Raw genomic sequence first — 249,933 nt, forward strand, 5'->3', positions numbered from 1 at the left:
TCATTAGTTTATTAATTCATTAGTTAATCGCCAACGGTGGTAGCCTTCTTTATTTTCTGCTTTTCCCTAGTGTTAAAGCCACGTCAGAAAAATGAGCATCTTTCTTTGTCTAATTTTCAAGATATAGTGTTAGTTGAATCATATGAAATTATCATTTTTGTAGGTCCCAAATAAATGAATATTGGAAATTTCATACGGTCCAACCAGAAAATTTTAACAACGGTAGGATTTTGTCTGAAACTGTCCTTGTAAATCATTTTGAAGCCATCTGTTTACTCAAACTGCCCTGTCCCCTCCACCAGCTTACTTTCTGTGTTTTTTTAAAGTACTTTGTTTAATGCTAAGTTCTCTAGAAGAAAGGTCCAAATAATGCCACTCCAATATACAACCCCCCTCCATAAACCATTAAAGTGAATTTAATCACATGGAAAGGTCTAGATTTCTTTCATTCACCCACCTTTCAATTCACTCAACAAATATTTACTGCGCGTGATCTCTGCTCCAGGCACTATGCTAAGTGCTGGGACACATCCCTGAGCAAGACTGAAGCGTCTTTTCCCTCAGAAAACATAGACTGTGTTTGAGACTGGAAGGAATGGCTATGTATGTGCAGTGACTACACTGACTGTTTTGTTTCAATTAACAGATCAAATGACTAGTGTGATTATTTTTTAACCAAATGGACTTTATGTTTGCTCAAATTGATTAAATCTACCGTCACTTTAATGTTAATAAGAACTAGCCCTGGCCCAAGCAGAGAAGAAATTTATTTTGAACTATCGTTGCTATTTATTGAATCAGTTAGCTGACCCATTGGTAAATAAGGCTCAGGAGAAAAAGGATTACAGGGTGTGTGTTTGGACAACTCTAAAGCAAGACAGTTCCCTAACGGTGCCTGAATCCTTAAAAATAAAACAAGACACAGTGCCCAGGGATTCTTGAAAGTAAAAGTGTATATCCAGTTAAAAATTAAATCTAATTTTTTAAAGACAAAGGCAAAAATAAAAAGAATTTTCAAATAAATTCAGCAGTGGTCATTCATCTAAACAAGAGTCGCCCAGCACCGTTTCTGGGGGATGTTTTGCCACAGCAAATGTGTAAACAGGCCAGCAAATCTAAGAACCACCAACGTAGAAAATGAAGTGGGTCATCTGGATGAGCAGAGCCAGATGACCAGAGGTCAAAATAAACCATTGGTGAAAACGCCATTGATGAAAAACTTTTCCTGGCATCACACAAAAGCTTCCCTCAAGCCCAGCTTCAAGCAGTTTAAGCAAAGGTCTGGTTTCGAGGAGTGTTCATTTAAATACCCTGGTCACTGTGCATCCCCCACACCAACCATTCGGCTGCAAATTCTGGATGGCCACCTTGACCAGTGATGACCAGGGGGGCTGTGCTCTAATTTGCTCCCCCTAACTACTTATATGGATTGTCAGTCATGTTTTCACTCTCGGGGAATATCCCTTACAGAATAAGTGTCTCAAAAAAATAGAAATGGTAGCTGTAATGCTCATCCTATGACCCAGCAAAGTTTTGATGCTTGTTCACAATTGGGCCCACCGCTGGGAGGGACCACTGCTATGCTCCTGAGCTGTTACAGCTTTGCTCAGAAACCAAAAGAAGGATGAGCTGCATTTCAACAGATGGAGGAAATGCCCAGTGCTGCTTTACAACACAATCAAGAGCAAATTAAGAATCCTAAACATGGGTTTCCATTTCCTGTCCCTGGATAATGAGAACAAGAAAACAGGCCAGGATGTAATAATTAATACAACTTTCACGTATCGACTGTTTAGTACGTATCAGGCACATAACATTTACTTCTCACTTTCATAGCTCTGCAATGAAGGTTATTCTTACTTTAAAGGTGAGAAAACTGAGGCCCAGAGAGGTTAAGTAACTTGCCTAAGGTTGCACAGCTGGGAAATTGGCAGCAATGTGACTGGCCTGACTCTTCCCACCACACCTAGGAGCACGCATTTCCTGAGACTTTGTGTCAAAGCTGCATTTCCTTACAAAGGAAGGACCAAGGTCACACTGACCACTGTGAGGCAGGGAGTTAGAGGCACTGAGGAGTCGAGGGCTCTGCAGGCAGAAGTCTGCCTATGCCATTAGACACGCCATCTTAATCTCTTCCAGCCTCGGCTGACCGTCTTGGCACACTCACCCAGGGAGACCTCCTCAGGTAGATGGACTGGGTCGTTATTTGCCGTGATCTTAATGATCTGGGCATTTGCAAGAAAATGCAAATGGAAAAGTCTTAGTAAAAAGAAGATGCTTTAAAAGGGTTCGGGGATGAGTAACTTAACTGAGCAAGAAAAGAGGGAAGACCTCAACTCGAATTCCGTCAGTCAGCAGCCTCTCTTCCAAAGGAAATCATAGAGTGTGTCTTCTCAGCCAACACGGGTGCCATTTGTGGCCCTCGGTGTTAAAGGCCTCTCTAAACCTCCCCAGCCTTCCCTCAACAGGGCTAGGACACTTTGGAAAACTTTTGTCCAGGAACCTTATCTAAAAATAGCCGAAATTTCAATCTCCACACCAGCAAAGCAAGTGGCATTGAAAGATGAATCTAAGGCTTTTCTTTCTGTACACACCTTGTAGAAATGGGGCATGGCCCCCATCTTGTCTTCTGGGTGGGGTTTTGTTTACCACTCCTGGCAGCCACCAGCACCCAAGCAGCTTTTATTTTCTCTTCTAATTCCATTGCCCCAGACTTGGCCCCAAGACCCAACACAAATAGACCCCTGAGGAAACTTCACATGGTAGAATTATCTACCAAGTGCCGTCCCCCAAACCTGAAGCCCAAGGTCTGAATCTACCGCTGTCAGCAGTTCCCTCTGAAGTCACTGAATTCACAGGCCGTTTTGACGTCTTGGGTCCTCTTATGTCCTGCACACGAGGATGGGCTGCTCTGGGCTCGCCCTGGTGTTCTTACCCATGGCACCGCGTGACTCATACCCAAGAAGGCTTTTCTGAGAAGAGAGCTGTGATCTTACAGAAAACCCCGCAATTTCTTAGTCCTCGAAACCCCTGAGGTGCTAGGCGGCAGCTGTGCCACGTTCCCTGGCAGGAACAAAAGTGCCAATGGCCTTTCCTGCCCTCCCACCCTTGTCGCCAAACTCCCTCCCACACCGAGGTGAGCTGTCAAGTGGAGGAAGGACATTGGTTTGTGACGACTCTCCTGGTTTCTTTAGATTCAAATACAGCTTGTCCCATATTTTGTAAAAAATGCCAGGACGCCAATGCCCAGAGGCAGTCCATTTTGTCTTCTTTTCACTTCTTATTATCTGAGCTAGAAAACACGGTAAGGGTAAAAGGATTCTAGAAAAGCCGGACTCTAAGGGCTGGAATGAAGTGAGGAGTAGGTTCTCCTGTTGGTTGGTTGTTCCTCATGGTGGCTACTTAACAAGTCACATCCTCTCATCTGTCCCCTACATTCTGTCAGCATCTCTGGCTTTATGGCCTCAGACAGAGAGCTGCCTGAGGCAAGAGGCGGTGGGTTAGTCACTGAGCCTGGATGGGTGTGTCATCAGGCAGCCCGTGGCTGTAGGGTATAGAGGTGGCCAAGTCAGAGCTAAGCCTAGACACAGACCCTGAAGAAGGCCACTTCCCTCCTTCATTAACCCAGTCAGTCTCTGGCCAATCAAGGTGTTTCAGGTCAGCCAGGGCCACAGCCATGACCCTCTCTAACCAACAACAGATGCAATGTTCTTTGTTGGCGAAGGAAGAAGGAAAGGGGCTGAGTGACGGAGCCAGCAAGGGGGTGAAAGAAGAATACATAAAGACTAGAAAAGTGCCTTAGCATGAAACATGGCCTGGCTGACATTTTCTGGTCCCTCCCGGCTTCTGTTAAATACTCCCTCTCTTCTTGTCCACATGGGGCCTGCCTCAGTTTCTCCTCATCCTTTCCCCACCACAGACTTTTCTCTCTCTTTTTATCACTGGAAAAATCCATACTTTGCACAGGTGTGTTTTCGAGCAGCTGGCTCTGAGCTGATGCCCAGCTTGGCCTTAATGAGGCAGATGCCTGCATCAAGCCGGACACTCCCCGCTCAGCTGCTCATTGATTTGGGGAGGGCAGGATTTAAAGGAGACACTGGCGCCTCACCAGCCCTCGCCTATCTCCCTCCACCCCCGACACACACGCACAAACGGTTCCAAAAAGTTCCTTGCCATCGATACATATGATACATCCGGCCTTACCTGTAATTGGAAAGTGTGCCTGCAGGGTGGCCACCGTAACAAGCGCCATCCACTTCATCTTGTCCTTCCCCAGGATGGTGCCTCGGGGCAGAGGCCGAGGCAGCCGTGACTGGAAGAAGAAGAGAAAAGCAGTCTCTTTGGCTGCAGCCTCCTCAGGAAGTGGAGGACGATGGGGCCTTTGAGAAGGCACCTGCCAGCAGGGCCAGGAAACTCATACTCCTCCTTTCGGTTCACAGGCAGGAAGCTCTGGAGGTTTGAGGGTTTGGGGCGGGGGGGTGTATGTGCACACATGTAGGCAAGTGTGTGTCTGTCTGAATTTTTGCTTTTTTTCTCACTTAACCGTTGTTTTATTTTCCTTTTTTCCTAATTTTTATCTAATTTTTATCTAACTCCTATCTTGATTGGTGAAGTCAATCCCTAGGCAACTACAAGTTCCCAGTGCATGTAAGAACATTCACCTCTTTCCTAGATTCGTGTATTTTATGGCGGTTGGTAAGATGACAGAGGTCTGGATTCAGAGTCAGGCGAAATGGAGAGACAGAATACTTGGGCCATAGTGCCATCTCTGCTACCTACCTGCTGTGCAGCCTTGAGTAAGTCACTCAGCATCTCTAGACCTCAGCGTCCTTACCTATAAAGCAAAGTGTTGGAGTAGATCTGAGGTTGCAGATCTGAACTTGGCCTGAATTTGGACCATAGAAAATACTATAGCTCACGTAATACTTCAAGCACTCTTGTTAGTTGTCAGTATCTAAACATTAGACTAATTTACAATAATTAAAAAAGATTAATACCAAGAAATAAACTTGATAGAAAGTGTAAGATCTATGTGAAACAAACTTTAAAGTGTTACTGAAGAATACAGAAAGGACTTGGGTAAATGGAAAGGTGTATCCTGGTCTTTGATTAAAATCTCCCTTTTAAGAAGACCACGATTCTCTCTAAATTTTTAAAAAATTTTTATTTATTTATTTGGCTGTGTCAGGTCTTAGTTGTGGCATGCGGGATATTTGTTGCAGCATGCGGGAACTTTTGTTGTGGCACATGGGCTCAGTAGTTGCGGCGTGTGGGCTTAGTTGCCCATGGCACACGGTATCTTAATTTCCTGACCAGGGATTGAACTCATGTCCCCAGAATCAGAAGGTGGATTCTTAACAACTGGACCACCAGGAAAGTTCCTCTCTCTAAATTAATCAACCCATCCCTCGACAACTGCCAACAAAAGTTTTAGAACAAGGTAATCTGGGTCCAAAGTTTATATGAAAAAAATTAATGTACAAAAATAGCCAGGACACCAAAAAAGCACAAGCAATCAAAGAAAAAATAGGTAAATTGGACTTCCTCAAAATTTAAAACTTTTGTGCATAAAGGACACTATCAACAAAGTGAAAAGACAATCCATAGAAAAAATATTTCCATATCATATATTGATAAGGGTATAGTATTCAGAATATATAAATAACTCCTACAACTAAACTAGAAAAAAAAAAAGGAAAAATCTGCCAAAGATCTGAATAAATATTTCTCCAAAGAGATATACAAATGGCCAATAAGCACATGAAAACTTGCACAATATCTTTGGTCATTAGGGAAATGCAAATCAAAACTATAGTGAACTATTACTTCACACACACTAAGACAGCTAAAATTTAAAGACACAAGGTGTTGGTAAGGATGTGAAGAAACTGGAACTCTTGTACATTGCTGGAGGGAATGTGGAATAGCGAGGCCCCTGTGGAAAATGTGTGTGGCATTTCCTCAAGAAGGAGAAGTTACAACAGACACCGCAGAAATACAAAGCATCCTAAGAGACTACTACAAGCAACTCTATGACAATAAAATGGACAACCTGGAAGAAATGGACAAATTCTTAGAAAGGTATAACCTTCCAAGACTGAACCAGGAAGAAATAGAAAATATGAACAGACTAATCACAAGTATTGAAATTGAAACTGTGATTAAAAATCGTCCAACAAACAAAAGTCCAGGACCAGATGGCTTCATAGGTGAATTCTGTCAAACATTTAGAGAAGAGTTAACACCCATCCTTCTCAAACTCTTCCAAAAAATTGCAGGGGAAGGAACGCTCACAAACTCATTCTATGAGGCCACCATCACCCTGATACCAAAACCAGACAAAGATACCACCAAAGAAGAAAATTACAAACCAATATCACTGATGAAGATGCGAAAATCCTCAACAAAATACTAGCAAACAGAATCCAACAACACATTAAAAGGGTCATACACCATGATCAAGTGGGATTTATCCCAGGGATGCAAGGATTCTCCAATATATGCAAAGCAATCAATGTGATACACCATACTAACAAATTGAAGAATAAAAACTATATGATCATCTCAATAGATGCAGAAAAAGTTTTGACAAAATCAACACCCATTTATGATAAAAAACTCTCCAGAAAGTAGCCATAGAGGGAACTGACCTCAACATACTAAAGGCCATATATGACAAACCCAAAGCAAACATCATTCTCAATGGTGAAAAACTGAAAGCATTTCTTCTAAGATCAGGAAAAAGACAAGGATGTCCACTCTCACCACTATTATTCAACATAGTTTTGGAAGTCCTAGCCATGGCAATCAGAGAAGAAAAGAAATAAAAGGAATACAAATTGGAAAAGAAGAAGTAAAACTGTCACTGTTTGCAGATGACATGATACTATACATAGAGAATCCTAAAGATGCCACCAGAAAACTACTAGAGCTAATCAATGAATTTGGTAAAGTTGCAGGATACAAAATTAATGCACAGAAATCTCTTGCATTCCTATACACTAATGATGAAAAATCTGAAAAGGAAATTAAGGAAACACTCCCATTTACCACTGCAACAAAAAGAATAAAATACCTAGGAATAAACCTACCTAGGGAGACAAAAGACCTGTATGCAGAAAACCATAAGACACTGTTGAAAGAAATTAAAGGTGATACCAACAGATGGAGAGATATACCATGTTCTTGGATTGGAAGAATCAATATTGTGAAAATGACTATACTACCCAAAGCAATCTACAGATTCAATGCAATCCCTATCAAATTACCAATGGCATTTTTTACGGAACTAGAACAAATCATCTTAAAATTTGTATGGAGCCACAAAAGACCCCGAGTAGCTAAAGCAGTCTTGAGGGAAAAAAACGGATCTGGAGGAATCAGACTCCCTGACTTCAGACTATACTACAAAGCTACAGTAATCAAGACAATATGGTACTGGCACAAAAACAGAAATACAGATCAATGGAACAGGATAGAAAGCCCAGAGATAAACCAATGCACCGATGGTCAACTAATCTATGACAAAGGAGGCAAAGATATACAATGGAGAAAAAATAGTCTTTTCAGTAAATGGTGCTGGGATAACTGGACAGCTACATGTAAAAAAATGAAATTAGAACACTCCCTAACACCATACACAAAAATAAACTCAAAATGGATTCGAGACCTAAATGTAAGACCGGACACTATAAAACTCTTAGAGGAAAACATAGGAAGAACACTCTTTGACATAAATCACAGCAAGATCTTTTTTGATCCACCTCCTAGAGTAATGGAAGTAAAAACAAAAATAAACAAATGGGACCTACTGAAACTTAAAAGCTTTTGCAAAGCAAAGGAAACTACGAACAAGATGAAAAGACAACCCTCAGATGTGAAAAAATATTTGCAAATGAATCAACGGACAAAGGATTAATCTCCAAAATATATAAACAGCACATGCAGCTCAATATTAAAAAAATGAACAACCCAATCCAAAAATGGGCAGAAGGCCTAAGTAGACATTTCTCCAAAGAGGACATACGGATGGCCAAGTAGCACATGAAAAGCTGCTCAACATCACTAGTTATTAGAGAAATGCAAATCAAAACTACAATGAGGTATCACCTCACACTAGTTAGAATGCGTATCATCAGAAAATCTACAAACAACAAATGCTAGAGAGGGTGTGGAGAAAAGGGACCCCTCTTGCACTGTTGGTGGGAACGTAAGTTGATACAGCCACTATGGAGAACAGTATGGAGGTTCCTTAAAAAACTCAAAATAGAATTACCATACATATGACCCAGCTATCCCACTATTAGGCATATACTCAGAGAAAACCATAATTCAAAAAGACACATGCACCCCAATGTTCATTGCAGCACTATTTACAGTAGCCAGGTCATGGAAGCAACCTAAATGCCCATTGACAGAGGAAAGGATAAAGAAGAAGTGGTACATATATACAATGGAATATTACTCAGCCATAAAAAGGAACGAAATTGGGTCGTTTGTAGAGATGTGGATGAATCTAGAGACTGTCATACAGAGTGAAGTAAGTCAGGAAGAGAAATCAAATATTGCATATTAACACATATATGTAGAACCTAGAAAAATGGTACAGATGAACCAGTTTGCAGGGCAGAAATTGTGACACAGATGTAGAGAACAAATGTATGGACACCAAGGGGGGAAAGCAGTGGGGGGGGTGGGGGGGGTGATGTATTGGGAGATTGGGATTGACATGTATACACTGATGTATATAAAATGGATGACTAATAAGAACCTGTTGTATAAAAAAAATAAAAGAGAATTCAAAAATTTTTTAAATAAATTTAAAAAAAACTCAGGAAATGATCTAATTGGCCCAGCTTGGGTCTTATGCTCACCTCTTGGATCAACCATTGTTTCCAGGGAGACAAGACAAGACTGGAGATAGGACACTATGATTAACAGCCCTACCAGAATCATTTGTCATAGAAGAAAGAAAGGGAAAGGATTCTGAGCATGTGTAAAACAATAGCTGTCCACTACTGCCAGCCTTGCTCTGGTGAGTGCAGTGGGATGGGGCTGGGACCTAGAGGAGGACACAGACAGGGTCAGGAGCTGAGAGAAAGTCCAGGTAGCACATAATGACCAGCAGCTGTGATTTGCTTGTGAGAAAGATCTGGCTAGATCTTGAATCTCTAGTTTTCAGTACACTTTCGATGGGTGGGTGAATGGGTGAATGGTAACATCCAGGATGGCAGGAAGGCCAATACTGAGTAGGACACTGCCTCAACTATTGAGAAGAACACAACAAGAGGAATCCAGAAACTGGTGAATGGAGCAGTTCCCAGGTTCCTGATCACCAGAGAAAGAAGCACAAAAGGAGGATTGGCTTCTGTCCTTGGGGTTTCCAGAGGCAGTCACTCCCAAGGTTTCTCTGGAGTAAGGAGCACTTCCCCATGCCTTGAGGACCCAGTGCACTCACCCAAGCCCTGCCCACCCCCTCTTCAGCTGACTGGTCTTGGACTGACAAGAAGCTGGAGGCCAGCACTTGTTTCCTGAGGGGTCTCCGTTGGAGCAGAAATGGCTGACAATCCCTGCAGGACCCCACCCAAACACCTACGTGGGACCTCATCTTTGCCGCCTCACCATGCTGTACCCAAAACTTATTTACCTCATAACTGTAAGTTTGTAACCTTTGATCAAAATCTCCCTTTTTCTCACACCCCCAAGCCCCTGGTAACCACCATTCTGCTCTGTTTCTATAAGTTCAGCTTTTTTAGATACCATATGTAAGTGATATCAAATAACATTTGTCTTTCTCTGGGTGACTTATTTCACTTAGCCTAATGCCCTCAAGTTCCACCCATGTTTCAACAAATGGCAGAATGTCCTTGTTTCTCATGGTTGAATAATATTCCATTGTGTATATATACCACATCTTCTTTATCCATTCACCTGTTGGCAGACACTTAAGTCTTTCCTGTCTTGGCTATTGTGAATAATGCTGCAATGAACGTGGAACTGTAGATATTTCTTCAAGATCCTGATTTCATTTCTTTCAGATATATAACTAGAAGTGTGATTGCTGGATCAGATGGTAGTTCTATTTTTAATTCTTTGAGGGACCTCCATACTGTTTTCCATAGTGGCTGCACCAATTTACTTTCCCACCAATAGTGTATGAGGGTTTCCTTTTCCCCACATCTTTGCCAACATTTGTTATCTCTTGTCCTTTTGAAAATAGCCATTCTAACATGTGTGAGGTGATATCTATTGTGGTTTTGATTTGCATTTCCCTGATGATTAGTGATATTGAGCATCTTTTCCTGTACCTGTTGGTCATTTGTATGTCTTCTTTGGAAAAAATTTATTTAGTTCCTTTACCCATTTTGAAATCAGGTTCTTTGGTTTCTTTACTGTTGAATTTTATGAGTTCCTTATATATTCTGGATATTAACACCTTTTCAGACATATGATTTGCAAATATTTTCTCTCATTCCATAGGTTGCCTTTTCATTTTCTTGATTGTTTCTTTTGCTGTGTAGAAGCTTTTTAGATTGATGTGGTCCAATCTGTTAATTTTGCTTTTGTTGCTTAGGCTTTTGGTGTCATATCCAAAAAATTGTTGCCAATACCAATGTCAAGGAGATTTTTCCCTATGTTTTTCTTCTAGAAGTATTATGGTTTCAGGTCTTCTACTTAAGTCTTTAATCCATTTCAAGTTAATTTTAGTGAGTGGTGTAAGCGTTGCATTCCTTTGCATCTGGTTATCCAGTTTTCCCAACACTATTTGTTGAAGAAACTATTCTTTCCTATTGAGTATTCTTGGCACTCTTAAATATTAGTTGACTGTATATATATATATATATATATATATATATATATATATATATAGAGAGAGAGAGAGAGAGAGAGAGAGAGAGAGAGAGAGAGAGTGTTAGTTTATTTCCAGGCTCTTGATTTTGTTCTAATTTTTTTTTTTTAAAAAACAGCTCTTAGTTTCATTGATCTTTTCTATTGTTTTTCTGTCTCTATTTCATTTATTTCTGCTCTGCTCTTTGTGGTTTTCTGCCTTCTGATAACTTTGGCTTCTTTTTTCTGGTTCCTTGAGATGTAAAGCTTGGTTGTTTATTTGAAATTTTTCTTATTTTTTAATGTATGTATTTATCACTATAAACTTCCCTTCTTTATTTTTCTGTGCCACTTGGCTTGCAGGATCTTAGTTCCCCAACCAGGGATTGAACCTGGGCCATGGCAGTGAAAGCTCTGAGTCCTAACCACTGGACTGCCAGGGAATTCCTAAATCTCCCTCTTAGAACTGCTTTTGCTGCAACCCATGACTTTTGTTATATTGTGTTTCCATTTTGTTTGCTTCAAGATATATTTAAAAATTTTTTTCTTTGACCCATTGTGTGATCAGAAGTGTGTTGTTTAGTTTACACATTTTGTGAATTTTCCAGTTTTCCTCCTGTTGTTAATTTCTACTTTCATACCGTTGTCATCAGAAAAGATACTTGGTATAGTTTTGACCTTCTTACAGTTGCTAAGACCTGTTTTGTGACCTATCATGTGATCTATCCTGAAGACTGTATCATCCCACTCTCCCCCTGCCTGTAAAATTTCTGCTAAGAAATCTACTGACAGCCTTATGGGGTTCCCTTGTAAGTTACAAGCTTCTTTTATCTTGCTGCTTTTGAGATTCTCTTTTTGTCCTTGAATGTTTACAGTTTTATTTTAATGTGTTTTGGAGAATATCTCTTTGAATTTGATGACCTATGAGCTTCATAAACTTGGATTTTTCAATTCTCTCTCCAGATCTGGAAAGCTCTCAGCCATTATTTCTTTAAATAATCTTTCTGCTCCCTTCTCCCCCTCTTCTCCTTCTGTGACTTCAATAATTTGCAAATTGTTTCTTTTAATGGTATCCCATAGATCACATAGACTTTCTTCACTATTTTTTCATTCTTTTTCCTTTCTCCTCCTCCTACTGGATAATTTCAAAGTTCCTCTCTTCTAACACACAGATTCGTTTTTCTGCTTGACTCATTCTGCTGTTGATGTTTTCTATTACATTTTTCATTCATTGTATTTTTCAGCTCCAGAATTTTATTAAATTTATAAATAATAAATAATATAATAAAATTTATAAATAATTTATAAAAATTATTTCCATCTCTTTGTTATACTTCTCATTTTGTTCGTGTATGATTTTCCTGATTTTGTTGAATTGCCTTTCCGTGTTTTCTTATAGCTCAATGAGAGCTATAAGAAAAACTTAAAATAGCTGTTTTGAATTCTTTATTCAGTAACTCACAATCTCCATGTCTTTAGGATCCACACTGGAGGATTACTGTAATCCTTTGATGATGTCATGTTTTTCCTTGGTTTTTCATGTTCCTTGAAGTTTTGTGTTGCTCTCTTCACATTTGAAGTAGCAGTCACCTCCTCCAGTCTTTACTAATTACCTTTGGGAGAGAAATATCTTCCATCAGCACTGCTAGGGATGCTGAGGCTTTCTCAGACCTTCCATGGATATGCCTGTTCCTTGCTCCTTGCTTCCTCTCATGGCAGAATTCATAAACTTGTATGCTTTTTCTTAATCTTACCACACACCAGGCCAAGTGCCAACAGCTTCCCTTTTGCTTTCCCAAGGGTGGCACTAAAGATTAAATTTCTGGTCTTTCCCTGGCCTGCAGATTCAAGTCGACTTTCTGTGCATGCTCTCTAGCTTGCTTGCTCTTACCATCACCATCAGGATTGCACAGAGGGAGCCAGGTGTGTGGATGAGGTGCACAGAGCATTGGGATGTTTATGGGCCAGTTGGGAGGATCTTCAGGCAAGACATCCCCAGTGGTTCATGGACTGGCTTCTTGATGGAGCCCACAATGCACTTAGTAGGATCTGCAGCCCTTTAATGCCCCTCAAGAGTCCTATCTGCCACTCTCCCAGTTTCTTCCTACTCCCCAGTCATGTAGATAATGATTTAATACTCTGAGCCAGCTGCTAATTCACATGCTCTCACTTTGCCCTGTAGGAGAAATCACAGGGCTGAGAAGATACCACTTATCCCTTAGCTATGCCACCTCAGGGGAGGGATGATGCAAGTAAATTAAAGCTGTTCCTCTTACCCACTCCAATGCATCTAAACTCGTATTTTTGTTGTTGTTGTTCCAACAGAGTGCTGGAACTTCTCCTCTGGAACCTGGACTTCCACAAAGGGTCTCTTGTCTATGGGTGATTGTCTGAGAGAGTGTTTTCCAGGGTCTCCCAGATCATGACTGAGAGGGGCTGGAGCCAGTTCATGGGCCACTGTACGGTTCACAGCCAGGACCAGGGTCTGTATGCCTATTACCCAACACATGTGTGGGCAAGACGGCTCCTGGATCTTTTGGTGTATGGTGCTGGGTCCCACAACTGCCACAAAGGCACTTCGGTCTATGGATGGAAGTCAAATTGTTGCTGTTTAGAGTGGAACATAAACGAGGGATGTCTTACTCAGCCATATTGTTGATTTCACTCCACCCATTTTGCTTTAAAGAACCAACTATTTACCCTTGGTTACAGTCTTGATGAGGCTGTCATGTAAAGCCAGTAAGCTTCTTTCTCCCTGGAATTTGAATCTCGAGAGAGTGAAAAATGACCTGGAAACATCCCCTGTTCAGTTCTCCTGCTTAGACCCATCCCAAGAACTGTTCATGTTCTGTGGCTCTATGAACACTGTTCAGGTAAATTTTTTTGCTTAGGTCACCCAGAGTTGCTTTGTGTTGCTTGCAACCAAAAGATCCTAACTCATACATTAGAATTTTCAGAAGTTGTGTTTGCTTTCTATTGCTGCATGACAGAGTATCACAAACGTAGTAACTTAAAACAACACAAATTTATCTCACAGTAATGTAGGTCAGAAGTCCAGGCACAGCATGAGTGGGTTCTCTTCTCAGGTGCTTATGAAGATGAAATTAAGGTGTTGGCTGGGGCTACACTTCTCATCTGAGGCTCAGGGTCTTCTTCCAAGGTCACTGGTTGTTGACAAAATCTATTTCTTTACAAATATAGGACTAGGTCTCTATTTTCCTGCTAACAATCGGCCAGGGACTGTCTCTGATCCTAGAGAGCACCTGCATTTCCTTACTACGTGGTCCCCATAGGCAATTCACAGCATGGATGTTTGCTTTCTCCTAGGCCAACCAGAGCACATCTCTCTGACTTCCTCTGCAATCAGCTTGACAAAACTCTGCTTTTAAAGGGCTCACCTGTACACCAATATGTATAAAACAGATAACTAATTAGAACCTGCTGTATAGCACAGGGAACTCTACTCAGTGCTCTGTGGTGACCTAAATGGGAAGGAAATCCAAAAAACAGGGATATATATATACATATAGCTGATTCACTTCGCTGTACAATAGAAACTGACACAACATGGTAAAACAACTAAACCCCAATTTAAAAATATACAAAAAATAAACAAAAAATAAAGGGCTCATCTGATTTAGTCAGGGCCACCCAGGATAAAATAATATAATCACAGGAGTGATATCTCATCATATTCACAGGTCCTTCCCATAATCAAGGAGATATACAAGGCATATACACCAAAGTGTGGAATCTTGGAGGCTGTCATGATTTTGTCTCCCACAGAAGTGCTACAGGAAAAGATGCTTCTTCCTTCTTTCTCTGTGAGGATCAGGGATGTCTGGTATCCGTCTTTCTCACCAGATGGAGGAAGCTTGCCCAGTAATGAATCCAACCCAGAGGAGAGCAAAGCAAGAAATGTGTAAAGACAGGTTGACGACTTACTGCATCCATTGAGAACCTGGATAATGCCATACCTAAAGGCCTGCCCACGGGCTCTTCCGTTTCATAAGCCGATAACTTTTTTCTTAAGCTATTTGACTTTGGTCCTGTACCTTGCAATTGAAGTGGCCTTGAATATTACAGATGCTGAAACTGCAGAGTCATTGAAGACATACTTGTAAATTTCACAATCTTGCCTGGGTCTACTTTGTGGGAGTTTTACCTAAGGGGCCCTTCCTTTCAAAAGATTATTTGTCCTTAAGAAAATTAAGTCACAAAGTTTTCTTTAAGGAGACATTAAGGAGGAAAAGCATGCCTAATGTCCAAACACAAGAAAAACATAAATGAAAAGACTGCACAAGGATATAAAAGATTTTAAAAATGACAAGAGATGGTAAAAATAAGCTGGGGTGTGGGTAAAATTAAAGATATACTATTAAGGGTTGAGATGAATTATAACCTACTAAATATCACTGTTGATGGTCAAAGACCTTCCACTGGAAAAAGAACCTTTTCTGCTTTGGGGATGCCTTACATTTGTGTGTCACTTTCACATACATTGTCATATTTAATCTTCACAGTGACTCAATAAGGTAGTCAATACTGGTATACAGTTTCCACCTTATAGTTAAGGAAACTGAGATTCAGAAAGATTAAGTAATTTGCCCAAGGTCACAAAGCTGGTCGTGGCCAAATAAGCTTTGTGAATCAGCTAAAAAACCAGAACTCAGCTTTTCTGGGTGCTGGTCCGTGGCAGTGGAAGAACATGGGCTTTAAAATAGCCAGGCCCCTTCCCACTAGCTATCTATTTTACGTTTGGTAGTGTATATATGTCCATGCCACTCTCTTGCTGCCGCATAACACAGGGAGATCAGCTCGGTGCTGTGTGACCACCTAGAGGGGTGGGATAGGGAAGGTGGGAGGGAGGAAGACGCAAGAGGGAAAATATATGGGGACATATGTATATGTATAACTGATTCACTTTGTTATAAAGCAGAAACGAACACACCGTTGTAAAGCAATTATACCCCAATAAAGATGTAAAAAAAACAAAACAAAACAGCCAGGCCCAGGTTCAAATTCAAGCCCTACCATTTACTAACTCCCTGGCTGTTGACTACATTAATAATGTTTGAAACTCCTTGTTCCAAACTGGCTAACAGTTCCTTCCTCATTGGACTGTTGGAGGAATAAATACAATGATACTTGTTATGTCCCTGGTATAGAAGGTTTGGGAAAGAGTTATTACCTTTTACGTCATTCAGAGGAGGTGAGAGTTTCCATCATTGCCTGGGGAAAGGACCCCAGAGGGCTGTTAAATGTTTGGGGCAGATGCTGGGGGCAAAATCTTTCTAGGAATGGGGGGTGAGTGCCAGCCTCTGTGGAGAGGGTGGGAGACGGAGAGGAGCAGATGAGGGATGAGTTAGGCAAGCCCTCCAGCTGGGAGGGGAGGCCCCACCTCCCAGAGCAAGGCCCTGTGTGCTCCCTCTTTTAGATCCTGCAGCTCTTGAGCACCAGGTCAGAACTTAGGGCACCTGCCTCATGTTTGTTATGAACACGTGATTCCAGTTCCTGGGCTGGTGGAGGTGATGAGTTTAGCTTCAGAAGTCTTATAAAATCCACTCCTGGAAGCAACCTAAATGTCCATCAACAGATGAATGGATAAAGAAGATGCGGTACATATATAAAATAGAATATTACTCAGCCATAAAAAGAATGAAATAATGCCATTTGCAACAACAAGTATGGACCTAGAGATTATCATACTAACTGAAGTAAGTCAGACAAAGACAAATATATGACATCACTTATATGTGGAATCGAAAAAGATGATACAAATGAACTTATTTACAAAAACAGAAACAGACTCACAGACTTCGAAAACAAACTTATGGTTACCAAAGGGGAAAGATGGGGAGGAGGGATAAATTAGGATTTTGGGATTAATATATACATACCACTATATATAAAATAGATAATCAACAAGGACCTACTGCATAGCACAGGGAACGCTACTCAATATTCTGTAATAACCTGTATGGGAAAACTATCTGAAAAAGAATGGATATATGTATATGTATAACTGAATCACTCTGTTGTACACCTGAAACTAATACAACATTGTAAATCAACTATACCCCAATATAAAATAAAAATTAAATTAAAAAAAAGTCCACTCCTGGGCATCTGAGAAAACACAAAATCATCTTCTGAAATGAGAAAGCTTCAAACTATGGGACACCAGGACATCCAAGAGCCCGGTTTATAACTACATTAAAAGCAGTGGATTTTCTCAACTTCTTTGCCTCTGACGTGGATTAGATTCACTTCTGACTCTACTAAACGGTCTTCCCTCAGTGTGGTGCCAAAGAGAGCTGCTGCTATTGGAATCCACAGACCCGGGATCTGCTCCCAGCTTTGTCCTTAACTTGCTGTGTGACCTTGACCAAATCGCTTTCCCTCTCTGGGTCTTGGTGTCTTCAGCCATAAGCGAAGGGGCTAAATTTTTAGGTGGATTTTCCATTACTTGAGACTGAAAAACATCCTGAGAAATAGAGATATTTGGGTTCCTTTGTCAGAAAAGCAGCTCTTGGAGGGCTACCTAATCCCACGAGACCTGGTACAGTGCCTTGCACATTATTGAGGCTCAGTAAATATTTGTTACATAAAAAGTGGTCTTGATTTATATTTGTAATTGAAACATGAAAAAAATAAAACACTTTTATCCTCCTAAAAATGATCTATATAAAATAGATAACTAATAAGAACCTCCTGTATAGCACAGGGAACTCTACTCAATATTCTGTAAAGGTCTATATGGGAAAAGAATCTAAAAGAAGAGTGGCTATATGTATAACAGATTCACTTTGCTGTACACCTGAAACTAACATAACGTTGTAAATCAACTATACTCCAATAAAAATTTTAAAAATAAAATACAGATGACAGAAACCTGAAAGAAAATTAAAAAATAAATAAAATAAAATTCAAAAAAAAGGGATGAAAGAGCTGGACTAGATGCCCCTCCCAAGTTGTCTTCTATCCAGAACTGACATTTAGGTTTCGCTCTTCCTGCCTCTCCAGTGCCCCCTTCCCTTTCAGCCCTGCCAGCTGTTATCTCCCCACCCACCCCAACCCTGACCAGGGTGAGGCACAGGGTATGTCTGGGTGCTGTGATCCTGCCGCTCCCGGCTGGTCACCCACACTGACCCAGGAGCAGGCCCGGTGACCAGGCTTCCATAAGAGGTTCTGGCTGTTGGTTTGCAGGACTCTGCCCTGATTATGCCTGAGACGCTCTGACTTCACGCAGATCGCATTTCTGTCACTTGCAAAGGGGAAGGACTGACTGAGTTTGCAGGGGCAGAGGCAGCTGGCTGGCTGGGAAATCCTCTCTAAGCCCAGCCTGGCCCTTGGGGAACAACCCCTCCAAAAATAGGCCTGTGTTTTCTTGCCCCAGAAACTAGCCTGAAGGGGGCCCACCTCTAGGGACTGCTGGAGAGGGACAGGTAGGTCCCAACATTAGACCTTTACAGTCCCTTAGGACAGTCACCAGCTTAAGGGGAACACAGGATGGTTAAAAGACAAAGGGGGCCTGGAATTCCAGCGGTGCAGCTGGTCTGGCTCCAGGATGGGAGGATTTGGGAGGATTTTTCTGCTCTGGGCCAACCCTCCCTGGGCAGTTCAATGCAGTTCCACAGGGACCTCTAGCGACTGTCATGTCAAACTACAGTTTCCCCGGCTCCTCCACAGCTGGCTGCTGACCTCTGACCAGGTTTCATCACAGGACCCCGGAGCTCCCCACCCCTGCTCTGCTCCTGCATGGCACGCACCCAGCACATGATGGGGGAGGGTGTCCCCCAAGGCCCAGTGGAGACCAGTGACTGACACATGACAGGGGAGACCTTCCTGCAGTGTTATGACTGAGAAAATGACTGGTCCTTTGCTCCTGTACAGCCTGACCATGTCATGAGGGGCCTTGGGCTATCCCACATTGTGATGGAGACTAAACAATGCTAATAACCAGCCCCCCACCCTAGGTATCATCCCCGACTTACCTACCCAGGGGACCTCTTGCAAAGCATTTGCCTAAGGCCAGCCGGCTGTGTTTGAGCTGGGATTTGAAGTCAGCCACCTGGCTTCAGAGCTCACACTCTCTCCTGCATTCCCCACTGGTGGCCCTGAAAGATGTCAGCACACTACCTGTGAAAACCTAGGGTTTTCTTACACATGGCCCTTGCCATTTTTTTTAAACTACACACCTCTAATACAAATGTTAAGACATTTCTTCAAAGGACCCAGATGTCACCAGCAGGTGAGCGGTCATTGGATTCTTGGAGACAGAGCTAGGTTTAAGGACAGGGTCTGACAGGCAACTGTGTGTACTCCCCCAGGCTGACCATCTGGAGACTCCAACCTCCTCCCCAAAGTAAGGGAAATAACGTGTCCCACTGACTTCTTGGACTTATTGCAAGGATTAGATAAAATGCTGTGAAAGAACCTATTTTATAAAATTAAGTCCTATGACAATCATGACTTTCAGTTTTTTAGAAAACTCAACCTATAGTTACCAACTGATATTTGAAGCAAAGAAAAGAAAAGCAACTAGTGTTTATTGAGTTTTTTAGGTAGTGGTAACACTACCTAAGAGTTGCCAATTAAAATCACACAGTATTATTTTTACCTATAAATTCAGTGCAGACTGAGCACTTTCATACGCTGTTTGCAGGACTGTTCATTGATATAAAGCCTTAAGGGCAATGTGTAATAGGTCTCACCAACTTTTTTTTTTTTTTATGGCTGTGTTGGGTCTTTGTTGCTGTGCACGGGCTTTCTCCAGTTGCGGTGAGCAGGGGCTACTCTTCATTGCGGTGCGCAGGCTTCGCATTATCGTGGCTTCTCTTGTTGAGAAGCATGGACTCTAGGTCCTCAGGCTTCAGTAGGTGTAGCTCGCAGGCTCTAGAGCACAGGCTTAGTAGTTGCAGCGTACGGGCTTAGTTGCTCCGCAGCATGTGGGATCTTCCCGGGTTAGGGCTTGAACCCGTGTCCCCTGCATTGGCAGGCAGATTCTTAACCACTGCACCACCAGGGAAGCGCCCCCACCCCCCCACCACCAACTCTTTGCTTGGGAATTCCACTGCTGGGAATCTCTCCAAGGAAACAAACAGAAATGTAGAAAATACTCCATGCATAAAGATTTCTGTCTCATAACAGGGAAAAACTGGAAGTAACTTAAATGTTCAAATACTGGAGAAAGTGGTAACAGCCCTTAGCTTTTGCCTGTCCAGTCTCCCTTCAGTTAACATAACTTCTTTCCTTTCAGGACCTCCACTTCAAAATTCTCCCAGTCCCCATGGTTCTGACAAGGGCTGAGCTGAATCCCCAACTGCAGGGGAAGACATAGGATGGAGTCTCGGCCAATGAGGGAACCCCATTCCCAGACACAGGGATTATTCAGGAAGGGCTCCCCTGGCTGGGAAAGATGCATCTTCTTTGCTCTAAGATTGCTGACTGGAGTTAAAACCAGCACAGTGGAAAGAGGAGCCAGGAGATGAAGAGCGAGTTCTGAAGGAATATTTTAAGATCAATGAACTCTTCTTTTTGCTTAAACTACTTTGACTAGGGTTTCTGTCACTAGCAACAGAGTGCTAACATAGACCATTATTTGGTAGCCAAAGTAGATCAACCTGATGAAATATTTGCAGCCATTCTAAGCCATCTTTATGAATGGTTTCCTGTAACATAAGCTTATGATTAAGTGAAGGAAGTGTGATACACAATCAACTTTAGCATGATCTTAATTATATTTAAACATTTTATGGAAGCAAAGATGTGTTTTCTAAGAAAACACAGCAAAATATCAGCTGTCGGCTTCCCTGGTGGCGCAGTGGTTGAGAATCTGCCTGCTAATGCAGGGGACACGGGTTCGAGCCCTGGTCTGGGAGGATCCCACATGCCGCGGAGCAACTGGTGAGCCACAACTACTGAGCCTGCGCGTCTGGAGCCTGTGCTCTGCAACAAGAGAGGCCATGATAGTGAGAGGCCCACGCACCACGATGAAGAGTGGCCCCCGCTTGCCACAACTAGAGAAAGCCCTCGCACAGAAATTAAGATCCAACACAGCAAAAATAAATAAATAAATAAACTCCTACCCCCAACACCTAAAAAAACATAAAACAAAAAAGTTAAAAAATAAATATATTAGCTGTCATGCTGGCTGGTGAAATTATTAAGTTTTAAACTTTGATTCTGTGTAACTTCCACACAAAAATATGTATCTTACAATAAATAGTAAGGAAAAAAAACTAAGGAAAAGATACAGTTTTACTGGTTACTCCCTTAATTCCAAAAAGGTTATCTTTGTCTTCCCAGATGAAAATATACAGAGCACCTTGTTTTGAAGTGACAGTTTGGAATTTCCCTAAAAATATTGACCTACCAGTTTTACACAAAGTAGAACGTTATTTTTTTCAGTACTAAAACTGAAAACATGCCCCACCACAGGAAAGTAGAGTCTGCCCTTCAACGACTTTGTGATCTTCAGTCTGAATATTACTAAGAAGGGAAACATGACATGAACAACCTCCAATCAGAATATGTATGCATTGGCTCATGGAGCCCTGCCTCATGTCATAAAGGGCTTTTCCCCACTCCACCTCATACTTGAAAGGAATTTGAACCTGGACTAAAAGACAGAATGAACCATGACTATTGGCCACAGCCTGGTAAAGATAAATGGCCTTGAAGACTTCCCTGGTGGCGCAGTGGTTAAGAATCCGCCTGCCACTGTAGGGGACACAGGTTCGAGTCCTGGTCCGGGAAGATCCCACGTGCCGCGGAGCAACTAAGCCCGTGCGCCACAACTACTGAGCCTGCGCTCTAGAGCCCGTAAGCCACAACTACTGAAGCCCACGTGCCACAACTACTGAGCCCACGTGCCACACTACTGAAGCCCGCGTGTCTACAGCCCATGCTCTGCAACAAGAGAAGCCACCGCAATGAGAAGCCTGCGAACAGCAACGAAGAGTAGCTGCCACTTGCCGCGGCTAGAGAAAGCCCACGTGCAGCAACAAAGACCCAACGCAGCCAAAAATAAATAAATAAAATAAAATTTTAAATAAATAAATGGGCTTGACCAGCTGAGCACAGACCCAAGGCCAAGACAACATCCGCCAAGCGCAGTCCCCTGGACTCAGCGGCTCAGGGTTCCCTGGCTGCTCCCTCTTCCTACTTCTGATTTTCTCTTTTCTTGATCAGGGCCTGCCTTGCTCTCTGGGCCAACGCTAGTCGCCGACCAAGACACTCATCTCCTACTTGGCTCAGGTCAGGACGCTGCCCCAGTTCTGCAGCAGGTCATGAAGCACTTGACAGGGAGGGATAGATCCATGGAAGCCAATCGGCAGCAGCATGAGACCAGGCCTCGGCTTCTCCTCTTGCCCTGCTGGGCTGCCTTTACTCCAGGGTCATCTCATCGAGGCCATCTCCCCCATCCCAACCCATGGTGGGCTTGATTAGCTCTGCTATACCGTAGTCCCCTCTTATCCACAGTTTTGCTTTCAGCAGTTTCAGTTACCAGTGGTCAACCTCAGTCCTAAAATATTAAATGAAAAATCCCAGAAACAAACAATGCATAAGTTTTAAATTGTGTGTGTTTTGAGTAGCATGATGAAATCTTACACCACGAATCAGCCCTTTGTCCAGCGAATCCACACTGTGTATATCAATACTACCCGTCAGTTAGTAGTAAATGGGGTTATCAGATCAACTGTCTTGGCATCACGGTGCTTGTGTTCAAGTTACCTTTATTTTACTTAATAATGGTCCCAAACCACAAGAATAGTGATGCTGGCAATTCGGATAGTCTCTTACTGTGCCTAATTTATAAATTAAACTTTATCTTATGTATGTATAGGGAAAAACATAGTATATATAGGTTTGGTACCATCCTGGGTTGCAGGCATCCACGGTGGGGGTGGGCGGGGGGAGGGGTGGTCTTGGAACGTGTCCCTGCATGTAAGTTCTTGTTCTTACTGTACAAGAACCGGCGTCTGCACAAAAAGTGGTCCACAGTGCTCTCTGGTGGTCAATCGTAACATAACGGGGACAATCTGCACATTCAATTATACAGGAATCTGCAGCACCTTCCGTGAAAAAGTGGTTCACTCTACTGGGATAATTGGATCTTACCTGAATACAAATGTTTTTACATGGTACCAAATGATGAAGAGAAAACTCACAGTAACTGGGTAAAGGGAGAAATACCGATAGACACCCTCAACCTAATTCTATCACAAGGTACCTTGGCACCCAAGGCCCTGAGGGAAGATCCTTGACAAAGGCTGCATTCTGGCCAATCCCCAAATTTTAACACACGATGAGCTGTTTACCAATAGGAAAGAGTCAAATTGTTCATTTTCAGCTCTGAAGCAGCCAGAAGTTGATTATAAAATAAAAACACAAAAGGGTTTCAACAGTGGACAGTGAAAAAACATGTAATAAATATTAACATCTCTGTGTAAGAAAATAAATCCAACATATTTCATGAAAATAATGCTTTTAATTATTAATGCCTTGAATAAGAAACCTACTCTACCAAGTTTAAGATACATCATTTTTCTTAAAGAGAAGCTGTTTGCTCGATTTCAGATAAGTTCATTTTGTAGTCTTCAAACTCATATTCAACTTCCTCTCTTAGCCATTTAAGGATTCAGTTGCTTGACTCCTGACACAGCTCTTTATGAAGGATCTCATACAGTCTTCTGAAATCATGTATATAGGTAATAAAAGCAAACAGTTTTTTCCCTTCTGAAGAAATGTGATTTCTTTTCTAAAAGTCACGTTGTTTTCCCTCTGATGACATGATTTAGGTAGTAACAGCATTAGAAGCCATTTAGAGATTTGAGGCAGTTGAGGAAGGCTTAGTTCATTTTTGAGAGTAGCATTAGAAAAAAAGCTAGAGAGAGTGGTTGGGAGATGGATTTGGGCCCTGGTTTAAACTGGTCTATATCTGCGTTAACTTAACTTAGAAAAGAACACCAGAAACAATTTACACACAAAATCCCCTCCTTTCTTTTCTTTCTTCGCAATCCCATTTTGGGGCAAAAAAAAAAAATAAAGTGTGCTTGTATCTCTGTATTTTGAGTGGAGGAAACTAATTATACAGTGTCCACCTAGCTGGGGAAATCAAATTCAGAAAATTTTATGAACTTCCTTGATTAAATCAAATTCAGGAAGTTTTATGAACTTCCTTTGTTCTAGATAATTATCACTTTAGACTTCAAAAGCTTTTTTTAAACTTCTTTATAAGAAATAGTCTTGCCCTGTGTTGGATCAACAACACCCAGGACTGTCAGACATAAATGGACCATGAGTGGGATGCTCCATTTGTGTTTCATCACTGTTTGTTTGTCTTGGCAAGATTTATTCAGGTGCACTTGTAACAGGAGCCAAGCCCTTAATACAGGCTAAGGCAGCAGCCGTGGAGGCATGACACCTCTCCCCAGCACAGTGGTTTTCAGTAATTAAAAACACGTACTTGGGTACTTTCAAATGCCAATGGGCAATCTAAAACTGGTACCCACTCCTCTTTAAGGAGCACCATTGGCAAACTATTTGGAATTGATGGAACAAAACTTCTTTGATCATAATGAATGACATGTCTCTATGAAAATGGCTTCAAAATACAAAAAAATATGTAAATATATCCAGCAATCTCATCTTCCAAGAAATGCAGTAACAATCCATCTCAATTCTGTAAACATGCAAGCAAGGAAAGAAAACTGTCTAATATTCTGGAACTTTCCATAAAGAAACATTAAGCGCTTTAAGTCTGCATGAAACTTCCTAAGAAACTTCGCACATGAGGTTAAATTCGCCATATGCTGCTTCACCTAGAGAGGGGAAGAGAGGGGAAGAAAAATTATTTCATTAAACTGAGTTGACAAATCATAAAAGTTAATTCATTCTAGGGAAGGACTAGAGAAACTTCTGATCTGAAAGTTTAAGATCTCAAGTTAATTTCAGCCACTTTAGTGTACTAAAGAATCATCTGGGAGAGGAACCAAGATGGCGGAGTAGAAGAACGTGCTCTCACTCCCTCTTGCGAGAACACCAGAATCACAACTACCTGCTGGACAATCATCAAAAGGAAGACACTGGAACTCACCAAAAAAGATACCGCACATCCAAAGACAAAGGAGAAGCCACAACGAGACGGTAGGAGGGGCGCAATCACAGTAAAATCAAATCCCATAACGGCTGGGTGGGTGACTCACAGACTGGAGCACACTTATACCACAGAAGTCCACCCACTGGAGTGAAGGTTCTGAGCCCCACGTCAGGCTTCCCAACCTGTGGGTCCGGCAATGGGAGGAGGAATTCCTAAAGAATCATACTGTGAAGCCTATTGGGATTTGATTGCAGGACTTCGACAGGACTGGGGGAAACAGAGACTCCACTCTTGGAGGGCACACACAAAGTAGTGTGCGCATCGGGACCCAGGGGGAGGAGCAGTGACCCCAGGGGAGACTGAACCAGACCTACCAGCTAGTGTTGGAGGGTCTCCTGCAGAGGTCGGGGGTGGGGGGTGGGGGCTGTGGCTCACCGTGGGGACAGGGACACTGGTGGCAGTTCTGGGAAGTACTCCTTGGTATGAGCCCTCCCAGAGTCTGTCATTAGCCCCACCAAAGAGCCCAGGTAGGCTCCAGTGTTGGGTTGCCTCAGGCCAAACAACCAACAGGGAGGGAACCCAGCCCCACCCATCAGCAGTCAAGTGGATTAAAGTTTTACTGAGCTCTGCCCACCAGAGCAACAGTCAGCTCTACCCAACCACCTTCCCATCAGGAAACGTAGACAAGCCTCTTAGATAGCCTCATCCACCAGAGGGCAGACAGCAGAAGCAAGAAGAACTACAACCCTGCAGCCTGTGGAACAAAAACCACATTCACAGAAGACAGACAAGATGAAAAGGCAGAGGGCTATGTACCAGACGAAGGAACAAGGTAAAACCCCAGAAAAACAACTAAATGAAGTGGAGATAGGCAACCTTCCAGAAAAAGAATTCAGAATAATGATAGTGAAGATGACCGAGGACCTCGGAAAAAGAATGGAGGCAAAGACTGAGAAGATGCAAGAAATGTTTAACAAAGACCTAGAAGAATTAATGAACAAACAAACAGAGATGAACAATACAATAACTGAAATGAAAACTACACTAGAAGGAATCAATAGCAGAATAACTGAGGCAGAAGAACGGATAAGTAACCTGGAAGACAGAATGGTGGAATTCACTGCTGTGGAACAGAATAAAGAAAAAAGAATGAAAACAAATGAGGACAGCCTAAGAGACCTCTGGGACAACATTAAACACAACAACATTCGCATTATACGGGTCCCAGAAGGAGAAGAGAGAGAGAAAAGGACCAGAGAAAATATTTGAAGAGATTATAGTCGAAAACTTCCCTAACATGGGAAAGGAAATAGCCACCTAAGTCCAAGAAGCGCAGCGAGTCCCATACAGGATAAACCCAAGGAGAAACATGCCAAGACACACAGTGATCAAATTGGCAAAAATTAAAGACAAAGAAAAATTATTGAAAGCAACAAGGGAAATACGACAAATAACATACAAGGGAACTCCCATAAGGTTAACAGCTGATTTCTCAGCAAAAACTCTACAAGCCAGAAGGGAGTGGCATTATATACTTAAAGTGATGAAAGGGAAGAACCTACAACCAAGATTACTCTACCCAGCAAGGATCTCATTCAGATTCGATGGAGAAACCAAAAGCTTTACAGACAAGCAAAAGCTAAGAGAATTCAGCACCACCAAACCAGCTCTACAACAAATGCTAAAGGAACTTCTCCAAGTGGGAAACACACGAGAAGAAAAGGACCTACAAAAACAATTAAGAAAATGGTCACAGGAACATACATATCGATAATTACCTTAAACGTGAATGGATAAAATGCTCCAACCAAAAGACACATGCTTGCTGAATGGATACAAAAACAAGACCCATATATATGCTGTCTACAAGAGACCTACCTCAGACCTAGGGACACATACAGACTGAAAGTGAGGGGATGGAAAAAGATATTCCATGCAAATGGAAATCAAAAGAAACCTGGAGAAGCTATACTCATATCAGATAAAGTAGACTGAGACAAGGATACAGATAAAGTAGACTGTTACAAGAGACAAGGAAGGACACTACATAATGATCAAGGGATCAATCCAAGAAGAAGATATAACAATTATAAATATATATGCACCCAACATAGGAGAACCACAATACATAAGGCAACTGCTAACAGCTGTAAAAGAGGAAATCGACAGTAACACAATAATAGTGGGGGACTTTAACACCTCACTTACACCAATGGACAGATCATCGAAAATGACAATAAATAAGGAAACAGAAGCTTTAAATGACACAATAGACCAGATAGATTTAATTCATATTTATAGGACATTACATCCAAAAACAGCAGATTACACTTTCTTCTCAAGTGCACATGGAACATTCTCCAGGATAGATCACATCTTGGGTCACAAATCAAGCCTCAGTAAATTTAAGAAAATTGAAATCATATCAAGCATCTTTTCCGACCACAACACTATGAGATTAGAAATGAATTACAGGGAAAAAAACGTAAAAAACACAAACACATGAGGGCTAAACAATATGTTACTAAATAACCAAGGGTCACTGAAGAAATCAAAGAGGAAATCAAAAAATACCTAGAGACAAATGACAATGAAAACACGACGATCCAAAACCTATGGGATGCAGCAAAAGCAGTTCTAAGAGGGAAGTTTATAGCTGTACAGGCCTACCTCAAGAAACAAGAAAAATCTCAAATAAACAATCTAACCTTACACCTAAAGGAACTAGAGAAAAACGAACAAACAAAACCCAAAGTTAGCAGAAGGAAAGAAATCAAGATCAGAGCAGAAATAAATGAAATAGAAACAAAGAAAACAATAGCAAAGATCAATAAAACTAAAAGCTGGTTCTTAGAGAAGATAAACAAAACTGATAAACCATTAGCCAGACTCACCAAGAAAAAGAGGGAGAGGACTCAAATCAATAAAATTAGAAATGAAAAAGGAGAAGTTACAACAGACATCACAGAAATACAAAGCATCCTAAGAGACTACTACAAGCAACTCTATGACAATAAAATGGACAACCTGGAAGAAATGGACAAATTCTTAGAAAGGTATAACTTTCCAAGACTGAATCAGGAAGAAACAGAAAATATGAACAGACCAATCACAAGTAATGAAATTGAAACTGTGATTAAAAATCTTCCAGCAAACAAAAGTCCAGGACCAGATGGCTTCACAGGTGAGTTGTATCAAACATTTAGAGAAGAGTTAACACCCATCCTTCTCAAACTCTTCCAAAAAATTGCAGAGGAAGGAACACTCCAAAAACTCATTCTATGAGGCCACCATCACCCTGATATCAAAACCAGACAAAGATACTACAAAAGAAGAAAATTACAGACCAATATCACTGATGAATATAGATGCAAAAATCCTCAACAAAATACTAGCAAACAGAATCCAACAACACATTACAAGGATCATACACCATGATCAAGCGGGATTTATCTCAGGGATGCAAGGATTCTCCAATATACGCAAAGCAATCAATGTGATACATCATATTAACAAACAGAAGGGAAAAAAACATATGATCATCTCAATAGATGCAGAAAAAGTTTTGACAAAATTCAACACCCATTTATGATAAAAACTCTCCAGGAAGTGGGCAGAGAGGGAATCTACCTCAACATAATAAAGGCCATATATGACAAACCCACAGCAAACATCATTCTCAATGGTGAAAAACTGAGAGCATTTCCTCTAAGATCAGGAATGAGACAAGGATGTCCACTCTCACCACTATTATTCAACATAGCTTTGGAGGTCCTAGCCACGGCAATCAGAGAAGAAAAAGAAATAAAAGGAATACAAATTGGAAAAGAAGTAAAACTGTCATTGTTTGCAGAAGACATGATACTATACATAGAGAATCCTAAAGATGCCACCAGAAAACTACTAGAGCTAATCAATGAATTTGGTAAAGTTGCAGGATACAAAACTAATGCACAGAAATCTCTTGCATTCCTATACACTAATGATGAAAAATCTGAAAAGGAAATTAAGGAAACACTCCCATTTACCACTGCAACAAAAAGAATAAAATACCTAGGAATAAACCTACCTAGGGAGACAAAAGACCTGTATGCAGAAAATTATAAGACACTGATGAAAGAAATTAAAGATGATACCAACAGATGGACAGATATACCATGTTCTTGGATTGGAAGAATCAATATTGTGAAAATGACTATACTACCCAAAGCAATCTACAGATTCAATGCAATCCCTATCAAATTACCAATGGCATTTTTTACGGAACTAGAACAAATCATCTTTAAATTTGTATGGAGACACAAAGGACCCTGAATAGCTAAAGCAGTCTTGAGGGAGAAAAATGGAGCTGGAGGAATCAGACTCCCTGACTTCAGACTATACTACAAAGCTACTGTGATCAAGACAATATGGTACTGGCACAAAAACAGAAACATAGATCAATGGAACAACACAGAAAGCCCAGAGATAAACCCATGCACCTATGGTCAACTAACTTATGACAAAGGAGGCAAAGATATACAATGGAGAAAAGACCATCTCTTCAATAAGTGGTGCTGGGAAAACTGGACAGCTACATGGAAAAGAATGAAATCAGAACACTCCCTAACACCATACACAAAAATAAACTCAAAATGGATTCGAGACCTAAATTAAGACCGGACAGTATAAAACTCTTATAGGAAAACATTGGAAGAACACTCTTTGACATAAATCACAGCAAGATCCTTTTTGATCCACCTCCTAGAGTAATGGGAATAAAAACAAAAATAAACAAATGGGACCTAATGAAACTTCAATGCTTTTGCATAGCAAAGGAAACCATAAACAAGACGAAAAGACAACCCTCAGAATGGGAGAAAATATTTGCAAATGAATGAATGGACAAAGGATTAATCTCCAAAATATATAAACAGCTCATGCAGCTCAATATTAAAGAAGCAGGCAACCCAATCCAGAAATGGGCAGGGGACCTGGGTGGACATTTCTCCAAAGAAGACATAGAGATGGCCAAGAAGCACATGAAGGGTTGCTTAACATCACTGGTTATTACAGAAATGCAGAACAAGGCTACAATGAGGTATCACCTCACACCAGTTGGAATGGGCATCATCAGAAAATCCACAAACAACGGGTGCTGGAGAGGGTGTGGAGAGAAGGGAGCCCTCTTGCACTGTTGGTGGGAATGTGGATTGGTGCGGCCACTGTGGAGAACAGTGTGGATGTTCCTTAAAAGACTAGAAATAGAATTACCATATGACCCAGCAATCCCACTACTGAGCATATACCCAGAGAAGGCCATAATTCGAGAAGGCACATGCACCCCAATGTTCATTGCAGCACTATTTGCAATGGCCAGGTCATGGAAGCAACCTAAATGCCCATCGACAGAGGAATGGATAAAGAAGATGTGGTACATATATAAAATGGAATATTACTCAGCCACAAAAAGGAACGAGATTGAGTCATTTGTTGAGACATGGATGGATCTAAAGACTGTCATACAGAGTGAAGTAAGTCAGAAAGAGAAAAACAAATATCGTATATTAACGCATGTATGTGGAACCTAGGAAAATGGTATAGATGAACCGGTTTGCAGGGCAGAAGTTGAGACACAGATGTAGAGAACAAATGTATGGACACCAAGGGGGGAAAACCGCTGTGGGGTGGGGATGGTGGTGTGCTGAATTGGGCGATTGGGATTGACATGTATACCCTGATGTGTATAAAATTGATGACTAATAAGAACCTGCAGTATAAAAAAAACAAAGAAACAACTAATACTAAACTTTCTTTGGGTTATTTGTATGGAAATATGTTAATATAAATGTTTCAGACATTATATGAAATTTCTAAAAATCTTATATGTTCTGGTATAATGTTATAAGTCATAATTCTAGTAATTACTTTAAAATGTATATCTCAGAAATAACTAAATTTCCTTGTCTATTGCATTATTATGAACTTTCATCAAATCTTTAACCGTGGTCATTTTTAAGTCTTTTGTCATTTACAGACAGTTCTGGGTGTACTCTGATGCTTTTGCAAAAATGTTCCTATAAAAGGCTTTCATCTTCAAGGAATTCATGGAAAAGACTCTGAGAGGTACAGGTTTCTGGCTGTACTGACTATACTGCTGAACTGAATGAATAAGCATTTTCAGAACTCTAATGGAAAACTGATGAATTCATAAAAGTGCTAACAAAAGATCAAGATAAAAAAAATAATTACATGGGACTGAGTGAACTGATGAGGATGATTATAATTTTTGTGACTTTCTGTTTGAATAAAAAAAAATCCCACAAGGACTCAGAGGCAAAAAATATACAAATCAATTTTCACTGCAAAGTACAGGAGCTGTTACAGTGGAGGATTCCTGGACTGAATGTCAATATTATGACATAGTGTGAGTGTGTTTCGTGTTTTGTAATTGCAATCATTGTTGCTTTTGTTGTGGTCATCCATTTACAATGCTTGGTGTCAGTTTATTTATCTCTTGTAAAAATAAAATACAGCGTGTGTTTGTGTGAACAACAACAAAAAAAAGATGAGAAACTGAGGCTCGAAGTCACAGAGCAATTAGTTCATACAGTTAGGACTGTAGCTTATTGATCTCTGACTCCAAAGCTCAGGCACTTTTGACTAAGCCATACTACCTCTACATTCCATTCTCAAAATATCTTCCATTTATGTAGATCATGTAACATGTTCACACCACATACAGGCGACTGTGTGTATACACATTACATCAGTGTTCTTCTTTCCTTAAGCATGGCTTTCTCTCTCATCACATTCTGATGAGGAGGCATCCTTTGGAAGATGTGGTCTATAATGGCTAGACTGCAGCTTGCAGCTGAAGCCAAGTGAGGTGTCAGCTATGTGTTGGCAGAGCTTATGCCCCATACAACATACACCAATTTATGCTGCCCTAGAGATAATAACAGGCAGACTACAGAAATAGGTAGCTATCTTCCTCTCATTATGTGTTGTGGGTGGATAAACCGTAAACAATATTTCCTTCATTTGAAAGTTGTAAATGCAACAGATGGGGAAATTTCTGTTAATAGAGTATTAGAAATCTTACGTATCTCTATTTTGTTTGCAAATACAATCTTGTTCTGAATCACAGTGATTTTCTGCCAGTCTGGGTGTGGTGGACATTACTAGGCCTCCTCAGTATCCATGTCCTCTCCATTTCCAGACACACAGAGACCGTACTTCCCAGGCCCCACATGCATTAGGAAGGGCCACGGTACTCGTCTGGCCAATGAGCTGTAAGCAGAAGCAGTGCGTGTGTGGCTTCTAGAACAAAGTAACTTAGTTCCAGATGGGTAAGCTTTCAGAACGTTTTTCTTGCAACAGCCATTGTGGAAGCCTGTGTTAACATGGAGGTTCCACAGGGTCCACAGAGACCAGACTGCGGAGCCAACCAACACACAGAGGATAACTGTCCTGGAGAATTGCCCAAATCCATGGCAGAATTTGCATAAATAAAAATAAACCTTTGACTTTTGTTTTCTTAAGCCACTGAAATTTAAACGTCATCTCTTAACAACGTAAGAGACATAACTTGGACCCTCCTGACTAACGCTGTGGGTGAGGTTATTTCACTGATACCATAAAATAGCATACACATCCTTCTGTTCTAATCCAAAGTAATATATGCATTTTAATCTCATACTCAACGTCTTCTACAAACTGGCCCAAACCTACCTTCTGAAATTACCTTCTACCATCCTCCAAGTGAAACTAAATACCATTCTTTGACCCCATCTCACAATTCCTTGCTCTTTTTTTTCTATGTCGTTCCCTTGCCTAGCATACTGTCTCTTCCTTTCACACATATCAAATTGCTATCTTTAAAAGGCCCAACTCATATGCTAACTCTTCCAATGAAACCTTCCCTAATCCCACTATGCTGAAGTGATTTCTCCTTCCTTCAGATTTTCATATTTCTTGCTGCTTCTTCTAACTGTATATTTTGTATTATGCTTATTTTACACGTAACATTAGTTTCAGGTGCACAGCATAAAGATTTGAAATATGTATGTATAGTAAAATGATTACCCCAGGCTACTTAATTTCTATCACTGCACATAGTTATGTTTTTTTTCTTGTGATGAGAACTTTTAAGATCTACTCTCTTAGCAACTTTCAAACATACAACACAGTATTATTAACTATAGTCACCATTCTGTACATTATATCCTCATGACTTATTTTATAACTGGAAGTTTGTACTTTTTGACCCCCTTCACCCATTTCACCCACCCCCACCCACCTCCCACCTCTGGCAACCACCAATCTGTTCTCTGTATCTATGAGTTCAGGGCTTGGGGTTTTTTCAAATTTTTTATTTCTATTTTTAGATTCCACAAATAAGTGAGATCATACAGGACTTGTCTTTCTTTGTCTGATTTTTTTCACTTAACGTAATGCCCTCAAGTTCCAGCCATGTTGTAGCAAATGGCAAGATTCCCTTCTTTTTTATGACTGACTAATATTCATACATATGTCAAATCCTTTGCCTGTTTTTTAATTGAATTAACTATATTTTTATTGTTGAATTATATACTGTAAGGTTTTAATGTGTCTTGCCAGAGCTTTTTTTCTATTACTAGAGTATGTTATTTTTACTATATGTTTTTAAATGGCATTTATGACACATACAATTTTGTAACTTGCTTTTTAAACTTAATATATTGTGATCATCTTTACATGTCTATGTCTAATTACATCACTTCCAATGACTGCTTTATGGTTCATTATATGAATGTTCCATAATCTAAAATCTAATGCTTTTATTTTTAACATCTTTATTGGAGTATAAAATCTAATACTTTAAATTAAAGTCCATGGGACTTTCCTGGTGGTCCAGTGGCTAAGATTCTGTGCTCCCAATGCAGGGGGCCCGGATTCTATCCCTAGTCAAGGAACTAGATCCCACATGCTGCAACTAAGAGTTAGCATGCCACAACTAAAGATCCCACATGCCACAACTAAAGTTTCCACATGCTACAACAAAGATCGTGCACATAGCAACTAAAGATCCCACATGCCACAACTAAGAGGCAGCGCAGCCAAATAAATAAATTTTTTTTTTTTAAAAAAAGTTTAGGGATTCCTTGGTGGCACAGTGGTTAAGAATCTGCCTGCCAATGCAGGGGACAGGGGTTCGAGCCCTGGTCTGGGAAGATTCCACATGCCACAGAGCAACAAAGCCCGCAACAAAGCTCACAACTACTGAGCCTGTGCTCTAGAGCCCGCAAGCCACAACTACTGAAACTGCAAGCCACAACTACTGAGCCCAAGCGCCACAACTACTGAAGCCCACATGCCTAGAGCCCGTGCTCTGCAATAAGAAAAGCCACTGCAATAAGCCCACACACTGCAATGAAGAGTAGCCCCGCTCACCGCAACTACAGAAAGCCCGCACAGCAACAGACCCAGCACAGCCAAGAAAAAAAAAAAAAAGATTTAGATTTAAATACAGGATTTATTTAAAAGGAAAAGAAAAAAATGCCACGCTGCATCTATATTTTTCAACACTTATACAATCACTTCTTTTTTTAATTGAGGTATAATTGACATATAACATGTTAGTTTCAGGTGTACAACATAATGATTCCACGTTTGTATACACTGAGAAATGATCATCGGGAGTCTAGTTAACATCCATCATCGCACAGAGTTACAAAATTTTTTTTCTTGCGATGAGAACTTTTAAGATCTATTTACTCAGTAACCGACAAATCTGCAGTATGGTATTATAAACTATAGTCACCACGCTGTATACTATATTCCCATGACTTGTTTATTTTATAACAGGACGTTTGTACCTTTTGACCTCCTTAACCTGTTTCACCCACCCCACCCCACCCCGCCTCTGGTAGCCACCAATCTGTTCTCTGTACCTATGAGTTTGCTTTGCTTTGGTTTTTTGTTGGTTTGCTTATTTGTTGTTTAGATTCCACATATAATACAGTATTTTTCTCTGTCTGACTTTTTCACTTAGCATAATGCACTCAAAGTACATCCATTTTGTTACAAATGACAAGATTTCCTTCTTTTATATGGCTGAATAATATTCCTATATCTACATAGAGAGATACAGCAATCACATTTTCTTTTTCTATCCATCCATCAATGGACACAGGTTGCTTCCCTGTCTTGGCTATTGCGAATGATGCTGCAATGAACATGGGGTGCATACAGCTTTTCAAATTAGGGTTTTCATTTTCTTCAGATAAATATCCAGAAATGGAATTGCTGGAAACATGTTAGTTCTGTTTTTAAGTTTTCGAGGAATCTCCATGCTGTTTTCCATGGTGGCTGCACCAATTTGCATTCCCATTAACAGTGCATAGGGATTCCCCGTTCTCCACATCCTCACCAATACTTGTTATTTCTTGTCTTTTTGATAACAGCCATTCTAACACATGTGAGGTGATATCTCATTAAGGTTCTGACTTGCATCTTCCTGACGATCGGTGACGCTGAGCATCTTTTCGTGTACCTGGCCATGTATGTCTTCTTGGAGAAACGTCTGGTCGGATCCTCTGCCCATTTGTAATTGGATTGTTTGTTTTATTTGCTATTGAGTTGTATGAATTCTTTATATATTTTGGATATTAACCCCTTATCAAATATATGATTTGCAAATAAAAACAATTAAAAAAAAGAATCATCTGAGTTTGCTAAAATGCAGATTCCTGAGTTCTGGTTTAGGGTCAGGCCTAGCTAGGAATCTTCATCTCGGCCATCATTCCTCCTCTCCAAGTATGATGCTGACACACTTAGCAAACGCTGCTGGGCTGAAACATTCATCAGCAGCTGTGGCTGCTGTGATCATCTCATTCAAGAATATCTGAAGGTTTAAAAGACAAAAACAATCGAGAACAGAAGGGGTCCTGAACATTAGGGCAAAAGAGCGGCAATCAGCCAGCATCCAGCCGGGGACGTGACCTTGACCCATTTTCCTGTTGCGGCCCCGACCACTGCCATCAGGAAATCCAGCTCCAGGTAAGGCAGAGCGGGCAGGCTTGTAGGCTGTGACCTCTTATTACCTCTGTCTTTGCCAGGGAACACGTGGGCAGCCCAGAGACCTGCTGCTCATACTTAACAGAGAGAGGAAGCAATTGCTGGTACTTATGAGAACTGCTTACTCAAGCATGAGCGCAAATACTTTGGGTGAACATCAACCTTCCATTCAATATGAGTCCAGCAAGGCAAGGACTACTGTATACTCTCTTGGGCTATTGAACAGTTCTGATGGCAAACCTGGTGGGTGGGATGGTGGGGCACCCACTCCTGGACTCTGAAATGGAGTCAGAGGCAGCTGTTCGGGAAGGTCACCTTCAAGTCACTGCCCATTCCTAGGATTCTGGAGTCCTGTCTCAGGATGGATCACACCCTGGGCTAGTCTTCTGTCCTCCTCTCAGAAGGACAGGAGAGAGTGCTCCCTTTTAACTCTGAGCTGCAGAAAAGGCCCACTCGTCTGCGCTAATTAAGTGGGAACCTCAAATTTATCTATTTTACTCACTTATTCAGCGTGGAGACTTATGGGAAAACCCAGTTTTATTTTGTTATTAAAGCAAGCATTGCCCTCGGGCATATTATTTATACAAAGATAACTGTACTTCAGAGATTGTTATGTCCTATAAAAGTGAACTTTAACCTCAAAGAGCAGGCCTCTTACTGGCCTTCCTCCTTGATAATTTGTTGCCCTGCCATAACGTTGTAATTGCTACCTCTGTCTTCCCATAAAGTAAGATGGCTTTTCGTGTCCAGGAGACAATCACTGGCCCAGGTCTCTTCTCCTGCATGCACGGCAGCAGAATAAACACCATGACTGTTAGATTCTTTATTCAAACAAGGAAGTCGAGAATCTTTGTCTCAAAGGATCAGCCTGACAAGTAGCCAGTATTTATCAAACACCCGCTCTGTGCCATGTACTGTCCTAGGTCCAGAAAAACCAAAACTAAAACCTGAGCTTTGCTGTGAAGAGACTTACAGTCATGGTGGAAAGTCAATAGGTCACCACAGAACTGTTGTACAATAGAATAAGACAGAATAAACGAATACTGCGAATTTAAACCCAAACCTGAACTGCAACCTACAGGTCTAGCTTAGCATGTCACCCTAATCTCCACAAACAGCACTCAGTCTGTTGGAAGTAGAAAGTGTTTAAATTACACTGGAATTGAAGCCTGGTCAGCTGCCAGTAAGGTAACCAGAGGGGCAGCAAAACATCTTGGTTAGAAGCAAGTTGAGGGCTGTGGAGCTAGAATGCTGGGGTTTGCATCCCAGCACCATTGCTTACTGGCTGTAAGGCTTTAGGCCAGTTTCTTTCTTTTCTGCGCATCAGCTCTCTATCTCATAAATGAAGAAAAACACTACCTAACTCATAGGATTGCAGTGAGAGTTCAGTGAGTTCAGACATGTAAAGCTGCCAGTACAGCACCAGCCAGCAATGCTCAACAAACGCTACTGCTACTGTTATTGTCATCACCATCCGCTAGACCTTGAGGCTGCCAGACATGCCACAGTGACCTGTGTCGCCTGGGAAAAGTATCAGTCCCTTGTATGGCTTCATTTGTTTTGCGGCGGGGGGTTGTTTTGTTTTGTTTGCTTGTTTGTTTTTCGTCATGCCTTGCAGCTTGCAGGATCTTAGTTCCCCAAATGGGGAACTAAGTGCGAAGTTCTAACCTCTGGACCACCAGGGAAGTCCCTGTATTCCTTCATTTGAACCCTGACCTAATTTCAAAGAATCTGATCAGACCCTTCTTTCCTGTCCCTTTCCCATCTTCAGGTTATGTTCTTCTCGTTCATTCTCTCCCATGACTCCTTCTCTCTAAGTATCCACTTCCTGGAGAGATACACCACACACCTCCACAGGTGCTCACAGGACTCGGGGTTGAGGGGACAGGGGTCACGTGCTCGGACTCGATGTGGATCCTTCATGGTCTGGAAGCACCCAGGTCTGATTCTTATGAGAAAATGCCATCACAGGTCAGAACTGGTCTCCACCCAGGGCCCCAGAAGCATAGCCTTAAAATGGGGTCTCAGGAATTCCCTGGCAGTCCAGTGGTTAGGGCTCCACGCGTTCAATGCCACGGCCCAGGTTCAATCCCTGGTCAGGGATCTAAGATCCTTCAAGCCATAGGGTGCAGACAAAAAAAAGAAAAAATAATAGAATCTCCACCTGGTGTCCTAGTTTGTAGACAGAGTTCAGGGGGTTTGTGATGGGAAAAAACTGGGATGGAACAAGTTTTCATTTTCATTAAGATCTAACTGAAATGTATCATTCTTTTCAATGATGAATGTAGGCAATAAACCACAGTGGTGACAGTGTATCTGTGACAGCCAGCAACAGAAATATAGAAATTGCAGATACTCTCACATCATGGTAGAGTTGCTGCAGGTGTCTTAATATATTCAGTTCTCACTACTCTGAAAGCGCAGAAAAGTTATGGACACGCTAGACCTTATTATTTAACGTATTCATTAAAAAGCCAACATATTACTACACCATGCATTTTATAAAATATTTTTATAAAGGTATTTCAATATAGTTGATTTCTTTTGTAATCCTGTGTACTTCATGCATTTAAAAAATATTATTCCTAGGGGAGTTGTAGGCCTTACCAGCTTGCCAAAGGGATCCATGGTACATGAAATGGTTAAGACCCCCTTGCTTTAGAAGGTTGAGGACCTTCTAAAAGGGCTGTAATATTAGAAAGATGAAAGACATGTAAATACTTACTGAAATGTGGCATTATAATATTCTTCAGGCGTCACTATTTTTGGTCCACCAAAGTAGTCCAGGACCCAGATATTGGTTATATTCAACTTAGCGAAGAACCAATTATGGCTGGATGGCCAGGTTTTCATCTCAGGGTGTCGAATGAATAATGAATTCCTTGCAACATCCATTTCTGCTTCACTCACCTAAAAGACATATGTAAAATAAACCTACTCATAGCAGTGAAATTTTGTTTTCTTGGCTGTTAAGAATGTGTGATTCTAGCATTCCACAAATCCTAAAGAGTTTATTTAGTTATAAATCCTAATTTTTTAATTTTTATTTTTAAAATTAACGATCTATAATTGACATATAACATCGTATTAGTTTTAGGTGTACAATATAATGTTTGATCTGTGCATACATTGCAAAATAATCACCACAAGTTTAGTTAACATCCATCACCACACATAGACACAATTTTTTTCTCATCTTTTTTCTTTTTTTTTCCCTCATGCTGAGAACATTTAAAATCTACTATAAATTCTGATCTTAAGGAATCAAGAGGAAGTAAAGGAAATATGAAGAAATGCAGAGAACAATGGAGATTTCAAATGTTGGTGATAACACATACCATAATAAAGTGGGAAACCATCATGAGTACCAATTTTCACTGCTAAATAGCAATTTTGAGCTATCAGAGTAATTGGCACAAAATGCTATAATAAAATGCTACTGGTGGTTATGCTATGTAACATTAGCACTTTTATCCCATTACATGCACATGTTAAACACGTAGATGAGTGTACACAAAGTATAAAAGTCTTTAGAAGAAGCGCAATGGAACTCAAGAGTATCTGCTGCCCCTTTCTCTTGCCAGTGAAGGACACTCAACTCTAGAGATGCATCCACATAGAATTTTGAGACCACAGATAAAACTTATATGAGGTATTCATGATTGACAAGGTCAAGAAGGTGGTCTGCTGCTTGGCGATCAGATCAGTTCCCATGACCCCCCGCCCTTTGCCCTTCCCATGATTTTATTTAACCTCTTCCCTCTAGCACTCACCCCAAACTGTCTAAATTCATTTCTAGTATTTAATAATGGGTACTCCCCCTTTTAACCTACTAAATCCACTCTCTGCTCTAAGCCACTGTTAAAATATGGAGACAAGGAACCCAAACGTGGGAAATATTGTACAATGTACAACATGGTCAGGAGTATAAACTTTGGCTGAGCAGGTGTTCCTCATATACGCGCTTAATAGCTGTTATATCTGTTCGGCTTCAAAAGATAGTTCATTTTCTTCATAAATATCTTATTGAACACCTATGTGAAAGCAACTGATTAAAACCGTTAGCTTTCATGAAATTACATACTAGAATATATTCTAATTCTGTATCTCAACCACAAATCAATTTTATTTTATTCTAAGATATCTCTTCCTTCATTGTTAATAATATGATGCTCTTCTAAAACAAGTATCTGTTCTTGTGGGATAACGATTTACCTTGATAACAGTTCCTGATAGTATTATGTGAGCACAGAGGGGACTTTGGGGATCAAATCCATATTTCCTGCAGAAACTAGTCTCTGCCAAAGACATGGTCAGCGTAGCATATGGATTCTCCTGTAGAGAGAAAATGAAGACCTCTCATGTGAAATACTGTCTCTGGAGAGGTAATCAATTTCACAAGTTGCATACCGTCCCCAGAGCTTGACCATTCTTCCATGAAAAAATGAATTGGAAAATACCGCCTTCCACTTGGGAAAATTACTACTTGGATAGAGACTGATCTTTACCCTCTCTCCAAAAAAGGTGTGTTGGAGGTTGTTTCATATTTAAAATTAATTGACTTGGTAAGAATTATTTTAACGCTTTTTTTCTCTTAAACTCTTAATTTGTCCCATATTCACCAGAGGAATTATAATTACAGTACCACCCAAATACAAGGTTGATCTCTAGTCTTCACTGAAAGAACTAAAGGATTAGACTAATGTGAAACTGGTGCATAAAAAATACCACAGTGGCTCAACTAGCTAATTGTACAATTTAAGCAAGAAAGTAGCTGAATCATGCTTCTTGGTTATCTTGTGCTAGCAGAAACTGTCATGTGATTTCAAAATTGGAGAACCTGCTCATTCCTGTTCTAGCAATAAGAGAATTCTTAGATTAAAAATGTGAAGCAAGCAAAATTTCTAACTCTTTCTTATTCAGAAATCAGCTTCATAAAAGGCACTGTTGACAGATTACAGTAAAATTCACATGCTGTATTTAGTGTTTTGAACCCCAAGTGTCTTGTGTGGGGAATTGTGCCATCTCACAGTGACCCATCAAAACAGTGAGTCATAAAGAGATCTCTTTGGAATCATTAGGCCAAACTGTTTGCTGTCAACAAATAGTTTGCTGTTGACAAACTATTAGGTAAGGCACTATAGGAGACCAAAAATAGGGGAGGGGGAGACTCAGATAAGGTCTTTCCCTTCTCTGTAAGTTTATAATCTGGTTGAAAAGTCAGACGTAAATAAAATTTTTAAAATGCAGCACAAAGACACAGAAGAGGTCAAAAAGCAGCACATAACTAATTGCCAAGTGAATGGTACAGTTAAGTGTATTTGAAGTTCAGAGTAAGAAGATGTCAGCACAGCCTGGAGTGATATGGAAACACTAGAAAGCCTTATAAGATAGTCAAATCAGCACAAAAGTGGGAAGACATATTAAAGGTAAAGGGAATGGTAACTGCAAAAACACAGAACTGGGAAAGTGTAAGACACAACTGGGAGCAGTGAAAACCCAATTTGCTTGAAAGAAAGGTTTTCTGAGGGAAGGGGGTCGGGGACAAGGTGTAGGGAGGTCAGGGGCTGGGGGTAGTAAGGGTGGTTCACCTCCAAGCTAAGGAGCCAAGATTGTATTTTATAGGCTGGCATCTGTCAGGGCTTTCCAAGAACCACTTACCTGGAGAGCTTGTTAAAATGCTGATTTCTGGGCTCCATTCCCAGCCCAGGTATCTGCATTTTTAACAAACACCCAGGTGAATCCTATGCAGCTCTAGGCAGCCAGATGTTGTTAGAGCTTTCTGGGCAGACGGCAATGCTGAGTGGTATTTTGTTCATGTAAATCTGGTGGGTAGGGTACACAAGAGCAGATAGGAAGAAGACAGAGGTCAGAAGGAGGGGAAAAGTAGAGAGCAGAAACCAGCTTTGACTGGTTAATTGATGGCATCAGAGTCAGACTAATTCTGATGTGGCCATGCCTTTTCACTGCAATCACGAATCTGAAATCCTGGGCAAGTGCCTCACCACTGTCTTTTTCTAGAGATGTCAAAGACCTGAGCTCAAGTTCCACCTGACAGCCATTAGCTGACTAGTCACAAGTGAGTCTCTGCACCTCTGAGTTTGAGTTTCCACATTTCCTAAAATGAGGAAGATAGTATCAGCAAAAGTTTAAATATATTCATGTATAGCAGTGGTTCTCACTGCCCTCCCCCAATATTAGAAGCATCAGGGAGGGATTTGGGGTGTTTTGTTTTGTTTTTTATAAAATGTGTTTTTAGTAAAAGGTCTTGGAATTGCCTTTTTAAAAGTCTTCCCAGGTGACTGTATTTGCAGCCAAGTTTGAACAGCACTGGTGGGAGTGGAATGAGCTTGCTCTGAGCAAATGTCTAAGGGAGTGGAGCGGAGTGGGCTGGGAATAAGCAAATGGTGAATGCGGGTGTATGTGTCTTGGCTAAGGAGGCAGCTGCTTCTGGTTCTGCTCAAAGAATGCAGGCCCCCAGTGCCACAGAGCTTCCAATGTTTCAAGAAGTTAGAAATTTAGACGTTTAGTTGCAATCTCCATTTCTGAATGCTGATAATTAATTCAGATTTATTAAAAACAAAACAGAACTCTGCGTGGGCCAAAGAAAACCAGTCTGTGGGCCTGATCAGCTCATGGGCCACCACTCTATGACCTGTGTTAGGGAAGCTCATGTGCACACGAGGCCTAAAGACTGCAATAATCATTCACGAGGTTGTCTGTTCGCTTCATGCTGCTGAAGGGAAAATCCTTAGCTCAAAAGAATTGGTGTCAAAGAGAAATCCCGAAGCCACTTACACAAAGTGCTAAACTACCCAACAGCCTCTACACCCGGTAAAACTTTTAATAATTAGAGCCCAGTTAATGAGACACCGTGCCCCAAGACGACTCAGGGCTGAGAAGTCCTCCAGGCGCTGGTAAAGAATTCGCCCCAAGTGAATGGCGCGGTGGCGAGGGCGTGTGTGAAATTCCTGGTATTTAGTTGCCCAACAACTGGAAAGCTGCAATGTCAGCCCGGCCAGCGCGGGAGAGAAGAGACAGGGGTTTGGGCTGGGTTCAAATTCTTAACTCTACGAGGCTGGCTCTCCTTCGCAAGCAGAATTCAAGCTATAGTCAAAAGGCTCGCGCTCCGGCCCGCGGAGCCACACGGCCCCGCACGCTCACCTTCAGGTTGCCCACCGACTGCTGCATCGGGCTCAGGTAGAAGTAGGGCACGCCGCTGCCCTTGGCCGGGGGCCCGTCGCTGAGCGATAAGACGTCGGCGAAGGGGCGGCCGCGCACCCCCTCCTGAGTGGAGATGGTGGCCAGCGCGCCCCAGTCGCAGACGTTCGTCACGAAGCGAGCCACCAGCGCCGCGTTCTCGCGGGGCGGCAGCAGCTCGGCGGCGCCCCAGTCCCCGTGGCCCCGGCCACCCCGGCCCCGCGCCGGCGCCACCAGTAGGGCCACCAGTGCAGGCGCCAGCAGGAAGGCGAGAACTGCACGCGCGGACCCGCGGGCACACCCGGCCATGGCGGTGACCCCTTCGAGAGTCCGGAGCCCTATGACCTAGGAGGCCCAAGGCTAGCCCAGCGTTACGGGCCTCTACCAGCACTACCGGCCCCGCCCACCGCGGGCAAGCCAGTCCCGCCCCTCCGAAGAGAACCAATCGGAGTACGGGAGTGGTGGGCGGGGGGGCGTGTCCCTAGGCCTGCTCCTCAGCCTGCTGGGACCCGACTGTTGATTCACCTTCTTATCGTTCCGCCCTGCCGCTGTCAGGATTGGGAAATCGTCCTAAATGGGATTTGTTTTCTTTGACGGATGGAAAAACGGAGGCTTAGAGAAATTAAGCAGTTGTCTAAGTCATACTACTAGGAAAGGACCAGTCTCTTCACCCGTACGCCTTCCTTCAATACCTTTGGATATGACTACCTGGCATCTGAGAGGAAATGCTGCGTTTTCCACGTATGCGTTTACTTCAATATCCGCACCGAAGAGCAGGAAGGGTCCCAGTGGGACAGATAGAAGCCCCCAAATTTAACACCTTATAAACTACTTCTGGCCCAGGAGTCTCTCAGACAGAGACACTCAGGGATTATCAGGATTCCATGCACGAATTTGTTTGTTTTTTAACATCTTTATTGGAGTATAATTGCTTTACAATGTCGTATTCGTTTCTGCTGTATAACAAAGTGAATCAGCTATAGGTATACATATATCCCCATATCCCCTCCCTCTTGCGTCTCCCTCCCTCCCACCCTCCCTATCCCACCCCTCTAGGCTGTCACAAAGCACCGAGCTGATCTCCCTGTGCTATGCGGCTGCTTCCCACTAGCTATCTATTTTACATTTGGTAGTGTATATATGTCCATGCCACTGTCTCACTTCGTCCCAGCTTACCCTTCCCCCTCCCCGTGTCCTCAAGTCCATTCTCTACGTCTGCGTCTTTATTCCTGTCCTGCCCCTAGGTTCTTCAGAACCTTTTTTTTTTTTTTTTTAGATTCAGCATATATGTGTTAGCACCATGCACGAATTTGAACTCATGGAAGCCAGTTATGGGCCTAAGTCATCAGGCTTGGAGGCAGTGGTTTCACAAATGTCTTGCCCTTGCTGACCCCTCACTCCATGTAAGTGGCATTTCCCTTTGTTCCTCCTACAAAGCTCTCTTCAGGGGTGCTTCCTCTTTCTGATACTCTGGGAATTGGTAAGTAAGCTCATATCACCTAATCTGCCGTATTTATAATTATAAGCTTCAGTCACATCTCCTCAGGGTGAGTCCGCATCTTTTTGGCTTGGCCTCAAACCCCCATTTTCATCGTTGTTATAAATGCCGCGTGGTGGTGCTGGTGCTGATGCAGGGGTTTGTCAGCTCTGGCTCTGGCGGACCTGCCTCTCTGAGGCTGAGATGTTCAACAAAGGCGAGGTAACTTCCCTCAGCTGCCCTGGGCCATGAGCAGGTGGGGGCCACAGGTGTGTGAGCCGAAGCCCCGCCTCCATTTCCTGCCTCCAACTCCGCCTCCCCATATTCTCAGGAAGATTCTCAGGCTACCCCCATCAGAACTTGGGTACAGAAACGAGAACTTTTACTCTGAGTAGCAGCCTTCAGTTCCCTCTGGTGGCCAAAGGGTGTTATACACACTGCTTGCACATTAGGTAAGGGGGTGAGCACCTGAGTCAAAGTTGGTTTCCTTTTTAATAACTGAATTTGGGAGAGCTTCGAGCTAGATGGAAAACTAAGTGGGAGAAATCTGAGAGGAGGAAAATCAGGTTTATCATTTTCAAAAAAAATATTTAATACAAATCATTTGAGTGCCTGCCAATTACAAATATTTCATCCCTAACCTGTTAAGGAAAAAAGCATATGGAGTTTCAAATTTGGAGTTCTAATCTCAGCTCTGCCACTATCAAGTCATGTGAATGTGGGACTTCCATCTCACCTCTTTGGACCACTGTTTTCGATTCTAAAATGAGTTGGATTAGATGATATCTGATACCTCTTTTGGTTCTCTTCTGTTTTTCTGTTAACATGCAAAACAGGGGCCTTTTGTAAGTTTTAGAACATGAATACTTTTTTTGCAAGAGGACTACAAAATCTTTTTTGTTTATTGCTATACCACTATCGCTAGTCTATGAAATAACAGTAAGCCCTGTTATAGCCCCATTACAACACAGGTGCCTAGAACTTGGTCTTTTGCATCTGAGCATGAGAATAAGGTCTACAAACCTCCAGTTTTAAGCACCTCCCCTCAGTGTCTGTCTTTGCACTGGCTGTTAAGTCTGCACAAAATGCTCCTCCCTCAGCTGAGGGCATGGCTACCTCATTCACATCCAGATCTCCACTCAGATGTCACTTCTTAAAGGTGCCTCCCTAACCACTCTTTCTAAGAGGTCTTCCTTGGTTATTCTCCATTGGACAACCCTGTTTATTTCTTTCATAGTGCAGTAGTTCAGAATAAGTTGCCCCAAGATGTACCACTTCGGCGTGTGAATTTTTTTTTTTTTTTTTTTGGAGATTTCTGTTTATTCATGAGGCATTTTCTTCCTAGTAAACAATGTTGGTGCTTCTTTGGTCCCTTCAAGAAGCTCTGGTATGATTGCATCATCCAATCTAAGATTTTTTAAATGCCTTTTAACTGCATAACTATAGAACAACATGAGATAATTCAAAGGAGTTACAATGCCAAGATTCATTCATTTGATTCATTACTATTTAGAACCTTTGCTGAGAAGATGAAGCTATCATCCTTTTTTGAGAGAAAATTGGCTAAGTTTAAGAGCCCTCTGAATATTCTGTAGGACATCCTGTTTCTGTCCTATTTCTTTATTCACTGCAGTGATGACAGCTGTATTGAAATTCAGTGCACAGGATTTCAAGTGCTATAAGCATGCGGATTATTTGGAGCTGAAAACAACCAAGGCCCAAAGACTTGAGAAGAACCTTTGACCTTCCCCCTAACTGCCTAAAAGTAGTAGAGGACCTGTTCCAGGAAGGGAGATATCCCCATAGATAACTATAGTATAACATGAACTAGTTGTTTTAGACAGGGAAGAGCTGTCAACCACAAAGTAATGCAGGAGGCTGCAAAGAAGGAAAGAGTTTATTTGGGGTCTTAAGAATTGCAATTCAGGAGACACAGATTTGGGTAACCCTGAAAGAGTGTTCTGAGAAAAAGAAAGAATCAGGGATTGTTAAAGCCAGAAAACCCCAGATAGCCACGAGGTTGTTAAAAGTAGCTGGGCGAGAATTGTGATGACTTTGACTGCAGTCAGAAAATATTTGTCCATAAGGAATCACAAGTTGTTTTAGGGTAGGGGTCCAACAAATAGACAGACTGTCACAAGTTATTTTAGGGTAAGGATCCAATTAATATTTTGAGTATTTGGCAGGTGTTGTGGATGTCTGGATGACTTCATCACGTCAAAAGGTCAGATTCCATCCCAGCTGAGATGTGCATAAGTCATACTTCTTTAGTAGCCTCCTGGCTCCATTTTAGAGACCTCTCTTAGCAATACCTACTCCATTTTTATTTTCCTTTCACAGAACCCAGCAAAGTCTGTTTGTCAAAATTCCTCTCTGCAACCTATTGTTTCTGTATGGTGCAGAAAACATTTGTTTACCAAACGTTTGCTGTTTTTCATCTTCCTCTGAATTGCTTTCTTTCCCTTTGAAGTCCCAGACTTCTACCCCTTTCTCTTTAGTCTGGAATGACATATAGATCTCATTTAGCCTGACTGTCTTTGGAATCTTTCATGGTATGTGGCTTCCCCACAGTCCTTAATTAAATTTGTTTTTCTCCGGTTAATCTGTCTTATGTCATTTTAGTTATTTGACCAGCTAAAAAAACCAAGAGAGGAAGGGGGAAATTTTCCCCTCCCAACAACCAGCAATCATCAGGCTCTGCAACAACCATATTTATTTAGTTAGGTATTTGTTCATTGTCTCCCTTGCCAGAACGTAAGCTCCAGGAAAGGAGGAATGTCGTCTGTCTTGTCCACTTCCATATCCGCAGTGCAGAGTAGGCACTCAATAAATATTTATCGAATGACTGAGTTAATGAGTAATATCTGACAGAATTCTTTGCACGTAGAGCCTTATAAAATCAACATTTAGTCAATGAGGACAACTGAATGGAGACATTCAAGAATAGCAACAGGTGCTTCGGCTCTTAGCAAACCCTCCACGTTGGAGAATTGGGAAAAGCCCTTAGCCAGGAATGGCTGGATCAACCATCCAAATCCCACTGCTTCTCATCTGGACTTTCTGTCCATATTTGAACAGCCTGAACTGATCCCCATCTCCCACAGACCCATCGGGAAATAGTATTCTTCTCCTTACATCTGGGTTCGATCCTGGTGAGGAACGCACCCTTTTACATGGTGTTACCCTTGTTTATTTGTCTGGGTCGCTACCAGCCCAAGTTTCATCTAGTTCAGGAGCTGTGGCTACGTTATCTCCATATCCCAGCACTGAGTGCAATGCCAGGCATCCAGCAGGCATCCATTACGTGCTATTGACAAAATGAATTGTATCAGAACAGTTTTACCAACCGTAGAATGTTCTCAGGCTGTCTGCAATAGCTGAGGAACTTTCTGCTTTGCAGTATACGTGTTTCAAATAGTAGGTTGTTTAGTGACATGGTGAAGAGAGCTAGCTTTGGAGTCAGCCACTTAAGCATGACTGTGATAGGATGAGTTCCTCCTCATTAAAAAGGAGAAAATAATACCTCCTACCTCATTGGATTTTGTGGCAATTAAATGAGATAATAATGTAAAATACCCAACATAGCGCCTGGGACATAGTAAATGCTCAGTAATCTCTAGTTGTTATCTTAGTGATTGTTAGCTTTTGTTCCACTCTTTCTGTTCCTACTTTCTATGCTGCAAATCTGTAGATTGCTTCATTTAATCTCTTTTTGAAATTGAATGCTTTCCACTGTGGCCTCTGTTTAAAAAAACATGCCTTCTGAAAAGATAACTTTACAAAATGTCTGGGAATTCCTCAAGCAGCTACTGAGAAGTTTCATAGCCTACACCTACTTTCAGGGATAAAATGCCCATGCATATTATTTTTCATTAAGCAGATGTCCTTTCCTTCACACTTCTTATCATCCACCCTCACTTTAATCAAATGTTCCCAGACTTTAAAACATAGTAATACAGGGCTTCCTTGGTGGTGCAGTGGTTAAAAATCTGCCTGCCAATGCAGGGGACACGAGTTCGAGCCCTATCCTGGGAAGATCCCACATGCCACGGAGCAGCTAAGCCCACGAGCCACAACTCCTGAAGCCCGGGCACCTAGAGCCCGTGCTCTGCAACAAGAGAAGCCACCACAATGAGAAGCCCGCACACCACAACCAAGAGTAGCCCCCGCTCACCGTAACTAGAGGAAGCCCGCGCACAGCAACAAAGACCCAATGTAGCCAAAAATAAATAAATAAAATAAATAATTTTTTTAAAAAATACCTTTAAAAAAATAGTAATACAAAGCAACCCTTTTGTTGACTACCTTAAGTTTTGTATTTCACTCTTTCATGCATACTTACATTTGAATAACAATGGTTTTCCAGATGTTTTGGAAATAATTCTTGACTCCTGTCAGTCTACAAGACATGTTGTCCACCTGCCTGGATAGTGCTTGGTACATAAAAAGACATATTATCTAATATCTTTTGAATTAAGTGTTTTAAATCAAAAACACATCAACTAAGCTTTAGAAGAGTAATCTTCCTAGTATTTCAATGATTTACTAATATTAATAGGAAAAGGAAGTTATCGGTGAGTCTGAAGAAAATTATTAAATTAGAATTTACACTAAAAGCCAGACTTTCACATCATTATCATAATAATTTAAGGAGTACAAATAAAAGAGTACCTATAACAAGATATATGTCCACTTTGCCTGCCAGATGCCAAAATTTTCACTATGTTTGCATTTGTGTATTAAATTTATGCATTTCACAAGTATACATTGAGTGCTAGCCAAGCCCTGGGGGTACAGTGATAGGTGCTGAGAAACCAAATATTAATAGACATTGTCCCTGCCCTTAAGGAAAATTTCTTCCTAGTTAATTAGCAGGTAAGCAAATAGAAAAATTATAATTCAATGTCATTAGTGCTATATGGAGGACTATACAAGGGGCAAAGGAAACACAGAAGGAACCTAGGCCTACCCTCAAGGAAATGCTTCATATCAGAGACAGTTCTTGAGTTGAAAATTGAAGGATAGGTAGAAGATTGGCAGACAATGTGAAGGTGGGAAAGAGAGAAGGAAGGGAAGAGTTTTACACAGAGGACCTAGGATGTACATGGGCACGGAGACATGATGTGTTGGGAAGGCAGCTGTGGTTGAAGGGAGTGTGAAGAACCATTGGTGGGAGACAGGCATGTTCAGCTGTGTAGGGGAAATGGATCACACCAAGGGCTGTAGTCAACCCAGGGATCTACTGGGAACGGATCCACTTCTAAGCTCTCTCACATGGTTGTTGGTAGGATTCAGTCCTTTGTGTATTGTTGGATTGAGGGCCTCAGTTTCTTGCTGGCTGCTGGCTGGAAGCCTCCCTCCATTCCTTGCCACGTGGGCCCCTCCGTAGGGCAGCTCACACCATGGCAATTGGCTTCTCTTGAAGCAACTAAATGAGGGAGAAAGAAGGCCAGCAAGATAGAAGCCAGAGTCTTTTTATACCTTTTTTTTTTTAATAATCTTGGAGTGGCATCCCATCACTCAAAGAGAGGTGATTAACATAGAACACAAATACTAAGAGGTGAGAAAGACGGATATTTGGGATTGGTGCAGTTACATAACATTAGTGTTCAGTTATGAATTCAGAAAAGCATCTACAACTTATATTTGTTCTCCAGACCAGCTCTGTGCTTTCCCCTGGTCTCATGCCTTAGTCTAAAAATGGAACACGATGGAAAGGGGAAGAAGTGACTAAAAAAAAAACAAAACCACATGAAGTGCATATGGTGGCAATAATGTTTGGCAACAGTGGAGCAGCTGTGGGCTGGTGCAGATCTTCAGTGCTTAACACAGTGGTGCCCCCTGAAAGTGGCTGGACTAATGGTTCTGACAACAGAAGAAGGGCCCTTATGCAGCAGTGCAGGCAGAGCTGGCTTCAGCAGGCACTGGAAGTTGAGCTCATTTGTTTTGAGCCTGTGAGAGACATCTCAGTGATAGGACAAGCTTGGAGAGCAATAGAGGCCCCACTGTGTTGAGTAGAGATGAGGGCCATAGGGCTAGAGTTCAATGTTAACGTGACCTGTTTTATCTCCCAGGCAAACAGAAGCTACCTATGTAGGTAAAGCTTTCACTGGAAGGAAGGAAAAATCATTGGCTAGCTAGTTTGCGGTGAATGAGAAGTTGACTGTGGTCAGAGGTCTTAAAGTGGCAGGCAATGCACTGAATTCAGAACAGCTATTCCTAGGTTCCTCTTGTTTCTTCTCCACAACCTCTGAGAGGCTTAGGCTCGGAGTCAAAATCTTCACTTATCACAAAAGTGCAGGAGTTGGGACTTCCCTGGCAGTCCAGTGGTTAAGACTCGGTGCTTCTACTGCAGAAGGCACGGGTTCGATCCCTGGTTGGGGAACTAGATCCCACATACCTAGGATCCCACATGCCGTGCGCCCAAAAAAAAGTGCAGGAGTGACATGGCAAGGTGTGGGGTGATAGGGATGGCTTGGCTTTTTGTTTTTTTTAATATCTATTTATTTATTTGTTTATTTTGGCTGTGCCAGTTCTTAGCTGCAGCACGCCAGATCTTCGTTGCGGCATGTGGGATCTTTTTTTTTTTTTTAATTGCAGCATGTGGAATTCTTAGTTTCAACCTGCATGCCAGATCTAGTTCCTCCACCAGGATCGAACACGGGCCCCCTACATTGGGAGCTCAGAGTCTTACCCACTGGACCACCAGGGAAGTCCCTGGACTAGCTTTTTGTTAATAGTTTTTCCTAAAAGCAAGAAGGGAAATGAAAGCTAAGTTGTGACAGATAGAGGTGAATTGTCAAGATATTACGTGGCTTGCATATAGAGCTTTATGTCATTTAGATCTCACTCCATACACACCATTACTTAAACCAGTGTTTGATGAATATTTATATGTTTAATGTGAGGATATTTTGCAGAGTAGAAAAGCCACATTTACTAGATCGTGTGCCTTATTTCCAACAATCACAGGCTTTCATAACATGGGGGATGATTTAGTTTTGGAGGTTAAATTGTGACTGAAGGCAGTGTTAGTCACCTGGGTGACTGCTAGAATACCAGATACAGTAACTAGAATTAATTAAAAGTCCTTTAAAAATTTGCCTTATGGGGGCTTCCCTGGTGGTGCAGTGGTTAAGAATCCGCCAGCCAGTGCAGGGGACATGGCTTCAAGCCCTGGTCCAGGAAGATCCCACATGCCGCGGAGCAACTAAGCCCGTGCGCCACAACTACTGAGCCTGCGTGCCACAGCTACTGGAGCCCGCACGCCTAGAGCCCGTGCTCCGCAACAAGAGAAGCCACCGCAAGGAGAAGCTCACACACCACAAAGAAGAGTAGCCCCCACTCACCGCAACTAGAGAAAGCCTGTGTGCAGCAATGAAGACCCGACGCAGCCAAAAGTAAATAAATAAATTTATAAAAGCAAAATAGCATATACCTCCAGCATTGATGAGTTTCTTTGAGGATGCCATTGGTTAATATTTTTAAAATCATAATTGAAGTTGATTTCTTCAAGAAATGTCAGCATCTTATTAAGAAGGATCTGGCACATGAAGCATTGAAATGAGTTCCCTGCAGTTCTGTCTATTATGTTTTAGGAAGTCAGGCATGTTTCTCTTGGGCTGAGGCTGGGAGCCAGCTCTGCATGTGTTCTTTGTTCCCGAGCATCCCTTTGCTTTCCTAGCAGTTATTTCCATAACCCACAGCCCCTCCAGGGCATTGGAGCCAGCACCATGAAAGGGGGTTAATTTACCTCCACATGCCATGTATCTGCCTCCTGTCAAACAAAATTACATTTCCTGAAATCCAAATGGAATGTAGGGTCATAATAAGCTTAGGTGTGATGAATGTGAGAGGACTAGATTGTCTGTAGTATGAACGAAAAATCAAAATGGAGTCGGTGTTGCTAAGAGAGCTCTCTAAAATGGAGCAAGAAAGTGTGACTTATGCATGTCTCAGCCTGGATGGAATCTGACCTTTTGATCTGATGATGTCATCCAGAACACCTGCCAGAAACTCAAGATACTTATTGGACCCTTACCCTAAAATAATTTGTGATAGTCTATCTACTTATGGGACCCCCTACACTAAAACAACTTGTTATTCCTTAAGGACAAATATTTCCTGACTGCAGTCAGAGTCAATCACAGTTCTCTCCAGGCAACTCTAAACGGCCTGGTGGCTTTTCTTCTTTGTAAGTCCCTGATGCTTTCTCTTCCTCAGAACACTCTTTCAGAGTTACCTGAATCTATGCCTCCCAAATTCCAATTCTTAAGACTCCAAATAAACTCTTATTTGTAGCCTCCTGCGTTATTTTTTGTTTTTGTTGAAGTAGAACAGAACTGGGTTCTGTGAAGAGGGTGCAGTAAAATAAAGATTTATGGAACTCTTCCTGAGGTTTTTTTTTCCCTTTTGAGAAGGGATCCACTTAAATTGTTTGTGACATTCCAGCTTTTAAAAATATTTACCCGGGCTTCCCTGGTGGCGCAGTTGTTGAGAGTCCGCCTGCCGATGCAGGGGACACGGGTTCGTGCCCCGGTCCGGGAAGATCCCACATGCCGCGGAGCGGCTGGGCCCGTGAGCCATGGCCACTGAGCCTGCGCGTCCGGAGCCTGTGCTCCGCAACGGGAGGGGCCACAACAGTGAGAGGCCCGCGTACCGCAAAAAAAAAAAAAAAAAAAAAAAAAAAAAAAATATTTACCCATGTTTACCCATGAAGTCCTGAGAGGATTTGTTGAGAGTTAAAGCAGGTTTGTTAGTGGGAGCCCTTCCCCATAGATGTGTAGCCAGGGGAGCCCTGCAGTGGGAAAAGGCTGCCTTGGCCTCCCTGTCAGACCTTGAGGACTCGGCCAGAGCCTTTAGCCTCCTTAAGCACTTCTCTCTCTCTCTCTTTTTTTTTTAATGTTTATTGGAGTATACTTGATTTACAATGTTGTGTTAGTTTCAGGTGTACAGCAAAGTGAATCAGTTTTATATATATATATATCCACTCTTTTATTTAGATTCTTTTCCCATATAGGCCATTACAGAATACTGAGTAGAGTTCCCTCTGCTATAGAGCAGGTTCTTTTTAGTTATTGATTTTATATATAGTAGTATATATATGTCAATCCCAAACTCCCAATTTATCCCTCCCCCACCTTATCCCCTGGTAACCATAAGTTTGTTTTCTATATCTGTGACTCTACTTCTGTTTTATAAGTAAGTTCATTTGTACCCTTTTTTTTAAGATTCCACATATAATTGATATCACATGATATTTCTTTCTGTGTCTGACTTACTTCACTCAGTATGACAATCTCTAGGTCCATCTATGTCACTGCAAATGGCATTATTTTGTTCTTTTTAATGGCTGAGTAATATTCCATTGTATATATGTACCACATCTTCTTTATCCATTCCTCTGTTGATGGACGTTTAGGTTGCTTCCATGTCCTGGCTATTGTAAATAGTGCTGCAATGAACATTGGGGTGCATGTATCTTTTCAAATTATGGTTTTCTCCAGGTATATGCCCAGGAGTGGGATTGCTGGGTCATATGGTAATTCTATTTTTAGTTTTTTTAAGGAAACTCCATACTGTTCTTCATAGTGGCTGTACCAATTTACATTCCCACCAATGGTGCAGGAGGGTTCCCTTTTTCCACACCCTCTCCAGCATTTATTGTTAGTAGATTTTTTGATGTTGGCCATTCTGACTGGTGTGAGGTGATACCTCATTGTAGTTTTGATTTGCATTTCTCTAATAATTAGTGATGTTGAGCATCTTTTCACGTGCTTTTTGGCCATCTGTATGTCTTCTTCAAAGAAATGTCTCTTTAGCTCTTCCACCCATTTTTTGATTGGGTTGTTTGCTGTTTTGATATTGAGCTGCATGAGCTGTTTGTATATATTTTGGAGATTAATCCCTTGTCAGTTGCTTCATTTGCAAATATTTTCTCCCTTTCTGAGGGTTGTCTTTTTGTTTTGTTTATGGTTTCCTTTGCTGTAAGCACTTCTCTTTTTACTTTCAATAAAGAGTCATTCCAGCTTTTTATTTATTCTAAATAATCCTCAAAAAAAAAAATTATTGTCAATGGCTGAAAAAAAAACCTTTCTTCTATTCACAACACTTTTGACATCAAATGTGTCTGTATAGGTTTCCCACATCAACCACCTCAACTCTCTGGCACCAAATGGGTGTCCTACAATTCAATTCTGACACCAACTACCCAGAACTTGCTCAGACCCTAGAGGTTAGGCACTCAGTCCCATAAGACTACAGCCCTCCTTTAGAAGTTTAGATGCTAATCACAAGTAGTAGGTCCCCAGGTTACCCACACTTCTTTCCAACTTAGCTACAAATTGGGGGTTTCCATGACCTCCTCCTCAAGTTTGATAATTTGCTACAGCAGCTCACAGGCCTCAGGAGAACACTTATGTTTACTAGTTTATTATAAGTAATATAATAAAGGATAGAGATGAACAACCAGGTGAAGAGGTACATAGGCACGGACTAGGGTTGGAGCATAGGAGCTTCTGTCCCTGTGGAGTTTGGGAACTCTGAATGAACCTTGTTGTTTAGGATTCTTATGGAGATTTCACTCCATAGGCATGATTGATTAAACCATTGGCCATCGGTGATTAGCTCAGTCTCCAGTCTCTCTCCCCTCCTGGAGGTCAAGGTAGAAAAGTCAGGGACAGGGACGAAATCAAATATTCTAACAAAAGATGCTCCTATCACTCAGGAAGGTTTTGGAACCACAAAGTCTTCCTTCCACAACATCTGGAATTCTATGTGACACACAGGGACACTTGCAGTAAGGAAGGTGGATAAAAACCATGAAGAACCTCCCAGAGGTAAGGTCTGCTGTCAAGTGACTTAGAAAGTCTTCCTGTTTTCAGAGGTTTTGGATTTTCAAAATGAGGATAAGAGATTGAGGGCCTGTAATACATATAAAAGTGCTTAGAATAGTGTTGGGCACATGGCACTTAATAAATATTTGCCATGTTGATTACACCGAGAGGGTTCTGTAACTAAGGAACTGTTACTTTGGGAGCTCAGTTTCACAGGTGCACAGAGTGATCACAGCTTAGGGCAATACCATGGGAGAGGGCATCCTCTCAAATCTGTACTCTGAGAAACTACACTCCAGCACCAGGCTGCCTGTTTGCAATGTGTCCTCAACAGTTCAGTATGAAGGCTCTGAATGCAGTCTGTCTGTAGAGGGCTTTGGTTTCTCATTTGTTAAATTATTTGCTTTTGCATAAGACAATAGGAACAGAATCGGCTCCATAGCTTGAAGAGTGGCCCAGAATTCTTGGGCTTCCTGTTGGGGGTGGGAAGGCACAAAGATGGAAGGAATAAATTCTTTCGATAGAGGCATGGGAATGTAGAGTAGTGTGATCTTTAACTGTCCTCCAAGTTAAATACATGATAGAAGTAAACTCAGCCAAAAATATTTAAAGTATTTCCCATGATTTAATCATCCATTTACTGATTCATTTAACAGTGAGTGCTTTAGTGCTTGCTGTGGACCAGGCACTGTTCTGTGCCCTGGGGATTCAGGGCTGAACCAGACAGACAAGGTCCTGGCTATGGTTACATCCTCCCCAAATTTATATGCTGGAATCCTAACACCCTGTGTTAGAAGGTGGCGGGGGGTTGGGGGGTGATGGTTCTTTGGGAGGTGATTAGATCATGAGGGTGGCGCCTTCGTGGATAGGATTAGTGCTCTTGTAAAAGAGATCTCACAGAGCGAGCTCTTTGCCCCTTCTACTATGTGAGGACACAGAAGTCTGACCCAGAAGAGGGCTCTTACCTGACCGTGCTGGTACCCTGATCTTGGACTTCCAGCCTCCAGAAATGTGAGCAATAAATTTCTATTGTTTTTAAGCCACCCAGTCTTAAAAACTGGTATTTTGTTATAACAGCCAAATGGACCAAGGTAGTCCTCCTCTCTTGGGAGTTTCCATTCCAGCAAAGGGAATGGACTAAGGTGATTATTTATTGTTGCAAGTGCTAGGAAGACAGTAAAGCAGAGTGATGGTGCTAGAAATGGTAGTGATGGGCACATGGCACTTAATAAATGCCATAGTGATGGCTGGAAATGGTTATGTTGGATGGGGTGGTCAGGAAGAATCTCTGTGAAGTCATCTTTACTAGTTGTGAAGGCTGAGAAGAAGCTGACTCATGAAGAGCTCACAGAAGTAAGTTCTTGGAGGAAAGAGGAGCAAGTGTAAAGCCCCTGAGGTGGAAAAGACTTGAGATGTTTGGGGAATGGCAAGGAGACATGTGGCTGGAGCAGGGTGAATAAGGACAGGAGCTGTGGTTTGAGAGGCAGGCAGGGAACCGCTCAGGTGGGACCAGCAGGCCATGCGAAGCAGTGTGTACATTAAGTGCAGTGAGTAGCCATGGAGGGTGTGAGGAAAGAAAGAATATGCTCTGATTTATAATTATTTAAGGAGCATGGGAATTGTTTTGTATAGCGTGTTCCGGTCTATGATTTTTCTCATACCCATAATGGAATTTATAATGCAAATTTTTTTAATCAATTAATTTATTTATTTTTGGCTGTGAGTCTTCGTTGCTGTGTGTGGGCTTTCTCTAGTGGGGGTGAGCGGGGCCTACTCTTCATTGTGGTGTGCGGGCTTCTCACTGCGGTGGCTTCTCTTGTTGCGGAGCATGGGCTCTAGGCGCGTGGGCTTCAGTAGTTGTGGCACGTGAGCTCAGTAGTTGTGGCTTGCGGGCTTAGTTGCTCCACGACATGTGGGATCTTCCTGGACCAGGGCTCGAACCCGTGTCCCCTGCATTGGCAGGAGGATTCTCAACCACTGAGCCATCAGGGAAGTCCCTATACTTTTTTTTTTTTTTTTTAATCTGATAGCAGCAGCCTGGAGAGCCCCATCTCCTTCATCTTAGTGAGACTACTTTCCCCTTTAATATTTAAATTAAAATATCTATTTACTGGGCTGGGAAACTCAGCATTTCCTCACAGAATAATTGAGAACCCTCAGGGGGTTATGTTTCTTGTAATAGTTGTCCGATAAATTATTGATGTAGCTTGAAGCTTTCTCTTCTTTTTGTCCTAAATTAACCCAACAAACACTTTCTCTTAATCCTCCACCTCATAACAAACACTACCCAAAGTGTAGCAGGTTTTTGTTGAGGATTTGGGGGTGGATTTACTTTGCTATGTACCACAGCAGATTATTTTAAATTGAATATTCGAATCTCTTTTCTAGAAAGTTTCCCAGGCTGCTTCAAGAAACTTTAAATTCTTTTTTTTTAATATGGACAGTAATTTAGCTTGAGGTCTTTTCCTAGCCCAGCCACCCTGCTGTGAGGCTATTTTCCCCCAATAAAATGGCTTTCTAAGCATTGTGTTAAATAAAATACACTTCTTTTTCTAAAGAAATTCTGGGGCCTATTTTTAAACTAGCAGGGTTGTTTTTTTTTTTTCTCCCTCCTTCACATTCATAAAACTGCAAAGGGAAACTCTTAAGTAGTTACACAATGTATGCTGATCGAATAAATTTCAAGCTTTTTGGTTGAAATCATTTTATTCCTTCATACCTAGAAAGGAGGAGGGTGGGAAGGAACATTTAAGTGGGCCAAGGGTTATCATCTATTCCATCTGTGGTATACATTTTGCTGTCCACTCAATATTTCAGGCTGTCTGCAGTATTTCAGGGAGGACTGTAGTTCCTGACCGAATTGGGGTTAGTGGGGGTATGTGACTAGTTCTGGCCAAGGAGATACATGTGGAAATGATGTGTATCATCTCCATACTGGTGCAAGACCCACTTTCCCTCTACCTAGGCAGTTGATAATGTTCCAGATTGTGGCTGCTCTGTCCACCTGGACCCTGAAGCATTGTAGAGCATATCCACACGACCCCAAGGTCATCTGCAGTGAACACAGTGAACATGTATTATGATTGCGACATAACAATGACCTTTTATTGGTTGAATTCATAGCATAACTTAGTCTATGTTGACTCATATACTGTCTAATTATAATTCTTGCCAAAACCCTGTGGAGTAGGTATTAATTATCTCCATTTTATTGATGTGATTTCCTCAGGTCACAGAGCAAATAAGTGGTAGAATCTGTTTTCAAACCCACATCTGTCTGACCCAATGCCTGTGCTCACTACCCTGTATTTATAGTTCCGTTTATTAAACTTTACTTTCTGATGAGTGTCCTTACGAACTGATTCATAGCTTTTATAAATTTCAGATTCTGCTGTGCAGTGATGCCAATAAAATAGCACCATAGAATTTTTTTTTTTTTTTTTTTTTTTGTGGTACGCAGGCCTCTCACTGTTGTGGCCTCTCCCGTTGAGGAGCACAGGCTCCGGACGCGCAGGCTCAGCGGCCATGGCTCACGGGCCCAGCCGCTCCACAGCACGTGGGATCTTCCCAGACCGGGGCACGAACCCGTGTCCCCTGCATCGGCAGGCAGACTCTCAACCACTGCGCCACCGGGGAAGCCCCTAGAATTTTTACTATATATTATTGTATTTGATCCTTACAACAACTCTATGCAGCAGGTTCTTCTTAGCCTCATTTTACAGATGATCCAAATGAAGCCCAGAGCCATTAAAGGACTTGCCCTAAGGGAGACAGATATTACAGGACAGAGCCAGGTCTTGAACCTAGATTTTCTGACTTCAAGTGTAGTGCCCTTCCTAATTCAGGGTGCCTTTCAAACCAACTACTTTTCCTTCACTGTAGACCTGAGGTCAGTGAAGCAACCAACAATGATTCCATTTATTCTTTCATTCATTCCACAAATACTTATTGAGCAGCTCCTATGTGCCAAGCACACTTCTTAAACAAAATCTGTTGATAAATTCTGGAAGGAATAAATTAGGAGAAAGAAGATGACCAGTTTCCAGGAAGAAGTTTAAAGTTAGGAAGGGGTGCATTGGTGTTTGAGTCAGTTTTATACCAACCTGTAAGAGCTGATTCTACACATCTCTTGTCTCTGAGTTCCATGACCTTGCAGCAGCTTGAAATTGCCCGTGTTGGAAGTATTTACACCATGGAAATTGGCATATGCTATAAATCAGGGATACTTTTTTCCCCCTGGAGAGCTGATTGTAAATCATCTCTCCACTGATGGGGACTTTGTATGAGTGGTGGCCTTTGCCCTATCACCAGGGAGTGGAAAATAAAGTTGAGTGTGTTCCCTGGTCAACCAAACCCTTGGACCACAGACAAAATTGTCCATAGCTTCCATGTCCAATCTGGGAATAGTGTCTGTTATCTTTTAAGAAGAGGGAGGGACATTAAGTCATCCAGGGAAGAAATGAGGAATGAATAGTGGAAAATCTTCCTAGCAATTCAATCCTACTTTCCCCAAATCTGCTTTCTCCAGACGTGAGAACTTGAGCATAAGGGGAAGCAAGAAGCAACATCAGTAGCTGAGGTGGCGGAAAGGAAGTATATATTTTGTTGTCACTGGCAAAATCTTCAGCAGTGGTGTTGCATAGGGGCTGCGCTGGGCAGCACTGATGGCACTGGGTACCAAGATAAGTCAGGAGAACAGAATCTAGGACAACCCTGCAGTGAAGTGGAAGTCAAGGGGGTGAAGAAATCAAATTCCCACTCTCCAAATTAGTGACTCTGATTTCATCCCCACCCTTCAGTGGGAAGGTTGACAACTATTCCCATGCTACTATCCAATGGACACGTCATTTCTCAGAAGTATTCAATACACCTGACCACTTCATTCTTCTCAAAACAGTCTCTCCCTTTGACCCCCCGATTTTGCTCTCCTTGGCTTTCCACTATTTTGGGCACATCTTAGTGGCCTCTGCCTGTTCCTCCTTTCCTATTTAACTTAAAAAATTATGTTGTTTTTCTTTTTATTGTTGGGATGTAAGAGTTCTTTATATATTCTGGATACTAGACCCTTATCAGGTATATGATTTGCAAATATTTTCTCCCATTCTATATATTGTCTTTTTGCCTTCTTGATAATGTCCTTTGATATACAAAAGTTTTTAGTTTTGAGGAAGTCCAATTTATCTATTTTTTCTTTTGTTGTTCAAGCTGCCACTTCCTAGCTGCATAACCTCTCTCTACCTTCAATTTCTTCATCTATAAAACGGCAATAATAGAGTTGTTGTGAGAATGAAATACACAGATAAATTTCTTAGAAAAGTGCCTGGTGCAAAATCAACACTTGATAAACATTAGTTGTTATTATACTACATTTACTCTCTAGGCCGATGTGGTGTGAGGACATTTCTGTGACATAAGTGTATACCAGAGGCAGAGCATAGACAAAAATTCTAATGAGCGCATTCCCTTACTGTGTAGGTTATAGCCCTCTGGACTTGATCAAACAAATATTTTACTTCCATAAGCTTAGGTATGGTGCTAGCTGCCAGTACTTACTTAGAGGATAATGTCTTCTGAAGATATGACTTTTTATCAGGTTTTGTGATCATCCAACACGTCTGCTGCTTAATTTGTATTTGAGCTCTTCTTTTTTACTTACTCCCAAAGAGCTATCATCCAGATGTGTCTGAAACAGCTTTAGATTTCCTGCCATCCTGACCCCTAATTTCATCCCAAGCATACTTGTATTCTTTTTACCAGGGTTTCAGGAAAAGGACAGTCCTCACTGAATATTGTGTCCCTCCCCGTGCAAAAAAAAAAATTCGTATCTTGGAGTTCTAACCCCCAGTACTTCACAATGTGACTTGATTTGGAAATAGGGTCATTGCAGATGCAATTAGTTAATAAGGTCATACTGGAATAGATAAGAATGTCTCACTGGTAGTTTTCTTCCCCTGAGTCCTTGGGTTCCTGCTTGATCTGTGAACCCTTGGAAATAGTATTAATTCTTCTATATCTGGGCACAACCAGAGCAAAAATATGTTTTTCAGTATTCTGAAGGTTCAGAATAGGCTCGACACCCTCCCAGTCAGATCATGCCAGTTCTGTAGCTAAGAATCTTCTCAACTTAGATTCCATCTAAGTTTGACGGGTGGAGGAGGAGAAAGTCATCAAGGCTTGACTCTGTCGTAAAAAGAGGAACAAGGTGGAGGGTATGAAGTTAAGCTGTCACTCTGGGGCTGGACACAAAACCCTGATTGTCAGGTCAATAAGAAGAGAACAGAGAAGGTGAGGGACAGGAGTGGTGGCTCAGGGCTTCAAGGCTGGCTGCCTCACGGTCCCCCACCCTGCACGGCCTGAGAGGCAGAAGTGGCACAAAGCCGCTAGGATATTCTCTACACAGGAGCCAATAGCCCGTTTAGCGGCCCTTGCACCACTTGCTTTAGACCCTCCCATGCCTTGACTTTGGGAGTTGATGAAGTTGGCTTGCCTCTTTTTTTTTTTTTTTTTTTTTTGGCGGTACGCAGGCCTCTCACTGTTGTGGCCTCTCCTGTTGCGGAGCATAGGCTCCGGACGCGCAGGCTCAGCGGCCATGGCTCACGGGCCCAGCCGCTCTGCGGCACGTGGGATCTTCCCAGACCAGGGCACGAACCCGCGTCCCCTGTATCGGCAGGCAGACTCTCAACCACTGCGCCACCAGGGAAACCCGGCTTGCCTCTTTTTATTCCTTGCAACCCCTCTCTCTCAGGCAGCTGATTCAGGCCCCAAACTTGATGGAAACTTTGAATTTATATCCATCTCCCTTTTCTTGTGTACTTCCTTCCTCCTAGGTCCTTCCTCACAAAAACTTCAGTGACTCCTTCCTCGGCAGTGTTTCCGTGTAACCTCTGAGCCTCCAGATATCGTCTTGTGACTGGCGGTACTCCCCAGGTCCAGAGAACAGCCTGTGGGCAAGCCAGTTCACAGGCAGGGCAGCCTCTGTTTGTGTGTGTTGTGGGGGTGTCTCAGGTCCGGTTTCCCAGGAAGCAGATTCCGAAACAAACATTTGCATGCAATAAGGTTATTGGGAGCGACGCGGGAATCAACACGTATGGGGAGTAAAGAAAGCAGGGTTGGGCAGAAGGAGAAGTTGGGTGTGATACAGTCACAACGAAACACTCAGGCGATCCCATGGAGAGCTCTGGACCTGGGATGGCCTCCCAGATTGTCCTGACTGTCCAGGCCTTTACAGCCACCCATATCAACTTGTCATTAGATGTGGGAACAGGACGGTGGATGATGCAGTTCTCTGCTGAAGGCAATCTTGGAAGCAGTACTCAGACACAGGCTGTCAGCTGTCAACCCTCTCAGCAGCTGGGGAAATGAGGGCTTCATCCGGGGTGGGGGAGGAGGGATCTGGGCAGCACACAGTGCATCCACCAAAGTCCACCCCTTTGCCACTTGAATCTACCTACTTTGTATAAACTTTGGAAGCAGTTCTTTGAGGATTTTTTTTTTTTTTTGGCTGCGTTGGGTCTTTGTTGCTGCGTGCGGGCTTTCTCTAGTTGCCGTGAGCAGGGGCTACTCTTTGTTGCGGTGTGTGAGCTTCTCATTGCGGTGGCTTCTCTTGTTGCGGAGCAGGGGCTCTAGGCGCGTGGGCTTCAGTAGTTGTGGCACATGGGCTCAGTAGTTGTGGCTTGTGGGCTCAGAAGTTGTGGCTTGCGGGCTCAGTAGTTGTGGCTTGCGGGCTCTAGAGATCAGGCTCAGTAGTTGTGGTGCACAGGCTTAGTTGCTCCGCGGCATGTGAGATCTTCCCAAACCAGGGCTCAAACCCGTGTCCCCTGCATTGGCAGGTGGATTCTTAACCACTGTGCCACCAGGAAGTCCCTCTCTGAGGATTTTTCTAGTGAGCCTTTTTACCTGGGGAAAACTTAGAAGAGGATGATTAGTGGGAACAAATGATAGAACTTACTGCTACAACTGGTCTCAACTGCTACTTATAATTTCCTTCTTGTACTGTCTCTTCTAGATTCCTCTGACCCTTCGTGAGCATCTTTGCTGGTCCAGGTGGCATACATGGTGGAGTAACCTAGACCCTTATCCCTGAGGGGTCTGAGTCCCTGATTATAATGTCCTTCTTAGGCCATGCCTGCTGCATTTGCCCATTTATCAGCAAAATTGGGCAAGGGAGAACCAAATGACATCTAAGAGGATCACTGGCATGCCGTCCACGATCTTTTCTGCCATCATTGCATAACAGCAGACTCATCTTCTCCTAAAGATCAGGGTCTTTTCCTGCTGGTTTCTCAGCATGAAAAAATTCAAGAGGGTGGGCGGAAACACTCACCCTCTGGGAGAGCCAGAACCTCTAAATCTGCAGAGTCCAGAACTGTGGAGCAGGGAGCACAAGTTTCCAAAGTGGACCACTTGGGATAATGGTAAGTGAGACCTCTCTTATTCTTACTCCATGATCTCCAGACCCAAGTAGTCTACCTGCTGGGGACGCTGCAGTGGGTAATGATTGGTGGTTGGGAGTATATACTCCATCCAGGAGGATAGCACCCCATCTTAACATGGTACCAACTCCAGCATAGCACCTCACCTGTGCCTTCAGGAGGGAATTCCTTTGTTCTATCAGGATGGCATTTTCTGAGTGTTCTTGTATGTGAAGGATCAGTGAATCCTTTGGTCATGGGCTCACTTCTGCATCTCCTGTGCTGTAAAGTGACCCTCATGGTCCAATGCCATGTTATAGGAGATCTCATTTCTGTGGATGAAATGTGGACTTCCACTTTCCAGAAGACGAAATATTAATTTTCCCTATTCCTGCCACTATGTACAACTAAAAACTCAGACATAAGAAGACTCTGATAGGTGGAGTAAAAGTGTATGACTAGTTGGAGACCATGGGACCTGAGGAACAACACAGTGGTGGGTTCCCTGAGTTTTCTTTTTTTAATTATTATTTTCCCAAGTTTTCTTTTCTGTTTCATATATCTCAGACTTGGAACTCAAGAAACTGGTAACCTGGAATCACAAATGGGCATTGACCCAAAACAGCCCCAACAAATATCTGTTCTCTTTAGTTAAAGACCATGAAAGGAACATTCTAGCAAGACAGAAAACATTTAGATAAGAATCACTCTACCTCAGCCAAATACCACAGAAAAACTAAGGCTCTACCCATGCCAGCAAAAGCAAGTGGAGCGCCTTCGCACCCTTACCAGGCCATAACAACGCCACACCTCACACTCATCAGGCTAGTGTCAGAAAGTAGGGCTCGTGTGTGTTAAAAATTCTTCCAATGTATTCGCTATTTCTTTCTCATAGTCTGAATAGCACTATGTCATTAATAAGGTAGACCGATGTGATGACCATGCAGCATGGCCAGAAAGTCTAGGTCCCTCTGTACTATATTATAACAGAAGGAGGGAAAGTTTTATAGCAGCAAGAGTATATACTGTTGACTATTCCACATGAATGAGAACTGTTTCAGATTCTCCATTCTGATAGGGCTAGAAAGGAATCCACATCCAATGGCCACATACCATCTACAAATTAGTGTTAATTCACTCTAGCAAAGATAGCTCATATGGCACAGCAGCTACAGTTGAGGGTATGACTTGGTAAAGGACACCTCACTCCACTGTTATCCTCCAAGGTCTATCTCAAGCCAGAGTGATAAATTAAACAGACATGTGTTAGTGACCGCCAACCCACATCCTTTAGGTTTTTAAAGATGGCGTGAATCACTGATACCTTCCTCCAGGATGTGATATTGTTTTTGATTTACTGTTTGGATGGGGTGGGGGGACAGTTTCAGGGGTTTGATTTGGGCCACCTCCACTATGACACCTCTCCATGAACAGGCCAATGTGGGGTTTCTGCCAACCCTCAGTGTCCATTTCAAATTATATTACTGAGGATGGGGAAATGACCGCTGGGACAGTCTGTGGACCTCAAGAGACCAGCTGTGAGCTGGACTGAGGCCAGGACCACTGATTACCCAGTCCTCACTCACCCCTACTCTAACAGAAGGACACAATAATGCTTTAGGTTTCCAGGTATCAATATCAACTTGGACCCCGTGTCCTCAGAATATTTGGATACTATCCTTTTCTCAGTCCATAGTTGCCTAAGTAAGTAGCTCTTATTTTTGTCCAGGGAAAGACTACAGGGATCATTCCCATTTAACCTTGTAACTTGCCATGGTTATTAGGCCTTCCCCCTAGGGATTCAACCTCTCCTCAATTAATGGTTTCTAGATCTGAAAACTGGCTCAGGTCTGAAAACTGAAAAAGAGATTTCTAACTTTTTATTGTGGTGGCTGCTCTCAGTCTCCTAATGATCCACTTAAAAAAAAATTATAGGGGGCTTCCCTGGTGGCATAGTGGTTAAGAATCCACCTGCCAATGCAGGAGACACGGGTTCGAGCCCTGGTCCAGGAAAAATCCCACATGCCACGGAGCAACTAAGCCCGTGCGCCACAACTACTGAACCTGTGCTCCAGGGCCCGCGAGCCCCAACTACTGAGCCCTCGTGCCACAACTACTGAAGCCCACGCTCCTAGAGCCCATGCTCCACAACAAGAGAAGCCACCACAATGAGAAACCCACACACTGCAACGAAGAGTAGCCCCCACTTGCCACAACCAGAGAAAAGCCAGTGTGCAGCAACGAAGACCCAACGCAGCTAAAAAAATAAAATTATCTGTCAACTCTATAAGGGGGTAAACCCTTTTTTATTGTTATTAAAACTTTATCTTTTTAGAGGAGCTTTAGGTTCACAGCAAGACTGAGTGGAAGGTACAGAGATTCCCCTATACTTGTCACCACCACACATGCATAGCCTCCCGTATCATCAACATCCCTCACAAGAGTGGGACCTTCGCTACAGTCGATGAACCTACACTGGCACGTCATAATCACCCAAAGACCAGAGTCTTCTTATGTCTGTTGGTGTTGCACATTATTTGGGTTTGGACAAATATATAATAACATGTAACCGTCATTACGGTATCCTACAGAGTTCTTTCACTGCCCTCAAAATCCTGGGCTCCACCCGTTCATGCCCCCCTCGCCCCTGCCCCCCAACCCCTGGCAACCACTGATCTTTTTACTGTCTCAATAGTTTTGCCTTTCCCAGAATTTCATATAGTTTGAATCATACAGTATGTAGCCTTTTTGGATTGGCTTCTTTCACTTAGTAGTATGCATTTAAGGTTCCTCCATGTCTTTTCGTGGCTTGATAGCTCATTTCTTTTTTTTTTAAATTGAAGTATAGTTGATTTACAATGTTGTGTTAATTTCTGCTGTACAGGTATTGACCTTGTTCTCCACCTTTCTGTTTTTCTGTTTGCAGATGCCACCGTGCTCTCATCAGCCTCTGGCCCACCGTCTCCTTGAGGTGCTTTACGGTAGGAGCTTGTTGTCCATCTATTCTATAGATAGCTCATTTCTTTCCTAGCCCTGAATAATATTCTACTGTCTGGATGTGCCATAATTTGTTTATCCATTTACCTACTGAAGAAAATCTTGGTTGGTTCCAAGTTTTGGCAGTTGTCAATATAGCTGCTATAAATATCTGTGTGCAGGTTTTTGTATGGATAAAAGTTTTCATCTTTTGGGGGAAATACCAAGGAGTGTGATTATGGGTTGAATGATAAGACTATGTAAACAATTCTCGTTCCTCCCTCCCATCCCTTGTAGCATTGCTGTCATTCATTTCACTTATATATAAGTATACATAAGCATATATATAATATATATTAGTATGCATAATCGAATGCATTGTTATTATTATTTTGAACTTATCTGTTAGATCAATTAAGAATAAGAAAAATAAGTTTCTATTTTACCTTCGCTTATTCCTTTGTTCAGTGTTCTGGCTTACTTTATGTAAATCCAAGATTCTGACCTATATTACTTTCCTTCTCTATAAAGAACTTCGTTAACATTTCTTGCAAGACAGCTCTACTGGCAACAAATTCCCTCAATTTTTGTTTGTTTGAGAAAGTCTTTATTTCTCCTTCACTTTTGAAAGATATTTTCATAGAATTTACAGAATTCTAGGTTGGTGGGGTTTTTTCTCTCAATACTTTAACTATTTCACTCCACTCTTTTCTTGCTTGCCTGGTTTCTGAAGAGAAGTCAGATGTAATTCTTATTTTTGCTCCTATATAGTAAGTTCCTTTATTGTCTGGCTTCTTTCAGGATTTTTCCTTATCTTTGATTTTCTGTAGTTTAAAAATGATATACCTAGGTATAGGGTTTTTTGGAGTTTATCCTGCTTGGTGTTCTCTGAGCTTCCTGGATCTGTGGTTTGGTGTCTGACATTAATTTGGGGGAAATTCTCAGTCATTATTGTTCCAGATATTTCTTCTGTTCCTTTCTCTCTTTCTTTTCCCACTATATATATATTATGCCTTTGTACTTGTCCCACAATCCTTGGATATTCTATTCTGTATTTTTTCCAGTCTTTATTCTCTTTGGTTTTCAGTTTTTGCGGATGTATTGATAAATCCTCTGGCTCAGAGATTCTTTTCTTTTTTTATCTCTAGTATTTCTTCTCTAGTATTTGCCCATCTGTTCTTGCATGCTCTCTGCTTTATCCATTACAGTCCTTAGCCTATTAATCATATTTGTTTTACATTTCCAGTCTGATAATTCCAACATCCCTGTCACGTCTGGTTCTGATGCTTGTTCTGTCTCTTCAGATTATGGTGGGTTGTTTTTTTTTTTCCTTTTAGTATTCCTTGTAATTTTTCTTGTCAGCTGGACATGATTACTGGGTAAAATGAACTGCTGTAAATAGGCCTTTAGTAATATGGTTATGAGGTATGGGGGGAGGGGAAGCACCCTATAGTCCTATGATCAGTTCTCAGGCTTTTAATAAGCCTATGTCTCTGGATTATGAACTATACAAGAGTTTCTTAGTTTTTCCCTCCCCTCTTAGGTGGGACAGAATGGCTAGAGTGGACTAGAGTTAGGCTCTGATAATACCCCAGCAGGTTAGGCTCTGGTTAACTAGTTTCCCCTGAAGGCAGACCTTTTTAAGAAGAGAATGCTCTGGCATATTTCAAAATGATTCCTTTTTCCCTCCCCCTGCAGGGAGCCAGAGGGGATTTTTCTCTGATATTTACTGTGGGAAGCCAGTGGAGTCTCACAGTACTGTGGGAGCCCCTATGACTGGGTCCCCTTGGAGTTTTTAACTCTCAGAGTTCTCCTCACTGAGTCTCCAGCACTTATCACTCACGGTTCAGGTTTTCCTACCCGGACCCTGGTTCCAGAGGCTGTTTCAGCTCCTGAGTCTCTGCTCTGGGAAGCTGCGACTCCCTGTATTCACCTGCCTGCCTCTCCAGTCTTGGGGGCAGCTGTCTTCCCTGTTCTCCCCTCTTGTACAGATCCAAGAAGAGTTAATTTTTCAGTCTGTTTTACTTGTTGTCAAGACAGAGTGGCAACTTCTAAGCTCATCACATGCGGAACCAGGAAACAGAAGTCTCTCATCCACTCTTGATTTCTTTTGGTTGTATAGATTGAGCAAAACCCTTGCTGACTGCCTGTTCATCGTACCCCTAGGGACATCACATTCTAGTCACTGTTTCAATAGCTCTCTCAGGTCAGGCCCCCATGGCCACCACTTCAACCTTGTTGTTCATCACCATAATTGCACCCAATTTATAAACAGTCTTCTTTCTTGGACCAGTCTTGTCACTAATTGCCAAAGGTCAGGTTCCCTGGACATCAGACTCTGAGATAGAGACTTAGCACAAGAAGTTTCCTGGGGAGTGCTCTTAGAGTCAACCCTGAAGGGAGCAGGATAGGGTAGCAAGAGAAGTTGAGCTGTGATTCAGTCACATCAGAGGCCTCAACTGATGCCACAGGTCCTTTGGAGCTGGGGTGGCCCAGCTCCACCAACTTTTGAGCTGAAGTTGTCCCAGATTGGGGCAGAGGGGCTAGACGTTTATACCCCTGCCTTGACCAGCTGTGCTCACAGCTGAGGGCAATCTCCAGGGAGGGACTCAGCTGCCAGCTGTGAGTTGCCAACACTCTGAGCAATTGAAGAAATGAGTGTCTCAGTCCTGAAAGGGGGTGAGGGGTGGGTATGTGGGCGACACACCACAGCACCCACTACAGGAGGGTCTAAGGAGAGGAGAGCTAGAGAAGGATCCAAGTGCAGACTGAAAGCAGAACTGGTACCTTGAGTGCATGGGCCATATGTCATTTGCCTAACAAACATTCAGGATTGTTTTAAAAACCTTGTCATGGGACTTGCCTGGTGGCACAGTGGTTAGGACTCCGCCTGCCAATGCAGGGAACACGGGTTCAAGCCCTGGTCTGGGAAGATCCCACATGCCGCGGAGCAACTAAGCCCGTGCGCCACAACTACTGAGCCTGCGTGCCTAGAGCCCGTGCTCCACAACAAGAGAAGCCACAGCAGTGAGAAGCGCGCGCACCGCAACAAAGACCCAACGTGGCCAAAAAAGAATATCGGTTTTTATTTTTATGATTTTTACTTCATGGTCACAGGTTGGATGCTCTACCTCCAAGCATCACATTTGCATTCTAGGCCAGAAGAAGGGGAAGAACAAAGGACAAAAATGACTACACCTGTGTCAATTTTCCTCTCTTTAAACTTGGAAAACAAACGCTTTCCTAGAACTATCACCTCCAAGCCCCTCCAGAAGACTTTTGCTGAAATCTCATTGGCTAGCACTGAGTGAGTTGCCACCTCTAGACACCAGGAAGACTAGAAAATTAATATTTAGATTCCCAGCCTCTGCAACAAGAGAAACACATGGGAGAAGGGAATTTGAAAGACTGAGTGAACTGACCTGTAATGCCTGACTCATCTTTCTTCCTAAATTCACCCCAGTGGGGCTTAGAACTTAGAGGAAGAAACAAATAGAGAAGAGTGAACAAAATAGGAAGAAAAAGATAAGAGGACACACACTGAATGTTTACATGTAGGTGGATGACTTTCTCATTTATGTGTGCAGCCCTGACCATTCCTCTCTCCCCACTGTCAAGAACAGTGAAGGACCTGGCATTTTACTCTCCCTGGAAACCAGCAGTTGAGCCTGCCATAGTTCCATGGATGCTGACAGAGCATCCACAAGATTCTTAAATCAGAGGCAAAGGATTTTATTCCTCAGAGCAATAGCAGTGGGCAGAGTAGCAGCATCTGGATGGCTCTCCAAGCCTCAATTCCCACCAGATAATGTGAAGAGGGCCAGGTCACCTGCATACGCAATGGGTTGCATACAGGAAAGGAACCCTGAGTTTAGGGAGCCAAATGTTTTCTAATGGGCAGTAAGTCTGCCTAAGGGACACATTATCCTTGATAACTGGACAGGAAGCAGCCCTGCACTTTGGAGGGAGATGCCCTCTCTATCTTTCAAGGCTGTTTGCTAAACAAACTTCCTTAAAAATATCGTCTAGAACAAAGGCAGCCAATACCTCTGCCCACAAGATGTGCAGGGAGATACCCGTGGAGAATTATCTCCCCACACCCACTCCCATCCTTACCCACAGGATCAGTATGGTGCAGCACGGTACCCAGGGGCACCAGTCTCACTGTATACAGTGTGAATGGTGCCCTCTGGAGTTGTACAGTGGGCCTGTCCATCCCAGCCCAAATCCAGATGTCCACCCGTTCCTTGGATCTCTCTGCTGCAATGCCTGCAGACCCTCTCAAACTCAATGGGTACGAAACTGAACTCGTGGTTTTCTTCCCCCAAATCTGTTCTTCTCATTGGCGTTGATGATGCTGGTTATCTAAGTAGAAATGCTTTGCTGGAATGCACGGCAGATTCCTTCCTCTTCCTTACCACTCCCCATGCCATCTAGTTATTCACCATGACTTTTAAATTTAATCTCCCCAGAGGTTCTCAAAACCATCAACTTCCTTCCATCCCAGCCACCACAGGTTGGGTCCAAGCCCTTGTTCTCTCCAGTGTCAATGACTGAACAGCCTCTCAACTGGCCATCTTGCCTTCATTCCATTTTGCCCCTCAACCAATTTTTCTTCAGAATTTCATCATTCAGAGTTTTCGTCAGAATGATCTATTTTTTTAAGTGACCACACCTCTCCTCTAACAATGTAAAAACCTAAGTTTCCTCATTGTGACACAGCTCTATCTCCCATTGCACCCCTTCTTTACATTTTACATTCTTGCTATGTTGTTTCATTCTTTGTACAGCTTTGTAGAGTTTTGCCTACACTGTTCCCTTACCTCAAACCCTGCAAAGCCTCTTCCCCTGGAATTTCTCAGTGTATTCAGATAGGGTTCCCAGATAAAATATAGGATGCAGATTTAAATTTGAATTTCAGATAAACAGCAAATAATTATTTTAGCATAACTAAGTCTTAGGCAATCTTTGGGACACACACTAAAAAAATATTTCGCTGTTTACCTGGAATTCAGTATTTCTGAATTCAGTGCTGTATTTCTATTTGCCAAATCTCATAACCCTCCCTCCAGGGAACAGTTCACATATGCTCATGACAAATATCATCAGTTACTCTCCTAGCCCATGTTCCCTAGAAAAAAAGCCAGAAGCAAACCTCACATGCTGCAGCTTTATTGCAAATCCCAGGGCAGGAGGCAAAAGCAGGGAAGGAGTGAAAGCAAATACAAGGTGGCACATTGATTAGCTGCCCTCAGCTGCATGAGAAAAGACAGCTGGTTGCTCGGTCATGCAGACTGTCATTCAGACAAGCGAGGTGGAAACACCGTGCCTCAGAACTGTGCCTCTGGGGAGGAAAGGAGAGGGATATGTCAAAGAGGTCTTTCATCTCCTCTGTCATTGTTGCAGTTCACCGCCTGGAGCATTAATTCCCCTGCACTTCTGGGCTGAGTTACACAGACCTTCTGGGAAGTTGTTGAGAAAGTCAGATCCCCTGCCTTCCAGTGTGACCTTCTCCTGGACCCAGAAGTGTGAGAGGAGCCATAGCACTGGGGGTGCATTTGGGAAGAATCGGGGCTCTGGTACTGCTCTAACAAACATGATGGAAGCCATGCCGAAGCCAAGCCCTCTCCTGGGGGAGGCTGAGGCAGTTCGCACTGTTAGGACAGTGGTAGCGGTGGAGGATCTCCGTTGAGCACATAGCCAAGGTCCTGAGGTGTGGAGGGGGCTAGAGAATTGGCTGGGGGAGATGCAGGTGGAGCAGAGAAAAAAAGGGTGGAGGCACATCAACTAAGCCTGGGACAATTACTATACTATACCACATTGGCCATTGTCCTCCCCACTTCCTGCTAGAGCCCTCTCTGCTGGGGAATCTCCCCGAGACACCACTGTCCTTGGGAGGGGTATCACTGCTTCCGCTGACCCCTTCAGATGTATCCGCAGGGGGCCACCGTGGCAGACCCCATGATTCCTGGCTGAGGGCTTCTGCCATCTTCTGTGCCACTGGAGCCCTTCAAGGCTGTGATAGAAAAGGAGGATGGGGAATTCCCTGTGGGTCCAGTGGTTAAGATTCTGAGCTTGCACTCCTGGGGGCCTGGGTTCAATCCCTGGTCGGGGAACTAAGATCCTGCAAGCCACACAGCGTGGCCAAAAAATAAATAAATAAATAATTTAAAAGAAGGAAAGAAAAGGAGGATGGTTCACTTTCCCTGTATTTGTTTCATGTTCTCTTAGATGTTACCTACGAGGACACTGTCTGGTTAACTGTCAGCAAAATCACACTCAAACTGACTAGAGCAAAAAAAGAAAATATTCTGGTTTATATTACTGAAGACCCCAAGAGAAGTTACATATTTACTTTCACATGAATCAAGCATTTTTAAAAAATAAATTAAATTCCATAAGTCAAGTGGGAAAAAAAATAGCAAGCCTAACCCCATTTTACATTTCAACATAAACCAAGGAATAACTTGTGAGAATTACACTATGATTTCTCCATCCCCTTTAACTTATAACATTTGTCATGTTTGACCCCCCACTGCATTACTGCAATGGATAGCGGTAAACTCTACAATGATACAAAACAAAGCTAGATACAAAGTCAGGATAAGCATGGGGTCCTGATCAATCAGCTAACAATTTTGAGGGGGAGATACAAATCTTATTCAGAAAGAAATACCCCAAAATGATAACCAAGACTACCCTTGAGGTAGGATTAGGGGGTAGGGGCTGCGGCAGGAGGGAACTTGCGCTTTTTACTCTTCCATGCTGCTTGGGTTTGTCACGAGCACATATTACATGTGTACAACTTTCAAAAGAGGAAGGTTGGAAAAAAGCAAAGAGATTCTGACTCATCCTCTTTTCAGTGTGTATCTTATGAATTGCTCACGCTTTCAGGAAGCGTGAGCATCTGTGTTGAGATCAGAAAGGCTCTTTTTTTTTTTTTTAACTTCTGGAGCTTGTTCTTTTTTTTTTTTTTTTTAATTAATTTTATTTTTGGCTGCATTGGGTCTCCGTTGTTGCGCACGGGCTTTCTCTAGTTGTGGCGAGCAGGGGCTACTCTTTGTTGCAGTGCACAGGCTTCTCACTGCGGTGGCTTCTCTTTGTTGCAGAGCACAGGCTCTAGGTGCCTGGGCTTCAGTAGTTGCAGCACACAGCCTCAGTAGTTGTGGCACACGGGCTTAGTTGCTCTGCGGCATGTGGGATCTTCCCGGACCAGGGCTCAAACCCGTGTCCTCTGCATTGGCAGGCGGATTCTTCACCACTACACCACCAGGGAAGACCCAGAAAGGCTCTTTTCTGAGGGAGGTGACACGGCTTTGGTGTTACTGGTTAGGAATTTCTTCAACTGGCAACTGACCTTGTCACCTAATCTATGTCCACAAATGGCTATGGCAGAGACTGGTAGATGTCCCCCAATACCCAATTATTTTTCTTCCTTTTTTAATCAGCCCCTAAATTTACCTGGGCATGTGGCCACGCAAAATGAAGATTACATTTCCCAGAGCCCCAACTCCTTGCAGCTAGATATGGCTGTGAGACCAAGTTCTGATCAATGAAATGTAAGCAGATGTGCTCAGTATAAACGTGGAAAATCCTTAAAGGGAGGGAGCACATCCATCTTAGCCCTTCTTCTTTCCTGATATCTGTTGTGTAGAACCATGGTGGGAGCTGCAGCAACCATCTTGGGCATGAAGTAGAGGCCACGTGCTGAAGATCAGAGCAATGGAAGGAAACTGGGTCCCTGACATTGTAGAGCAGGATACTTGCTCAGCACTGCCAACCTCTGAAACTCATTTCTGAGAGACAGATGTAAGCTTCCATGTTGTTCAAGCCACTGTGATTTTTCCATTCCATGCAGCCAAACCTAATCCTAACTGATCTGATAACTTGAGTTTACTCTAAAATGAAATCAATTTTGGCAGACATCTTCCCGCATAAAATTGGCCTGCAGCAGCCATTCTGTACAGCAGGTTAGAGCATTTAGTTACTTGGTGGGGGAGGGGGAGGGGGCACAATTATAAACTAATTTGTACTACAGATTTTACCAGGAAGCTATAGTTTTAAATTAGTGTAAGTCAAGGTGTTTTACCGAGAGATTTTTGTCCAAGTGAGCAATCACTAGCATCTGTTTTGAGTTGTTGTTTTTTCTTTTTCCCCAATTAGAATTATCATAGCCCCACTTTAAGGTGGTATCTCTGTCCCAATTGTTTCTTGAGTTTAAAATGTAGATTCAGTGGCCCACTCTAGAACAACGGAATCAAAATCTTTGGAGCTGGGCCCCAGGACTCTGCTTTCTAAACAAATATCTTAGTATGTGCTAGGCGCACTAAAATTTGTGAATTTTTTTAATGCTTCTCTGTTTCTTTCAAAAGCTGGAGTAGATCCCAAACTGTTTACTAAAGAGATTTTGGCTTCAGCTTCTAGGTACTCCCTAAATTCACCCTCTGCTGAGATGAAGTGGACACCAGTCAGTCACATGTCTGGATAGACTCCTAAATGCTCTTTAAAGGACTTTATTCTTCTCCCTTTCAGTTATTAAAATCACAAGACCTTCCTTTTATCAACAACACAGATTCTTTCGGGAAGTTACAACCAGACACTCTAATCTGACACTCTGCTCGGTTTTATCAAAAGCCCAGTCAGGAGGAGTCGTATCTGCGATGGATTTCCTAAGAACATGCAGTCCACTCCTTTTTATTAGCTCTTCTAAATTTTTCCCTTGAAGTGTATCAGAGTAGCAGAGAATTGCCTGCTTGGGTTATATTGTTTTCCTCCCTCGTTTGGATTTGTTTGTACTGAACTGTACCCTGGAGTTACACTATCAGCCTTCCTTTGAACGTTGTTATAAGAAACACCTGTAGGAAATGTGTTACTGTAGCTCTTGTAGGGCTACTGCTGGGAGTGTTTCCCACTGTAACACAGTCCCTTCCTCGTGAGTACCCATGGGAGAATTCGTCAGGCCTCACTACCAGATAGCACAATACTTCCAAAGAACAATTCATCGTTTTCATCTAATGAATATGATACATACAATCACTAATTATTTTTTCCTCTTTTCCCTGGTTTCTGAGAGATTCCACAATGAAATACCTTGTGACCTACTTTCAGCAAACGTACAGGACTCTATGGTGCACGTTACTTTGTGCAGGTCTTCCTCCTGACCTTTTATTATTGCACACGTTTTCCTTCATCATATCCCCTCAAACTCTACATTGTGTCATTTTTACTGTATGTGTTTTAATAAGTGACTGCTAATCCTTTATGGAAAGAGCAGGAAGGGATGGATGGATGGAGACAAATCCAGATCTTCTAAATGCTCGGTTATATCGGTGCTTCCCTCTTTGCATACCCTCCCCTACCCCCAGTACACACTCAGAAAAGAAGAGGTAAATTTTTTAAATCCCATAAAAAAGAGAAATAAAGATGGTATTGTTTATAAGCAAATATAACTATTTCTAAGAACAGGTAGGGAGAGTTGTGTGGGGAGAAGCAAATGAAGGTATTAAAGTAAGAAAAAGAGAAAAGAAATGGGGGCAGGGGGAAACAGAAAGGAAGAAAAGAAACATGTCAAGAAGCTAGGATCAGGGGCTTCCCTGGTGGAGCAGTGGTTGAGAGTCCGCCTGCCGATGCAGGGGACATGGCTTCGTGCCCCGGTCCGGAAAGATTCCCACATGCCGCGGAGCGCCTGGGTCCGTGAGCCATGGCCGCTGAGCCTGTGTGTCCGGAGCCTGTGCTCCGCAATGGGAGAGATCACAACAGTGAGAGGCCCGTGTTTCTCCCCAGCATGTTTCAAAGTCATAGAAAGCAAAAATAAAAACACAAAAACAAAAACAAGTGTTTCATAGATTAAGATTTTTTTAAATGTACCTTTCTCCTGAGTGCAGGAGAGTGTTGTACTCCTGACACATGAGGGCGCTATTTCTTCAGTTTATAATATTCATGGTACAGAAATTCCTGTAGAAAGCTAGGTCTGTGGAACTCATGGCTGGAGGCGTGAAGAGGAAAAGGGTTTGCTGTGTGGTCCAGGTTCACCAGGTTTTCTGAAATGGATGGAACATCTTCTAATGTACCAAGTGAACAATGTCAAGGGTTTCAGAGCCTGCAAGCTGGCCTTCTGGCCACAGTGCTGCTGGTTGGAACCTCCTTGAGATCAGGACCCACTGCATCTCATTTATCTATGCAGTGACAGAATTAGTGTATCAAAACACCAGCTTTGGAGTCTGACCTACAATCAAAGATGTATGAACTGGAGCAAGTTGCTTAAACTCTTCTTAGTCTAATAATGAAAGTAGTAGCTCATAGAGCTGTGGGGAGGATTAAATGGGATGATCAATCTAAAGCATCTAATGGTATGTGACACATAGTAGGGACTCAGTAAGCAGAAGTTATCGCTATTTGTTGCTTAGCGTGGCTGACATATAATGGTGCTTAATACATGTTTAAGTGAATGAACGAATGAATGAAATGTGTAGAATCACAAAGATTTTACAGCACTGAGGAATACGAATACTTTCAACCTTTTTAAATGTGGAGTCAGTTAGTTGAATCACCTTCAGGGCAAAGTAACCAGTCTGTCTGTAGTAAGCACTATAATTCTGTCAGTCTTCTCTGCTCCCCATTGGAGAGAGCAGAGGTCAGAGGGGAAAAGTGTTGTTCCCCGGGTTTCAGAGCTGATTATGGAAGCAGGATAAGACTCACTCCAGGTCTCCTGAGTACTAGCCCAAGGCTTAATTAACCCTTAGGGACCTCCCCGTCCAGCTGGGAGCTGAAGGGTGGGAGGACCTGGCAGTGGGAAGGCGGGCCTTAATAGACTGATCCTGGAAAACAAATAGGCTTTGGGCTTGGTTTCAACATGCTTACGAGGGGCACCTTTACACAAGTGACCCCATCCGGGTGTGGAAAGAACTAGAACCACAAAAGAGCCTCTTGCTTGCCCTGGGCCACCCATAATTGGCCTCTGATCTGAAGGGATCTACAGAGAGAGACTCTCACTTCCCCAAATATGCTTCTTCCTGTGTCACAAGGAGCCTTGGGTCACCTCCTTCCTTTGTGCAACAAAAAAGAAGTTTCTGCCTCTGCTTCTTTTCTTTCCTGTTACCACATTCTTTGCCTTTTCTGGGACCCAATTCTCAGGACACAGCCCTGCTCCAGCCCTGGTTGGCCTTCTCTATCAGTAGCCTCCCCCTGGCTCCCTGACCTGCACAGAATAACAAAAGACTCTTGAGCCCTGAGGCCCCTCCCTTTCCCTGGGTAAAACAGGCTCTCCTGGGGTAGTCCAACCCCTCTGCTTTTGATCTGCCAGCAGGAAGCAATAAAAGGCACTTTCCACGTGCCTGCTGTAACCATATTTTCCATATTCAAAAGCAGGATTCATTACCCAGCCAGGACACGTGCCATTCTAAGGACTTTCGGACAAAAGAACTTGGAGCATGCCAGGAAACCCAGGATGGATAGTTGCCATGCACATACCTCATGGGAAATTCTCTCCTCTGGGAGATGCCTACTGGAAGTGCCATCTGCTTTTGCCGCAGATTCAAGGCTATGAGTGTGACTCAGATACCAGCCCCAGTAGACCCTTGGTTAACTACTGCTCAGGTTCTGCTAGGAAGCTGGGGATGAACAGTTGTGTCCAGGAAACCTCTTTCCTTGACTTCACTTGCTTGTTTTATCTGTGTAAAGACCCTAGTCCCATGGGGGCTTTGCAAGGTGTTTTTAAACTTCAACTCAGTTATGATTCTTTAAAAAATATCAATCCAATGACTTAAGTATACCCCAAAATACTGTAATGACCCATTTCACATGTCAGCTACTTGGCTGTGTACTGCCAGAGATAGAATGGTGAAAAGGCCATTCATTCCAACTGTTTTGAGTCCCTACTATGGGCATGAAATCACGCTCATACTCAGGGGAGGATCCAGTGACTGAACGTGTGGCTTCTACCCTTTCACACTCGACTATAATGAAGACAATCGTGCTATGGTAGAATGAGAGCCAGACTTGGTGTCAAAGGTCTTGGGTTCAAATCCTACCTCTTCTGCTTGATGGCTGTGCAGTACTGAGCAAGGTGGTAGATTTTCAACCTCCAACTCCTCATCTATCAGTAAGGAAATCATAATATCTGCTGGCACTGAGGCTGGGTGAGAAATAAATACAGGCAAGTTGTCTATGTGCCTGCAACATAATAGAAGCTGAGGAAAGGTTTCCTTCCTTCCTTCCTTAAGGAGTTTAGAGGCTAATAGATAAGAACAGGTTCTGCTATAACTGACACACACTGTAGACTGACACACAAGCTCAACTAGGGATGCAAATTATGCCAAGACTGCATTCTGTGGTTTGTTGCACACAGGGTGGGGAGAAACCGTTCAGATTGGCATCACTGGGGACTGTTGGCTGGTTTCCTTCCTGCCAGTTCTGTTCCAGCGTCTCCACCCAAATCCACTTTGTGAGGAGTAAGTTTCAGGGCTTTCATCAGCCACACACGATTAGAGCACAGAAAGAGCCGGTGGGACAGGTTACCAGTGACTCTCACCCCAGAGAAGGATGAGAGCCCAGGCGCCTGGGGAGAGGTACTTGGTCACAGCGGGGCAGGCTAACCAGGAGAAGCAGATAGGACACACCAAAGTATTCCCCTTTGAGTGGAAATACAAAATAGACATTTCAGATATGTGGTTTTCATCCTAAACCAAGCTGGGGAGCCAGCACCAAGTGCTCACAATTAAAAAAAAAAAAAAATGGAAAACCACATTTGGGTGTCCTAATACAGTAGCATCTCACTTTTCATATGACCTCACAGCCTAGGCTCTCAAAGGCGTGAGTTTGTTTGGACCTCCCAGCACACCAGTGAGTTAAGCCGACTATCGTTACCTAATTGTACAGAGAGGAAAACTGATATTCAGAGAAGTTACACAACTTACCAAGATCACACCTAAGTGGCAAAATTGTGGCTCTAAGCTAAGTGATCTGACTCTAAATCCAGACTTCTTACAGAAAACATAATGACTTATCAATTCATACAAGAGTTTCCCAAAATTATTGTGGTGGTGGCTATCTGATCTCTCCAATATCTATTCTCTTTTTCATAGCAATAGAAGTTTTTACTGCACAGGTGACAACTCAGCTGAAAACTACATTTCCCAACTTCCCTTGTAGCCATAATCATCCATGTAACTATGTTTAGATCAATGTGAGATATAAGTAGAAGTGATATGTGCACTCTTCCAGGCCATCCCCTTAAAATGAAGGTATGCGTTCTCCTCTTTCCTGATGGCAGGGATGCAGAATGTGATGGTAGGAGCTGAGACAGCCATTTTGGGGTATTTCACCTCTGGACTACTCATTTGGAATTTTATATAAGAGAGAAATAAACTTAAGTTTAAGTGATGTATTTTGGGTCTCTTTGTTACACAGCCTAACTGACTCTTAACTAATGTGGGTATGTCTATCTAATAACAGTAGTAATGAGGAAAGTAGTCTGTGGGATGATTTAAAAAAAAAAAAAAAAGGATGGGAGTTAAAGCAGAACATTCTGAAGGATTTGATACCAGTAGGTTTTGCCTGATGCAAATCACCTGAATTACAGCCACTCACCCTTAGGCACACAGACGGTGCCTCCAAATTCTTAATGTATTGAAATTGAGCCAGTGATTACCTGTCTTCTCAAAATGATTTCAAGTGGCATAATTCAAAGAGCGCCAAACTTAAGGTCAGAAAGTCTGAGATCTAATTCTAGCTCTGCTTTTTCTGCCTTATACGAGTTATTTAATCTCTCTGAGTTTCCTTATCTGTAAAATGAAGATGACAGTACCTGCCTCCTGGATCACTGTGAAGTTTGGCTTAGCATAACAGACATCACTACTGTCTCCTGCCCAGCCCCTCTGCCTTGCCCCCCACAGAACAGCCTTGTGACACAGGAGTGTTGGACAGAGTGGTAGCCCTACCCCTACTGTCTCGTGTCTCACTAGCCCACTGTGGACAAGCACACAGGGATGCATCAGCCCTTACCAAGGAGCCTGAACTTTGATGAACACAGAGAAAGTCCCAGAGTAATGCTGGCATAGTCCAGGAGTCTTTTTACAAGCAGAGTGGATCAGCGAAACCTGGAGGGAAGAGAGCATTGTGGCATTTGGGAAACATGACAGTGGGGGCCATTATGTGGCTGAAGTGCTGAAATCATGATCAGAGCCACTGGGCTCTCAACATGACCCTTGGGGTCAGAGGCTGGTTGGTTTGAGTTCAGGGTGCCCCAATCTGGTGGCTCCAGTCTCCACCAAGAAACCTGGGAAAACCTCTCTGTTGGACAGCCCAGGGACTGACATCAACCTGAACTGCTACCAAGTATCAGGAGAAGCTTTCTTAACAAATCCAGAACAATTGGACATTGTGCGAGCAGGTAGATCAACAGTCTGTATCCAAATCCCAAAACAAGCATTCTTGGATATCAGCTTACAGCCCCTGCGGAGAGAGGTTGTTCCTCTGGGGATGTAACTCCTCAACCCAACCTCCAGCTAAGTTCTCAGCCCTGACTGGTCCTCATGCAGTTCTTCTCAGGCAGTGGGGCTCCACCACATATGTGCCTCTGCCCCCCTGGGACCTGCCGGACTCCTAGAGGCTGAGCTCCAGTCCCCACTGGCCCAATCCTTATCAGGGGCCTCTCCATCTCCTCCTAATCTAGTAGAGTCAAGTGCAGGTTTATAAGCACACAAGGCCATCCGCCTCCTCATCTGGACAGGGATCAGGGCTCAAGACTGGTTGGGTACGAGTCAGACCAGCCCAGGCATGGCCCTCCGGACTTTACTGGAATTTCCCAAAGTATGTATGCAAATCTTAGTTTGTAAGGGAATAAAAAATTTACTTCACAGTCATACATTTATTTTAACTGGTATAGAAAAAAATAACTAGCCCACTAAACTGGTGATTTCATGGATATTATTACTTAGGACAATGCTAAATTTAAAATTGAGTAAATTTAGTATAGATCTAAAAACCATATTGAATAAATGATGCTACAGGGCTTCCCTGGTGGCACAGTGGTTAAGAATCTGCCTGCCAATGCAGGGGACACGGCTTTGAGCCCTGGTCTGGGAGGATCCCACATGCCACAGAGCAACTAAGCCTGTGCGCCACAACTACTGAGCCTGTGCTCTAGAGCCTGCGAGCCACAACTAGTGAGCCCATGTGCCACAACTACAGGAGTCCACATGCCTAGAGCCTGTGCTCTGCAACAAGAGAAGCCACCGCAATGAGAAGCCCACACCCTGCAATGAAGAGTAGCCCCTGCTCACCACACTAGAGAAAGCCCGCGCACAGCAACAAAGACCCAATGTGGCCAAAAATAAATAAATAAATAATTTTTTAAAAAATTTTAATTAAAAAAATAAAGAATGCCTAAGAAGCTTAAAAAATTATGCTAAAATAAAAATGATGCTCTTCACTAGGCTGATTGTCCAGTTGAAAGTGAGAAATATGATTGCTCAGTTGACACAAATACTCTTTCCCACTAACAAGCGCAATCTCTTTCCAGGAGGATTATTTACCTGGGGAGTTGAATTAAGATAGCAACGGTTTACTCTTGCACTGTTGGTGGGAATGTAAATTGATACAACCACTATGGAGAACAGTATGGAGGTTCCCTAAAAAACTAAAAATAGAACTAATATATGACCCAGCAATCCCACTACTGAGCATATACCCAGAGAAAACCATAATTCAAAAAGACACATGCACCCCAATGTTCATTGCAGCACTATTTACAATAGCCAGGACATGGAAGCAACCTAAATGTCCATCAGCAGAGGAATGGATAAAGAAGATGTGATACATATACACAATGGAATATTACTCAGCCATAAAAAGGAATGAAATTGGGTCATTTGTAGAGACGTGGATGGACCTAGAGACTGTCATACAGAGTGAAGTAAGTCAGAAAGAGAAAAACAAATATCATATATTAAAGCATATATGTGGAATCTAAAAACTGATATAGATGGTCTTATTTGCAAAGCAGAAATAGAGACACAGATGCCGAGGACAAACGTATGGATACCAAGAGGGAAGGGGTGGGGGGGTGGGATGATATATAGCTGATTCACTTTGCTACATAGTAGAAACTGCACAACAATGGAAAACAAGTATACTCCAATAAAAATTTTAAAAAATATATATATAGCAATGGTTTAAGCAGATCAGATTTGCATTTTAGGGAGGTGATTCTGAAACAGAGTTGCCAGATAAGATACAGGACACCCAATTCAGTTTGAATGTTAGATTAGTCGTTGCATGGGACATACTTATACTAAAAATTATTCACTGATGGTCTGAAACTCAAATTTAAGTGGATGCCAGTCCTGTATTTCTGTTTGATAAAACTGGCAAGCCTACCCTGAGAGTTTAAGTAATTCTCAGCACCTCCTACGTATCCTGTATGCCAGTCCTGGCAAATCAACCTTGTAATATCTTTCAACCCCTTTCCTCCTCTCCAGTTTAGGTCTTCATTGTGTCTCAGCTGACGTCTGCAAACATATTGCCTCTGATTCCTTCTGCTGCCGGAGTCATCTTCCTAAAATGCAATTCTGGCCCCTGTAAAACAGCCTGTGCCATGTTGCCCCCTTTTCTTCTAAAGTCCAAACTCCTTAGCATATCCACATCCAGTCCCCGTGTTTCTCCACCATCCCAGCCACACTGGACTCTGCGTTTCCCTCCCTACTGTGTACCCTTTCATGTATCCTCTGATTTGCTTCTGCTGACCTCACAGCCTGGAAAAATCTGCTTTTGGTCTTCCTCCGTAATGCCAGTGTGGACTCCTCAGTGAAGCCTCCCCAGGGCCTAGCTCTCCCTGCACCTGGCAGAGGGCGTCGGGAGGCCACTGGTCACATCTGTGACTCCCCACCCCAGGTCTGCAGTGGAGCACCTGAGAGGAGGTGACTGAGTGGAGTCCTGACCACAGCAGGAGGAGTCTGGGGACCCTTGAGGCACTAGGAGGTTAGGAGCAGAAGAAAAGGGGTGAGCAGAAGGATGTAAAGAAGAAACTTGGACATGTGGGCGCTTCCTCCTCCTCTTCTATTTTAATCACCATTTATTGAGCGACAGGAGCTCACTAGCCGCTCTGTGCAGACAATCTCATTAATCCTCATGTCAGCCCTGCAGACATCGTGCCCAATTCTCAAACGGGGGATTGACGATAACAGAAGTTGCATGATTTGGCCCCAAAGGCATAACTCGTCAGAACAATAGCTAGACTCAGAGCCCAAGTCTTCTTACTCTATGTTCAGCACTGTTTATGGGACTCTGTGTCCCCCTGCCCCATGTCCCCTCCCCCTTGACGCCTCTACTATCCCAGAATGAGTTCCTGGAAAACAAACCACTTCTTCTTCGCAGGCTGTATGTTCATTTTCTGTACATGACAGCTTCATTTGGCTTCATATATTGACTTGGCAATGATTAGGATTTTGCCATGAATGTTTTCAGAAAAAAAATAAATAGGAAAAAAGAATGGACTCTTTAATGGCTCCTGGGGAAAGCAGCTGGCTAAACAGGGGGGGCTGATGCATTTTGCAAAAGAGAAAAGCAGGATGGAAGTCTGGGGTAGAACAGGAACCATTTCTCTGACCCCTGGGCTATAGAACATTCCAGGCAGCACTTCCCTAGGAAGAGATTTTTGCTTTCTGAGTCACAAGATCAGAATAGTTTTTTAGACCCAAAAGTATTGTCTTAAATTTCACCATCACTTAGGTCTCTCTTGAAAATTCAAAGCACTTCTAGGGATTTTTTCTTTTCCTCCTTTTAAAAATTGAGTTATGACATATACTATAGCGTAGACTACACAAAGCACACTGTTAAATGTCCAGGTCAATGGGTCCTTGCATATGTACACACCAGCGCTCAGATCAAGATGTAAGACATTTCCATCACCTCAAAAGGGTTCCTCAATGCTCTTCCTGGCCAATACCACTGCCCAGGAATAGCTCTTCTGGCGCCCATCACCCTCAATTAGTTGTACCTCTTCTTGAACATCACAATATGTATTCTTCTGTGTCTGGCTTCTGCTCTGCACCATGTTTTTTGTTTGTTTGTTGTTGTTTTGGCCACACCGTATGGCATGCGGATCTTAGTTCCCCCACCAGGGATTGAAGCCGGGGCCCTAGCAGTGAGAGTGTGGAGTCCTCATCTCTCCACCACCAGGGGATTCCCTGCACTATGTTTCTGAAATTCACCTATGTCATGTGTGTCCATAGTTTGTTTCCTTTAATCACTAAGTAACATTTTATTGTGTGAATGATCCACAATTTATTGACTAGGTATGGGGTTGCTGGGTTATGGAGCTGACTCTCAAAGTTTTAAGGGAATGAATAAGGTAACTCCTCCAACAACCATATGAAGGAGACTGCCTTTAAGCAAAGCTGTAATGTAGATAAAGATGTGTTTGTTGATCTTGAAGTTTTTAGTGCCCCTTCCCTCTCCTACACCAAGACCTGTCCTGGGTACGCAATCAACCTGCGTCTGTTCACTGTTTTCCCATGACTATGGAAATGTATAAAGATACAGAAACCCAGAGAGAATAGTGCTGCGAATTCCCATATGCCCACATCCAGTTTCAACAATGATCAATACATTCCCAGTCAGTCCTACCTCATCTATTCCCCTAACCACTTTTTTTTCTAGACTATTTTAAAGCAAATCCTGGACCTCACATAATTTTAGCGTGAATACTTCAGTGTGTATATCCAACACATAAGAACTTTTGTATTTAACAACACTCTCATATCTAAAAAAGATAACATGGATTTCTTAACATCATCTGTGTTCAAATTTTCCCATTTGTCTCAAAAACATTAGTGTGTTTGAATCAGGATCCAATGAGGTTCTGCACATTGCATTTTGTTGATTCTTCTCTTAAGTCTTTAAATTTATAAAAGTTCCTTCTTTCTCTGTCTTTACCTTTTAAGTGTCATTTAGTCATTGAAGAGACCAGTTCATTTGATCTACAGAAATCCCCCATCCAGGCTTTGTTGATTAAATCCTCATGGGTCATACATGGGCCATATGCCATATTTCCTATAAACTGGGAGTTAGAACTAGAGGCATGATTGGACTGTAGTTTAGTATTTAGGTTTTTTACTTTTGCAAATATCACATCATAGGTGGCCCCATGTACTCCTTATTGCATCATATCAGGAGGAACATAATGTCTTGTTTCCCACTTTGACAAATGCTAAGATTGATAGTGCTGTCCACTTTTAAGCATTCCTTCCCCTCTCACTCCTCCCAAGGCTTTGCTGGCTTCCTGATCTATTCCTTGCCCCTTCCTCAGTGCCTGAATACTGCCCCCTCCCCAACCCACCAGACACACCTTGAAATAGCTCTCTTACACCTATCCACTCAAATGGGGCTTCAGTCTGTGGCTGCAGCAGTTAATCTTATGGCCTAATCAGAGAGAATGCGATAGTGTGCAAAGCCAAAGGGCCTTTCGCCTCTCCTATTGCCACTTCTCAGCCCAATTTTGTGGTTTATAATCCAAGAATCTCCACTTTCTTAGTTGGGAACTAAGAAAATCAAGCAGTTTGAACCTATCGGAACCTGGATGCTTTATAACATCCCCCTAAGTGATTGCCTGAGATTGGCTTGTGATCTCTGCTACTGGAGAGCACACTCCTTCAGAGAGACCACAGCTGGAAGGCTAGTTGTTATAGAGGTTGATGCCTCTTTGTTGATGACAAATCTGCTTTTTAAGAAATTTTTACTCAGTCACAGGCCTGGCCTTTGAAGTAAACCCAGAGGAGTGGCACCAATGGAGGCGATTTATGCTTAGGCATATTAAAAAGTTTATACTTTTACTTCTTGTTTTCTCTTTTTTAGTTTTAATTGTGGTAAAGCACACACACATACACTATAAAATTCCTCCTCTTAACTATTTTTGGTTTTGTTTTTTTGTTATTTTTCTTTTAACCATTTTTAAGTGTACAGTTCAGTAGTATTAACTATACTCACGTTGTGTAACAGATCTCTAGAAATTTTTCATCTTGCAAAATGGAAGCTCTATACCCATCGAATAACAACTCCCCTGTTCCCCTTCCCGCAACCCATGGCAACCACAGTTCTACTTTCTGTTTCCATGAATCTGACCACTCTACATACCTCATAAAAGTGGAATCACACATTGCTTGTCCTTTTGTGACTGGTTTATTTCACTCAGCAAAATGTCCTTAAGGTTCATACATTTTGTAGCATGTGACAAGACTTCCTTCCTTTTTAAGCCTGAATATTATTCCATTGTGTGTGTGTGTGTGTGTGTGTGTGTGTGTGTGTCTGTGTGTGTGTCTCTGTGTGTATCACATTTTCTTTACCCATTCATTTGTCAATGGACATCTGGGTTGCTTCTACCTCTTGGCTATTGTGACTAATGCTACAATGAACATGGGTGTGAAAATAACTCTTTGAGATCTTGCTTTAAATTCTTTTGGATGTATACTCAGAAGTGGGATTGCTGGATAATATGGTAATTCTATTTTTAGTTTTTTGAGGAAACTCCATACTGTTTTGCATAGTGGCCTCACCATTTTACATTCCTACCAGCAGTGCATAAGGGTTCCAATTTCTCCACATCCTTGCCAACACTTGTTATTTCCTGTTTTTGTTTTGTTTTTTTTATAGTGGCCATCCTAATAGATGTGAGGTGATGTCTCCTTGTGGTTTTAACTTGCATTTCTCTAATGATTAGTGATGTTAATCATCTTTTCATATGCTTGTCGGCCATTTGCATATCTTCTTTGAGAAATGTCTAGTCATGTTCTTCGCCTATTTTTAAATTGAGATACTTGGTTTTTTGTTGTTGAGTTGTAGGAGTTCTTTATGTATTCTGTATGTTAACTCCTTATCAGATATATGATTTGCTATTTTTCCCCCCATTCCATAGATCGCCTTTTCACTCTGTTGATTGTTTCCTTTAAAGTGCAGAAGTTTTAAAGTTTGATGTAGTCCCATTAGTCTATTTTTGCTTTTGTTGCCTGTGCTTTTGATTTCATAGCCAAGAAATTATTGCCAAATTCAATACCATGAAGTGTTTCTCCTATGTTTTCTTCTAGTTTTATAGTTTTAAGTCTTAAGTTTAGGTTTTTAATCCATTTTGAGTTAATTTTTGTATATAGTATAAAGTAAGGGTCTAACGTCATTCTTTCCATGTGAATATCCAAACACGGTTTGTTAAAGTGACTCTCCTTTCCCCATTGTGTAGTCTTGGCATCCTGTTTAAGAGCATTTGACCATAAACACAAAGGTTTATTTCTGGGTTCTCTTTTCTGTTCCACTGGTCTTTGTGTCTGTATTTATGCCTGTACCTCACTGTAGTTTTGTAATATGTTTTGAATCCATGAAATGTGAGGCCCCCAACTTTGTTCTTTTTCAAGATATTTTGGCAACTTGGAGTCCCTTGAAATTCCATATGAATTTTAGGATTTTTTTCCTATTTCTGAAAAAAAATGTCTTTGGGATTTTGAAAGGGATTGCATCGAATCTGTAGATAGCTCTGTTAGTATGAACATTTTAGCAATATTGTCTTTCAGTGCATGGGCACATAATGCCCTTCCATTTATCTGTGTCTTCTTTAGTTTCTTTCAGCAATGTTTTGTAGTTTTTAGTGTATTGGTCTTTCACCTCCTTGGTTAAGCTTACTCCAAAATATTTCACTCTATTTGATGCTATTGTAAATGGAACTGTTGTCTTAATTTCCTTTTTGGATTGTTCATTGTTAGTTATAGAAATGCAACTGATTTTTGTGTGTCAATTTTGTATCCTGCAACTTTGCTGAATATGTTTATTAGTTATAACAGGTTTTTTGGGAGGCGGTGGATCTTTAGGGTTCTCTACATATAAGATCATGTTATCTGCAACAAAGATAATTTTACTTCTTCCTTTCCAACTTGGATGCCTTTTATTTCTTTTTCTTGCCTAATGGCTCTGGCTAGAACTTCTAGTACTATGTTGAATACAAGTGGCAAGAGTGGGCAAACTTGCCTGGTTCCTGATCTTAGAGGGAAAGTTTTATGTTTTTCATTGTTGAGTATCATGTTAATTGCAGACTTATAGTTTACCTTTTTTTTTTTTTTTGCGGTATGCGGGCCTCTCACCGCTGTGGCCTCTCCCGTTGCGGAGCACAGGCTCCGGACACGTAGGCTCAGCAGCCATGGCTCACGGGCCCAGCTGCTCCGCGGCACGTGGGATCTTCCCGGACCGGGGCACAAACCCGTGTCCCCTGCATCGGCAGGCGGACTCTCAACCACTGCGCCACCAGGGAAGCCCTAGTTTACTTTTTAAAATATAGAATTCCTGGACAAATTCTGAAATATAAAATTTGGACAAACACTAGCAGGCGTTTGAAATGATAGCTCAGGATTACCAACTAGCAAAAGAAGATCTGTATATGGATTTTCTAGATGTGGTTTTATGGAGACATATGGTACCATACCTGTTTTGTGAGCTATGTTTTCTCGGACTTAAGTTTCAAGGACAGGGATTGACAAAGCATATCCAACCTGTGTGACTATAAGTCATTTGCCTTGTGTGATCCTTTAAAAACCAACCTTGGCAGTTTACACATGTAAGTTCAATGGACCAGCTACTATAATGAATGAGGGATACTCTCTTCTTGGGTCTGTTGAAGAAGAACTTGGAGAGAGAATAATCACCACTTTCCTTCTAGCCACTTAGTGGCTTTAGAGATTCATGGTCTCTAAGTTTAGAGGTCCTTCCCCTCTAAACTTGAATGAGAGGCAGTAGGAAAAAAGCAACCAGGACAGAACAAAATAATGCCCTCATGAGTCTTGGAACAATGTGTTACTAATAAAAAATAGACTTTCAGCAAGCAAGGAACTTGCAGCTACAAGAGATTCCGAGATATTATCTTGAATAGACCAAGTTGCATTTGGGAACTGTCTTGGCTTTTTAAGTGCTAGGCTGACTTGGGATAAAAGGAAGGACAGAAGCTTCATTTGTTTATTTCCCAACTGCTTCCTAAGAGAAAGTAAGTATGAATAAGCCATCTGCTGAGTAGGCACTGTAGAATATTGAGAAGACATGCCCACACATCACTCTGATATGAGGTACAGATAAGCACCCTGAAGCAGTGAGGAGGGGTGGCTCCGGAAGTGCACATTGTTCATGATTTAGGAATTCCTCCTCAGCATTTACAGCTTCCCCTCAGTGATGATTCCTGAGCAATTGGTCACCTTCCTTAGCTCATCAACAGCTAGTATTACGGTCCCTAAAGCGCTTTCTTCTGCCCCCCTCCCCAATTCCTTCTTACCAACCCTACTTCTCATTCTGGTCCACCAGGCTTATGGTAACCACGACTTGGTGCATGGCTGTGAGAGAAAAAGCACCAGGCAGACAGACAGACAGTCCCAAGACACAGAACCAGACAGAGAATTCATGAAGCCTTAAACACAGCTGCAGAATTAAAACAAAAATGTCAAGGGAACGGAGTGTTCCAGCTGACTTAACTTCCTGTTGATAAGTCTCTGGGGAGGAGGGGTGAGGTCTGGAGTTCTAGACTTGGAGTAGAGGACTGCAGGGGGCCTGGCCAGAATGGGGTGGAACGCCTTTGCAGGCATGGTCACTAGGAGTTGGGTTCCCATCTGCAAGGCTGTGGACACTCAATTCCTGAGCCTGGTCGTGGTCAGAGGAGGCTTTCAGCTACTGATGTGCCCAACCCTCAGAAAAACAGGATATTAGCTTTCAGATCTGATTAAGCCATGAGATGCAAATTCCTTCCCCACCCCGGCTCTGCTCCCCGACCACTGCCATCCACACCATTCCCCCTTCCCCAGCAGAGATGCATCCATCTCCCTGTGTGACTTCCAGCAGGGGCTGTCTGCGTCCTGTGCTTCACTGCCAACTCGGCTGTGCGAGGCCAGATTGAGTGCTTAACCCATTACATTATGGCTTTAGATTTATGGTCATTTTGATTAGGAGTTCCTTGCCACATCCCTGGGTGACTAATGAGAATTATCATCAATTAGGAAATGAGAATGGTGAAGTAATTTTGCCCTTTAGGGCTTCCCTGGTGGCGCAGTGGTTAAGAATCCGCCTGCCAAGGCAGGGGACACGGGTTCGAGTCCTGGCCCAGGAAGATCCCACATGCCACGGAGCAGCTAAGCCCGTGTGCCACAACTACTGAGCCTGTGCTCTAGAGCCCGCAAGCCACAACTACTGAGCCCACGTGCCACATCTATTGAAGCCTGCACACCTAAAGCCCATGCTCCGCAACAAGAGAAGCCACCACAATAAGGAGCCCATGCACCGCAACCAAGAGTAGCCCCAGCTTGCTGCAACTAGAGAAAGCCTGCGCACAGCAACAAAGACCCGACACGGCCAAAGCTAAAAATAAATAAAATAACTAAATTTATTAAAAAACAACAAACAAAAAACCTTTGCCCCTTAGAAAGCACATATGTGGTAGGGTCCTGGAGTCCCCAGTCCTTAGCTTGGTCCCTTTGCCTACAGAGTCTTTACAGGTAAATGGTTGTCATGTCTCTTTCCCTACTCACTCTCACCCCATCTCTTTGTCTTTATTGCTGCCTAAAATCCCCACCATGTGCAATAAAGGAAACAAGAAACAGAAAATATAAATCAGAAGCAACTCTGCTCAGGTCAGTAATCTTCAAAATGCAAATATCACCTATTTTTACAGAGGCAAATACCAAGCGTAAAACATTCTCAGAACAAGACTCCAGGGGCAGCAGGCTCCCTATAAGGAGGCCAGGAAGAATTCCAAACTTAATGCCCACTTAAAGGGCTAATGTGCGCCATGTTGGAGCAGACACTGCAGACCTGAGAAGAACAGTGAAAGCTGGCCTCTGTCAAACCCTCTTGTCCCTCTCCACTCCCTCCTCCAGGCTCCCGGAGCCCTCTGCTCACACGACCCTTCAAGGTACCCAGAGCCCCACCATCCCCATCTCACCAAGCTCGCCTAGGTCAGCTTCCTCTTCCTCCTGCCCCCGAGGCTTTCCTTGAATCCTCCATCCTTGTCCCTCTGGCCTTCCTCAGGACCCAGCAGCATTCAGTTTCATACTGCTTCAGGACATTTAGCATTTAGTTTGCGTTATGATTCAAATATTCCAGGATCTATTAATTATTGCCTTCTCAGATAAATAAGTTTATATGATAGGGACCCTATGTGTGCCTCACGGGCTGAATGATGCTGGAGAGACCAAGATGTGAAAAATATGAAAACATCTCAAATACTATCACAGGGCAGAAAGCAGAAAAGGTGAATGAAGATGGATGAGGGTAGGAAATGTAATAATGACATACTCCAAAACTGGAAAAACTTTGGCACCAGGAGTTATGAGGTTATACAATGGGATGAGAGCAAGTAAACTTGTCAATAAGTGGTCAGATTTAGGAAAGAAGGTCAAATCCTTGACTACGCCAGAAAAAAACCCATTGTTTCTGTGCATTAAATTTATGCATTATTTAAATCAGTGTGACTTAAAACTGGTTTCCAAAATGAAACACTGTTCAAGATAGTGAAATTTATTCAGATTTGAGATGTGAGGAACTCCCCTCCCACCATTTTTTTAATTTTTGGCATGTACAAGCAAAAAATACAGAATTGAATCTGAACTTAGAATATTCTAGAACAGTCAGATGAGAAGAAATAAGACAAAGATGAGTCTTTCCTCCAAGGTGAAGCTGCAGCCAAGCAGATAAATTTATTAAAAGTAGGTGAAAATTGGGAATTCCCTGGCGGTCCAGCAGTTAGGACTTGGCGCTTTCACTGCCGAGGGCCTGGGTTTGATCCCTGGTTGGGGAACTAAGATCCCACAAGCTGTGCAGCATGGCCAAAAAAAAAGAAAAAAGTAGGTGAAAATCATGAGTAGATAGCTTGGAACTAAGAGATGAACATGGAATCGTGTGGAGGCAGCTGCATTTGGTGACTGCCCCTGATTAGAATCACTTCTTCATGATAAAATGCTGCTCCTATTACTTCTATGACAATAATGACCCAGCCTTTATCACACTCATTATTTGTTAGCGTTATTTTAAGCATTTCACATGTATTAACTCATTTAATCCTTACAACTCTATGTGGTAAATTCTATTATTATCCCCATTTTACAGATGGAGAAACAGAAGCAAAATTAAGTAACTTGATTAATGTCACAGTTAAACCCAGGAAGTCTGGTTTCAGTGCTGATCTTTACACGGGCCTCTCACGCTTGTGGCCTCTCCCGTTGCGGAGCACAGGCTCCGATGCGCAGGCTCAGCGGCCATGGCTCACGGGCCCAGCCACTCCGCGGCATGTGGGATCTTCCCGGACCGGGGCACGAACCCGCGTCCCCTGCATCGGCAGGCGGACTCTCAACCACTGCGCCACCAGGGAAGCCCATCAGTGCTGATCTTTAAATCTCTGTGCTGTCCTCTGTGTTACAACTTTCCATGTTTGTACTACATTTTTAGGTGGACATTCAAGAACTGGATTACAAAATGGATTATCTACCTCTTTTGCATGGAGCCAGTGTCCATTCACTCATCCAACATGTATTTACTCACCAAATTTGAACCCAACATCAATCATAGGAACTTAACCGAGGCAGAATGGAATGTGCTCTCTTTAAGAATAAAGTTTTGTGGTAGGATAAAGAAAGTAAACAGGTAATTATAAAGTAATCTTTGCAAGGACAGGAATAGTGCAGGCATGAGGTGCACATAGGAAGCACATCTCTTCCAGGTGGTGGGAATTGGAGGGGGGTGGTCAGGACCATCCTCCTGGAGGAAGCCTAATCTGAGAACGAAGAGATGAATAAGAGTTAATTTTGTTCTTTGTGCAAAGTAAGGAATGTGTTCCAGGCAGAGAAAAGAGCTCATTCAGGGACCTGAAAGCACATCAGGATGGCTTGACTGTGCAGTACTGGATGTTCTCTGTTGAGAAGAGCCTGGAGAGGTGAGCATTACCATGTCGGGGAAAGTGTGTAAGTTACACCCTCCAAAGTAATCTTCAGAAAGATTACCGCCTGTGGAGTGGAGAATAGATGCAGGGAGATGGTGAGTCACGGTTGGAGTCAAGGACAACAATTAACAGATATACAGATGAACTACAACACTGTTTTCTTAATCCAGATGAAAGATGGCAATGACTGTGACTGGTGGGAGGTTGCGGGGAGGAATGTCATTATATTTTAGAGCTAGAATTGTAGCACCTGGTTGGTGAAGATGAAGAAAGAATCAAGAATGACTCCCGGGCTTCCCTGGTGGCGCGGTGGTTGAGAGTCCGCCTGCCTGATGCAGGGGACGCGGGTTCGTGCCCCGGTCTGGGAAGATCCCACATGCCACGGAGAGGCTGGGCCCGTGAGCCATAGCCGCTGGGCCTGCACATCCGGAGCCTGTGCTCTGCAACGGGAGAGGCCACAACAGTGAGAGGCCCACATACTGCAAAAAAAAAAAGAATGACTCCCAGGTTTCTGGCATGAACAAATGGATGGATAGCAAGACCACCACAAGAAGGAAAGAGAAACAGTTGGGGACACAGGTTTTTAGTAGAATTTTGCAAATGCATACTTTGTGCAGAAAACTTTCCACATAATTCTTTGCCTGTTGCCCATGAAAAAAAAACAAAGAGGATGAGCGACCAGTGGGAATTGGGTACTATTCTTTCTTATAACCTGTTTCACTTTATTAGTGTAGAATCACTGAAGATATTCATTGTAAGGCCATGTGGGTAACCTCCAGCTTTGGACAGCTCCTGCCCAATTCAAGCTACTGATTCATATTAGCAAATGCCTTTAGTGGCAAAACTGCAACATCACTTGACGTTACTAACAATATCCTAAAAGAAATTGTGGTATGAAATAACTTCATGAAAACATACCTTTATTTATTTATTTTCTTTTGGCCAGGCTGCGCGGCACGTGGGATCAAACCCGTGCCCCCTGCAGTGGAAGCACGGAGTCTTAACCACTGGACTGCCAGGGAATTCCCAGTTCTTTTCCTTTTTAATAATAAGAAAATATAAAGGACTGCATAGCACAGGGAACTATATTCAGTGCCCTGTAATAAACCATAATGGAAAAGAATATGAAAAAGAATGTATATATATATGTATAAGTGAATCACTTTGCTGTACAGTAGAAATTAACACAACATTGTAAATCAACTATACTTCAATAAAATAAATTTTTGAAAAAGAAAAAAGACAAAGGATTATCTAGACCACCTGTTGTCTGAAATTTAGGTAGGAATTAAGACATTAAAAATTCTGACAGTACTCTTATTTTTTCAATCTGAATTTTTTTCTTCCCCAATGGATATTAGTTAGGTTTCCCACTCTCTTTTTCTGTTTCACATTCTCCCATCTGTGTGTGTGTGTGTGTGTATGTGTGTGTGTGTGTGTGTGTGTGTGTGTGTGTGTGTGTGTGTGTATGCACTTCCATGCCAGTCTTTCTCCACATCTCTGCTGGACATTTATCTGAGGGACTGCTTCTTTCTCTGTACTGGTATATGTGTCTGATTTTGTCTTCTTCTTGTCAGTTTGTGTATATCTGAATCAGTTGGATGCTTTTAGCTATAACAAAAGATCATACTCAAATGGCTTAACTTTGAAATAAAGAAATTTATTGCTTCACATAACAAGAATTCCAGGGGATAGTTCCTCCGGAGTTGGTCAATTCAGTGCCTCGACAAAATCATTTGGTCAACAAAGCCATTGGTTCCTTGTTCAATGAATATTTATTGAATGGCTATTTGTGTCCAGCCTTGATTTAGGTACATGGGATATACACTGACAAAAAAAGAAACAAAAGTCTCTGTCCTCATGGAGTTTATGTCCTGAATCTTCCCAGCTTTGTCTCATAGTAGCACAATAGTTGCTGTAGTTCCAGGCATTACATCAGGTAGGACAACACCTTATATTTACACAGCATCTCTTCGTATGTGTTTCTTTAGCAGAAAGGATAAAGATGTCCCCTTTTATCTCATTGGCCAAAATTTCCTCACATATTTCTCTCTAAACCAATTTCTGGCAAGAGGAATGTTATTTCCATAATTGGCTTAGACTATTCAAGATTTACCTCTTTACTGAAGCTTAAAAATAAACTGACACACCAGGCCCCACTCTGTGTTCACCTACAGGAAGTGGGTGGGTCAGGCATAGCTATTTTTTCAAAGCTCCCTGGGTCATTCTAATCTACATCCAGAGTTGAAGCTGGTGCTCAGATGCTCTGCATGGTACACTTTAGGGTTGAGAAGGTTTGGGTTTCCTTGTAGATCTGTATCATTTCATTCCTGAACATTCCTCTGCCTCAGAAGGAGAAGGCTGCAATACGTTGAGGCTTCCAGACGGTCCCCTTTGGTTTTTTTGTCAACACTGTTCTTTGGCTTCCCCCAGCCTCACCCCAGGAAATCCTTAGTTGGCCCTTCTCAGCCATAGACTCCCAACCCCCTTCTCAGTGTATGGCCAGCCTTCCTTCAGTCCAATTTGGTTTGGTTCTTGTGTTTTCTTCCCTTTTTTTTTTTTAACGTTAAATCTCTCCTCAAAACTGTATCCAAAACTTTAAATTTCTCCTCAAAACTTTAAATATCCATGTGTTTGCTTCAACCACTGAAACATCACAAAGATATTGCTACAAAAAAGATTTGAATAATCTTCCCCTTCCTGTCTCCAACCACTATCATTCCAGAAGACTAGGCTCTCTCTCTTCTCCCAATTATCTATCTATCTATCTATCTATCTAGCCATCTAGCCATCCATCCATCTATCTATCCATCTATCATCTATCACCAGTGTCAACAGGCCCCTGGCCCATCCTATGGATCTCTGGGGGGGGATGGGGGGGAGGAAGAGATGATGAAGGGACTGGGTAGGGAGTTAGTCTGGAAAAAAAAGAAATGGGAGGGTTCAATTCTTATCCCCACCACCTTTTTTCTTAATTTTTTAGTTTGAAATAATTTTTTATTTTATTTTATTTATTTATGTTTGGCTGTGTTGGGTCTTCATTGCTGCGCAGGCTTTCTCTAGTTGCGGCAAGCGGGGGCTACTCTTCGTTGCGGTGCGCAGGCTTCTCATTGTGGTGGCTTCTCTTGTTGTGGAGCGCAGGCTCCAGACGTGCAGGCTCAGTAGTTGTGGCTCACAGGCCCAGTTGCTCTGCGGCATGTGGGATCCTCCCAGACCAGGGCTCGAACTCGTGTCCCCTGCATTAGCAGGCAGATTCTCAACCACTGCGCCACCAGGGAAGCCCGGTGTGGTCTTCTTATTGCATCCCATCAGGTAGCACGTGATGTCAATTTGTCCCATCACCAGTGGTGTTTATTTTGACCACTTTTTTAATATGGTGTTTGTTAGCCTTAGTCTCTGTAATGTTACTTTTTCCCCTTTGTAATTAATGAGTAATTTATAGGGAGATAATTTGAAATTATGTAAAATCCTATTCTTCATTCAATTTTTTTTTTTTTTCGTATGCGGGCCTCTCACTGTTGTGGCCTCTCCTGTTGCGGAGCACAGGCTCCGGACACGCAGGCTCAGCGGCCATGGCTCACGGGCCCAGCTGCTCCACGGCATGTGCGATCCTCCCGGACCGTGGCATGAACCCGTGTCCCCTGCATCGGCAGGCGGACTCTCAACCACTGCACCACCAGGGAAGCCTCTCATTCAATTTTTACCCACTAGATTTAGCATCCAATGATGTTTAGCATCCAATTATTATAACTGTAATTGTTGTAATATGGCAATTTTCTTTTTTTTTACATTTGTTCGTCAGCATTGTGCTATGAGAAAGAGCTTTCTCCCACTTACTTATTCACTTATTTGTTTATATCAGTGTGGACTCATGAACTCCTATTTTATTTAAAGGGCATAATACATTGCTATCATTGTTTATTTTGATCCTTTTATTATCCCAATATTGTCCTAGGAGTCCCTGCAATCTGTTTTCTATGTTTTTTTTTAAACATCTTCCTGTCATTTATGGAGCACTTCCATATTTTCTGGCACAAGATGTTCCAGGCTTATCTTGTTCTTTACCTTCCCCAGCCCTGTAATCAGCCATTTTCTCCAAGGACCCTTGGTTCCTTTAGTGGAGAATGGTATTCAGAAACCAAGATCTGGGCTCTGTGTGCACTGATTGCTACTGGCGTATCATTTCTCCCAGGCCCTCTCAGTGAATCAAACTAAGAAATATATGTATGTATGTATACACATTTATATCTACATCTGTGTATTTACAGACTGAAAACCATGAGTTCACACGAATACCTCCCACTCCAATTCAGCACCACACGGTTCATTCCAGTCCCCACTCCCCTTGCATATTTGTATCTCCCTTCCCCATCAGAGAGAATCTTGTCTCCCACTGGCTTCTACACGTCAATTTCTTTGCTCAATTTCCATATGTAATCAATCTCCCAGTCCCCAGAGGGCCAGTCAAAAGACTTCCTCCTGAGGTCGCCAACCGGTGCTGGCTGCCTGCTCCACACTTCAACATCCTCCCTGTGGCCCAACTGTTACCCTGCTACCTTCCTCCTCAATTTACATTTCCACATGCTACCATCTTCCTCTGAGAAACCCTCCACTGCCATTCCCTGAACACATAAAGGCACTCAAGCCTTGGTGCTTTCACTTCAGTATATTCGACTCTGTTCCCCACTGACAGTCACTTGTAGCGGAATGAGCTGTTTTATTTTATTTTTGCCACATTCCCAGGACTTAGGGCTGAAGTATATATGTTTTAAAGTTAGTATTTATACCCATGAAAGAACATCTGCTTGTATATATATAATTTCAAATTTATACCCATGAAAGAACATCTGCTTGTATATATATAATTTCAAATTTCAAATTTTCAAAATGGACAAATCAGCAGCACAGTGCGGCCACTTGCTAAGAAATGACTGATTGGAGCTCTTTGCAAGTCTGCTTAAAAACTTAGTTACCGCTTAACTTGTACCCTTCCGCGATCTTTTCTCCCACGGGGTCTTTTCTCCCACTGAAGACCCATCTATGGAAAAAGGCTCTGCCTTTGGTTTAAAAGCAAAGATCCTACTAATTTGCTTCATACATTCATCCACTCACTCATTCACCAAATATTTATTTGGTGGTATTTATTTGATGGTAATATGGGCTCCCCTGCCCGGGCTGCTCTGAGGTTTCTTGTTCTTCATTCTGCACTGGCCTGTATTTACTGCTTGGCTGGTTCAGACTACCAGGGTGTGTGAAGCGGGGAGAGTAAAGGAAGTGAGTCCTTGTGAGCCAACCAGTCCCCAACAGAGGGAGGGACACCACCCCCTCAGAGCCACTTTCCCTTCCCCTTGGGTTGTCAGCGTCTCCCAGCACACAGAGCAGCAAGTCAGAACCCCAGATAGCCCAGCAAAAGCAGGGTGTTTACCAGATGGGTTATTTCCATTCTGGCTTCTGGGGACCTTCAGGAGGGGTGGGAAGGGAATATACGGGGAGCACAGTCCCCATACCTTCTCAGGGCTGCTGAAACTGAGCTCTGGGCCTCTGCCCCTCTCCCAGTTTTCCACTCCCTCCTCTCATGAAGGTCTCTGTCTAGGGCCCAAATAACTAGGGAGCAGCATCCCACCCTGAATGTTCTGAGACCCAGGAGCATGGTGGAGGCCGAGCTTATTTGCGTTGTGCGTCATGGGTTCTTACATGGCTGAGGGAAGGCCTGAGCAGGGCGTGGGCTACAGCCGCAAGTCACCTTGAGTAACTGTGATGCTATCTAAGTCTAACGGTTTCTTTCGAGTAGGCACTTCCGCCATCCTGTTTGTGAAGCAGAAACCTGTGCTGGGACAGCCCTGTTCTGAGCAGAAAGGAGGACTAGATGGAGGCAGAAAGGAAAATGCCCCATGAGTCAGAGTTAGAAGATATGGGAAGAGACTATGCTCCCATCACCAACTCAGTCCCGCACCTTTAAAAAGAAGAAAAGGAAAAAGAATCACAAGCACGAGTATGCATTGCAAGGTACCAAGAAACTTCCTTTCTTGCTGCCAGCTCTGCCCTAGTGCCCTCACCTCTGTAGCTGTGTGGCTGGAATAGGAAGGGACTCACCATTAATTCCTGGGAGTGCAGGCCCCATTCACTGGGCCTTAGAATGCCTGGCAATAAAAGAAATATTGGGTCCCTATTCATTTGAGCTTGTACATGAGACTAAGCATTATAAAAGTAGCTACTGTTTTCAGAGTGCCTACCAAACTATGTAGGTGAGGCAAATGAGAATCAGAGTGGGTAAGCGACTTGTCTCAGAAAACATAGCTAGAAAGTAGAAGAGCTGGAATTCAACCTTCAATCTGTTTCTCAAATCAAGGGTCTTATCTTTACGCTCAGCTGAGTTAAGTGAACTAGAAAACACTTTGGCATTAGCGCTGTTAGTGTTTTTTGTGGGGTGTTTTTTGCGGTACGCGGGCCTCTCACTGTTGCGGCCTCTCCCGTTGCGGAGCACAGGCTCCGGACGCGCAACCTCAGCGGCCATGGCTCACGGGCCCAGCCGCTCCACGGCATGTGGGACCTTCCCAGACCGGGGCATGAACCCACGTCCCCTGCATCGGCAGGCAGACTCTCAACCACTGTGCCACCAGGGAAGCCTGGGCTGTTTGTGTTTAGAAAGACAAGCCTTAGAAGATTCTACAGGGAAGAGGTCATATTTCTAAGGCTGGTACCCAAAGAAGCAATCTAAGTGCCCGAAAGTCTGCAGGTCGTGCTGGGTTAAGGAGCAGAATCAGGGCAGTTCTTTGCAGTGTGAGCAAACTCTCAGCTGGTTTCTTTGATCAGTTTCTCCATATATCTTTCTTCACAGTGCTGGTGATCACCTGGCCCACTGTCTCTTTCCCAGGGTGAGTTGGGTCAGGGTTTGGGGTAGGGGTGGGGACGCAAGAACACTGCAGAAAGACACAGAGGCATCCCTGCCAGACGATGCCCTTCACACTCACAGGTCCCTGAAGGCATTCCCCCTCTGCTTCTCTGTGAGCAGTTGGGGGGGGATCCAGAAGGGGCACCTAGAGCTGATGGCCAGTGTATGAACTGGTAGCAGAGAGAGAAGCTGCTCCAGATTCCAGTTCCCCTGTTCCTCCCATGCAGCTTTGTTTTCTTCAGCCTCCTTGCTGCCCAGAGAGCTGGGATGGCCCTGGGGGAGGATTGCTATGTTGGGCCTATGGGAATCGGAAGTTCAGGATCTTGTCCTTTGCGCTCTTTCTTAGAGTACAATTAGGAACAGCAAAAGGGCCCTAAGGCAACAAGAAGCTTATGGGGGCTGAAATTCCACAAAATCGAACGCATCAATCATTCGGGGAGAGAGAAAGACTGCTACAGGGAGCTTGGAAAACTGCTTGGATTGCTTGTTTTTCACTTCCTCCTCCTCTTCCTGATACATAGATGAGAGATGGATAGATTGAGAGTGGCTTCCTGAGAATCTGAGACCGCGAGGTGGAGAGGAAAAGAGATGACAGAGGGGAAGGCGGTCGACGCCGTCTAACACTGAGCATTGAACGCACTACCTGAACAGCCCCTCTGGGGGGGGGGGGGCGAGGGGGGCAGTGGGAGAACAACGTGTCAATCAGGGAGGGTTCTCACTCTCCGCCTAGGAACACCAGGAAAACCAGGTATGCTGTGAGTGCAAGTTTTCTTTAAATGAGGAAAGACAGGGGGTAGGAATGTACATAAAAGAAGTAAATAGAAAAGACGGGAGATAAAAAGAATGAAAGAACGACTCTAACCTCTAGGGCAAGAAAAATGAAAAGAGGCACGTTAAAGGAGGAAGAGGTGAAGAAGGACTGACACCGGGGCAAAGACCAGGGTCTTGGAGAAACTAAGAGAGAAAGAGGGGCCAGGCGGCTGTCCCATCCCCATGTTTGGGCAGATTAATGGAGTCGTGGCTCCCTCGCTTGCGTCCTGACCCGGGAGGGGACAGTATCTGTTTAGATTTGTGTCTAAATTTAAACCCTGATCGCCGGCCTCCTTGCTCCTCCCCCCTCCCCCTCCCCCCCCCCCCCCCCCCCCTTCCTCGTTCTCTAGCGCAGGGCGCGGGCGGCCCGAGCAGTCCCGCAGCCAGCCAGCCGGGCGCGCAGCCGCCCACTTACGCTGTGCCCGCCGCAGCCGAACCCGGCCCAGGCGGGAGCCGAACGGAGAGCGGGGATCGCGAGCCCCGGCCAGAGCGAGCGCGCGCTGCCGCCGCCGAGTCGGCACCTGGAGGACATGGAGGTAAAGGAGGCGGTGGCGCGCGGGCAGGGCGGCGAGCGGGGCCGGGATCCGAGCGGGGAGCCGGGAGTACCGGGCTCATTGCTGCCGCCCCGGGAGCACGGCGAATGCCCGCCGCTCCCACGCCTCCTGGCCAACTCCGGAGGCTCGCCCCTGGTCCTACCTAGGGAACCTCTCTGATCAGGCAGGGGGTCGGCGGGGGAAGACCTCAGGGAGAGGGGAGGGGCCTTTCTAGAGATACAGGTATTTTGCGTAGGGACCTAAATGCTTCAGATTAAAAAAGTGCTGTAAACTTTGTAAATGGGCAAATGTGCGACCAGAAACTCTCAAGAAAGCAGAAGCCGCTAGATCTGAAGATGTGGGTATTGAAAGAGAAACAGAACTGTTAACGTGAGGCACTTTTTTTGGCCAGTCCGTTGGCTTCCCTTTTCGATGAACATTGGACTTTTTAGAGTCCGGTCGCCCTCTTGCTTCTCAAGTCCCGCTTCTGTCGGTCACATCTTTCAGAACTTTCTGAAAAGCTCCCCTCGTGGGCAAATGGCGCTCCTTCTGATTAGACTTCAGACTCCCCTGTATGTCCCTGCGTGCATGGGAGTGTGCTGGCCACATATCTGGGGGGGGGGGGGGTTGCTGCAGGGTGAAGCCCACCACTGCCCGGCCTGGGATTTTCCTGGGACCGCTCCAGTGGGATCCAGGAACCACCCTCCAGTGGAGGAGTGGCCGGGTGTATTCCCCTCCTCCCTGCCTTCTCCACATCCTGAGGCTTCCCCAGATTTTCCCCTTGAAACTGAGTCCTGACATTTAGCCCTAAGCCAGTCTTAGCCAGACTTGGGCTTGCTTTTGAAAAGAAGAAAAGAGAAGGTGTGAATGTTACCTAGCTTTCAAGGTGATTCCCACCCTTTCAAAAGCTGAACTGCTGCTTCCAAGGCTGTGGTCAGCACTCTCAAGATTCACAGTCAGTTCTGCTAGCTCTTCCCCGCTCCTGGCTCTACACCAGAGCCCAGGTTGGCTCTTCTAAGCGAACCTCACTGCTTGGCCTACAAAGCACTGTGACTTCTCTGTGAGGGCAATAGGTCTGTCCTGGGCAGTTGCATTTAGGCATCCAGCTCTACCAGTTGTCTTCAGGGATCACCCTCAGGGAGGCCTTATAAAGTACAGGGGACTGTGGGATCCACCAGAGGCTGAGCTAGACCTTCTGGAAACAACTGTAAACTGGCGAAACTCCACGCAGATTAAGGATGGGAAAGGGTGGGAGGGAAGCCCAGCAGTGGGTGTTCACAAGTCTACTCAAAGATAGCCCAGAGCGATAAGATCCTCTCTGGCTGGCTACAGCTTCAGGGCAGAGGAGGGAGATGGCCCCGGGGATGCCCATGGGCTGAGTGAAGGTTCCTGAAGAAGTTGCTTTAGGAGTGGGTTTCCTCCTCTGAAAGTACAGGGTGCCTCAGGCCCCCAGGTAGAGGTACAGTACGATTTAGGACCTGTCTAATCTCTTGCAGAAATGGATGGAAGATGAGAGCAAAGATTTAGGCTTAAAAGCAGGTTGCTTGCAGCTTGAGGGCCAAATGCAAGTTTGAACTTTGTTCTCAGAAGACACAAGGGACTCCTTCCTAAGGTACTTTTTTCTCCCTCAGTTGAGGAAGGAACAGTGTGTGGCAGAGGCCCTGAAACTGTCGCTTAAGCAACTTCCTGTGTTTGGGGGGTGGTGAAAAGAGAAGGTCCTCCAGTGTACAAACCAAGACATGTAGTCATTGATGGGGGATTCTACCAAGATGGGGGCATTGCTTGGCCAGCCAGGAAGCCTGTCAGTTCGCGCTGAGTCTGTACAGGGCATGGGTTTGCTGGTTGGCAGTGACTGCTTTTGAAGTTCTTTTGTCAAAATGCCTGGAAAAAGAACTGCAACTGCTAGCGCTGGTAAAGGAAGTAAAGAGGAAACCAAGAGGCTGGAGAAGTGACGTTTCTCAGCCAGGACGTAAACTTTTCATGGTGGGACATGATATGCAGGAGTGAGATTTGGGAATTCCTGAAAAATCTCATAGTAAAACCCTCTTTTGAGAGGTGAAACCCACTTTTGAGACATGGAAGGACCACTATATATATTTGGTGAGAAATTGAGTTATATTACTTCCCAGTACTAGGAATTTAAACCAGGCCAACAAGAGTTACTCAGCATTCATTCTCTAGAGCCCACTTGCCTACTGGAAGTCTTTGGGAAATCTTTTCTTTTTTTTTTTTTTTGCGGTACACAGGCCTCTCACTGTTGTGGCCTCTCCCGTTGCGGAGCACAGGCTCCGGATGCGCAGGCTCAGCGGCCATGGCTCATGGGCCCAGCCGCTCCGCGGCACGTGGGATCTTCCCGGACCAGGGCACGAACCCGTGTCTCCTGCATCGGCAGGCGGACTCTCAACCACTGCGCCACCAGGGAAGCCCAATCTTTTCTTTTTTTAAGTTACTTTACTGCTATCAACATCAATCATTATTTCAGCCCTCTTTAAGCCCTCCGCAATAAACAAGATAAAGATGCCTTTTAAAAGTTCACAATCCAATAGGGAAAATAAGACTTACCATTATATCTTGTCATGTATATAATTTTCAAATGCTTAAGTGCCAAAGGTATGGCAGTTGCAGACCAAAAGTTCCACAGTATTTCAGTGTTTCTATTAAGTCTCAGAAGAAGTCATAAAAGAAAGGTAGGTGGTGAGGATGAGAAGGCATAAGGAATGGGTGCCCAGAGAACATGCCAGCTTTGTGTAGGAAAGCAGGCCAGTTGGCTGGAGAGGAAAGTGGGGAAGCAGAGAGAGAAAAAAATGAAAGTAATAAGATAAAAACCACAGGGCCTCTGAGTATAGTGGATGCTGGCCAAGTGGGTGAGTGGGAGCTGGAATTCAAGCCATCTGGAAGAAAGGGTTACTTTTTCTTTGTAAAAAGTCTCCTTGCCTAGCTGTGCCCCAAAGGGGGCCTTTTTCTAATTTAGGCAGAGGCCAGCTGCAGCCCTCAAGGCCAGATAGTGAATGGCCCTGGATTCTGCTCCATGGACAGTAGGAAACTGAGTGGTGTTGAGTAAGATGGCGGCCACCATGTAGCAGGGATGATATGGCAGAAACACCAATGCATAGAGTGAGCCAGGAAACCAGACTCAGGAGCTTCTCTGAGAGTCGAGGCATATTCTGACTTTGAGAGAGAGCAAGAATGGAAAAGATGGAAAAGTAAAGGCCACGTGTTATAAGAGAAACCAAAAATGACTTCTGTGTTTGAGCCTGCCAGGGTGCCCAGATGAGTAGAGTTCTCTAAGATGCCAAGGAGAATGGCAGTATTGTTTTTATGCCTCTATAAGCCTTTTGTAGGCAGGGACTGTCATTGGTCTTTAGGTCTCCAGAGATTTGCACAGTGCCTAGATAATCATATAATTTCTCGAGAAGAACTTGCTTGATAAATGAATTGACAGAAACAGGGAACTCTTCCCCTCTCAGCCTGCAGCTCCAATATCTCTACCTTGGGAACCTTCACAGATGCCCTCAGACTCTACAGCACTCTCGACACTTTTTTCAAACTGAATTAGAGTACCAGGCAGAACTGTAACTGTCTGCTTACCTGGCTCTCTTCCTGGAAAATTCCTTGAGGACTGGGGCCATATCTTATATATCTAGGGCTTGATGGCACTCAAATGCTTGTTGAATGAGTAAATAAGTGGTTGAAGATGGGAGAAAGATCAGATATTTTTTTAAAAAAAAAAACAAGGTTTAGATATGTTAGTTTTGATTGTTCTAAGCAGGAATGTCCAGCACTCCATGAGAAGTACAGACCTCTTATAATGAAAATATGATTCTTCTCTAGAAGAGATAATAGGTGAAGTTACTCTGGATAGGAACCCAGAAGGGAGAAACGTATAATAAAGAAAGAGCTGGAGACTTTGGACATCAAAATTAAACTAATATTCTTAGTTGCTTAAATATAAATTGTAGGCAGTACCAAATAACCTAAGAGTGCTTGAAAAAGTTTAATTAAGACACAGACCTACTAGAGAATGGACTTGAGGATATGGGGAGGGGGAAGGGTAAGCTGTGACAAAGTGAGAGAGTGGCATGGACATATATACACTACCGAACGTAAAATAGATAGCTAGTGGGAAGCAGCCATATAGCATAGGGAGATCAGCTCGGTGCTTTGTGACCACCTAGAAGGGTGGGCTAGGGAGGGTGGGAGGCAGGGAGACGCAAGAGGTATGGGAACATATGTATATGTATAACTGATTCACTTTGTTATAAAGCAGAAACTAACACACCATTGTAAAACAATTATACTCCAATAAAGATGTAAAATAAAAAAGTTTAATTTTCCACTGAATAAGTAATGAATTTCTAATTTGGATGAAGACAGTTAAGGAGCCCTTTTCCTTAAGGTAACTCCAAGTCCTTTCCAGATATTATTTGTCATTCATCCATTTGTTCAGTGTTTATTGAGCATTTATTTTGTACTAGATCTTGTGCAGTAAATGTTAATTAAATATTTGGCTATCATGTCTTTTCATCCTCACAGACTATCAGTATTACTGATGGTGGGTCTGTGTGTATGTGTACATGCTGGTACATATAATGTGTTCATTTGGTAACCTACTTTTTCAATGATATATTTTTACTTCTTTAATTTTTTTTTTTTCTTTTTGACTGCGCCAGGAAGCTCAGAGTCCTAACCACTGGACCGCCAGGGAATTCCCATACTTCATTAAATATCTTCTACCACAATTTCACCAACAGCCTTTGCTGGTTCTGGACCCAGCCTGTCACTGAGCCATGTGTTGGCTGCTGGCTGGAGCCTACGGCTCATAATTAGGGATTGCTTGGCCTCTGGGAGCTGGAGCTTGGCTGGTGGACTTGCAGGCCTGGCCAAGTACCCCGCACATTCCTGTCTGGCTCCCACTCTGTGGGACCCTCTAAGTACCACCGGCTTCCACTTAACAGGCACTTGCATTCAGTGGACCGCAATGACAGGGGGAAGTTCGGGTAGGCAGACTGGAAGGGCCCAGGCGCTATCGCAGGAGGGGGTGAGCCTGCATTCCTGGAGCGGAGTCAGGTTTCAGAGCCCGATCCGCAGCGTGGCTCCTCGCAGCCAGGCGAGCCAGAGTCTGGCGAGCACGGTTCCGTGGGAAATCTGAACACTGGCGGCTCAGCAGCCCAGTAATCTTATCAGGGCCTCAAGAGAACGTTTCGGTTCCAGAGAAATCTGAAGGCAGATCTGCCTTCCTCAAGTAATAGTGTTGGGTTTGCAGAGTCAGCTTGACCACCTCTACTCAACTCATTAGAATTTGAACATCTCAGAGCTCTGGGTGGAACGAAACAATCTCTAATTGCCATACTGTAAAGGAGAAAACAAGAAGCAGAGACTGAGGCTGCCTGGGGATTTAGGCACCACTGGACCTTTGGAAAGCCAACAGCTTGCAATTTTTCTCTCACCTGGGGAGGAGTAGTTCAGCCTTAAGAGGGAGAATGGTCAGTTTCATCACAAAATCAATATCCACCTCATGTTTGGCCTTCAGAGAGTTATGTAGAAGTTTTTAATCTCTCTCTGCAGAAGAAGATACAATGAAACTGCTAATACAGTACTAAGGCTTGGTCACCAGCATCAGTATTATTGCTCTAGGGCCCTACAGGAGCTCATCTCCCCAGTGGATCTACCTGAGTCACGCCAGGGGGGACAGTGCCCTCATACCGTGGTCTTTTGGGGGAGTGAGCTCCCCATCTTTTTCCTTTTGGGTTTCCTGAATATCTATCTCCTGGGCATTGTGGGAAATGACTGCTGAGCCGCTGAGGCTCACCTGTAAAGTCTCATTTGCATGGGTCAAATCTTATCTTGAGGGAAGGGGCTCCAGCCTCTGCAATTTCAAGCTCTGGCGCCTCCATAGGAGAGGTGAGATGGCCATTCAGGGCCTTTACACCTGTAAGAGACCCTCCTGAGATGCCATCAGAGCCCATCCTTAATGGAGAATGTTGTGGACCCCAGGCTGGAAGCACTAAGAAGTTCCAGACCTTGGAACTGGACATTCTCTCCACCCAAGATGCCCTTCATTTTGAACCTGCTTGTAGCCATATCGGGGCCACCTTCTTGGCCTTGGGGTAGCAATCACATATCTCTCTTAAGCTGGATCTTCCATAATCGATTGATAGCAAGTCATAGGACACCACACACTAGCTCTTTTAATTAGGTCCAACAGACATGCGTTGAGGCCGTACTGCCTGGCAGGCAGTGGAGATACTCGGCAGGCAGTGGAGATACGAAGATGAATGTTTCACCCTGCTGGTCTCTGAAGAGCTCAGGTCTAAGAAGGGGGCAACCACCTACAGGCGTGTGGAGAACAGGAGTTTGAGTTCATGTGGACAGAGGAGAGGTGTCATACCCCGCCTGGGGTTCAGGGGGCTTCCTGTGAGAGATGTTTCTAAGTGGAGTCTGGAGGGATGCGTAGGAGTTGATCAAGTGCAGACATTTGGGAAGAGCCTTCCAGTCAGAGGGAATGACGAGCAAAGCACTGATGCTAGCAACAACATGGTATGAGTTACCAGCGGTTCGTTTCTGGAGGATAAAGCAAGATAAAGGTATTTGAAGTTGGGGGACTAGATGAGGGGTAAGAGAAATATAAGTTACAGTTCCTGCCATAAAAGGAGCTCTCTTCTGTTTGGGGAAACAAGATATACACATATGACACAACAGAAAAAAATACAAGATTGTATCCTGATAAGCTCTAAGGTGTGTGGGAGTTCAAAGTCAGCTTCTCTAATGGAAGCTAGAGAGAACTTGCTTCCTGTGCTGGGGATTCCCCCTACAAGTGTGGCTCTTCCCAGGCCCCCTGGCAGCCCTGGTGGTGCACAGCTAACAGGGGATCTCAACCCAGGGATTAGCACACTCGGCCTGGGACCTGCACTTAAAAGCTTTTGCTGAGGATATCTAATTTGAAATAGGCTCCAGGCCCCAAGGGAATGCCTTTGGTCACCCCCCAAGGCCCTCTTGCCTTCTCTGGCAGAAAGAGGCCTCTGGGAATAAACCACATTCACACAAAAAATCTCCTCTTTCAATTCACACCTCTACCTGCAGCCCCACTCATTCCTCCCACCGTGATCACACATCCTGTGCATGCTCCAAGAAGCCAGCATTTCTCCTTTTTGTCCAAAGGCAGAACAGGGGCAAGCTGAGGTGGGCCCAGGAACAGCAGCCAGCCACGTGCATCAGCCTGGGCTGGGCCCAGCGAAACAGTGCAACATAAACGAGAAGCTGAGCCTTGTGGCTTGCTGTTACACAATCCAAGCACCCACACCAGAGGTCACAGAGAATTTATACCTCTCAACATGCCATAGAGGGCTTCCAGCTTCCTTGGGGCCTCCCTGCTAGACCCTTACCCTCCATAGTTCATTCCAAGCACATGAGCCAGATGGACAGTTCTCCCACCTTGATGGGGCCACGCACACCACACACACACCCCCGCCTCCATCTCTGAAATACATTTCCAGGCTTCAGGCTTCTGGCTTGTCTTGCTTTCGAGATATGTTTTCATGGATAATGGGAAATCCATTTCTGAGCATCCATACTGATGTCAGTGTGGGAGAAACCTAAAGCTTGCTGCATGGTAATCACTACCACTTGTTGAATGCCTACTTATATACAGAAGTTTTGCATAAGTTTATCTTTTTAATCCTCATAAAGTCCTATTCCATCTGTTTTCTCTTTTTTTTAAGGGTTTTTTTTTTTAACTTATTTGATTTTTGGCTGCGTTGGGTCTTCGTTGCTGCGTGCGGGCTTTCTCTGGTTGTAGCGAGCGGGGGCTGCTCTTCACTGCGGTGCGCAGGCTTCTCGTTGCGGTGGCTTCTCTTGTTGTGGAGCACGGGCTCTAGGAGTGCAGGCTTCAGTAGTTGAGGCATGTGGGCTCCGTAGTTGTGGCACATGGGCTCAGCTGCTCTGCGGCATGTGGGATCTTCCTGGACGAGGGCTTGAACCGGTGTTCCCTGCATGGGCAGGCGGATTCTTAACCACTGCGCCACCAGGGAAGCCCCTTTATCATTGTTCTAAGCAACAAGTGCCAAGAGATCCGGAGCTAAGTCTGGGAGGGCCCCACCCCACCAGGGGCAGTACTACACCCTGTCCTTCTAGCCTTCCTTTCTGTGATGCCCTCAAGGGGTCTCTCTGGAGGAGTCCTTGGCCCCTGCTGCCTAGTCATGCCTGAATCCCCTCACAAAAGCCTGAATTGAAGTACTTGGGAGGAGAGGAACAAGGATGATTCCAAGCCCTTGTGGAAATGCATGGGAGACTCAGAGGGATCCCAGTGCTCCAGGCTACTATAGACTGAATGCCAAAGTGCTGCCCAGATGGGCATCTAAAACCAGTGGAGTTGGCAGTTGCATGAGTTTGCTAGGGCTGTCATAACACATGACCACAAATGAGGTCACAGAAATCTATTCTCTCACAGTTCTGGAGGCCAGATATCTGAAATCAAGGTGTCACAGGAGACCCTAGGGGAGAATCCATTCCATACCTCCTATAGCTCCTGGTGGTTGTGGCTTTCTTGGCTTGTGGCCACTCTAGTCTTTGCCTCTTGTTCACTTCACCTGCTCTGTGAGTCTCTCATAGGGACATGTGTCATTGGATTTAGGACCCACACTGATAAGCCAGGATGATTTCAGGATGAAGAGCTACTTAAGTTTATCTGGGATCAGGACTTCCCTGCTGGTCCAGTGGTTAAAACTCTGCTTTCCAATGCAGGGTGTGCGGGTTCAGTCCCTGGCCAGGGAACTAAAATCCCACATGCCTTGGGGTGTGACCAAAAATTTAAAAAAAAAAAAAAAAGATTATCTGGGATCATCTCCACCCTCAGAGAAGATTGTGCCTAGCAAGATTATAGAATTAGGGCTTCCCTGGTGGCGCAGTGGTTGAGAGTCCGCCTGCCGATGCAGGCGACGCGGGTTCGTGCCCCGGTCCGGGAAGATCCCACATGCCATGGAGTGGCTGGGCCCGTGAGCCATGGCTGCTGAGCCTGCGCATCCGGAGCCTGTGCTCCGCAACGGGAGAGACCACAACAGTGAGAGGCCCACGTACCACAAAAAAAAAAGATTATAGAATTACATTTTATGTGATCTCATTTGATATTCTGTGATCAAGTACCTTATTCATGCGTTCTTCCATTCATTCATTTAAGAACATGTACTGAGCAGCTACCAAATGAGAATTTATAAGACACAGTGCCTGTTCTCAAGATCCATACAGTCCGGAGGAAGAGAGCAGGGCAGAAATGGAAACAATGATTGCAGAACGATGTGATGGGCTCTGTAAAGTCAGCGTGTAAGCAGTCCAATTGGACAAGCGAGGACAGGTGATTGTAGTGGTCTAGGCAGGCTAGCCTCACTGTAAAACAATTCCATAGTCTTACTTGTTGAAAACAATGAAGGCTTGTTTCTCACTCTGCGGAGGGTTGGCTGGGGACTCTGCTGCATGTCACTGTCGTCCTCCCTGTGGGACCCAGGTTGACAGAGCAGCCACCATATGGAACATTGTCGGTTATCATAGCAGAGGGAGGGTTCCAAAGGACTTGCCCCGGCCGTGGCTCTGGCCTGGAAGGGTTGGAAAGAGCCACATCAACTCGACCACAGGGATGAGGAAGTGCAATCCTCCTACATGCCCCACATGATGAGAGCTAGATACGTTTCGTGACCATCCTTTGGGTCCTGGTGGAATCTTAGAAGACTTCACAGAGCAGATGATCTTTGAGATGGTCTGGAAGTAAGACTTGTGTCTTTCAGGCTGACAAAGGTGTGAAGGCTGAGGAAGAAAGCATTTATCTGTGCCACTCCGGGCTCACTCACTTGAGACTTAACAAAATTCTCATGGTAAGAGATGTCCTTCCTGATTAAAACGAAAGCTGCTTTGCAGGCACAAAAAAATGTTTTTGGTGATTTCAGTTATTTTTCATGCTTTGAGATGTGATAAGGAGGAGTAGGTAGGTTTGAAAGGGAAGTCAGAGGGTGAATAGAATATATGCCCCATTTCTATAGGTTAAAATATCAATGAAGGGCTTCCCTGGTGGTGTAGTGGTTGAGAGTCTGCCTGCCGATGCAGGGGACACGGGTTCACGCCCTGGTCCGGGAAGATCCCACATGCCGCGGAGCGGCTGGGCCCGTGAGCCATGGCCGCTGAGTCTCCGCATCCGGAGCCTGTGCTCTGCAGCGGGAAAGGCCACAGTGGTGAGAGGCCTGCGTACCGCAAAAAAAAACCCAAAAAATCAGTGAAATAGACATAAGCCATTAGGTGCAGCTGTTCAAAATGTTTCTCAAATATCTTAGCCCCAGAACAGCCAATACCATAGGCCATGCCATCAAGAGAGACGGCTTACAGGCATCCTTTTTGATTTGGAAGTGCTCCCCCATAGTGAATAGGGAATCTATGCCTTTTTCTACATGTAGTTATATAACACTTGGAATTGCCTTCTTTTCCCCTATAAGCCTGTAAATAAGCCCTGCCCTTGGTGCCTAAGGAAGGGGTTAGTGAAAGTCAGCCTGTGAGTAACATGGACATTAGACAATGGAATTTGAAGGAAGTGGAAACACCAGGTTGCCTTCTGCCCTCTGTTCTTTTTAGGTTTCCTTTGTTGGTTGATTGCATCTGGGATAGGCCAAGGGTGTTGCTGTGTAGAGAGAGAAACCATGAGACCTGAGTTTCAGGTCCAGAGTCAGTGACTAGCCTTAGGGTTCTTGTTGGTCCCTCTGTCTGTAAAACTGGTACCTGCTTTCCCTACCTTATAGAGCTATTTTGAAAAGAAAATAAGATCATGCATCATAAATAAGATACTTTTTTAAAAATTTATTTATTTTATTTTTTATTTTTGGTTGCGTTGGGTCTTCGTTGCTGTGTGCGGGCTTTCTCTAGTTGCTGCGAGCGGGGGCTACTCTTCATTGCGGTGCGCAGGCTTCTCATTGCCGTGGCTTCTCTTGTTGTGGAGCACAGGCTCTGGGTGCGTGGGCTTCAGTAGTTGTGGCACACAGGCTCAGTAGTTGTGGCTCGTGGGCTCTAGAGTGCATGCTCAGTAGTTGTGGCACACGGTCTTAGTTGCTCCATGGCATGTGGGATGTTCCCGGACCAGGGCTCAAACTGTGTCCCCTGCATTGTCAGGCGGGTTCTTAACCACTGCACCACCAGGGAAGCCCAAGATACTTTTATAAAGTACTTTAAGGTACTTTATATCCCATATATATAAAATATCCCATAAAGTCATGGTGATATGATTATTAATATCTATTACATGGAGATTGTGCAAAATTGTAACAACCCTGAGTGTCTTCTGTAAGAAAGCTCTGGTGTTCTGTTTGCCTAATAGAAGGTGGCAGAGGGAGTACAAAGAAGGTGATGTTGGAGAATATGAGCAAAGCTAAGGCTTCCATTATGGACCAAAAAGGACACACAAAAGAGGCTTTGATTTGTGCAGTGGTGATAAGGAAAATACTTTACAATTCTGCCGTGCTTTTTTGTCAAAGCACTTTCCCATATCTCTTAAGTTAAAGCTCTAAAAATTCCCATCATTGGCTCTAGTATGCTACAATGCACATAGTACAGTTGAACCTTGAACAACATGGGTTTGAACTGCATGTGTCCACTTATACTTGGATTTCTTTCACTAAGTGCATCGTACTATAGTCCTACGTGATCCACGGTTAGTTGAACCCGTGAGTTTAGAACTTTGGATACAGAGGGTTGACTATAAAGTTATACATGGATTTTCACAGATTATTGACTTTGGGGGAAGGAGGGGATTTCTAACCCTCTCGTTGTTCAAGGGTCAACTGTATGTATCAACACACCCTTTTGAATGAACACAGGAATGCTTCATATTGCTTCAGGGTAGCACAATGTAGGGGTTAAGAGCACAGATCTAGGAGCCAGACAGCTGGATTTGAATCCTGACTTTGCCAGCTACTAGCTTGTGGCCTCTCTGTGCCTTGGTTTTCCCATCTGTAAAAATGGAAATAATCATAGTACCTACATGATTGAATTGTGAGGCTTAAATGAATTAATACCAATGTACCTCAGTATCTACAGGGGATTGGTTCCAGGACCCCACCCAACCTCAGATTCTGTGGATGCTCAAGTCCTTATATAAAATGGCATAGTGTTTACATATAACCTACACACATTCTCCCATATACTTTAAATCATCTCTAGATTACTTATAATACCCAACACAATGTAAATGCTGTGTAAATAGTTGCTGACCCGTGGCAAATTCAAGTTTTGCTTTTTGGAACTTTCTGAACATTTTTTTCTGAATATTTTTGACTCACAGTGGTTGAATCTAAGGATACAGAACCTGTGGTTACAAAGGGCCAACTGTATTTGTGTAAAGTGTTTAGAACAGTGCCTGGCGCATAGTTGATGTGATATGATTGTTGACTAAAGTTTTTATAGTCATTTAAAAGAGAATGGCCTCTTTTGCTTTCGGTGCAGCTTTGACTGGGACCCAGGATGGGCTGAAGTTCTCCAGCCTGAGAGTGTTGGGTGGAAGGGTGGTTAGTGCCCGCTGCATGCTGACCTCTGCTGGTGGAGCTCTCTGGACTTCTGTATGCGGTTGGTCCTCGGTGGCAGTGCTGGAACAGTACCCACATAAGTCCAGAGTAGAACCAAGGAAACAGCCCCGGGGGAGCCTTAGGCATGGAACAGCAGCTGCAGGCTCACAGCGCATCCAGGGCCTGCAAGAAGAAGGGAGTATTATTGGCTCAATAAATGCATTTCAAAGAAAGGGAGACAGCAAGTGTATTCTGTGGTTCACCCTGGTAGAGCAGGTGAAATGAGGAGGTAGGAAAAGGGAAGAAGACAGTCCAACTGAAGTATGGCATCCCTTCCTCTTTCTCCTTCTTGCTTACATTGGTCACCCCTTCCCTGACCTGTCCTCACCTTTCACACCTGCATGGGAGTCCCCTGCTGGGGAGCTGAACAGGGTGGGATTCTGTGATTGCAAAGGCAGCTGCAGGGATTGGAGACTGAGAAGCTAACCATTCAGAGCCCTTCTCAGCTGACATCAGTCTCAGCTTGACATCAATCCCGAGCTTCCTGCCGTGCTGAAGAAATTAAGTGCCTTCATATGCCAGCAAGGGTTTTCTGGTTTCTCAAATAGTCAGGGTAGCTCAACCTGCTCTGAATTCATCCTGCCAAGATAATTACTTGCAGTAAGTAATGCAAGTAAGGGGTTTTGGTAAGATGGACTCAGAGGTGGTTGAGCTACCTAACACCTAGCGTAGCTTCACTGCACTTTTTTTTTTAAAATAAATTTATTTATTTTATTTTTGGCTGCATTGAGTCTTTGTTGCTGCACGTGGGCTTTCTCTAGTTGCAGGGAGCGGGGGCTCTTTGTTGCAGTGCACAGGCTTCTCATTACGGTGGCTTCTCTTGTTGCGGAGCATGGGCTTTAGGCTCATGGGCTTCAGTAGTTGTGGTGCACGAGGGCTTAGTTGCTCCACACCATGTGGGATCTTCCCAGACCAGGGCTCGAACACCGTGTCCCCTGCATTGGCAGGCGTATTCTCAACTATTGCGCCACCAGGGAAGCCCAGCTTCATTGCACTTTGCATCCCAGGTCCTTCCCAAGGGAAGTCTCCAAGGGCAGGCCACCGGGCTCTGTTGTTGGCCCTGGCTTGTTAAACATTTTTGTTAATGACTTGGATGAAAAATAGAAAGAAACCAGATGACCCACAGCTGGGATAGTTAATATGATAGATGACATATTCAAGTTCAAAATGATTTATATAGGATGGTATGCCGGGGCCAAAACCAACATAATGAAATTAAACAGGAATGAACGTCAAGCCCTCTGGTTAGCTTTGGAATGTCAGGCACCAGCGTAGGCCAGACCTGGCTTGGAAATACACACTCATTTGTTCAGTCAATTCCACATATATTTATCGAGCCCACTGTGTGAAAGATGCTGTCTGGATCCTCAGAGGGAGTCAGATATAAAAATAGGATCTCAATAAGCTGAAGGTTTAGTAGCGGTGCAGGGAAGTGATACGATGCATCTCCAAATAAATACAGGGTACCGGGTAAGAAGTGTCATGTAAGTGACAAGACCACAGGTCTGGGGGTCTTTCTCAGAGACAGATCATGCTCAGCTGGTGCAACTGGAGAAGGCTTCATGAGAGAGGGTGAGTTCACAGTGGGCACTGAAAACCAGGAGTTTGTTTCTAAGCAGGTAGCTATAGTGAAGGGCAAAGAAGTAACAGTAGTGGGCAGCTAAGTGATAAATTGGGGGAGTGGGGAGCTATGAGTACCCTCAGTGACTGAGTGGGCATGTGTGCACACATGTGTGCGTGAGTGAAACTGCCAGAGAGGATAAAACTACACTGTGCACAGACCAGAAAGACAGTGTGATAACGTGGGCTTTCTTCAGTGGGTACTGAGGGTCTTTGAAAAGGGGGCTTCCGGAATCAAAGGAGCGCTGGAGGCCCGTTCCCCTGGCCCCAGCGTGCAGGATGAGTAGGTGGGAGACTCCAGAGGCTGGAATACCAGTTGAGAGGCTAAAGCACCAATGAGAGAGGGCCTTGAGATTGGAAAGGCAATGAAACTGTGGAATAAACTGAGGCAAGGACTCGCAGTATTTGGCATTTGGTGGGAGGCTGCCGTGGGTGTTAGGGTTCGAGAGAAAGTGATCAGCGTGACTGCATTTTCAGTCCGGGAGCAAGGAGAAGGATTGGGCTGGCTTGGGTGGCGGAGAGGCTGCATTTCGGTTGAGGCCTCGACGGGACATTCAGAATTGGAAATTCAAAACTGGAGCGTAGAAGGGCACTGGGCTGAGATGGGTTCAGCAGTCATCTGCACAGAAATGGTCTCTGCAGCCCGAGCAGTGAGAGGCCACTGTAAAGCAAGGAGCAGGCCAAGGACAATGCTGTGGGCATCCCTCACATTTGAGGAACACCAGGACGACTAAAGTTAGTGAAGGACCAGTTTATGTGCAGAGGGCTGGGAGTTTTAGCTGACCACAAGCTTCCCGTAACCTAACCCTTTTCTTTTAAAAAAAAAAAAAAAAAAAAGGTTCAGTCTCAGGCTTTATCTCTGTATCCCACAAATGTAGGACTTAAAGTTTTTCATCCTGCCCAGATGACCTCTCCAGGACTCTCTGTGTGATCACATCTCCTTTCCCCTAACCCTCTCTCAGCTCCGGGAATGGAGACCTCAAGGGAATGGGCCTCAGTACTTCTAGACTGTCACCTGAGGCTGGGATGTGGTAGCCGAGGTTCAGAGAAGGGAGGGAGAGGGGACAGAATTATTTGTCCATTAGGCAAAGGTCTTTTAAGTGCTTTTAGTGGCAGTCAGGTCGTGCGTGGGTCCCACATCAGATTAATTTATAGACGCACAGCCACACCCTGGGAATGTCTTATGTTCTTGTTATTATTTTAAAAACAATGATAAGACCACAACCAACAAAAAGATCCCTTTTGGAAAATCCTAGGACTTGGTGTTCAGGGGTTTCCCTTTAGTTTTAAAATATTACTTTATTATTAACCTAATGTTAAACATTTTAAGGTAAAATTGTTAGAATTATCATCCTAACACAGCTAAATTTTTTCTCTTTTTCTTGCTCCCTTCTGATCCTCCATTTTACCCCCTTTATCATTAAAAAAAAAAAAACTGGGAGAAAAAGACAATACTACTTAATATAACGACTGTCATTATTTTTAGCCATATATGTAATTCTTACAAAATTACAAGTGTCTATACAACTCTGTACGGTATCTTTTCACCTAATGCTATTTCCAAGACAATATCCTTGTTCTACAGAGTCACATTTTCACTTAAAATGTCTGCATGATATTCTATTACACAAATATAACATCATTTAATCATTTTTCTATTTTGGGACATGGCATTTGCTTCCCTTTTCTCCTTATTGTAAATAACATAGCTATAAACAGTACATGTATCTTTTTTTCGTCTCTTGAATAGTTTCTTTGGAAGCAATTCCCAGGAGTGGAATTATTAGGCCAAAGGATATGGTTCTTGGTAAATGTTGCCAAATTAGCCCTGGGCTGCCTTCCTTCTGCAAAGGCTCACTGTACCTGGTACACAAATTGCAGACTTAGCGAGGTGTGCCGGGAAGACAATGTGAGGTGAGAGCACCCTGTGGAGGCTGGTTCAGCACAGAGCCCCATCTTCCCACTGTACTCCTGTGGGTTCCCCATTCTGCCAACAGGGAGGGGGAGGGGAGGGCAGGAAAGGGGTGTGGACACCCTGGGAAATGAAGCAACCATCTGGACTTCCTGCTGGAGCAGCTGCAGACGATAGGGGGAAATTATGTACCAGCAAGATGGGGGCAGGGCAGAGTGAGCCTGGGGTCACCCAGAACCTCACCCACCATCAAGGATGGAAGCAGAATAGCCTGCTTGGGCTGGCTTCTAGGAAGCAATGACCCGCTCCTAGGAAATCCCTTGCTGTGGTGGGCAAGAGTGGTCTGGGTTAGGGAGGAGAAACAGTCACCCACTCACTCCCTCACTTCATAAGGATTTCAGGAGTGCCCACTGTGTAAGGTTCTCTGCTGAGAATTCTGGACACAAAAGGGAACACAACTGGGATCCTGCCCTTGGAGAGCCTGTGGTCTAGTAAGGGAATCAGAAGGATAACAGGTGATTATAAGAGTTTGGTCAAGTATGCTGATAAATCTGTGCTCAGGACACAGATTTGGGTATGACCTGGGGGCAGGAAAGACTTCCCAAAGTAGGAAGGTTGAGGAGGGGCTGGAGAGCTGAAGAGGGAAGAGAAGGATGTTGTAGCTGGAGGGAGAGGCAGGAGAGAGGAGGGCATTGGAAGTACAGTTGGATTTAGTGGGTAGGCCATGCTTGACTCCCTAGAACTTGACCTCGGAAGCTCCAGGATTTCCACACAGAGGCCTGTGGAGACACAGTCCTGTTGCACAGGGAGTGCTTACGGGGCTAGCCTTGAAGCTGAACCTGTAGGACAGGCACACTTCTTAACTTAAACTGGGTATGTATTTGGCGTGGCTGCTGAGATTACAGGGAATGTTCAAGCTCTCCAAAGCCACCTCTTTGTGTTGCCACTTGTTTTATTCCCCAGGCTGTGGGGGACAGGGGTTAGGTGATCAGATTTACACTTTAGAAAGTTCACTGTGGCTATGGTCCCCAGAGAATGGATTGGAGAGAGACCTTTAGGGGGCTGTTCAGTCGCCTGGACTAACAACCAGGCAAGGTGGGCTTCGGAAAGGACTGGGGGCGGAGGCGGAGAGAGGAGATTGAGCGGGGACCCTTCCTCACAGACCGAGAACTTTCTACCTAAGCCCTAGCTGAGGGCTAAAAAAAGAGGCAGCACGGTTCCCAGGGGCCTGTGTGCTCATGGGGACGCCATAGCATTGAAAGGGCATCAGATGTGGGCCTGGGTTTCTTGTGTCTATAATGAAGAGCAGCTCACCTGTGCCTCCTGGGCACCTGTGCAGGTACACTGTGTATGCGTGTGGTGGAGGAGAACCAGGTGAGTGTTACAGTCTAGCTGGAAGAAGCCAGGCGTGGTGGTGCAGGAGTTCAGGGCTGTGGACCAAATTCCATTGCTGTGGAAATTGCTGTGTGGTCTTGAATCAATGGCCCAAGATTTGGGGCTCTCACCAGGATGATAATTCTGTCTCTGCCTGGCTTATTGGGGGGATTAAATGAGTTAATGTGTTCATCGCCAAGGACTTGGAAGAGGTAGAAAGGACTGGACAGATGCAAGGTGTTGTCACCTCTGTGTTTTGGAAAACATAGGGAAATATCTGGAAATAACTTGGTGCCTCAAAGAGAAGCAGGCGCTCTGGAGCGTGTGGGGCAGGGTAGGGGTGAGAGATCTGTGGGGCGTGCACTCCCCTTGGGCCTCTGCTTCCTGCTCTTCTTGTGGCTTTTCTTTGAAGCTCAGAGCAGCTGTTACAGATGAGAGGCCAGGTTGGGCCCTGCCCAGATCACTGCTCAGAGGCACAGGCCGTGTTTGAAGCTACAAAGAGGCAACCAGTGGGGTTGGCAGGACTTCCTGACTCTAGCATGTGGGTCCGTCCCTGGCCTGACACCCCAGGGGCCCACCAGGAGGCCTGGGTCCTGAGGAAAGACCTGCCGTCCACACCAGGGAGACTACTGCCCTGTGCCTCCATGCAAGAGCTCTGTTCCAGCCACAGTCAAGGGCAAAGTTCAGGAGCTATAGGGATTCCCCCTCAGTCCAGTGAACTGTTTTGAGTTTTAGAAGCAAAAGCACCAACTAACAGAGCACGGAGGGGAGAGGGCCCAGTAATTGCAGCCCAGCCAATGGCTCTGCTTGTGTGAAGTTAGGCAGTTTTTCTTTTTTTGGCCGCGCCTTGCAGCATGCGGCATCTTAGTTCCTGGACCAGGGATGGAACCCGTGCCCCCTGCATTGGAAGGGTGGAGTCTTAACCACTGGTCCACCAGGGAAGTCCCTGGGCAGTTTCTATAGAGTAGGGAAAAAGGATTCAAGGTGCTTTTACCCTGACAGCATGCTGTGAGCAAGAGTATATATACATAGGGCTTCCCTGGTGGCGCAGTGGTTGAGAGTCCGCCTGCTGATGCAGGGGACGCAGGTTCGTGCCCCGGTCTGGGAAGATCCCACATGCCGCGGAGCGGCTGGGCCCGTGAGCCATGGCCACTGAGCCTGCGCGTCCGGAGCCTGTGCTCCGCGACGGGAGAGGCCACAACAGTGAGAGGCCCGCGTACCGCAAAAAAAAAAAGAGTATACATAGCATGACAGGGCAAGGAGAACATGGGGGCTCAGCCCCAGAGGCAGCCTCCACAGGCCAGGTGCAATGCCTGTATTAGTCTGCTAGGGCTGCCAGAACAAAGTACCATGGACTGGGGGGCTTAAACCCAGAAAGTTATTTTCTCACTGTTCTAGAGGCTAGAAGTCCAAGATTAAGGTATCAGTATGATTGTTTCCCTGGGACTTCTCTTGGTTTAAGATGGGCATCTTCTCCCTGGGTCTTCACAGAGTCTTCCCTCCCTGAGTCCTAATCTCCTCATTTTACAAGGACACCAGTCACATTGGATTGGGGCCCACCCTAATGCCTCATTTAACTTATTGACCTCTTTAAACACCCTCTCTGCAAATACAGTCTCCTTCTGAGGTACTGGGGGTTAGGATATCAACATATGAATTTGAGGGACACAACTCGGTATATAACAACACCCCCAGACCCAGAGCCTCACTTCCGGCTGTGGGTGAGAATGGAAAAGTTGCACTGGAGATCACCAAGCCACAGGGGCAGAAATGGAACTCAGAGGGCTCTGAACACCCCACCTGTGGCCTTTCACTCCTTGCCTGGCTACTTCCGCCACTCCTGTCCCTCAGCCACATCCTAGAAAGAGAGCTCCGGGGCACCCTGCATTCTGCACTGGCAGTGCTGCTGTGCGGCTCTCCTACTCTCCTGCTGTCCCCTGACCCCAGGCACAGCTTCTGTTACCCCCTTCTGGGTAGATAAACTCATGTCACCCCTCCTGCCAACACAGAGCACAACGCGATGGACTCCGACCGAGCTTTCGGCCTTCTCTGTCTCGTGGAGCTTTGCTCCTGCTGGCCTCGCTGCCCCGAACTTCCCTGCTCTTCCCCAGCCTCCTGTGAGTAGTTTCATTACGCTGGGGCGTTTACTACCCAGTCACTAGTCCATTTATGGGGCCAGGTCTGCCCAGCCAAGACGAGGGGAAGGGGTGAGGCAAGGCAGGGGGCAGGCATGGCAGGGCCCGTGGTCAGCCCTGACCCACCAGCTCCCTGGCTCCCCTCTGTTCTGATATCACTGGGCCAGCAAGAGGAGGCTGAGCCTCTGACCGGCGTTCTCCCACTTGTCCCGAGAGGCACTGCCCTCTGCCCCCATCTCCACCCTTATCTGGAGGGTGGGCCTCAGATGCTTCCTCTCCCCACAGACGGTCACCAGTGCCTTTTCCCACAGGAGGGTGGTGCCCCGTTACCAGGACCTGGGAGGAGATTTCCCCACCCCTGAATCCCATCCCTCCTCACTCTCCATTCCTCGTGGAGCCAGTGATATCCCCCTTATCATCTGGTCTGGAGAGGATATGAGTTTAAAGGGAACCAGGCCCCTTTAAAGTTGAAACCTCACCATGGCCAGATACTAGAGTGTATTTTCAGCCAAGAGGCCTAGGTAGAGATACAAGCAGTTGTCAGACTGGGACCAGGCCTGGCCCTCCATAGAGAGGGACCGACCAGTTGCTGCCCCAGCTGGGGGCACACGTTTTCTAATGACAAAACCTGTGAACAACTTCAAAGCTGGTGGACATTATGTTTTTTTTCCCCCATCTTTCCAAATTCACTTCTAGTTTTTGTCGAAGTGTATTTGTTTGTTTTTGTGTAACTCTCATCGCTGTGTACAAAACGCTGTGAATTTCTCAGCCCTTTTCTTTCCTTTTTGTTCCATACATATCTCCATGTGTTAGAAAGGTTGAGTGTCATTTTTAATGGGAACATGGTGTTTTATTGCCTTTATGGTCTATAATTTACTTCAACTGTTCTCTGAAATGTAATGTTCAGATGGTTTTAAAGTTTTCACCTCATGTGAAGAGCAATGCTATAGATGATTTTGTATAAGCTGCATTTTCCTTTATTTCCTTAGCATATATTCTAAAAATAGAACAAAGCATTTTCAAGCTCTTGTTACATAGTCCCAGATTATTGTCTTGAGAGGGCAGAATTAACCAATGTGTAATGCTAACAGCGGTTTTTAAGGGAACAGTTTTCCCCATAATCCTCGTAGCTCTGGCTTTTTATTATTATAACATTTTGCCAATCTGATAGTTGTGTACTGATACCTTAAAGGTACTTCGCATTTTAGTATTAACTATCAATGTCCTGTGTCTTCCCAAATGACAGCTCTGGGTCAGTATCTTCTCCCCATGCTTTGGAAGTTTATCTTCTTTGATGCTTTCTGGTGTTCATTTTACACAGATTTCACATGCATAAATACGTTGTGTGATTTCACTTAGCAAGGCTCTCTCCCTGGCAGGCTTTGTCTCCACTAAGTCTTCTTTAGATCAAAGCCGTGGTTCTCAACCCTGGATGCATGCTGGAGTCCCGTGGAGGGAGTTTCTAAAATACAGGACCTGGGGTCCCTTGGGAAATAAAGGAGAGGAGCTGGGCAGACTGCTGCTCTCATCTAACAGATGGAGATCCCAAGGCCCAGAGACTTGATCCAGAAGCCAGAGCCTCGATCTTTTACAATGGCTGGTGTCTTTAAACCAATAAATATTTATTGCACACGTACTATATGCCAGCCACTCTGCTAGGAATAGGGGAAAGTCGAGATAAAGGCTGTGGCACGTGCCTTCAAGGGGCTCATACTCTGGTGAGGGGGACAGACAGCTCAATGTAGCAAGGGAAGTGCTACGAGAGAGGTTTGCATGGCTGGCTGTGATGACACAACCCAGGGGAGAGGTCCATGAAGGCTTTTGGGAGGACGTAGCAAGAAGATGGGTCTTGGATGAAGAAGAAGAGCTATCCAGGTGGCAGGAATAAGGATGAAGGCATTTGAGGTAGAGCAACAGCGCATGTGCAAAGACATGGAGGCATGGAAATGCATGGTGTGCTTAGAGGGCTGCAGAGAGGTTCACGGCGGGCAGAGTCGGGTGTGGAGTTGGGCTGCCAGGGTTGGAATCCCAGGTCCACCACAGCTTTGTCAGCTTGGGCAACTCATTTAGCCTCTCTTAAGCTCTGATTCCTCCATCTACATTGTGACAATCATAATACCTGGCTGGTTGGTGGTAGATCAAGTCAGCATCTTTTTTTTTTTTTTTTTGGCGGTACGCGGGCCTCTCACTGTTGTGGCCTCTCCCGCTGCGGAGCACAGGCTCCGGATGCGCAGGCTCAGCGGCCGTGGCTCACGGGCCCAGCCGTTCCGCGGTATGTGGGATCTTCCCGGACCGGGGCACGAACCTGTGTCCCCTGCATGGGCAGGCGCACTCTCAAACACTGCGCCACCAGGGAAGCCCCAATCAGCATCTTTTTAAAGCACTGAACATAGTATTTGGCACATGGTAAATGTTCAGTAAGTGTTGGCTGTTCTTATTGAGAAAAATTATTATCTTCTAGGGAGGAAAGATGGACAGGAGCCTTACATTCTACATACTAAGAGGTACTCTATCGTAGGTAAGCCAAGCAAAGACGGTCAGACAGATTTTAGACAGATTGTGTGGGCAGCAGAGGAGAGAATGGACAAGAGGAAGAAGATCAGAGGCAAAGAGACCAGTTACGTGACCACAATCTCTCCCCACAGTCAAGAGAGAGATGATAGGGGCCCTTAAGTGCAGTGACCACAGCGAAGGTGAAGATGCCAGGCTGGAAACAGAGCTAGAAGACAGATGACTAGGCTTGGTGACCTACTATTTGTGAGAAAGCAGGGGAGAGAGTAGGATCTGAGGTTTCCTAATTCTACCACCTTTAAATCCGCTCCTGTGCTCAGCCAGGTCCTGCAGGCTCAGCCATCACATCCTTTCCGAATGGGCCTGCCATCTCTGATCTCCAGGGCTCCAAGGAACTGACTGCCTGGGATTGGGAAGGCTGTGGAGGAAAAGCACAAGGGCCTTTTATGTCCAAAACTAGATGGAGTCTACCCCTCTCCCCAAGGAAATGAGCTCAGCTTCCTCCAACCCTCCCTCCTACAAAGGAAATCTGAAGCTTGGGGACTTGGACCCTACTCAGGACCCTCATTGACAACCATCTCAGGCATCCGGATGTCCTGGGCTGTCAAAGCGTGTGGTCCAAGCCTATGTCTGCCTGGGGAGGGTGGCCCACAGGAGGGATGTGCTTTGCAGAGCGGAAATGGCTCAAACCAGATATTACCTTGTTTGTTTTCCCTGTGAAGAAAAGAGACCATTTTACTTTCCTCTTTTATTTATTTTTTAGGGATCAGGCAGATATTTTTAATTCCTCTAGTTTCCTGCTCTCTACAGGTGTTTCCTATGGTGTTGCTCTCAGAAAGGACAGAGCCATGACATAATCAGTTTTGTTCCTGAGATTTCCAAAATGTCTCCCCACTCTGTGTGTGCCGCCTCAGGTCCCCTGTGGGCAAGGTGACGTGAATACAGACCCCCTGCATAACGGGCTCTGTGTTCTCCACCGTTCACCTGTGGTGCAAGGCAGGGCTTGCTCTGAATACCAACCTAAGCAGCACTATTGGGGAGAGAGGATGAGAGGAAGGAAGTCTTTGGTTTCCAGCCTTACTCTGGTAGTTGAGCCCCTAGCAACTGTGGCCTTACAGAGGTGCCAGGTAGCTCCAGTAGAATTACTTTTTTTTTTGGCCGAGCCACACGGCATGTGGGATCTTCCCCAACCAGGGATCGAACCTGTGCCCCCTGCATTGGCAGCACAGAGTCTTAACCAGTGGACCGCCAGGGAAGTCCAGAATTACTCTTTACTTCTCATAGGTAGGACAATTCTCCCATCTCCAACCAATTATGACAGCCTCGTAGAACAGGCAAGGATGTCTTTGCTATTGAAAGGGCAGAATGCTTGTTCATTTTTACCCCCAAAAAAGTTATGCATAAACTAAAATTTTAGGGAAGTCATCATGTTTTTCATGCACGACAGAAGCCCACAATGGGAAATCCTTTTATCAAGTGAAGAAACCATTGGTAAAGCAACATAATCTCTCTCAATTGATCTATTTTACAATATTTATGGAGCCTCACGCCTGTCTTTTAGAAGGAATGGAACAAATATTTATTGAATACCTTTACTACACAGCTTGTCTTTTAAAACCTTCACAGCTGTTCTGTGAGTTGGGTATTACTGATCCATTTTATTGATTAGGAGACCAAGGCTAAGAATGGTTAAGGGGTCTAGTAACCCTGGCGGGCAGGAACAGAACTTGAAGTCTTCTCCTTCCATCTGGAGTTCTATATTCTAATCCCCCTTAAAATTCAATGAGGAGGTAATAATACCTTTGATATTATTTAATATTAAGAACAGTGATATAATGATGTACATATAATTAAAAACATTTATATATTAAACCAAAAGATACCCCCTGGGATTATCCAGGAAAACTGATCGAATAGGGTGAAAACATTCTTCCCCTGAATCAGGAAGTAGCAAACTGGTAGCTTTCTGGGCCAAATGCTGCAGGCAGACATTTTCTACCCTCACTGAGGTTTTCCTTTTCTTTTTTTTTTTTTTGGTAACTGAGATGATGTTAAAAACGGAATCAATACATGACACTTAAAAATCTGGATTTTAATCTCTTGGAAATCCAGATCATCTGGTGATGCTGGGCCTTGAATGATCTTTTGAAAAGTGGCTCAGTGTGCCCCAGACAGGCAGTGGGCTGGAGCTGAGTAGCAGGGTCACCCACCCCCGCTTTCCATTTCCTGCCTGGCCTCTGAAAGCACTGGAGTTTGCAAGGCCCACCCCAGATGATGTGGGAGAGGGGTGTGGAAACAGGCTGCAAAGTACACCCAGGATCTGCATGGATCTTACACGTTGGGAAAGTCTCCGTTTCCCATCTGCTCCCAAAGAGGTCATTGCGCCCAGCTGTCAGGCTGCATTCTCAGAATGGCAGCTCCTGTTCAGAAGTTACATCGTTGACATCTAGAGTAGAAGTAGATTTCATAGAAGGGAGGATGGCTGGGTCGTATTAGGCAGTCAGAGTGGCCTGGTTTTGAACCCAGCTCCACTACATGAGCATGTGACTCTGAGGAAGTGACTTTATCTCTATGATTACTAGTGAAATAGGACTAATAATCTAATAATATCTACTTCTCAGGGCTGTTGAGAGAATTCAGTGAGCTCCATCTGTGATGTGCCCTGCACATAGTAAGCACTCAGTCAATACTGATTCCTGATCTCTTTTTCCTTTCCAAAAGTGATGAATACATAACCCGCCCCACCCCCCCGCCCCGAGGGCCTTGTTTATCACCAGGGATGTAAATGAATACATGCTGAGCTGTACAAGATCTTTAGAAAATCAGGGTGTGGGGTCGAAAGGAAATCACCCTGTTTCTTTCACTTTTCTCTGGTCTGGTTATTTGGTTTTCCTAGTATCTACTGAGATGGAAGGGGACGTTTTGGCTTCGCATTGATCATTTCTCTTCGCTATTACAAACTGCAGAGAGCAGTCTGTAATAGCGAAGAGAAAACATTTTTAAATGTTTGGGGAGCTACTACAAATGGGGTAAGTGGCCCTAGATCTTAGTAAACCTGAAAACAGCTTTAGGGTGCATGTATATAAACTTAGTGGCACAATAACTTTATGGAATTATGCACTTCACCTCCTCCTTCCCTCTGGGCATATGTGTCCTGTCCCCAGACGCTCAAGCCCTTGTTTTGATATTTTGAGAAGACTGACAACTCACTACAAAGTTGTTTTCAGGTATTTATTTGTTCACACTAGACTTTCCCAAAAGATTTGGGGAGTAGAGCTTGAAACTCTCATTTCAGTATTTTAAAAAAAATTTTTAATTTGATGTTTTTCATATTGTCTTGGTAACTTGCTTTCTTTTCCTTGAAAATATATCATGGACAGCCCTGTGAATTAGTTCCAATTTACTCATTCAAATACACGTACACAGGGCTTCCCTGGTGGCGCAGTTGTTGAGAGTCCGCCTGCTGATGCAGGGGACACGGGTTCGTGCCCCGGTCCTGGAAGATCCCACATGCTGTGGAGCGGCTGGGCCCATGAGCCATGGCCGCTGAGCCTGCGCGTCTGGAGCCTGTGCTCCGCAACAGGAGAGGCCACAACAGTGAGAGGCCCGTGTACCACACACACACAAAAAATACATGTACACAGTTTTACATGACTGAGATCATAGCAGCCATGCTGGTTTTTTACAGGCAGTGTTTTTCTTTGGGTTTGCCCCTCCCAAATCATCTCTCCTCCCCTATCACCTCAGCTTCCAGAAACCTTTCTGTAGGATATTTCATATTCTTTAACTATATAAATTATTACATATACATTATACACACACATATGATGGATAGGTATGTGTACACATAGACACATATGGGGGTAGACAGTGTTGCTTTATAAAACTGGGATCATATTATACACATTTCTCTGCATCTAACTGTGCTCACTTTACAGTTTTTCATGGAAGTTTGGAGTGCTCTGATTCATCCTTTTTAATGGTTTCATAATAGCTTGTTATGTGAATGGACCATAAAACATTTCCCTTTTCATGGCTATTCACTTTGTTTCCAGAGTTTTGCTGCTGTAAACAGCGCTGCAGTCAGCCTCCACGTCCTTATATACCGGGGCTTGTGTGTCTGTGGAGTAGATTCTCAGGAGTGTGGGGTTGAGTCGAAAGATTTGTGCAATCTAATATAATAAATGTTCCCAGATAACTTTCCTAAAAGGCTGTACAACTCATATTTCCTCCAGCAATCTGTGGTGGTTCCTTTTTCCTGTTTCTGAAACGGCAATGGCTGTTTTTTTCTCTCTCCCCTCTCCTTGCCTGCCTAAGCATAAAGAGAAATCTCAGTGTTAATCTAATTTGCAGTTGCCTGACAACTAGTAAGTTTGAACATCTTTTTATGTTTATTGGCTTTTTGAATTTGCCTTTCTATGAAATGCTTATTTATATCCTTTCTTATATATTGTTCTTGTCATTTTGTGAAAGCACTTTGTATAACAGATATCTCCTTTTCATCTGTGTTACAAATAATTTTTCAGCTCTACTGTGTTCTGTTTACTTCATTTATAGTATTTTTGCCATTAAAAAGTTTTACTTTTTTATAGTAGAGGGGCAAAAAAATGTATATATATGTGTGTGTGTGATATATATATATATATATAAAATTAGCCTCTGGGATTTCTTTCTTAGTTAAAAAAGGAAATGTTTCATTTTAACACTCTTCTATCCTATATTCTGCTATTACATCCTTTGTTTCAGCTAATTAATCTCAGTTTGCCTTCAAAATGACATGAACCCCGGAGGCAGGCATGAGAAATCAGCAAAGCATGCTGGGAACTGTTATCACAGGCTCCCCTAGACCACGTGTCCATTCTCTGGCCAGATCTTATAGCTGATACCAGTCTGGAATTTTTCTATCCCCAGCTCTTAGCCTCTGTCTTCTCCTCCCTCCCCTGCCAGTCCCCTCCCCCATTTGCTCCTTAAATAGACGTCTTCCTTCCATCTTCTCAGCTCTCTTCTATATTTTGTCCTTCTTTCTGGTGGGATAGATGGGGAATGTCCCTGAACTCTCCATGTGCCTGCCCCAGGGCCTCCTAGGGTCACAGGGTCCTTTCCAGCTGTCTGAGCTGGGTCGCCCTTCCCTTAATGTCCAGTCCTCTCTGCAAAAGGATGTCTGCATCACCGCGGGGGCTGCCTGACTGCCCCTTTGCAGTTCTGGTTTGCATAGTGGGAATTCAGGACAAATGTTTTCCTTTAAACTCCTTGCCGGATTTACTTCTTCAGGGTAAATTCCAAATACCTTGGCTTCGTGTATAATAATGGCCTGCATTTAGCGAGCATTTATTGTGTGCCAGACTCTGCTGAGTACTGTACATCTCTTTTGATTCTTACACAAGCCTATGACGCAAACGTTGCTATCCTCACTTTGCAGACAAGGCCCCTGAAATTCAGAGGCTGGTTACCTGCCCTCGGTCACATAAGGAGCAGAGTGGGGATGTGAATCAAACATTCTGTCTCCGGAGCACTGTATGTAACCCCTTCTGATCCAGCCTTACCCCCGATCCTTACTCCATCACTTCTCCTTCCTGGGTCTTCGGACGCAGCCACATTTACAGCCTGTGCTGCTCCTTGGGCCATTAATCATGCCTACACGGATAAAACTTCTTGTACCACTGTCTGCTTAACTTGCTCTTGTATTGAATCGACCTTTGCTTCATATTTCCCCAACTGGACTGTCAGCTTCAACAGAACACGGACCATGACTTAATTTCTCTGTAACTGTCCCCTCCCCGACATGTGTTGGTCGATTGTTTCAGGAACCTTCTCCAGCCTTCACTAAAATGTTTAACCAAGACTCTGTAGGAATATTGAATCTTCTTCTGTCTCACTTGGCTTTAAAATACCTGCAACTATGGACCCCCCCCAAAATCTCTGCTTAGCTTAGGGTCTTGACTACTAAAAAGATTCTAATGCCAGCATAAGCCAGTTCTTGGCCTTATCAAGTGAAATCAGTGGAAAGTAGGAACAATCAATCGATCAGTATTGGCTTGTAAGACTTCCCATGCACGTTTCACCTCATCACGATAATGACCCTGTGTAGTAGTTCTCGTTCCCATTTTACACAGGAGAAAATGAAGTCCAAAGGAGATAGATCTGGGACTATGAGTCCTCTTCGAACTGCATCGCAACCACCTGTGCCTGGATGGCAGGATGATTGCAGAAGGGCCAGCATGGGCCAGTCTGATCTCATCACCAACACCATGCTGACCTTGGGGTGGAAATGAGCACCATTTCTACTCCCTGCTTTCTGTGGGGGTGGAAGAGGGGTGGAGGAGGTCCTTCTGCAATCCCAGATCCTCTCTGTGTGAAGTGGCCTGGAAGCCGGTAAGCGTGGAGCCATCTCTCCTGGAAGAGCCACAGCAGCTGCCATCCTGGGCTCCCTGGAGGCGGCCTGGAGGTGTAAGTGTGGGTGTGCTGGAGTGATGGGATAAAGTACTGCTGGACTGTCCATAAGAAAACCAAACCGTCTTGTGAGTCATCCGCTCAAGTATCTACATGAGGAGCACATTGGCCATTGTCCAGAGAGATTTCTCATGCATGTGGTGGAGGGCGGTACAATTGCTGATAAGAGGGGAGCAAGGGGAGGTTGGTTTACTTGTATCTTAGACCTTCTACTCATGTTTCTTCTTGTGCTGGGGGCCTGTATATTTCTGTGTTTGCTACTGGGAGGATCTTTCTTGTGAGGAACTTCTGCTCGGAGCCTGGGAGCCCCCCTGCAAGAAGGGCAATCCCTCCCCTCTCCCTTGGGGCCCCAGAGAGTCACTCACCCTAGAGCGTTCATGAAAAGCTCTGTCTGTATCTACTCCCAATGCTTTCCTGCAGGCCTGTTCTATTCTTAGAGCCGCCCCTGGTTCCTGCTTCAGAACCGTGAGGCTCTCAAGCTGGCCAAGGCACTGAGCCCTTGGTGTAGTAGGTAGTAAAAAAAGTAACAGGCCGAAGGGTGTGAATGAAAGAAAACAAAACCTGTAGTCATTCCATCTTTGTATGACTTCCCTAGGAAACCAAAGTGAGGGTTTTTTTTTTCCCCCAGCTGGGCAGCAACATGCCTGGGGAAAAACCTGAACTCTCTACTCAGTTACTTTTCCCCTTTACAGTTTGTACTTCTTTCCGCCTTTGTATCTCTTCAGTGGTCATTGTTCCTTGTTACTAATTTCTCACCCACTTTCCTCTTTAATGGCTTTTAAACGCCTAGGTTGTTTGAGCCCTGTCCTCTCCCTCTCCTGAAACTCTTCTTTTTAAGAGAATAAGTAACCCCGGTTTGCTAATTGGGAATGAAGGGATTATACTGCATTGCCATTTGATTCCTGGTTTGAGAATAGGAGAGCATCCCATTCTTAGAATCTTCTTTGGAAGAGGCAGATACAAGAGGGATGATGGGGTGCTTTACTTTGCAGAGCTGTGTGTCAAGGTGGTGGGGGCCAGGGGGTAGTACTGATGCATTTCCGTGGGAATTCCTGAGCTTCCTTGCAGAGTTTTTCCTGATTCTGCCTAAACTTAGTCAGGTATCCATCCACCGGTTCATCTACATGAGAAAGGTAACTTAAGCGTTCCCGGTTTTCCTCAGTGATGTTAAAGTAAAAAAAGTAGTTAGCCAGCGGAAAGGGCCTTGGAAAGCATCCTTGACAAGCCCTTCATTTTACGGGTGAGGAGACGGAAGGGCAGAGAGGGGTCAGTGGCCTTCCCCTGACTGACTGCTGGGTCAGTGGCCTTCCCCACCCCCAAGGTACTCAGCTCTTGAAATAACTCATCGGGATCTTCCCTTCTGACTGTGCAGGACAAAGCATGTCTGCCCAGAGACATAACCTCTTATTCCCACTCCCTGCATCATTTGGACCCAAGCATGTTCCCTGGAGAGCTACTGTGTCCATTCACCCACCGTAGCCCCTGAGGGCCCCTGCTTCCACTTGATAAACTAGCCTGATTAGGCTTGGCCCTACAGGAGCCGGCACCACCCTCAAACTCTGGCCATGGGGCTTTCCTTTTATGGTCTTTCATGGTGCAGGGCCCTGGGTGAAAGGCAGGACTCTCCCCTCCTACAGAAGAAGCCAGAGGCAGGCTTCCCTTTGATGGCTCGTCATGCCCCCATTACTCCACCCCACCTCCCCGAAACATCCAACTGAAACCCAGCACGTGAACGGCCCTGCTATGAGTGAGGCTACTCGTGGCTGGCGTCCAGAATCTCACTCCAATTAGCCAGTCTGCCCTTTTGCGTGATTCAGAAAATTCCCATTTGTAAATTCCCCTGACATGAAGATGCAATGCCAACCCACCTGGTCTGCAGACTTGTTCTACAGGATGGGAATGGAAATGACTTGGCGGCAGCAGACCCCTACTGTCCCCCTGCAACTCTTCAGGGCCAACGGGCAACAGCCTGATATCCCTATAAGGCATGCAAAGGAGCCCACATTCCAACTAGTACCTACTGAGTGGTGACCAGTCTCTTAGGTGACAACGATAGCTAAAATGGGAGGCAAAGCTTATTATGTACCAGGCATTAATTATCTCATTTGGGCTTTATAACGATCATATGAGACAATTGCTATTATGAGCCTTATTTTACAAGTGGGGAAACTGAGGCTCAGGGAAGTTAAGTCTTGCCTAAGATCACACATCGAGTAAGAGGCAGGATTTGGATTTGGATCCAAACTGTCCTATCAAACACTATCTCTTAGCATCTTCACAACCCCGTCGGGGGGTGTATTAGCCACATTTTACAGATGAGACTCTGAGTAGTTCAGTCAGTTGCCTGTGATGGCACAACCCATAAATTAGAGAATGAGATTCAAACCTGAGCTTGTCAAGCGCCAAATTCTGTGCTCTCATCACCATTCTTGCTTCCTGAGTGCTGGTGGCTGCCCTGGGTTGGACAGGAATGGCTGGGTGTGGCCTGTTCCTAGCAGCTGCCAGAGGCTGCCAGCCTCCAGCAGCCACAGCACCTTCTTGCCAACAGCCAACACGGTGGGGCCCATGGGGCTGGCATCCTGGGACTAGGCCGACTCCCCTACCCCCGGGGCAAATGAACGAAGACCTCATGCAGAGGGAGTGTGCCTCAACCTTTTCTTTTTTAAACTATGGTGAGCACATTTTTTTAATTAAAAAAAATTTTATCACATTTACGACATAAAATTTGCACACGATAAAATTCACCTATTTTTAAACTACAATTTGATGAGTATTGACAGCTGTATATAGTTATGTAACCACCACCATCACAAGATATAGATCACGATCAAGATATAGAACATTTCTTTCACCTCAAAAGTTCCCTTATACCTTTTGTAGTCAGTCCTCGGCCCCTACCCCTGGTCCCAGGCAATCAGTTAGTTGCTTTCCATCATCATAGCTTTGCCTTTTTAAGAATGTTATGTATATGGAATCATACTGGTAGTTCTTTCATGTCTGACTTCTTTCACTTGGCGTAATGCGTTTGAGATTCCTCCGTGCCATGTGCATATCACTGGTTCCTCTTCATTGCTGAGTGGTATTCTATGATTTGCATGTAACATAGTATGTTTGTTTATCCACTCACCAGTTGATGGACATTTGGGTTTCTAGATATGGGCTAGTAATAATAAAGCTGCTCTAAAATTTGCATACAAGTCTTTATGTAGACACGTTTTCATTTCTTTTGGGCAAATACCTGAGTGGGATTGTTTGGTCATCATGTGGTTGGTGTTTATGTTTAACTTGATGAGAAGCTACCAAAGTATTTTTCCAAGCGCCTATACCATTTAGCATTTCCTCTAACCATGATGAGCATTCCAGTTGCTTTGCAGGCTCACCAGCGTTTGGTATTGTCGGTTTATTCTATTTTAGCCGTTCTTGTGGGTGTGTAGTGATGTCTCTTCGCAGTCTTAATTTGTGTTTATTGATTAATGTGCTGATTAGCCATTCATATATCTTCTTTGGTGAAGTGTCTGTTCAGATACTTTGCCCTTTTTTTATTGGGTTGTTTGTTTTATTATTATGGAATTTGACGAGCACTTTTTAACCCCAAAATGTGAACTCTCAAATGCTTTGGCTCCTGGAGGCATGTAGCATTGGGGTTCGGAACACAGGCCTTCGTAGACCATCTGAGAGTGGATTCTAGACCTACCATTAGTAGCTGTGCAATCCTGGACCACTTACTTGAGCTCTCTGAGTATCAGTTTTCTCATGAGTAAAATGGAAGTGATTATGAAACCCATGTCACAGAGATGTTGTGAGGACCGGAAAAGAGAATCTTAACATAGTACCCAGCACAATAAACTTACAATAAATTAGCTGCTTTATTATTGTTGAGAAAATACATGACAAAAGGCTGCTATTACGAATTCAAAACCAGTTTCTAAAGAGAGCCATTTGAGCAATGGTAGTAAGTGTAGATAGAATCACCCGGTAGGGGGATGATGCTGGGCACAGAGGGGACTTGAGCAGCTCATCAGGTCTGAACTCCTGTGGGACTCTTGACCCTAGAGTGCTCCCAGTCAGAGCCTGGAGGAGACACTCCCGCTGTGAATCAGCCCCAGGCCCAAAGGGAGCAGCCAGAGGGAAGGACAGGTGGAAGAGAGAGATCAGGCCGTCTACAAGCCTCTGCAGGCTGACCGTCAACCCTCCGCCCCACTCTTCCCAGTCAGCTGTTTTGTTCTATGAAGCCCAGCAGACCTTTCAAGTGAAGCAACTTAACTCAGCTTGGTGGTTTTCTTTTCTTCTCTCTCCTTTGGAGGGTGTGGCAAGAGGAGATGGGAAAGATAATTAGTATAACTGCTTCAGGAACCTTTTGGCCCCATCCCAGTGAGTCAGCTTCTAAGGCAGGTAGAGCCTGTCCTGTGCTTTGCATGGGGCCTCTTTGATATACTGGAGATTATGGACTCCTGCCTGGAGCATGGGGGGAAGCAAGGTAGGGAAGGACAGCCTTGGTGTCTGAGAACAGCTGCAGAAACAGACCAGAGATGTGGATTTCAGATCCTGGGCAGACACCATTCCACACCATTCTACCCTGATAGGGAGCCCATGCCTCCCTGTGCCTCAGTGCCTCCTTGATGAAATGTGTCTGAAAGTCAGCAGCTAACAGAAAGATTCAACCATTCTAGATAAAGAAATAGACACATTTAAAGTATTTTTTAGATAGGTCACGTTTTAGGATAGATTGGGTTATTAAAACTAGAGAAAACAGATATACCCAGGGATGGGAATATGAAATTATAATGCATTTCTTAGCTCCGAGTCTGGAGGCTCAAACTGTTAGGTATTGGATTCGTCAGGGAAGGTCTCATTCTTTGCCCTCTAGTTATATTCCAGTGACCTTGGACTAACTATTCAAGCCTGGTGTGCCTAGAGCCAACCCTGGCTGACACTTTGTTTCCATTTTTACTTCAAGGCTCTGATCTATGTTTATCAAGCCCTCACAATGTCAGCCCATTGGTGTTGGTTTACTGAGGCATCATTCATTTATTCATTCATTCATTTACCAGCATTTGAGCACTTAATATGGTAATGGTTAGGGGATGGTGCTTACAGAAAAGAAATAAGCTTGCAAAAACCCTGGGTATTTGATAAGCTTGCAAAACCCTGGGTATTTGATAAGCTCCCTGAGTTCCCGGCCACATTCATTGGCCTTCTTTTCTTTCCTCAAACCCCTCCTGCTCTTCTCACTTCCAGGCCTTTGTGTAACTCTACTTGGAAGGCCCTTGGCTACCCCTGCTCCCTTCCCTACCACGCACACTTTGCTTGGAACCCTTCTACTTGTCTTTCACATCTCAGTTTAAACGGCACATCTTTGGGTCGGGTCCCCCTGTCACTTGCTTTCCTAGTCCTTTCCCTCTGCAACATTTATCGCCCGAATAAACAGTAAACTGGGGTAAAAATAATGATGGTTGTTGAACAGTTACCCGCACTAGACTATAACTTACATTATGAAAAGAGTCTGTATCATCCTGTTCCTAGCTATATCCTCGTGCAGGGCCTGGAGTACAGGAAGAATGAATGAATGAATGAATCCAAGATATGGTAAAAGAAAAAGGAGCAGAGGACCCAGCACCACACCCTGACAGGGTGACCCAACCCACAGAGCATCCTGAGGGGCTTCCTGCTAAGAGTCCAGCTCCAGACTGCAAGGGAGGAGGGGAGGGAGTGAAGAGCAGCCGCTGTAACAGGAGAGGCTGCAGCTGACTGTGAGGCAGGCCCTGGTCCTTGGGCGACTTGTTCTAATCTTAGAAGGTATGCCTGGGCTTTCTGCTGTGGCATGAAGGGCAAATGTCCCAGACCTCAGGACACACTCATTATCACTCCTGCTTGGGAAGTAGAAATGGCCCCCAGGGAAGGATATTCTTGGGGGGGGACTCTGGCTGCAGCAAACCCCAGGAGTCAGAGGGGCTCGCGGTGAAATCAGGTTTATTACAGGACTAACCAGCACAAGAGAGCACGTGACAGGAGTCTCTGGACTCTCCCTGAAGAGCCAACAGATTGTAGATTCACTTGTTGGCCTACGTGAGTGAATCCTTCTGCATCACCTATGCTAACTATGCAGAAGCATTTCTTCCACACTCTTCCCCTTTCCCCTAAAAAGAACAAAAAGAAGAAAAAAAAAAAAACAACTAACTGCTCTGAGGCTGCCAGACTGAATTTGGGACTGAATCAGGGTTGAATTTGATCCTGCCCCCCTCCCTGCACGTCCACTGGTGGGAGGAGGGAGAAGAGGAAGATGGCTGTGTGTGCGCCGCCTGGACCGCGAGGTGGCTGCTTCTGCCTCCTCATCCCAGCACCGTCTCCATCTCCTTCCCAGCCTCCACTCACCCTGCCTGTCTTCAGACTCGGCCATCACCTTGTAACAGGAGCCAAGTTTCAAACCCAGCTTCATCTGACTCCAGAAATCCCAAGCAGGTCTTTCAAGGGTCTGTCCTGGACCCTCTGCTCTGTTCACTCACCCCTTCTGGGCATCTATCTTTCCCTTCTCTTGCCACCTCTTGGCTCTATCTTCCCAGCCATGCTCTCCCCGGGGCTTGCCATCTCTGTGGATGGCGCACCCCTGTCCACCCAGCAGACAGAGCCAGAAACCTGGGCAGTATCTTGGCCCCTCCCTGCACCTACCTGGTCAGTCACCACTTCCAGTCAATCCTTCTCCTAAGTATCTTTATTTATTTATGGCTGCGTTGGGTCTTCGTTGCCGCGCGGGCTTTCTCCAGTTGCGGCGAGCAGGGGCTGCTCTTCGTCGCGGTGCTCGGGCTTCTCACTTGCGGTGGCTTCATTTGTTGCAGACTCACACACTCCAGAGATCTACAGAGTGTTGGCTCCAACCCTATGTCTAAGCCATCCTTAAGATAGTTACTAATTCCCAGATGGACTTATCTGCTCATGGTCACCCTTGGTCCCAGTTTTCTGCCTCTACTGAATCCTTGTTCTCCATTCTCCTGTAAGCCTAGTAGACCTAAACACCCTGTGAATACCTGGCATGCGTAGGGCTCATTAATATCTACTGAATGGTTGAATCAAAAACCTCTTCTTGCTGAAGGCATTCCTTTACCAATGGTGGGCCATAGACACTTTTGATTCTCACAGTACCCCTTTCAAAAGCACCCACAAATAAAAAGCTGCTGCTTTCAGTAGAACTTCCACTGAAGGTTTGCAGGTTGCAGGAAGCGATCATAATGATACGACACAGCTAACAACTGTAAATCAGTGACCAGAGATTCCTGTTCATCAAAACCCTTTTGGTCACCCCATCATCAGGGGTTTCTTTCATAGTGGCCATTTCCCCCACAAGTGGCTGACACTGTCCACTCCTCAGGGTCTCAGCTGCCCCATCCCCTCCTGTTGTCCTCTACAGTCTTCTTCCCAGCTCCCTTGGCAGATCCGGACCCAACAGGAGGCTCCGCTCAGTGAAAGGACTTTTGGGGGCCAGGATCCACCCTCTGTAGGAGGCAGTAGAAGGGACTGCCCTGGCAGTCCAGTGGTTAAGACTCCATAGGAGGCAGTCGGTTGTCAATTTGCTCATTTTTTTACCTTTCATGACAACAGCAGTGGCCTCTGAACTGGTCTCCCCACCCCCACTGCCGCCAAAGGGACCATCAAAATAAATCCAGTGGTTTTACTCTTTTGCTAAAATCCCTCCAATGACTTTGCATGGCCCTAAGAACAGGGTCCCAGCTTAGAGGGCCCTGCCTGCTCTGGCCTCTGTTTCCTCTGCAGCCTCATCTTGCCCCTCATACCGCATGCCCTGTACCAGACTTAGGGACTTCTAGTAGTTCCCTGGGATGCCCCTGGCCTTGCAACCTTCACATGCAGCTAGCTCCCTCAGCGGGAGAGTGACCAACTCTGCCCACCCTTCAAGCTTGGCCAGGTTGGTGGTTCCTCATGGAAGCCCTCCTGGATGCCTCTGGCCAGGTTGGGTGCCCCTGCTGTGCTTTTCGCCCTGTCCTTCTCCAGTCACAGCATCCTGAACTCAATGTCACCTCCCTCTGCTTCTCCTCGGGGAGGCCTCCTTTGACACGGCACCTAGCAGTAATCACGTACTACAGGTGCACTTGCTTATTTGTTCACAGCCTGTCTGTCCTCTGAAACTTGAGCTCCAGTGAGAGTGGGGACTCTCTCTGCTTTAGCGCTGCACCCCCAGAGCTCAGAGCCCTTAGTGGGTGCTCAGCAGTACTTGCTGACTGCTTTAGTTTCCTATGGCCAGTGCAACAAAGGACCACAAACTTTGCAGCTGAAATAACATAAATTTATTATCTTACAGTTCCGGAGGTCAGAAGTTCAAAACAGATCTCACTGCGACTAAAATCAAGGTGTTAGCAGGGCTGCCTTTCTTCTAGAGGCTCAGGGGGAGAGACCGCTTCCTTGCCTTTTCCAGCTTCTAGAGGCTGCCTGCATTCTGCCTCTTGGCCTCTTTCTCCATCTTCAAAGCCAGCGATAGTGGGTCAAGTCTTTCTCACATCCCGTCACTCTGACGCTGACTCCTTTGCCATCCTCTCCCACTTTTAAGAAACTGTTGGATTGCATGGGGCCCACTTGGATAATCCAGCATAATCTCCCTATTTTAAGGTCAGCTGATTAGCAACCTTAATTCCACCTGTACCCTTGCTTCCCCTTTGCCATGTAACCTAACATATCTACAGGTTCCAGGATTCGGATGTGGACATCTTTGGGGGCTTTCATTCTGCCTTCCACACTGGCTGACCCATCATACTTTAAATACTTGCTTAATTGCCCCTGTTCCCCAGTAGGCCATAAACTCAGGGGTGCAGACAGTATCCATCCTACCCATCTCTGTGTACCTCTCCTCCAGTGTGCTGTCATTCACTGTGTCCTTAGAGCCTCACAGCTATCCCAGGAGGAAGGCGAGGCAGGTGCTGTTCCCATTGTACCGATGAGGAAGCTGAGGCTTCACTAGCTCATGTGACTTGACCAAGGTGGCACGAGAAAGGGCTCCAAGTCCATGCTCAGGACTTAGCCAGCGTCCTTACTGGCAAGCCTCCGAGAGTTCCCTGAATTAGGTGGCAGGAGAGCATATAAAATAATAGCAATAACCATAATCAGACGAAGAAGGAGGAAGAGAGATGGAAGGGTAGAGGAGAAGGAAGAAGGGTCATGACCCTAAAAGCCATAAAATTAAACTTAGCTTTATTATTATTATTATTTTTAGTTTTTTGCAGTACGCGGGCCTCTCCCATTGCGGAGCACAGGCTCCGGACGCGCAGGCTCAGCAGCCATGGCTCACGGGCCCAGCAGCTCCGCGGCATGTGGGATCTTCCCGGACCGGGGCACGAACCCGTGTCCCCTGCATCGGCAGGTGGACTCTCAACCACTGCGCCACCAGGGAAGCCCTATTATTTTTTTGATTGCTAGTTAGTATGCACATCAGTTTCTCTGGGCTGGTTTGAGAGCTCAGGAATGGAATGTCTGTTAAGTGTAGCCCACCAATGGCTGACCCGTGACGGCCCACTCCTGGACTAAGCGTGGCAGGAAGCAGCAGGGAGCACAACCTAGCCAGCTGGGGCTGCCTCTGGGAGACCTGTGCCCCAGAGAGAATGGAAGGGCAAGGGTAGACTAGATGAGACGCTGGGCATCCCTTGGTGTATTCTCCCCATTTTACAAATAGAAACTGAGGCACAAACAAGTTAGGCAACTTGTCCAAGGCCACAGAACAAGTATATGCAGAGCCTGGCTTTGAACCCAGGCAGTCTGGCTCGAAGCCTGAGCTCTGTGCTCTCCTGCCCCAAATACAGCACCATAACCCCATCATCTGTGCACTATGCCCGGCACAGACAGGCCTGATTCTGAATCTTGTGGGGACTCTGGGGATATTGGCTACCTCCTGCTGTCCATGGGAGAAGGGTGGTGCAGCCTCCAGACTACAGGGGACATGTTGCGATTTGGGTTGGGGCAAAGGCTGATGGATGTTAATAATCTCATTTACCAACGAGAATGCTGAGTCTCAGAAAGGTCCACCCCGATCATATGTCAGAGCCGAGACTGAAACCCAGGTCTGATTCTGAATTAGCTGTTCTTTCCACTCCTGTCACATGGCCCCTGTGCATCCACAACCCCATCAGACTCAGAGTTTTATCCTTACGCTTATACAACAGTTAACAGGTTTCACAGAGAAATTTCACATACGTTATCGCTGAGATTTCATTGATAAGGTCCTACACTGTCATGCCATTCAGAATGAACATCTCCCTCCCACTTCTCTGTTGTCCCTGCTGTTACCTGGGAATGTACCTGGACACTAACCCCGCTGACCCCACCTGGCTGGCCAGCCAAGCATCTGAGGCTGTGGGCTACCCTGCTTCTACTGAAGCGGTCAGGCCGGTGTCCAGTGACTGAGGGCTGCTGGACCCTGTCCAGGCCACTGGGCTGCAGCACCACGTCCTGGGAGGAAGTGGGAAGCATTGGAGGTCCCACGGAGGGACACTCTACCCGGGGCATGGCCCGTGGATCCTTTGTGTTAGCAGAGCATCCTACCTGGGTTTTTCCCTGGGAGAGAATCGCAGAGGCCAAGGACCTGCCATTTTCAGATTCTTAAAGCCGACAAGTGGGTAGGTAGGGGATATTTGGGACTCTTTTGGTCTTATGTGAAAGAGTCGATCAGCGCTCACGTGTACCTGTTTCTCTTCTGCCTTGTCTAGTTGTCGTTCTTCTTTTTCACCTCCTCTCCATGCCGCCACCACCACTCCCCCAATCACTGTTATCCCAGTGCATCCTGCAGTGTCTACAGATGTTCAATAAGCGATGACTACATGACCCAACAGCATAGATGGAGGACACGAGGTTTCTTCCTTCCCGTGACATTCCAGGGTTTTATCCTCTATCATCTAAGCCGAAGAACTCTTCTGGCCTTGACCCATCCTGTTGGCAATCTGCACCAAAATGTCTGTAAGGCTCCCACTGGGATAACAGGAAAGGTCCCCTCCTTTGTGAGTGAAAGGCAGCTCAGTGCTAATAAGGAGACACAGCTAATATAAGGAGTTCAGTCTTTGGACCTCTCCCCTTCCCTGTTCTATATTTCCTGGTTTTATACTGTCCTGTGACTTCAAATACTATCTCTATCTAGTGACTCTCAAAGTTTTGTTTCCAGCCTGGACACCTCCCCTGAACTCAAGACTTGGGTATATATTCAACTCCCTCCACTGCGTCTCAACTTGGATGTCTAATAGACATTTTAAGCTTTCATGACCGAGAAAGAAAGAGCTGTTCACTCCCCATATACCCTCACCCACATCTCTGTCTCCAACAAGCCTTCCCTGACCCAGGAAAAAATACCCCCACGCATCCTGTTGTCCACGTCAAACATCTGGGAGTCATCCTTGATTGCCCGATTTCCCTTACTTCCCACAGTAAGGGAAGTAATTACTTCAGTGCATCAGTAATTCCTACGTCCTACGTCCTAATTCCTAAACTGTCCTACGTCCAGATCCACCCCCTCTCACCATCTGCTGCTACAAGCCTGGTCCGCTCCACCATCGCTGCTCAGCTGGAGCACTGCCAGAACCTTCCTCCTGGTCCCCTCTGCTTCCACTCTCATCCATCCTCCACAGACAGCCTTTTGATGTGTAACTCAGGTCACGTCCCTCCTCGAAACCCTCCAAATGAATAAAATACAAACTGCTGATTTTCCCCTTCCAGAACGAGTGTTGTTCATTTCACTTTCTGAAATAAAATAAAAAACCTAAAGAGAAAGGTCCCCATGGTCCTCGGGGCCTCATGCAGTGGGCCCCAGACTGCCTCTTATCCTTTGTCTCTCCTCCTGTCTCCTGGTTGCAACAGGTCCCTGCCACACCTCTCTTTTTCTCTGTCCCTCAGCCTTTGTTCCTCTCTGTGCTTTCTGATCAGAACAGTTTTCTTCCCATCTTTTCCCCAGCTGGAATTCAACTCACATGACTCAGAGATGTCTGCCCATACCCCCATAGATAAAGTGCCCTATTTCCTCTTTTTCATGGCATTTAACATGTTATCTTACTTTTCTGCCTCTCTGTTTACTCTTTGCTACCCTTGCTGGAGTAGCAACTCCTTAAGGGCAAGAACTCTGTCTTGTTCACTGCTTTACCGCAGGGCCTAGGACAATAATGTTTACTGATGAGAGACTGACTAAGATGACTCTTGCAGTGAAAGTCTAGAGTTAATATAGCATGTCCCTGTGGAAAGAGATCTTCAGATAACGCTGGTGCTGTACTTACTAACTTGAAGAGTGAGTTAGCAACTCTGGGCCATTTTCTGTTCTAGAAGAGGTATTGTGAGAGTGGTAGAAAATGTATCAAGTGCTGTAAGGACAGTGCCTCCCTGATAGCAGCTGCTCTAAGTAGGTAGGTAAGTCAAACGGGCCAACCTGGTTCCCAGTCCATTGTCCTTTCCATCGTCCCCGGGTGGTAATGGTTAAACATTGGGGTGAATTGAAGAGTTAAGGGTAAGGTAAGTGTAAAGGAAGACCCTGGAATCATTGTGGCATCCCAAAGAGGCTGTCTGTTGTTCCTTTTCAAATGATGGTTTAAGTATGGTTATATTGGAAGGGGGTAAGTGGTCTTAAAATCCACTACAGTTCTAGGGGCTTCCCTGGTGGTGCAGTGGTTGAGAGTCCGCCTGCCGATGCAGGGGACGTGGGTTCGTGCCCCGGTCCGGGAGGATCCCACATGCCGCAGAGCGGCTGGGCCGGTGAGCCATGGCCGCTGAGCCTGCGCGTCCGGAGCCTGTGTGCCGCAGCGGGAGAGGCCACAACAGTGAGAGGCACGCGTACCGCAAAAAAAAAAAAAAAAAAATCCACTACAGTTCTAGAAGAGCAAAGAAGCAAGCGTACCTTATACTTTGAGGCTCTGGCTTGTTTGGCCTGTTTCTGGTGAGCGAGATAATCTTCCTTTTAGCTAAGAGCAGGGGTTCCTCAGCCCCCAGGCAGAGCCCTCTCACTGCTTCTCCCCCAAGCTATAGATGAGGAAGCCTCCCCTGGTACCTTGTTTCCCTAACCCGTGGCCCTGAGACTGGTAGATACTTAGACCTTGGACCAAGGAGGAGGATGGAGAAACAGGGGCCGAGCCAGGGAGGTACGTAGAGCCCGATTTAGGCCTGTACACAAAGGTGCCACTATGTGGATGGTCAGCGGTACCCAAATTGTATTTACTTAGCATGGCAACAGTGAGGGGGAAGTTCCATGCTGTCCAGACACAGGGGTTCCTCAGTTCTCAGAAGAAAGTCCCATAGAAACAGAAAATAAACACCAGAGGTGATTTTCTTCTGGCCTCGGCACTCACAGGAACCACAGGAGTGGTTTCCAAGCTTGCTGGCAGAGCCAGGCTGGAACGGTGGCAGTGAGGGCTTGGTAAGCAAGATCTGGGCCCAGGAAGATGCAATGGGGTCAGGGGGACTGCAATCTGTAAAGACGAGGGTCAACTAAAGCAGGACGCAAAGGGAGATGAGTTCAGAAAACAGATTTAAGATGTGGAAACTGGCCCCAAGAAGAAAGGACCAGCTGAGGTCAAAACTGACCAAGACCCGGAATGTGGATGCAGGCGAGAGAGGGGTGAGCTTAGGGTATCAGTGACTCTGGGAACAGGTGCCCAGGCCCTGACATCACAACTGGGTTGGATGGGGGGAAGGGAAAGAAAGCACCCTTCGAGGAGGACTTTCTGTGTTCCCGGCTCTGTGTTCAACACTTAATGGACATCTTTGGAACAGAGAAAGAACTCTAAGTCCCAGAGAGGCTGGGGTGGGGGGTGAGTTCCCAGGAAATCTGGGGACTAGGCAGGGACATTGAAGTCATTCTCAGATCTAAGAACAATCAAGGTGGGAGCAAGACCTTCCCAAACCAGCCTCAGGGCTGAGACAGAGAGAGAGAGAAAGAGAGAGAACACCTGCAGGTGAGCTGGAAGGAGACTCTCACCTGCCTGGGGCCAAGGTGGTGTGATGTTGAACCACTGGAAGAGGTCACTAGTGGTACCTGCTAGACTTGCAAGGCAGAAATCCAGGCAAAGCCTCAAACAGGCTGAGCCACGGTGCCTGTCCACGCCCAAAGCCATGCTTCTTCTGCTGTACCTGCGTAACCCAGCAGCTTATAATAGTTTCACTATTTATATATCGCGTTACAGTTTTCAAAGCACTTTCACAAATTAGGCTACTTAACTGATGTCCACTGCTGGATTATCAGGCGGTGAGAGTCAAGTGTTTCACAGATTATTCTGTCTGGCTTCTCCTGTGTGACTCTGGCTAAGCTACTTGCCCTCTCTGGGCTTCGATGTGCCCAACTGAGAGGAGGCAACAATCAGTCATTCTTCTACAACATAGGATGAGAAGCATCTGGAGAGGTGCTGGTAGTGAGTGGATTTGCCAGGCTTCAGCAAGCTCTGGAGTCCATAGACATTCTAAAGAAAACCCATTCACTGGGCTCCAGGAAAACAAATTCAGACGTATAATAATCTTTCCTTCAACCCAGCTTTTAAGCCCTAAATGCTTCCAGAAGCCTTATCGTTCTCTTGCCCCTCGCCAAGCCTGGTTTTGAGACAGGGAAGTTAGGGAGGAGTTTCTGATTCCTGTACGGCTCTATTTTTATCTGGAATGTATCTTCCTGCACCGCTAGTGATTGGCGCCTTCGGGGCTGAGGGTAAAGTGCACTGTCAGCAGGACACGAGCAGTATATAGCAAAGGACAGAGAGACTGAGCTGTTATGGGGGCGGGAAGTTAGACAGATGGACAGACTGATGGGCCCAGCATGTTTGCCAAGAGCAGCTCAATTAATTAATCACAAGGACAAGATGTTTGCCTCTGACCACGCCTTGCGTGACACATGTAGGGCACTAATCAGAGCGGGCATTGGGTTCCCTGCTCGCGCCAGCGCTGTCGGGGACTCTGGCTTCTTGAAGAGAGGTGCATCCTTTTACATCTTTATGTGAAATCAGCATCTGATGTTTAGGCTGGAATGAGAATAAACTTGACTTACAGCAGGAAACAGTAAAGAGGGACCTGTCTTTTCCTCCAGAGCAGCCTGTTCGCAGATCTGAAGATCCGTGGCCACTGCAGTTCTTTCCTATCTCTAAGCAAAGCCCCCTTCACAAAGCTTGGCCCCCATGTAACTTCACCCGAGGCGGTGGGGGGCGGCCGTGTGTGCCTCCCCTGCTCCAGGGGCAGCATCACGGTGTGACCAGCGACGTTTCCTTTGGAGGGAGCACCCAAGTAAGAAAGCTTGGAGACACTTCTAGCGCAAAAAGGAGAGCCTAGGAAGTGTATGTGAGTGTGTGTGTGTGAGAGAGAAAGAGAGAGTGTGTGTGTGTGAGAGAGAGAGAGTCGGGGTGGGGGTGTACAGGGATGCAAGCTTGCAGCTGGAGCGGAGCATGCTTGGTCTTTGTAGGCCATGAGCCCCGTGGAAAGACAGAAATGGACTTTCTCGAGCAAACTGCTACCCAGATCCTCCCAGTTTCAGGCTAGACGTGGGCAGAGGGAGTTTGCAGTCTGTGTACGAAATGCCATCGTCATAGTCACCAAAAACCAAAGCTGAATGTCTCTGAGACTGGACATTTAAAAAACATTATTAAAACTGTGTGGTTCCCTAGGCCGCATGTAACAAGGCAGAAGTGAGGGAGCCGTTTCCAGTGCTTAATGACTCACCGTATGAGTCTTGGTGACAAATGGCACATGGGAGTGAACAGTGGCCAGGGTGCATCTTGGCCTCTTCAGGGGGCCTAGAGGCACCTTGGGGGAGGGAAGGCCACAGGAAACCAATGTTTGCATTGGGGGTAGAGCAGGGGCATGGTAACCAGCTGGTCACCAGTTTGCAGAAAGCTCACAGCAAAAACGAACAGAACAGTAAAAGGGGTGAGTCTCTCTCAATTAGGACACTGTAGAGAACAGTAATGCAATATGCAAATCCCTAGAACTGAAGTCATTGCAGTGTTCTTGGAAGGAAGGACCCCGTTGCCCGTAGTAATAATAACGCTTCTATAGCTCTTCTTATGTCCTAGGCCTTGTCCTCACACTTTAGATGTATAGTCAGTCATTTAATCCACAGAACAACCTTGTGAGTGATGTGCTACTGTTATCCCTGTCAAGGTACAGAAAGGTAAAATCATTTGCCCAAGGTCACTGAGCTAGGGAGATGGAGCGACTCAGCTGTCGAATCCAGATAGTCCGGTTCTCATCGCCGTGCTACTTGACTCTCATGTTATCTGAATATTTTCTGAACATTTCTATGCCCAAGGCACTCAATTAAGTAGGGGAAACAAGACACAAAAATACTTGTCAAAAGTTCAGTCAAGGTGCTTCCCTGGTGGCACAGTGGTTAAGAATCCACCTGCCAATGCAGGGGACACGGGTTCGAGCCCTGGTCTGGGAAGGTCCCACGTGCCCTGGAGCAACTAAGCCCGTGCGCCACAACTACTTAGCCTGCGCTCTAGAGCGACAACTACGGAGCCCGCGTGCCCTAGAGCCTGTGCTCTGCAACAAGAGAAGCCCGCACACCGCAACGAAGAGTAGCCCCCGCTCGCCGCAACTAGAGAAAGCCCGTGTGCAGCAACGAAGACCCGATGCAGCCAAAATAAATAAAAGTTCAATCAAAGACGTTTTCTCGTCCCATTAGATACACTTACAGGCCTCTCTCTCCAGTGCATTTTGCCAGCCTACAGTTTTCGAAGCCTCATGTGACAACGGGAAGATGCTGTCCCTGATAGAGCCCTCTCTGGGCTGGGTCTCCGTGGGACGAGGAACCGGGCCTTGTCCTGCCTCCCAGATCCCTGGGTACCCTAACCTCCACCCCCAGGCAACACCAAGTTTTATTCCTTCCCAGATCCCCAGAGCCACACCCAGGGCCAAGGACACTATAAACATTCACTAAATGCAGTTGACTGAACGGGTTTTTTACATCTTTGAATGCAGGAGCCAATTGCAAAACGCTGTGCAAAGACCTCACTGTGGCAGCATCCCTGCTTGCGGCCACATAGCAAGCACCTTGTGTGGCCCCCGGTGCTGATGCTCAGCAGTGCCAAGTGCATATTTGCTGGTTCACTTTGGCTTCCCTTTGGTTTGCCAGGAAAGGCCAGCAGAGACCAACGCCAGTGTGGACGACTCAGCGCCCCCCTCGGTGGCCCAGCTGGCCGGGCGATTCAGGGAGCAGGCGGCCGCTGCAAAGGTGAGTCAGGAGGCTTCAGAGGCCCTCTCCTGGGATGGGGCTGGAGGAAGGGGAAGTCTGGGTCAGGCCCAGAGGAGAGGGAGGGAGGAGGCTTGGTAGTTACCAAATTAGGAAGAGAAGCCGGAGAGGGGTCTCTCTGAATGTGAGGAATGTCGCCATGCTGCTGGGCCTGGGCAGGACCGTTCCCCACCAGAGTGAGGCTTACCCTGTGGCCAGGAGGGCTGAGAGCTGAAAGCCCTGCTGTTAGAGACGGGGGGTCTGAACCCGGGGCTTGTCCACCCCAGTCGTCCACTGATAGAGACTTAGATCTTGCGCAGCTGTGCCAGGCCTGGACTGCTTCAGAATAAAGAAGTCCCCACACCAGGCTCCTCCCCGGAGCTTAGGAAGCTTAGGAATCCGTTACAAGGGTGGATTCCAGAAGGAGAACTGGGAAGAAAGAGAGGACGGAAACGGAAGCACCTTCAGATAGGAAGCCAGGGATCAGGAAGGAAAGGGATCCGGGGACCAGTGGATTCTAGAATCCTGCTGGAGAGGTCAGTGTCAAATGGGGTATTGCAGCATTGGAGAGATTTGGGCTAGATTTTCTTGAGTCCTACAGTGTGAGGAGCTCCTTAGAAGTGAAATGAGGGAAGGGAACCCCAGTGTGTGGGGAGGTTTATCATGGCCCCTTGGGACAAACGAGAGTGTAATTGTCATGCTTTTTTAGGTGCGTTGTTTTGCGTTTTTATTCTCCCATCTGAAAAATCGGTCCATAATTTCAGACACGATAAGAATGTCATAAAGGGTGAAGGAGATAGTATCGATCAAAGGTGCTGACAGTGCTTAGAAGCTGGGTGTGGGTGTCATTGTGAGATGTTGCTTCAGGCAGGCCAGTGAATCACAAGTAAAAGAGGATGTTCCAGCAGGAAAGGACTGGGAGAGTCTGAAAAGGACTAGAGAGCCTGAAAGTCAAAATGGGTAGACAGTTCACTAGAATGAATTTATGGGCAGTTAATGGGCAGTTGCAAAGACATGCAATCCCTCCCTTCATTCTTTTCTCCACCAGACATCCCTAAACATTCCTAAAACCAGTTTCTACTTCCTTCCTCTTCCTCCCTGTTGCCTGATTAGCTCTCTCTCTTTTTCTCTCTGTGTGTCTGTCTGTCGCCCTCCCTCTAGACACCAGCCAGTAAGCCAACAAGAAGGAAACCGCCCTGCTCCCTCTCTCTGTTCCCCCCCAGGGTAGAGCTGGGCCAGAATGGTGAAGAGGTAAGTGCTTCTGCTGCTGGGGGCTCAGAGGATGCTGGTTATGGACTTTCTTTCTCCTTTTTATAGGAGGAGGCACGCAATTCACACTTTTAGACTTGAAACCTGTGCAGGGAATTTCTCCATTTCAGATTCAGGGGTGAATGTCCTTAACACTTCCTGAATCCTTTACTTTGAAAACGAGGTCCCTTCCTACCCCCTGTTACTGAGCCTCCCTTATGGTTTTCAAGGACAGGACCACTATTTTTCAAGCCTGAGCATTTCCGCCAAGAGAATGGGTCCGTGGAGTATTTTACCACACCAGATTCAGGAGTCATGAAAGTCATGTTTGACTCCCAGGTCTGACTGATACGATCTTCCAAGTGTGCAGAGCATCTGGAAAGAGGGCTGCACTCACGTAAAGCAGAACTGCAGTGTGAGAGAGGCGTGGGTTTCTGTGGTATCTTGAAAAGGCTGGCTATTGTTCTGGATCACTGAAAGAGAACCAGAGCACACAGGAGGCTTCATTGCCCTCAGATATAAATAACCAATGTTACCAACATAATAAAGGCTCTGGTATCATAGATCATAGATCATAGCCACCAATGGATTCCCGGCCTGCATGTTCACCTACCCTTATTTATCTAATTGTAGCTGTAAGAGCAACCTGTCCACACCCTCCCAGGAACCCAGGAAGCTTCACTGTGGTCGTGGTCCCCGCCAGAAATGGATTAGCATGTTCTCTTGTCCAGCCTGGGAGGCCAACCCCAAAATAGAGCAAGCAAGCCAAAGACAGTCCAATTCCCACATGCCAACTGTGATACCTCTTTCCCCCGCTTCCTTTTTGGGGGCCAGCATCCCGACGACAGACACTGGATAGCCATGTGGGCTTGGGCAAGGCCCTTGGTGTCTACATTTTCTCATTTATAAAGTGAAACATTTGGAGTCGGTCAACGGTTTTCAAACCTTTTTGTCAACCCAAGGCATATGAGCAGAAGCCCATCAGATAAAGCAGAAACTCAGAGCTGCTCTCAACCAAGTGGGAAGGGGGTGGGGCCCCCCATATGCTCTGAGAATACTCCCCCCACCCCAAAACTGGACAGGGGTCTTCTGGGATGAGAGCGCCCCAAGAAGCCCAGTTTAAAAAACACTACGTTTTTCTTGGGGTCTCCTCAGGTGCTGATATCATGATTCTGACCCCATCTTCGTGGGGTCATCAGCCAGCATTCCGATCAAAGCCATACCAACAACTTCTCTTTACTGAGGGTGAACTTCTCCCGTGACCTTCACCCTGAGGGCTTGGAGTCTATGTTAGGCAATAGGCTGAGGCCGTGGCCACTAGGTGCCTACCGTGAGGCTGCCCCCTGATGACCTGGACTCAGCCCCAGAGAAGTCACTGCACTGCACCTGCTTCCTTTTTTGTAAAATGGGACAAGAACACTGACCAGACATGATAGGGGCCAGATGGGGACTTTTGTCCCCTGGATAAAAGTGGAGGGAGTTCAGTGGCTCTGGGAGAAATACGTTTACATGTTCCATCCCATGGGGCACCACCAGCAGCTAAATGGCATGTAATAGCCAAGGGCTGGATGAATGGGAGGGTGGATTTAAGAGGGAAGGTCCCGCGTGGAGTGACAGGCTGCTTGCACGTGGGAAGGACGTTGCTTCCAGAGATCAGTGACTTTTTGTCACGAGCTTGAAATTCACATAAAAATAAAACGAGCAGCCAGCTCTGTCTGGCTGGGTTAGAAAACTGTGGAGGCTGCTGCCACAGTTCTCCTTCCGGACTCCCACGACACAGCCTGCAGGAGCCCTAGTGCCGGGAGCCTTGGGGGCCTGGGAAGGCCTCAGTCAAGCTACCCCTCGGTTCCCAGTGCACAGTGCCGGAGAGGGTCTTCCCATCCCTTCTTCATCCCTGCCCCCTCCCTATGCCTGCACAGGCCTGAGACGGTGGAGCCAGCCCCTGCCGACAGGGTATCCTGGAGTTGCCCCTCTCTGGAGGACCCACCCAAAAGAGTGTTTAATATGGCCACTGAGCCTGCCTTGCCTGCCCACAGAAGGGCTGGAAAACAGTTCCATCTGAAAAATCTGGTCATTATTCTAGACATTATAGGAATGTCATATATGGACATATATACATACATAAAGAGAGATGTCAGGCTGACTTTTCTCCACCAACTGTATGAGCGGAGGCCACTTGTTAAACAGTAGAGCTGCTTGTTAAACAGTAAAGGAAATACTGCCACCTTCAGCCGTTCCCAGGAATGGCATTGGCGGCTCTTCTGGATTCTTCCCGCTTTGCAGTTCATTCAATTCGAATCAATGAGGATTTTGTAGGGCATGAGCTGGGTTCCCAGCACTGTCCTACGATGAAGGGGCTGTGTTTTTTGAATTTTCACTCTTCAGAAGATACTAGTCCGTTGCAGAAGAGAATAAAGTATTACATAAAGTGAGTTTTGTCAGCACAATTGTTGCTGCAGTTCCTAAACAGTATCTTCAGAAACGCGGCCTCATATGAACTTTCACTGTAAAGCCCAGAAATTAAGGACAACTGAGTTTGGGCTGGAAGCTCTTTGTTCTCACGGTGGACACAAGGCTCCTTGAAAGACTGACTGCCCTGGAAATATGTCTGATGGTGTAAACTCATGGAGCCAGAGGCACCTGAGAGCTGGAGGAGGCCTTACAATCATTTATTCCAACCCGCCCACCTGCCTGGGTCTTGGCTGGGGAGGCTGAGGCCGGGGCAGCCATCTGGCTCCTGTCAAAGCCGGATTTAGCAGGGGCTGGGGAAGGGAGCTCCTGAGTCCCAGCCAGTGGCTGCCCCACGCTCCAGCACCTCCCCCGCCCTGCAATGCTGGGCCTTAAAAAGGTCACAGGGAGTTCAGTTGAGTGAGTCTGTCTCCTTCCATCACTAAAATACAATCATCTCACTCAGTGACTATCTCAGAATATTTATAAGAAATTGTATTATTCTTCTTATGATTCAAGTAAATTAGCACATGGGTGCGAGGAGCAGGGTCCCCAAGCTATAGGTCTCTGTCTGACAGCGTGGAAGTCATCTTTTTCTTCATCACCATCACCATCATCATCACTGTCATCGTTCCTGCCTGTTGAGGATCAACATAGCTGTGGAACTAGAATCAAGTTGTAGGGATTTTACACAAAACAGGAAGGAGTCAGTCTTTTTAGATAATATAAAATCCAAAGACAGGCAAGATTCCTGACAATACACTCATCGCAAAAATATCCCAACTAACAGAACATATATATGGGGGTGTGTGTGTGTGTATATATACACAAGATATCTCAGACACTGACCACTTTCAGAGGGTAGGCACTCAATCATATTCATTTTTGTGTAACCAACACAATGCCTGGAATGTAGGAGATACTCAATAAATGTCTGTTTCATCAAAATGAATAGTCAGTGTTTTAGAATATGATAATTTATAAACAACACTATTGGTGGGGTTTTCCAAAATATTATTAGTTTAAGGGAAGAACTTCAAGTATACCTCTGTCAGGTTTCACTCCGGCTCTGTGGTTTCTTATGTTTATGACAAACAGAATGGATGGTCTCTGTGCCCTTTCTCGTTGAAATCCCCTCCAATTGTTGGCTCGTGTTGTTGAAGGTCATGAGGTGAAGATCTTGTCCCCCTCAGACACAGTCTGTTCTCTCATAATGACCATGAAGGCATTCTTCCTGGAACAGGAGGCCTGCTGTGTTTCAGACGTCCTGCCTGCTCTGATCCATAGATTCAAGTGGTCTTGTTAGTGGTAGGGTGAGGGAGAGGGGAAGGGGATTCTGCCACGCCCAGGACCTCAGGAGGTAAGTGAGCTCCCGAAGCTAAGTGATGAGGTGGTAAAACCAACTTTTTCTTCTCTTCTTATTCCAACTGTGGCTTCTGGGCTCCAGCCAGAACCCCACCTCCCTTCACCTCACTCATTTGCTTGTTTTGGTCCATTTGCTTTTATAGAAGTCACCGCCCAATGCAAGCCACCCTCCTAAAGTCAAGGTGAAGAGCTCGCCTCTGATCGAGAAGCTCCAGGTAAGTTCAGAATCGATGTTACCTCCTATCCAACCCCCTCTCTTATCCAACATTTGCATGTCTTTGGGGCTCCTAGGGTAGTCCCAGATGTCACCTGGACAGTTGACCTCTGATAACCAGCTAGTGATCAAATTGCCCTGAAGGATGAGGGGCTCTACCTGGGGGCAAAATGCTAAAATAAGGACCCTATCAAACATGAGCTCATGTCATTAGTACCTAATGGAGATTGAAGATAATCAGATGCCTCAAGAGTCTTATGGGAAAGGATGTTATACACGGGAAACACTCCAGGAATAGCCAAGTCCTCTCCATGGCCTGAATGCAGCCACAAACCGTTTCAGCTTTACACAGGGCTGAAATTCAGGTGCTAGTCATTATACCACTACGGCCAAGTTCATTGTTTGGAAAGCATTCCATCCTGCCTCGCCACCTTATACATCCAGAGCCCTCACCACTGTGCCCACAGTGGGGCTGGCTTTCCTGGGAGTGGAAACGAAGTATATGACACTGCACTTGATCTCGCAATCTTGTTGGGGAGACAAGGTTTTCACACATGATACAATAAAAGACATATAGGAGAGTAGATACTGGAGATCTAAATTGTGGGTAACTATCAGACTCCTACTGCTCTAGACCAGGACTTTTTTTTTTTTTTTGGCGGTACGCGGGCCTCTCACTGTTGCAGCCTCTCCCGTTGCGGAGCACAGGCTCCGGACGCGCAGGCTCAGTGGCCATGGCTTACGGGCCCAGCCGCTCCGCGGCATGTGGGATCCTCCCGGACCGGGGTACGAACCCGCGTCCCCTGCATCGGCAGGCGGACTCTCAACCACTGTGCCACCAGGGAAGCCCTAGACCAGGACTTTTTACCTCGGCATTATTTGAGCTGGTAAATTTTGTTGCAGGGGCTGCCTTGTACACTGCAAGATGCTTTAGCAGCATCCTTGGTCCCTATCCACTAGATGCCAGCAGCACTCTTCAGTAAACTGTGACAAAGAAAAATGTCCCTAGACATTGCCAAATGTCTCCTGGAGACAAGATCATCCCCCTGCCCCCTACCCCCGCTGAGAACCACTGCGGTAAAATTTTAGAGCGAGAAGACAGTCAACTGGGCAGGAGTAATTAACAAATGCTTTAGGAAATACCTATTTCCTGAGTCAGTCCTTAGGAATAGTGGCTGGAAAGGAGGGAGGAAGGTACTCCTGGTGTGAGAACAGCATGAGCTAAAGCACAGAGGAGGGACAGGCATGATATATCTGGGTGGGACCTGTAGAAGATGCTCCAGCTTTCACCGCAGTCTCTGTGCAGGAGAACAACAAGGCTCTCCTGCACTGGATCCTCCCCTCTGGGTCCAACTAATAAAATTGGCTCGTCTACCTTGTTCTGAAGCCATTATTAGGGGTGTGTCAAGACAAGTAGCCACAACCTCTGCAGTTCCCAGCTATGTGAGAGACCAGGGATTTGGCCCCCAGCCTGATTTGGGGTTAAGGGAAGCATCTCTGGTTTGGGTTATGAGCCTACCTCATCGCGGGGGGGGGTCTCCCCTGAAGTTTAATTCATACTGAGAAGCCCTGATCCCACCCCAGCTGCAGGGAGGGAGTGGGCTGCCCATCGCTGTAGGAGGCTGCAGGGCTCCCATATACATACCAGGGATCTCTCAGAAGGGACCCCAGAACTCAGACATTCCCTCCTAGCAGCCATCCAAAGGGTGTAGCCAAGAACCCCTACCTCTGTCTCCCGGCAGCCTACCACAGACCTCATCTAAGTGCCAGAAGTTAGTTTGCAAATGCTGTGTACCCTGCAGTCTTGGTGTTATTCCCCTTTCTAGTCATTAATAAGCCTCTTTGGGAAACATCACAACCTGAGAATGAGGGTTTAATCTCTAATGGTTTAATCTCATGAAGAATGTCAGCGACAGTATATAATTTGGCCAAATCCCATAGGAACCTTACTTTGTTGGAAATACGTGGGGAAAGAACTAAGAAGTGCATCACCAGCTTCATTTTTCTTCTAAGTATTCTATTGGATGAGTTAGGAACTATGATTTTTCTTCACTAGAATAGTCCATAGTTCAAAGTTCAAGTTTTCCGCTGGCTAGCAAGACCCATTTTATTTGCAAGGAGTCTTACAGAGGGAATGTCCCAGCTTGACCCTGAGAGGGCAGGAAGACCTCCTTTAATGCCCAGTTAATATCCCCTCTGCCATGAAGTCCTCTGAGCCATCCTAGCACACCATCTCCCACAGCCTCTGTGGTCCAAACCTGTCGCTTTGTACCTGCAACATGCTGCTTTTAGACATGGCATGGGCTCACACTGTTGCTGTTTAACTTTTATATTTTTAATTGGACAATGACACAATCTTGTCTATATTATAAATTCTTTCTTAAGATCACAATTGAAATACGAACATCGTCCTAAACATGTGTAATGTTCTATACTGTGCAAGTCCTAAAGTACATGTTGGAGTTCTCCAAGGTGACAGAGCCTCGGCTGGCAGGAGGGTGGCACCGAGGGGAGTCTGGAGGGAAAGGGTGTGAGTCGGGTAGTGGCAGGAGAGAGTAAGGGGACCAGATCATAAAAGACTCTAAAGGTCAGGCTCAGTTGATGGGACAAATAAAGACTCTGAGACACAGAAAGGCTACTGGACTCGCTGTAGGTCACACAGCTATTAAGTGAAAGAGGCAACATCTGGAGTTGGGTGTGTCTGCGTGGAGAGCATTATCTGCCCCTCCAGCCTGGTCCCTCCCCTTGGAGGCCTTGCTGCTGGCTCTCCTGCTCTGGAGGATGCAACTGCGCAATGATTTGGAAACGCAGAGGTCAGAGCAGGAGGAACAAGAACCCCTAGGTGGCGCTAGAGGACCCAAGGGACTCACGTTCAGTCCCTCCGTAGACATCTGCACCAGCACCTTCCCCGAGGCAGTCGGATAGATCTGCGACCACCGCCTCCTCCCCCACCAAACTCATGACTCCCTCAGGCCTCGGTTACCTTCGGGTAACCCCTCCCCTTTGCTTGCCCTCGGGGTTCATTCTGGTCTGGTTGCACCTGCACTGCGATGCTGCAAGTAGGGTCACACACTGGCATCTGCTCCGCTGGCTCCCCGCTGGAAAGGCGTGGTGGCCTGCTGTGTCCACCACTGTGGTCTACCGAGAGAGACCCTGTACTTGGAGACTGAGGGACAAACAGACCTGGCTTGAATCCCAGGGCAGATTCCTTAAACACTTTGATAATTTGTTCCATGAGAACAAAACCGAACATGTAGGGTGGTTGTAGAGAGGAAAACTGCACATGCCCAGCAAAGAGTAGGCATCCAGTAAGCGGTAACTGCTCTTGACTCTGATGAGAACGATGGTAAAGGGTGCTGACAGCATGAGAGCCTGGTGCCTGCAGGTGCTATTCTGGCCTCTTTGTCTATAAATCGGGACTGTTCCGATGCATTTTTGCCGGATCAAATCAGTGCTTCCTGGGCATTTACGGAATGCAGCCTGGGTTTGAAATTCCTCATCTTTTCTCTACAGGCCAATTTAGTCTTTGATCCAGCGGCCCTGCTGCCTGGGGCCTCACCCAAGAGTCCTGGACTCAAGGCCATGGTGTCACCATTTCACAGCCCGCCTTCTACCCCCAGCAGCCCTGGCGTGTGGTCTCGGGCCAGTGAGCCAGAGGAGGTGCCCGTCAGCTTTGACCAGCCTCCTGAGGGCAGTCATCTGCCCTCTTACAATAAGGTAATATCTGGGTCCTAAGTACTGTGGTGTGTCTGTGGAAATGCGGACACTGGGCAATTCTGAATCACCTCTACCCTGTTGTCCTGGAGAAAGGAGGACACTTCTGAGCTGTGGTAAGATGTGGTTTTTAACAAAGGAAATTTCTTCTCTTCCTGGCAGGGCTCCCATATACATACCAGGGAGCTAAGATCACCCTCTACCTGAGCTAAGATCACCCTCTACCTAGCCTGCCTCTCTCATCCGCTCTCCCTGTAACTGTGCCACTCACCTGAAAGACAGGTGCAGGGGATAGAGCGCTCCATCCTTTGTGGAGAGAGGGGCAGGAATTCAGTACTGATCCCAGCTGCACAGAGAGTTATGTCAAAAGCTGAAAACAAAAACTAAAGACCTGATCAGTGACCCAGCAGAAGGGAGGGCAGGGTTACTAGGTTGTCCTGTCCTGCCCTGATATGAATACTCCTAAGTGTCCCAGCACGGGTTCAAATCATTCATACTGCATCTTGCCCCAGTTGAAGAATATCCAACTCGTTCCCTTTGCAAAAAGATGTATGGCAGCACCTGTTTCTGTAGATACTGCCCTAATACTTGTGTGTATTTCATCAGATCCCTGCCCTACTAGAAGGAGGTAAGAATCAAGAGAATCAGAGGTACACACAGTCCAGTACACTCCAAGCAGGTACCCAGCAAATTTGGACCAGAGCCAGGCAGGGGCTAAGAGTTAAAGGGCTCTTTTCTTTTTTTTGGTTGCACCACGGGCATGCGGGATCTTACTTTCCCGACCAGGGATCGAATCCGCACCCCCTGCAGTGCAAGCGCAGAGTCTTAACCACTTGACCACCAGGGAAGTCCCTGAATTAAAGGGTTCTGATGCCAGGAAAAGTTAAATAAATGTGACCTTAGAATTAAGGATGGAGAGAGCAGGATCTACTGGGCCCTTCCAGAGGATCCATCTAGGAAAGAGGTCAAATGTGTTGAAACAGGTAGGGCCCAAGGAAACAAAAGTGGTGGCGAGGAGGTGATGGGGTAGGCTTGAGCCTGCTGGCTGGGGACAGAGTGGAGATCCTTCAGCCCAGGGCAATGGAGAGACCCCCGAGAGCAGAGAGGAACCCAGGAGAGAGCCCTGTCTTCTCACAGGATGTCAGTGGGATGTAGAGGCAGGGAGGGAGGCTCTGCCACCTGGTCATAGTACTGGGGGCTTTAGTCTGTGACAGCAGTAAGGGAGCAGGCAGGATTATTTCTGAACCCTGCTGGCCATGAGGGCTGGGGCCTTGATAGCCTGCAGGGCTAGCCTCACTGTGGTCTCAGGAAAGTTCCCGGGAAGCCCTTTTAAAACCAAGTATTCAGGGCTTCACTGATGGTGCAGTGGTTGAGAATCCGCCTGCCAGTGCAGGGGACACAGGTTCGTATCCCTGGTCTGGGAAGATCCCGCATGCCGCAGAGCAACTAAGCCTGTGTGCCACAACTACTAAAGCCCGTAGACCTAGAGCCCGTGCTCCACAACAAGAGAAGCCACTAAATAAATTTATTAAAAAAAAAAAAAGTATTCATTCCAAACTTCTGAGACAACTAGGATTGACAAATACCAAAATGCAAATCAGTGAGAAAATAAAATTTAATTTGCACATAAATTTTTAAAGACACATCACTTGAGTAAGGTAGGACACCCACTATAAACACGCCATTGAACTTCTGACAAAGTCCAGTGGACCCAGGTGAGGCCTGGTTCTGAGATTCACACACTTCCCAGAGAGAAAATGGTTTTCAGGCAGTTCTGCTGGGTGTTTCTAAGGTGTGGCTTCTGCTAGAGTTGGACCTCGCTGGAGAAAGCAAAGGATTCTGGCTGCTCAGTTCTCCCGGGGTTAGCCAGCTTTGGTGGGGGTGGGGGTGGGGGGAAGGGAGGAAGCTGATCACCAGCTGTCCAGCTCCACACCCGTGAGGTCACGGTACCAGCCACCCACAGACCCCCAACCCTCTCTTCTGTTGGGTTCACCTTTGTCAAAGTAGAAACTTCAAAATGTTAAAACATGACTCTGGTACGAAATAGAGAGAGATTTTGTTCAACTTGTTAATTTAGGAGGGATCCTGTAAGACGGTAAAGCTCATTCAAAGAACTGGTTATTTATAGGCAATTAAAAAGGACAAATGTTAGAATAAAATTGCTAAGTTAGACACTGAGTTGATTGTTATTTTACAGGCCAGTAAAATCTTAGGTTATTTTTTTTACTGAATAGACAGCATTTTCATCTTCACACACACAGAAAAAAATCTGCAGGTTACCATGTAATACCACAGCCCCATAGGGCTCTAACCTATAATAAATAGCAAGCAATGGTACATCCTCCTAGAAAATCAAATGATCCTCAGTTGGGCTTGTGAAGCTGTGCGTGCGAGACTGACATCGAAAGAACATGCGCCCTCCCTGTTTGGCCTTTTTCACAGGTGTAGATCATTTTCCTTAACACTTTCTTGCAGGTGCGGACAAGGGGCTCCATAAAAAGGCGCCCTCCCTCCAGGCGATTCCGAAGGTCTCAGTCGGAGGACTGTGCGGACCTGGGGGGGCTCAGGGCCGAGGAGTCCTCCCAGGAGAATGGTGCCAAGGAAGAGAATGGGGACGAGGTGTTCCTAGCCAAGAGCAAGACCCCAGGATCCCCTCCTCTGAGGAGGACGCCCAGCTGGACAGAGAAGCAGGAGGAGAAGGGCAGGGCTTTGAGGGTAGCCCAGCAGCACGAAAAGGCCGTGGGGAGCTCCGAGGAAGGGGCCAGCCAGCGTCCAGCCCGAGCCTCCAGCCCAGAGGCAGAGAACGGGGGTGGGAGCCCCACGGAGGAGAAACCGGCTGAAAGGCAGATGGAAGAGCCTACAGAGGTGAAGGAGAGAGCGGCCAGCGAAGAGGAGGAGCCTGAAAAAAGCAGCCAAGACACAGAGGGGCTGGAGGAGGGAGCTGTGGGGAAGGAGACCCCCCAAAACCCCCCTGGAGGAGGAGAGGGCGACCACAGTTCTGAGCAGGGGGCTGGCAAGGAAAAGCAAGATGACGGGACCATCCTCGAGCCAGGCTGTGACCCTGTCACTGGCCACGCCCAGCCGGACACTAGCAGTGAGGTCCCCAAGACGGAGGTAGGTGGCCTGGCTTGTCCCCCCGACCCGGACAGGGCAGGGCCAGCGCATCCTATGTCCCGTGCCCTGTTCCTGACATCCATCACCAATCAGCTGGGTGTGCAGTAACACAGGGACTGGATTGAGACGGGCTGTCACTGATGGGGAGGGGACAAAAGGACTAGAAAGGGAAGCGTGTCCCATGCTCTCTGCTTCTCGCTGCCTCGGGGTTCTGGCGCCCTTCTGGATGTGACAGGCCCACACACCGAGGCCTCCTGATGCAGCGTCCTGGACTGGGCTCGCTTCTGTGGGGCGTTCTCAGAGGAAAAAGGGGTGCTCCTTTCCATACAAAGCTCACAGTAATAGTGCATGAGACCAGCAGCTCCTTGGGGCGCCGTAAAGAAGGCAGAACACGGCAATGGGCAGGGCTTCCCCTAGGGAACCTTTAAAGGAGGCTTTATGTTCCATCCGTGCACGCACAGGTGTTAGACACCGAGAGCACATGAGGAGGGGCTGCCTCAGTCCCGCCCTCCTGCTGGGCCTACACTTAGTCATGTGGCTCCTCCCACCACTCCCAGGAAGCCCACCTTGAGCTCACCTACTTGTGCCCTCAGGAGCACAACCAGCCTTGCTGGTTTCCACAAGAAAAGCTCTGTGTCCCGCCCCCTACTTCCACCCCTAACAATCTTCTTTTTTTTGGTACACGGGCCTCTCACTGTCGCGGCCTCTCCCGTTGCGGAGTCTTCCCGGACCGGGGCACGAACCCGCGTCCCCTGCAGCAGCAGGTGGACTCTCAACCACTGCGCCACCAGGGAAGCCCCTCACCCCCCCCCCTAACAATCTTATCAACAAAGTCACCTTCCAGTGTTTCCCCCTTCCCTTTATGTTAGTTCATTCATTCATTAACACAAGCCCCCGTCAGCTTCCGACATTAGCCTCTTATGTCACTTCCTGCTTCCACTTTTTCTGCCTACGTAGTCCATTCTCTGTACAGCAACCAGAGGGGTGTGTGTGTGTGTGTTTACTCATTGCTAAAATTACTCACGTCCTGTGTTAGTTTCTTAGGGCTGCCATAACAAATTACCACAAATTGGCAGCTTGAAAACAATCGAAATGTATTGTCATGCAGTTCAGGAGGCCAGAACTCCAAAATCAAGGTGTTGGCAAGATTGGTTCCCTCTGGAGGCTCTGAGGAAGAGTCTTTTCCAGCCTGTCCCCTAACTTCTGGTGGCTGCTGGCGACCCTGGGAATCCTCTCTTTTCTCTTCCAGCTTCTGGTGGTTGGCAATCCTCAGTGTTCCCTGGTTTATAGACTCATCACTCCAACCTTTGCCTCTATCTTCACATGGTCTTTCCCTGTGTCTGTGTGTCTCAAATCTCCCTCTCCTTTGTCTTATAAGGACACCCGTCATTGGATGTGGACCCACCCTAAGTCCAGAATGATCTCATCTTAAGATCCTTAATTACATCTACGATGATGCTCTTTCCAAATAAGGTCACATTCACAGGTACTGGGGGTTAGGATTGGACATATCTTTGGAGGAGGACACAACCCATGGCACCTCTGCTCCCCCTTGTCCCAGAGCACTCAAAACACAGATTCCAAACCCTCTGTGAGGCCCTGCGTGGGGGGCCCCTGCCCAGCTCTCCCTGACTCTCCCCCATACTGTGCCCCAACCGTGGTGATGTTTTTTGGTTTTGTTTGTTTTTTACAGTGGTTAATATCTAGATCCTTGAAGTGACTTGGTGAAGTAATTTATAAGCCCAAAATTGGTTGAACAGACTCAGAACCTGTAGCTTTCCAAAATGCCATCTGAGAGCTGTTGTTTAGGACCGTGCCCAAATCACACAGGGCTGGCATGTGTACATCCTTCCAGCCTTTCTTCTTTGTGGTTGTATTTTTATACCCCAGATTGATAGTGTTCAGGTTCTAAACGTGTTGCTTTCGAATGTTCATTAAGCTTTCTTTCATATAGTAATACTTTAAAAAATTGGGGGAATTCCCTGGTGGTCCAGTGGTTAGGACTCGGAGCTTTCATTGCTGTGGGCCCGGGTCCCATCCCTGGTTGGGGAATTAAGATCACACAGCCACGCAGCATGGCCAAAAAAATTTTTTTAATTTTTTAACTTTTTTTTTTTTTTTTTTTTTTGCTGTACGCGGGCCTCTCACTGTTGTGGCCGCTCCTGTTGCGGAGCACAGGCTCCGGACGCACAGGCTCAGCAGCCGTAGCTCACAGGCCCGGCCGCTCCACAGCATGTGGGATCTTCCCGGACCGGGGCACGAACCCATGTCCCCTGCATCGGCAGGCGGACTGTCAACCACTGCGCCACCTGGGAAGCCCTAAAAAAACTTAAAAATTTGGATTTTTAAATTTTCAAGACACCATTTTCATTTTTTGTTTTATTACTTAAATGCAAGGTGCTACCTCTTTATAAGAGCTTAACAGCGTATAATTTCTCATTTAATTGCACATGTCAGATCCTCACTATGGGCAGAACACTGTACTAGCTGTAGTGTGTGTGTGTGTTTGCAACAAATGTGAACACACATCCACTCCCAAGGAGATTTTAAAGAATATTATAAAATTCTTGAAAAAATTCTTGAGGATTTAATATATTAAATTCTTTAATATACAAGGATAAAGATGGGTATGTGTTTGAGGTGCCAAATAAACAGCAAAAAGACTTGGTTGAAAATATGTCTTTTCCAGAAATTGTACCTCTAAACTTTCCGTTTTTCCCTTGAATCATACTACTAATAATTTGCTACTCACTGGGGCTTTTCAGTTCATTTACTTTTCATAAGGAATTGGCAAAGTTTGATAAGGTGAACAAAAGGTCTGGTCTCTAGATTCCTGTTGTGGTTTTAAAATGGAAGCAGGCAGACATAGCATAGCCTTTCTCCTATTTTGCCTATAGTTAACATCAATTCATAAATTAATGACTTAAGTAGTAATGTGTTAGAGTCATTTTCCAACTAACCTATATCTAAAATTACTGGTAAAATTGTCTAGAATAATTTTTATTCCATAGTGCATTGAATACAATCTTTTAAAGATTCTAGCCACATAGAAGTATGGAGAACTGGGGCTTCCCTGGTGGCGCAGTGGTTGAGGGTCCGCCTGCCGGTGCAGGGGACGCGGATTCGTGCCCTGGTCTAGGGGGATCCCACGTGCCGCGGAGCGGCTGGGCCCGTGAGCCATGGCGGCTGGGCCTGCGTGTCCGGAGTCTGTGCTCCGCAGCGGGAGAGGCCGCAGCAGTGGGAGGCCCGCGTACCGCAAAAAAAAAAAAAAAAAAGAAGTATGGAGAATGAAAAATTTTATTGAAGTATAGTTGTTACAATGTGTTAATTTCTGCTGTACAGCAAAGTGACTCAGTTATACACATATATATTCTTTGTCATATTCTTTTCCATTATGGTTTATCACAGGATATTGAGTATAGTTCCCTGTGCTATACAATAGGACCTTGTTGTTTATCCATCCTATATATAATAGCTTGCGTCTGCTGACCCCAAACTCCCAATCCTTCCCTCCCCCAACCCCCTTCCCCTTGACAACCACAAGCCTCTTCTCTGTCTGTGACTTTGTTTCTCTTTCATAGATATGTTCATTTGTGTCATATTTTAGATTCCACATACAAGTGATATATGAGAATGAATTTTGTATCTCTACCCTCGTCTCCCTCTTTGCACCTCTCTCCTTAGTAGGCATAATCACCATATACAATTCAGTGTTCATATTTTCAGTCCTATTTGGGTTTGATGGACTGAGCTGCAGTTATTTTGGACAGAGATGTGGTTTTTTTTTGTTTGTTTTTTTATAAATTTTATTTATTTTTGGCTGCGTTGGGTTTTCATTGCTGCGCGCTGGCTTTTCTCTAGTTGCGGCGAGCGGGGGCTTCTCTTCGTTGTGGTGCACGGGCTTACTCATTGCGGTGGCTTCTCTCGTTGTGGAGTACGGGCTCTAGGCACGCGGGTTCAGTAGTTGTGGCACACGGGCTTAGTTGCTCCACGGCATGTGGGATCTTCCTGGACCAGGGCTCGAACCCGTGTCCCCTGCATTAGCTGGTGGATTCTTAACCACTGAGCCATCAGGGAAGCCCCAAAGATGTATTTTTTAATTGCTAAATATATTTATCCCTTCCTCTTGACAGTCTGACACTGAGCATTATTCCTCTTGTAGTTTATCTGATCAAGATACTTCTACCAATCAAAGAACAAGATGGGGATTAAATCGGGGCCGGAAGCCGTCTCTTTAGTGGTGCGCGCTGCCTCTGTTGAGATACAGGAAGGAACTTGGACAGGCATGGTGTGCTGGGGAAGCCGTGACACAAGGGGCCCACTTCACAGTTGTCTTTACTGGGGAACCCTTTGGCACCACTGCCCGAGGCATTTTGGTTCTAACTTTTTTTTTTTTTTTTTTCGCGGTACGCGGGCCTCTCACTGTCGTGGCCTCTTCCGTTGTGGAGCACAGGCTCCGGATATGCAGGCTCAGCGGCCATGGCTCACGGCCCCAGCCGCTCCGCGGCATGTGGGATCCTCCCGGACCGGGCACGAACCCGCGTCCCTTGCATTGGCAGGCGGACTCTCAACCACTGCGCCGCCAGGGAAGCCCTTGGTTCTAACTTTGACCAGGCTTGAAAAGACCAAAAGAGCATTGGAAGCAGTGCCCCTCCCAGATTAAATAAGTTATGTAGATGTACAGAGGTGCTTTGTGAAGCAGTTTATTCTGATGAGTAGCGCTGGTGTCCTTCGAGTCAACATCGAGCTCTGTGACCTTGGACAACTCCTGTCCCTTCTTGGAGCTTGGGTTTCTTCCTCTGCAAAACCAGGGGGTTGGACTAAGGTTGTCAAAGTTTTGCCACCTTCCTCCGCTTGCGTTTCTACCTCAGTCCCTCCCTTAGCCTCTGAACTACCTTCCACTGAGATCCCATGTCCCTGCCCCGCAGGCTTCCTCCGTGGCCAGTCACTTAACGAGCTGTCCTTCCACATGTTTTGTTGTTGCTGTCCTTCTGCACTTTAATCTCCCTCTCACCATCGACCTGCTCTATCTTTCTGTATTAATCCCCAAAGCTAAGTCACTCTCACACCCACCTTCTCTGCCAAGACTTGTGTCATTGGTGGAATTCACGAAACCATGCTGCCTGGATCTCTTAAAAACTCTTACTGACCCAGATGAACCGTATCCAACCTCACTGCTGCCTGATACCCTCTCACTGCTTCTCTATGATCCTGTTTTCATCACCGTTCGTCCAGCTCGCTCCCTACCTCTCCCTCTCCCACTCTGTGGATGACCTCACCTCCTTCCTGTTTACCTAAAGGGAAGACCAGCCTGTTTGCCACTTGCTCATACCCTCTGAGTCTCTTCTTCCTGCACATCTGAAGAGAGGCCCCTTTCCTTGATAAGGCAAACCCCCTTGTCTGCTGTGTCTACCATTTTCTGCACTTTTCTACAAGATATTTGTGGAGCGTGTGTGTACATTTTAAGTGAAGTGTTACACTAAGATTTCCCCATTCTGTTACTCTTCTGTATTTCCAGCTCCTCACTAGCTCACCCCTTTCTGCCTACAAACATGTTTGGATCTCTCACCGTTGTGGCCTCTTCTGTTGCGGAGCACGGGCTCCAGACACGCAGGCCCAGCGGCCATGGCTCACGGGCCTAGCCGCTCCGCGGCGTGTGGGGTCTTCCTGGACCGGGGCACGAACCTGTGTCCCCTGCATCGGCAGGCGGACTCTCAACCACTGCGCCACCAGGGAAGCCCTTATCTCCTTTCGTCAGTGACTCCTACCCCTGGTCCTCACCATTACCTGCCGGCCCCTCCTGACTACTTAGCACCAGCCGGGCTCTCACCACGGTCCCAACCACACATCCACAGGCCCACCAGTCCCTCACGCTCCATATCTCCAAAACCAAACTGCTGCTCGCTTTGTTTCTTCACTTACATTTAACTGAAACCTGAAATTCCGTTGTTAGCCTTAACGCATTTCTTCTCATGAGGTACTTTTCTTCTTTCTCTTTGATTCTTGAGCAGTGTTTCAGGATGAGGAAATTAATGGGAATGAGTGAGGAAGTAAGAAGCTAGGGTAAGGAGGACATGGGAAGCCATGCATCAAGGAATAGGCAGTGTCCTCGTTGAGGGCTCAAGCTCCGGTCCCGGGGTTTAAATCCTGACCCCACCACTTACTAGCTGTGTGACCTAGGGGAAGTCACTTGACCTCTCTGTGCCTTAATTACCCCACCTATAAAACAGAGCTAATAGAACTACCAAACCCTTATTGCTTTCGTGAGGAATAAATGAGTTGATGCACGTGAAAAACTATGTCAGGCACATAGCATTATTATCACTATTACTACTATTACCCGACGTAGCATCCCCAAGGACACAGGCTGAGTGTCCAGATTTCCTACTTTCCTCCTAATTTATTCCTTCCTCCTCTGCTCACAGGATAATACCCCTGTCCAGGACACTAAAATGTGAAGAAGATCTCATTGTGCCTAGTGATGAAGCTGCTGGAGCCGTGTCCTTGAAGTAGCAGCAATGATTGTAGCGGCAGCAAAGGAAGCCATCGCAGAAGCGGGATGGGCTGAGGGTCTGGAGTCAGCCTGAGGACACAGGGTGCCATTTCCCGACCTCAGCACCATTGTAGACAGAGATTGGATCTGAGGGCAGCAGACTTTTATCAACTTGATAAAAGTTGTGTCACTTGATGGACTTGGTTTAAAAAAAAACAACTTATTTAAAACAATTTACTATGGTGACAACTCCCCAGGAATACTGGTCAAACTGTGGGGCCCATATACTGTCCACACCCACCTAACCCTATAGCGGACCTCAGAACTGGACTGAGATCTACCTAATCAGATTGTGTTTGTGTAAGGTGACAGCCTTTTTATTGTTCTTAAGTTTTCATGATTCTCAAGTATAAGTAAAAACTCATTTCAAGTAGCTAGAAACAAAGTAGTATCACTGGAAATATAAATCCTGTAAGTTACAGAGGACCTTAAATTGTATGGAGACCCTGAGACAGCCTTTCAGCTTGGTCCAGATTTGACTGGCCAACCAATTTTGAAAACATTGGCCGAGAAGAGATAATTATTGAAACATTTAAAAATATGTGTCTGTTCCAGCAACGGGAGCTTTTCCATCAGGTAATTCTCTAGCTGGTGATACACTGGGAGGCGACCAGCTCGGCTCACCTGCTTCTGCCAGGGGGAGAGCGAGCAGAGGCGGGCAGCAGCTCCTTTGGAGAGGCAAGATGTCTCTGTGCTGCATTTCCTCATCCTGTAAGCAGAGCAGTGACACCTGGACAATGCCTGCCCTCTGGTTAGGATGAAGTTTGTGCTTCCGGAGGGGGAGCCTCGAGCACGGATTAGATATCTCCTGGGAAGTGCTTTGAGCTTCGTGATGTGCAAGCTACATAATGAGAACATCCTTCCTGGCTTCTCTGACTTGAACGGAAACCCAGGCTCTCCTCCCCGACTCAGGAGGGGTGGGGCGGGTCTTCTGTCTGTTCCTCCTGGGTAGCTCTTGCTTTATCGGTCTGTTCGGAGAGTGCGTGGGGCTTCGCCGGGGACAGGGGGCCTGATACCCCTTCCTTGACATATCCTCTCCCCTCTTCCCACACTCCTGCTGAAAGATGCTCGTCCAAATAAATGTTTAATCTTAAGGGTTGGCCCTTATTCAGATTTGAGTATTTCAGTATCTCAGTATGCTGACTTGGTAGCTGGAGCAGTCATTTTTCTGGAGGTCTCTTAGACCACACTCTACTCTGACCACAGAAAGTAGTTTTCCAGACTTAAAAGGCCTTATCTCACTGCTGGTACCTCGGTTTATCACCCCATTTACAGTTTTTCTAACTCCAGGATAGTGTTAATATTTGGGATATATATTTTTTCAAAAACTATTTTTAAATCAAATGCAGCTTCTAAACCTTGTAATCTAGTGAAGACTGATACCATAATAAGCTTTGTATTTTAGCAGAGTTTGGGAGATATGTGTGTCAGTTATTTTGAGATCTGTATAATATCTATCATCTATCTAACCTATCATCTATCTGTCATCGACAGAGAAGTATACCCCCTAAACAATACATGGATTTATTTATATATGTCTTTGGGCTGTTTATATATTCGTGCAAATATCTGGGCAAGAGTTTTGAGAACGTGAGCATGACTGCAATGAAAAAGGGAAATCTGCCACTTCTCTTACTAGAAAAAGGAACGGGACAGATGGGATGTAGATGTAAAAATAAAACTCTATTTTTCTTCTGGAGGGTCCATACCTTACAGTAGCAGATGAAGAAGGAGCAACAAAAACTAAGAATGTGACACTGAAGGAGCATGTATGACGGTGTCCAGTTGTCTCCCCAGTTCCCTATTAGTCACATAATTTGATCTATTTTGTGAGAACACAAAGGCCCCGCCGCAGGCGTTGTTATTAGTGATGGGGTTCTTGGCGGGGAATTCGTGAAGCAAAGGCAGGACCTGTTCCCTGTGGGCGCTGCAACCTGGCTGTTTAATGCTCTCCTTTCTCGAAGTGACCGTGATTCAGTGTTGCAACACCATGGCTGAGACTGGGATTTCACACCGTGGATTGAAGAAATCCATTTGTGTCTTAGGTGGCACAGAGTCATCACCAGGCCAGGAAGACTTTTATCAGGATTCCTTAATAGGCTTGAAGGAAAACACTGATTCTTCACAGCTACAAGGCTGAAGAGAAAAATCAGAATCATTCTTCCACTACCTTTGTAACCCAGCTTGAATATTAAACTGTGTCCTTCCTTTCTCCAGAGAGGGAGCAGGAAGAAAACTTGAATGCTTTGAAGGGATATGCCAGTATTGAAAAGGGGGCTGCATGTGGAACTGGGTAACCAGATATGACCATGAAGAAGAGCTCAGGGACCTCAGAAGTCCACTCTCCCCACTGAGGTCACCCTCAACAGGACCCTGTTTGCCAGACCAGTTTTGGCCTGTGACCAGCTGACTAGTCACTCCGTAAAATGTCAGATAAGGGAATAAAGGAGTGGACAACCAGTTCATCATCTTCTTTTGATTCGGTACTCTTGGGAATGTAAAACTTTAATACAGTTGAATGAATGAGGACCTTCAGTTGCTAATGAAAGGAACCCAACTCAAACAGGCTGATACAAAACAGCTATATCTATGAATCTCCCTCTCTCTCTCTCGTTCTCTGTCTGTCCGTCTCTCCCTCCCTCCTTCTATACACTGAATAATACGTTTTGACAATCCATGGACAGACCTGAATACAAGCACTTAAGCAATGTCAGAAATCTTTCTCTGTTATTGGTCTCTGCTTTCCTCTGTGTTGGCCATATTCTCAGGCAGCCTCTTCCCAGCCTGCAAACCCAATGGAAAGAGCTTATTTTTTTCCCAGTAACTGTGGGGAAAAATCCTGCAAAGGTTTTCTATAGGCTTGGTGGGGATCCTATATCTATACCTGAGCCAATCATTATGACCAAGGAGATGCAGAGATCAGATTGGCCGGCCCTCTGTCACTCTCCTGCAGTTAGGGGCTAGGTGAGTTAATTCTATTTCATCTGCAAGGACTGTGAATGGAGCAAGGTAAAATCAGAGTGCTGTTACCAAAAGATATGATGCTGTGTGGGAGAAACAACAACAACAATAGAGCTCTGAGCAAAATTCGAGTGCTACTCAGATAAAACGGAATTTGTTTTCATAAGCCACCAAAGAAAAATCAGTCTCGTTTTAAATGTAATAATGTATCACTGTGTCCAGAGCCAGCCTGGAGCTCCATGAGGGTCAAGTCTGTTTGTGTAGTTCATTGTGCCAGTGCCTCACGTATTATAGGTGCTCAATAAACATTTGGTAAGTAATGAATGATTAAACTGATTTCAGAGCTGGAATAGGATTATTTTCAACATCTGTCGCTGCCCAAAAACTCCCTCACTGATTCCAGATGCCTGAAATGTTAGCAACTGATTCCGCTGGCTCTAGTCTTCTTCCCAATCAAAACGTGTATCCTGAGAGAGGTAATATTTTAGGTCTCCTTTGTCATCACATCTTTTTTTTTTTCCCATGGTCTGTTGTCTCCTTGAGGTAAGTTAGAGGAATGATGGGCTTCTTCTTAAGGGGAGGTACTTAAAAGGAGGTCATTATTCTTGGCCGCTTTGTGTGTTCGTTGCTGCGCACGGGCTTTCTCTAGTTGCGACGAGCGGGGGCTACTCCTCGTTGCGGTGCGCGGGCTTCTCATTGCGGTGGCTTCTCTTGGTGCGGAGCACGGGCTCTAGGCACGCGGGCCTCAGTAGTTGTGGCTCTCACGCTCTAGAGCACAGGCTCAGTAGTTGTGGCACACGAGCTTAGTTGCTCCGCGGCATGTGGGATCTTCCCGGACCAGGGCTCAAACCCGTGTCCCCTGCATTGGCAAGCGAATTCTTCATCACTGCACCACCAGGGAAGTTCGGTCGTCACATCTTGAGCTGAGTTGGTTCTAGAAAGCCTTCCCAGAAGGGGTTGAAAAAGAAGAGCAAAGTACGTGAAACTCTAGGGGCAATTGACACACTTTCCTGACTTCCCCGTCTTGCTTAGGGTAAGTCAGCTTCCCATTTAGCCCAGTGATGTCCTGACCAGAGTGGCTATGGAGGCTGAGAAAACCATTACTCCAGTTCTGCCCTCAAATTCGAGGAGAGCTGTGGGAGAGGCCCCACGGTGGTCAAATGAGGCAGGAAACTGTGGTTCTTTGATCCTGTGCAGAGGAAGAGGAGGTGAATGTGTTAAATGCCTCACAGCACCAAGGGAGCCACCCACTTCAAAAACAGGAGCAAAGGGATTTCTTCTCCTCCTCCTCCTGGAAAGTTCTGGGCTCTGCATGGGACCTGCAACGCCTAGGCACAGCCAGGGAGATGCTATGAAGGAAACAGGATGTAGAAGGAAGAGGTCGAAACAGGCTAGGGTTCCCCACTGCACGCTCCTGTCGGTAACGACCCTGAGACCCTGACCCTTGATGGTGTAGTTTTAAATGAAAATGTGGAAAAAATGCCTTAGGCAAACCTGTAATGCCAGTTATTACATTTATCAACTGCTTCTGTTTTAAATCATGAGTGGGCTGAATTGCACTTAAACCAAAATTCAGAAGCAAGATTCTAGAATGATTGTATGGTTGGTACTCAAAGGACGGTATTACCAAGAGGCAGATATTCCTTCTGCTCCAAGAAAATAATAGGACCTCAAACACTAGTCGCTACTGTTGGATTGTCTAAGGAACCCATGGGTGCTGGGTGGTGCCAGGCACTCACCATCACGGCCGAACCTGGCCCCTCAGGAGCACCAGTAGCGGCCTTCTTGACGACTTCTGGAAGCAGCTGGGATGGGAAAGGGCAAAAGGGCCTGCTCTGCATCACCTCTAATTCTGTGCCTCTTTTCATTCTACCAAGCAAAAGGAAACATGTAGTTATTTAGGAGCCCTGTTTTCTCTGTGATTTAAAAATATTAATTATCTTTATTTTTTCTCATTATAAAAGCAATACACCTTTATTTTTAAACATTTGTGGAGAAAAAATATTTTAAGTAAATAAAAATTATTCATAATCCCACTACTAAGAGATAGCTAGTGTTAATATTTTATGGATTTCCCTCTAGTTTTTTTAATGTGTGTATTACATGTTTTGTTGTTAATTCGTTGTTGTTCCAAAACTGGGATCTCACTGTGTGAAACTGTGTATTCTTCTCTTCTGTAACATACCATCATGAGCATGTCTTCCAAAACAATCACAATTTTGATCATGAAAACTGTAAACTTCTGTCTTCTTCTATTCAACCAATAACATCCGGAGTAAGACCAAATGTGTATAAAAGAGGGGTAATAATATGCCCTGGTGGAAACGAAGGTGTTGTGGAAAGCAGTTCTTTTCACAGTCTATATCTTAGATTCCTATCACATTTATGGCCTCATGCACTCTCAAAACTTAAAACAAGTGAAACATTTGAACGAAAAATCAAAGGGCTGAGGCAACTCCAAAATATCATTCCTAATTATTTAGGGATTGCAAAATTCAGAGGGAGGCATGAGATAAGTTTCTGAAAAAGGATCACTGGAGGGAAAGCACAAAGAAATGTTTGTAGTAAAAACTAGCTGAAGCTATTATAGGCTATTGGACTGGAGTCTGGAAAAGGCACAAATGTTCAATCTGATCCCACTTTCTGTGTGGGTCAGGACATGGCTTGCAGTGAACGAAGCAAACCTACCAGCATGACAACGGCAGTGGCCTGCGAGCCAGTTAGCGCTTAACTGCATGGGCAGCAAATAAGACGCAGCACACTGTCCTGAGGCCAGTCCTGTGGGGCAAGTTAGCCAGAGGTTTCCTTCGAATGGCAGACCCACACAATTAAATTGTATTCTCACTTCCAAGGGCTGACCATTCCAAGTCAGAGCCAAGTCTGTTCCACTTAAGCCCAAACTGTGTCAGAATTCAGTGGCAAGCAAACATTAGTGACAAAATACACAAATCCCTCACCATAAGTGTTTGTAAAAGCCATTCACAATTTCAAGGCATCAACCATGACATCATCTTAGAGTTATTCTAATCATCTACTAATGGACCTCTTCTTATTCTCATTTCATCTTCGCCCTCACATGCAGCTGAACCCAAGTCAAAATTGTTATGTTCAATAGTACTTTTAACATACCACCATTCTCAAAGGCTTTAATGCCACCAAATCCCTTAAGTCAAGTTAAAATATTTAATCATGGCTTTTAAAGTTCTCTGGAAGCCCCTGGTACTCTTCTTCCACATCAGTTTTCATCTTACTTGCTAACCAGCTAAGCCCAGCTCATTGGCATGGAATTACATGGAGAGCCACAAAAGCGGTTATCCCAGCTCTGGGAGTAAATCCTAAGGAAATCATGTAATACGTGGGGAAAGTATATACACAAATGGGCCAAACAATATTTATATCAGTGAAATGTTGGACACCAATGATTTATTATACAGTAGAAGAATTATTAAGAAAATTATGCTATCAGAATTCCTTGGCAGTCCAGTGGTTAGGACTCTGTGTTTCCACTGCAGGGGGCACTGGTTTCAATCCCTGGTCTGGGGGAACTAAGATCCTGCAAGACGTGGTGCGACCAAAAAAAAAAAAAGAAGAAAAGAAAAGAAAGAAAAAAAAGTATGCTATATTGTCTTGATGGAATAGTCTAAAATTATTACAAACAACTTAAAGGGATGGGAAAACAGGCATGGGGAAATTGAAAAACAATAACAACAAAAACCTTGAGAGTGGACACTGGCAAAGGTAGGAAAGGTCTCCAGTCTTGCCATCTTTCATGGCACCTTGGTGAGTGAGTGAGATACAGCTCAGGCAGGGCAGAGGGAGCCCTCGAAAAGGCACAGTCTGAAAGGGGAGGGCAAAACCTAGATTGCTCAGGACTCCGCCTGAGGAGAACTCCTTCCTCACCCTCCCGAACCCATTCTCAGACTACAAAAGAGTGGATTAAAAGTAAAATTTTAATTTTACTGGTGGCGCAGTAAAATTTCCTGGTGGCGCAGTGGTTGCGAGTCCGCCTGCTGATTCGGGGGACACGGGTTAGAGCCCCGGTTGCGGAGCAACTAAGCCCATGAGCCACAACTATTGCAGCCCACATGCCTAGAGCCTGTGCTCCACAACAGAGAAGCCACCGCAATGCGAAGCCCACACACCACCATGCGCACAGCAATGAAGACCCAATGCAGCCAAATAAATAAATTTATTTTAAAAAATTTGCATACTATCAAAGCAAATGGAAGGCTTAGAGCGGCCCATCCTACACATGTCCTTCTACTCCAGGGAGCAGCATGGCTCTGGGATCTCTCTACATGGCCAGAATGGGTTATAGAAAGGTTTTCCAGCTTTAACTCTTTGTTTTGAAGTGTTTTCACTTGTATTTCCCCTGTCACACTCCCCAAGGGTGTGAGCTCTGGTCCTGACCTTCTATATTCAGTGGCACTCCCAGAGCCCACTGGCATCAGGAGGAAGGAAGGGACCACGGGATGAGCAGAGAAGCTGGTGCAAATGGAGAGCTTTCAGTCAAAGGGTGAGAGGACAGCAACACCACCTGGACCCTCAGAGAACAGTCTGACCAGGGTTCGGAGGAAAGTATTCCAGTGACCCCCAAATTCAAGGTACCTTAAGGATGGAAGAGGGCTTCAGAAATGAGAAGCCTCTGCAACCCAACCACCAACTCAAGGGTGTTGGGGAGGGAGAGGGGAGTGCAGGCCAAAAGCAGACAAGGCTAGCTTAAGACCCTGCACTCCTGGTCCACTGGAGTTAAGGGCCTTAGGATAGGCTCAAACTATGCGGCACAAGTGGGGGGGGGGTCGTGTTAAGGAGTCCAAGCTGGTACCGCTCACTCCTCCACAGGGCAACAAATCCAGAGAAGAGTCGCTGAGGCAAGGAATAGCAACTTTATCTGGAAACCCAGCAGACTGAAAAGATGGTGGACTAGTGTCCCAAAGAATCATCTTGCCCAGGTTTGGATGATTGTTTCTTTTATAGAACAAAGAGGGGGAAGTGAGGAGGTAAAGTTTTTTGTTTTTTGTTTTAATGGATGACCACAACAAAAGCAACAATGATTGCAATTACCAAACACGAAACACACTCACACCATGTCATAATGTTGACATTCAGTCCAGTAATCCTCCACTGTAACAGCTCCTTTACTTTGCAGTGAAAACTGAATTGTATATTTTTTGCCTCTGAGTCCTTGTGGGATTTTTTTTTTTTATTCAAACAGAAAGTCATAAAAATTATAATCATCCTCATCAGTTCACTCAGCCCCATGTAATTTTTTTTTCATCTTGATCTTTTGTTAGCACTTTTATGAATTCATCAGTTTTCCATTAGAGTTCTGAAAATGCTTATTCATTCAGTTCAGCAGTATAGTCAGTTACCAGAAATCTGTACCTCTCAGAGTCTTTTCCATGAATTCCTCGACGATGAAACCCTTTTATAGGCACATATTTGCAAAAGCATCAGAGTACACCCAGAACTGTCTGTAAATGACAAGACTTAAAAATGACCACAGTTAAAGATTTGATGAAAGTTCATAATATCGCAATTGACAAGGAAATTTAGTTATTTCTGAGACATACATTTTAAAGTAATAACTAGAATTATGACTTATAACATTATACCAGAACATATAAGAGGTAACGTTTAAAAAAAGAGAGAAAGAGAGAAGTTATTGCAAACATTTCCTGGTTCTGGCCAGACTCTGGAACGGATGTGTTACTTCCTTCTTTCCTGCAGCCATTCACAGGTGGCCCTGGTCAGGATGTTTCCTGTGAGCTTAAACAAATGTGTTTTAGCTTAACTTTCAGGCATGGGAGGCAGGGTTACCAGAGATGGGCCATCATGTGTACTTTAAGCTACAGGCAACAGCCCTTTAGTAATTAACTTGTAACAAAAGCAATAGACTACAAAGGTTAAAGTAAAAGATACAGATCCAGTGAGTCAGATTTGTGCTTCCTATTACAGTAGGGGATGGAGGTGGGGTGGCGCCAGAGCGAAGGTCCTGCCCACTACCACAGCCTTTTCCACTCCTCCAAGCTACCAAGGCACCCAACTCTGCCCCCTTGCTCCTCAGCCCCTTTCACGGCCCTCGCTATTAACCCCACCTTCCACGACCTCGGTAGTTCCTGTGCCTGCGCTACCACTTCCTTGCCGCCGTGTGGCCTGAGTTATCTCACTGCAAAATGAGGATAACAGTAGTAACTAAGGGAAAATTGTTACAAATATGCAGTGAGTTCAGTACATGTAAAACGCCTAAAAGAGTGCAGGATCTCAAAATGAACGTTCGAAATAAGTTAGCTGTTAATACTCTCTCCTTTGCAAATTCTTCGCCCCGTCACTCCCTCCCAGGGATAAGGTGCATCCCTTCCCATCTCTCGCCCGCTCCTCCGCGCTATTTCCCGCCCCGCCCACCCGCGAGCGTCGTCCCGCTGCAGCACAGGGGATTGGGATGGGGACGGGGGTGGGGCACGCGGCACACAGCCAAGTGCTCTGAGGATGGTCTGAGTGAAGAGCGGCGGGAGCTCCCCGCAAGGAGCGAAACTGGCAGCGTGGAGACGCTGGGCGGCGGACACCCGGCGGCGTCCAGTATGTCCGAGGGGCCCTGCCCGCGCCCTCCTAGCTCGGGCTCCCAGCGCCCAGCAGCCACCGCGCTGCAGGGGCCGTCCTGGCTTTGGGGAGGCGGCTTCTCGGATCGAGGGCGGACGGCCGCAGGCCGAGGCGCAGAGCCCGGGCGCTGGGTGATACCACCGGCCCCGCTGGGCAAAGTGCACGTCCCTTCCTGGCGCTCCTTCGGGTGGCGAGGAGGGTTTTCGACCAGAGACCTGGGGAATAAAAGAAGGGTCAACGGCTGGGGTCAGTCAGGCAGTGCGGCCAGAGGCGATGCAAGGTTGAAGAGAGGCGCTGGGAGCGTTTTTGCGGAGAGCGGCTCGTTGGTCTAGGGGTATGATTCTCGCTTCGGGTGCGAGAGGTCCCGGGTTCAAATCCCGGACGAGCCCGAACCTTTTCTGTCCACGCCTAAAATTTAGAAAACAGCTTCTTTTTCTTACACGGCTCATTTAGAGGCTGAAATGAAACTAGTCCGGTCCCTTGAGCTCGAATCTTGATCGTCTTCGCCTTAGGAAGTAAAGGATTGGATGAGATCAGTTCGTTCAGTATGTGTGTGGTCTTTGTACGTCTGAGGGCAAGGTATGAAAATGCTTGTACCATTTAAAACACACGTACTTGGAAAAGAGACAAGCCTCGTGCGGACTCCTGGGCACCCCTCGAACACTCCAAACGTGAGCAGGGGGCGCCGTGGATTAGCGGGACCAGGGTGATGGGGCGCGCTGTCCTCCTCCAGCGGTCGCTGTGCGTGCGGACATGCGCGGGCCTGGGCAAGTTTAAACCGCACCTGTAGGCAACCGAGATCGGAACTCAGTCCCTAACACAAGCGCTCGACTCCGAAACTGGCAGGAGTGGGGACAAGCATTTTCAAAGTATTACATGGTTAGCAAACTTTCTACGTTTTCATGTTACGTCTTTTAATGGTATTTGAACGTAAAGTGTGCTCTAAGTTCAAAAAGTCTCAATTTTGTATTTTCCACCAACGTGTATTTATTACATTTATGGATCTATTCTAAAATTAATTTCTTTAGAAATTATTAATTCCTGAAGAAGGAAAAAGGCGGGCTCGTCCGGGATTTGAACCCGGGACCTCTCGCACCCTAAGCGAGAATCATACCCCTAGACCAACGAGCCGTCGTATCTTTCGAGTTCCCGTCATTATAAAAGAAGGAGGAACTACTTAGTCCCGCGCCCCGCGCCCCCAAGTGGTTATCCGTGTAATATGCTTATATCCTTCAGCTGTTTCGCGTTCTTGTGTTTTCGATTTTCTTTCTTTTCTCTCTTGATCTTTGAAAATCAATGACAGAGAAGAAAACAACGGTGTCACTACCAGTAGCATATTTACAATTCCATTTATGTTTATGGCTGATAAGTTGCAGTGAGTGTGTGGCAATATCCCTGTGGCAGGCGGATTCCAGATTCTCTCCCTTGCTGCGTTCAGGATGTTGCTCTTTCCAATAGTAGTAAAATTGTCCGTTTCTCGCCTACACCTTTCATCCTAGTGTTCAAAGCACCACCTTTCCAGCCTTGCAAATTACCATCACTGTGTTTTTACTCAAACTGTTTTCTTCAGCTGGAAAATCTGTCTCTCTCTCTCTTTTCCATAAATCCCAAACTCTGACCTTCTCAGAAAAAGATCCTTTAACATATTAAAACCAATTTTATGTGGTATATAATTGGGTTGCAGTCTTGTCTCCTCTAATCATTATTTATTAGAGGACAAGACATCAACACTAACAGCAACACTGAATTCCACTGTATAATTGACAACCAATTGTTATATAATTGGTGCCCAATATTTTTAACGCATGGCTTCTTTACTATATTTTGAATTATTAAATACTTAGTACTGAGGCTTATGCTGGCAAAACTGGTGCTCAGTGAATAATTTCTGAATGACCACCATTTGTTCCAAATCCCTTAAAAATACAAATTTTGGTATTTGGACAATCACTAATTGTGAATTGCAACTTTAGCAAATAACTAACCAGATAGGAAACTACAAGTAGACAGGGTGACTCTCCTGAACAGGCCTATTTGTTTATTTTATGTCATATAACATTCATTCTCCAGTTTATTCATTCATTTGATTGCTCATTTGTTCAACAAACATTTAGAAGCGCTATGTGCCAGACTCTGGGTTGTCAACTTTCTTCTTATGGTTTGATACGAGTAAATTGCAGTTCTGGAGCTCTAACGTTCAGTCCCCACCCTTTGTTTTATTGGAAACTGTCCTAACTTGAGTCCTCAGTCCTCCTTAGGGCCCAAGGCAAGGAGAATAAGAATACCTTTTAAGATGTTCGTTAGTTCTAGATGCCAGCAGAGTTTATTCATCAGAACCTAACTGGAAAAAAATGTGCCCTGGACACTTAAGAAATTTCTATTTCTCCCAAGAATGAGGAAACTACAAAATATAACTCGTTAGGTAAAATAATGTAACCACTTCAGTTTTCTGGAAACCTCCATCTCTACAGTTACCAAGAGGTCTGTCGCTATGCTCATCTTTCCTACTTGAATTTACTACAGTTATTATCATTTTAGGGCTTTTTTTTTTTCTTACTCCTACTTCTCTCTAGTGATTGAAAGGGTTTGTCTTTTACTCTGCAGGTGCCACTAGAGTATCACATTTGCCCTCCCAACCATGATACAGGAAGACTGACGGTAACGAAACTCAGGATATCAATTGCCCAACTCACAGTGAGAAATGTCTCTATCCTGGTGAGAGGAATGCCTGTGCTCTCTCTCCAGTGTACATTCTCCCCTCATAGGTGAGGCAGTAGTAGTACATAGGTGGCAGCAGGGCACAGGGAGACAGAGGACCTTGAAGAACATTTTATTCCAGCCACAGTAAATGAAGAAGCCTGGTGGCATATCCTTCTATACAATGAACCCTAAAGACCCCATTACCCATGTTCCCCCAACTTGGTGCCCAGGGACACTCGAATTTTCAGATTTTCAAAAAGTTCCTAGAAAAATGCAACCCCTTTCCTGGATTGAGACATTCTCTCTATAGAAATGTTAATGAAACTGGTTTAGCTCCAGGTAAATCTTTCTCAGTGTGGCCTGGGATTCATCTTTGACTCTATCTGATATTCATCAAATCTCAGTCATCCTGGAATGGCTTGCTATCACCACCCACAGATCACAGCATTCCATTTTCTTCTGGCAACAGACCTTAAAAAACAAGGAGGGAGAGAACGCCAGTGAGAGTACAGCGGGTGGAAGAGAATTCTACTACAATCACAGAGATGTCGGAAATTTTGGTGCCTGACACCCTCTTCCTACTTCTCCCATTCATTCCAGCTCTAGAAAATTCTGTCCATATATATTTGCCATCACTAGCTGCTCCTGGGTGCCCCCTATCTGATCTCTATTAAGAGAAGACTTAACGCCCTGAGATGTTCCCAAGGCAAAACCCCTCCTTATTAGTGCATTTATTGTGCAGCGCGTGGAGCGGGAAGTCTTTGAGGCCAAGGGATCTGCACATAGGTAACTATTATCAGACAAGACTCTGCACATGATTTTCCTTCTTACTGACTCTGTGGGGAAAATTCTCCCCAAGGAGCCCATTCTTTTAGAGGCAAGGCATTAAAAATGACTTTTCTCATCTGATGGAAAGTCTTCAGTTGATTCTAACTGTATGCCTGGACTGACTGAGCTGGAAAGAGGAGTTTCCAGGAGGAAGAAGGAGGTATCTGAAGAGGAGGTTTGTTGAGTGAGACCTTCAGGCTCACAATAGTGATTGAAATCCAACGCTTTTGTTTGTTTGTTTGTTTTCCATTTACTATCTCTACAGAAGAATCAGAAACTACAATACAAGGCCTATGGCTAAAACAACCTCACATGATTTTGTTTTTCTTTGTAACTTCTCTAGATTAAACATTCATTCTTCTATTCATTCAACAAATATTTATTAAGTATCTACTGATGGTCTGATATTGTTTATCGTGGAAACACTTTGCTGCCCCAGCAGGCTCCGATTTCACGGTAGCCCTTCTGTTGCTTCCTTGGGCTCCACACCTAGATATCTAACTGCCTTCTGATTGACCGTCTGGGTGTTCTCAGCTCTTTCAGCTGTGTTCAAGGCCCAGCTCATTAGCTTTCCTCACAGACCAGGTTCTCTTCCTGGGTTTTTAGTCTTAGTTAACTGGTAGCATCATTCACCGCTCTGGCTAGAAATTGGAGGTCACATCTGTCTTTGATTAGACTTCCCATCTAATTTATACCCAGTTCTGTCATTCCTTTTGTGAAATGTTTCCACAGTCCTCACCTTCCTCTCCACCATCACTGCCAACACCTTATCTCATGCTCTCTTCACTCTTGCCTTGTCTGTTGCAGGAGTCATCCTTTTAAAACACAGATCTGAACTCGTCACTTCCCTCTCATCACTCCCCACTGCCTATACGATAAAGACAACCCCAGGCTCTTCAAAATATTACCACAGCCTACTTTTCCAGCATTCTCTCTTTCCCCTCTTTCACTCATTCCCCCTGAAGTTCCAAACCACACAGGATTAACCCACTATTCCTTATACCCGATACTGCTTTCTTGTTTCTGAGTTTGCTTTTCCTGTTTCTCTCTGGTGAAAATTTATTCAGCCTTTAAAATCCACCTCAAATGCTACATCCTCTGTGCATCTTTTCCAGACACCTCACAGGCCCGTGGTTCTCAGAAGAGGGAGGTAGCTGTATTGAGGTACATCACAGTCAGTGGAGAAGCTTTAGCTTTTAACATAACATGTGTCTTTGAGAACCACTGTCCCTGTTGGCCTTACGGTTTCTCCTTTGTTCGACCTTCTCTTCAAGCATTGAAAAAGATTTAGTTCAGTAGTTGCTTGCTACACTGACTGGTAGACTCTGTGCTTCTTGAGAGTAAAGGCTAGGTATTCTACATCTGCAGCACATAGTAATTGCTCACTTAATGCATTTGTATTCTTTCCAACCTATGACATTCCAGAAACACTTCATGAGGATCTTGCTGAGAGAGAAATAGAGTGAAATCGTTCTTTTTCTTTTTCATTTTCCCTCACTAGTGCTAAAGTAATTATTATGAGTTTGCTGAACTATAAGGGTAGCAGGGTAAAATAGCTAAAATATCAGGAAAGGTGTTCATAAGGTTGACTTGAGACAAAACCCTGAAATGAGGGGCTGCATTTGGGTGCTCTCACCATGCTCTTCTCCCACTCTCATCCTAATTGTCTAATACTTGTTTCCTTCTCTCACACTATTGGCCTCCCATCTGGATTTTTTCCTTTTTTTCCTTCACCCTCATTTTTCTTGTGCTCCTGTCCTTCCGTTTCTCCCTTTTGTGGGCTGTTCTCATAAGGACTCTTCCAAACACTTTCCAGAATTTATTGGGCAACCAGTAAGTGGCAGACACTGTTCTGGGCCAAGGTAGCCAAGTGGAGCCGGCTCAGAACGGCACTTCAGAGTCTGGGTGGGGAACTTGACAATTTTTATTGACAAATCGAGGGATATTTTGTTTACAAAAGCAAAACAAACAAAACCCCATTCATTTGTGCTCCAGGTAGTAGGAAAGAGTTCCCCGTTCCCAACCCTTTTTAAGCCAAAACAGGGGTCTCCTAAGAGGAGATTCAGACAAGATGGAGACTTCTTTTTAAGCTAGTAGATTTCTCAATATGCACACATAAATTATCTGATCCAGGCAACTGACAGGCCTTAGAGACAGGACAAGGGGAGAGATGTGTTCTATCTGAACGACTGAATCAGAAGTCTCTCCCCATCGTAGCCCTCGTTCTTTTTTTTTTTTTTTTTTTTTAATTTTGTAAACGAACTGCTTCTTTTCCTTTAGGTAAGTAAGGCTCAGAGAAACAGGGAAAAGCTGAAACAGGCGAAGACAGACAATGAATAGATCTGGAGGACTGGACCCTTAAAGAGGCAGAGGAGACGCTGGCGGGGGGGCGGGCGGGCCAGGACAGACCAGCGGACAGCCACGCAGGCAGGCAGGCAGGCAGAGGGCTTGGCGGCGGTCGCCTCGGACAGCCGGGGACCTCCAGCGCCGGCATAAGGAGCCTGGGTGGGACCGAAAAGGCGGGGCCCCGCCTGCAGAGAGGGAGTGATGGACAGTCGGTGCCTTCCAATCGGGTCCTTCAAAGTGCGCGGAGCAGGCCAATGAGCGGACAGCTGGGGCCGGCGCGGGGCCGAGGTCTGGGCGGAGGGCTGGCTGGCAGCGGCTGGGGCCGCGAGCGGGGATTGCGGCGTGGAGGTGCTAGCAGACGCCGGCGGCGGCGAGTCCCGAGCCCCCGGGCCGGAGCCGAGCTAACCGCAGTGGGGACCGGGGCCCAGAGCCGCGGCGGCTGCGGCCGGAGGACGATGGCAGCGCCCGCCGGGGCCGGGGCACTGATTGCATCCCCAGACCGCAGGCGCTGGCTGTGGTCGGTGCTTGCGGTGGCGCTCGGGCTCTGTGAGTGAAGCCGGGATGGCGGGGGCGGCGGGGCCAGGTGGCGGGCCCTGCGCGCGCGGGGCGCCGAGGTGGGGAGGGGGCGCGGCCTGCACGCCCTGGGGCCCGGGGAACGGAGCCGGCGGACCCCGCGACGGGCTGGAGAGGCGCGGAGCCTCTTTCTTCTTCCTGGATCCCTGCGTGTGGAGGAGGCGGGGAGAACTCCCTACCTTGCTCATTCCTGGGGGGCTGTCTGGGGAGCGGGCCCGGCGGGAGGCCGCATTGCGCCCTCGCTGAGTCGCCCACCGTCTCCGCCTGGCGACTCTGGGTCGCCCAGGCCCGCCTGGGATTCCAGTTCAGGAACCCGGGCTGCTGGCGTTCTCCACCTTTGGGAGGTGGCGGAAGGTTGCAGGGTTTTCATTTGTAGGGCCTTTGTTGATTGTTTCCCTTTAAGCGACCGTTTTGTTTTACCTTGTTAGTTCCATTTCCAGTGCTCTCCAGCTCATTTTTTAAGCCTCTGAGATAGAAGGGTCCCGGAGTCTCATTTGTCTCATCTCTGTCGTCCGCAGAGCACCAGGAAGAAATTTACATTACTTCTGTGTTAGGATGCAAAGAGCTGGGAATACCACTGGAGTGACCTGGCTTAGAAGAGTTTGGTCCAATCCATAATAATTACAGCCCTAGTCGCCGTAGTTTGACAAGACATAGGACATTAAAAGTCTCATTTTTCTTTAAAAAAAAAAATCACGTTTTTTTCCTTGCCAGATTTCATGAGTGAGACATAAAGTAAACCTCAGGCTGGATTTATTGAATTGGATGAGTTGTTTTACGGACATCTGCAGTGGTGTCTGCCACAGGACTTTTTTTGTGTGTGTTGTTCAAGGCAGAGTACTTGTTGCTGTCTCAGAATGTGGTTAAGTAATGGTTATAAAGAGAGCCAACTCCTAGAAAAACACGGAGACTTGTTCAGTTGCATGACAATATCTGAACATGAGTATACTCAGTAATTACTTTCATGGAAAAGTTCTTAATGTAATCTTTGGAGCCAGGAAAAATACCATTTAATGAATGATTCCAGGAGCTGTAAAGTATAAATGTAAAAGCCCCCCCACCCTCTGGAGGTTGATAGGTGAATATATACTTTGTATATATAAGACAATCCATTCTGTATAAATATCTCTCCTGAGGGGGGAAAAAAAGGGTTAAAAAGCATGGGGGTTTTTTGGTGGTGGTGGTGGTGGTGATGGTGGTAATATTCATGTTTTAAGTGAAGAAGTAGGAAATAGCTTAAAACTAAGGTGTATCAGAAATCTTGTGTGTTCAGAGAGAATTATTATGCATAAGAGGCAGACACCCATCTTTATTGAGGACAAGAGCAGTCAGAGTAATCTTAATTAAACTCAAGGTATTAAAAAGTAGCAGAACTGAAAAACTGAATATTAATGGATACTAATACAAAAAGATCATCAGAATTACATCTATATACACCTTGGACATACGTAGCTCTTCCGTAATGAAGGATGAATGCTGATACGTGAAAGTCAGCAGCTGATGTTATTGGTTAATTTCAGAAAACTACTGAATGTTTCTTCTTTCAAGCTACCTTTTCTTATCATGAATAACTGTACATAGCAGTTCATGTTTGACAGAAAGTCTTCTCAAGTTTGATCTAGATACAGGTATTCAGCAAACATTTACTAAGCATTTTTTAAGTATTAAGCACCAGAAGTATTCTAGGAAGGACAGTCCCTGGCCTCGCATAATTTATCATTCAGTGGGAGAAACAAAGTGTGATAAACAATATGAGAAGTCTTTCATTAATGGTTTGCTGTGAGAGCACTAAGGAGAGTCATCATCTCAGACCAAAGTTCAGGCTGCTAGAGAAAGGGATACTTAAGCTAAGTAGGTGTTGGGAGAAAACAGTATAGGCAGAGTCATGAATGAACCTGTTGGTAGGTCAGTGTCGTGAGAAATTGCAGTGTGTATAGGAGAGATGGTGGGAATTGAGGCAGGAGAGCCAGCCAGAGGCACGAACTCCTAAAGGACCTTGTTTGCCATTCATAAGGCTGAATTTTATCCTAAGGGCTGTGGGGAGCCTGTGAAGGATTTCTGTGTTTATTGAGATGTGAAGTGTGAGATAGAATGGTGTGAGGCTGAAGAAACCAGAGGGTTATTGTAACAATCCAGAGGAGGAGGATTGAAGACCTGAATTAAAGCAGTGGGATATGAAGAGAGGACATATCCATGAGCTTGTTAGAAAGTGAATTTGGTGGGGCTTGGAAATCAATTTGATGTGGACTGGAAAGAGAGGAGTGTAAGATAACCCTAAGGTTTTGAGCTTGGAAAGCTGGGCATAGTTTTGGAAAGTAGGGCTTTTTACAGATGAAGATTATGGATGAGGGGAAAGGAGTGTTGGAAGAAGAGGATGGTAAAGTTACTTTTGGATATGTTGAGTTTAAGATGCTGCTGATATATCTCATTAGAAATGGGACATTTGGGTAGATAGTTTTAGAGGTGAGGAGAAAGTTCTGGTAGGAAATAGAGAGCTGGGAGGCTTTATGCGGGTAGTAGTTAAAGCTATGGATTGCTTGGATGAGGTCAGCAAGGAAGAGTGTGTTGAAGGAAATAGCAGAAGGCCAAGGACAGAGTCTTGGGGTATACAGAGCCTGACAAGGAGGCTCGTTGAGTAAATGAAGAACCCGAAGAGTGTGGTGTCTTGGAAACTGAGAGAGAGTGAAGTTTTAAGGAAGAAGTTTTAACTGTGTCAGATGAAGAGAGAGTGAATACTTCAAGGATTCACTGAATGTGGCAATTGGAATGTCTTTGGTAACCCTTAGGTAGGAATGAACACACAGTATATGAAGAATAAATCTCAGTAATTTGCATCACCCATTTCAGTAAATGGTACCACCATCCATCTAACTGCTCAACCCAGAAACCTGAGATCTGCCCTTGATAATGCCCTGTCCTTCACTCCCCACATCCAATCAGTTCTCCCATCTCCAAAATACTTTTCTAGGAATCAACCACTTCTTTTTTTTTTTTTCTCTCACCCACTTTTTTTCTATCTGTGGTCTACTCCTAGCATTTTAGTCGAAATCACTGTCATTTCTTGCCTGTGATACTGTGATAGCCTCCCAGCTGGTCTCCGCATTTTCCCCTCTTGCCTCTTTTTAGTCCATTCTTCACACAACTGCAAGAATGACTTTATAAAAATGCAAATCAGATCATGTTGCTTTCTCGTTTAAAATTCTTAATGGCTTCCCGTTGCACTCTGAATGACATCCCAACTTCTCCCCATGGCCTATAGTTGTCTATGTGATCTGGTTTCTGCCCGCCTCTCTGACTTCAACTTGTGCCCCTTGCTCACTATATTCAAGCCATGCTGCCATCTTTCTGCTCTTAGACACTCATTCCCACCTCAGGTCCTTTGCACTTGCTTTTCCTGCTGCCTGGTGTGCTCTTTCCCCAAAACTGCCCAGAGCTGTCTCCTTTTCATCAGTGAGGCCTTAGCTTAAATGTCACTTCCTCAGAGAGGCCTTCTCCAACCACCCTATCCAGTGGGGTCCCCTGTTATCATTTCTTGGCCCTTTATGTCCTTATTGTAATTCCTCACTATTTGGTGGTTCTTCTCTTTTCTCCTCCACTAGAATCCAGGACAGAGATAGTGTTGGGCTTGTTTATAGAAGTATCCCTAGTGCTTAGCGTAGTGGATATGATAGATACTAATAAATGTTTATTAAATGGCAAGGAGGCGTAGGTGTGTCTTGATAACAGTTTGTTAGTAGTTTGCCACACGTAGTTAGGATTTAGCCTGGCACATAGTAGGTATTTTTAGCCTGGCACATAGTAGGTATCCAAGAAATGTTTGTTGAAAGAAGGAATATTTTTTCCAAGTGTGATTTTTATACATTATCTGATAATTGTCACTCTTTGAGTACTATTTCATATTTCTTCAGAAATGTATGGAATGAATTAACGTTCTTCAACCACTTTAAGCACTATAGTTTTGGAATTACTACTTATTATATACCAAAATTGTTTTATCATGTTTGTTATAGTATCTAAGTGTTTTATCAATAAAACTTTTATATTTTTTGATGTTTGTTGACCAAATGGAGACTTCAAATATTACCCCTGTAGTTGAAAGGCCACTAATCTAATTACCACTTCCCACAGCCTTTTACTCCTTATTTACTAGTTGAGATAATAAAACAAAAACTTAGTTTTGTATTTTTTAAAAAATATTCGACCACTCATTTTTACCCTAATTCCAGGGTATTCACTAGGCTCAGAAGCCGCCAAAAAAAGAAATAAAGACACTATTAAGTGAAAGAGAGATATATGTGAAAAGTATATAAAATGCAAATTTGTGTTTTCACAAAGTCTTTATTCACTTATTCAACCAAATGAACACCTACTGGGTGCCAGGCACTGTTTTAGGTACCGTGGATGCAGCGGGGAGCCTAGATTCTAGTGGGAGGTGACAGACTCTTCAAATAAAATAACACCAAAGGACGGTTTAAATTCCTGACAGTCACCACATTTAAGATATTCACCTATTGTGAAAGGCTGCAGTAAAAAAAAAAAAGAGGGAGAGGGAATACTATTGGCATTACAAAATAGATGTTTTTTCTAACTTAAAAAGGATCCATTGTGGGATTTCATTAATGGTTGCTCTTTGCTACTGAGTTTAAAATGTGATTTAATTGGGAAAAACATAAGGCTTCCCTGGTGGCGCAGTGGTTGACAGTCCGCCTGCCCATGCAGGGGACGCAGGTTCGTGCCCCGGTCCCGGAAGATCCCACATGCTGTGGAGCGGCTGGGCCCGTGAGCCATGGCCGCTGAGCCTGCGTGGCTCCGCCAACGGGAGAGACCACAACAGTGACAGGCCCGCGTACCGCAAAAAAAGACAAAAAGCAAAATATAATACACACAGTATTTTCAGAAATATTGCTGCCTCCCCTCCACCTAGTTAATGCTGGTCTACCTGCTAAATATTTCTCACATTCCTTTCTATCGCCACTGAGGCTGATTTAGTGCAGCCACAATCACATTTCTCCTTGATGATTAGAATCTTTTAACTGGAGCCCAGTTGTGTTTTTATTGAATTGTATCTTTATCTGAGAATTTAGATTCTCTGTGTAGGACATGAATCTCACGTGTACCTAAACCTTGCAAAGATTTTAATCTTGCTAAGACCATTGGTGTCATTTTAAAAAAGAGAATAAATGGTTTGCTTTGACGTGGAATTCATTATAGGTTAGTTTGGTCTTTAGCCTCCATCAAAGGAAATTTAATTATTAGAAGAGCTAAAAGCATTGCCTGAGGTCTGAAGTACCAGATGGCTCTGGGTCTCGATCCCTAAGGCTGGTGAGGTATGAAGGCTTAGTATATCTTGAGTGATAGTCCTTTCTTCCTTTTCCACTCTTTGCCAAGTGCTTGACATTAGCAATGCCCTAGAGTCTAGACCAAAGTCATTGGAATTTTGGCTGCTAAGAAGGCAGAGGTCAGTTGGCTTTGTGACCATTTGTAGTGCCTGAATTGAGAAATTGCAGTTGTCTCCTGGGACCTTTATATCTTTGCCCTTAAACCTCTTTATTTATTTATTATCTTTTTGAATGCATGTGGACTGCTGTAATTTTTTTTTTTCACTTATAATTTTCCCTTGGTCCCATTAGGCCTTTATGAAAAGGATAATTTCATTGATAGATTCTTCTTCAGTGATTTATTCCTTTTTTTTTTTCCCTTCCAAACTCAAAGTCTCTTTAGAAATTGAGATCCCTTGTAATACCTTTGATCTACTGTCAGGGCCCGTGGCTTGAATAGTTTTCTAACAACTGTGATGTGTTGTACCCAGTTCTTAGGTTTAACTAATTGGCGTTAGAGAGGCAGTATGTCTTTGTTGAGCCTGAGTTATTTATTATTATAGATAAGATTGCCCCTTAGAATGAAATCCCTGACTTGAGTTTGTTAGTACTGTGCTGTAACTTGTAACCAGCTGAGCAAATGTCAGTGAATTTGCAATGAACATTTTCTATACTGAGACTCTGATATTCTACTTTGGGATCTGGGGAGTTCGTTATGTGCAATTTTTGTTTTTTTTTTTTGCGGTACGCGGGCCTCTCACTGTCGTGGCCTCTCCCGTTGCGGAGCACAGGCTCCGGATGCGCAGGCTCAGCGGCCATGGCTCAAGGGCCCAGCCACTCCGCGGCATGTGGGATCTTCCTGGACCGGGGCACGAACCCGCGTCCCCTGCATCGGCAGGCGGACTCTCAATCACTGCGCCACCAGGGAAGCCCCGTTATGTGCAATTTAAAACCATTTTAAAAATGCTTTTATCAGAATTAAGAAATGGCTTCTTTTCTCTCCAAACGTTAGAGAACCCAGTGTGCAGTTATGCAAGTTTAACGTAATCCTGTGCTTCTTCCAGATAACGCTTTAAAAGATGAAGGTGCTATATTGTAGACTAGGCTTCAGTAAGAACTTATATGACCCTGTGGCAGACAGTTTCCTACAGTTACTCACATCCAGGTCATAATTGCTATTTACCTTCCTCTGAAGGGTGTTGCTAGGAAACATAAGCAAAGGACTCAGCTTCCTAAGAGAAAAATGTGTTAAAATGCAAATATTTGAAATCTCCTAAATGGTAAGAAGGGCAGAGAGAAAGTGAGTAGTTAGGGAGAAGTTTTGAATTAATGAACTCACATTTTATCTATCTATCTGTCTAGTTATAGATACAGATTTTATATATATATTTATCTTTATATATATCTTTTTCTTTTCAGCCAGGTATAACTTAGAAGTTTGGATATAAAACTGGGTTCATGTTATTTCTTTTGTTCTGCCCTCATTTATTGAGTGTGTACCATGTGCCAGGCCTTTGCTAATCAATTTACATCCATTATCTCATCTCCTTACAACTCTGTGTGCTAATCATTATTTTTATTAATTTTACAGATGAGGAAACTAAGAATCAGACAGGTTGCGTAACTTGTGCAAAATCACACAGCTAATATATGGTAGAGTTGGGACTCAAAACTCCAAAGTATATATTTGCAACCACTCTGCATTATTATAGAATTTCTCCTTCAAAGTTTCTCACCACTTTTTCGGAGGCTTCCAGGATGTCTTAAATGTTTGCAAAGAGTCTTTTAACTGTCCCAGGGCATCCACCAATGTCCTCGTCTCTGTGGTCATGTTTGTGCTGAGAACCGCATGCCTTGATGCTGCTTGCTCCACCCTAGAGGGATGAAGCTGTGCGTTGAAGCCCTCCTCACTAATGATGCAAAATCGTGCTCTGACTGCTCTTCAGGGATTGTTAAGGGTGTGGTTCTTGTAGTTTCTCACTCTGATACTGCTCCCTCTGGCAAGGACACAGCATGAATCCATTTATCCAAGTGTCTGACACCATACGAGGCTCAGCAAGTTTCCTTGCCCTTCATCAGGAGGCACTACATGTTGACAAGCCGCTGAACCTTCCCTCTTCACTTGGGCTGAGTTCTCCCTGGAGGCTGTGCAGATCCTTCTGCAGTTAGACTCCTGGCAGGCTTGCCCTACAGGATGTCCAGACAGGCTCAGTGTGTTCAAACCGGAGGCTTCTCACTGGCCGCCTTTCCCTGGCCCCTCCACCCCATTGGAAGAGGTTCTGTAGCCCTGCTGCCTTGCTGCCTACCTTGAGCAGAACTTCCAGCCCTTGTCTCTTAACTAGTAGGGACTTTCAGTCTTGATCACTTTCAGCTGTTTGGAATTTAATTCCTCCCTCCCCCCCCCCACCCCAGTGACTGCAAGTATAGAAGAACCCCAGTAAGGCTTGCTGAACTTTATACACTAGAGAAATTAGAAAATATTTCAATAATAAGCAGAGGTGATGCTGATTTGTATATGGATTTCAGAACAGAAAATGCTAAGGGGCAATTTCTCATTCTCATTTCAAATTATAGGTCCACAGTCTCTTACCAGCAATTCCAAAATCCCAAAAGCTCTGAAACTGAAAGTTTTTTCCTAAGTTTGATACAAACTTTTTTTTTTTTAATTTATTTATTTTTGGCTGCGTTGGGCCTTCGTTGCTGCGCGCAGGCTTTTTCTAGTTGCGGCGAGTGGACTTAGTTGCTCCGTGGCATGTGGGATCTTCCCGGACCAGGGCTCAAGCCCATGTCCCCTGCATTGGCAGGCGGATTCTTAACCACCGTGTCACCAGGGAAGTCCCAATACAAACTCTTTTGGCTGCAAAATTTGACCTGAACTAATGAGAGACTATTTTCAATCGTGATCCACTTGGTAAGACCAATTATATGTTTCAATACAGAAATACTTATGTGTTTGTTTATGGGATGCTGCCCTATACCCAGTTGGGGCTGTTTATATAATATATAGTATATGCATTGTATTAATTTTCTGAAATCTGAAAAAGTCTACCTTCTGAAACACATCTAATACATAAAGCTAATGGCTTGCCACTTAATCGCCTTTAATCTCCTTTCTTAATTTATGCTACTTTGGACTCGGCCTCCTCTTTATTCAAGGGGTTCTAGATCTGTAAACTGGCGCACGTCTGGGAATTGATGGAGGAGACGTGACTTTTTGTTTTTATGATTCAAGTTAGACTTTTGTTCCCGTGACCTAGAGCTTTTCTGCTTATGTAGATCAAGTAAGAATTTAGTTGGCTGCCCGTCTGTATCACTTCCAGGAACACTGTGATCACCTAACCAGCGTTGTGTGTCCCTGTGAGTCAGACTATTCTGGTTGGCTGCTTTCCCTCTGCTGTCCATTATGGTAACTATACCTGCCTTGCCTTTGACAGCTGAGTGCTGCCACTTCCCCTGACACTCCAGGATCCAGTTCCTTCCATTGCATTTAGGAAGCATCACATCAGTGTTAACAATTCCCTCTGTAAGTTCTGGCTTACAGAGAAGAGTGGTCCCGGGGCTCTTCAAAGATGCTGGGGCTCCTGTCACAAATTTATTTCTCATAGTTATGCTGAAAGGCATGTCTTCTGGACCTTCCCAGAGTGGATGATTGTGTCTTAAGTGACAGATCCACTCTAACTTTCCAATCTTCCTGAACCTTCATTAAATCCCTTCCCCTAGGGACTTCCCTGGTGGCGCAGTAGTTGGGAATTCGCCTGCCAGTGCAGGGGACACGGGTTCAAGCCCTGGTCCGGGAAGATCCCTCATGCCATGGAGCAACTAAGCCCGTGCACCACAACTACTGAGCCCGTGTGCCACAACTACTGACGCCACATGCCACAACTACTGACACCTGCATACCTAGAGCCCGTGCTCCACAACAAGAGAAGCCACTGCGATGAGAAGCCCACGCAGTGCAATGAAGAGTAGCCCCCACTCGCCACAACTAGAGAGAGCCTGCACGCAGCAACAAAGACCCAATGCAGCCAAAATAAACAAAGTAATTAATTAAAAAATCCTTTCCTCTACATTAAGCCAAGGCGGGTCTGGCATTCCATGTTCATTTACTGTGGGCCACTTTGGGTCCACGTTGTAGCCAAGGAACCAAAACAAACTGCTAGAGCTCTTTCTAACGCCCTGAGTTGCGGCATTAAATGCAGAATATCTATTTAATGGGCTCTTATCGATCTCTTTGGCCCGATTCAACTTTATGTTCCTTCCACCATTATCCCACATGCTTAGTATCCATTCCACACATATTCCCTGATTTCTGTCTGTGTGAATTAGAAAAATAAAGTAGTTGTTTTGCAGTGTAGTGCATCTCCTCATGGGTCACACTTTGTACCTGTAGGGGCCTTCTATGACTTGAGTCTGGTGATAAGTCTAGAATCAAAGAGTGGGATGGGTGGTCGAGACAATCAGCAGTGTCTTTCAAGGCTGCTGCCTCAGGGGAGGCCATTAAGGTTTCCTCCAGCAAAGCAGGGTTAATCTCAGGCCGGGGTCTGCTTCTACTGGCAGAGAAGACTCTGATATTTTGGGGTTCAATGTCCCCAGCTTTATCAGGGTCTTCCCAGCAGGGTCCCCACTCCTTCTCAGTCAGTGCCCTCACTTTAACAGTAGACACCTGTGAAGTTGGGAATTCAAATTGCTTTGTAATTCAGCCAATCTCAGGATGAAATTCTGGATTTGATTTTTAGCAGTCTCAGCCCTGTGGCTGTAGGAGATAAGGGTCCCTTTCAGGGTAGACATAGAAGTTTTCCGGTCATTTATGAACACTTGAGCTGGGAATTTGAGTCCTTGAACTCATCCTTTCCCCACTTTGTCTAGTGACTTTAGGAGCAATTAACCAATATCATTATCCTCATTCGTTTGACAAAAATGTTCAAAGGTGTTATATACATGGTCATCCAGAACCTTGCCTTTTGTAAGTGTTTGATTAGGGTATTCACTGGTGATGCTTTGCATATCTCTGTGACCACATTGTGTCATGGGCTCTCAGTGCTCTCTTTACTACTGGAAATAGTCATTAGTGTCTTTAAGTCTCATCAGAGTGGAGAGCCAGTTCCAGAAACCCCAGAACCAATTCAGAAAACTCATCCTTAAGATTCTCTTCTTCCAGAACTGTTCTTGGTACAAAAATCTGTATTAGTCAGAATTCTCCACAGGACCAGAACCAGCAGGATAAATGGATGGATGGATGGATAGATAGATAGATAGATATTTTAAGGAAATGACTCACACAACGGTGGCGGCTTGGCAAGTCTAAAATCTGCAGGGTAGGCTGGCAGGATGGAAATTTAAGGAAGTAGTATAGTTGGAGTCTAAAGGCAGTCTGCTGGTAGAATTCTTTCTCATAGAGGTCAGTCTTTGTTTTTTTAAGACCTTCAGCTGATTGGACGAGGCTCACCTAACACTAGGCAGGATGATCTGCTTTGCTCAGAGCCTGCCAAATTCAATGGTCATCTCATCCCAAAACACACCTTCATAGAAACATCCACAGTAGTCTTTCAACAAAGATTATTGGTCCAGCTGGTGGCCCAGCCAAGTTGACACCTAAAATTAACCGCCACACCAGTAATGAATTACAAAAGCTAAGCCATAAGTGGAGATCTCAAATTGTTGATTTCCCTTGATTGTAAACATTTCTCTCCCTTGCTCTAGTTTAGCACTTCCTGTTCACACCTCAGGTCAGTGTGATCTGACTTCTGCCTCCTCTCACCTGGTTGACACTTTGATAAAGGTCCCCTGAGGTTGCCAAACCAACTGACCTATCAGTATTTCAGGTCTTTTCTTCCTGGACTACTTTGCTTCCTTGACATTTTTGACCACCTTGATCCTATTTCCTTTGTCTTTGTGACATTACTTGTGATTCTCATCCCTCTTCCCTGTCTGCTCCGAGCATCCTCCCTCTGCCTGTGCCCCAACATTGATTTTAAGGTTCTGCTCTCAGCCATCTGCTAGTCTCATCACGTGCTCATCTTTGGTGACCTCATCCGATTTTCTTCTTTTTACTGCAGTTCCTATCTGGCAGGTAAGGCATTCGATCAAGATTTGTTAAATAAATGGTGACTCCCAAATATATCTCCCATGGTCTGAACTGCAGACTCTTACCCACTGCCCACATCCATCTGAAGGTCTAGCAGCACCTCAAACTTTGTATGTTCAAAACTCGACTCCATGTATCTCTCCTTTCCAAACTCTGCCTCTCCTTCACTCCAGTGGCCATTATTCTTGTCGTTTCCCACTGTCCCATTTGCCTCTCTCTCAGACAAGAACTTGGACGTCATCTTAGAATCCTTCCTTTCCCTCACCCCACCTCCATGGGTTTAATCAGGGCCCTGACAATGTTTACCTTCTATTTCTGAATCCACCCCTTGTTTTCCATTGCGCTTGGACAAGTGCCAATCTTTCTAAGTCCAGATGACTGCAGGAGCGTCCTAACCGGTCTCTCTAATGCAAGTCAAGTTCCGCTCAGGTCCACCCTCCCAGTTGTTGCCAGGGGGACCTCTCGTGGGCAGCCTTAATTGTGCTACCCTCTGCTAAGACCCTCCATCCCTTCCCGTAGCCTCCAGGGTAAGCCCAGGTCCTTAGCTTGCCTCATGTGTTCTGCCCTGTCACCTGCCATTCCCTCCCTTGTGCTTTATTGATGGTTTGCAACGTTTCTGCGTGGTTCGCTATTTCGTCTCCTTGATTTTCCGTGTGGTATGTTCACTCTGCCTCCTGATTACCCTTCTCCCTATTTATTTACTCGGCTACCCCTATTTAGCCTTCCTATCTCAAGTGCAAGCTCATCCGGCAGATATTCTGAGGCAAGGCCAAGTGCCCTGCCTCTAAGCTTCTGCCCTGTCACTTCATCTGAAATTATCTTTTTACATGATTGTTTCTCTAAATGCAGAACCGTGCCTTATTCGTCTTTAGGTCTCCAATACTTAGCACACTACCTGGAACGTAGTAAGTGTTTAGTAGATATTAGGTGAACTGCTGAATTGAACCCCATGTAGGAGCTATAAACATTAGAGCAGAGACTGAGTGAAAATAAGGAGGTAGGTCCTTCTGGAACTTGGAATCTCGAGATGCAGGGAGCAGTCAGATGTCAGTTTTGTAGTTCAGACATTGGATTTGACAGTGATATGGCTCGGGGGGAAACTGTCTAACCAAGCTCTCAAGGGCATTGTATCTAGTAAGAACATCATGTCAGCTTATTGATTTTCAGTGAGCATTATAAATGCTGGGGTGCTAGAATGTTTAAGTGGATTGAGTTGTTAATGTATTTTTCTCCCTGTCCAAAGACAGACTGTCCTCACAAGATTGCCCAGGGATTATGGGATCAACTCAATGGATGTCTGTTGAATGACCATGATGGCTATGATCGTCAAGCCATGATAGCCTGAAACACCCCTCTCTCCATGGTAGGCATATAACTGGCAGATACATTGGATTGGTTAAGTCGTCCTCTTCACTGGAGAGTGCTGTCGCATACTGACAATGACACTTTAGACATGAGGAGACAGCCTAGAAACCTTCATTGGAAACCTTGATAGTTTCCTGCATCTTGAGAGTTTTCCTAGACAGAGAGCCTATCGTATAGAGTGGATTCTCTCTACAGATGACTAACATCATCAATTGAGTGTTGATAGTTCTTGCAAAATTCGTAGACCTTTTTTTTTTTCTTTAAGTAATCGGTTCTGTACCAGATTTCAAGGTATATAATATACTAATGTTGAATGGGAAGAACGTTGGACTTAGGAGTCAGAGTACACAAAAGTGAACACAAACACAGTGAACGCTCATGTCAATTACCAGTGCAATGGCACAAAATGAAATGAGCATACAACTGCTAACCCCATTATTTGCTGGTCTCCATTGCTGTAGTTTGTATTCTCCCTGCTGTTTATAGCTGAAGATACATTATTTCTTCACTGTATGTTTCTTCTTTCTCGGTTCTTCCACTAGAGTATAAATCTCCACTAAGGCCCAGAAAGTGCCTGGGACATAGTGGGAACCCAGTAAGTGTTTGTTGAATATATTTGTTGGGGGTGGGTAGAGTGTTGCTATAGTACTTTATTAAAGTTTGTTAGTTGAAAGTTTTGAAATAAGAGAGCTTTTTGAAGTTTTAAATAAAACTCTCTAAAACTCTAAGGTATAATTTACCTTATACAACTGTGGAAATTGAGCTCTGGAATTCTCAGTAGGTGCTGCCTTCCCATACGCATTGCCATGACACCCTAAGAAGCCCCAGGGAACCCACTAAGCAGCTGTATACCTGGGGAATGCAGCCAGAGAACTTGTTTGTCCCTTACTCTCGGAGAGTATCTGGATTTACCCTTTCATTCTTCATATCCCCGTTGACCACAGTCACCTGTGGGAGGTCCCTGGGTGCACGCTGTCTCTTGAGGAGTTGTTTCTTACTACTGAGAACATCTACCGTGGCCATCTCTCTTACCCTTTTGTCTTCTCTGAGCCTCGTCATCACCAGAAAATGCACCAACTCCAAAATCTCATCCTACTCTTCAAGTGCGACCTCCTCCTTACAGTCTCACTGCAGCACTTTCTGGAACTGATTAAGACATATGATTCTTTCCAACTCTCTTATTTACATTAGTCACTTCCCTTCTGCTCCTCTCTCTGTCTCCAGCTTGGAGTCCGTGGTCCATTGTTGTAATCACTCCCTTTCAAATACTCCTACTTCCTTTGCCCTTCTGTCCCTCCATTGTAATCAGCTGGCCAACCCCCAACCCTATCATCTCTTTTCATCTCCTCAAGGATCTGTTGCTTTATTCATTGCCTCTCTTTGGATCATTCTTAGTACAATACAAACAAGCTCTAGAATTTCTAATCTTTAAAAGTCCTTTCTTGGTCCCACAGTCTCCTTAGCTACATTTCTGAAAAGTTGTCTGTACTCCTGTCTTTGTGCACATCTCTGCCCTTCCCACCCGTTCTCACAGGCTGCCCCCTCCACACCGCTGAAACTTCTCACGTCAGGGTCACCAGTGCACCCCAAGTTGCCAGACTCTCTAGATCCTTTTCTGTAGTCATCGTCTGAGACCCCCTGCCATTCCTCTTCTCTTTTCTTTCCTGACACCCCATTCTCTAGTTTTCTTCCCCTCTCCCAATCTGCTCCCTTTCATTCACCTTTGGCAGGGTCTTCCTTCTCTCCACACCTGCCCTTACAGGGTCTGGTGTTCCTCCAGACTTAGGCCTGACCCTCATCTTTCACTACATTATTTTCTGAGGTGATGGCATTTTCTTCTGTGGTTTTCAGTGCTGTACCACCTGCATGCTGGTAACTTCAGAAATTTATGCACAGCCCAGACCTCTGAGTTTCAGACCTGCATATCCAGTTCCCTACTTGACTCCATCTGGAGGTCTCATAGGCATCACAAGCTTAACATTTCCAAAAGTGCAGGTTGATTTCTATTCCTTCTCCCCATTTAAATCTCTAGCTCTGTAAGCACTTTACTTATTCACTTGCTCAGGCCAGAAACTCAGGAGTTATTCTTGGTGTATTCTTTTTCTTCATTCCCATATTAAGCTATCAGCAAGAAATCCTGTTGGTTGTCCATTTCTCTTTCCATCTTCTCTCCTCCGGTCCAGGTCACCACCGCTCTATCCCAGAACTATTGAGGTATTTTTTTTTTTTTTTTGCTGTACGCGGGCCTCTCACTGTTGTGGCCTTTCCCGTTGCGGAGCGCAGGCTCAGCAGCCATGGCTTACCGGCCCAGCTGCTCCACGGCATGTGGGATCTTCCCGGACCGGGGCACGAACCCGTGTCCCCTGCATCGGCAGGCGGACTCTCAACCACTGCGCCACCAGGGAAGCCCTATTGCGGTAAATTCTTAATGAATTTCCCTCCTGCTGCCCACATTCCCCTCCATTAGAACTATTTTAAAGTGCACGTCATTTACCTGAAACGTTTTAAAACCTGTTGGTCTGATCAGATTATTCTTGTTTCCATAATGTCAAAAGCCTGGAATATAAGCATAAGGGTATATTGCTTAATTGTAGTATTATGGGCAGATATATTAATAGTAACTTTCAAATGAAAAAGATACTGTCCAACTTTTACAATAAATATACATGGATTGCCTTAAGGAATTTTGGTAAGGAGTCTGTTATCAGTCTACCATAGTCATAATAGATAGTTTCATTTTGTAACTAGCGCACAAACTCTAGATATGTCGTTTTCTAGGTGGTGGTGATAGTGGTAACTTTAAACCAATGTGTACTATGTTTGATATGGTAGAGAGTTGTAAGTGTGATAGAGGGATGTCTTTTTTAACTCATTCAGTTGGTAGGTTTGTTGATGGGGTTTATCACTCAAAATCAGACACTTTGTGAGAACATTCTGCAGATCTTTTTATGGCTGTTGGAGCCAGCTTCATACGCAGGCAATCAGCACAGTCGCACAGGACCTCACTCTCAAAGGACCTTATAACCAGCTTGGCGTTTACTGCTCTGAGGCCACCGTCTTGAAAGTCTTAATAATTTTATCTTTGAATGTGTACTTTGTAAGTGAAGTCTGATGAGGCAGTGGGGTGTGCGTGGGGCTCAGAGCCTGAGCTCACATGGAAGCTTGCCTCCTGCAGCCTCCTTGCCTCCCAGGGATGGGTTTTTGGCCCACTGCTCTCCAGCCCCAGGTGCCTTGGGGTATCCTTGGGTGGAGCGGCACGGTGACCATTCCCTTCCCCCTGGGCTGGCAGCACCCTGGTGAATTTGGTGGGCAACTCAGCAGTGTCCTCTTACCCTCCTGATCCAAGTACCAAGCCCTCTCCCACCCCTATCTTGGGCCCTGCAAATTGTGTAGCTCCTGGCTGTGTAGGGTGACTGTTAGCAAGTACTGTGGGAAGTTTCTGGACTAAAATCATATTGCTTATGCTTTATGGTCTGGAGTTGGCAGTGTGACCAATCATTTGCACTTTATACTGGAGCAATCCCAAAGTCATTCTCTAAGAGAAGTGTTGCTTTGCTTGCCCGGGGCATTCCCATGGCTCACCTCCCACCCATGGGCGAGATGGCCACAGATCTAGGTGAGAGGTTTGATTTGGCACCTCAGTTTTTACAGTCAACCTGCTTTGTTCTTTGATCTGTCAAGATTGTGGATCTACCTTTGATAATCAACACAGACCCACACTGGCAAAGAATATAACAGGAAATGTTTCACCGAACAACTTTTATCAGGAGCCCAGCTAAGGGAAGTGATATTTGTAGAGTATTGTTCAAGTGATATGCAGTCCATTTATTTCTGTAGCTGTTCCACGTCCTGTCTTTGGTTTACCTTTGTACTTGGACAGTCATGCTTTGGATCCTTACACAGTTGCTTTCTTTGAATCCTGTTGTGGTGTAATGTCATCAGCATTTTTTTTAAGGGGTGTCAGGAGAGCCTGCTTTATAAAACTCACTGTTGGACTGCTCCAAGTTGTTCTTGAAGACGTGCCCCCTGCATTACTCAGGGTACCCTATATGAGAAATCTTTCCTGGAGACGGTGGCCAGGAAAAGCTTTGTTTTAGCCAGTATATAGACCGTATCTCCTGCATAGATGTGTTCTGTTACCCTACCCTCAGCATTGATCTTTTAATGGGTATTATCCTGATTCCATGTTTTATTTAATATTTACGTTCATACGTATTTTTAGGAAGCCACATCAACTCCTTCATATAACTAGGCAGAGTATAAATAAATGAAAGTAACGATGCCTCTTGCTTCCAGTAGTCAAGTCGTAGTGTTTTATTTTCCATTGCTCTGATTCCGGTTAACTTGGCCTCTGTCTCTGGACTCTGCATGAACAACTGTTGACCATTATTTACTTAGAGGTTACTTTAGAACACCTTCCATTTCAAAAAAAAGTAGATCTCATGGAGGCGGAATGGGCAGGCTTTCTGTCCTCTACTTTCAGCACTGTTTACACCATTCTCAAAGCTAGCCAATCCACTAGCATTGCTGTGTACACCTGGGAATCCTGACACTGTGAAAGTGCTTGGCAGGTACAGTAGAGGACTGTGGGAATGACCTCTGCCCTCAAGGTGCTTAGAGTCCATTTGGAGAGATAACTAATATGCATGAAGTAAATGGGACTGACATTTTTAGACTCCTTACTAATGCAATAGTTTTTCAGAGAAAAGAGGCTATTGTCTATTTTGATAGATACTTTTTATAGTCCAGAAGCATCACATTGCACAAATACACCTAAATGTTTTTGCAGCTGCTTATTTATTTATCAAATAGATGTATGGAGCTTATCATAGGCCAGGTACTCTAATAAGCCCTTTATAAATATTAACTCATTTCATTTCCATAATAACCCTATGAGGTAGATACTATTATTAGAGTACATTTACAGCAGTAGCAGCTGAAGCACCAACAGGTTTTTGCCCAAGGTTGTTATTTCATTATTCCTTGTTATTTCAGGTAGCTCTCTGGCTGCTAGCGTTGCAGACCACAGAGCCACACTGGTGGTTTCCCAGGAAAAATTGTAGATATCTTGTAAAAAACTTACCTTACTAGGGGGAGAATTTTTGAAGTGTAAGATAAATAAGATCCATTAGAAAGTATATCTGAATGAAGCCAAGAGGTTTTTTTTGTTTGTTCTTTGGCCACATGGCTTGCGGGACATTAGTTCCCCAACCAGGGATCGAACCCAGTCCCACGGCACCAAAAGTGCCAAGTCCTAACCACTACCGCCAGGGAATTCCTCCCAAGAGTTCTGTAAGAACTTACACATCTACAGATGGGTTTTCCCACTTCCTCCCTCTGAAATAAGTTTACATATAGGCCTTAATAAAAGTCCTTATTATGGCTACTTTACAATAGTGGGTGAACATTTTATCCATTTATATCATTAAATTTATTTACTTTAAATTGGGAGTGAAATCATAACAGAATAATATCTGCTGCCATCAATTCAAGAATAAATATTGCTGTGATCACTCCACAGAGGTGAGATGGACACCAACAGCCCCACACCCCGTATTTGGTTCAGATATAAGAATTGATGATGCCACATAACGTACCAAGAAAGTATGAAGAGATTTGTTAGTCATGTAATAAGGCTTTCTGGGAAGGGCAGGGCAGGCTTCTCAAGCTGGTCCAAAAGTGGCTTGAAAGAACAGGGAAATAAGTCTGGCTTTGCTTTTATTTTGATTAGATGATGGGGCCTGAGGTCAGAGCTCCCATCTGTGCTTCGGGCCAGGGCTTGATTTTAGCTTCCCATCTGCCCCAAAGGAGGGATAACCTGGGTTTTCTTATCAGCTTCCCCTAGGGGAAAGGGGATTGGAACAGCTTGAAAGTTGTCAGCAAACATCAGATTCTCTATTACAAATATATTTTTAAGTGCTTATCGTTGTTTATATTGTGGGGCAAAAATGTTGTCTCTGTACTAAGTAAACACCATTAATCTAATGTTGCAAATGGAAGATTCAGCACATTCTGTTGAGAATGTTTTTGGAACCCCAGATACAAGGGCATATCCTGTGTATCTTTCAAAAACACTGAAAAATTTAACATCTCCAATATGTGTGGGTTAAAAATGATGCCGAAGGGCTTCCCTGGTGGCACAGTGGTTAAGAATCCGCCTGCCAATGCAGGGGACACGGGTTCGAGCCCTGGTCCGGGAATATCCCACATGCCGTGGAGCTACTGAGCCTGTGCTCTGGAGCCCGCGAACCACAACTACTGAGCCCGTGCGCTACAACTACTGAAGCCCACGCACCTAGAGCCCCGTGCTCCGCAACAAGAGAAGCCACTGTGCTCCGCAACAAGAGAAGCCACCGCAATGAGAAGCCCCCACCACAACGAAGAGTAGCCCCCGCTCGCTGCAACTAGAGAAAGCCTGCTCACAGCAACAAAGACCCAACGCAGCCAAAAATGAATAAATAAAATGAATTAATTAAAAAAAAAAACAATGATGATGAAATATTGGGTATTTCCTGAGTCACTGTGGGCAAAGAAGCTTTTTTTTTTTAAAGCATTTTATTTTATTTTATTTTTAAAATTTTATTTATTTGTATTTGGCTGTGTTGGGTCTTCGTTTCTGTGCGAGGGCTTTCTCTAGTTGCGTTGAGCGGGGGCCACTCTTAATCGCGGTGCGTGGGCCTCTCACTATCGTGGCCTTTCTTGTTGCGGAGCACAGGCTCCAGACGCGCAGGCTCAGTAGTTGTGGCTCACGGGCCTAGTTGCTCCGCGGCATGCGGGATCTTCCAGACCAGGGTTCGAACCTGTGTCCCCTGCATTAGCAGGCAGATTCTCAACCACTGGGCCACCAGGGAAGCCAAGAAGCTTTTTTTTTTAAGCTTTATTTTTATGGCATTAATGATTTCTAAGTTTTATCACATTCTTTTTGTACTTCATTAGACAGATCCTTAATAAATAGGAACTCTTTCTTAACTGAGTTTTTAAAAAAATTTACCTGTATACAATATTTTTTTTTTTTTTTTTGCTTTTTTTTTTTTTTTTGCGGTATGGGGGCCTCTCACTGTTGTGGCCTCTCCCATTGCGGAGCACAGGCTCCGGATGCGCAGGCTCAGCGGCCATGGCTCACGGGCCCAGCCACTCCGTGGCATGTGGGATCTTCCCGGACCGGGGCACGAACCCGCGTCCCCTGTATTGGCAGGAGGACTCTCAACCACTGCGCCACCAGGGAAGCCCCTGTATACAATATTTAAAGGTTACTTTCCATTTACAGTTATTACAAAATATTGACTGTATTCCCCGTGTCATCCTTGAGTTTATCTTACACCCACTAGTTTGTACCTCCCACTCCCCCACCCCTATGTGCCCCTCCCCACCTCCCCACTGGTAACCACTATATCTGTGAGTCTGCTTATTTTTTGTTATATTCACTAGTTTGTTATTATATTTTTTAGATTCCACATACAAGTGATATCATACAGTATTGATTTTTTTTTTCTTTCTGACTTATTTCACTTAGCATAGTGCTCTCCAGGTCCACCCATGTTGGTGCAAATGGCCAAATTTCGTTCTTTTTTATGGCTACGTAGTATTCCTGTGTGTGTGTGTGCGTGTGCGTGTGTGTGTACGTGCATGCACGCGCACACGTCTATCTGTCTCACATCTTTATTATCCACTCGTCTGTTGATGGACACTTAGGTTGTTTCCATGTCTTGGCAATTGTAAATAATGTTTCTATGAACATTGGGGTGCATGCATGTTTTTGAATTAGTGTTTTTGGGTTTTTTCGGATATATATCCAGGAGTGGAATTGCTGGGTCATATGGAAGGGAGGTTGAGAAACCTCCATACTGTTCTCCACAGTGGCTGCACCAACTTACATTCCCACCAACAGTGTAGGAGGGTTCCCTTTTCTCCACATCCTTGCCAACATTTGTTATTTGTAGACGTTTTGATAATAGCAATTCTGACAGGTGTGACATGATATCTCATTGTGGTTTTGATTTGCATTTCTCTAATAATTAGCGATGTTGAGCATCTTTTCATGTGCCTGGTGGCCATCTGCGTTTCTTCTTTGGCAAAATGTCAGGAACTCTTATTTTTAAATTTAAATACGCTGGACTCTTATTTTACACTGCATATCTTGGGTTTTAGGTTCTGAGCTAATTATTGGGAAGAAACAAATGTGAGTAAAATCCAAAATCTTAGATGCCAAAGGTCTGGGAGAGACTGGGAAACAATTTACCTATAACAATCAAGAGACGTGTTATAGGTAAACAGACAGATGGAAGACAACATCTTTACCTTTGAGCTTTGTGGTTTACTACATTTTAAAAATTTGAAGACAGTTTTGTACATTTTAATATCTCTGACATTGGGATGTACTTTACAGTCACTGGTGAGTCAGAGCCATCATTTTTATTTCCCAGTGACACATAAAATAATGTTTCTTGTCATCAGTGGTGTCTTCAAGTTTATGAAATATCCTAATTTTTTATTACTTTATAAGTCTTTTTAATATAAATTCATTGAAACTTCAGAAAAAATATCCACGATTAGACCCCAAGTTAGGGGAGCCTTTACAGAGGTGATTATCTTGGAGTTGCCTTGAAGGAAGCACAGGCATTGACCCAGTTTGAGTGAGTGAGTTAGTGGAGGTGGCATTCCAGACCAAAAGAGTAGCATGTGTAAAGCATATTGTTGTTAAAGAGTGTAGTGTGTTGGGGAAAGGGCTAGAAGTTTGATGTGGCAGAAATGTAGGATCTGGGGTGAGATGGGGAGAGTGATGAACTGGCCACAATGGTAACCTGCAGCCAGGCTTTGAAGGGCTTTGTGTGCCCAGCTACGGAGTCGAGCTGTATTGACACAGCCGTGCAGCTCTCGGCGTCATCAAGGGTGTGTGTGGCATTGACATAATAACATAAGAGCGTGGATAAAGCAATATATCAGATAAGATCGACAGTACAGAACTCTGCAAAGTGCAGAACTACACTGTGATTCCAGCTGGACAGTGTGGAATTAAGTAGAAGGGAGAACTTCTTCATCAAGCGGGGCTACTTCCTTCTGCCCCTGTTGTGAGTGGAGTTGGGGTTCAGTGTCCTGTTTTGGAAACCTGTTTCTGCACTAGCTCTATGACAACGCTGGTGAAAAATAGAGAATGGCTTTCAGAGGGCAGTTTTAATCCACTCGGTTGGAAATTTAGGAGTGGAGCATGTAGGAAGTAGTGTTTCGAAACTGTTTTAGACTTTTTCCTAAGGGTCATTTATTCTTAAATTTATTCCTAAATTAAGGGTCATTTATTAGTCTTAATTTCCTCTAGAGTATAATGTCTGGTAGAGGGAGGTTTTATAATACATTTTTTTAAAATAGGTTTTTTGCTCCTTTTTTTTTTTTTTTTAAACACGTTTGGGAATTTGATCCAATATAGAAGAAATTTGTTCAGTTTGGGTTTCCAAATAAAAGAGGTACAGAAAATTACTTCATCAAAGAGCCATTGAGACATAAAGAGTTAGAAGACCAAAAGGGAAGAGTTAACGGAAGCAGATTTAAACAGTATAGAAAAGGAAACTGTACTGATTTTTCTGTTACTTCAGGCTAATTTCAGTAACTCATTACCGTCTACAGCCCCCAAGTGTGTTGTTTTGCATAGAGCTTTGCATTGTCAAACCAGTGGAAGGACCTAGTCTATTAAAAACATTTTCTAATTTCATTTGATTTCTAACTAAAAATTTTGAATAGTACTATGTTGACATAGTTCAAACGTTTAAAAAGAGCACATAATGAAAAATCTTCCCCTGTCTCCAGTCCCCTTGCGGAGGAAGCCAATGTTAGTTTTCTAACATTATATCTTTCCAGAGATACATTATGGAGATGTGAGCAAATCTGTAAGTGGTAGTATCCCATACATTATTGCTCAACAGCTTGCTTTTTTTTTTTTTTAAACAGCAGCTTTACTGAGATACAGCTTGCATACTATGAAATTCACCCTTTTAGAGCATAGAATTCAATGTTTTTTAGTAATTCACAGACTAGTACAGCCACCACTACTACCCAGTTTTAGAATGCTCATTACCCCATAATGAAACCCTGTATTCATGAGTGGGGTCAGTCCCCATTTCCCTCTGCCCACAGCCCCCAGAGTCTGCTTCCTGTCGCTATGGGTTTGCCTGTTACGGAAATTTTGTGTAAGTGGAATCACATAGTATGAGGCCTTTTGTATCCAGCTTTCACTTACCATGTTTTCAAGGTTCATCCGTGACATAGCATGTATTGATATGTTATTTCTTTCTATGTCTAAAAAATATTCCATTGTATGGATGTGCCACACTTCGTTTATCCACTCATCAGTTGATGGGCATGTTTTCAGTTCTCTTGGATATATACTTAGGGGTAGAACTGCTAACTCATACGGTAACCCTACGTTTAACCATCGGAGGAACTGCCAGTCTGTTTTCCAAAGGGCTGCGCTACTTTACATTCCCACCAGCGATGTAGAGAGTTCTAACTTCTCCACATCCCAACTGATACTTGTTAGAGTGTTTTTGAATAGCCAGCCTAGTGGGTGTGAAGTGGTATCTCACTGTGGTTTCATTCGCCTTTCCCTAATGAGTAGTAATGTTTGAGCACCTTTTCATTTGCTTATTGGTCATTTGTATATCTTCTTTTGAAGAAATATCTATTCAAGTCCTTTGCTCATCTTTTAATTAGTCTTTTTATTGTTGGATGATTTTGTTGTTGTTGTTGTTATTTATTTTATTGGATGATTTTATTGTTGGATGATTTTATTGTTGGATGATTAATAGATAGATGATTTGCGAATATTTTCTCCCATTCTATGGGTTGACTTTCTTGATGGTATCCTTTGAGGCACAAAGGTTTTTAAATTTTGATCAAGTCCAATTTACCTATTGTTTCTTTTGTTGCTCATGCTTTTGATATCATACCTAAAATCTATGTTGTCTTCAAAGAATTTTATAGTTTTAGCTCTTACATAATGTCATTGTACATTTTGAGTTAATTTTTGTATATGGTGTGTCTACCTTTTGCTTTTTTCATTTAATCATATGTCTTGGAGATCATTTCATATCAGCACTAAAGAACTTCCTCATTCTTTCTTATAATGCCAGGGTTTTCCACTGTACAGATATATCAAATTTATTTAAGCAGTCTCTCCCCGTTGATGGAAATTTACATAAACATTTGGGTTTGGAAATTATTTCAAAATGTACTGTGGCTTGAAACGTTATTTCATACCAGCCTCCTCAAAATGGCAGTTTCAATCATTTGACAGACTTTTTGTTCTAAGCAATTCTTTTTTTTTAAGATGTTGGGGGTAGGAGTTTATTAATTAATTAATTAATTTTTGCTGTGTTGGGTCTTCGTTTCTGGGCGAGGGCTTTCTCTAGTTGTGGAAAGCGGGGGCCACTCTTCATCGCAGTGCGCGGGCCTCTCACTATCGCGACCTCTCGTTGCGGAGCACAGGCTCCGGATGCGCAGGCTCAGCGGCCATGGCTCACGGGCCTAGCTGCTCCGCGGCATGTGGGATCCTCCCAGACCAGGGCTCGAACCCGTGTCCCCTGCATTAGCAGGCAGATTCTCAACCACTGCACCACCAGGGAAGCCCTCTAAGCAATTCTTGCCATCCAGAAGCCTTTGAGTAAATGCCAGTCCTCTGGGGAGAATGACCCCAAGGAATTATTTCGAGAGCTTTCCCTCCATTAGATGTTTACAGTAAGTCAGGAGTCAGAAGATTCTTTCAGTTATCTGAAAATATCTGTAAAAATGCTTTTGGAGGAACAAGGTGCTCTAAAATTTTGTTGTACATTTTAAACTATAGTCAGTTACAGATGACTTAGTAGCATGTGTCCTCCTTTTACTGTTTTGTGGCGTTGTTGTCTCTTGCGTATGTGAATGTAAGTGGGTAAAAATCTAAACTTTGGGCGATTCTGCCAGCCACTCAGTAAGTGATAGAGTATCCAGAGATTTTGAAACATGTGGGTTTTTTTTTTAAATAAAGAAGAAGGTTAGGGGAAAATCTTGAAATACACCAACATTTTGATAATCTGCAGAGGTTTATCTGGCCACTGGAAAGTAAGCAAAGAGAAGGCCAAGGGACAGCTAAGATTAATATGGCAAAGTCCATTCCTTCTAGATCCTGAGTCTTACTTGTAACACAGTTCTTTTTTTTAATGAAAAAAATTTTTTTATTGAAGTATAGTTGATTTACAGCATTGTGCCAATCTCTGCTGTACAGCAAAGTGACTCAAGTTTTACACATACATACTTTTTAAATTTTTTTAAATATTTATTTATTTGGCTGCGTCGGATCTTTCGTTGCGGCACGTGGGCTCTTTGTTGCGGCGGTGTGTGGGCTTCTCTTTGTGGTGCACGAGCTCAAGAGCACACAGGCTTAGTTGCCCTGCAGCCTGTGGGATCTTAGTTCCCCCACCAGGGATCAAACCTGCATCCCTTGCATTGGCAGACAGATTCTTAACCACTGGACCACCAGGCAAGTCCCTACATTCCTTTTTAATATTCTTTTCCATCATGGTTTATCCCAGGAGATTGGATATAGTTCCCTGTACTATACAGTAGGACCTTGTTGTTTATCCATTCCAAATATAATAGTTTGCATCTACCAACCCCAAATTCCCAGTCCATCCCGCTCCCTCCCCCCTCCCACCTCCCCTTTGGCAGCCACAAGTCTGATCTCAGTGTAACACAGTTTTTTATTAAGAGACTGTTTCCTCTTATTTATACACTGACCAAATTAGCATGATGTCACAAAAAGAACTTTGGAATTGTTCAAATCCTTTTTCTGTTCTTGATGATAATGGATGCCTTCAATAAGTTACTTACCCTTTCTGGATTAGAGTCTTTTCATCTGTAAAATAAACATGAACTAGATGAGTTTCCAAGCCCATAATAGATTAGAGCAATTAATTAGGAGGTGGAATAGAGGATGCTGAAGGCAAACTGCCATCAGCAATGCTGACAACTGATTACCTGATTGGAATGGTAATTGTAAGAAAATGAAAAGCATTTACAAAAGTTCAAAAATAATCATGGCTGGAGACAGCTAGGTAGGGGCAAATAGCCCTACATATCTGAGTGGCCCCAGAAGTTATCACTAAATTATATTATGTTCTTGATGTCCACACAAGTCCTGAGTTACCAAAGAGTTAGCCAAAAATTCAACAAAATAGTATATTATTTCTTTTCCATTTTTATTTTGATATAATTTTAGACTTACAGAAAGGTGGCAAAAGAATGCAAAGAATACCATCTACCCTTCAACCAGATTTCTCAAATGTTAACATTTTATTACATTTTCTTAATCCTCACGTGTGTATCTCTCAACTATGTGAGAGCAGCAGAAATGCTGATCCTTTATCCTTAAATACTGTGTGTGTGTGTGTGTGCGTGCGCACGCACCTGCCTTTATCCTTAAATACTTTAATGTATTTCTTAAAGACTAAGGACACGGGAACTCCCTGGCAGTCCAGTGGATAGGACTCGGCACTTTCACTGCTGTGGGTCAGGGTTCAATTCCTGGTCGGGGAACTAAGATCCCACAAGCTATGGCTTGCGGCCAAAAGAAAGAAAGATAAGACTAAGGACGTCATCTTATATAACCACAGTGTAATCACCTGACTTTATTCGGGTGTTGCCAGTTGCCCCAATAATGTCCACCCTAGCAGAAGAAAATCCAGAATGGTGTGTTTCGTCCAGTTGTCGTGTCTCTTTAGTCACCTTTAGTCTGCAGCACTTCCTGAGTCTTTTTGCCCTTAATTTAAATTAGCATTCTTGAAGAGTACAAACCAGTTACGTAGTAGAATGTCCCTCCATCAGGTTTGTCTGATGATTCAGGTTATGCACATTTGGCAGGAATACTGCAGAAGTAATGTTCTGTTCTTCTCAGTACATCATATAAGGAGACGTTCGTTACCAGTGGGTTCCATTATTAGTGACATTAACTTTGATCCTCTGTTAAGATGGTGTCTGCCATATTTCTCCACTGTAAAGGAGCTATCTTTCCCCTTTGTAATTAATAACTATCTTGTGGAGGAATGCTTCAAAACTACGTAAATATTGTTTCTCTGCAAATCTTCACTCACTGTATTATTATTTTGTGAAGACAGAAGAAAAATAATACATTTTAGCAAGATTTTCATCAAAATGGTTGTGGTGGTAAAAAAATAACTTCAAAGAACTTGTGGCAACCGTATGACAAATATGATCATGTAGAATTCCTTATTATTAATTATTTAAAAGAAATTAGATATATGCAGTACTTAGTTTTTAAAAATATCCCTCACACATCTAAAGTCAATTTGTAGATTTATAAATGTAAAAGTAATTTGGTTTCTTAGTAGTATTATTGCTTTTGAAAGATTTGCGGATGAGTCATTCTCGGAAGTTTTTCTCCTTTGTCCAGTGTTAGGGGCAGAATGAACCAAACAAAAATTGTTTGAGGAAAAACATCTTCTAAATGCCTCTCCTTTCCCTCCTTTTTCTGTGTTTCTTCACATCTCTGCCAAGAAGCCCACTTTTACCTTATTGCCCAGCTTAAAAACATTCACTGGTGCCCATTTCCCCACAGGATCAAGTTCCAACTTCTCAGCCTACCTTTTCAACTTGAAAGTTTTCTTCTACTCCAGCCAAAGTAATCTACACAATCCATTTGGAAACAGCATCTCATGTTTTTGTCTCTGCAAAATGCTCTTCCTATCTTGATTCTTCTCAGCATTCCAGATAAAATTCAAGTGTATTTCCCCTAAAACACTCCCTGACCTCTTCATTTTTCAAACTTCAACATTAATTAACTACATGTAGTCTATTTGCTACTTTACGGAGATGCTTTAGTAGGAACTTTTTTAGGGACGATAAGGTGGTATAAACAAGAAATAAAATACAGACTGGGTAGCCTGTAAGCCTCGTTTGGAAGGCTGTTCTCCCGCGTCCTCCCTTGTGCCCAGACCCTGCACACAGTAGGCACTCAGTGTTTGCTGTATACATTCTTGCGTACGTGCGTGTGTGTGTGTGTGTGTGTGTGTGTGTATGTTCATGCATAGTATCTAAGGAGACTGCATCCCCCATAGAATGTAGCACTTATTTGCTATTCAATAAATGAATAATTTGGACTTCCCTGGCGGTCCAGTGGTTAAGACTCCACGCTTCCAATGCAGGGGGCACGGGTTCAATCCCTGGTCGGGGAACTAAGATCCCACATGCCGTGCAGCGTGGCCAAAAAAAAAAAAAGTTATTTAATTGATATAATTGTCTTTTTTTGTTTTATTCTAACAAAGCCTGCACCTCAACAGAAAAGGGGGCACACATTTCCATTCTTGTCTCATGTTCTACTTCTGTCCAAAGGTGAGCATTTACACTTTGAACTCTTTCGGGCATTGATAAGTTGGTGCTGATTAATCTGGACTCTCTTGCCAGAGTTTTTTAAGAGCCAGAGAGAGTTTGACTGAGTAGGATTAGGTTTCCATTTAAGGGCAACTTGGTTTCTTTCTTTATTTTTTTAAAGGTGCTTATACATTTCATTAACCAAAGCTTCACGTTATAGGAATCCTAAAAACACAGCTGTTATCGGTCTGTTTACTCTTTAAATGCTCCTTGAGAACTTTCTGGTCACCAGGAATTGTCTTATGTGTTCGGCGCACACTGGCCAAATAAGATGAGGTTCCATCCCTCAGAGTCTCAAGTGAGAGTGGAGTTCAAGACAATTGCAGGGCTAAATACCAAAAAGCTTTGGCTTCTCACTTGTAGCTTCAGTAGACTGCAGCCTACTGAAGAGGCTTACGAGAAACATTGAGTAGTGGGGTGCAAGAGGTGGTCAGATCAGGGAGGGTTTTCCTGAAGTTCTGTTTAGGTGGAGTCGAGATTCTGTAGGATTTCAGAGGTGGCCTCATTCCAAACTGTGCCCAGAGGTATGCCAACTGCGTAGCACGTTGAAGGGAGCAAGAGCAGACTGATACCAGCTCACCAGCAGTAGCCCTCGCCAAACGTGAAGCAGGAAAGGGGAGATGTTACTTTGAAAAGCTTGGAAGCAATAAGGGAGCTTTTAAACTGGGTTTTAAATAAGAAATTAGAAATTTGCATTTAATTAAGAACCTGTCCAAAGAATTACCAGGTAGAAGATCAGCTCTGACAGTACCTACGGACCTAAAAAGGTTGAAGTATTTCCTCCCTCATTTAATTCACTTCCCCCGTGTGGTTAAAATGTGGTTAGTCTGTTTGTCCAATTTCAGGTTGCTATGGCAGCAGATGCTGGTTTTACACACTTACAGTAAACCTGAACTTCTCAAAAACCAAGTGGAGAAGTGGTTTTCAAGCTCTCTTCAGTAGACTTCTAGGGGATTTCAGGAACAGTGCTTTAGATTTCCAAATGTTTGATGTACATTTTGTTTGTTTCAAAAGTATATATATATTTTTTTAAATAAATTTTTTTATTTATTTATGGCTGTGTTGGGTTTTCGTTGCTGCGCGTGGGCTTTCTCTAGTTGAGACGGGCGGGGGCTACTCTTCGTTGCGGTGCGCAGGCTTCTCATTGCGGTGGCTTCTCTTGCTGCGGAGCACGGGCTCTAGGAGCGCGGGCTTCAGTAGTTGTGGCACACGGGCTCCAGAGTGCAGGCTCAGTAGTTGTGGTGCACGGGCTTAGTTGCTCCGCGGCATGTGGGATCTTCCCAGACCAGGGCTCCGAACCCGTGTCCCCTGCATTGGCAGACGGATTCTTAACCACTGAGCCACCAGGGAAGTCCTCTAAAGTATATTTTTAACCATTAAAATAATAATAAGGAACTATGTGCCAGACATGAAGTTGTATTCATGATTTGGGGACTTTGGAGAACACCACCATGTTAACTCTGGCAGCCAACACATTCTTCAGAATAAAGCACGTTTTTGTAATTTCTATGTATACATTTAAACTTGTAAGTGTGCGTTTGATTAAGAGGGTAGTAGACCATCGCCCCAGTCTTTTGAAAAATTCAGGTCCACACGTGTGCACTAACTTATATTTTACAAGTCAGCATATCTATATCTACATTCAATCAAGTGCCAGGCAAGGCTTGGCTCATCTGCTTCAGGCATGGTCTTTTTTATTACAGTATCATAAGTAGAGTTCAGCATCTCATTGGTGTGCTGGATAGTGGTTACAAGTGTAGAATCACCTGCGGGCCTTTTAAAAATCCTGATGCCTAGGCCACACCCCATACTAATTAAATCAGAATCCCTAGGAATAGGGGCAGGACCTAGGCATCAGTATTTTTTTAAATAAATTTATTTATTTATTGGTTTTTATTTTTGGCTGTGTTGGGTCTTTGTTGCTGCGCGCGGGCTTTCCCTAGTTGCAGCGAGCAGGGACGACTCTTCGTTGTGGTGGCTCCTCTTGTTGCAGAGCACGTTCTAGGCACACGGGCTTCAGTAGTTATGGCACGTGGACTCAGTAGTTGTGGCACACAGGCTTAGTTGCTCTGCAGCATATGGGATCTTCCTGGACAAGGGCTCGAACCCATGTGCCCTGCATTAGCAGGCAGATTCTTAACCACTGCGCCACCAGGGAAGCCCAGTATTTTTTTTTTTTTTAGTTTTAGTGTTTTTTTGGCTGCGTTGGGCCTTCGTTGTGGTGCGCAGGCTTCTCATTGTGGTGGTTTCTCTTGTTGCGGAGCATGGGCTCTAGGCACGTGGGCTTCAGTAGTTGTGGCGCATAGGCTTAGCTGCTCCGTGGCATGTGGGATCTTCCCGGACCAGGGCTCGAATCTGTGTCCCTTGCATTGGCAGGTGGATTTGTAACCACTGCACCACCAGGGAAGTCCAGTATTTTTTTTAAATAGACTTTATTTTTCACAGAAAGATTGGGAGGTCATATAGCCATACACCCATATTCCTTCTGCTCCCCACACATGCATAGCCTCCCTCATTAGCAACATCCCCTACCAGAGTGGTACATTTATTACAATGGGTAAATCTACATTGACACCTCATAATCACTCGAGGTCCATCGTTTACATTCTTGGTGTTGTACACTCTTGGTATGGTACATTTTGTGGGTTTGGACAAATGTATAATGACATATACCCATCAGTACACAGTATCATACAGAGTAGCTTCAGTAGCCATCACTAATTTTCAAAGCTCTCGAGGTGATTCCAAAATATAACCAAGGTTGAGAACCATTGTGCTGTATTCTACTTCTGGGACTTTATTATTGTAAGTTTTGAGTACTTCTTGTCTGACTTGTATATGAAAACTACCTCTATCTCCATTATATATTGGGTTCCCCATAAGATTTTGTTTGAATAAAGGACTCTGTTAAAGGTTGGTAATCAGCATAGTGAAAAGAGCTAGGCTTTGGAGTCTGAGGGTCCTAGATTCAACTTCTGGCTCCACAGCTGCCGAATAAGTCACTGGGCAAGTTCCTTAACCTCTCTGAGCTTCCATCCAATAGGTAATACCCAACAGTGAAGCTGAAAAATAATAAATGTGCCATAGTTTAATAATGTTTAACCCATGGTAAGCACTTAATAAGTGATGGTTTGTCCATTGCTTCTTTACCTTTTGTCCTATTTTGGAGACAAGAAGTACCCTTCTTGCCATCGAACATAGGCACATACTTTACCATCTTTTGTTTTGATGTTCCTGTAATGTTTTGTATTAGCCTCTTCTGGTTTGGATTACATTTTTGTTCAAATATCTTCTAACATACTGTAGGCCTTCTGATAAAATAAATTTGAGAGCTCGGCAATACAGATTTACAGTACAGTGGTCTTTTGCTTGAGTAGAAATTTTGATATGCCATTTCAGCACCCGGGAAGCATAAAGCACGTGAGAGTGTTATTCTGTTACCCGTGGGTACGCCCCCAGAGCTTTCAACATGTTCTTTATGCTGAACATTTTAGTTCACTATAATCTGTCAGAAGTAAAATGATCTGATTTCTTCCCAAAAGTGTCTTCTTTTCATCTCCTTGCTAAGAACTGAGAAATGTTTGGACAGTTTGGGACAAACATTTGGACACAGATGATACAATTCAGGTTGACTACAACTGTGGCGTTTGTGTTCACTGCTTGATTGGAGACTTTGGTCTTTAGTGGAAACTGTGCCCTGTCTCTGCACCAGCCCGGGTGCATCCCAGGGGCCAGGCACTGCACTGTAGATGTTTGTTCGTTTGTCTCCACGAGACTGTCAGTCCATTAAGGGCAGAAGCCGAGTCCCAGCATGGTTTGAAAGGATAATGGCTGATTGAAAGAAGGAAAGCCGTAGCAGAAAAGAAAGATGAACAGTACATACATAGAGGAGGGCGAACAAGAAATACCAGGGCTTTAGGGAGTCAAGTGATCAGTTCAATGACTAGCCTGATTCATGACCTTTTGAATATCTCTCATTTGAGAAACAGAAAGATCTTTGCTGGTACGAAAAGGTTAAGGATAAAGATGTGGCCAGCTGGCCATCGATCCTGAGTAGAAGGAATCAGCTCTGAGAGGAATTTGGTAATCCTGTGTGTGAGTAAAAGTACATAACTTTTTTTTTTTAATTTTAATTGAACATTTCAAAAGATAAGTTGCCTTTGGGATTTTCTCATCAAAATAGGAAGGTGACTCTTGGAGGAAACCTATCTAAACTTCCTCTAAGATGATGTCAGCATTCAAACTTGATCCTGAGTAATCTCTGAAATTCCTTTCGTGTTGGGCATTATGCTGAAGCCATTGGTTGTGAAGCAAGTATAATTTTTTATGGCTGAGCGTAAATGAGTTGTGGTTGGTCTCTTTTATTCTTCTGTCCTTCTTTCATTCATTCACTTTTTTCCAACTTTCAGACAAATGTTTGTCGAGCACACTGACAGGGGCAGGCATTTGCGAGGTGAAGCGGTTGGTTTGGTGAACAAGGTGGACACAGCCCCCGGCCCTCCCCTGGTTCCGGGCAGCAGGTCCCTCCCGTAGAGTGTGAAGGGTGCCTTGACGGGAAAGGCAGGATGTAAAGGGGCACAGGGTGAGGGATGTGGGGCAGACACTGGGAGGAAGTCATTTTTAGACTGTGGCCTGAAGCATAGCTTTAGACAAAGCGTATGGAAGAGCGTGTTCCTGACAAATGAAAAGCTTAATTTATTAATATTTATGGCTCGTTGAATAGAGTATATTTTTTTAGCCTCCCCTTACTTTGTGCCACCCAACTGAAGCAGGTCCAGAATAGCCCTGATGCATGGCAGAAAGCAGCCCCCTTCAGCTGCAGAGCGGCCTGGTGCTGAGGCGGGCGTGAGGCCTCTGACTAGACACCGGCATTTTTTCCACCGACACGCATCGTCCGCTGGCTTCCCTTTCTTCAGCCTGTTTATAGGAGTCACAGCTGTGCTGGGAGGGAATCATGTGCTGGATGCTTTCACTGGAGCATTCGGGAATTAAGGAAGTAAATCTCTTAACACCTACTGATGTCTTCCTTTCTCTCTTTAAAAAAAATCAGTTTGTATCATGAAAAATAAAATATATACAAAAGAAAGAGAGTGGGCGAGTGTGCGTGCACACGCGTCGATACACTTCGCAGGGTACACATTAAAAAACAAGCTCCCGTGCCCTCACTACCTAGCCTAGGAAATTAAACACGACCAACAGTGTGTGCTGCGTACATCCTGCTCCATAAGCCCCGTTCCAAACAGAGCCACTAGTCTGAATTTTGTGTTCAATGTTCTCTTTTGTCCCTCTCTTTTACTATGTTTTCAAAGGTCACATTTACGCTTGTGCTAGGAGATATTACAATATCAGATTATCACTGTGTACCAACAGCAAACAAGAAATAGCCTGGAAAACTGTTTGAATAAATTGCTCGATTGTACTCTTTTAAAGGGGAGAATATACTGGTAACATCAAAGTACTTAAAAAAAAAAAAGTCAAGACAAAAGCCTTTCAATTTCAAGGAAAACCTTAACAGGGTTTGTTAAAAGGGTAAGGTTTTTACAAACCAGGGTGTATTACACATGGACCCAGAAGTAACAGGGCAAGGAATTGCTTTAACAATAACAATGAAAACACTGTTATTTTAAACTACGCCATGAAAGTGTTTGTTCATTCGTAATAATGCCACTCCAGTATATTTTAAATGATTTTGCGGTACCAGAGTTTGAATTTACTGGCGTAAATGTCATCCTGACATGTACTAACGTGAGACATGATTGACATTGGGAGACATGATTGACATTGTATTACTTCAATAATTCAAAATATTGAAATAGATCATGTCAGGAAATAGCCCTTTGGGCAAACCATTCTTGAATTTGCTTTTTTTGTGCTTTTGATGGATGTGTGTATTCTGTATTTGCACCCTACCCCCTTTTTTCCCCTAAACTGTTTGGGTTTCCATCCAAAATGGAAAAATATCAAGTTTGGGGTATCATATTTGACTACTGTAGAAATGACCCTTAGTGAGTTGATGGCACAAGCTTTTTGATTACTTGTCAAATGATTTTGCAGGCTTTTTCATTTGAATTGATCTCCTACTTTGAGGGTCATTATCACTCCACTGCTAACTGATACTTTTGGGCCACAAAAGTGGTGCATTTTAGAAATTTGTTTCCCAGAGCACATCAGAAGAAGAGTTGTTTTTGTTTATATGTTTTCTTGCCCTTTGAACTGTAGTGTAACTTAGCAAGATTCCTCCCCCAGGAAGAAAGTAAGCTCAGCTCCTGTTACCATTCTGAAGTTTATCTGTAAGTTAATATGTAACTCAGAATCCAAAGTTGGCCGGTTGTAAAAACATGTGTATATCATTTAATCTTTTTATTTCATTTCATTTCATTTCTATGTTTTTATTCCTGAGGCAATTGGTTTTTCCAAGATTCAACAGCAGACATTCCCCCCCCCCAATCAATGAGTTTTTTGGGGTTTTTTTTCGCGGTACGTGGGCCTCCCACTGTTGTGGCCTCTCCCGTTGCGGAGCACAGGCTCCGGACGCGCAGGCTCAGCGGCCATGGCTCACAGGCCCAGCCGCTCCGTGGCATGTGGGATCTTCCCGGACCAGGGCACGAACCCGCGTCCCCTGCATCGGCAGGTGGACTGTCAACCACTGCGCCACCAGGGAAGCCCCATCAATGAGTTTTTAAACTAAAGTTTTCGTACTTTTCACAGTGATTTTTGCCACTATACCATAATTGTAAATCTGAGGCTTAAAAAAAAAAACCTATGTAATATCTTATTCAGACTGGGAGTCCAGTCTACAGTGACATGGGATGACGTGGATTAGAACAATAGTTTCTCTACATCTCAGTGCTCTTTATATTTGCGTTCTTTAGCCATTCTAACTAGCCCCTTAAAACTCTCTTTTATGACTCTGAAGACAAGCCATCTGAATTTCACAATAATTTTACTATGTACTTCCATAATACCCCTAGTCACTTAAAAAAAAAGAAAAGGCTGACAAAGCAAACCATTCCCAATTGTTTAAGAAACCAGTGAATTCATCCCTGGCTTGGGCTGCACGGAATGTAGTCTGAGGGGGAGATCTGTGCTTTCCTTCTCTTTCCCCACGTAGGAGAAACTTTGCTGGCGTTCATGCTCATCGCAGTTGATCAGAAACTGCTGTAAGCACTTAGGGCTTCTACGATGTGCATGTAACCACATGCAGTTTTAAGTACAGGTCTCTGCTGAAACTTCTCCCTGAGATCAGCTGTGCAGAGCACCTGACTCCCAGGAGTTCTCTTGGGTGAATGCCCTTCTCGCAGCTCTCCTGTCATCACGACTTCCTGTCTCCTTGCCCATAGCGCTCTCTGTCCTGGGGGCTCTTATCACAGGCAGAGGAGCAACAAGGTGACAGGGTGGCTGCTCAGCATGTTTAGGGAGGAGGCGTAGGAGATGAAGTCTGAGAGGTGGCCGGGGGGGCTAGCTTACATCAGGCTCTGTGGGGCACTGTGAGGACCTAGACCTGATCCTGGCTGACGTGGGGAACTTGGAGGGTTTTGAGCAGAGGCGTGATAAGATCGGACTTGAATTTTACCGAGATCTCTCTGGCCTCTCCGTGGATTGGCTGCAGTTAACTGGACGAGGTGGAAGAGAGAACCAGCTTAGGAAGTCACGGAAATAACCTGAGTGAAAGATGACGGTGGCCTGAACCAAGATGGTAGCACTGAAAGAGCATGGAGAGATCGACTTCTATATATGTTTTTTGTAGAGACACGTGTTTTGTGACGGCTTAGACGTAAGTTGTGAGAAGGAGAGTTGTCCAGAGCTTTGACCTCAGCCACTGGACGTCTGAAGTTGTCCTTTACTGAAATGGAGAAGCCCATGGAAGGGCAGGTTTGGAGGTGGGAATCAGGGGTTCCATCTTGACATTGTTAAATTTAAGATGCCAGCTAGATCCAAGTGACATTGCTGGATAAACGTTTGAATACGTATGCACACGTGTGTGTGTGTGTGTGTGTGTACAGGGGTCATTGGCATTTAGGAGATATTTAAAGCCCTGAAACTAGATGAGGTTACCAACTTCCCTGGCGGTCCAGTGCTTAGGACTCTGGTTTCTCACTGCAGGGGGTGCAGGTTCCATCCCTGGTTGGGGAGCTAAGATCCTGCATGCCGCATGGTGCAGCCAAAATAGATAGATATATAGATGAGGTCACCAAGAGAATGACTGGATAAGAGGTCAGAGGGATGATCTGGCACTGTCCAGCATGTAGAGGTCAGGGGGATGAGAAAAGGAGCAGGTAATGAGATGAGGAGAGAATCAAAAGGGGGCGATGTTTCAGAGACCAAACTGGAAAAAAAGGAGGGAGTGATCAATTGTATCAAATGCCGGCAGATCAGTAAGATGAGATTTGAGAATTAACTGTTGGTTTAGCCACGTGGAGGTCGTTGGATTCCTTAACAAGAACAGTTTTAGTGGAGTACTGGGGATGAAAGCCTGAATTGGGTTTCTTCAGGAGATAGTGGGAGGACGGAGACTGTGCACAGTGACTGCAGACAATTCTTTCAAGATTTACAAGTTAGAGGAGGGCACAGGGATCTTAGCTGTGGGGCAATGCAGGGTCAAGATTTTTTCCCCCTAAAGTTGGGATATAAATGTATATAATTCTATGGCTGACGGCAGTAGCTCAGCAGAGAATGAAATATTCAGGAGAGAAAGGGAGACTTGCTGGATCAGTGTCCCTAGGTGCGTGAGAGCAGATGAGATCCAGTGCACAGTGGAGAGCAGTGCAGACATTTCCCACATAGGAAGACAGGGCACAGATGCAGAAGGTGACGGTAGGATGTGGTTGGGGACACAGAGAAGTTCTCTTGTGATTGCTTCTGTTTTCTTAGGGAAACAGGAAGCACAGTCATCAGCTGAGCGAGAGAAGCAGGGGGAGGTCCACAGTTGAGGTTAGAGAGGAAAGTATAAAATAGTCATTTAGGAGAGTGGAGCCTAGATGGAGTAGGGAAATGTGGGAGGATTGCTGGGCACCATTAAGAGTCCTCTTTGAAGTTAGCGGTCATGAATTTAAGGTAAAACCAGTCAGTGGGGTTGTGTGCTTTTCTCCAGCTGTGGTCAGCCACCCTGGTAGAGATGCAGAATGGATAGAGAAGTGGACTTAACCAGAGTTGAGGTCTGGCCGGGCGAATGCGCGAATGCGCTGATGGGAGAGAGAGGCAGGGGAGCTGACAGTGCAGCCAGGGGATGAGTCCTGTGCTGCATCGTGGATCTAATCCGAGCGGGACAAGTGGAGACATGCTGGGGATGAGACAGTAAAAGGATTGGAGGACTGATGGATTCTGGGTTCTAATGTGGCTGAAGGATTGATAAAATCAGGGTATTGGAGGAAATGTTCTGGAAAGTCAGAAGTGGTCAGTCAGAGGGCAGAGAGCCTGAAAATTAAGATTGTGGAGGGGGAACAGGTATTAATGATAGGGTCTCAGGCAGCGGTTCTCGACCAGGAGCAATTTGCCCCTGAGGAGGGGACATTTGCAATTGTCTAAGGACACTTTTGGTTGTCACAGCTGGAATGAGAAAAGCTGCTACGGACACCTAGTAGAGGTCAGGGGTGCTGCTAAACATCCTATAACACACAGGCAAGCCCCACAGCAAAGACTAATCTGGCCCGATTGTCAATAGTGCCAGGGTTGAGAAACCCTGGGCTAGGGTATGATTATGGGAATTAGCAGCTGGGATAGGCCTGAGGATAAGATCTTTGGAGAAGATAAGATAAACAAAGAGATCAGGGTTTTGGAAGGTTCTTCCTATGACTAATGGAAGTTCCAAGAATTATGACAAGAGTAGGAGAAAGAGCCAGGGATAAGAGGAAGTTAACTAGCTATGTATGGAGTTATTTTTCTGCAACTGGCTGATTGGCTGGAGTCGGAATTCATTTTCCTGGCTCTAAGAGCTGCATGTCCAAATTAGCCAAAGAGTGATGGTATGTTGTTGTTTTTAAAAGCCACTTGTTTATTAACCAGCTTTGGCATAATTAAATTGTCTTAAATAGATTGTCTAAAAGCCCATTTAGGCATTTGGTTGGTCTTTTTGGTCAAAATTCCATGACTGTAAACTTGGGCACTTGGCCTAGTTGCATCACTAAATAACATCTCAGGGTAACAGTTCTTGCAGCCAGGCCTTGTGGCAGGGATCTGGTTTGAGAAAATCCTTGAGAAACTTTATCTGTTGACTTTAAAGACTGTGGCTTTCCATGCAGTGCTCATCCCAGTGGAGAAAACTAGTCAAAATCACACAGAGTAAATAAGGGTTACAAACCAGTGCTTCTCCCCTGGAATAAACTGGTCAAATTGTCCAGTTTTATGCTTTGTCCTTCATTTTGAACTCAAGTGCCCTGGGGCTGCTTTTCTGCCTACCCACAATAGCAAGGAACTGTCTTTTGTTTGCTTCTTGTTTAAAAGAAGGGCTTGTTTTGAGGTTTGGACCACGAAGAATAATCCATTGTTCCCTATAATAATAATCCACCCTCTTTAGCAGAAAAAAATCTGCTTGATGCAGTGTGGCTATCAGTTTATTTAGAAGAATGGCCAAAAGTGCCCATTGTGTTGTGAGGATAAACATTTGGAAGATGGTTGGGAGGAATGGGGGAGTACTCTTGTTCTCCTTAACCTGGAGTCATAGTTAAGACCTCAGGAAGAAAAAATTCTGAATATGACCCTCAGTCCTGGGTGACAATACCCTTCCTTATTCTGCTTGTCTGTTACATTCTGCGAATAATTGGAACACTGTAGATAGGGATTCTCTCCTGACTATTTCTTTAAAAAAACCTTATTTTGAAAATGGGTGTTTGTAATCTCTTCTATATTAGCTCTAATTGTTTCCACTTTTAGGCCAAATAAGTTTCTTTCTAACCTTCTTTAGGCCATGAAAGGGTCTCTTTTTGCGTGAGGATTATTTTATTTTAGCAGGAATCCTTAATAATTCTTGCAGTTGCCTCTGATAGATCTCTGAAAAAGAGCTATTTTTATATGCCAAGTGATAGACATTTTAATTACTACTTCCTGGGCTTAGGCTAACTGAAAAAACTCAGTGAGTAACTGAATATGTGACCCAGTGTGGTCAGTTATTTCTTGAGTACACGTGTATCTAGCACACTAAAATCCAGAGGTAGGTAAGATTTCACTAATGAAAGCAAGATATGTTATTTTTGCCTTAAATACCTTACAGGAAAAGGGTTAGTTAAATAATAAACATGGCTTTAAAATAAAGTGATTTCTTACCTAAAACAGTTTTAATTCCTTTATATATGGAGGATGAGAAAAGATCAACTTGATATAAATTGAAATGTAGCAGGTGAATATGAGAACTATTTAAAGAAGTAAAAATATGGCCTCCACATCATTAAAAACAGACCATCAGAGAAGCATGATGAGATGTCCTTCAGTAGATGAATGGATAAACTGTAGTACATCCATACAAAGGATATTATTCAGCAATAAAATGAAATGGGCTTTCATGCCACAAAATGACATGGAGGAAGCTTAAATTAATATTCCTAAGTGAGAGAAGCCAATCTGAAAAGGCTACATTTACTGAGTGATTCCAAATATAGAATATTCTCAACGTTAGTGCTACACTAATGCAAGATGTTAATAATAGGGGAAACTGGGGCTTGGGGGAAGCGAGAGGGAATATATGGGAACTCCCTACTTTCTGCAAACCTCAAACTGCTCTGAAAAATAGTCTATTAGTTCAAAAGAAAACATAAATATTAGGTATAACTGAACCAGTAAAAATGTCTTCTTATTAGAAAGCAAAAATCCCAGACTCTCGGTGGTTTAGTTTGTAGGAAGTACCTGGCTATATAATATTCCGCCAGAAAATGTATAGTACACAGTGGTGATGGATTACTGCATACATCTTGTAACGTTCTTGTATCTTTTCTTTGTCCTCTGATAAACATGCACAGTGGTATTCATGCTAAATCCTACTCTTCAGCTTTCCTTGTTCCTTTCTCTCCAGTGACTGCTGGTGTATCGGCCCTGGAGGTGTATACACCAAAAGAAATCTTCGTGGCAAATGGGACACAAGGGAAGCTGACATGCAAGTTCAAGTCTACTAACACGACCGGCACGTTGACCTCAGTCTCCTGGAGCTTCCAGCCGGAGGGGACTGACACCACTGTGTCGGTAGGAATGCTTGTCTGCTGTCCACTGGTCATACCTCACGGGGTTCTTTACTGCTCTAGTGTGATTAACGATCCATCCTTCTGATTGCACACTTGCAAACTGAGTGAGTTTGTTATCAGAGACTTCAAGGCCCTTCTTTTGCTTCAGACTCTCCAAAAAAATAAGTTCAGCATCTCTTAAATGCAGCTTCTTATGTATATTGATACTGATATTGATATCTCTATCTACCTATCTATCTCTCTGTATACTGGGTTGGAATGTATGCCTGATTTCCAAATGTTTGAGTAGACCTGTGTCCCTCAGGATTTATAGAAAGGAAGGCCCCTTGGGTGTTGTGCTGAATAGGAAGGAAAGGTGAGGTAAAGTCAGAGATTACAAATTTATATGACTTCCTCACTGGGTCCAATTGGGTATGGTTCTGGGTAAAACAGTCCCAGAGTGAGTGAGAGCAGGAACCCGTACAAATGTCATGGGGAAGCAGAGTCAGAGGCATTCTTTTGCTTCCCATAAATATGGTATCAACGTGGAACATGTATCCTATAGATGCAAAATTAAACACACAGATTTACCCAGGAGAGTCCAAAGAATTATTTAAATTTGTGAAGATTTCCCACTGACATCTTTTGCCAGACTAGAAGTGAGGGACATTGTCTTAGCTACAGAAAGTAAAGCATCATCATGAAGACACCCAGATGCTGTTTCCTTCAAAGAGCAGTTTTACTTATGCTCAAAACATTCTTGTCATGTGGGTCAAAGCAGGTTTACATACCACAAGCCTTAATATTAAGAACATGCTGTATTTCTTTCTTTAAATAAATTTATTTATTTATTTACTTACTTACTTATTTTTTATTTATTTATTTATTTATGGCCATGTTGGGTCTTCGTTGCTGCGCGCAGGCTTTCTCTAGTTGCGGCGAGCGGGGGCTACTCTTCGTTGCGGTGCGCGGGTTTCTCATTGCGGTGGGTTCTCTTGTTGTGGAGCACGGCCTCTAGGCACGTGGGCTTCAGTAGTTGTGGCACATGGGCTCAGTAGTTGTGGCTCATGGGCTCTAGGGCACAGGCCCAGTATTTGTGGCACACAGGCTTAGTTGCTCCGTGGCATGTGAGATCTTCCCAGACCAGGGCTCGAACCTGTGTCCCCTGCGCTGGCAGGCAGATTCTTAACCACTGCGCCTCCAGGGAAGTCCAAACATGCCGTATTTCTGATTAATGTTTTTAGCTAATCAATTTATACTTACACGCCAATCTGATTATGGTTAATTCCAGAATGTTCAGTTACTGATACAGGATCCTTTAACTCCCAAATGTCAGGGCATAGTTAATAAGATGAGCAGGACGCTCTTCATTTTTATAGATTTTCAGGAGAAGTAAAATCAAGCCCAACATACCAGATATGGGTTTTCTGGTCCATGGAATTAGGGTCCACATGTCTAAAACAGAGCTCATCTTTTCTCCCCTCTGTTTCCCTTCTGTGCTAGTTCTTTTTGGGTATTTATGTTCTTCTAGGGACCTTATTTTTTTTTTTTAAACTTGAGCTTTGTTGGGGGGGGTTGTTCTTCCTTCCCCATCCACTACCTCTTCCCTTCTATTCCTCACACCCACCCTGAGAAATAAGGACGTTTGCTGGCTCTTCCTACTTTGTTTCTGGCATCTAGCTTTTTGTCAGCCTTCCTGCTTCTCTGCTCTCCATTAAGTGATAAAAACCGTGTGCCGGGACTTGTGTGGCAACCCCCTTGGTTATTCCCCCACTTCAAATTATCCATCTTTCAACCCAGTCCTACAGTCTATCAGGTGCCTTGTCTTAAAACAGTTTTTTTTTTTTTTTTTTTGGCGGTACACGGGCCTCTCACTGTTGTGGCCTCTCCTGTTGCAGAGCACAGGCTCCGGACGTGCAGGCCCAGCGGCCATGGCTCACAGGCCCAGCCCCTTCGCGGCATGTGGGATCTTCCCGGACCGGGGCACGAACCCGTGTCCCCTGCATCGGCAGGCGGACTCTCACCCACTGCGCCTCCAGGGAAGCCCCTTAAAACAGTTCTTTCACCTCACCACTGCCCTAGTCAGAATCCTCAGAGTTTCCCATTGCAAACAGTGCTTGTCTGTTATAGCCCCACTTCTATTCTCTCATGTGATCTCCTTCAGTCTAGTAAAAAGTGCTTTATGCTTTGTTTTTCCACTTCTGAACTCTTGCCATTTAAGTTGTATCCCATCTTCACATTGTGATCCCTCCGTAAGACCTCTTTTGATCTTTTTAGCTCTTCTTAAAAACTCCCTGCCCATGTTATCTGGGCCACTCCTGTGAGAGAACGTCCCTTGCTATGACAGTTTTTCTCTTCTTTATCTTGAATGTAAGCATTTTGAGGGTCGAGATCTATCTTACACCTTTGGCGTCCCTCATGGTTTTAACACTGTGGCTTTTACTTAATAAATGTTGGTTGATAAGGAGATCTAGTCCCTTTTTGTGTGTGTTTTTTTACTGTTTCATTTCTCTTTTTCTTACTGGTTTGACCAAAGCGTTATTAATCAGTGCGGTTCAGCAAACATATACAGTTCCTGTGATGTGCTAAGTGTGGAGGAGCACAGAGAGAAATACAGCTTGTACCCTGCCTTCAGAGGGCACCCAGTCTGATGAGGGAGAGGTTTGCGGAGACCCAAAGATGGGAAAGAGTGTAGTGTAGGTCTGTGTTGCTGATTCAGAGGATGTTTGTAGATGAGGTAGGAAGGAAAGCAGAGACCAGATGACAGAAGGACTTGTTTGCTAAGCTAAGAGTTTATGGTTTATTTCCTGGTTAAGAAGAGAGGTGAAGGGTTTGGGGCAGGCGAGATATGATCAGACATGAGAGGCATTAAATAATGGAAATAGCTTAAGCTTTGAATTCTGTCTCCGAGACCTGTGACCTTGAGTAAGTCACTAAGGTTTTCTGAGCCTCTTTCCTCACTTGCCAAATATCTGGCAAGGTGAATCTCACCTTGCAGCGTGGTTATGAGTGTCAGAGTGTTATTTTTCATGGTACTTCACATTTCTGCCCATCTTACAAGCGGAGGCCCTGGCTGCCTTTCTTGTTCAGTGACTAGCTTTGGAAGGCAGAGACGGTGTCTCCCTCTGTAGCAGAGGACAGGTTTGCTTACTGTCCAAGATAGGAATATGTCTCCCTTTGGGGCCATTATAAAAGATTTGGGTTTCCTAAGCTTGGGGCTCCTCAGCCGTGATACCGAGCCTCTGCATGCACAGCATCCACCCAAGCCCCTCCATGCCGTCCCTATGGGCCTTGGGGGGCAGGGGCCACAGATAAAAACATGCTGCTGGCTGTTTGTAAGTAATAGGGTCCTTTGTCTCCAAGTCTTCTTCATAAGAACAAAGACTTCCCAGGAGTCTTGTGTCTTCTGCCAGCATCTGTGAACCTGTGGCAGACTTGCAGGGAGGGTAGAACCTCAGAGCCTTCATAGTTCCTAACAAGCATTAGTTATATTAAACACAGGGTATATATTTGATAAATGGTTTTTAATTTTTTTTTTCCCAATAATCATTTAGGCATTGTGGAGGATGGATTAGAGGAGCTTGAGACCAGTTAAGAGGTCATAGCCCAAGATGATGAGGACATGAAAATCAGGTATTATCAGTGGGAATTAAATAGAAAAGAGAAACTTAGGAGATGGAATTGACAGGATTGGGGATTTTTTTTTGTCTTTAATGATTTATTATTTATTTTTGGCTGCGTCAGGTCTTAGTTGCGGCATGCAGGATCTTCGTTGAGGTATGCGGGATCTTTTGTTGTGGTGCACGGGCTTCTCTCTAGTTGTGGCCTGTGGGTTTTCTCTTCTCTAGTTGTGGCGTGCAGGCTCCAGGGCGTGTGTGCTCTGTAGTTTGCAGCACGCGGGCTCTAGTTGAGGCACATGAGCTCAATAGTTGTGGAGCGCGGGCTTAGTTGCCCCACAGCATGCGAGATGCTAGTTCCCCGACCAGGGATCGAACCCGCATCCCCTGCATTGGAAGGTGGATTCTTCACCACCAGACCACCAGGGAAGTCCCAGGATTGGGAAATTAATTGGATGGGAAGGAAGACAGAGGAATTAACGATAACTCCAAAATTTATGGTTTGGGAGACTGGCATGTAGCCATCAGTCGAGATGAGATACACAGGTAGAAGATGGAGTTGATAGGAGAAGGTGGCAGACTTGGAGGGTGGAGGCGGCTGCGTGAGTAGGCAGTTGGATTAGGGGTCTAGAGCTCCAGGAAGCACTATGCGTGAGAGAGGTTTGCGAGTTAACAAAATGTAGATGGCCATTAAATCATAGGAATGGATGAGATTGCACAGGGGTTTTCAGCTTCCACAAAAGGTTCTGAAAATGTTGTGTTTGGATTGCCAGCACAGCTCAGTGGTTGACTAATGCTCATTTCCACCACCCTCCCCAACCCCACTATCGCCCCATCTGTGAATATGAACAGACATCCAGCCTCTAGCAGAGGTGCTTGGATTGAAGCCGCATATCAGGGTAGATCCCCACCCACCAGGCCTGACCTTACTTCCAGGGGGCTGGGTTTGACAAAGTTACTTTGAGAACTGAGTTCCTTTGCTGAAAGCAGGTCTGAGGAGAGAGTGAGAGTGGAAAGAGAAAGGGGCTAAAGGCTGAACCTGCAAAGGCGGACGAGAACATTTTGGGTTGTCTGGGCTGTGTTCCTTTCACATGTCCATGACTTTTCTGTAGGAAACCAGTAAGTAAGACTGGGTAACCCATCAGATTAACTGATCTGTGATATTTAGGCTTCTTTTTCTTGAGGACTTTGCATATCTTAATGGTAAGCTTTGTGAGTTAAGGCTGAAACCTTTGGATTCACTGGGCTCAACTGTGGTGCCCATCAGAGCATTGGCTTTGAAGAGTCAGGTGGTCCTGACTTTAACTCTGGATCCACCACCTATTGTCGTTGTGACATTGGGCAAATGGTTTCCTTGAGTCTCCATTTCCTTATTATAAAAATACGGGTGGTAATTGCTACACCACTGGGCTATTGAGAGCTTTAGAGAGAACGTACACATTTATTTCTCCAACTGAAACAGGGTTGAACTCCATGATTTCTAAATCCCTGTCTGGCTTAGGTTCTATAGCTTGAGATTTGTAATATGATGTGGCATTTCTTTCTGGATGAAGTCTTTTTTTCACATCCTTCTACTCTGCCATCTTGATTGGAGCTCCCCGGATGACGTCTTTTTTTAAAAAAACCCTTCACAGCATGCCTATAATAGAGTTTAGAACTTCTGCCTTTGAGAATAGCTCATGTGTTCTCTTTTTCTAATTGCAGTTTTTCCACTACTCCCAAGGGCAAGTGTATGCCGGAAATTACCCACCATTTAAGGACAGAATCAGCTGGGCTGGAGACCTCGACAAGAAAGATGCATCAATCAACATAGAAAATATGCAGTTTATACACAATGGCACCTACATCTGTGATGTCAAAAATCCGCCTGACATTGTTGTCCAGCCAGGACACATTAGGCTTTATGTTGTAGAGAAAGGTACTTCCTTGAGTATTCTTGCAGTAATGATTCAGTCCCCTTTATCTCATGCTTAGTTAGAGAACAAGAGTTACATTTCAGGGTGTGTTTGAAAGGGGTATTTCTGCCATACAATTATGCTCCCTGTTTCCATCGACCTGTGGCTCTACCGAACATGCCTGGGGGTCAGGGAGCTCATTCCAACCGGAGTGGCTGATTTCTCCATTTATAAACCTGATCAGATTAAAGGAGTATGAACTTTTCACTGTTGATTAGAAGTAAGACCAGATTCATTATAGTTGGATGGGGTGAGTATTGGGAAAGAAGGAGATTAATATTGTTTTAATATTCTCCAGGAGAAAGCTTTAACATTGGCAGAAACAGCATAGCTATTTCTTCACCTTTTTTGGAGAATAAGTAGGAAATGCAGGTTCTGCTCTCTCATTTCAAGACAAAGTCTGCTTTGTTGGAGAATAGATTGAGGTAAATTCACATCCCCAGCTTTTCTTTGATTTTAGAGCACTGAGAGGGATTATGTATATAGAAATGTTTTTAGTTCTAAAGCTCATTCTTTATCAGCTAATGTTCCTATGTCATCAGTTAGGTACTAGGATCTCATAATTTGGATAATAAAATAGGGTATGGTAATTGCTAAAGGAAGACACTTGTTTATTAACTTAATACAATTCCATTTCTTCTGTCGCAATGTACCTTAAACCTGTTTTGTTCTTTCTCTCTAGAGATTTTGCCTGCGTTTCCGGTTTGGGTGGTGGTGGGTATAGTTACTGCTGTGGTCCTAGGTCTCACTCTGCTTGTCACCATGATTCTGGCTGTCCTCTATAGAAGGAAAAACTCGAAACGGGATTACACCGGGTAAGCAGCTCTGCTTTTGGGGGGAAGGGTGGAGGGAAGGAATCAGAGTTTATGAAAACTTCTGTATGCTTTATGGGAAAAGAATGGTGAGGAAGTAGCTACTGTTAGCTTTCATGTCGGAACCGAGCCATCTTCTTAGAAGATGTTCTGACACGGGCAAGCAGAAATCAATGGCCTGCTGTTAAACGTAGACTATGACACTAATCCCTGTTTCAGTTTCTTTCTTAGGTTTGGTGAAATGGACTGCTCAGTAGTCTGTGCTCTGTGTTTCAGGATCATCCACTCTGAAATTAGCATTATTAAGCCACAGATATCACTTACCTAATATGAGTTTAACTTGATCTCTAGGTAATAATCTCATAAGGTTCTTCTTTTCAGTTAGGTAAACATAATAATAATAAGAGGAGTATGCTGATAAGTGACCCCCACCTGATGTGATGGTGCAGGGCTTTTCCTGTTTGTAGTTTGGTAAGGTTTATTGCTTTGACCATTCTCGAATGCATGGCTGGACTCATCCAAGCTGGGTTAACAAGAGTTGAACAGCAAAATATACCAGCAATAAAGAAAAGTAGACTTTCGTTTTGTTTGCGGCTTCTCAGAGAGAACACGTTTGAGCATAGGGTGTGTGTCTAATTGAAGGACCCTCTCTTTTTGCCACTCCAGCTGGAAAGCTAGCCTGTATAAGCTTGGTAGAACTCGTGTGGTAAGACTGAGAGTGAGGCTGGGTTTCAGCTGATGTAGCACGAGCTGCGTCCCCGGTGCACGGAAGGGACTGTGGTTGAGGGTTGCATGCCCTGGACTCCCTGGCTGGTGGACGGTGGGGACCTCTCGCTTTGGGCTGTGCCGCTCTACTTTTTAGGAGTGCTGTGTTTTAAGGAGTTTTAAGTGTTCAAATTCAGATGTCATTTGCTTGGAATGTTTCTATTCTGCTGACTGTACCTGCCCCCTTGCATGGTGAGTGGTTTATGATGAAATGTAACCGAAGCATTGGTTTTCGACATGAAACTAATCCAGGGTGGTGACACGCCAGTCTCTGCAGTTCACGCTTTTTGGGTTAATAAAGGCACAGAAAAGTGTGCCTTAGAACTCTGCATGGCATCGTGAATGCTGCTATTCTTCTTACTTTGGTTTTTTTTTCCCCCTCCCCTGCCTTTTCTACCTTGGTGTGCCGGGATCAGATCCTGCCTATCTTCCACTTCTTAAGAAAAGCTGACATAGACGACACATTGGGACTATAACAGGGCTGGGTCTCCTCTTCCACTCCCACTAGACACATGGTAACTAATCACATTGGCCGTTGCTGTTAATATTCATGTGTATGTATTCAGCCCATCTCCCTTGTTGACAACTAACTAGCCAGCTCTGAGCTAACCCAACAGCTATCATGGTTTGTCCACAAATATGTCACGTGTCTGTGTTAGAAACACGTTCAGTGTACCATCCCAATGAAATTGGGTTGTCAGGTTTTATGGTCATCTGAACATATATGTTCTTCATGTAAAATGCCTTTGTGTGTGTGTGTGTGTTTCAGTTTTTTTATACTTGAATTGTATCATTACTGAGTTAGACTCTTTGTGTTACAATACTCAAACCATTTTGGTTTGTGTCATATAGCCTCCCGGTTCAGAGAAGGCACAGTTTGCAGAATGCTTTGTATGCTTTGGTCTCAGTAACGACACTTTAAATGTGATTCTCTCCACACTCCTAAGATTTTTTAAAAGTACGTTATAAGGGATTGAAGCTCTGCTGAAGACACATCCCATTAGGGAATCCCTAATGAGTTACCTCCTGGCATTCACTTTCCCTGGTTTATTTATGAGATAGGGCTTGCTGTTGAAGACCCCGACGCCCCTGAAAAAGCTCAGGCCGTGTGATGTGGCATTCCACAGTTTCTTATCATCCATGACTTCCTGGATTTTCTTTGGTTTGGTTGCGGAATTGATGGGGAAACAAACTGTGGGGACCTAGGGGATGGAAGGAATGAGATAAGCCAAGACTATGAGCCTGGATCAGTATCTGTCATTTTGGAAGCACATTCAGAAGAGGTTTGCCTTTGATGATCACAAAAGCGAATTGCTATCAAGAAGGTATAGCTTGCTCCTTTAAACCTGTATCCCAAAGGAGGATTTATGGTAGGGGAAAAAGCCAAAGAAGCAAAAGGATAAATGTACATTGTAGCCAGAATCCCATCCAGCAGATATCATTGTTATAAACTGGGGCAAAGAGATTGCACCACATTGGATTCTTGTACCTCCCCTGGAGTAGCTTCACTGACTTGGAAGAATTAGTGTCAGGGATAAAAAAATAGTTTCAAGATACGTGATTGTTTTGATACTCATTGTTTTGTTGAGTTTTGTTTTTATACATCTTCTACTTCATTTTGTCATCACTTGCATTTCTATATTTTTTGTTTCCATTTATTTTAATTCCTTTTTTTTTTTTTTTTTTTTTTTTTTACATTCTCCAAATTGCCAACTCATCAGCTGCAATACATCAGAGAATGTGTCACCGGTTAAGCAGGCTCCACGGAAGTCCCCCTCCGACACAGAGGGTCTAGTAAAGAGCCTACCTTCTGGATCTCACCAGGTAATGGCTGATTGCGGTTCCGCCCACCATGCCATGCTCTGCAGTTTGGTGCTCTGTCACATTGTGGGGTGTGGGAAAGAACACTGAGCTGTGAGAAACGGACAGAAAGAGAGAGAGCAAGGGAAACAGAGGGGAACGTAAGGGCTGGTTTCGGAGGACCACAAGAAGGTATGTAGGGAAGAATCTGACTTGAGTAAAGGTTTCCACCAAACCACCACTAACAGATTGGCCCAAGCAAAATTAGGAAATGACTTTGTCAGATGTAAATACTTCTTCCTTCGTTGCTCAAAGAAATAAAGCTAGTGAACTAGATTCTATACTGAGGTGTTCTATAAGCCATGGAATTCACAGGAAAAAGTTGATTTTGGTGTTGGTAATAGAACAGAAAAGTTATTTTGTATGAATTCTTTAGGAGAAATTGATTTCTCCTCAATTGAAAAAATTCAGTTTTAGGAGAAACTGAAAGTAAACATTTATCTGAATAATCAGTAGGCTCGATGAACAAGGAAAGGCTTTAGTTTCTGCTTCTTGTAGAAAGTACGGAGAAGAAATAACTTTCATTTGGAATTTAGCATGGAATCTGGCATTGAGGGTAATATTGTGTTTTGGCCATGCTGGCGTAACTATAAATGGCAGAAATTCCAGCGCTTAGTCCCAATTCTGGTCTTCTGGGGTAGAAAGCGTTAGAAGGAATGTGGCCAGTTATAACTTTGCCCTGAGGAGGCGGGACTGAGGGTGTAGTGGGGCGGGTGGATTTAAGAGGAAGTAAAGTAACAGTGTTTTGTGGAAGAAGTATTCCACAGTCTTAGTTCACAGTTGTCCTACGTGGTGAGGAAACTGAGGCATTGCGATGTTAAATTACTAAAAGCCCAGACCCAGTTAGCAACAGAATTGGGGCGAGAACCTAGATTTCTAGGCATTGTCTTTCACAACATCAGGCTCCTTACTTGTTCCTAATCTGTCTGTCCATCTCTCTCATTCTGTTTGTCTCTCCGACTGTCTCTCTCTCGGATTATGTAGTATACCTCAGTTCACTAATTTGGATTGTGAATGGGAATAGGGTTGTGAATAAAGGCGTTAGAGTTACAGGTAGGCATAATACCTAAAGAAGCCTTGGAAACTTTTTCTTCTGTCCTTGAAGTGCCATGGGCGTTGTTCTCCCGTTGAAAACAAACTGGGAGGAAAAAAAAAGAAACAATGGACTTTGGACATTGGAAAACAGGTTGTGCAGCACCGTGGTTCCTAAGAGAAGGGAAACAGATCAGGAGAGCCCTGGGATAGTCCCAGCTTACTCCTCAAGGCATTTTCCGGGCTATAGTGCTGAGGGGAAAACAGAAACAGCTCACCTGTCTCACTGAATTGAGGGGGCGGACATCAGAGTTTGGGGAGGCCTCCTTAATCTTCTTGAGAAAGGATGCACAGCAGATACAAATTTTGAGGCTTCGTATGGTAGCTACGCAGAATAATGACCTCCAAAAGATGCCCACATCCTAACCCCTGGGACCTATGGGATATGTTACCTTACCTGTCAAAAGGGACTTTGCAGCTGTGATTACAGATCTTGAGATGGGGAGATTTTCCTGGATTATCCATGTGGGCCGAATGTAATCATAAGGGTTCTTTTTTTTTTTTTTTTTTTTTTTTTTTTGCGGTATGCGGGCCTCTCACTGCTGTGGCCTCTCCCGCTGCAGAGCACAGGCTCCAGACGCGCAGGCTCAGCGGCCATGGCTCACGGGCCCAGCCGCTCCGCGGCATGTGGGATCTTCCCGGACCCGGGCACGAACCCGCGTCCCCTGCATCGGCAGGCGGACTCTCAACCACTGCGCCACCAGGGAAGCCCCATAAAGGTTCTTATAAGAGGAAGGCAGGAGGGTGAGAGCCAGAGATTTGAAGATGCTATTCTACTGGCTTTGAAGATGAAGGAAGGGGTCACAAGCCAAGGAATGCAGGCAGCTTCCATAAGCTGGAAAAAGCAAGGAAGCAGATTCTCCCTAGAGCCCCTAGAAGGAATGCAGCCCTGCTGATACCTTGATTTAGCCCAGTGAATCACATTTCAGACTTTTGACCTCCAAAACTGTAAGATAATACATTTGTTTTTAGCAGGTCTAAAATTGTTTTTATTCTCCTCCCTCAAGCTTGACTGATCATCTGGTTGGGTAGGATTCCAGGTTGGAAATCATTTTCCTTCAGCATATTGAGGCATTGCTGATTTTTGTAGCTCCCAATGCTAAGAAGTTGATGCAGTTCTGATTCCTCCTCCTTCGGGTGGGACCAGTTTTATTCCCCTTCTCTTAGAATCTTCTTTATCCCTCATGCTTTGAAATTTTATAAAATTGTGGGCCTTTTTTGTTCGTTGTACTGGCTACTCAGTGGGCTCTTTCAGTCTGAAAACTCTGCTGTTCAGTTTTAGAGTATTGTCTTCCATTATTCTTTGGAAAATTTCCTCCTTCCATTTTCTATCCTCTCTTTTGGAAATTCCTGTTAGCAATTAGATCATCTAGAGCAGTCCTTTCGTTTTCTTTTTTTTTTTTTGCTGTACGCGGGCCTCTCACTGTTGTGGCCTCTCCCGTTGCGGGACACAGGCTCCATACGCGCAGGCTCAGCGGCCATGGCTCACGGGCCCAGCCGCTCTGCGGCATGTGGGATCTTCCCGGACCGGGACACGAACCTGTGTCCCCTGCATCGGCAAGTGGACTCTCCACCACTGTGCCACCAGGGAAGCCCCTTTCGTTTTAATTTTTTCTGTTTTGCAGTTTCTTCTAGAAAATTTGTAACTTTATCTTCCAACTTTTATTAAATATTTAATTTCTGCTATCTTTTTATTAATTTTCAAGAGCCATTGCTTATTCTCTGGTTCAGATAACCCATACTTTTCATGGATGCATTGTCTTATCTCTCTGAGCATATCATTTTTTCTTCTGTTCCGTGATTTTTAAAAAATGTTTTCTTCTGTTACTGGATTTTGCTGTTTCTTTTGAATTCCCTTTTTTCTTTTATAATTTTTGTCTTTCAATTTAAAAGCTTTCCTCAAATGCCCAGCGATCCTTGGTTATCTGTTCATATTGAAGGCACTCAGATCTGATCACGAGCTCTTTGTGCAGAGACAGAGCTTACTGGGTAGTAGGCTTCACTGTTTGTATAAAGTGCTGGCTGGCTTTCACTGGGGGACCCCTAAGTATCAGTTGCTAAGGTCTTTTCTCTTGGGTTAGTCGATTTCTCCAGAAAGAAATCCTCTGATTCCATGCTTGGGAATGGAGCAGAGGAAGGAGAGAGGAGGCCTCCCTGTTCAGTAAGTGGATTTGCCCGCCCTGTTTTCAGCACCAAGACCCCACCCTGCTGTGACTGCTGTCCCTGAGTCAGAGATGGGCTCAGCTCTCCTGTGAGTAAACCCCCAGGGTTCTGCCCAGGCCTGACTCTGCGGCATTTTCCGGAGGCTAGTGAGAAGCGGTTCAAGCACTGTGTCAATCTATATTATCATTTTTCAGCATTTGCAGTATGACACCAGGCCAGCTTTGAGAGGAAAGCCGCGGCGTGTCTCACGGTTGATTCCTAGGTTATTTCCTTTGCGCTCAGTACAGGCCCCTGAAGGCCTCTTCTCTAACATGTTGCAAATCAGGGTTTCTGTTCAGTGACATGTACCTGGAGCACCCTTTGTCTTACCTGGTTATTTTCCATCAAGTCATACTGTACCTTTTATTCTACAGTTACACAACTTGTTAAAGACATTTTCTGCCTTACCTGTTTCTGGAACTTATAAAGCCTTTGTCGGTCCACACAAGGCTTGGAAGTGGACTGCGTGGTTCCCCTGGAGACTTACCTTCCAATTTTTGCTTTATTTCGGTTTGCATTCAATGGTCAACTTGGAACAGGGGCTGCTATCCTGGGGTTAAAACATTTGCTTCAGATACTCCACAAAATTCCTAAGCGCTACAGGGCCTTAGGTGATGCTGGCGTGTGCTCTTACTTGCCATCACACGCCGTCCTCAGGATGTGTATCAGAAACACCTCTGTGTCAGAGCACCGGAGGTTTTTATGGAAGTTGTTCTTACCAGGATCCTTTTGATATACTCTATCTTCAGTTGTTCAAACTGAGGCAGAAAAGGTTTCACGGTTTAGGAAGAACTGGCTTGACCTGATATGTTCCTCTTATCAGGTAATTTATGAGATTAAGTACTTTCTGTAGGTTGCACACAGGCAAAGGTAGCAGTTGTTTTGAAAATTCAGTCATTCCATTGCACGTTCTCTTTGATCACTTCCACACACATCTGAGGGCTCAGCACACTTAGAGCGTAAACTGGACGTGGGAAATGCAGGCATGAGTATCACCCAGTCCCTGCCCTCCAGAGCCTCAGAGTCTCCTGGGTTGCTCAGGTCATTTTCAGGCTTTTCTATGATACGGAGATATTTTTAATGTGTATATCCTGACAAAACAGCCTTGAGGAAATCTTCATATTTAGGTAGACATCCTAGTGTTTTAAGGGTTACTGATGTGTTACAAACTAGTATTGACGCTGGGGTCCAGCTCATGGTGTTAACTTGTGGGGCATTATTTAACTTCAACATCTGTTCCCTTATCTTTTTTTTTTTTTTTTTTTTTTTTTTTTTTTTTTTTTTTTTTTTTTTTTTTTTTTTTTTTTTGCGTTACGCGGGCCTCTCAATGCTGTGGCCTCTCCCGCCGCGGAGCACAGGCTCCGGACGCGCAGGCCCAGCGGCCATGGCTCACGGGCCCAGCCGCTCCGCGGCACGTGGGATCCTCCCGGACCGGGGCACGAACCCGCGTCCCCTGCATCGGCAGGCGGACTCTCAACCACTGCGCCACCAGGGAAGCCCCCCTTATCTTTGAAATGATGGGTTGGGGCAAGTTGATCTTTAAGCCGCTTCTCATTTTTCCATTGCTAATTGTAAGAGTCCATGGTACGCTGTGCCTTATAAGGAGAGGTTTAGGCAGTTGCTGCCCACATGTTGCAATCAGATCTGTGAAATGGGTGCATGGTAGGGATATTTGCAAACTACCCCTTGGGACTTCCTGCCAAGGGTTCTATCATGACATGCTCCCTGATTATCAGAACCTTCCATTTTCTACCTGCAGGCATCATCTGGGAGTCTAATAGCATTAGTCATTACTATTTGGATGAATCAATAACTCAAACTTATCTTATCAGAAGAGAAAGAATACTAGTGCTCCAGGAAGGAAATTTACAAAAGATGCAACATAATAGCCGGGCAGGGCATTAAGTGTACTATATTACTCATCTGTCTTTGGCCACTATTTTTGTTATAATTGGAAGACTAGTAACAGAAGACTTGACTAAAAGTACCTTCAGTAAGACGTTTATTAACTCACAAGAGGCCCAGCAATGTCATTAAGACTCAGGTTCTTTCCATTTTATTCCTTCCTCCTCTGCATATTGTCTTTTTCTCAGGCTCCTTCCCTCAGCCTCAGAATGACTGTCATGGTTTCAGGCAGCTCATGAGAAAAAGCACCTGAGCTGAATTCCTAGCGCTGAATCTCCTCCCAGGTGGTTTTTATTATGGAGGAAACTCTTTACCTGGGGCTCCCCAGCAAACTTTTCCTAGTCCCCTTGGCAGAGCGGGTCACACGCTGACGCCCCTTCCAGTCATCTGCAGGGGGACAGATGGGCTTCACCCCTGGGGGCAGGGGAGAGGGGGGTCGTTCACCTGAGCGGAGGAAAGGTGCACACCAGAACCAAATTAGGGCTCTTCCCGCAAACAGAGAGGGAAGTTGAGTTGGGAAGGGTGTTAGGCAGGTGCTACCTAGAGTCTGGAGTATTCTGGCATTAGGGAAAAGATAAGTACAAATCTTTCTTTGTAACGTTTAGCTTTGAATGACATTGGTTTCAAATAATTTTTGTGAATATATCTTACGAACAGTTGGTCTTCTAGATCCTTTTCTGGAAATGGTTAATGCTTTGTATACAAAAGACAAGTGGGAATTCCCTGGCGGTCCAGTGCTTAGGACTCCATGCCTCCAGTGCAGGGGGTATGGGTTTGATCCCTGGTTGGGGAACTAAGATCTCGCATGCCGTGTGGTACAGTCAGGAAAAAAAAAGGGGGGGGGGGCAAGTATTTATGGAGGACAGTGAGGGAACAGTTATGTATTTGTCAACTATAGGCTACAGATATGTGATGTCTCCAGAAGTACAGCACGTGCATTCGTTCATTTAGTCCTCACAACAGCCCTACGAGGCAGGTTCTTTTACTGTCCCTATTTTACACGTGAAGAAACTGAGGCTTAGTTAGGCTGCGTCACTTGCTCGAGGTCAGTAGTTAGTGGCAGAGCTGGTATTAGGCCCCGATCTGGGTGTGGCTCTAAGACGTGTATTTGTTCTACCCCGCCTGTCCAGTTCTTTTCAACTTCGTTTTGATAATCAGTTTCATTTATCTCAAAGAATGTCACAAGACACATCCGTTTCGCGTCTGTGTTTGGTGATGTGAAATAAATACTGAAAGCGTGTTCTGTGAACAGTCGGTGAGCATGTGGTAAAAACAGATGTCCTCTCAGGGATGCTCGTGCTAGCTTGTCAGGTGCGAGTCCCCTAGTGCCTGAAGGACCGGATTCAGGTTCTAAAGGGCTGCAGAGACCATGGAACGTGTACTTCAGGACATAGTAGCTTCCGAGAAGCTAATATCTGTTCAGAGATAGGTCTCCTTGCTCTTCCATAGCCCTCTTTTCCCGGACCCTCTTCCCACAACCTTCACCAGTATGTTTTTATATTGGGATAAATTTCAGGCAAGTAGAGTTCAGGGGTAATTTCATCTCTAACTGAAACGAAAAGAATAGACCTAGTGTCAAGCAGTTAAGTCTCTGGAGACATTTTCAGTAGTAAAGACTGTTTGTATAATAAGTAGTTGGGGAAATACGTATGTACAGGGCAATTTTTCACTTGGTTATGGTAATACTTTGCGGCAATGCCAAAAAAAAAGGAGGATGAGGGAAAGGTGAGTGTCAAGATGTACAGTAAAAAACAGCTCCGTTAAGGGACTTCCCTGGTGGCGCAGTGGTTAAGAATCCGCCTGCCAATGCTGGGGACACGGGTTCGAGCCCTGGTCTGGGAAGATCCCACATGCCGTGGAGCAGCTGAGCCCGTGTGCCACAACTACTGAGCCTGTGAGCCACAACTACTGAAGCCCATGCACCTAGAGCCCGTGCTCAGCAACAAGAGAAGCCACAGCAACGAGAAGCCCGCGCACCGCAACGAAGAGTAACCCCCGCTCGCTGCAACTAGAGGAAGCCTGCGCGCAGCAACAGACTCAATGCAGACAAAAAAAAAAATAGCTCGGTTAACGCAGGTGTTATCGTCGATACTGTTTTAACTCTCGAACACCCCAAAGTAAAATATCTTAGCGATGGCAGGTACATTTCCAAGTTGATCTTGGTTCACTGACCCCTCCTGAAGTCTTCAGTGGTCTTCTTGGCCCTCAAAGTGTCAAAGTCCTGAGGCATGTCCCGCAGAGACCCAGGGTACCTACAGCTGCCAAGTCAACCTCGGAACTCAACTTCAGAAGCTGTGTTACATTGAGCTAGATTCATCAGCAGATTCCTGAGCTCCAGTTCTGGTGAGAATCCCTTTAGATCCATCCTTTCATCCGCCCCTTCATCCAACACCCGCAGTCTGCCAAAGACTGTTCTAGGCATTTAACAAAGCCCCTGACCTGAGGGCCTTATTACATTCTAAGGGGGAAGGGGAGTGAGGACATTAGATAGTGGGAAGCAATTTGAAGAAACTAAATCCATCAGTAGGAAGGAGTTCCTTTTATCCCTCAGTGTTTTCCCAGTTACTTTCAGCAAATCGTTGCGTTCCCTTGCCATGAAGGACAATACTGTCTCACGTGAAAGACCTTACTGGTGTTTTAACATTTACTGACCAATTCCGAGATTATTCTGTTATTTTTCTTTGTTGCTTTCTCTGTGCTCTTTCTTTTCCACTCGCACAGTCTATCAGTTGTCTATTGCTGTGTAACAAACCACCTTAAAAGATAGTGGCTTAGAACCACCACCAGTTATTTGGCTCCCACTTCTGTGGGTTGGTCGGGCAGGTCTTCTGGTCTAGGGCAGTTCAGCTGACCTCTGCTGGCTCGCTCGTGCATCTGCAGTTGGCTGGACAGCCGGCAGGGGTCTCACTCATAGGCTGACAATTGGCAGGCGGTTGGCGGGCCAGAGAGGCACAGGACAACTGGGCTGTGTGTCTCCCATCAGCCAGCAGTAGCTTGGGCTTCTTCACATGGTGGTGGTGGCTCTGTGGGTTCCAAGATCAAGGAGACAGTGGAAGCTGCAAGGCCTGTTGAGGTCTAGGTGTGGAACTTAACACATGTTACTTCTGCCACATTCTGTGGGTCAAAGCAAGTGATAAGACCAGCCCAGATTCAAGGGGTTAAGAAGCAGGTTCTGACTCTTGGTGGGAGGAGCTGCAGCATTATATTGTAAGGGTGTAGATGCAACAAGGGAAAGAATTTGTAACCATCTATCACACGGTGTAAACTCCTTCCCCCATGAGTACACCCTAAGCCTCCTAATGGATGAGGTCTTATTGTCTAGGAAGTTACGTAATTTAATTTCAGGATCTGTCCTGTTGGAAATGGCTGTTACCGAGGATCCATTAACTTACTAGAAAACACTTTTTTCATTGTTTTCCTGGAAGTAGAAAATAGTTAACTTTAACTTTTTATTTTGTAGAATCACATTTAACTTGCCGCTTTTTGAGATGAATGTAGAGGGTTTCAGTTTGATTCAGTATTAACAGCGTGATCTGTTGTTACCCGTGACAGGCATGAGAGTGTCACACACTGACTAACGACAAACACACTGACTTCGACTGCTTGATTTACTTGACTGGTAACCTCGGTATATTTTCAAGTATATTTGTATAACAATATGTTCATGAGAATAATGATTAACGTGTACTGAGTGCTGCCAGACGCCGCTCAAGTTATTTGTAGATATCATCTCATTTAATTCTCGCAACCATCTTAGGACGTATAATACTATTGTTAGTGCCATTTCAGAGATAAAGAAACTAATGCTTGGGGGTTTTAAAATACGCCTTCTGTAGAAGTTGGGGGGCCTGAACTCCACAGGATCCCACGTTACACACTAAAGGATGCAGGTTGTGGGACTCCTAGATGGGAGTGAGGATGTTTGTTTTTTTTCCATTTTTTTCTTCTTTTTATTAGTAGACTTTATTTCTTAGAGCAGTGTTAGGTTTATAGAAAAATCTAACAGAAAGTAAAGAGAGGTCCTATGTACTCCTTCCTCTCCGAAGTTTCCCTGATTATTAACAACTTGCATTGTTGTGGTACATTTGTTACAGTTGATGAATTAATACAGAAAACATTATTAACTAAAGTCCGTGGTTTATGTTAAGGTTCACTCTTTGTGTTGTACATTTCTGTGGGTTTCACCAAATGCATATGTCATGTATCCACCATTACAGATTCATACAGAACAGTTTCAAGGATGTTTATTTTAAACCACATACTTTTGGCTACTGAGCTTATGATTTCAAAGTTGAAAGCTTGAGCACAGTAGTAGACTATTCAAAGAGAGAATCCCTGGATTGGGAGAGAAGTCGTCTTTGGGTTATATTACCTTTTCTTTACCCGTAAAACAGGCCTATTTTGTTGTTGCTGTTTACAATTTTAGAATCTCTGGGTTGGAAGGGACTTTAAGGGCTGTGAAGCACAGCCACCTGTCTGATATTTGAACCTTCGGCCTTCCCTCCTTCCCCAAGAGTTGGAGGACTCGCTCTGGCCCAGGCAACTTTGCCTCGCTGTCCCGGGTGGGACCCTGACAGCTCTCTTCCTTACTGCCAAGGGTGAGAAGAGGACCTCTTCTATTAGTCCATTTAGGGCTTTTCCGTATAGCTCTGCAGATTGTGGCTTTGGGGGTTATTTTAAATTTTAAAACAGGAAAAATGGTTACCTGATCTTAGATATCAAAGAAGCAATATTTTTATTGGTTATGATAAGATTAGACTAACAGAATTATAGTATAAGTAGGTACGTGGAAGAATATTTGAAGTTTTTTTTAAGTACCTGTTTGTATAAAGTGACCAGTTCGAATTGATTGTATTTTCGAGTAGCACTGAATATGTTGGTTTCTTGTATCATTCTGAAAGTCATGATTTCAGTGGGTCTCGGGTTGACAGAAGTGCCCATCTTTGTCCTGAGACTCCCAATTACAAGAGTTGAGGAATTCTGTGACAGGTATTAAGACAAGGGTAACTCTTGGGAAGGAATATTACATTGTTATAGAAATTTTAAAACAGATACAGAAGTAGACAGAATAATGTAATAAATCTCTATGTACCAGCTTGAACAATTACCTATACCCAATCTTGTTTTGTTTTTTTTTGCGGTACGCGGGCCTCTTACTGTTGTGGCCTCTCCCACTGCCGAGCACAGGCTCCAGACGCACAGGGTCAGCAGCCATGGCTCACGGGCCCAGCCGCTCCGCGGCATGTGGGATCTTCCCGGACCGGGGCACGAACCCGTGTCCCCCGCGTCGGCAGACGGACTGTCAACCACTACGCCACCAGGGAAGCCCCCCAATCTTGTTTTAAAGTCAATCCCAGGAAAAAAAATAAAGTCAGTCCTGGACATACAGTTCCTAAGAAGGAACATATGTACCTGAAGACATTCAAAAGAGGGAACTCTTTGCTCTGGAACCCTAACAATATTCCCTTCAATCATTGCTTCTGTCCCTGCACCTAATGGGGCCCCCAGTTTTTCCAAACCTCTAATTCTACTTCTCTTCTCTAGGGCCCAGTCATATATGCGCAGCTAGACCACTCTGGCGGACATCACAGCGACAAGATTAACAAGTCAGAGTCTGTGGTGTACGCAGACATCCGGAAAAATTGAGAAGACCCCAGTCATATCCTGAGCAAGAAACAAATCCAAACTGGACTCTTGTGCAGAAAATGTAGCTCATAACCATGTGTGGCCTTGGAAACCTGGACACGGACAAGCACATGTTTATTCATAGAGGGAGAAAAAGAAGTGTATAAAGAATATGTATAAATATTCTATTTAATCTTCCTGATGTGAGGAGCCAGTATTGCATGATGAAGAGATGGTATGATTCTACGTATACGTAAATCGTCTGTTTTTGTACTTCCCTTCAGGGTCATTTACGGTTGAGAAAATTTAGACACATTCCTGTCACCATCATTTAGATGTGGTTTGCCTTAATGGAGAGGGTAGCAGATCTTTTAGTATTCTAATAGACATGGCCTTTTCACGTAAGGGCTTAACCCGCCTTCGCGTTTATTGTACTTGGAGAGTGGAGATGCTATGATGGAAGCATGTTCAGGGTGGCCTTTAGCCCAGGGTGTACCACCTATTTGGCGGTTGTTTTTAGAAAGCATCCATTCGCTATGCCACTCGGAGACAGTGTGAGAGATTTTGTTGCTATTATACAGGGCAGTTTTTAGCTTTCAGTGTTGTGTAGACTGTAACATCACACCCTGTAAGCATATTGTCTCAATTTGTGGATTCATCACAGCAAGATGAGCAAAGGATCAGTGCCGGAAGTCACTTCCTTCCAGGTACTTTTAGATCAATACCATAATCAATATATAATTGAAGTAGAGAACCCAGGCCTGGCTTGAGGAGTACTGTACCATTGGGAGAGCAAAAGGTGTGTTACATTCTTTGCTGAAGTCCTTCGTACTTGTAATAAGAGTCCCCATACACCTGAAGGAGCCGAGTTTCATTTCCTTTTAAGTAGGCAGAAATGGAATGATTAGATTGCCAGTCTCCAGTATCGCAGAGTGCTTTCTAGAGAATCTTCTATATAAAGCTTCAGTCATGCTTCCAGTAGGGGCAGCGTCAGTCATGGCTTCTAGAATAGATTCACGACGCCTCCAAGGCCTTTGAGGCTAAAAAGGGTCTAGATTTTTAAAATCAGCAAACAAGGTTAGTACTTCTACGTTGGGAATCTCTTCTGTTTCTGTTTCTTTGTTCTTTTGATAAACGGTGAGATGAGGAGAAATCTAGACAATTTGGGCATCCTTCTCAATTTATTTTCTCCCATTGACCGCCGCCCCCAACACCCCATCTCAAACCTATGTGTTTTTTTTTTTAACTCAGACTGAAAAGCATGGTGAAAATCATTAAACACTTATATTGTCATTCCCCCATTTTCTGGATTTTTTTTTTAAATAATTTTTTTCATTTAAAATTGAAAGCCCACAGTTAGAGGAAGAATACTGACAATAGGGTCCCAGGATGTGTTCAGGTAAGTAGGGATGACAGGTAATGTTGGTTTTTCTCTCATTTACTTTGAGGACCCCTAAGAGCTGCCACCTCACCCCACCCCGCCCCATCTTGTCATCTTTGTGAGGGAGTTTGAAGGCTGAGTTTTAAGGAAACAAAGAAGGATTGAGATTTAAAGGTGTGCACGAAGCGGTTACATAGAGAAAGGGTGTGTGAGCTACAAAACGAACTCTGCCCCACACGTGTGGTCTTTTATTTGCTGAGGGACTGTTGGTTGTTATTCACATGATGCTCCAACTTACATTCCGTTGATATGTACGTGAGCGGGGAGCGGGCTGTGTCATCACACATACCGGCCGTCTCCGAAGCTGGTGCGTCTGGCGTGTGTTGCGGCGTGGGAAGAAAACCTGCCGGCTCTGCTGCGTCTGCCTGTTCTGTGCTCACAGGTCCCGCGCAGGACACAGGGACGCGGAGCGCCCTACCCGAGACGGTTCTGCAAAGTGGTCAACTTTGCCTTGCACCTTGGGGCTTCTCTGCCTCCACGGTGAAAACTCCAGGAACCTTTAGGAGACATTTTTGTGTGTTGGGAAGGCGGGGGTTGGTGTTGGGATGTCACCCTTCAGGCTGATGCCAGGATGACGATACTCTTGGTGAGCCCTCCCACTGTGAGAATTGTACAGCCATCCGGGACTTCAGGGGGAAAGAAGACACGTCGTGGTGAGACCAAGTGTGTGCACTGATATGTGTAACTTCCTTACAGTCGTTTTTGGCAGAGAAAGGGGGGGATCCTCCTTATCCTTTCGCAGAGGTCCAGTGAATCTACTATACGTACTTCCTCACACCTCCTGATAGCAAGAGCCCTGATTTCTCTGCATGTTTGTGAAGCTGCCACCCAGAGCACCAACCCTCACTTTCGCTAACCACAGCCGTGGGCCTTCCCTCCCCTGCCCCCTCCGTGGCCTCCTCTGCGGGGCAAGGGTGGTCAGCTGCCAGCTTCTTACTCTGGGTCTGTGACTGATTGTCTGAGAGAAGCCACTCACACCTGGGTGGAGCACCTCAGTGTTGGGGCTTTTTCCAAAACTCCTCACACCACCTCCTGTGGATCTTTTGACCCTTTCTCCTGTGTCCCAGCATCCTCGTCCCTGGACACAGATGACAACAGCAGGGTTGCTTCCAAATGGCAGGGCTGTCCTTTCCATGTCTGATTATTGGCAGAATGAGACCTCTTAAAACTACACATGATTTTTCTAAGGGGGCACCTGAAGGATTACTTGAGATTAAAATTTCAATCTATCTGTAGTTTTTCAATGGAAATGTATTCAGCTAGGTAAAAAAAAAACATCAAGTTCATTAATTTTTCTTTTTCAATTGTTGTATTTTTGTGAAGATTTTAATACATCTTTTTCAATTACTGGACTGTGTTGTGTGCTCATTTTTAATCAAGTGAAGAAGATATCAAAGCCCTTTCTTTAATTTATCCTGCTCCAGCCACACAGGCTTCTCATTCTTCAGAAACACCACACTTGTGCCTGCCTCACGTCCTTTGCACCTGCCGTTCCCTCGGCCTGGAACACACATTCTGCACATTTGTATGGTTTGCTCCCTCACTTCCTTTAAGTGTCTACCCACATGGCACCTTCTCAGAGAGACCTTCCGTGATATGTGAAAGAGCAACTTCACCCATCCCTGGCTCTTCCTAAACCCCTTAACCTGGCTCTTTTTTCTCCCTGTTGGACTATATATGTGCTTGTCTGTTTTCCCTACTAGAACATAAGCACTGAGAGGCCAGACCTTTGCTGTTTTGTTCACTGATCCATCTTCAGAACAGTGCCTGGCAATTAGCAGTTGTTCAATAAATGTTGACTAGATGGCCGATGGATAGGTGGATTTATCTGTCAACAAACCTATATTTGAGAACTATCCTATGTCAGGCACTGTACTAAGCATAAGGAAGACACAGCTCCTCAAGGAGTTGCCACACTAGAAGTGAGAGAAGGTGGCATAACTGTGATAATAGCTACTAAGTACTTGCTGTGTGCCACGCACTTTGCATTTCTTATTCTGTATAGCGCTATGAGTTAATGCTAGTTGTACTAATCTTAAACCCACTTTTAGAAAGACAGTGTCAGTAAATCACAGCAGTATTTTTTTGGATACGTCTTCTAGAGTAATAGAAACAAAATCAAAAATAAACAAATGGGACCTAATCAAACTTATAAGCTTTTGCACAAGAAAGGAAACCATAAACAAAGCAAAAAGACCACCTACAGAATGGGAGAAAGTAATTGCAAACAGTGCGACTGACAAGGACTTAATTTCCAAAATATATAAACAGCTCATTCAGCTCAATATCAAAAAAACAAACCAATCAAAAAATGGGCAGAAGACATAAATAGACATTTCTCCAAGGAAGACATACAGATGTCTAACAGGCACATGAAATGATGCTCCACATCACTAATTATTAGAGAAATGCAAATCAAAACTACAATGAGGTATCACCTCACACCAGTCAGAATGGCCATCATTAAAAAGTCTACGAATAATGCTAGAGAGGATGTGGAGAAAAGGGAACCCTCCTACACTATTGGTGGGAATGTAAATTGGTGCAGCCACTATGCAGAACCATATGGGTGGTCCTTAAAAACTAAAAATAGAGTTGCCATGTGATCTAGCAATCCCACTCCTGGGCATATATCTGTAAAAGATGAAAACTAATTTGAAAAGATACATGCACCTCCATGTTCACTGCAGCATTATTTCAGTAGCCAAGACATGGAAGCAACCTAAATGTCCATTGACAGATGAATGGAAAAAGAAGATGTGGAATGGGCTTCCCTGGTGGCACAGTGGTTGAGAGTCCACCTGCCGATGCAGGGGACACGGGTTCGTGCCCCAGTCCGGGAAGATCCCACATGCCGTGGAGTGGCTAGGCCCGTGAGCCATGGCCACTGAGCCTGCGCGTCCGGAGCCTGTGCTCCGCAACAGGAGAGGCCACAACAGTGAAAGGCCCGCGTACCACAGGGAAAAAAAAAAAAAAAGATGTGGAACAAATATACAATGGAATATGACTCAGCCATAAAAAGGAATGCAACAACATGGATGGACCTAGAGATTATCATACTAAGTGAAATAAGTCAGAGAAAGACAAATATCATATGATATCACTTATATGTGGAATCTAAAAATGATACAAATGAACCTATTTACAAAACAGAAATAGACTCAGACATAGAAAACAAACTTATGGTTACCAAAGAGGAAAGGTGAAGAGGGATTAATTAGGAGTTTTGGATTAATATTATATATAAAATAGATAACGAAGACCTACTGTATAGCACAGGGAGTTATATTCAACATCTTGTAACAACCTATAATGGCGAAGAATCTGAAAAAGAATATACATATCTATATAACTGAATCACTTTGCTTTATACCTGAAACTAAATACAACATTGTAAATTGACTATACTTCAATAAAAATAATTTTTTTTAATTAAAAAGGAAAAAAGGCAAGGACTTCCCTGGTGGCGCAGTGGTTAAGAATCCACCTGCCAATGCAGGGGACATGGGTTCAAGCCCTGGTCCGGGAAGATCCCACATGCTGCGGAGCAACTAAGCCCATGTGCCACAACTACTGAGCCCACATGCTGCAACTACTGAAGCCCCCACTCCTAGAGCCTGTGCTCCGCAACAAGAGAAGCCACTGCAATGAGAAGCCTGCACGACGCAACAAAGAGTAACTCCCACTCGCCACAATTAGAGAAAGCCCGCACGCAGAAACGAAGACCCAACACAGCCAAAAAATAAATAAATAAAATTAAAATTAATTAATTTTTAAAAAGACAAATGTGGTCCCTACCAAATTACCCATGACATTTTCCACAAAACTAAAACAAATAATCCTAAAATTGATGTGGAACCATAAAAGACCTAAAATTGCCAAAGCAATCCTGAGGAAAAAGAACAAAGCAGGAGGCATAACCCTCCCAGAGTTCAGACAATATTACAAATCTACAGTAATCAAAACAGTGTGGCATTGGCACAAAGACAGACATATGTATCGATGGAACAGAATAAAGAGCCCAGAAATAAACCCACACACCTAAGGTCAATTAATCTTCAACTAAGGAGGCAAGAATATATGATGGGAAACAGTCTCTTCAGCAAGTGGTGTTGGGAAAGTTGGACAGCTGCATGAAAATCAATGAAAGAACACACCACACACAAAAATAAACTCAAAATGGCTTAAACACTTAAATATGACATGACACCATAAAACTCCTAGAACATAGGCAAAACATTCTGACATAAATCGTACCAATGTTTTCTTAAGTCAGTCTCCCAAGGCAATAGAAATAAAAGCAAAAGGAAACAAATGGAACCTAATGAAACTTACAAGCCTTTGCACAGCTAAGGAAACCATAAACAAAACGAAATGACAACCTATAGAATGGGAGAAAACATTTGCAAACTATGCAACTGACAAGAGCTTAATTTCCAAAATATAAAAAGAGCTCATAAAACTCAACAGCAACAAAAAACAACCCATTTGAAAAATGGGCAGAAGACCTAAATAGACATTTCTACAAAGAAGATGTACAGATGGCCAATAAGTACCTGAAAAGATGCTCAATATTGCTAATTATTAGAGAAATACAAATCAAAACTACAATGAGATACCATCTCACACCAGTCAGAATGGCCATCATTAAAAAGCCTACAAATAACAAATGCTGGAGAGGGTGTGGAGAAAAGGGAACCCTCCTACACTGTCGGTGGGAATGTAAATTGGTGCAGCCACTATGGAGAAGAGTACGGAGGTTCCTCAAAAAACTAGAGTTGCCATATTATCCAGCAGTCCCACTCCTGGGCATATATTCGGACAAAACTATAATTCAAAAAGATACATGCACCCCTATGTTCATAGCAGCAGTGTTCACAATAGCCAAGACATGGAACAACCTAAATGTCCATCGAGAGATGAATGGACAAAGAAGATGTGGTACAAATATACAATGGAATACTAATAAGTAATAAAACAATGCCATTTGCATCAACATGGATGGACCTAGATAGACATTATCATACTAATTGAAGTATGTCAGAAAGAGAAAGACAAATACCATATGATATCACTTATATGTGGAATTTAAAATATGACACAAATGAACTTATCTATGAAACAGAAACAGACTCACATATATAGAGAAGAGACATTGTAGCTGCCTGTGGGAGTGTATGTCCTGTGAACCGTGTCATGTGTGATGTGGCAGAAAAAGAAAAGAGATACTTCCCCCAGCCCACAAGGGCAGCAGTAATGAAATCAAGTTCTCTTGGTTCCTCCCAAATTAGAATTAAGTATTGGGGAGTTTCCTCCTTCTGCTGGGACTCTGACTTCCAAGCTCCACAAGGAACACACCAACCAAACACATACGTATATCTGAGGGTGACTACAGCCCCAAGGGAGCTGGCTTAGTGTTTAAAAGGGAACTTTGGGTACTCTTTTGCCCCTTACAGCCACAGGCCCCCTTCTGACTTCTCTAGGTGATTACATTGCTAACCAGATTTCAGAACAAATGGCAGGGCAACAGCCTTGGCTACCAGGGGAGAGGGAGGATATCAGTTATAGGGGGAATTGACATCAGGTTTGCTCATTGGTTAAGAGGGAGACCAGCAGAGGAGCAGGTCCCTCCTAGCCCTCAGGTTAAGGCTGTCCTGGGCAGGTGTTTCCCTTTGATAAACTAGCAGGGTGGAGCTGTTCTGGCCTAAGGATTAGAACAATCAGGAGCTCGGGGCAGGGGTTGGAGGGCAAGCACGTGGGCAGTTACTGTTTAGTTTCCATGATTAAGAGGGAGTCAGGTGAGTTAGGGCATAGGTCAGGCAGGGACTGGTTGAACAGGAGATGTACAGAGAGCAAGAGGGCAGC

The 249,933-nt window shown here is 44.5% G+C and overlaps 3 protein-coding genes and 2 non-coding genes across 5 annotated transcripts; 3 read left to right on the forward strand and 2 right to left on the reverse strand.

Moving 5' to 3' along the window:
• Positions 1 to 38,695: 38,695 nt before the first annotated feature.
• CREG1 (cellular repressor of E1A stimulated genes 1) lies at positions 38,696 to 43,483 on the reverse strand. Its single transcript, XM_065896905.1, has 3 exons — positions 43,139 to 43,483; positions 40,190 to 40,309; positions 38,696 to 38,884 (listed from the first exon to the last, which is right to left on the reverse strand). The coding sequence occupies exons 1-3, from the start codon at positions 43,481 to 43,483 to the stop codon at positions 38,696 to 38,698; spliced, it is 654 nt and encodes a 217-aa protein (XP_065752977.1).
• Positions 43,484 to 99,808: 56,325 nt separating this feature from the next.
• On the forward strand, positions 99,809 to 166,369 carry RCSD1 (RCSD domain containing 1). The gene is made up of 8 exons (XM_065900806.1): positions 99,809 to 99,820; positions 101,867 to 102,052; positions 147,713 to 147,811; positions 148,970 to 149,059; positions 153,013 to 153,084; positions 156,597 to 156,800; positions 159,273 to 159,911; positions 166,337 to 166,369. Exons 1-8 carry the CDS (start codon positions 99,809 to 99,811, stop codon positions 166,367 to 166,369), a joined length of 1,335 nt encoding a protein of 444 aa, XP_065756878.1.
• A 9,973-nt stretch (positions 166,370 to 176,342) lies between these two features.
• Positions 176,343 to 176,414, forward strand: TRNAP-CGG (transfer RNA proline (anticodon CGG)). The gene has a single exon. It is a non-coding gene; the product is annotated as a tRNA-Pro (tRNA).
• Positions 176,415 to 177,084: 670 nt separating this feature from the next.
• On the reverse strand, positions 177,085 to 177,156 carry TRNAP-AGG (transfer RNA proline (anticodon AGG)). Its single transcript has one exon. It is a non-coding gene; the product is annotated as a tRNA-Pro (tRNA).
• Positions 177,157 to 182,247: 5,091 nt separating this feature from the next.
• On the forward strand, positions 182,248 to 243,580 carry MPZL1 (myelin protein zero like 1). The gene is made up of 6 exons (XM_065887054.1): positions 182,248 to 182,445; positions 222,650 to 222,816; positions 228,116 to 228,329; positions 229,049 to 229,181; positions 231,665 to 231,767; positions 242,547 to 243,580. Exons 1-6 carry the CDS (start codon positions 182,355 to 182,357, stop codon positions 242,646 to 242,648), a joined length of 810 nt encoding a protein of 269 aa, XP_065743126.1. The 5' UTR covers positions 182,248 to 182,354; the 3' UTR covers positions 242,649 to 243,580.
• The last annotated feature ends 6,353 nt before the right edge of the window (positions 243,581 to 249,933 follow it).

This window comes from Phocoena phocoena, chromosome 1, assembly GCF_963924675.1.
Source record: "Phocoena phocoena chromosome 1, mPhoPho1.1, whole genome shotgun sequence".
NCBI lineage: Eukaryota > Metazoa > Chordata > Mammalia > Artiodactyla > Phocoenidae > Phocoena > Phocoena phocoena.

Excerpts from the sequence above, each read along its gene's own strand:
- MPZL1 (XM_065887054.1), top strand. The coding sequence starts at position 182,355 with ATGGCAGCGCCCGCCGGGGCCGGGGCACTGATTGCATCCCCAGACCGC. Across the intron at positions 222,817-228,115 it reads GGACTGACACCACTGTGTCG|TTTTTCCACTACTCCCAAGG; the intron begins GTAGGAATGCTT and ends TTCTAATTGCAG. Across the intron at positions 228,330-229,048 it reads GCTTTATGTTGTAGAGAAAG|AGATTTTGCCTGCGTTTCCG; the intron begins GTACTTCCTTGA and ends CTTTCTCTCTAG.
- RCSD1 (XM_065900806.1), top strand. Across the intron at positions 147,812-148,969 it reads AGCAGGCGGCCGCTGCAAAG|ACACCAGCCAGTAAGCCAAC; the intron begins GTGAGTCAGGAG and ends CCCTCCCTCTAG. Across the intron at positions 153,085-156,596 it reads CTCTGATCGAGAAGCTCCAG|GCCAATTTAGTCTTTGATCC; the intron begins GTAAGTTCAGAA and ends TTTTCTCTACAG.
- CREG1 (XM_065896905.1), bottom strand. The coding sequence starts at position 43,483 with ATGGCCGGGTGTGCCCGCGGGTCCGCGCGTGCAGTTCTCGCCTTCCTG. Across the intron at positions 40,310-43,138 it reads AGTCGGTGGGCAACCTGAAG|GAGAATCCATATGCTACGCT; the intron begins GTGAGCGTGCGG and ends TTCTCTCTACAG. Across the intron at positions 38,885-40,189 it reads TATCAGGAACTGTTATCAAG|GTGAGTGAAGCAGAAATGGA; the intron begins GTAAATCGTTAT and ends TATGTCTTTTAG.